The 228,150-nt window shown below is 42.1% G+C and overlaps 3 protein-coding genes across 20 annotated transcripts; 1 reads left to right on the forward strand and 2 right to left on the reverse strand.

Annotated features, from left to right (window-relative positions):
• Window positions 1-17,955: 17,955 nt before the first annotated feature.
• On the reverse strand, window positions 17,956-44,354 carry LOC112232261 (lysosomal acid phosphatase). Of its 5 annotated transcripts, XR_002950621.2 has the most exons (12): window positions 44,155-44,351; window positions 31,883-31,978; window positions 31,569-31,655; window positions 30,959-31,111; window positions 30,716-30,814; window positions 28,167-28,256; window positions 25,986-26,118; window positions 24,694-24,782; window positions 24,231-24,337; window positions 23,063-23,238; window positions 21,220-21,587; window positions 19,837-19,968 (listed from the first exon to the last, which is right to left on the reverse strand). XR_002950621.2 is itself a non-coding variant. In XM_024399109.2 (11 exons), exons 1-11 carry the CDS (start codon window positions 44,299-44,301, stop codon window positions 19,775-19,777), a joined length of 1,371 nt encoding a protein of 456 aa, XP_024254877.1. In that variant the 5' UTR covers window positions 44,302-44,354; the 3' UTR covers window positions 17,956-19,774. The 5 variants fall into 5 exon arrangements, 4 of the variants coding, with proteins under 4 accessions (XP_024254877.1, XP_024254879.1, XP_024254880.1 ...); XM_024399109.2 differs by lacking the exon at window positions 21,220-21,587 and having other exon boundaries at window positions 17,956-19,968; window positions 44,155-44,354; XM_024399111.2 differs by lacking the exons at window positions 21,220-21,587; window positions 44,155-44,351 and adding an exon at window positions 33,088-33,244 and having other exon boundaries at window positions 17,956-19,968.
• A 10,477-nt stretch (window positions 44,355-54,831) lies between these two features.
• On the forward strand, window positions 54,832-211,099 carry LOC112263501 (muscarinic acetylcholine receptor M4). Of its 13 annotated transcripts, none has more exons than XM_024439863.2 (18): window positions 54,832-55,042; window positions 56,026-56,534; window positions 56,642-56,700; window positions 56,800-56,983; window positions 66,901-67,073; window positions 67,226-67,292; window positions 67,386-68,857; window positions 73,664-73,750; window positions 83,371-83,538; window positions 88,237-88,317; window positions 89,212-89,315; window positions 103,495-103,605; window positions 115,736-115,924; window positions 117,642-117,796; window positions 123,451-123,590; window positions 132,314-132,424; window positions 132,749-132,945; window positions 207,602-211,099. In XM_024439863.2, exons 2-18 carry the CDS (start codon window positions 56,403-56,405, stop codon window positions 209,125-209,127), a joined length of 4,956 nt encoding a protein of 1,651 aa, XP_024295631.1. In that variant the 5' UTR covers window positions 54,832-55,042; window positions 56,026-56,402; the 3' UTR covers window positions 209,128-211,099. The 13 variants fall into 13 exon arrangements, with proteins under 13 accessions (XP_024295631.1, XP_024295632.1, XP_024295630.1 ...); XM_024439864.2 differs by having other exon boundaries at window positions 54,832-55,024; XM_024439862.2 differs by lacking the exon at window positions 54,832-55,042 and adding an exon at window positions 55,401-55,570.
• Window positions 211,100-212,644: 1,545 nt separating this feature from the next.
• On the reverse strand, window positions 212,645-225,702 carry mdka (midkine a). Of its 2 annotated transcripts, none has more exons than XM_024399108.2 (5): window positions 225,555-225,702; window positions 214,920-214,987; window positions 214,561-214,731; window positions 213,745-213,906; window positions 212,645-213,634 (listed from the first exon to the last, which is right to left on the reverse strand). In XM_024399108.2, the coding sequence occupies exons 2-5, from the start codon at window positions 214,984-214,986 to the stop codon at window positions 213,606-213,608; spliced, it is 429 nt and encodes a 142-aa protein (XP_024254876.1). In that variant the 5' UTR covers window position 214,987; window positions 225,555-225,702; the 3' UTR covers window positions 212,645-213,605. The 2 variants fall into 2 exon arrangements, with proteins under 2 accessions (XP_024254876.1, XP_024254875.1); XM_024399107.2 differs by having other exon boundaries at window positions 214,905-214,987.
• Between the last annotated feature and the right edge of the window lie 2,448 nt (window positions 225,703-228,150).

The raw sequence follows: 228,150 nt of genomic DNA on the forward strand, positions 1-228,150 counted from the left end.
TCATTGTCTTGTTGGAAGGTGAACCATCAACCCAGTCTGAAGTCCTGAGCACTCTGGAGCAGGTTTTCATCAAGGATCTCACTGTACTTTGACCCGTTCATCTTTCCATCGATCCTGACTAGTCTCCCAGTCCCTGCCACTGAAAAACATCACCACAGCATGATGCTCCCACCACCATGCTTCACCGTAGGGATGGTGCCAGTTTTCCTCCAGACGTGACGATAGGCATTCAGGCCATAGAGCTCAATCTAGGTTTAATCAGACCAGAAAATATTGTTTCTCATGGTCAGACTACTTTAGGTGCCTTTAGGCAAAATCCATGCGGGATGTCATGTTCCTTTTACTGAGAAATGGCTTCCGTCTGGCCACTCTATCATAAAGGCTTGATTGGTGGAGTGCTGCAGAGAAGGTTATCATTCTGGAAGGTTCTCCCATCTCCACAAAGGAACTCTGGAGCTCTGTCAGAGTGACCAACGGGTTCTTGGTCAGCTCCCTGACCAAGGCCCTTCTCCCCCGTTTGCTCAGTTTGGCTGGGCGGCCAGCTCTAGGAAGAGTCTTGGTGGTTCCAAACTTCTTCCATTTAAGAATGATGGAGGCCACTGTGTTCTTGGGGACCTTCAATGCTTTCAGACATGTTTTGGTACCCTTCCCCAGATCTGTGCCTCGACACAATCCTGTCCCGGAGTTCTATGCACAATCCATTGGACCTCATGGCTTGGTTTTTGCTCTGACATGTACTGTCAACTGTGGGACCTTATATAGACAGGTGTGTGCCTTTCCAAATCATGTCCAATCAATTGAATTTAGCACAGGTGGACTCCAATCAAGTTGTAGATACAGTGCCTTGCAAAGTATTCGGCCCCCTTGAACTTTGCGACCTTTTGCCACATTTCAGGCTTCAAACATAAAGATATAAAACTGTATTTTTTGTGAAGAATCAACAACAAGTGGGACACAATAATGAAGTGGAACAACATTTATTGGATATTTCAAACTTTTTAACAAATCAAAAACTGAAAAATTGGGCGTGCAAAATTATTCAGCCCCTTCACTTTCAGTGCAGCAAACTCTCTCCAGAAGTTCAGTGAGGATCTCTGAATGATCCAATGTTGACCTAAATGACTAATGATGATAAAGTGTGTAATCAAGTCTCCGTATAAATGCACCTGCACTGTGATAGTCTCAGAGGTCCGTTAAAACGCAGAGAGCATCATGAAGAACAAGGAACACACCAGGCAGGTCCAAGATACTGTTGTGAAGAAGTTTAAAGCCGGATTAGGATACAAAAATATTTCCCAAGCTTTAAACATCCCAAGGAGCACTGTGCAAGCGATAATATTGAAATGGAAGGAGTATCAGACCACTGCAAATCTACCAAGACCTGGCCGTCCCTCTAAACTTTCAGCTCATACAAGGAGAAGACTGATCAGAGATGCAGCCTAGAGGCCCATGTTCACTCTGGATGAATTGCAGAGATCTACAGCTGAGGTGGGAGACTCTGTCCATAGGACAACAATCAGTCGTATATTGCACAAATCTGGCCTATATGGAAGAGTGGCAAGAAGAAAGCCATTTCTTAAAGATATCCATAAAAAGTGTTGTTTAAAGTTTGCCACAAGCCACCTGGGAGACACACCAAACATGTGGAAGAAGGTGCTCTGGTCAGATGAAACCAAAATTGAACTATTTGGCAACAATGCAAAATGTTATGTTTGGCGTAAAAGCAACACAGCTCATCACCCTGAACACCCTATCCCCACTGTCAAACATGGTGGTGGCAGCATCATGGTTTGGGCCTGCTTTTCTTCAGCAGGGACAGGGAAGATGGTTAAAATTGATGGGAAGATGGATGGAGCCAAATACAGGACCATTCTGGAAGAAAACCTGATGGAGTCTGCAAAAGACCTGAGACGGAGATTTGTCTTCTAACAAGACAATGATCCAAAACATAAAGCAAAATCTACAATGGAATGGTTCAAAAATAAACATATCCAGGTGTTAGAATGGCCAAGTCAAAGTCCAGACCTGAATCCAATCGAGAATCTGTGGAAAGAACTGAAAACTGCTGTTCACAAATGCTCTCCATCCAACCTCACTGAGCTCGAGCTGTTTTGCAAGGAGGAATGGGAAAAAATTTCAGTCTCTCAATGTGCAAAACTGATAGAGACATACCCCAAGCGACTGCTGTAATCGCAGGAAAAAGTGGCCCTACAAAGTATTAACTTAAGGGGCTGAATAATTTTGCACGCCCAATTTTTCAGTTTTTGATTTGTTAAAAAGTTTGAAATATCCAATAAATGTCGTTCCACTTCATGATTGTGTTCCACTTGTTGTTGATTCTTCACAAAAAAATACAGTTTTATATCTTTATGTTTGAAGCCTGAAATGTGGCAAAAGGTCGCAAAGTTCAAGGGGGCCAAATACTTTCGCAAGGCACTGTACATCTCAAGGATGATCAATGGAAACAGGATGCACATGAGCTCCATTTTGAGTTTTATAGCAAAGGGTCTGAATACTTATGTAAATAAGGTAATGTTTTCGCTTTGTCCTTATGGGGTATTGTGTGTAGATTGATGAGGATTTTTTACAATCCATTTTAGAAGAAGGCTGAAAAGTAACAAAATGTGGAAAATGTGAAGGGGTCTGAATACTTTCCGAATGCACTGTATATAGCAAATGTAAACCAACGCAGTTTCATTTTGACTGCTATACAAAATATGTGTATTGCTTTGTGATTTCTTTGCCGCTGGAAGTTTCCTGTACAATGTGGGCAATGCTGAACTACACTGAACAAAAATATAAACGCAACATGGAAAGTGTTGGTCCCATGGTTCATGAACTGAAATAAAAGATCCCAGAAATGTTCCATTTGCACAAAAAGCTTATTTCTATCAAATGCTGTGCACAAATTTGTTTACATTCCTGCTAGTGAGCATTTCTCCTTTGCCAAGATAATCCATCCAATTGACAGGTGTGGCATATCAAGAAGTGGATTAAACAGCATGATCATTACACCTTGTGCTGGGGACAATAAAAGACCACTCTAAAATGTGCAGTTTTGTCACACAACACAATGCAATTGACATTCTGACTGCAGGAATGTCCACCAGAGAATTTAATGTCCATTTCTCTACCATAACTGGCCTCAAATGCCATTTTAGAGAATTTGGGAGTACATCCAACAAGTCTCACAACCGCAGACCATGTGTATGGGGTCGTGTGGGCAAGCAGTTTGCTGATGTCAACGCTGTGAACAGAATACCCCATGGTGGCAGTGGGGTTATGGTATGAGCAGGTATAAGCTACTGACAACGAACACAATTGCATTTTATCACGGCAATTTTAATGTCACAGATCTTCATTGTAAAGGGTTTTAACACCGTTTCCCATGCTTGTTCAATGAACCATAAACAATTAATGAACATGCACCTGCTGAACGGTCATTAAGACACGAAAAGCTTACAGACGGTAGGCAATTAAGGTCACAGTTGTGAAAACTTAGGACACTAAGAGTACTGGCTCTGAAAAACACCAAAAGAAAGATGCCCAGTGTCCCTGCTCATCTGCGTGAATGTGCATTAGGCATGCTGCAAGGAGGAATGAGGACTGCAGATGTGGCCAGGGCAATACATTGCAATGTCCGTACTGTGAGACGCCTAAGACAGCGCTAGAGCGAGACAGGATGGATAGCTGATCGTCCTCGCAGTGGCAGACCAACATCACACCTGCGAGACAGGTACAGGATGGCAACAACAACTGCCCGAGTTACACCAGGAACACACAATCCCTCCATCAGTGTTCAGACAGTCCGCAATAGGCTGAGAGAGGCTGGACTGAGGGCTTGTAGGCCTGTTGTCTGATGAGGACCTGCCTTACATCACTGGCAACAACATCGCCTATGGTCACAAACCCACCGTCGCTGGATCAGACAGGACTGGCAAAAAGTGCTCTTCAATGACGACTTGTGGTTTTGCCTCACCAGGGGTGATTGTCGGATTCACGTTTATCGTCGAAGGAATGAGCATTACACCGAGGCCTTTACTCTGGAGCGGGATCGATTTGGAGGTGGAGGGTCCGTCATGGTCTGGAACGGTGTGTCACAGCATCATCGGACTGAGCTTGTTGTCATTGCAGGCAATCTCAACGCTGTGCGTTACAGGGAAGACATCCTCCTCCCTCATGTGGTATCCTTCCTGCAGGCTCATCCTGACATGACCCTCCAGCATGACAATGCCACCAGCCATACTGTCCGTTCTGTGCGTGATTTCCTGCAAGACAGGAATGTCAGTGTTCTGCCATGGCCAGCGAAGAGCCCGGATCTCAATCCCATTGAGCACGTCTGGGACCTGTTGAATCGGAGGGTGAGGGCTAGGGCCATTCCCCCCAGAAATGTCCTGGAACTTGCAGGTGCCTTGGTGGAAGAGTGGGGTAACATCTCACAGTAAGAACTGGCAAATCTGATGCAGTCCATGAGGAGGAGATGCACTGCAGTACTTAATGCAGCTAGTGGCCACACCAGTTACTGACTGTTACTTTTGATTTTGACCCCCCCCCCCCTTTGTTCAGGGACACATTATTCAATTTCTTTTTGTCACATGTCTGTGGAACTTGTTCAGTTTATGTCTCAGTTGTTGAACCTTGTTATGATCAAACAAATATTTATACATTTACAAATGAACGCAGTTGACAGTGAGAGGACATTCGTTTTTTTTGCTGAGTTTATTACACCCATTTTTAAAAAATGCGTGCAAGCACAGGAGGTCCCGTGAAAAAAATGGGTCCACCTATGGAAAGCAAATCCCCATCCAGCTGATTTGTTCTGGCACCGGGTATGATGAGTTGCGCATTTATTCTGTCTGCAATTTTCTGCCAGGCTCCCTCTCTGGCTTTTGCAGCAGCGGATGTATGATTTTTTTGGGAACAAATGTCAACCTCTTTGTAGTATGTTGTTACAATTGTTTCTTGTTCTAGATTGGTTAAATATTGGGCTCTATCTTTTGACTCCATATCTATTGTTTTTTATGCCATCGATATGAAGGCCTTTTTGATTGTTGCTGCACGCGTCAGTTGTCAGAAAAACCAATCTGTGTTTCGCTTAGCCAAATACTTCAGGCTAAGAAGCAGCCGTTCTGGAACCAAGAAATATGGTTAAGACAATCTGGATATTTTCAGGAAATCTTGAATTTGTTAAACCATCTTTCTGTAATATCCTCTGATCTTAACCCAATTGAACACTTATGGCAAATATTTTTTTATAACTCAACCAATATAGAACACAGCCTGTCGTTTCCAATGGGAACAAATGAGTCATAGTGGGCAGAACAAGCAAGGGGGTGGGCAGAGCCAAGCATGAGCTAGTGAGATCCTATTGGCCCGTTCTAGCATACATTTTCATATTTCCGTTAGAGAATGCCTACTCTGTGAAGTGAGCGTGTGCAATAACTCAATTCACCATTGCACTCCTAAACAACACCATTTTGTTTACAACTTTAGCAAAGGGTAAAGTCTACAAAGCTTAGTCCACTCTGTTCATAGCCAATTCAAATCAAATCAAATTTTATTTGTCACATACACATGGTTAGCAGATGTTAATGCGAGTGTAGCGAAATGCTTGTGTTATAGTTCTGGGAACAAAAAACTGCATTGAGATCAAATATTTAATCAAGAAAACATGCAGAATGTAGGTCAAAATCCATCTCCTTCCTTCTCCCACTGCCGGCCAGTGGGCTTCCTCTCGGTAGTGAGTGGAACATCCGGTGAAATATCTGTCTTATTGTTCTATCTGTGATTATGGGAGATTCGGAGGGGTATGAAGGAATGAAGGAAGCTATGAAGGAAGCTAGATCGATCTCAAGCTAACTAGCTTCAGTTCGCTTCATATTCTAGTTCAGGCTTCATCTGTACTTTGATGGTGGATCATGCTGCCCTGGAGCAGAGGGGAATCCTACGAAGTAGGTTTGAGGAGTAAGCAGGTAACTTTGGTCAACTGAGTAAAATTCAGGATAACCAGTCATTTGAAAGTGGCTCACCTTTTAGCCAGGTCAATTTCTATGGCAATGAATCCTTCAGAACTAACCTTCCACAGGCTAACTCACGGCTACCTCCACTTAGCCTGAATGAAATGACTGAGCTGTAAATTGAGGACTAATTATATCAGATTCCCTCCAGCTTGCAAAGATTTCATCATTCCCTTCATTTGAGGAAGATGACTGATTCCATATTTTATTAATCAAATGTCTTTTGTGTAAACAAATACACATCATATTACACATTTAGTAATGACAGAATGCATTTTAAACTTCACACACAGTAACACTTGTATGACTTAATGAATAAACAAATATTGATAGGAGTGGGGAAAAACATTTGCTTGTGCATTGATAAGCACACCAAAGACTTTATTTTTTTATTTCACCTTTATTTAACCAGGTAGGCAAGTTGAGAACAAGTTCTCATTTACAATTGCGACCTGGCCAAGATAAAGCAAAGCAGTTCGACACATACAACGACACAGAGTTACACATGGAGTAAAACAAACATACAGTCAATAAATAATACAGTATAAACAGTCTATATACGATGTGAGCAAATGAGGTGAGATAAGGGAGGTAAAGGCAAAAAAGGCCATGGTGGCAAAGTAAATACAATATAGCAAGTAAAACACTGGAATGGTAGATTTGCAGTGGAAGAATGTGCAAAGTAGAAATAAAAATAATGGGGTGCAAAGGAGCAAAATAAATAAATAAAATAAATACAGTAGGGAAAGAGGTAGTTGTTTGGGCTAAATTATAGGTGGGCTATGTACAGGTGCAGTAATCTGTAAACTGTTCTGACAGTTGGTGCTTAAACCTAGTGAGGGAGATAAGTGTTTCCAGTTTCAGAGATTTTTGTAGTTCGTTCCAGTCATTGGCAGCAGAGAACTGGAAGGAGAGGCGGCCAAAGAAAGAATTGGTTTTGGGGGTGACCAGAGAGATATACATGCTGGAGTGCGTGCTACAGGTGGGTGATGCTATGGTGACCAGTGAGCTGAGATAAGGGGGGACTTTACCTAGCAGGGTCTTGTAGATGACATGGAGCCAGTGGGTTTGGCGACGAGTATGAATCGAGGGCCAGCCAACGAGAGCGTACAGGTCGCAATGGTGGGTAGTTTATGGGGCTTTGGTGACAAAACGGATTGCACTGTGATAGACTGCATCCAATTAGTTGAGTAGGGTATTGGAGGCTGTTTTGTAAATGACATCGCCGAAGTCGAGGATTGGTAGGATGGTCAGTTTTACAAGGGTATGAGTGAAGGATGCTTTGTTGCGAAATAGGAATGTCACACCCTGGTCTTAGTATTTTGTGTTTATATATTTATTTGGTCAGGCCAGGGTGTGACATGGGGTTATTTTGTGTTGTGTTGTGGTATTGGGGGTTTTAGTAGGTATTGGGATTGTGGCTGAGTAGGGGTGTCTAGCATAGTCTATGGCTGCCTGAGGCGGTTCTCAATCAGACTCAGGTGATTCTCGTTGTCTCTGATTGGGAACCATATTTAGGTAGCCTGGGTTTCACTGTGTGTTTGTGGGTGATTGTTCCTGTCTTAGTGTTTTGTATTTCACCAGATAGGCTGTTTCGGTTTTCATTATTTCATTTCGTTAGTTTTGTAGTTTCTGTATGTATAGGTTTTCCTTCATTAAAATATATCATGAATCATCATCACGCTGCATTTTGGTCCAATCCTTGTTCTACCTCTTCGTCAGAGGAGGAGATAGAAGAGAGCCGTTACAGAATCACCCACCACACACGGACCAAGCAGCGTGGTAACAGGCAGCGACAGCAGGAAAAGCGAAAGGAGGAACTGGACGGTAAAGGACCCTGGGCTCAGCCTGGAGAATATCGCCGCCCCAAGGAAGAACTGGAGGCGGCGAAAGCGGAGAGGCGCTGGTATGAGGAGAAGCAACAGCGGCAGCAGGAGCAACAATATCGGGACTACACTACTTGGGAGGAAATAGACAGGTGGGCTGTCGACCCAGAGAAAGTGCCGGAGCCCGCCTGGGATTCGCTGGAGCAGTGCGAAGCAGGCTATAGGAGAATGGAGTTGAAGAGAAAAGCACGACGGCGCAGAGGGAAACCCGAAAGTCAGCCACAAAAATGTATTGGGGGGCTCAGGGAGAGAGGGGCAGAGTCAGGAGTCAGACCTGAGCCAACTCTCCCTGTTTATCGTGAGGAACCAAGGAGGAGACCAGAACCAGAACCAGCCGGTGTTAGAGGTGAGCGAAGCAGAGACTGTGAAGGAGTTAATGGGGAAATTGGAGGAGAGTAATGAGGGAGTTGCTAGTTTGGTGCTTTAGGTACGATATTCGTCCGACGGAGCGAGTCGGGGATTTGATGGCACCTGGGTCAGCGCTCCATACTCGTCCTGAGGTGCGTGTTAGTCGGCTGGTGAAAATTGTGCCAGCCTCACGCACTAGGCCTCCCGTGTACCTACCTAGCCTTGCACGTCCTGTGCCAGCCCTGCTCTCAAGGTCTCCAGTACGCCTTCACGGTCTAGCCCATCCTGTGCCACCTCCACACTCCAGCCCTCCGGTAGCAGCTCCCCGCACCAGGCTTCCTGTGCTTGTTCTCGGTTCAGTACCACCAGTACCAGCACCACGCATCAGGCCTACAGTGCGCCTCGCCTCTCCAGCGCTGCCAGAGCCTTTCTCCTCTCCTGCGCTGCCGGAGTCTCCCGCCTGTTCAGCGCTGCCAGAGCCTTTCTCCTCTCCAGCGCTGCCGGAGTCTCCCGCCTGTTCAGCGCAGCCAGAGCTTTTCTCCTCTCCTGCGCTGCCGGAGTCTCCCGTCTGTTCAGCGCTGCCAGAGCCTTTCTCCTCTACAGCGCTGCTGGAGTCTCCCGCCTGTTCAGCACAGCCAGAGCCTTTCTCCTCTCCTGCGCTGCCGGGGTCTCCCGCCTGTTCTTCGCAGCCAGAGCTGCCAGCCTGCATGGAGCAGCCAGAGCTGCCAGCCTGCATGGAGCAGCCAGAGCAGCCAGAGCTGCCAGCCTGCATAGAGCAGCCAGAGCTGCCAGTCTGCATGGAGCAGCCAGAGCTGCCAGTCTGCATGGAGCAGCCAGAGCCGCCAGTCTGCATGGAGCAGCCAGAGCCGCCAGTCTGCATGGAGCAGCCAGAGCCGCCAGTCTGCATGGAGCAGCCAGAGCCGCCAGTCTGCATGGAGCAGCCAGAGCCGCCAGTCTGCATGGAGCAGCCAGATCTGCCAGTCAGCCAGACTCTTCCAGATCTGCCAGTCAGCCAGACTCTTCCAGATCTGCCAGTCAACCAGACTCTTCCAGATCCGCCAGCCAGCCAGGATCTGCCGGAGCGAACTACCTGCCTGAGCTTCCTCTCAGTGCTGAGCTTCCTCTCAGTGCTGAGCTTCCTCTCAGTGCTGAGCTTCCTCTCAGTGCCAGGCTTCCCCTCAGTCCCGAGCTGCCCCTCAGTCCCGAGCTGCCCCTCAGTCCTGAGCTTGAACCCTGTGGCACCCCCATAGAGACTGCCAGAGGTCCGGACAGCAGACCCTCCGATTTGACACACTGAACTCTATCAGAGAAGTAGTTGGTGAACCAGGCGAGGCAATCATTTGAGAAACCAAGGCTGTCGAGTCTGCCGATGAGGATGTGGTGATTGACAGAGTCGAAAGCCTTGGCCAGATCAATGAATACGGCTGCACAGTAATGTTTCTTATCGATGGCAGTTAAGATATCGTTTAGGACCTTGAGCGTGGCTGAGGTGCACCTATGACCAGCTCTGAAACCAGATTGCATAGCAGAGAAGGTATGGTGAGATTCTAAATGGTCGGTAATCTGTTTGTTGACTTGTCTTTCGAAGACCTTAGAAAGGCAGGGTAGGATAGATATAGGTCTGTAGCAGTTTGGGTCAAGAGTGTCCCCCCCTTTGAAGAGGGGGATGACCGCAGCTCCTTTCCAATCTTTGGGAATCTCAGACGACACGAAAGAGAGGTTGAACAGGCTAATAATAGGGGTGGTCCAGATTGTCTAGCCCGGCTGATTTGTAGGGGTTCAGATTTTGCAGCTCTTTCAGAACATCAGCTGACTGGATTTGGGAGAAGGAGAAATGGGGAAGGCTTGGGCGAGTTGCTGTGGGGGGTGCAGTGCTGTTGACCGGGGTAGGAATAGCCAGGTGGAAAGGAAAGCATGGCCAGCCGTAGAAAAATGCTTATTGAAATTCTCAATTATAATGGATTTATCAGTGGTGACAGTATTTCCTATCTTCAGTGCAGTGGGCAGCTGGGAGGAGGTGTTCTTATTCTCCATGGACTTTACAGTGTCCCAGAACTTTTTTGAGTTAGTTTTGCAGGAAGCAAATTTCTGCTTGAAAAAGCTAGCCTTGGCTTTTCTAACTGCCTGTGTATAATGGTTTCTAGCTTCCCTGAACAGCTGCATATCACGGGGGCTGTTCGATGCTAATGCAGAACGTCATAGGATGTTTTTGTGTTGGTTAAGGGCAGTCAGGTCTGGGGAGAACCAAGGGCTATATCTGTTCCTGGTTCTAAATTTCTTGAATGGGGCATGCTTATTTAAGATGGTTAGGAAGGCTTTTTTTTTTTTTTTTTAACAGGCATCCTCTACTGACGGGATGAGATCAATATCCTTCCAGGATATCCCGGCCAGGTCGATTAGAAAGGCCTGCTCGCTGAAGTGTTTCAGGGAGCATTTGACAGTGATGAGTGGAGGTCGTTTGACCGATGACCCATTACGGATGCAGGCAATGAGGCAGTGATCGCTGAGATCTTGGTTGAAGACAGCAGAGGTGTATTTAGAGGGCAAGTTGGTTAGGATGATATCTATGAGGGTGCCCGTGTTTAAGGCTTTGGGGAGGTACCTGGTAGGTTCATTGATAATTTGTGTGAGATTGAGGGCATCAAGCTTGGATTGTAGGATGGCTGGGGTGTTAAGCATGTTCCAGTTTTGGTCGCCTAGCAGCACGAGCTCTGAAGATAGATGGGGAGCAATCAGTTTGCATATGGTGTCCAGAGCACAGCTGGGGGCAGAGGGTGGTCTATAGCATGTGGCAACGGTGAGAGACTTGTTTTTAGAGAGGTGGATTTTTAAAAGTAGAAGTTCAAATTGTTTGGGTACAGACCTGGATAGTAGGACAGAACTCTGCAGGCTATCTTTGCAGTAGATTGCAACACCGCCCCCTTTGGCAGTTCTATCTTGTCTGAAAATGTTGTAGTTTGGGATGAAAATTTCAGAATTTTTGGTGGTCTTCCTAAGCCAGGATTCAGACACAGTTAGAACATCCGTGTTGACAGAGTGTGCTAAAGCAGTGAATAAAACAAACTTAGGGAGGAGGCTTCTAATGTTAACATGCATGAAACCAAGGCTATTACGGTTACAGAAGTCATCAAAAGAGAGCGCCTGGGGAATAGGAGTGGAGCTAGGCACTGCAGGGCCTGGATTCACCTCTACATCGCCAGAGGAACAGAGGAGGAGTGGGATAAGGGTACGGCTAAAAGCAATAAGAATTGGTCGTCTAGAACAGAGAGTAAAAGGAGGTTTCTGGGGGCGATAAAATAGCTTCATGGTATAATGTACAGACAAAGGTATGGTAGTATGTGAATACAGTGGAGGTAAACCTAGGTATTGAGTGATGATGAGAGAGATATTGTCTCTAGAAACATAATTGAAACCAGGAGATGTCATTGCATGTGTGGGTGGTGGAACTAATAGGTTGGATAAGGTATAGTGAGCAGGACTAGAGGCTCTACAGTGAAATAAGCCAATAAACACTAACCAGAACAGCAATGGACAAGGCATATTGACATTAAGGAGAGGCATGCTTAGTCGAGTGATCAAAAGGTTCCAGTGAGTAGTGAGGTTGGTTAGGGTCACGGTGATTCAGACAGCTAGCCGGGCCATCGGTAGCAAGCTAGCATAGGATGGAGGTCTGTTTTTAGCCACCTCGTGCGTTTCCGTTGGTAGGATTAGTGGGGTTCCGTGTGGTAGGGGGATCAATCCAATTCGCAAAAAAAATTTAAAAAATAGATATAGTTATAGAGGCCCAAGAAAAAATAAAATAAATAAATGGTCAGATAGGTCTATTCAGATAGCAGCCGATAAGACAGCTAACGATTAGCGGACCGCAGATGGGCATTCAGGTAACGTCGCGACGGAGGAGCCAGCCGGATAACTCCCTCGGGTAGATAACGTCGGTAGTCCAGTTGTGAAGGCCCGGTGTGGCTCCGCATTGGCAGTAAAACGGGTCCGGATAGGTGATTGTAGCCCAGGAGTGACTGATGGTACTGTTCATTAACGATAAGTAATAAAATAAAGACGGCACTTCTGAAAGCCTATTTCACACCATAGCCTGTTGAATTTGCATGATGATTTTTCTTTCATTTTGATTTCGGCACAGACTTGCCCATGGATTGATGTTTCAGCATTGTGTCAAAATGATGAGTTCGGTGTTCAACTAGCCATGTGCGACATACAAGCGTCAGTTACAAGCTTGCTAGTTAGCTGCAGGCGAATGAGAAATATCCACAGTCGTAGTCCGGATGAAGGCTGAGTTGTAATGTGAAGCTAACTGAAGCTGGTTAGCTTTCGAAAACCCTGAGTAGATCTAGCTTGCTTCGTAGGATACCCGTCCGGTTAGTTCTGAAGGATTCGTTGCCATATAAATGTACCTGTCAAAAAGGTGAGCCACTTTCGTATGACCAGTTGAACTCCCAGCCGACCAAAATTACCATGCTAACTCCTCGAACCAGCATTTCAGTATACCCCTCTGGAGCTGCGCCTGAGATGAAGTCACCCAGTAAAATACTACTTGAGGAAGTCTAAAAGTATTTGGTTTTAAATGTACTTTAGTATCAAAAGTAAAAGTATAAATCATTTAAAATGTCTTATATTAAGCAAACCAGACAACACAATTTTTTATATTTTTTATAGAATTTACGGATAGCCAGTGGCACAGTTCAACACTCAGACAAAATTCACAAACGAAGCATTTGTGTTTAGTGAGTCTGCCAGATCAGAGGCAGTAGGGATGACCAGGGATGTTCTGTTGATAAGTACGTGAATTAGACAATTTTTCTGTCCTGCTAAGCATTCAAAATGTACTTTTGGGTGTCAGGGAAAATGTAAGAAGTAAAAAGTACATTATTTTCTTTAGGAATGCAGTGGAGTAAAAGTTGTCAAAAATATAAAGAGTAAAGCACAGATACCACAAAAAACTACTGAAGCAGTACATATACACACACCCCTTTTCCATAACGTTATCGAGCCAATTAAGAAGGAATATCATAGTAACGTGTAAGGACATTATAAGCTAAATTTGAGCATCCCTTAAAATTATAATTATTGCAAGCTATGACATTGCTTAATCATAGCAGTCAAACGAGTTGAATCAACATCCATTGATGGGTTTAATACGGGCAAATTATATTTTCTCTTGCCACATATTCAAGTTCCTTTATTACATCATTATGCACCAGGGTTATGGTATATGGCCAATATACCACGGCTAAGGGCTGTTCTTAAGCAAGATGCAACATGGAGTGCTTGGATACAGCCGTTTGGCCAGGGATTTGTGGTATATTCGCCATATACCACAAATCCCCGGGGTGCCTTATTGCTATCATAAACTGGTTACCACTGTAATTAGAACAGTAAAAAGTAATGTTTCGCCGTACCTGTGGTATATGGCCTGATATACCTCGGCTTTCAGCCAATCAGCATTCAGGGCTCGAACCAGGTTTATAAATGTAAATAAATCCCCTTTGACATGTGCATAACTATAGATAAATCTGACAAGAGTGTTTGAGTGATGAAAGTTGGACAGAGGATCTCAATCTCTGAGCAAGAAACATTTGGATGAACAAAAACTAATGTTAGGCTATTTTATGGCAATTGTGCTGTTATTGTGCCAGATGTTAAGACTACAAACTGTTATAAATGGCCATTTTGCGAGATTGACTTGTCATTTCAATAGGCTACAGACTAAATTCAATTTTGCCATAGTTTGCTTAGCTAAAGGCAGGTAGACTATAGCCCCTGATAGGCCTACATGTAATTTCAGATAGTCTACAGTAGCGTACGCAAGTTGTAAAATGAAATTGGTTTGCCAACTCCTGGTAGGCTACACAAGTGGCACAAATTGATTTGCAATGACTCCAGTGATGAACATTTCAACATATGTATTTTATCAAATGGTAACCTACAATGGCATATACAGTAATAGTCTACTTGATGGCCAACAGGGTCAAATGTATAATTCTCCACATTTAGCCTACTGTCAGTTTAATTGAGGACTTTTACCCATTCAAAAGAACCACACGAGAGAGTTCCATAACTACCATTTCAAATTTCAACTCCGGCTGCCCCCGACACCGAAGAACTGAGCATGCATAAAGCCCTTCGCTTGATACAGTATTCTCTAAACAGTCAACAATAGAATGCAGTTTAAACCACCTCCGAGCGAATTTACGTAATGCGCTCTAGTGCGCCAAGTCGTTTTCCAGTGCTTTGTCTCCATCATTTATTGGTTGTGCATTAGTTCTTGCGTATTATGTTTTATGGAAAAAGGGTTGGAAATAAGTGTCTCCATAATGACAATCTAAATAGCCTACTTACAACTGGTGAAAAGTTGTGCTGCTCTCTCTCCTCTCGCTCACGTGACTCAGCCAATAACTTTAATGTTCCATCAACAAACACACACCCCACCCTCTGGCCCTTCCCATCAACAAAACAAACACACACACCTCCCTCCTCACTAACTCAGCAACAGCCGACGTCACTGCCAGACAGTCAGCAGGTCACAATGAAATATATCTACATTTTTAAGAGAAATGCCATGGCGGACGACGTGCAATTTAGAAATGGGCCAAAAACCTGCAATCCGCGGCCAATACATTTTCACCCGCGACATCGTTTTCGAAGTAGCCCATCTTGTCCGGAAAACAGAGAACATGACAAAAATGTTTGCAGGTGTGGTTCCCTTCCATGTGTTGATTACATTTCATTTATTAATTTAACCTTTAACTAGGCAAGTTAAATTCAACTGGTGAAAACCCTCCCACTTGCTGGTCAACAGATTCTCGAAAAGTTAATTCAATAGGGTTTTCAGCACATTTATCTCAAATCAAAATCAAATTTATTTATATAGCCCTTCGTACATCAGCTGATATCTCAAAGTGCTGTACAGAAACCCAGCCTAAAACCACAAACAGCAAGCAATGCAGGTGTAGAAGCACGGTGGCTAGGAAAAACTCCCTAGAAAGGCCAAAACCTAGGAAGAAACCTAGAGAGGAACCAGGCTGTGTGGGGTGGCCAGTCCTCTTCTGGCTGTGCCGGGTGGAGATTATAACAGAACATGGCCAAGATGTTCAAATGTTCATAAATGACCAGCATGGTTGAATAATAATAAGGCAGAACAGTTGAAACTGGAACAGCAGCACGGCCAGGTGGACTGGGGACAGCAAGGAGTCATGTCAGGTAGTCCTGGGGCATGGACCTAGGGCTCAGGTCCTCCGAGAGAGAGAGAGAGAAAGAGAGAATAGAGAGAGAATTAGAGAATGCACACAGGACACCGAATAGGACAGGAGAGGTACTCCAGATATAACAAACTGACCCTAGCCCCCGACACATTAACTACTGCAGCATAAATACTGGAGGCTGAGACAGGAGGGGTCAGGAGAGACTGTGGCCCCATCCGAGGACACCCCCAGACAGGGCCAAACAGGAAGGATATAACCCCACCCACTTTGCCAAAGCACAGCCCCCACACCACTAGAGGGATATCTTCAACCACCAACGTACCATCCTGAGACAAGGCTGAGTGTAGCCCACAAAGATCTCCGCCATGGCACAACCCAAGGGGGGGGCGCCAACCCAGACAGGATGACCACATCAGTGAATCAACCCACTCAGGTGACGCACCCCTTCCAGGGACGGCATGAGAGAGCCCCAGGAAGCCAGTGACTCAGCCCCTGTAATAGGGTTAGAAGCAGAGAATCCCAGTGGGAAGAGGGGAACCGGCCAGGCAGAGACAGCAAGGGCGGTTCGTTGCTCCAGAGCCTTTCCGTTCACCTTCCCTCTTACTTTAACTATGCCACTTGGTTTACATACTTATCTCATATGTATATACTGTACTCGATATCATCTACTGTATCTTGCCTATGCTGCTCTGTACCATCACTCATTCATATATCCTTATGTACATATTCTTTATCCCCTTACACTGTGTATAAGACAGTTTTTGGAATTGTTAGTTAGATTACTTGTTCAGCATTGTCGGAACTAGAAGCACAAGCATTTCGCTACACTCGCATTAACATCTGCTAACCATGTGTATGTGACAAATAAAATTTGATTTGATTTGATTTGATTCCTGGGCCAGACTACACTCAATCATATGACCCACTGAAGAGATGAGTCTTCAGTAAAGACTTAAAGGTTGAGACCGAGTTTGCGTCTCTGACATGGGTAGGCAGACCGTTCCATAAAAATGGAGCTCTATAGGAGAAAGCCCTGCCTCCAGCTGTTTGCTTAGAAATTCTAGGGACAATTAGGAGGCCTGCGTCTTGTGACCGTAGCGTACATGTAGGTATGTACGGCAGGACCAAAATCAGAGAGATAGGTAGGAGCAAGCCCATGTAATGCTTTGTAGGTTAGAAGTAAAACCTTGAAATCAGCCCTTGCTTTGACAGGAAGCCAGTGTAGAGAGGCTAGCACTGGAGTAATATGATCATGATAATATGATATCTAAAGCCATCCCTTTAAAATGGTGTAGTGTGGATTCAGAAAGTGGGACAGCTTAATATTGGCGTATTTATTTATTGTTCTGACAAGAGAAAATCATTACTATTGGTACTAAGCACCTGCAGAGAAACCACATGATCAAAATTACATCACTTCATTGACATGAAGAGCAAGCTTCAAACAGGAAGCCTACCCCACAAAGCACAAGGTAAAGCAGTGACATTAGGAAACATCTTGAGAATTTTAGAAATGTATCACGTGTTGGGCTAATGTGTTGGATAGATGTCGAAAAAGAATTTGGAAATGCAAAAAAAAGTGTCTCACTTATTCTAAATTCACCTTACCTTTACATTTTCTTGACAGACTCACTAAAATATAGTGAACATTTTTAGCACCAATTGGTAGCTTTAAAAATCTGATATTGTATATTATTTAGGGTTAGGAAAGTATTCATGAATACAAACGGTTTGGAGAGCTTTTCTGCACAAAATAAATGGGAGGATCAAAGATAGTGGTTTGATTCATCCTGAAAGTTGCCATATTCAGTTGATACATCGATGAAATATTAGGTGAGAAAAGTGTACAATAGTAGTCCTATAAATCTACCCTAATAATCATAAATCAACTGTAGGTTTGACGCTATACGGTCATTTGCGCATGGCTACGAAGCCTACAGCTTGGCTCTCCAAATATCATCCCTGAAAAGGTAATAAAGCCAGCATTTCATAAACTTCACTGTGGAAAAGGTGATACATTATGTTAATATGCTTCACTTTGCTGCCATAGTGAAGTCAGTTAAGAACAAATTCTTATTTTCAATGACGGCCTAGGAACAGTGGGTTAACTGCCTTGTTCAGGGGTAGAACGACAGATTTGCACCTTGTCAGCTCGGGGGTTTGAACTTGCAACCTTCCGGTACTAGTCCAACGCTCTAACCACTAGGCTACCCTGCCGCCCCCAAAGATAATAGCAGGTGGATCGCATGCTATTCTGTTCTGAATGTATAAATTCAAGGTCAGATTACGCAGAGAGAAGTGGATAAAAAGGGAATCACTGTACGTTCCATTTACTCGGGCTCAATTTGGGTCAGTGTCCCCCCCCTCCCCTTGTAGAATCTATGCAGACACATTGAGGCGGTTCTGGCGGCCCAACGCCCAATTAAAGACACATTTTTTCAGTTACCTGTACATCCCCCTAGCTTTCAGAATAAGTATTGACCCAAATACATTTTAAGAACAGAACCATTTATTGAAAAGGTGCAATAAGAAAACATTATTGATAAGACACTCAAAATGCAGTTTAAGCAATCCATATGCAAACAATGACTCAAATCAAATAAAGTATTGCGAATTCCCAGTGCAAAAAATTCTTACAACTAATTTCCAGCATATCAGGACATTAATGATTTTATGTTAAACAGCATAATTCAAGCACTACGGTGAAACCAATTGTTAATGATTTAACTCAAAATATTACAGATATGAATTACTCTCCAGTCCGTCACGTAGCGATGTGATAAAATGGAGACATGATTATTGGGGCCATGATGTCTACAAAAACCAGTTGGACAACTTGAATCAGATGTCTGGTTAAACAATAGGCCCTATTATAAATTACTCATTGCCCATGAAAACACAATGGGATGAACACATGCAAATTAAATTACAGGTAGTGCGGAGCGCTTAAAATTATAGTAAAGTAATATGAATAATGGTTAATAAATGTTAAGCAGTAATGGGCAGTCACTACCAACATTGGACTTTCATTCATGGTTAGAGTTTGTGTTACAGCACAGGTCTTATTTTCACAATTTGGACATTAATTCACTTTGCAAAGCTAATAAACATGTGAGCAGCATTTTGTATTCCTAGTTGAATTAGTTAGGGAGCGTAAACAATGTACAAACTTTTTTTACATTTGAATTTCAATAGCTCCTTGGTCATGTGACCTGACTTCAAACAAGGTTCAGAATGTACACTCAGTGGGCCTACACATTGCACACCCTTCAGTTGGTCCACTTTCATCAAACGATTTTACATTAAGTTGCCTGCTCTGCACCCCTGAAGGACAGTGTCACACACACCTATTCACTTGGGCCTTCCTGACCTCCAGGCAGGCCCCCTATTGACCTGATGACCTCTGATTCCTGGTCTCTAGGCCTATACTCTCTGCCTGCCCTCTCCCTGGGCCTTAGTGTGGATCGCTTACTCCCTGGAACTACAGACCTCCACACCTACTCTCCCTACCCGGTCAACACCCCTTTCCCTTGGCTTACTCCCTGGAATTACTAAAACGTCTACAGTCCCGCTGTCGAAACAGGCTCTGTGCACGTGGTAATTCAAAAACAGGCTCTGGGTGATCCGCCCGCTTTTTCTGCTGTCCCCACACCAACATCCATGGCCTGAGTGCTCGAGGGCTGACTTTCAATAGATTGCAGCGAGTGAGCTGCTCTGCTACATACAAATCCCTGGGCATGGATGGTACTACCCACAGACGTAGGCCTCCCTCCCCAGACAAGCTGGAGATACCTCTCCCCACTTCGTAGGGCATGAGCCAGATCCATGCAATGCCCTATCACTGCAGGGCCATTGGGTCTAGTCTCCTCTACGCTCACTAGACTTGAGGCGACCTCGCCACCTACAATGCGTGGGGCAAGCGAGCGCCATAGCTGGAGAGATCCGCGAGAAGGGCCCGGCGCGCTTCGAGTTGCCGCCACCAATCCCCCACCAGTCCACCTTCAGCCCGCCGACGGACACCATCCCAACGAATCCCAGCACGCAGCCCCTTGCGAGACCACAAGATGGACCACACAATTAAATGGTGGTGAGAGGGTGACGGAGGGACTGCTCCCCCAGCCGCGGTTCGAGCCCAGCCCCACTTCGCACCCCAGCTTGACGGAACCAGCCCTTAGAGCCAATCCTTATCCCGAAGTTAGATCTTTTTTGCCAACTTGCCTTACCTACATTGTTATAACATGCCAGAGGCTGTTCACCTTGGAGACCTGCTGCGGATATAGTAAAGGAATATTGCCCGGCGTGAGATTTACACCCTCTCCCCCAGACTTTCAAGAGCCAGGGAGAGCTCACCGAATGCCGCCGAAACAGCAACGCTTTCCAGGGCTTGGGCCCCTCCCTCGTGGCAAACCCATTCCAGGGCTCCCGCCAGCTTCTCCGGGATCGGCCGCATTACCGCACTGGATGCCTCGTGGCGCCCGTCTCCACCAGTCCATGGACATTCTGAAAGTAGTTTGAGGTCAGTCTGTCACATTACCAAGGAGAAATTGAAATGATAAAGTTTGAAAAATTAAATGTAAAATCGTGTGAGAAGTAAATGGATAAACTAAAGAGTGTGCAATATACAAGGGTAGTCATTGGACATTCTGAACCTTGTTTGAAGTCAGGTCACATGACCAAGGAGCTAATGAAATTAGACCATTTACAAAATTCATGTAAAATCTTGTGAGATTAAAATGGACTAACTAAAGGGTGTGCAATGTGTAGGCCCGCTGAGTGTACATTCTGAACCTTGTTTGAAGTCAGGTCACATAACCAAGGACCTATTGAAATGTAAAAAAAATTATAGATAATTTAAAATAGTGCGAGATGTAAATTGACACACAAAAAAGTGCGCAATGTGTGTCTATGCCATCAGGTCAGCTAGAACCAGTTTTGAAAGTTTTAGGAGTAACGGTTAAAGAACTATTGAAAATTTGAAAAATGTGATTTGTCACGGTTGACCGTTCCTAACTGCGATTGCTGGATGTAAGGAAAACTACAGGCGGATATCCGTTGAATATCCAACCTGAAGCTGTCGTTACCTTGGTCGGAGTGACTTGTTTGATGGGAACTCAGTGGGGGACACTGCACTCTAACTTACAGGTATCATACTGTATTTATATTGTAATATTTTTTATTTTGGGGGAAAGAAAACTTAACGAAAACTTTAAAAAATAAGGTCTAAACCTCAGAGGCAGTTTTAAAAGATCAGAAAGAGGGCAGTCACACTATTAGATACATGTAGCTTTTTCAGCAAATAAATGAATTACTGTGCCTTAAATTGAATCTAACAGCCCTAGGCACAAAGCATGACAGGCTTGTTAGTAGTACATGCCTCTGACATAGAGCAAAGCCTTTACCAAGACTACCATGATGTTAAGGCTTCTCCAAGTACCATGACAATCACCACCAGAGGAAATTAATAGTATTCTTTATCAAATGACTTGGTAGAAGAATGCGCAGTGCAGTTGGCCAAAATCTGTTCCTTGGAAAGAATGAAGCACAAGCAGTCCTCGGGTTCAGTGTCACAATGATCATTATTCTCCAAGTGGAGAATCAAACAAGCATGACACATCCAGCGGTCCACATTTTGTAAGAATGCTGGTTAGGTGACTTGGACCCATGAGTACAAGTAGTATTTGAAAACATTAAAAAAGCCATTTTTGTCCGAATGCAGTAACCAACTTCATTCACAAGCTTAGGAATACTTACCATGACAACAGTTGACTAGAAGACTAGATAACCTTTGTCCTCCCCAGTAAGTTTCTGTGCATTTTTGGTGTAAGATCACAGTCCCCTTTGAAGGAAAAATCTTGAAAAAGATTGCACTAAAAAGGAGTCTAGTGTTCCCTTTTCCTGCATCCCCCACCAGAGGGCAGAGCTGGGAGGCATTCAAACAACATCTTCACTCTCCCATGAATCCTGCCTACGGTGGAGTTTGTACTTTTGTCAAGATTCAATCTCATTGTGAATGTGACTGTAGCCGTCGGAGGGATCACGTTGCCGACAAAGCACAGCGAGCAGGAGGACGATAAGGAGGAAGAGCAAACAGCCACAAACTGCTAGTCCGATGACCACCTCTGATGATTGGACCAGAGAAAGACACAGTAGGTATGTCAAACACACATTATTAGTCGTTCCATGCCAAATCAGCAAGCCATGACACCCACCATCTCAGATTGTTCTGAAGTAGTTTCTGCAGTTAAAAATGTAAGATAAGCATTCCTGCAACTTTATTTTGTTGAAATATAATTTGATTCTGAAAAATTCAGCTAATTGCACCCAAAAATCGGCCATTTTAATTTGATTGGATTCATATAATATATAAAAATAATATAGTACCCAACATATGATTTGGTCCAAACGTCTTCCTACCAATGTGTAAAACATGAGAAATCACCCCCATAAATAGTATTGAACTGCAGCTTGAATATTGTTTTGTCATTATATGTAATCCCAGTGAATTTAGTAGTGTACTTCCCACCAGTTCAGGTAAATTAGTCATTAAAGTTATTTGTTTTATGTCCCATCATACATAATGGTATTACCAGGAACTCAGTACATCCTTAACTTACTCTTGAAAGTTGTAATAGTAGAATGCACAAGGTGCAATTTCAAAATCGGATAGAGCATTATCAGCTTTGCTCTTGTCAGTTATATATAATATATCTTGTCGAGAGAGAGTATATATATATATATATATATATATATATATATCTATCTCTCTCTCTCTCTATATATATATAGATCTTGTTGGTGGAGTCTCCCACCAACAAGAGGGGTGTGAACAGTGCTTATGTCCATAGAAATAGATTTGGCACTCACATGCGCAGGGGGGTCCCAAAAAGTTTGGGAACCCCTGCAATAATACATCTCAAAGAAAAACGTATTCTGTTGGGGTGGTATTGGGGTGGAGGGGGTCTATAGGTGGCTTTTGACAATTGTTTTGAATATCTTACTCATTGATAGGAAGAAGTTTGGTCCAAATTGGATGCGAGGTACTATATAGAATATATGTATAGGAAAAATGGCCAATTTAGGTGCAATTAATTAGGTTAATTTCTCAGAGATCAAATTACATTTCAACAAAATAATGTTGAATGAATGCTTATCCGTTTCTAACTACAGAAACCGTTTCAGAACAATCTGAGACGGTAGGTTTCAAAATCCTCTTTCTTTGCACCATTTTAATTAAAGAGATACCTTCAGGATTTTGGCAATGAGGCCCTTTATCTACTTCCCCAGAGTCAGGTGAACTCGTGGATACCATGTTTATGTATCTGTGTCCAGTATGAAGGAAGTTAGAGGTAGTTTCGTAAGCCAATGCTAACTAGCGTTAGCGCAATGACTGGACGTCTATGGGTAATGGTGGTTTGCAACTTCCTTCAAAATACACAGCGACAGAAAAGCCACAAGTGCATCTGACACTGGAGAAGTAGATAAACGGCCTCTGGCAAAATCCCGAAGTATCCCTTTAAAGTGGAATAACCCTTATTTAACACATTCTATTGCTTCGAGGCTCTTTTTCAAACGGCCCATGTTACTCCCATCATACCTGTATCCTTTGTAGGAGACTCAACCATGCACTCCTTGTCCCAATCCTCTGGGATGGATGGTTTGGTGAGGCGCACAAAGTCCTCCAGGGGGCAGAAGAGGTCACAGCTAGGTATAGCCAGTTGGTAAGGCGCTCTTGTGGTGTCATTGCGATAAAACATGGCCACTGTGAATGATCTAGATGGGATAGACTCCTATATTAGACTGACAGCACATCTCAATCAGATATAAGCACCAGTCAAAAGTTTGGACACCTACTCATTCAAGGTATTTATTTGTACTATTTTCTACATTGTAGAATAATAGTGAAGACATCAAAACTATGAAATAATCCATATGGAATCATGTAGTAACCAAAAAATATAAGAATATATTTGAGATTAGCCACCTTTCCTTGATGACAACTTTGCACACTCTTGGCATTTTTTCAACCAGCTTCATGAGGTAGTCACCTGGAATGCATTTCAATGAACAGGTGTACCTCGTTAAAAGTTCATTTGTGATATTTCTTTCCTTCTTAATGCGTTTGAGCCAATCAGTTGTGTTGTGTCAAGGTAGGGGTGGTATACAGAAGATGGTCTTTTACCAAATAGGTCTAAGTCCATATTATGGCAAGAACAGCTCAAATAAGCAAAGAGAAACAGTCCATCATTACTTTAAGACATGAAGGTCAGTCAATCCGGGATAATTTCAAGAACTTTGAAAGTTTCTTCAAGTGCAGTCACAAAAACCATCAAGAAGACCCAGGGTTACCTTTGCTACCGAGGATACGTTCATTAGAGTTTCCAGCCTCAGAAATTGCAGCCCAAATAAATGGTTCAGAGTTCAAGTAACAGACAAATCTCAACATCAACTGTTCAGAGACTGTGTGAAATCAGGCCTTCATGGTCAAATTGCTGCAAAGAAACAACCAGTAGTCGTAGAACCTTTTTTGGTTACTATATGACTCCATGTGTTATCTTCACTATTTTTCTACAATGTAGAAAATACTACAAATAAAGAAAAACCCTTGAACGAGTAGGTGTTCAAACATGACTTGTACTGAATTTTTTATTTTGACCAAACGTTGCTTATCTAAGCCAATTCACAAGATAACACAGTATAATGTAACTACACACAGTTTGGTATAGCTATTAACAAGGGTCTTATTCCATCACAGTACAACCTACCCGTTGTCCTCCTGATAGAGTTCAAATATGTGGCAGGAGGCATAGGGTGGCTGCTTTCCATTGAAGATACTCAAACTTGACTGCAGAGCCACAATGGTGGTGTCATGCTGAAAAGTAACAAAAGACTCATGCATTCGGCACATTTTGCCATGGGGCGTAGAGAAAATGTGGCCGTTTTACATTTGCTGCAATTCTACACATTTTGCCATAAGAGAGAAAATGTTTGCAGTTGTTAATATGATAACTGATGCGCAATGGCCCCACCCGGACAGTAATTTGTCCATGCTTACAAGTTTAGTTAACTTTCAATCCACCCCAAAAATGTGCTGACATGGGCTAATTGAGTGACAGCTACAAAAATGGGGGCCACCAGTTGCCCGTCCCTGCATTAGATGAACAATTTGCAGCAAACAGTCCAAGGAATCCACGTAAAAATGAGATCATGCACAAGATTTAAGCTTACCGCAGAGAGCATCATCATCTTCAGACGGCGATTGGAGTCAGGACGTGCAGACTCCGAGATGTTATTTACAATGCTACCCAAGAGGACACCTATTTGATGGAGTAGTAAAAGCCTATAGTTAGCAGTTAAGTAGACAATGAGAAGATTTACCATCTCTTATCTCATTCCTATTGCCATTACATGAAACATCAGCTGACGTCAATGGTGGTTGTGGGGCTAGTCTTCATCTCGATGATGTGCAAAGTAGTTTAATCGTTTGAGATGAGCGTACTAAGCGAAAGATGTATGAATGCATATTCAAATCTTTAAATCGCTTTCATATTTGAGGGCCATATGATGAAATGCAATAACTAAACAGAGTGGCTGCAAATCCAATTTATCTGGACCCCTCTTCCTGACAGCTGAAGGTCCCAAAGCTTCTGCACATGTGCGGGATCCTCTACTTTACACACAGCCTGTACTCTACTCGTAGAGCACAGGCTTCTCTGGCAAATGGTGCTTATCTACTAAAGTAAGATCAAAGCTGAATCAATGTCTGCAAGAGCGCATAATGATGGTATTATATTCAATTCTGTTATGTAGAATACTATTGTATAACATTACTGTAAGACAAACACCACCTCATTGTGCAAACGGTCACATTTCTCTCATGTGGCCAAAACCCAACAGCACACACAAGACAAAATGTGTGCTTTGACTGAAATATGTTAAAACAATATTCTCAAAAAAATGTGCTCACTGTAGGCTACTTCAAGAAGATCTAAATGCTTATCCCCATGAATCTGATTGAGATCAAATGGTTGGTATGCAGATGCTGCTTGGACGTTTCACCAGTAAAACCTGAATAATTATGATTTCATGATTGACAGAGAAAAATAAAAAAAGGGAGGGTGACCACAAATATTTGCACGTAAAGTAGAGGTGACGAAACATGAGCAAAATGTGATTCGGAATCTTCAGGGCCCATTTTTTTTTTTTTAAGTTATCCGGATTTCGGCAAATCGGATAAGAATAACGCATTAAAATAGAACAGGAGTCTCCATTCATCTGTTCTATTCATTCTATACATTTAAACCTATCAGACAGGTGAAATACAGATAGAACTTTTGGGGGAAAAAAAAAAAAAAAAAAAAAAAAAAACTGGGCCGAGGTGTGGGGAAAAGGAAACCAGGGAAGTGGGACGGGACAGTTACCTCCGACAGCAGCCATGGCCATCACTAAATAGCACATGCAAAAGGAAATGTAGATAGCTAAGCTGAAACACGTTTCTGCCCTTCCCATTCTGACAGTACCTCCTTGGAGACAGCTTTTCTCCTGATGCTTGTAGACCTCAAACAGGATTTCAAAGCCAAAGTCTTTGAGCTTCCTCAGATCATCCATGATCTCAGGGGTCACCCAGTCAGGAGCGGTCTTGTTGTGCCTTGCCTGAAATGCCATATATGGAGAACAAAAACCCCCAATATGCTCATGACACTGAATCAAGGTGAAACTACACAACAATGTTAGTAAGATAATAATACCATTCAATCTACATGCGTCCGTCTCTAAAGTAAAATAGTATGATACTGCTACCATACAGTGTAGAACAGCCAATAAAACAAGGTTAACAATATAACCACCAATGAAATTAAAGTAGGTATAGGCAACATTTCTTGATATACAAAAAAATAGTTTTCATCTGGCCGGAGACAATGAATGACCACATTGCTGCCTTTGTGTCTCCCCAGCCCTTCCCAAATGTTTCTACATGGCAGGTTTATTTCAGCTGACCTGAGTAAAGCATGACTTCCCTCACGTCGCAACGGTCACAAGGCTGAGTAGCCACAGGGTCACAGTTCTGTTTTCACTTCCATAAACCACTGTGGTTCCTTCACTAGCTAAAACATTGGCTGTAGGAACATTTCACATCCTAACTTAAAAGTTTAACATGGACTCAATCTGCATGATTTATGGCAAACTGTACAGTGGAAATTCTGTAATGTTTCGCAAAATATTCTACATTGATAGTAAGCAAAGTGATACAACTATAAGGAATTATAGCCAAACTCAGGACCCGGTCAAAGAATTTGTAGAAATCCAAATAACTCATTGTAAAGGGTTTAAAACACAGTTTCCCATTGTTTGTTCAATGAACCATAAACAATTAATGAACATGCACTTGTGGAACAGTCATTAAGACACTAACAGTTTACAATTAAGGTCACAGTTAAGAAAACTTAGGACACTAAAGAGGCATTTCTACTGACTTTGAAAAACACCAAAAGAAAGATGCCCAGGGTCTCTGCTCATCTGAGTGAACGTGCCTTAGGCATGCTGCAAGGAGGCATGAGGACTGTAGATGTGGCCAGGGCAATAAATTGCAATGTCCGTACAATGAGACGCCTAAGACAGCGCTACAAGGAGACAGGACGGATAGCTGATCGTCCTCGCAGTGGCAGACCACGTAACAACACCTGCAGAGGATCGGTACATCCGAACATCACACCTGCGGGACAGATACAGGATGGCAACAACAACTGCCCGAGTTACACCAGGATCGCACAATCCCTACATCAGTGCTCAGACTGTCCGCAATAGGCTGAGAGAGGCTGGACTGAGGGCTTGTAGGCCTGTTGTCTGGTGAGGACCTGCCTTACATCACCAGCAACAACATTGCCAATGGGCACAAACCCACCGTCGCTGGATCAGACAGGACTGGCAAAAAAAGCTATACACTGACGAGTTGCGGTTTTGTCTCACCAGGGGTGATGGTCAGATTGGCGTTTATCGTCGAAGGAATGAGCGTTACACTGAGGCCTGTACTCTGGAGAGGGATTGATTGGGAGGTGGAGGGTCCGTCATGGTCTGGGGCGCGGTGTGTCACAGCATCATCGGACTGAGCTTGTTGTCATTGCAGGCAATCTCAACGCTGTGCGTTACAGGGAAGATATACTCCTCCCTCATGTGGTACCCTTCCTGCAGGCTCATCCTGACATGACAATGCCACCAGCCATACTGCTCGTTCTGTGCGTGATTTCCTGCAAGACAGGAATGTCAGTGTTCTACCATGGCCAGCGAAGAGCCCGGATCTCAATCCCATTGAGCACATCTGGGACCTGTTGGATCGGAGGGTGAGGGATGGGGCCATTCCCCCCAGAAATGTCCAGGAACATGCAGGTGCCTTGGTGGAAGAGTGGGGTAACATCTCACAGCAAGAACGGGCAAATCTGGTGCAGTCCATGAGGAGGAGATGCACTGCAGTACTTAATGCAGCTGGTGACTGTTACATTTGACCCCCACTTTGTTCAGGGACACATTATTCCATGTCTGTTAGTCACATGTCTGTGGAACTTGTTCAATTTGCCTCTCAGTTGTTGAATCTTGTTATGTTCATACAAATATTTACACTTGTTAAGTTTGAAAAGAAACGCAGTTGACAGTGAGAGAACATTTCTATTTTTTGCTGAGTTTATTATAGGTAATACACTGCTTACCTCACAGAACAGGGTGTCATGGACACTCCAAACAGTCTCAATGGTGGTGTTCGTCAGACCAGTTTTCTCCCGTACCATCGCTATTAGATCCTGTAAAAGCAAAGGATCAAACAATGATAATCTAGACAAGGGGCATTCAAAGTTAAGATTGTCGACACAGCTTTGACAGCTCAACATGTGTGGTTGGCAAGTGATGGGAGAAGAAATTCAAAACAAGGTAGAAACAAGGCAACGGCAAACATGTTGTCCCCCACAAGTGATGCTGCACCCCCCTAGGCCAATCCGTGCAATTTTGAAAATGATGGATCTCTAAGGCAAAACGCATCATTCAGCAAAGTTTTGTCAATATCGGGCCAGTGCTATCTGAGATATCACAGGGGTTAGCTTGATTCATATCCCTGAACATGTGTGCCAAAAGATCAGACGGAGTCAAATAGATTCAGCGATATAAACATGTGCCCACTCTAGCACCACTGTGTTCGATATGAATGTTCTTGTACATGTTGTGTCTTGACAGTGTTTGCAATGTGTAATAAATTGTTACAACAAATATCCTTGACTGATTTACAGTGCATTCATAAAGTTCAGACCCCACAACTTTTTCCACAATTTCTTACATTACAGCCTTTTTCTAAAATTGATGAAGTAGTACCCCCTCAATCAATCTACACAAAATACCCATAATGACAAAGCATTTTGTGTTGTTGAAATGTTAGCTAATTTATTAAAACTGAAATATCACATTTACTTAAGTATTCAGACCCTTTACTCAGTACTTTGTTGAAGTACCTTTGGCAACGATTACAGCCTCGAGTCTTCTTGAGTATGACGCTACAAGCTTGGCACACCTGTATTTGGAGAGATTCTCCCATTCTTCTCCGCAGATCCTCTCAAGCTCTGTCAGGTTGGATGGGGAGCATCGCTGCACAGCTATTTTCAGGTCTCTCCAGAGATGTTCGATCGGGTTCAAGTCCGGGCTCTGGCTGGGCCACTCAAGGACTTTCAGAGACTTGTCCCAAAGCCACTCCTGCGTTGTCTTGGCTGTGTGCTTGGGGTCGTTGTACTGTTGGAAGGTGAACCTTAGTCCCAGTCTGAAGTCCTGAACGCTCTGAAGGTTTTCATCAAGGATCCCTCTGTACTTTGCTCCATTCAGCTTTTCCTCAATCCTGACTGGTCTCCCAGTCCCTGCCACTGAAAAATGTCTCCACAGCATGATACTGCCACCCCCATGCTTCGCCGTAGGGATGGTGCCAGGTTTCCTCCAGACGTGACGCTTGGCATTCAGGCTAAAGAATTCAATCAGACCAGAGAATCTTGTTTCTCTCATGGTTGAGTCCTTTAGGTGCCTTTTGGCAAACTCCAAGCGGGATGTCACATGCCTTTTACTGAGTTGTGGCGTCCATCTCGCCACTCTAACATAAAGGACTGATTGGTGGAGTCCTGCAGAGATGGATGTCCTTCTGGAATGTTCTCCCATCTTCACAGAGGAACTCTGGAGCTCTGTCAGAGTGACCATCCGGTTCTTGGTCACCTCCTTGACCAAGGCCCTTCTCCCCCGATTGCTCAGTTTGGCCGGGTGGCCAGCTCTAGAACGAGTCTTGGTGGTTCCAAACTAATTCCATTTAAGAATGATGGCGGTGGTTCCAAACTAATTCCATTCAAGAATGATGGAAGCCAAGGTGTTCCTCAGTACCTTCAAATGCTTCATAAATGTTTTGGTACCCTTCCCCAGATCTGTGCCTTGACACAATCCTGTCTCAGAGCTCTACAGACAAGTCATTTGACCTCATGGCTTGGTTATTGCACTGTCAACTGTGGGACCTTATATAGACCGACCGGTGTTTGCCTTTCCAAATCATGGCCAATCAATTGAATTTACCACAGGTGGACTCCAATCAAGTTGTAGAAACATCAACGATGATCAATGGAAACAGGATGCATCTAAGCTCAATTTCTAGTCTCATAGCAAAGGGTCTGAGTAGTTATGTAAATAAGGTATGTGTTTATTTTTAATACAGTTGCCAATTTTCATTATGGGGTAGTGTGGAGATTAAGGATTATTTAAAAAAAAATAATTCTCATCCATTTTAGAATAAGAATAACATTTTAAAAATGAGGACAAAGTCAATGGATCTGAATATTTTCCGAATACACTGTATATGCATTTATGAGCCAGACCATGCCCATGTGAATGTTTACTGGTCAATAGCGGCTATGTTGTTTTAGGTACTAGTCTGGAAAGTATTGCATTGAGAGACCTTTGTCCATAGATGCCACATATGAAGTTTTGTGAAGATCGGCCAGTCGGTGCCAGAAGAGGAGCGTTTTTAGTGTTTTTCTAAATAGTGGAAAATCCACCATGGCGGGTGGCACCTATGTTGAGAATTTCATGACTTTAGGTCAAGCGGGGTTAGGGGCGTGATGAATCTAAAGATGAATTGTGAAGACTCAAACCATAGCAGACAGTTAATGATAAGGTAATCACATTTCATAAGAATAAGTCTCGAGCCTCATTAACCAGTCATCACCTTAATTCCAGTGCCACTTACTTTGTATTGGAATGTCATGTTGAGGTACTTTTCTGTGCGTTCAGTCTCAATCATGAGGATTTTATAACGAGGGCAACCCGGAATGGGAAATGACAAAAACTGAAATAGACATTTTAGATGTGTACATTAGTATGGAGGTAGCCAATAACTTATTATTTAAAACAAAATCATATTCAGAATTCCTTTATTTTGTGGCTGTTGTCCATCTTTGGATATCACCCAAGACCTCATCACCCTGCTCACCCTCTCCTCATCCAGGGGTACAGTGTGAACAGGAATAGGCTGCCACTCCAGTGATGGGTTGAAGACCTGTGACCCATTGGGAGGGTACAATCCTGCCAGGTTGGCCTCTGCACTCATCAAGGTCCGGTCATAGTCTGTGCTCCTCACAGAAATCTAGACAAAGAACACTAGGAGGGGTAGTGGTTATCATTGAAACAAAATACTTCCTTTTGCAGTTCAGTGGCTACAGCCTTGAGCTGGTTTTACTTGGAGTTTTCTTCTTAAACCTTTATTTAAAAAGGCAAGTCAGTTAAGAACAAATTCTTATTTACAATGACGGCCTACCCCGGCCAAACCCGAGCGACGCTGGGCCAATTGTGTGCCGCCCTATAGGCCTCCCAATCACGGCCAGATGTGATACAGCCTGGATTCGAACCAGGGAATGTAGTGACACCTCTTGCAATAAGATGCAGTGCATTAGACCACTGCGCCAGTCAGGAGCCTAGTGCATTTTTGGAAGAGTCCACAGTTTGTTTAACCTGGGCAATACACATGATCCAATTTGCATTTCTAACTTAAATGAGTCTGTGAGACCATCATAGTTTCAACAAGGAACTAAACCATAAATTACCTCATGTCGGTCATAGGTGTCATTTAGAAAACCCTGATAGCGTTTCCGCAGCACCTGTCCCAGCTCAAAGTGCTGCCTCATTCCTTCCTGTAGAGATCCCAGAAATGGTGTGCTATTAGTACAGCAAGAACCACACCCATCAGTGCATCAGGATTCTTCCTCATGCTTGGGTACCAGTTTGTTTGAGGGATCATTCCACTCAGTGTCATGCTAAACATTGCTTTCGCATGACACTGAGTACAAAGAGTTGCAAAACAGGTTCTGGATTTCAGGCTAGTGTAATTCAGTACTTGATCATTTTTTTAAAACTTTACCTGCGAGAGCTGTCCAAAGCCCTGTGGCCAAGAGCTCTCCTGGTAGCGATCAGTGGGGTAGGCTTTGACTGGGGATCGGTCACCATGGCGGTAGAGCTAAGTAAAAAAAAAAAATCCCAAACATTTCATTCTAGGCAAGTGACAAACTGGTTGGACTAGCCTTTCCCATGTCCAGCACAAGCAGGATCCTACACCACAATTAGGCTAAACTCAATCAATGTGTATTTTGTCTTGCATTAACATAGCAACAATCCAGTGTTGCTGTTCATCCAATAATTTCTCCCTTCTTTGTGACCATATGTCAGCTAGTTAACGTTACGTGAAATAGTCATTGGGGTCACATAGTAGCTTGTACAGCCCTAAAAAAAAACAGGCAATCAGTGAAACCATATTAGTTTAACGTTATCTAGGTAACGTTACACAGCACTAACTGTCCAGACTCGATAACGTTTACCAGGCTAGCCTATAGCAAAACAATGTTGCTAGCTAACGTCAGTTCCTCTTCTGGTAACATTACATATTCCAGCTAGCTATGTTAGATAGTTAGAGTTAGTAAGTAGCTAACTTTGCCAGTTCACTTATTGTGTAACATTTAAAGAGAAGAATGACCATCAGAGACGACTGCGTATCAAGCCAGTTTACGTTAAAACGAACACGACACACCGCTAGTTAGCACACACAAGTTAACGCTAGCTGGCGAACTTCAGCTAAACAAGTAAACCGTATGATTTTTATTTAACCAGGTAAGCTAGTTGAGAACAAGTTCTCATTTACAACTGCGATCTGGCCAAGATAAAGCACAGCAGTGCGACAAACATCAGAGTTACACATGGGTTAAACAACCGTACAGTCAATAACACATAAAAAAACATCAAGTCTATATACAGTGTGTGCAAATGACGTGAGGAGGTAAGGCAATAAATAGGCCATAGTAGCGAAGTAATTACAATTTAGCAAATTAACACTGGGGTGATAGATGAGCAGATGGTGATGTGCAAGTAGAAATACTGGTGTGCAAAAGAGCAGAAAAGTAAATAAAAACAATATGGGGATGAGGTTGGTAGATTGGGTAGGCTATTTTACAGATGGGCTATGTACAGCTGCAGCGATCGGGTTAGCTGCTCAGATTGCTGATGTTTAAAGTTAGTGAGGGAAATATAAGTCTCGAGCTTCGGCGATTATTTTCTAGCTAACAGCATACTCACCACCGTTACAAATGTCAGTCTTCTGTCTCCAACAACTTTACCTAAAACAGCGAACATTGTCAATAGAAGCAGTACAGTGGAGTCCATTGTCAACGTCCGGTTACTTGAACACATTAGCTATATAATACAACCTTCAAAATATATTTGTAAACTTCTTCTTCGAGGAGGTTTAACGGCGGTTGGCATCCAATATGTTGCATTACCGCCACCTACTAGACTGGAGTAAAACTCCCTTATACTTTGCTTGAAATAAATAAACAAACAAACAAATACCCTACCATTTAACACTACACTCACAAAACATTTTTAAAAATGTAATAAAATTAAAACACCACCACCCTACTCCACTATTTAACCCTCCTATTGTGTTCTTTTCATGTTAACTATTTCCGTGTTCCCGGTCCAAAATGACCACCCCATTATAGCTGATTATAAATCCATAATAATACATAATCACATAATGATCTTTTTATCAATTTAAGTTCTTGTGAACATTACAAGTTTTGAACTTCTATGTGCTATTTATGGTCTGTAGGCCTCATTGATCTGAGCTCATACAACTCGTTTTTGAGTAAGAAAAAGCATAATGTATGGATTATTTTGACTATAACAAATACTCAGATGAAAGATAGTGCTATTTATCAGACTATTTTGTGTCAAAGTTTGACAAGGACTCTCTCCTCCTCACCAGTGTCACGATCAAAGATATGATCAAGAGCCTCACATACAGTATATTGTTCGGTCATTGCACTGCCACAGAATGAATTGGGAGCAAGGCCTCAAAAAAGCTATATATATATATATATATATACACCAGAGCCTACAGAAAAGTTCTATATATTATTGAAACAATGTTGCGATTGTATGTGAGAATGCCAACAGTTGTGGTTCCCGTTTGGGAAACGGATTCTATTGGGGAAAGGTTCTTGTGGGGGTTGCCTTGGAAGCGTGTGCTCAAACACACATGTATGTGGGGGTCTGGGAGAGGAAGTGTTTTCATCTGATGAATGTGCCTGAACTCAATTTCATACACTAATTGTAGTCTTACCCATTCATTTCTAATGACCGGTTATTTTGACCGGCAACACCACAGGTGTACAAAAGTTAAATAAAAACACCCAAAATGTAATGAAAATCATCTAAATGTATTTGTGTGTTCAGATGGCCTGTGTGGACACAAGACAGATTAAATGAACTAAATTTTTCAGAGAGAAAACTTCCGTTCAATTCGACCGGAACACAGCAGGAGGGTTAAATGTATTTAGTCCTACCTCATGCCAATAACCTGAAGGGATGGGACATCACCACTTAACACACCCTGTAACTCTGATGTCAAGTCTCACACCCAAATCTCTCTGCTATGGACAAAGACCCTACCTCATGGACTTCTCCATTGATTCAAGATGCGTTCTGTTTCTCTGATCCTACTCTACCCTTTTCATGCTATTTAACTAGGTTGAGGCTTTGATTATTTGTTTTAAACAGGTGTAGACTAACAGTGAAATGATTACGTACGGCCCTTGCCGAAAATGCAGGGAGAAAAATGTACTAATATAAAATATCAAGAGGAATAAATACACAACGAGTAACGATAACTATATGGCTATATACACGGGGTACCAGTACCGGCTTATTGTAGAGTTCTAGTGGTTATTTGTAAATAGGTACTCTGCCAATGTGGGTAATAGAAATAAAAGATACAATCAGTTCAAAAACATATCTTATTAATGGGGCATCAAAATGTTTATTCAACAATAATGTTACGTATAAATACATTGAAAAGCAATTTATAATTGATATTTTAATATCTGAAATAGTTTAATTTCCATTCAGTTGATGTCCCCCAGGCTGCTCCCCGTCAGGGGTCTGATGATTTTTAAAACAAAATAGGCTCTTCAAATGCATCTGTACATTGGTAGATGTGCTGTACATTGTTGTAAACAATTATTACACTACTATATACTCTTATTGACTGTTATAAACAAGCATTACATTATAAATGTGTGGTTCTGTAAAGGATGGCGATTGCACCGCAATGGTTGTGAGTCCGATTCCCTGCCCCCCGTACGTGAAATGTAAGCAGAAATTACTGTGTCGCTTTGGATAAAAGCAGTCATGTCACGCCCTGGTCTTAGTATTCTGTCTTCTCTTTATTATTTTGGTTAGGCCAGGGTGTGACATGGGTGATTTATGTGGTTTGTTTTGTCAAGGGGTATTGTAGTTTATGGGATTGTGTTTAGTTAAGTAGTCTAGGAAAGTCTATGGTTGCCTAGAGTGGTTCTCAATCAGAAGCAGGTGTTTATCGTTGTCTCTGATTGGGAACCATATTTAGGCAGCCATATTCTTTGGGTATTTCGTGGGTGATTGTTCCTGTCTTTGTGTTTGTTGCACCAGATAGGGCTGTTTCGGTTTTTCACGTTTCTTGTTTTGTATATTTTTCATTAAAGACGTATAAAGATAACCACGCTGCATTTTGGTCCTCCTCTCATTCACCAGAAGAAAACTGTAACAAGTCAGGGTAACTTGGTTAACATGGCTGTGTAACAACATTGAGATCCCCTCTGGAACCAGAACTGACTTCAGATTTACTGATCCGATAGACCCACAACTACTACACACACGTATGTGGAAACCCCTTCAAATTGGTGCATTCAGACATTTCAGCCACATCCTTTGCGGACAGGTTTATAAAAATAGCCATACCAATCTCCAGAGAAACATTGGCAGAAGAATGTCCTTATTGAAGAGCTCAGTGACTTAACGTGGCACATCATAGGATGCCACCTTTCCAACAAGTCAGTACATCAAATTTCTGCCATGCTAGAGCTGCCCTGGTCAACTGTAAGTGCTGTTATTGTGAATTCGAAACTTCTAGGAGAAATAACGGCTCAGCCGCGAAGTGGTAGGCCACACAAGCTCACAGAATGGGACAGCCGAGTGCTGAAGCACATTAAAATCCTCTGTCCTCGGTTGCAACACTCACTACTGAGTTCCAAACTGCCTCTGGACACAACGTCAGCACAATAACTGTTCATCTGGAGCTTCATGAAATGGGTTTCCATGGCCGAGCAGCCACAGACAAGCCTAAGATCACCATGAGCCGTGCGAAGCGACGGCGAGTGGTGTAAAGCTTGACACTATTAGACTTCTCTGGAGTAATGAATCACGCTTCACCATCTGGCAGTCCGATGGACAAAGCTGGGTTTGGCGGATGCCAGGAGATCGCTAAATGCCCCAAGGCAGTGTCAACGCTACAGCATACAATGACATTCGGGAAGATTCTGTGCGTGCACAAAGCGAGGTCTATACAGAAATTACAAAAGCTTGTTGAGATAGTTGGAATAACTTGACTGGCCTGCACAGAGCCCTGACCTCAACCCCATCGGAAAAAAAATGAAAAAGTCAAGGGTTCTGAATACTTTCCGAATGCACTGTATACAGAGACATCAATACTATTATGGCAACAGTATTGGAAAGGGGGATACCTAGTCAGTTGTACAACTGAATGAATTCTGCTGAAATGTGTCTTCCGCATTTAACCCAACCCCTCTAAATCAGAGAGGTGCGGGGGGCTTCCATAATCAGCATCCATATCTTCAGCACCCGGAATGCATTCAGTGTGTTAACTGCCTTGCTCAGGGGCAGAACAAGAGAGTTTTACCTTGTCAGCTCAGGGATTCTATTCAGCAACCATTTGGTTATTGGCCCAACGCTCTAACCACTAGGCTACCTGCCACCCCAATGCTAATGTCTGTTGTGGAACTATTATTTTCAATGTTCAAAACCAGAAACAGAAAAGGCCTGACAAATTATTAAAAATACAGAAACAAATTAAAATGCAAACACCTTCCCCACTGAATGATGAGTTCTGTACTCACTGTAAAAGTGTAGGATGGCAATAAAATAAATACAGTCTTTCAGTCTTCAGGACTGTCCAATAGCGTAGGGAAAGAATCTTTTTTTTTTAAATCCATCATTCTTGCCAATGTAGATTAGTCGAACAAGTCAGAGTTTAACGTTGTAATACTGTAGCAACTTTTTGACAGAAGGTTGTACGAACGGGGCTTTAGAGGAAAGACATGATAGTGAAACCTCTCAGCCTTCCTGTTCAATGTCCTCCATGAACTTCTTGACCTTGAACAAGTCCTCCATGTTGACTGTGGGTCTCCTGAAGGATAGTGAGCGCAGCATGTCAGACTGGAGGGCAGAGGGACACACCGAGAGGATGAACAAAAGCATGAGCACGGTTCAGCAATTACACTAATCTGAGAGACAGACGTGCATGTTGAAACAGCATGTTCCAGTATGTTTGTGAGCAGTGAATGTGAATGTCAGTGAACATAGGGAGTGTGTGTGGCAGCCGGGTCCCCAGGCGAGCACGGGGTTGGTCATCCACCTTTAATTGACTGCTGGCACGGGACGGCCCTCACACCTAGAGTACCATCACAAACAACAAACTCTTACATCTCCTCAATAGTAGAGAAAGCGATACACCTTCAGTGTGGTTTACAAGAGTCGACTGCAATAGAGTTCCTATATCATGTGTATAAATTACTTTTTTGAATTGTGTGGTTGACTGCACTTTCCTGACAGGCTGCATGAGGGTATTTCATATGATGCTAATGTCGGCCCCAGAGTAGCCTTCTGTCTTTTTTGCGAGCTTTTCAACCGTAGCCCCAGGACCTCACACAGGAGCAACGGACACCCTGCCAGACCAGTGAGACACCCTCCCAGACCTGCAACACACCCCTGTGAAGGACCTGCACCGAGACCACAGCAATAACCAGCCACACCCCAACCAGCTAAGACACACAAAGAAAACCCTTGCCACAATATAGAGGCCCCCCATATCAGACCTATGGCTCTTCTGCCTACCCCATGCCCCCACCCCTGCAGCAAGGACCTCAACATGACAGCAGGACATATGCCCAGGCCGTGAGCAGAGCAACACTATAACCCCCACTATTACACCCCCAAGCCCTATCCTGCGACCTTACAGGTATGTATATCAAATGCTCAACATGCTCTGCTCACAGCTACTGTGAAGTTCCGGGCCTAAACCACACAAAAACAATCCTAGACACTATGGAACACATAGCTTTTACTATCTCATCCTGGAATATACAAGGTCTGAGGTCATCTGCCTTTGGCCTAAAGCGCAGGAACCCAGACTTCAAAGGAATTGAAAATACAGACATTGTCATTCTACAAGAAACATGGTATAAAGGAGATGGACACACTGGTTGCCCTCTAGGTTAGAGAGAGCTGGTAGTTCCATCCACCAAACTACCAGGTGTGAAACAGAAGAGACTCAGGGGGTATAATAATTTGGTATAGAGCAGACCTAACCCACTCCATTAAATTAGTCGAAACAGGTAAAAATGTTCATCTGGCTAGAAATTAATGAGGAAATAATCTCAACATCGAAAAATGCCCTCATGTGTGCTACCTACATCCCCCCAGTAGAATCCCCATCCTTTAACAATGACAGCTTCTCCATCCTAGAGGGGGAGATATACAATTTTCAGGCCCCGGGACATGTACTAGTCTGTGGCGACCTGAATTCCAGAACCTGACACTCAGCACACAGGGGGGGGACAAACACCTACCTGTAGGTGACAGCATTCCTTCCCCCATATGCCCCCCATGACAACATAACCAACAAAAATGGGTCACAACTCCTGCAGCTCTGTTGGATGCTGTGTATGTACATAGTCAAATGGTAGGCTTCGAGGGTACTCCTATAGTAGGTATACCTATAACGCATCTCTTGGCAGTAGTACTGTCGACTACTTTATCACTGACCTCAACCCAGAGTCTCTTAGAGCATTCAGTCAGTCCACTGAAACCCCTATCAGATCACAGCAAAATCATACTCTACTTGAACAGAGCTTTGCTCAATCAAGAGGCATCAAAGCCAAAGGAACTGAATAATATTAAGAAATGCTATGGAAGGAAGGTAGTGTGGAAATCTACCAAAAAACAACTGGGCAGCAACAAATTCAATCCCTTCTAGACATTTTCCTGGACAAAATGTTTCACTGTAATAGTGAAGGTGTAAACTTGGCAGTAGAAAACCTAATAGTATATTTGACATTTCAGCTTCCCTATCAAATCTAAAAATTCAAGCAGACAGCCTAAGAAAATTAACAATGACAAATGGTTTGATGAATCAAATCAAATGTATTTATATAGCCCTTCATACATCAGCTGATATCTCAAAGTGCTGTTCAGAAACCCAGCCTAAAACCCCAAACAGCAAGCAATGCAGGTGTAGAAGCACGGTGGCTAGGAAAAACTCCCTAGAAAGGCCAAAACCTAGGAAGAAACCGAGAGGAACCAGGCTGTGGGGTGGCCAGTCCTCTTCTGGCTGTGCCGGGTGGAGATTATAACAGAACATGGCCAAGATGTTTAAATGTTCATAAATGACCAGCATGGTCGAATAATAATAAGGCAGAACAGTTGAAACTGGAGCAGCAGCACGGCCAGGTGGACTGGGGACAGCAAGGAGTCATCATGTCAGGTAGTCCTGGGGCATGGTCCTAGGGCTCAGGTCCTCCGAGAGAGAGAGAAAGAGAGAATGCACACAGGACACCGAATAGGACAGGAGAGGTACTCCAGATATAACAAACTGACCCTAGCCCCCGACACATTAACTACTGCAGCATAAATACTGGAGGCTGAGACAGGAGGGAATGCAAAATGAAGAATGAAGAATGCAAAAACCTAAAAAAGAAACAGAAACTTATCCAACCAAAAACAGTGGGGAGAACAAGTATTTGATAACCTGCAAAATCGGCAGTGTTTCCTACTTACAAAGCATGTAGAGGTCTGTAATTTATATCATAGGTACACTTCAACTATGAGAGACAGAATCTAAAACAAAAATCCAGAAAAATCACATTGTATGATTGTTAAGTAATTCATTTGCATTTTATTGCATGACACAAGTATTTGAAACATCAGAAAAGCAGAACTTAATATTTGGTACAGAAACCTTTGTTTGCAATTACAGAGATCATATGTTTCCTGTAGTTCTTGACCAGGTTTGCACACACTGCAGCAGGGATTTTGGCCCACTCCTCCATACAGACCTTCAGGTTTCAGACCTGTCACTGGGCAATACGGACTTTCAGCTCCCTCCAAAGATTGAGTTCAGGTCTAGAGACTGGCTAGGCCACTCCAGGACCTTCAGATGCTTCTTATGGAGCCCCTCCTTAGTTGCCCTGGCTGTGTGTTTCAGGTCGTTGTCATGCTGGAAGACCCAGCCACGACCCATCTTCAATGCTCTTACTGAGGGAAGGAGGTTGCTGGCCAAGATCTCGCGATACATGGCCCCATCCATCCTCCCCTCAATACGGTGGTTGTCCTGTCCCCTTTGCAGAAAAGCATCCCCAAAGAATGATGTTTCCACCTCCATGCTTCACGGTTGGGATGGTGTTCTTGGGGTTGTACTAAACCTTCTTCTTCCTCCAAACACAGCGAGTGGAGTTTAGACCAAAAATCTAGCTTTTTGGTCTAATCAGACCACATGACCTTCTCCCATTCCTCCTCTGGATCATCCAGATGGTCATTGGCAAACTTCAGACGGGCCTGGACATGCGCTGGCTTGAGCAGGGGGACCTTGCGTGCGCTGCAGGATTTTAATCCATGACGACGTAGTGTGTTACTAATGGTTTTCTTTGAGACTGTGGTCCCAGCTCTCTTCAGGTCATTGACCAGGTCCAGCCGTGTAGTTCTGGGCTGATCCCTCACCTTCCTCATGATCATTGATGCCCCACGAGGTGAGATCTTGCATGGCGCCCCAGACCGAGGGTGATTGACCGTCATCTTGAACTTCTTCCAATTTTCTAATAATTGCGCCAACAGTTGTTGCCTTCTCACCAAGCTGCTTGCCTATTGTCCTGTAGCCCATCCCTGAGTTATCCCTGATGTCCTTACACAGCCCTCTGGTCTTGGCCATTGTGGAGAGGTTGGAGTCTGATTGAGTGTGTGAACAGGTCTTTTATACAGTTCAAACAGGTGCAGTTAATACAGGTAATGAGTGGAGAACAGGAGGGCTTCTTAAAGAAAAACGTACAGGTCTGTGAGAGCCGGAATTCTTACTGGTTGGTAGGTGATCAAATACTTGTCATGCAATAAAATGCAAAATAATTACTTATAAATCATACAATGTGATTTTCTGGATTCCGTTTCTCACAGTTGAAGTGTACCTATAATACAAATTACAGACCTCTACATGCTTTGTAAGAGGAGAACCTGCAAAATCGGCAGTGTATCAAATACTTGTTCTCCCCACTGTAGAGACCCAGAAAACCTGAGCCTACGCCTTCACTACGGTGAATCACTAAAACAATACAGAAATACACTATGGAAAAAGAAGGAACAGCACGTCAGAAATCAGCTCAATGAAACTGAAGAAGGCATAGAATCTAACCACTTCTGGGAAGATTGAAAAACACTAAAACAAACATGAATGAGTTATCTATCCAAAGCGGAGATGTATTGATAAACCACTTCTCCAATCTTTTTGGCTCTATAACAGAGAACAAACAGCAACAACATATACATTGTCAAATACAAATCTTAGAATCCACTATTAAAGACTATCAGAACCCACTGGATTCTCCAATTACATTGAATGAACTACAGGACAAAATACAAACCCTCTAACCCAAAAAGGCCTGTAGGGTTGATGTTATCCTCAATGAAATGGTAAAATATACAGACCACAAATTCCAATTGGCTATATTTAAACTCTTTAAAACATCCTCAGCTCTGGCATATTCCCCAATATTTGGAGCCAAGGACCGGTTACCACAATCCACAAAAGCAGAGACAAATTTGACCCCAATAACTACAGTGGGATATGAGTCTCCAGAAACCTTGGGAAAATCCTCTGCATTATCATTAACAGCAGACGCGTACATTTCCTCAGCGAAAACAATGCACTGAGCAAATGGGCTTTTTACCAATTACAATACGATAGACCACTTATTCACCCTGCACACCCTAATTGGCAAACAAACAAACCAAAGGCAAAGTCTTCTCATGCTATTGTTGATTTCAAAAAAGCTTGCGACTCAATTTGGCATGAGGGCCTACTATACAAATTGATGGAAAGTGGTGTTGGGGGGGAAAAAATATGACAGAAAAGCCATGTACACAAACAACAAGTGTGCGGTTAAAAATTGGCAAAAAAACAGGCACATTTCTTTCCACAGGGCTGGGGGGTGAAACAGGGATGCAGTTTAAGCCAAACCCTCTCCAACATACACACACATATATATCAACGAATTGGTGAGGACGCTAGAAAGGTCTGCAGCACCAGGCCGCACCCTACTAGAATCTGAAGTCAAATGTCTACTGTTTGATGATCTGGTGCTTCTCTCTCCAACCAAGGAGGGCCTACAGCAGCACCTAGATATTCTGCAGATTCTGTCAGACCTGGGCCCTGGCAGTAAATCTCAGACAAAAATAATGGTATTCCAAAAAAAAGGTCCAGTTGCCAGGTCCACAAACACAATCTAGACACCTTTGCCATAGAGCCCACAAACTATACATACCTCAGCCTAAACATCAGCGCCACAGGTGACTTCCACAAAGATGTGAGCGATCTGAGACACAAGGCAAGAAGGGCCTTCTATGCCATCAAAAGGAACGTAAAATTTGACATACCAATTAGGCTCTGTCAAAAAAAATACTTGAATCAGTTACAGAACCCATTGGTCTGGGGTCCGCTCACCAACCAAGAATTCACAAAATGGGACAAACACCAAATTGAGATTCTGCATGCAGAAATTCTGCAAAAATATCCTATTTGTACACCGTAAAACACCAAACAGACCCCCAAGACAGCAACACAATTAGACCCAACCAAATCATGAGAAAACAAAGATAATTACTTGACACATTGGAAATAATTTACAAAAAAACAGCAAACTAGAATGCTATTTGGCCCTAAACAGAGAGTACACAGTGGCAGAATACCTGACCACTGTGACTGACCCAAAATTAAGGAAATTTTTGACCCCGAAGGCAGACCTGGCTCTCAAGAGAAGACAGGCTATGTGCACACTGCCAACAAAATGAGGTGGAAACTGAGCTGCACTTCCTAACCTCCTGCCAAATGTATAACCATAGAGACACATATTTCCCTCAGATTACACAGACCTACAAAGAATTCAAAAACAAGTACACTTTTGATTAACTCCCATATCTATTGGGTGAAATACAAGTGTGCAATCACAGCAGGAAGATTTGTGACCTGTTGCCACAAGAAAAGGGCAACCAGTGAAGAACAAACACCATTTTAAATACAACCTATATTTATGTTTATTTATTTTCCCTTTTGCACTTTAACCATCATTACAACACTGTATGTAGACATACGACATTTGAAAGGTCTTTATTCTTTAGGAATTTGTGTAATATTTACTGTTAATTTTTTTATTGTTTATTATCTAGTTCACTTGCTTTGGCAATGTAAACATATGTTTCCCATGCCAATAAAGGCAGTTAAATTGAAAATTGAAAGAGTGAGACAGAGAGAGAGAGCACGCTATAGGGAGAAATACATTAAGGTAGAAAGAGAGATATTTCTATTTATTTACTTTACTACTACTTGCATTGTTACAACACTGCATAGCCAATACAATACTTGAAATGTCTAGATTCTTTTAACACTTTTGTGAGTGTAATGTTCACTGTGATTTTTTTTTCTTTTTTCCCTTGTTTAATTGTCTTTTGTTTCTTGTTTATTTCTTTTGCTTTGGCAATGTAAACATTGTTTCCCATGCCAATAAAGCCATTAGAATTAAATTGAATTGAAAGAGAGCCCCTGCGCTCCAACTGACTCCGACAGTTGACTTGACTATGTTAAGATGGCGCTGAAGAGGATGGCTGACGTTTTACATGCCCGTAACCAATTGTGCTATTTTGTTATTTTTTAGCGTTGTTTGGAACTTATTTTGTACATAATGTTTCTGCTACCGTCTCTTATGGCCAAAAATAACTTCTGGCCATCGGAACTGGGATTACTCACCACAAACTGGAAGAAGCTTTTACCTTTAACAAGTCTGATGAGAAAGATGTACCGCTCTCCCGGGAACAGGCCCAGATCCCCATCATTTGTGAGAAGAAAAGACAGATGTCACGGTTGTCGTCTGGAGATAGAGAGGAGAACCAAGATGCGGCGTGGTAAGTATTCGTCATTTTAATGGGAAAACTGACCACTACAAAACAACAACGTAACAATCGCGCTGACACAAACACTACACATAGACAATCACCCACAATGACAAAACAGGCTACCTAAATATGGTTATCAGAGACAATGACTAACACCTGCCTCTGATTGAGAACCATATTAGGCCAAACACAGAAACAGACAAACTAGACATACAACATAGAATGCCCACTCAGATCACACCCTGACCAAACAAAACATATAAACATACAAAGCAAACTATGGTCAGGGCGTGACAACAGAGAAAAAGAGGATGCAAAGCATCTGTATTCGAGCGAGTAAACTCCCATCGCCATCAATTATACTTGCTAACATGCAATCATTGGGAAATAAAATTGATGACCTACGATTATCCTACCAACGGTACATTAAGAACTGTAATATCTTATGTTTCACCGAAAATATAGAGCTGGAGGGATTTTCAATGCACCGGCAGGACAGAGAAGCTACGTCTGGTAAGACGAGGGGTGCGGGTGTGTGTCTTTCTGTCAAAAACAGCTGGTGAGCGATGTCTAATATTAAAGAAGTCTCGAGGTATTGCTCGACTGAGGTAGAATACCTTATGATAAGCTGTAGGCCGCACTATCTACCAAGAGAGTTCTCATCTATATTATTCGTAGCCGTCTATTTACCACCCTAGACCGGTGCTGGCACTAGGACCGCACTCAACCAACTCTATAAGGCCATAAGCAAACAAGAAAATGTTCACCCAGAAGCGGCGCTCCTAGTGGCCAGGGACTTTATTGTGGGCAAATTTAAATCAGTTTTGCCAAATTTTTACCAGCATGCCACATGTGCAACCAGAGGGGGGAAAAAATCTAGACCACCTTTACTCCACACACAGAGACGCATAAAAAGCTCTACCCTGCCCTCCATTTGGCAAATCTGACCATAATTCTATCCTCCTGACAGAAGCAAAAACTAAAGCAGGAAGTACCAGTGACCCGCTCAATACGGAAGTGGTCAGATGACGTGGATGCTGTGCTACAGGACTGTTTTGTTAGCACAGACTGGAATATGTTCCGGGATTAATACAATGGCATTGAGGAGTATACCACTTCAGTAATCGGCTTCATCAATAAGCGCATCGACAACGGTGACCGTACGTATATATCCCAACCAGAAGCCATGGATTGCAGGAAACATCCGCATCGAGCTAAAGGCTAGAGCTGCCACTTTCAAGGAGCGGGACACTAATCCAGACGCCTATAAGAAATCCCATTATGCCCTCAGACAAACCATCAAACAAGCAAAGCGTCAATGGCTCACATCAACAGCATCCTCCCGGATACCCTAGACCCACTCCAATTCGCATACTGCCCCAACAGATCAACAGATGACGCAATCTCAATCGCACTCCACACTGTCCTTTCCCATCTGGACAAAAATAACACCTATGTGAGAATGCTGTTCATTGACTACAGCTCAGCGTTCAACACCATAGTGCCCACGAAGCTCATCACTAAGCTAAGTACCATGGGTCTAAACACCTCCCTCTGCAACTGGATCCTGGACTTCCTGACGGGCTGCCCCCAAGTGATAAGGATAGGCAAGAACATGTCTGCCACTCTGATCCTCAACACGGTGGCCCATCAGGGGTGCGTACTTTGTCCCCTCCTGTACTCACTGTTCACCCACGACTGCGTGGCCAAACAAGACTCCAACACAGTGGTAGGCCTGATCACCGATAGCGATGAGACAGCCTATAGGGAGGTGGTCAGAGAACTGGCAGTGTGGTGCCAGGACAACAATCTTTCCCCCAATGTGAGCAAGACAAAGGAGCTGATCATGAACTACAGGAAAAAGTGGGCCAAACAGGACCCCATTAACATCAACGGGGCTGTAGTGGAGCGGGTCGAGAGTTTCAAGTTCCTTGGTGTCCACATCACCAACTATCAATTATGGTCCAAACACACCAGGACAGCCGTGAAGAGGGCACAACAAAACCTATTCCCCCTCAGGAGACTGAAAAGATTTGGCATGGCTCCCCAGATCCTCATAAAGTTCTACAGCTGCACCGTCGAGAGCATCCTGACCGGTTGCATCACTGCCTGGTATGGCAACTGCTCTGCATCTGACCGTAAGGCGCTACAGAGAATAGTGTGTACGGCCCAGTACATCACTGGGGACAAGCATCCTGCAATCCAGGACCTATATAATAGGCAGTGTCAGAGGAAAGCCCATAAAATTGTCAGAGACTCCAGTCACCCAAGTCATAGACTGTTTTCTCTGCTACCGCACGGCAAGCGGTACCGGATAACCAAGTCTAGGGCAAAAAGGCTCCTTAACAGCTTCAACCCCCAAGCCATAAGACTGCTGAACAATTAATCAAATGGCCAGTGTGGGAATTTCTTTTTTTATGATTATGAAAAAAAGAAAAATGAATAAATCCTTTTCAATGACAAGAATTCTAAACACTGTAATTATTTTTCCACATGGTGATCATTATATTAAACAAAAACAGCCTATTGTTTAGTCTGTATTGGATGCTGGACAGTTTGAAGCATTGAGTGACTCAGTCTGTATAAGTGACAGCCAATGTTAAAATAAAACCTTGAAGTCACATGGCCAAGGTACGTCTCCGTGGCTTTGATGCAGACTGAAATATGGTCATTTACATCTAGTGATGGTGATACGCAACTGCAGGTAATTTGGGTCAATATTCTGCAGAATTCGGTGCTGTTTAATTTTTTCAGGTTTTTTTGTTTGTTAATTTTTTCAGTTTAATTTAAGTCAACAAAATGTTAGTAACTAAAATGTTCGTGATGATGTTATTACAAATGGTATTATATTATAGGATATATTATCATATGTGTCATGTACACTCTATAGAGCCAGGACCCTTTTCCAGTGATACAGTTTTGTCAGGGAGGAGTTTGGAAGTGGAGGAATCGGTGAAACCCAGTGTCGGCAGTACCAGTGCAGATTATGAGGATGCAGCAAATGAGAGAAGGTACAGACAAAGTGAGGATGTTGAAAAACAATCTGATCAGTGACTTTGCTTGCAAGAAGGCTCAGCTCTGGGCTCTTGGTGAGTAAGTCTGAGCAAGGGCCAGTGATAACTGTTAAATGGCATGGCTATGGATATTGGATCAGTACAGACATGATGCCCACAGGCTGAGAAAAAGACTGAGAAGAGACTGAGAACAAGATATATCTCAAAGTAATGGCTGGATTGCCATAAAATTTGTTGTGCACAATCAAGACCCCAAGTGTGAGAAACCTGTTGATTTGGTGACCCCTTGACCTTTTCTCTAGCGCCACCATCAGGCCTTTTCATTTCCATTTCCATTTTGTTGTCCATTTCCACTTATACAGCTGCTTATCTTCTAGTTGGTATGAATACTTAGTTCCAAAAATCTGCTGCGGATTGTATTATTTTGTTTGTTATATCATTTTTACATTTAATTTTTTATTTATTTATTTAACCAGGTAGGCTAGTTGAGAACATGTTCTAATTTACTGGCCAAGATAAAACAAAGCAGTGCGACACAAACAACAACACAGACTTACACATGGAATAAACAAACATACAGTCAACAATACAATAGAGAAAGTCTATATACAGTGTGTGCAAATGAGGTAGGATAAGGGGGGTGAGGCAATAAATAGGCCATAGCGGCGTAATTATTACAGTATGGCAAATTAAACACTGGGGTGATAGATGTGCAAAATGAGTGTGCAAGTAGCGGTACTGGGGTGCAAAGGAGCAAAAAAATAAATAATAATAACAATATGGTGATGAGGTAGTTGGATGGGCTATTTACAGATTGGCTATGTACAGGTGCAGTGATCTGTGAGCTGCTCTGACAGCTGGTGCTTAAAGTTAGTGAGGGAGATATGAGTCTCCAGCTTCAGTGATTTGTGCAGTTTGTTCCAGTCATTGCCAGCAGAGAACTGGAAGGAAAGACGGCCAAATTGAGGAATTGGCTTTGGGGGTGACTAGTGAGATATACCTGCTGGAGCGCGTGCTGCAGGGTGGGTGCTGCTATGGTGGCCAGTGAGCTGAGATAAGGCGGGGCATTACCTAGCAACGACTTATAGATGACCTGGAGCCAGTGGGTTTGGCAACGAATATGACGCGAGGGCCAGCAAATGAGAGCATACAGGTCGCAGTGGTGGGTTAGTATATGGGGCTTTGGTGACAAAACGGAAGGCACTGTGATAGACTGCATCCAATTTGCTGAGTAGAGTGTTGGAGGATATTTTTTAAATTACATCGCCGAAGTCAAGGATCGGTAGGATAGTCAATTTTGGTCAGCATGAGGGAAGCATGAGTGAAGGCTGCTTTGTTGCAAAATAGGAAGCCGATTCTAGATTTAATTTTGGATTGGAGATGCTTAATGTGATCCTGGAAGGAGAGTTTACAGTCTAACCAGACACCTAGGTATTTGTAGTTGTCCACATATTCTAAGTCAGAACCGTCCAGAGTAGTGATGCTGGATGGGTGGGTAGGTATGGGCAGCGATCGGTTGGAGAGCATGCATTTAGTTTTGCTTGCATTTAAGAGCAATTAGAGGTGGATCAGAGAATCACCAGCAGCAAGAGCGACATCATTGATGTATACAGAGAAAAGAGTCGGCCCGAGGTTTGAACCCTGTGGCACCCCCATAGAGACTGCCAGAGGTCCGGACAACAGGCCCTCCAATTTGACACACTGAACTCTGTCAGAGAAGTAATTGGTGAACCAGGCGAGGCAGTTGTGAAAAACCAAGGCTGTTGAGTCTGTGATAAGAATGTGGTGATTGACAGAGTTGGAAGCTTTGGACAGGTCGATGAATACAGCTGCACAGTATTGTCTCGTATCGATGGCGGTTATGATGTCGTTTAGGACCTTAAGCGTGGCTGAGGTGCACCCATGACCAGCTCGGAAACCAGATTGCATAGCGGAGAAGGTACGGTGGGATTCGAAATGGTCGGTGATCAATCATCAAGTTTGCGGACGACACAACAGTGGTAGGCTTGATTACCAACAACGACGAGACGGCCTACAGGGAGGAGGTGAGGGCCCTCGGAGTGTGGTGTCAGGAAAATAACCTCACACTCAACGTCAACAAAACTAAGGAGATGATTGTGGACTTCAGGAAACAGCAGAGGGAACACCCCCCTATCCACATCGATGGAACAGTAGTGGAGAGGGTCGTAAGTTTTAAGTTCCTCGGCGTACACATCACAGACAAACTGAATTGGTCCACCCACACAGACAGCATCGTGAAGAAGGCGCAGCAGCGCCTCTTCAACCTCAGGAGGCTGAAGAAATTCGTCTTGTCACCAAAAGCACTCACAAACTTCTACAGATGCACAATCGAGAGCATCCTGTCGGGCTGTATCACCGCCTGGTACGGCAACTGCTCCGCCCACAACCGTAAGGCTCTCCAGAGGGTAGTGAGGTCTGCACAACGCATCACCGGGGGCAAACTACCTGCCCTCCAGGACACCTACACCACCCGATGTCACAGGAAGGCCATAAAGATCATCAAGGACAACAACCACCCGAGCCACTGCCTGTTCACCCCGCTATCATCCAGAAGGCGAGGTCAGTACAGGTGCATCAAAGCTGGGACCGAGAGACTGAAAAACAGCTTCTATCTCAAGGCCATCAGACTGTTAAACAGCCACCACTAACATTCAGTGGCTGCTGCCAACACACTGACTCAACTCCAGCCACTTTAATAATGGGAATTGATGGGAAATGATGTAAAATATATCACTAGCCACTTTAAACAATGCTACCTAATATAATGTTTTCATACCCTACATTATTCATCTCATATGTATACGTATATACTGTACTCTATATCATCGACTGCATCCTTATGTAATACATGTATCACTAGCCACTTTAACTATGCCACTTTGTTTACATACTCATCTCATATGTATACGTATATACTGTACTCTATATCATCTACTACATCCTTATGTAATACATGTATCACTAGCCACTTTAACTATGCCACTTTGTTTACATACTCATCTCATATGTATATACTGCACTCAATACCATCTACTGTATCTTGCCTATGCCGCTCTGTACCATCACTCATTCATATATCTTATGTACATATTCTTTATCCCCTTACACTTGTGTCTATAAGGTAGTAGTTTTGGAATTGTTAGCTAGATTACTTGTTGGTTATTACTGCCTTGTCGGAACTAGAAGCACAAGCATTTCGCTACACTTGCACTAACATCTGCTAACCATGTGAATGTGACAAATACAATTTGATTTGATTTGATCTGTTTGTTAACTTGGCTTTCGAAGACCTTATAAAGGCAGGGTAGGATATACAGTGGGGCAAAAAAGTATTTAGTCAGCCACCAATTGTGCAAGATCTCCCACATAATTTTCATCATAGGTACACTTCAACTATGACGGACAAAATTAGATTTTTTTCTTCCAGAAAATCACATTGTAGGATTTTTAATGAATTTATTTGCAAATTATGGTGGAAAATAAGTATTTGGTCAATAACAAAAGTTTATCTCAATACTTTGTTATATACCCTTTGTTGGCAATGACAGAGGTCAAAAGTTGTCTGTAAGTCTTCAGAAGGTTTTCACACACTGTTCTGGTATTTTGGCCCATTCCTCCATGCAGATCTCCTCTAGAGCAGTGATGTTTGGGGCTGTTGCTGGGCAACACAGACTTTCAACTCCCTCCAAAGATTTTCTATGGGGTTGAGATCTGGAGACTGGCTAGGCCTCTCCAGGACCTTGAAATGCTTCTTACGAAGCCACTCCTTCGTTGCCCGGGCGGTGTGTTTGGGATCATTGTCATGTTGAAAGACCCAGCCACGTTTCATCTTCAATGCCCTTGCTGATGGAAGGAGGTTTTCACTCAAAATCTCACGATACATGGCCCCATTCATTCTTTCCTTTACACGGATCAGTTGTCCTGGTCCCTTTGCAGAAAAACAGCCCCAAAGCATGATGTTTCCACCCCCATGCTTCACAGTAGGTATGGTGTTCTTTGGATGCAACTCAGCATTCTTTGTCCTCCAAACACGACGAGTTGAGTTTTTACCAAAAAGTTATATTTTGGTTTCCTCTGACCATATGACATTCTCCCAATCTTCTTCTGGATCATCCAAATGCTCTCTAGCAAACTTCAAATGGGCCTGGACATGTACTGGCTTAAGCAGGGAGACACGTCTTGCACTGCAGGATTTGAGTCCCTGGCGGCGTAGTGTGTTACTAATGGTAGGCTTTGTTACTTTGGTCCCAGCTCTCTGCAGGTCATTCACTAGGTCCCCCCGTGTGGTTCTGGGATTTTTGCTCACTGTTCTTGTGATAATTTTTACCCCACGCGGTGAGATCTTGCGTGCAGCCCCAGATCGAGGGAGATTATCAGTGGTCTTGTATGTCTTCCATTTCCTAATAATTGCTCCCACAGTTGATTTCTTCAAACCAAGCTGTTTACCTATTGCAGATTCAGTCTTCACAGCCTGGTGCAGGTCTACAATTTTGTTTCTGGTGTCCTTTGACAGCTCTTTGGTCTTGGCCATAGTGGAGTTTGGAGTGTGACTGTTTGAGGTTGTGGACAGGTGTCTTTTATACTGATAACAAGTTCAAACAGGTGCCATTAATACCAGTAATGAGTGGAGGACAGAGGAGCCTCTTAAAGAAGAAGTTGCAGGTCTGTGAGAGCCAGAAATCTTGCTTGTTTGTAGGTGACCAAATACAAATTTTCCACCATAATTTGCAAATAAATTCATAAAAAATCCTACAATGTGATTTTCTTTTCCCCCTCATTTTGTCTGTCATAGTTGAAGTGTACCTATGATGAAAACTACAGGCCTCTCTCATATTTTTAAGTGGGAGAACTTGCACAATTGGTGGCTGACTAAATACTTTTTTGCCCCACTGTATATATGTTCCTGGTTCTAATTGTTTTGAATGGGGCATGCTTATTTAAGATGGGGAGGAACGCACTTTTAAAGAATAACCAGGCATCCTCTACTGACGGAATGAGGTCAATATCATTCCAGGATACCGGGGCCTGGTCGATTAGAAAGGCCTGCTCGCTGTGTTTTAGGGAGCGTTTGACAGTGATGAGGGGCGGTCGCTTGACTGCAGAACCATTACGGACGCAGGCAATGAGGCAGCGATCGCTGAGATCCTGGTTGAAAACAGCAGAGGTGTATTTGGAGGGTGCAGGTTGGTTAGGATGATATCTATGAGGGTACCGGTGTTTACGGATTTGGGGTTGCACCTGGTGGGTTCATTGATAATTTGTGTGAGATTGAGAGTATCAAGCTTAGATTGTAGGATGGCCGGGGTGTTGAGCATGTCCCAATTTAGATCACCTAACAGCACGAGCTCTGAAGATAGATGGGGTGGCAATCAATTCGGCATATGGTGTCCAAGGCACAGTTGAGGGCAGAAGGTGGTCTATAGCCAGCGGCAATGTTTCTTGAGAGGTGGATTTTTAAAAGTGGAAGCTCGAATTGTTTGGGCACAGACCTGGATAGTAAGAACAGAACTCTGCAGGCTATCCCTACAGTAGATTGCAACTCTGCCCCCTTTGGCGGTTCTATCTTGTCGGAAAATGTTATAGTTAGAGATGGAAATTTCAGGGTTTTTGGTGGTCTTCCTAAGCCAGGATTCAGACACGGCGAGGACATCCAAGTTGGCAGAGTGTGCTAGGGCAGTGAATAGAACACACTTAGGGAGGAGGCTTCTAATGTTAACATGCATGAAACCAAGGCTTTTACTGTTACAGAAGTCAACAAATGGGAGTGCCTGGGGAATGGGAGTGGAGCTAGGCACTGCAGGGCCTGGATTAACCTCCACATCACCAGAGGAACAGAGGAGGAGTAGGATAAGGGTATGGCTAAAGGCTAAAAGAACTGTCTGTCTCGTACGTTCAGAACAGAGAGTAAAAGGAGCAGATTTCTGGCCACGGTACAATAGATTCAAGGCATAATGTACAGACAAAGGTATGGTAGGATGTGAATACAGTGGGGGTAAACCTGTGCATAGAGTGACGATGAAAGAGATATTGTCTCTAGAAATATCAATATCATTTAAATCAGGTGATGTCACCACATGTGTGGGAGGTGGAACTAAAGTGTTAACTAAGGCGTATTGAGCAGGGCTAGAGGCTCTACAGTGAAATAAGTCAATAATTACTAACCAAAACAGTAATGGACAAGGCATATTGACGTTAGGGAGAGGCATGCCAAGTGATCATAGGAGTCCAGTGAGTGGCTGCTACGCCATCTTGTTAATGTATTTTAATTGAAGAGGTTAATGTATATTTAAGTTATTTGTTTTAAGTTATTCATTAATGTTAAGAGAATTTTCCATTCAAGAGTTTTACCATTAAAATTACATTTAGACTGTTAAAGATGGCCTTTAGCACATTTCTTATAGAAGGTATCAGTCTTGCATCAAATAGTGAATTCCACTGTATGCAGAATGTTGCATGCATGTATGCACAGTGTTATATTTTCACAGCTCACTGTCAGTAAATATCATACAGTAAATATTGGACTACAAGAGAGTTGCAAGCCTGCAAAGGTAGAGTTATTTAAAGCTTTGAATGGGTCGATTGGGTTCTGGAGGTGTGTGGTTACAGCAATTGCGCAGGGTTGGTGTGGCCTGTTGTGGTGGGGCCCAAAATCCCTGGCGGTGCCCCTGCATTGACCCACCCCCCTCCATTTGTTTTGTACACTGCTGCTACTTGCTGTTTATTATCTATGCATAGTCACTTCACCCCTACCTACATGTACAAATGACCTCTAACCTGTACCCCAGCACACTGACTCGATACCGGTACCCCTGTATATAGCCTCATTATTGTTATGTTATTGTGTTACTTTTTATTATTTTTTACTTTTGTTTATTTGTTAAATATTTTCTTTACTCTTCTTGAACTGCACTGTTGGTTAAGGGCTTGTAAGTAAGCATTTCACAGTAAGGTCTACACTTGTTGTATTCGGGGGGGCATGTGACAAATAAAGTTTGATTTGAGATGAGTAAGACTTTAAGGCCTACCAGAGTTACTCCTATAATCTTCCAATACATTGCTTATCTTTATACAACATATTATGATCGGAAATGAACTAATTAGCCTCCTATACACCTGTATAGCAGACACATTAGCCATCTGACATTTCAAAAATGCATGTCAGTGTTGGAGGATGCCACCTGCATATTTCTATCTGGGCTAAGCTTCTCTTCCTTTATATAGCCAATATTTATTTTTATGTTAATATCATTCAGTAGACACCTATGCCTATAGGCCTATGCATGCAATGCCCTGATTACATGTAGTGCTCAAAACTCGTGACAGCTGAATGGTGAGGCAGACAATAATTGTTTTAGGAAAGTAGCCTTAAACACATGAACAAATAGGCTATAAAGTTTTGCATATGCTACACATCGAAACACAAGGAATAGTGTTTTTATAATTTGTTATAGGCTGTTTTTAACGAGACGTAATTGTGGCTCATTATTCAAATATTCCCTTTCATGTTGTCAGGTGCTTAAATTTCCTAAAGAGAACTCTGAAATGGCATATTGTTTTATGAAGATTATACAATATTCGAATTCAAATCTGTCGCCAATTGGATGGAAACCTAGCTAGTGCGCCAGTCCAGTGTCACTTTGAACATGCCTGGTTCACCAGCAGACCCGAACATCTAAAGAACAAGCTACCAGCCAAACAAGCTTGTAAGAATTGTACGTAAACTCCTTGAGGTAGAGCATTTTTTTCGTCTCCATCTATATAATTGTATGTATTTATGTAAAAAAATAGGGACCAGAATGGAAATAAGTCCGACTTTATTGTGCCATCCAGGTCCCTTTTTACAAATCTGTGTGTACTGTTTGGATTGAGGACCAGGATCCTATGGCCCAGACCCAGTTTGGAAAACGCTACGTTGTATAATCATGAACTTCTATGTTTTCTGTAAAACATTTAGAAATAGCGATAAATGTAGATGAACAATACATTGCTTACTTTAAAGCAAAATTGACCCCTTTGTAAGCTAGCTATTTATTGCACTGAAAACAAAAAAGCTCCCTGTTTGACGCCCACCTCGGTTCCTGTGTTCAGCTAGTAATGCCTGATGTGCTGAGCCAGGTCTGATCTGACTAATGTTTTGGAGAACATAGACCAATAGCTAGCCTAGCTACACTGCTAGTTTGCTAACCACAGTCGGTCAACACAATATGAAAACACCGGAGAAAATGAAACATAAATATACGAGACCGTTTCAGACGCTGGTAAAAGTCTAATATATGTAACTAGTCAAGTCGTCAAGAACATCCAACCGTAGCAGTGGGGAAAAAGTAGGGACGTAGTCGAGTATATCGCTAACGTTAGCTAGTTTGGCCAAATGCCTTGTTTGGGTTGGTTGTCAACACTTGAGTTGGACAAACGCTGGCTTGTTAGTTTTTTGGGAGACGGATAGCTATAGATTGTAACACAATATAATGTGATTTAACCAAATATTACTGGTAGTTACAGGCATGGCTGTACAAAACGTCGTCAAGAGAGTTTTCAACTGACAACTTTAACCTGCTATTGGCGATACTATCTTTGTCCTCCACCAGTATAATGAACCACATTTGTTGGGTTAAATCACATTATCTGGTTTTACAATCTGGAGCTAGGAGACGGGTAGTTAACTCGATTTTGAAGTTTCATGACAGCCTGTTTTCGTTTCTCTGTGTTTCAGTTTAACTGCCAGAACCCACACCACCAGTTGTTTGGTCATTAACGTTATGTTTTAATTCTGTAAAACGAACAGATTTAAATGATTCATGCCACCAATGGCAACATTGTCATCAGCTCCTCATGGCTGTTAACAAATGACAACTGCAGTGATTAGGTAACTAATAAGTAAAAAAAATTTTTTTAGCTAGTTAGCTACAAACATGGTTCTGTCATCAATAGTTGGATTTCATAAGGTAAAGGTGTAGACTACAAGCTAGATGCCCCTTTAGACTACAAGCTGGCCACACACACTTTCATATGGCCTTTGCGAAGACCCTTTGGTGACTGAGACCAACATACACCAGTGTGAAGGAGAGGGAGGAAGGTCTGATCTTCGAGATGACTGTCTACCCAAAGAATTCAGTGCGGATCTTATCTGCCCGGGAGCGTGGTGCCCGCGGCCTTGGCTCCCAGCGCCTCCTGCAGCAGCTTGTTGAGGAGAAGACCCGGAGGATGAAATGGCAGAGTCAGGTAAGGAGCATCCTTCCTGAGGAATGGATGGAAATCGTGCAATGTATCAAGTTTAACTGAGATGAGTGGTGACTTTTTATGTGCTCTTTTTATTTTATTTTCCACAGAAAGTGGAGTTGCCGGACAGCCCTCGTTCTACCTTCCTGTTGGCTTTTAGCCCGGACAGGTCAGAATGACATCCTATAAAAAAAATGCTTGGAGGAGGTAGAAAGACACCAAGACTGGAAGATTGTATGGTAACTGTTAACGTTTTCCTTTCATATAGGACCTTAATGGCCTCCACACATGTCAACCACAACATTTATGTCACAGTGGTTAAGACAGGGAAGTGTGTTCACTCTCTGGTTGGCCATCGCCGCACTCCTTGGTGTCTGACCTTTCACCCTACCATCCCTGGTTTGGTGGCTTCGGGATGTCTGGATGGAGAGGTTCGCATCTGGGACCTGCATGTGAGTGGCTGTCATCTTCTTATGCAAAGGAACGCCAGGGACGACATGTGCAAACATAGACTTAATTAGATGATGACTCCGTCCTCTCCTCTCTGACCTGGAAACCGAAGTGGTTGAGGACGGTGTCAGTTAATTAGTAGGTGAACGGAGGACACATGCTCACTTCCTTGATGCACAAGAGTATTCCACTCAGTGGCTAGCGCTGAAGTGTTTTAAAATCCGCCACACCCCCTTTAAATCAGCTGTTTTCCCGAAGGAGAAAAGCATGCACACATTTAATAAGAATACAGCACTTATTTCATCTATAAAATGTCTTGCACAACTGGCTATATATGTTTAAAAAAAAAATCACTTTACATATTTATTTTGGGATTCCACCCTTGTAAATGTAATTTGCCTTATGGAGCGGAGTCTCATTTCATGGAAGCTCATTTGTTTCCTCGCCTCTGCTCCTCGATTACCTTTGAACTTTTTCAAAAGCAGGACAGAGGAGAGTTGAGCAAAGCCAATTGAGATTCTCCCTTTTTATCTGTCCCATTATGGCATCTGTAAGAGCACTGGCAGCACTGCTGAGGCCATCTCCATTTTGAAGTTGTCAATTTTCTTCTTTGTGTTTTACCCCCACCTGCAGTGCCGGAGTCCTGAACCAAATCTGGTCATTAATTTAATGTGGCCACAAGATGGCAGTGATACAGTTTAAAGCCATTTACAAACCAGGTAACCCAATTTGAAGAAGAAGCCAATGCTCTGATCATTGGCTGATTCCTCTCAACTCATATGAATCCCCACCTGGTTGACTACTTTTAAATGGTGAAAGCCCTTTGTAGCGTACCACAGTACGAGTCATAATACCCATAAAACCTAGAGGTCAAACAGGGAAATGGTTCCAATAGTTTTTTCACCATTTCATTTTTCCTATAGGGGATTTTAGAAACACTTAAACTAAGGGATGTGTTTCGTGTAGGCAAACACTGGCGTGACGTTTTGATAACCGTGTAAATCTCTCTAGGACAAAGTGACTTTGCCTGTATTTATCCCCCAAAATATAATGCTATTAGCTGCTAATGTGGCTATTATACAGAACCACAAATGCCATGATGATCTGGTCTAGACTGCCGAATCGAGGCAAAGGTAAGAATCTCTGGATTAGCTGTCTAATGTTAGCTAAATGTTAAATCTAGACTTGGTTTCCTCTATTGTATTCGCTCCTCATTCACTCCAGCTTCCAAACTAACCCTGATTCAGATGACCTATATAATAATTATAATTATGCACGCTCAAGTTTACAGTTTTTTTGTGTTATTCCTTGTTTGTTTCACAAGAAAAAATATTTTGTCTTCAAAGTGGTAGGCATGTTGTGTAAATCAAATGATACAACACCCCCCCAACAGTCCCTCCTATTGAACAATAGCTTCCTAGTGTTCAATTTATGTCAACTTGGAAATTACTTTCAAATGGACAATGATAATAATTAATGAATAAAAAATAAATACAAATGTTAATAAAATGAACAAACAATGATAACAAAACATTCACCGTGAGGTTTACAAACTTAGAGACACACCATACACAATTTTATTTCCATCTCTCATCACACAACAAAATGACATTCTAGCTGAATCTGCTGTCTTGTTCCATGTCAGCTGGAGCGCTTTTTGTTTCTCCACTCTCTCCTTCTGGTTCCTAAGAGAGTGACAGCATAAGACTTGGAAAGCAACAAAAAAGACACCAACCATAACAGTATTAACTTCTTGACGCACCCATCCCGTTAGCGGGATCATTTTCATCAACACCCGCAGAATTGCAGCGCGCCAAGTTCAAATTAAATTACTAAACATATTTAATTTTCATGAAATCACAAGTGCAATATAGCAAAACACAGCTTAGCTTGTTAATCCACCTGGCGTGTCAGATTTCAACACAGCTTTTCAGCTAAAGCATGACAAGCGTTTATGTAAGAACATCTCTCTCAGTAGACAAAATATTACAAACACCTAGCAGCCAAGTAGATTGGTCATGAAAGTCAGAAAAGTAATAGATTAAATCACTTACCTTTGATGTTCGGATGTTTTCACTCACGAGACTCCCAGTTACACAAATGCTCCTTTTGTTCCATAAAGATAATTTTTATATCCAAAATCCACAGGCGCGAGCGGTCACGACATCGCAGACGAACATTCCAAATAGTATCCGTAATGTCCACAGAAACATGTCAAACTTTTTTAAATAATCAATCCTCAGGTTGTTTTTAAAATATATAATCAGTAATATATCAACCGGGACTGTCGCTTTTTCAATAGGAGAGGGAGAGACAATGGCTGCCCCACTCTGTTGCACAAGCAAAACTCATGCGAACACCCAGCTATCCACTGACGCGATGTTGTCTTTCTCGCAAATTTTTCAAAATAAAAGCCTGAAACTATGTCTAAAGACTGTTGACAACTTGAGGAAGCGATAGGAAAAGGAATCTGGTTCATATCCCTTTAAATGGAGCGAAGGCAGGCTATGGAACATGGAGCTTTCAAAATAGAAGCCACTTCCTGGTTTGATTTTCCTCAGGTTTTCGCCTGCAATATCAGTTATGTTATACTCACAGACAATATTTTGACAGTTTTGGAAACTTTTTTTCTATCCTAATCCTAATCTGACAATTATATGCATATTCTAGTTTCTGGGCCTGAGAAATAGGCAGTTTCAAATGGGTACGTTTTTTTTAGCCAAAAAATGAAACTCCTGCCCCCTACACTCAAGAAGTTAATAATGTGATAAGCTATGCATAATTATATATGCATGAAAACCAAAGTCTGAGACCATGACAATTTCCACTCTCTCTTCACCTGACTCTATGCATCCAGGATACTTTTCTGCTGGGTTCCACAAAGATGAAAGCCCTAAAAAGCCTCCTCATGCTTTTGCCCAGTCTTCCCCTTTCGGCCCCAGGTTCCGAGAGGTGTTCCCAAGTCATATCATTTTCACTTTGTTCCCCATCTCCTCCATTGCCACACCCCTACATCCTCTTAAGGTAACTCAGCACTGTATATGCTTTCACATCAATGACTTCAACATGTTGTTTAGAGTACAATTACCCCAATATCTAACCTCTTTCATATGATGCATTAACCAATAAAGCAGCTAACCCCAACTCAACTATGATGTTTAAAGTAGCTCCCAGACCCAACCCATCTGCATGTCTTACAGTGGAATCTAGTCTCTCGCTTTCGCTCCACTTCCTCTGTCATGTCTTCAAGCTCACCCGTTATGCCTGGGGCGGCAGGGTAGCCTAGTGGTTAGAGCGTTGGACTAGTAACCGAAAGGTTGCAAGTTCGAATCCCCGAGCTGACAAGTAATTGAAAATAAGAATGTGTTCTTAACTGACTTGCCTAGTAAAATAAAGGTAAAATAAAATGCAGCTTGACCTCACTTCAGGTGTGGTGTTTGTCAATAATTTTATAATGAAATGCTATTCCGATCATTTCTAGTGAGATTGATCAGGTCTCCCCAGAAAGTCAGGATACAGAGCATTCGACACCATTCACATATTTCCTCTCCCTTTACATTCCCTGTCCTTCAGAACCCATTAAATGTTTGTTTCAATCCACTACAATGTTCATGAACTACCTAAAAAAAATTAAGGTTAGTTTTAGGTTTAATAACTCCTTTGCTAATTCCTTGTTACCCCTCCACCCTTTTGTATATTCTAGAAACCTATTTCAGAATAAGACAACATAAAACGTACATCAATTTCAAACTAAAACCACATAAAATGTCTCATGAGATAAACCCCCCTCCCCCAAGGCTTTCTGAGTTTGCAAGGAGTGTTTGGCCATATAATTTAAATGTGTTACCTTTAGAATCCATTCCCCTGGCATTTTGCCTAGATTCTTCAACCCAAAATACATTTTCCTGTGGCAAATTTAGCCAATTTCTCATCGTAAGGACTCTGTGTTATTTCATCCCTAGCCTTTACTAAATAGTTAGGTCAGACGTGATCTCTTCCTTCACGTAGAAACTGTAATCTCTATGAACCACTTATCAATCGAACCGAGGCTATTCACCAATATGGGACATTTCCTCTCCTGCTAATCTCAAGACAATTTATTGTTGCTCTTTTGAAAAAGATGCAAACGCTTGTATAATGGCATTTCCTTCGAATGCAGCATGTTCCAGTATCACATTACACTCATTCTTCCAATGTCCGATAGTCCCACGTCTAAAACAGGGAGCTTTCTCCGTACGCTTTGTTTTTTTGCGACATTTCTTTGCCTTACCTTGGCCACTGAAACTATAGTTAATGATTTGCCCTATGGCCCTATTAACCCCTCGCACATCCGCGACGTGAGTCGAGTCATATTCCACTCTCAAAACATCCTCTTGAATTATATCCACTGCCCCCGCAATTATCGTTTTGACCACAGTATTCAAATCTGCCATCAAAGCAGAAGTGCAAATTTTGTCAATACACTCCCGTTCCCAGTCTTTCTGTGGCAGCATACTTGTACTCATTACGGGTTTATCGTGGTCCATTTTTTGTTGATAGAATGCTGACATCAACACGCTGATATATTGAGCTTTTGATTCTGGTTTTATGTCATTGTGCCAAGTCATAATTGCCTCCCTGAATTCTTTATTTGATTTGAATTCTCTGTTAGCAGGGAAATGTTGCCCAAATTCTTCCCATATTTGAGCCGAATTGGTAGAATGCTTGTGCTCTTCTTTCAGCGCCTCCATGGCTTTATTAAAATCCTCTGGCTCCACATTATAGGGAGAATCCGGTCCGTTTATCAATAGTTATTATTCCCTAACCTCTCCTGACGGTGTTCAGTGTGTTTTGGATTTTTTTCACTCCAGTCTATAATACACACTTTCTATTAACTATTTTCCAAGGTAGAGCTACACACTTCCCCGGATAATAGTTCATTGGTCACAGCACTTAATACCTTGTATTAGAATGATACCATAGCGTCTGCAAATGTATTACTGGAGAATACGGATGACTTAATGGCTTTTTCCCGTATTGCCTCCAATATCCTTATTATTGATAACAGACATCACCAAAATTATTCACACTTGTCTTCCTATTTCCACATAATCTGCCATGGTTCACCACCCCAACAGGGCATAAAACTAACCTCTTTTTCACACACACACTCTGCGCTAGAGGTACAAGCCTGCTGGAGATTAACCTACTAGGAATTTACATTTACTTTATAGTACTAGCACGAACCAACCTATTAGGAGTTTACCATTTACTTTATAGTACTAGCAGGAACCAACCTACTAGGGATTTACCCCCTAGGACTTACCCTACAGGTACCAGCCTGTACGAGTTGACGTTCCGGGACTTACCATCTACCATAAAGCTACGACCAGTCGTTACACAATGGGCCTACCGAATTAAACTCAGGCTCTCCCGGTCCATATCATATAATGTTCAGCCTACGATTTTCATCTCCCCTAGATGTCAAAATGAGTGGAAACGGGTATAGGAACTTGCCTACCTTGTTTGTTGACAGCTCTGTTCCATTGATCTGGACTCTTTGGTTTGACTACAAATCGTGGTGAACTCACGGACACTAGAGAAGCTTAATTTTCTAGGGCAGGCGTTCCGCTAGCGGAACCCCTCGACAACATTCCGCTGAAAAGGCAGCGCACAAAATGCAAAAATATTTTTTAGAAATATGTAACTTTCACACATTAACATAACACTTCAATAATATTCCAACCGGAGAATTCCATTGTCTGTAGAAAGCACTGGAACGAGAGCTAACTCTGTCGGGACCGCGCGTCATGAGCCTGAGACACTCTGCCAGACCCATGACTCATTCAGCCCCCATTTCCCCCTCCTTTATAGCAGAAGCCTGAAACAAGTTTCTAAAGACGGTTGACATCTAGTGGAAGCCTTAGGAAGTGCAACTTGACCCCATAGACACTGTGTATTCGGTAGGCCAAGCTTTGAAAAACTACAAACCTCAGATTTCCCACTTCCTGGTTGGATTTTTCTCAGGCTTTCCCCTGCCATATGAGTTATGTTATACTCACAGACATCATTCAAACAGTTTTAGAAACTTAAGAGTGTTTTCTATCCAATACTAATAATAATATGCATATACAGTGGGGCAAAAAAGTATTTAGTCAGCCACCAATTGTGCAAGTTCTCCCACTTAAAAAGTAATTTCCATCATAGGTACACTTCAACTATGACAGACAAAATGAGGGAAAAGAATCCAGAAAATCACATTGTAGGATTTTTAATGAATTTATTTGCAAATTATGGTGGAAAATAAGTATTTGGCCATCTACAAACAAGCAAGATTTCTGGCTCTCACAGACCTGTAACTTCTTCTTTAAGAGGCTCCTCTGTCCTCCACTCGTTACCTGTATTAATGGCACCTGTTTGAACTTGTTATCAGTATAAAAGACACCTGTCCACAACCTCAAACAGTCACACTGCAAACTCCACTATGGCCAAGACCAAAGAGCTGTCAAAGGACACCAGAAACAAAATTGTAGACCTGCACCAGGCTGGGAAGACTGAATCTGCAATAGGTAAGCAGCTTGGTTTGAAGAAATCAACTGTGGGAGCAATTATTAGGAAATGGAAGACATACAAGACCACTGATAATCTCCCTCGATCTGGGGCTCCACGCAAGATCTCACCCCGTGGGGTCAAAATGATCACAAGAACGGTGAGCAAAATCCCAGAACCACACGGGGGGACCTAGTGAATGACCTGCAGAGAGCTGGGACCAAAGTAACAAAGCCTACCATCAGTTACACACTACGCCGCCAGGGACTCAAATCCTGCAGTGCCAGACGTGTCCCCCTGCTTAAGCCAGTACATGTCCAGGCCCGTCTGAAGTTTGCTAGAGCGCATTTGGATGATCCAGAAGAAGATTGGGAGAATGTCAGATGAAACCAAAATATAACTTTTTGATAAAAACTCAACTCGTTGTGTTTGGAGGACAAAGAATGCTGAGTTGCATCCAAAGAACACCATACCTACTGTGAAGCATGGGGGTGGAAACATCATGCTTTGGGGCTGTTTTTCTGCAAAGGGACCAGGACGACTGATCCGTGTAAAGGAAAGAATGAATGGGGCCATGTATCGTGAGATTTTGAGTGAAAACCCTTCCATCAGCAAGGGCATTGAAGATGAAACGTGGCTGGGTCTTTCAGCATGACAATGATCCCAAACACACCGCCCGGGCAACGAAGGAGTGGCTTTGTAAGAAGCATTTCAAGGTCCTGGAGTGGCCTAGCCAGTCTCCAGGTCTCAACCCCATAGAAAATCTTTGGAGGGAGTTGAAAGTCCGTGTTGCCCAGCAACAGCCCCACAACATCACTGCTCTAGAGGAGATCTGCATGGAGGAATGGGCCAAAATACCAGCAACAGTGTGTGAAAACCTTGTCAAGACTTACAGAAAACGTTTGACCTCTGTCATTGCCAACAAAGGGTATATAACAAAGTATTGAGAGAAACTTTTGTTATTGACCAAATACTTATTTTCCACCATAATTTGCAAATAAATTCATTAAATTAATTTTTTTTTAAAATCCTGATTTTTCTGGAAAAAAAATTCTAATTTTGTCTGTCATAGTTGAAGTGTACCTATGATGAAATTTACAGGCCTCTCTCATCCTTTTAAGTGGGAGAACTTGCACAATTGGTGGCTGACTAAATACTTTTTTTGCTCCACTGTATTAGCATCTGGGACTGAGTAGGAGGCAGTTGACTCTGGGCATGCTATTCATCCAAAAGTGAAAATGCTGCCCCCTATCCCAAACAGGTTAACCAAGTTTAATTCTTCCCAAAGGGTCAACACAGCTGTACTGAGACAAAGACATGTTTCTACCACTACCAGTATATACAGTCGTGGCCAAAAGTTTTGAGAATTACACAAATATTAATTTTCACAAAGTCTGCTGCCTCAGTTTGTATGATGGCAATTTGCATATACTCCAGAATGTTATGAACAGTGACCAGATGAATTGCAATTCATTACAAAGTCCCTCTTTGCCATGCAAATTAACTGAATCCCCCCAAAAACATTTCCACTGCATTTCAGCCCTGCCACAAAAGGACCAGCTGACATCATGTCAGTGATTCTCTTGTTAACACAGGTGTGAGTGTTGGCGAGGAAAAGGCTGGAGATCATTCTGTCATGCTGATGGAGTTCAAATAACAGACTGGAAGCTTCAAAAGGAGGGTGGTGCTTGGAATCATTGTTCTTCCTCTGTCAAACATGGTTACCTGCAAGGAAACACGTGCTGTCATCATTGCTTTGCACAAAAAGAGATTCACAGGCAAGGATATTGCTGCCAGTAAGATTGCACCTAAATCAACCATTTATCAGATCATCAAGAAGAGCGGTTCAATTGTTGTGAAGAAGGCTTCAGGGCACCCAAGAACCGTCTCCTAAAGTTGATTCAGCGGCGGGATTGGGGCACCTCCCAGTACAGAGCTTGCTCAGGAATGGCAGCAGGCAGGTGTGAGTGCATCTGCACTAACAGTGAGGCGAAGACTTTTGGAGGATGGCCTGGTGTCAAGAAGGGCAGCAAAGAAGCAACTTCTCTTGAGGAAAAACATCAGGGACAGACTGATATTCTGCAAAAGGTACAGGGATTGGACTACTGAGGACTGGGGTAAAGTCATTTTCTCTGATGAATCCCCTTTCCGATTGTTTGGGGCATCCGGAGAAAAGCTTGTCCGGAGAAGACAAGGTGAGTCCTACCATCAGTCCTGTGTCATGCCAACAGTAAAGCATCCTGAGACCATTCAAGTGTGGGGTTGCTTCTCAGCCAAGAGAGTGGGCTCACTTACAATTTGGCCTAAGAACACAGCCATGAATAAAGAATGGTACCAACATATCCTCCGAGAGCAAATTCTCCCAACCATTCAGGAACAGTTTTGTGACGAACAATGCCCTTTCCAGCATTTTGGAGCACCTTGCCATAAGGCAAAAGTGATAACTAAGTGGCTCTGGGAACAAAACATTGATATTTTGGTTCCATGGCCAGGAAACTCCCCGGATCTTAATCCCATTGAGAACTTGTGATCAATCCTCAAGGTGGACAAACAAAAACCCACAAATTCTGACAAACTCCAAGCATTGATTATGCAAGAATGGGCTGCCATCAGTCAGGATGAGGCCCAGAAGTTAATTGATAGCATGCCAGGGCGTATTGCAGAGGTCTTGAAAAAGAAGGGTCAACACTGCAACTTCATGAAATTGTCAAGAAAAGCCTTTGACACATGAAATGCTTGTAATTATACTTCAGTATTCCATAGTAACATCTGACAAAAATATCTAAAGTCACTGAAGCAGCAAACTTTGTGGAAATTAATGTGTGTGTCATTCTCAAAACTTTTGGCCACGACTGTATACTCCACTTTAGGCACAGCTCCTCTCCAATCCTGACCTTTTATGGTTTGAAAGGAAGAGGATAATAGGATAATTAACCATAATTTCTCCCTTCAGGGGATCTGACCTGACCTCAACCCCTCCTTCGACTAATCCACAGATGTCCGTCCTCTTCCCCTATAGCAATCCTGTGACCTCCTCCCGTCCACCCAACACATTCCAAAGCCATCTGTCTTTCTACAGAGAACCATTAACCTCTGACATAAAAACCAGTCTCTTACACTCCTTTATTTACTATGCTTATGAGTATAACAATGTTCAAAGTTTACCCCGAATCCAACATATCCAACTAGAGATCTCTAACTATCTCTGTGTGTGGTGCTGTTATAGGTGACCATGTCCTCTATTGCATCATCACAAGTTTGACTTTTACCCAATCAATTTCCTTTGAACTCTCTTAAAAGTAGTTGGATGATATGACATTCTGGGGTTTTGTGCGTAATATTGACACTAATCTTCTTCTTTTGAACATTGTGTGGCCCATCTGATGCCCAGGGTGGCAGTGAGAGCTGGTTCACTGAGAGCAATGTGGCCATTGCCTCCCTGGCCTTTCACCCTACCGCCCAGCTCCTTCTCATAGCAACAAACAATGAGGTTCACTTCTGGGACTGGAGTAGGAGGGAGCCATTTGCCCTGGTCAAGACTGCCAGCGAGACAGAGAGAGTCAGGTCTGACGAAAAGCTCCACCTTCTCCCTGTCATTTCCACAGTGTTCGATTAGTTGACATGTTGAAATTTCTGAATTTGAAAACCGAGTCAGATTCTCAAACAGTATTTAAAGCAAAATGGAGATAATGACACATGTGAATGCTCTGTTGCAGACTGGTGAGGTTTGACCCACTGGGTCATTACCTGTTGACCGCTATAGTGAATCCCTCTAACCAACAGGTGAGACTCTGTCTAATACTTTATGTTATATACTTTACATTAGGTCAGTTACGTCATATCAAGAACATTTTGTTCCCGTTGTGTGCTTTTCAGCAGAGTGATGATGACTCTGAGGTCCCCATGGATAGCATGGAGATGCCCCACTTTCGCCATCGATCCTTCCTACAGTCCCAACCGGTCCACCGTACCCCCATTCTCCACAACTTCCTGCACATCCTGTCATCGAGGAACTCAGGCTCACAGTCTGAGGAGCAGCATCCTCCTGAACCCGCTGTCAATAGTGCTGCTGACTCTCCTAGTCTTCCCTCTGGACGTTATTCCGCCCTGCGGAATCGCTTCCGACCCCCCTACCAGGGTTGTGTGCAACACCTTGGTATGGTTTGCTTCTGCAGTCGGTGCTCTCCCACCCAAGCCCCTTCACCATCTGGAGAGGACCCCTCTGACCCTGAGAGCCTGGAGACCCAGTCCTATGCCTCCACCTTCTCCTCTGCTCGCACTGAGCCCCGGCAGCCCTCTGAGCCTCGCTCCTCACACCGTCCCTCTGCCTTCAGCAGTGTGTACAGCGGTGCTAGAGGACACTCTTTACGCACTCCATCTTCAGGCCACCAGCAGCCAGGCCGGGAGTGTTCTGGGCGACTGGCGGGGGCAGACTGGATGGGTAGCATGCTCAACATGCGGCCTGAGCGTAGTGGGGGTGTTGGGGTATCTCCACCCAGGACTAGTGCATCATCTGTCAGCCTGCTGTCTGTGCTGAGACAGCAGGAGTGCTCCTATCAGTCGCCTGTCTACACCTCTGCCACAGAGGGAGGAAGCTTTCCCCCAGCAGTTATGAGCCCCCACACCAGTGGAAACAGCTCTGTAGATGGACCCAGCACTAGTAGTGGACGCCACACTCTAGGGGAGGGAGGGAGCAACAGCCCCACCTCTATCCGTAACGTGCTGCAGTGCAACTTGAATCGCTACTTCATGGGTTATGATCGCATGCAGGAAATGGAGCAGTCAGGTGGCGCTGGTGGAGAGAGCAGCCAAGAGCAACAGACATGGGAGATGCTCAATAATAACATAGACTCTGAGCGGCCTGTCACCCCTCATTATCAGCCCCCCCACAGCGGTGATGATGGTTCTGGTCCCTCCCGCGGCCATATGAACCGCTGCAGGGTCTGCCACAACCTGTTCACGTTTAACCAAGGTACACAGCGCTGGGAGCGCACTGGCCAGACCCCATCACAAGAGGGGAGCACCTCATGGCAGCCCCCAAGACCCAACCTTGCCTTTCACAACATGAGGCAGACTGTGATACAGGATCCCCAGTCCTCTGACAGGAGACAGTTAGCACAGCCACAGCCCAGTGCTGATGAACCTGGAGGGGACACAGCCTTCCCTCACCGGGGAACCCCTAGCCCGCAGAGAGAACGGGCAGTGGGGTTGGTGTATAATCAGGAGACAGCCCAGTGGGAGAGGGTTTACAGACAGTATGCCAGTCCAAGTCCAGCGGTGAATGTACCACAAGAGGCCTTAAACCAAGAAATGCCTGACGAAAGCCCTGATGACGATTACCTGAGAAGGTGAGAGAATCAGGTGTTAAGGTCTTGTTTATCTATAATTTGTGCAATTTGTTAAATGAAAAACATAATCGATGCATAGCCTTTTCCAATATACTGGAAGTAGCATGATGGCTGAACTCTGACTTTGAGGCAGTTATAGATGGAGGTGAGATGCAACATTCGACACATCTTATAAGCTGCCAAGTTTGCCCTACCACAACACCTACACATAACCCCAAGTCACCCCATGCTTGTGACATTAGTGTAATCACACAGGCAAACTTTGCATATCTTGCTTTTTGTGCTTCATTCGAAGTTGATAAAAGGCCTTTTCCAAACTTGTGCAGTCATTTAGGGCTATTTTTTGGTAAGGATCTCTGACAAAAGGGGCGGCATGTTGCCTAGTGGTTAGAGCGTTGGGCCAGTAACTGGAAGGTTGCTGGATCAAATCCCCGAGCTGACAAGGTAAAAATCTGCCGTTCTGCCCCTGAGTAAGGCAGTTAACCCACTGTTCCCCGGGCGCAAAAGACGTGGATGTCGATTAAGGCAGCTGCACCTCTGATTCCGAGGGGTTGGGTTAAATGCGGAAGACACATTTCAGTTGAATACATTCAGTTGGACAACTGACTAAGTATCCCCCTTTCCTATCCCAATTAAAGTATACATTTCATTCAGTTTTGAGGCGATGCTCTGCCTCCATGGCTTCCCCTTCTTGCTCATTAGCTGCTTGGCAGATGTGTCTTCTGGGAGGGTTTTGTAATGCCTTCCTTGGCAGTTTGCTTTGCCTCGACTGTAGTGGGCCTTACTTGGCCTGACAGTCTGTCAACTGCCCCACTGGCTACAGTCAGTGGAATGATTAGGCTTCAACCTTCCTGACCTTGTCTTCACGACCAATCCAGTCGAAAGAAAATACATGCAGGTATTGATGTATGGTGTTGCAAAGAAAAAAAGCCATCTTTCTGTCCAGTGTACGTGTTCTTTTGCCAGTCGTAATCTTTTCTTTTTATTGGTCAGTCTGAGATATGGCTTTTTCTTTGCAACAACTTCTCTGCAACTAGAAGGCCAGCATCCCGGAGTCACCTCTTCACTGTTGACCTTGGGACTGGTGTTTTGCGGGTACTCTTTAATGAAGATTCAGACTTGTGAGGCGTCTGTTTCTCAAACTAGACACTCTAATGTACTTGTTCTCTTGCTCAGTTGTGCACTGGGGCCTCCCACTCCTTTTTCTATTCTGGTTAGAGCAAGTTTGCGCTGTTCTGTGAAGGGAGCAGTACACAGCGTTGTACGAGATCTTCAATTTCTTGGCAATTTCTCGCATGGAATAGCCTTCACTTCTCAGTACAAGAACATTTCTCAGAACAAGAGTTGACTGATGAGTTTCAGATGAAAGTTCTTTGTTTCTGGCCATTTTGAGCCTGTAATCAAACCCACAAATGCTGATGCTCCTGATACTCAACTAGTCTAAAGAAGGCCAGTTTTCAGCTGTGCTAACATAATTGCAAAAGGGTTTTCTAATGATCAATTAGCCTTTTAAAATGATGGTTGCTGATAATGTGCCTTTGTACACCTATGTAGATTTTCCATGAATTTACTTCTGTTGGATGGCTTTTATGAATAGCATTCAAAAAGCATACAAAATAGCTTTCTATTGGCGGATTCTAATACTTTCCAAGTGGGGAATTCAGACCTCATCTTTCTACATGTTTCCAAGTCAGAAATTTCAGAGTTGTATTGAACGCAGAATTACCCCCAATCTCATTAATGCTGAGTTCCAAGCAGAGACGCATCGGGTCCCATTTTTAGAGTCTTTGGTATGACTCGGCCAGGGATCGAATTCCCAACCTTCCAATCAAAGGGCAGAGACCAGCTCATTTGTGATGGACCTGTGGAAGAGACAAGCTCATATATGATGGACCTATGGAAGATGGGCTGTCTCCATGTTGCTCCTCAGTGTTCCACTTGGTGGCAGTATGGTACTGACTAGATATTTAGAGATGATTGCCATGACAGCTCTGCCTCTCCTGTGGCAACTACCATTGACAACTTACTAGTTTCTAGAATAGGCATACTTAGACATAGGCTAGCCTATTAGGATTAGTTAGGGAATTAGCATAGGTATTTTCTGTGAATTTTGTTCCCACAAAGTAGGAGGATATGATGTGCTCTGCACAACATGTCTGATTGAGCAGTGGCAGCTCAGTACAAAGGTTTGACATCTATTTTACATAGGCTTAGAAGGTAATTTGCCTGACGACTCAAACGGAATTCTTCCGCTGCCCTATTGTTCGCTACATAGTTCAGTCTGAGACTGCCATCAATGAAGTTGTTTGTGCTGACGTCAAAATGAGTGGTGTTGTACAAAACAAAGTCATCAGCGATTGGATAATCTAAAACCAATCCGTGTATCAAAGACAATGACACATTTTCAAAATGCCACTTTACCCACGTGTGTTCTGGCTCTGGCCCAACCCATCAGTTTCTGGGACCAATCAGATGGTCGAGAATGGATTTTCATTCTACAAATCATCGGAAGGTACTTGGATCCAGACAGATCCAGGCATAGCATTTGGCTGGAACAAAGAGTTTGCTTAGCCAGGCAAGAAAGTAATGCCTATTCTCGTAAAAACTGATATGGAAAAAGTTAAATAACCTAATATTTGCATAACATTTTGCTACAGTCATTGAAAACACACACGGTCACAGTTTTTTTCCCGCTCTCATTTTCCGTCTTGTATCAATCCCAATCCATCCCCTGTGCCCTGGAAGGCTGCAATTAGCCTGTTTCAAGGGCAGGGTTGTGAACTTTAACAATGTGAAGTTACCCTTCCTGCCCAACCTCTCATTATCTAGCCTAATGCTGGGGCTTGTTGCATGGAGAGCTCTCCAGTAGCCCGAGGGTGCTGCTCTACTTTGTCTGACACAAGGCCAAAGCATTGGGTCTAATCAGTAGGCTGTCAAGAAGTGTCTGGAAAGCAAATGACCAAACTGATGTTTGGTTCTCCGTTTTGTTCACATCTCTTTTAGATTCCAGTCTCTTTTCATAGACTCACAGCTGCAGGTCACCCTAAATGTAATATGTTCAAGTTTTTTTTTTTTATGTGACTATACTAATGATATTAGAGCTTCAGGCTACTTTGTGTTGTCTAGCCAAGCTGGGCACAATGGCTTGCTCTAAGGGTTCGATGGGTTCTTTCTTTTGTGTCCACATTCTGAAGTCACCTCATTTGGGAAAAGCATTGATATAGCAGATTTAAAAGGGATTTAACAAAATGAATAGGCCAAGACTTATATTCGGCTTATATTGTATTATTTATTGCAGTAATTGCTTTTTCAAGGAGAGGTGTTGGCTACTGTATTCTAAGACATTTTCTGACTTGTTTTGAGCCCAAATGGCTAGAGCAGTTGAGGTATACATTTTGTTTTTAAAGTTCTAATCTAACAATGACATATTTAGGGATTTTTTTTGTTGCTTACCCTAAATCCTCTGAAGTATAAAGGCCACCATCCTCTATAGAAATTGCATTCAAGTCCTGGATCAGTAAAAGACTGGACCAGTTTAATGGGGCTGTTACACAGGGCTGTGACATTTCACATCACTATCATTTTTTTAACTTGATGTGCTGTCGATAATGAGCAAATGAATATCCCTTAGGACTTTAATGATACTTTTTAATTGACCAGAATTATGGTTTAAAAGACTGCTCCAATGAGCAGGCTGGCGAAGATGTAGATAAATGTGAATCTCAAGGAAGGGAATGCTTTGAGTTATTCCAGTAATTTGGCCATTGTAGTCCTCACAGTAATGAGCACGTTGTTTTGTGACTTTGGGGTAAGGATTAAAGCAGGAGGATGGGAACTGCATGTTCAGTCTCATTAACATGTCAGCCACACTGTAAATTATTCTAAATGGTTTCAATGTTGACTATGTTGGGCTAGCAGGCTGGCCAATCACTTGAAATAGTCTGCACTGCATATGTGCTGTTTTAAAACAAGTTTTGAATCCAACAATACATTTTTTTTATTCTAAATCTGCATAAATTATTGCCGCCCTTCCATATTTGGATTAATAGACTGTCTATTTTGGAGTTGCTTTTTGTCTTTGTCTTATGGGTCCCAAAAATGTCAAATTCAAGATTTGAAATTGTCACGTTGTGTCTCTCATCCAAAAATAAGAGCTAGACCGCTGAATGCAAGTGGTGAATTGAAATGGAGCCATTTTTCATGGTCTTTGCCTCATCTGGCAACATTCCTCGTGTGGGAATACTTCAATACTTTTAATTCAGAGCGTTGTCAAATGTTTTATTGGCATTATCAAGCATAATAGATCGGGCTGTAGTGCATTGACTCCCATCCTAAATCTAACCTCCAAATCACCTGTCCCTGGACACTGGTGGTTATTTTTTAAATTGAATTTAGTATTTTTTTTGTTTATTTAACCAGGCAAGTCAGTAAAGAACAAATGATTATTTACAATGACGACCTAGGAACAGTGGGTTAACTATTATCAATAATTAAAAAAGAGCTAGGAGACATTCGTATCCATTGGTCGTCACCCAAAAGGAAGCACCTGATTGTGAGGTATCCATTCTCTTAATTATACCTTTGAAAAGTATCGAGATAAGAGAGAAACAGTGTTTGGTTGCATCAGTCACAGAAATGGCTCCTTTTTTCCATTGGAAAGCGGTTTAGACTAGTTGGTGATAATGAATATGGAGATGATTTGGGCTGATCATTGAACAACTACATGTACAATAACTTTGTTTGGGGTGTTTTCCTTAGTGGAAATGCACATCTAACCATCCTTTTTGCTCTCTTTCTCTTTCATAGGAGACTTTTGGAGTCATCTATTATGTCGCCGTCTCGGTATGACATATCTGGCTCCCGGGACCATCCCATTTATCCAGATCCTGCCAGGTGAGTCTTTTGGCAAGTGGTCAGGGCTATTGATGATTTACTTGTAATATGTAATTCATGAGAATGTTTAAAAAAAAATCAGCCCAGCATACTAGATTAGCATGTAGCATTCATTACAAGAACCAACAATAAATAGCCACTTCAATAAATCAAACACATTGGTTGCTCAAACACAGGGGTGTCAAACATACAGTTGATTTTCCCTCAGGTGGTTTGAGTAAAAATAAGTAAGTAAAATTACATGACTAAAACCAAATTGAAACTCTGCAGAATTTATATTGGACCTACATTTATACAGTCTCTTCACTCTGTCCTCTGTCTAACAATCACCGAACACATAAGGGAGACACAGTGTGTATCGACAATTTCAAAAACAATGGATAGAGCACAATTTATGGCAAATTTTGATGGCAAGGAAGTATGACAAATTTTCAGTTCGGCCCTTAGGACCTCGGTGTAGTGCTCGAACAGGTGCAAACAAATGGCAAATGTTTCCAATGTAAACATCATTTCACTAGCCTCGTAGAGAACTAGGCTTCCCCAATCCGGAAGCCTGGTGAAGTCTGGCCTAAATTAGCTAAAAGGGGATGGAGACCTGGTCTAAAACCAATCAGATGCCTTGCTTGGGCGGATCATAAGACGCAGTACTCCTTCAACAGTCATGTGGGGGAGGGTTCTTGGAATGTGACATGAAACAAAAATGTAGCGGATCATTCAAATCGTTTCGGCTAATACAAAATTCTTCAGACCTCCAAAGAAGGCATGACAAGGTTTTTGGAGGAATGGCTATGCGAGACTACCATTTCACCAACCTGTGCACACTTGTCTCTGTGTGGTTCTCGGAAAACAGTATGTGATAGCATTGAACATTATATACTGTAAGACGTACTAGACAGTATCGCCTCCAGCATATATGATGCTCCCATTAAGTATTGTCAAAGGTCACTGCCCTCAACATCTGCCAGTAGTCCAGCTGTGTGGCATATATTGACTTGCTCTAATGCATGCAGTTCTTTGAAATACATTATCACTGCTATAAATGGAATTGAACATGGTCGTCGTCAAATATACAGTGCATTCGGAAAATATTCAGACCGCTTGATTTTTTTCTACATTTCGTTGCAATATAGCCTTATTCTAAAATGTGATCATTGTTTTTTTCCCTCATCAATCTACACACAATACCCCATAATGACAAAGCAAAAACAGGTTTTTAGACATTTTTGCAAATGTATTAAAACTATAAAACTTAAATATCACATTTGCATAAGTATTCAGACCCTTTACTCAGTGCTTTGTTGTGAAGGACCTTTGGCAGCTATTACAGCCTTGAATCTTCTTGGGTAAGACGCTACAAGCTTGGCACACCTGTATTTGGGGAGTTTTTCCCCATTCTTCTCTGCAGATCCTCTCAAACTCTGTCAGGTTGGATTGGGAGCGTTGCATAGCTTTTTGCACAGATTTTTTCAGGTCTCTCTAAAGGTGTTCGATCGGGTTCAAGGACATTCAGAGACTTGTCCCGAAGCCACTCCTGGGTTACTTGGCTGTGTGCTTAGGGTTGTTGTCCTGTTGGAAGGTGAACCTTCGCCCCAGTCTGAGGTCCTGAGCGCTCTGGAGTAGGTTTTCATCAAGGATCTCTCTGTACTTCGCTCCGTTTATCTTTCCCTCAATCCTGACTAGTCTCCCAGTCCCATCCGCTGAAAAACATTCCCACAGCATGATGCTGCCACCACCATGCTTCAACGTAGGGATGTCGCCTGGTTTCCTCCAGACGTGACGCTTGGCATTCAGGCCAAAGAATTCAATCTTGGTTTCATCAGACCAGAGAATCTTGTTTCTCATGGTCAGAGTCTTTTAGGGGTCATTTGACAAACTCCAAGCGAGCTGTCGTGTGCCTTTTAATGAGGAGTGGCTTCTGTCTGGCCACTCTACCATAAAGGCCTGATTGGTGGAGTGCTACGGAGATGGTTGTCCTTCTGGAAGGTTCTGCAATCTCCACAGAGGAACTCTGGAGCTCTGTCAGTGACCTTCGTGTTCTTTCACCTTCTATCACCTCCCTGACCAATTCCCTTCTACCCCTACTGCTCAGGTTGGCCGGGCGGCCAGCTCTAAGAAGAGTCTTGGTGGTTTCAAACTTCTTCTATTTAAAAATTATGGAGGCCACTTTGTTCTTGGGGACCTTCAATGCTGTTGACATTTTTTGGTACCCTTCCCCAGATCTGTGCCTCAACACAATCCTGTCTCAGAGCTCTACGGACAATTCCTTCGACCTCATGGCTTGGTTTTTGCTCTGACATGTACTGTCAACTGTGGGACCTTTTATATAGACAGGTGTGCAATCACCATCACACTGCACACTGCCCTATCCCTTCTGGACAAGAGGAATACCTATGTAAAAATGCTGTTCATTGACGACAGCTCAGCATTAGTACCCTCCAAGCATTAGTACCCTGGGTCTCAACCCCACCCTCTGCAATTGGGTCCAGAACTTCCTGATGGGCCGCTCCAAAGTGGTGAAGGTAGGTCCGCTGATCCTCAACACTGGGGCCCTACAAGGGTGGGTGCTCAGCCCCCTCCTGTACTCCCTGTTCACCCAAGCACACCTCAAACTCAATCATCAAGTTTCCCAACGACACAACAGTAGTAGGCTTGATTACCAACAACGACGAGACAGCCTAAAGGGAGGAGGTGAGGGCTCTCGGGGTGTGATGTCAGGAAAATAACCACTCACTCAACATCAACAAAACAAAAGAGATGATCATGGACTTCAGGAAACAGCAGAGGGAAGGCGTGGTCAGTCAGGTGCATCAAAGCTGGCACCGAGAGACTGAAAAACAGCTATCTCAAGGCCATCAGACTGTTAAAAAGACATCACTAGCACAGAGGCTACTGCCTACATACAGACTTTAAATCATTGGCCACTTTAATAAATGGATCACTAGTCACTTTAATAATGCCACTTTAATAATGTTTACATATCTTGTATTACTCATCTCATATGTATATACTGTATTCTATACTATCTATTGCATCTTAGTGTATGCCACTCTGTCATTGTTCATCCATATAATTGATATTTATATATTCTTATTCCATTCCTTTACTTAGATTTGTGTGTATTAGGTATCTGTTGTGGAATTGTTAGATAGTACTTGTTAGATATTTTTATATTTTATTTTTTATATTTTCAGCACTGTTGGAACTAGAAGCACATGCATTTTGGCTACACTCGCAATAACATCTGCTAACTGTGTGCATATGACCAATAAAATGTGATTTGTGTGCCTTTCCAAATCATGTCCAATCAATTGAATTTACCACAGGTGGACTCCAATCAAGTTGTTGAAACATCTCAAGGATGTTGAATGGAAACAGGATGCACTAAATTTCACTTTGTTATTATGGGGTATTGTGTCTAAATGTATGATTATTTAAAATGTTTTTTAAAATTCATTTTAGAATAAGGCTGTAACGAAACAAAATGTGGAACAAGTCAAAGGGTCTGAATACTTTCCGATTGCACTGTAAATGGAAATAGAACATGGTCTTTTCATGGTAATACATTTTTATACATTGCAGGCCTAGACAACATGTTTCCTGGACCTCTGAGTGAAGTGGTGACGTTATCACTATCTATCTGTTTCCTGCCTTTCTAACACTGTCTTGCTGAAGAGTGATGAATTGCACTGAGCCTGGAGATTCTCAATTTAGTTTCTGGGATTGACTGTCAGCAGAGTGCAGAGGTGGTAATCTTGTGAGGTTGAGAGTAAGGCCTAGACCTCTCAATAAAAACACATTCATCTAGGGACTGAGCTGCTCTGCTTAGCAACCAAGGTGCAATATTGAAAATCAATGTGTGGCCCAGAGCAGGGACATAATGATCAGTACAACCAACTTTTGGGAGAGAGTGGACACTTGACAATTGGCTCCTCACTCTCTGTCGTCATTTTCTTTGACCTGTGATAATGAAGGCGTAACACCCTTTCAAGTGGTTAGGATAGCACCGACACTTCCCTCCCACCTCGTTATTCTCTCCCTTACATTTAAGCTTTATTTAGGAAAGGGCGGAGTCCTATTAAAACCAACGTGCATGACAAACACTTACACAATCATAGGAGCATAGAAAATACAAAATGCAGTCATAAAAAAACAACCACATTTCTCAGTAAAGAGTTCCTCAGCCAACAAACAGAATTTCCCTAAAGTTAAAAGGCGTGTAGACTGAATGTAAGAATCCGTTAAAGGTTTTCTCATTTGAAAATCCAAATCTAGTTCCTCTTCCATTTTAATATCATCAAACATTCAAGAGTAAGAAGTAGCCTAGGCCTATCTGCAAGAGTAACAGTTACATATAGTTCCCACTTGAAAACATTTCCTATATGTTCTGACTATTAATTAGCATTTTCTTGCTAATAGTCAGAACATATATGGCAACCATCCAATACAATGCATTGAGACCGCTGTTTTTTGCTGCTGTTTTACGGGCTCCTAACCAATTGTGTTTTTTCGCTTTGTTTGCAACTTATTTTGTACTTAATGTTGCTACTCCCGGCTCTTATGACCGAAAAGAGCGTCTGGATATCAGAACAACGATTACACACCTTGAACTGAATGAAGATTTTTCATTTAATGATTGTGGTGCAAAGGATATAATGCTGCTCCCAGATAAGTCCCAAATCCCCTTCATTCGCATTAAAAAAATAAGGAAATACAGGGGGTGGAGATCAGGGTACCTTGTGAGAATTTGTCGACGAGTGGGTAACCCGCCTCTATCCCTTCTATTGGCCAATGTGCAATCACTGGATAATAAACTGCATGAGTTCCGTTCGAGACTATCCTACCAACGGGACATTAAACTGTAATATCTTATGTTTCACCGAGTCGTGGCTGAAAGATGACACGGATAATATACAGCTGGCTGGGTTTTCCGTGCATCGGCAGGACAGAACAGCTACGTCCGGTAAGACGAGGGATGGGGGTGTGTGTCTATGTCAATAACAGCTGGTGCGCGATTATTATTAAGGTAGTCTCGAGGTATTGCTCGCCTGAAGTAGAGTACCCCATGATAAGCTGTAGACCACACTATCTACCAAGAGAGTTCTCATCTATGTTTTTCGTAGCCGTCTATTTACCACCATAAACTGACGCTGGCACTAAGACCGCACTCAACGAGCTGTATAAGGCCATAACCAAACAAGAAAATACTCATCCAAAAGTGGCACTTCTAGTGGCCGGGGACTTTATTGCAGGTAAACTTAAATCCTATTTACCTCATTTCTAACAGCCTGTTAAATGTGCAACCAGATGGAAAACAACTCTAGACACCTTTACTCTACACACAGAGACGCATATAAAGTTCTCCCTCTCCCTCCATTTGTAAGATCTGACCATAATTCTATTCTCCTGATTGCTGCTTACAAGCAAAAACTAAAGCAGGAAGTACCAGTAACTCGCTCAATACGGAAGTGGTCAGATGAAGCAGATGCTATGCTACAGGACTGTTTTGCTAGCACAGACTGGAATATGTTCCGGGATTCATCAATAAGTGCATCGCTAACATCGTCCCCACAGTGACCGTACGTACATATCCCAACCAGAAGCCATGGATTACAGGCAACATCCGCACCAAGCTAAAGGCTAGAGCTGCCACTTTCAAGGAGCGGGACACTAATCCAGACGCTTATAAGAAATCCCGCTATGCCCGCAGACAAACCATCAAATAGGCAAAGCGCCAATACAGGACTAAGATTGAATCAACTACACCGGCTCTGACACTCATCGGATATGGTAGGGCTTGCAAACTATTAGGGAATAACAAAGGAAAACCCAGCCGTGAACTGTCCAGTGACGCGAGCCTACCAGATGGGCTAAATGCCTTTTTATGCTTGCGTCGAGGCAAGCAACACTGAAGCATGCATGAGAGCAGCAACTGTTCCGGACAACTGTGTGATCACGCTTTCCGTAGCCAATATGAGCAAGATCTTTAAAGATCCCCTACCTACATGTACAAATTACCTTGACTAACCTGTACCCCCGCACATTGACTTGGTACTGGTACCCCCCATTATTGTTATTTGTTATTTTTGAAACTTTTTTTTTACTGTAGTTTATTTATCATATTTTCTTAACCAGCAAAGCATTTTTAAGAAAATAGAGTAAAGTAATCATTTCACAATAATATCTATCTATACCTGTTGTATTCGGCGCATGTGACAAATAAAATTCGATTTGATTTGAGTATCTGAGGTGAAAATGGGTCTTTATATGACCAGTTCATAGAAAGCATTTTCTAGGGAATTACTCAAATAATTTCCACTGAACATTGTGAGAAAGCTAGTGGAACTTTGTAGGTGCCTTGTCATTTGTAATTTGCCTGTATTGCTTGCAGCCAGGAAAGAACTACATTAAGAGTAGGTAGCGTCCATAATCTGATCATCTCTGTTGTTAACCTGTTTCAGAACTTGACAGTGTCTTTGATAGCGTTTCCTCATGGGCAGAACTCATAGATATTCATGTCTACTGCTGCTCCTTCTCACCTCTGGTGTGCTGGACCCTCCATAGAAAAGAACACGATGCACCCTCCTACCTTCTCTTCCCAGCGCATTCTAAACTCCAGAGTTGAGATTTAGGATTTTGTTTCTAGCATATCCAGTTATCAAAAGATGTTGTCCTGTAATGGAACCTGCCTCCATGTAATTTGACCATTGTGAAAAGGTTTGACCCCTGTCACATCAGATTCATAAAGATTCAGTGGAATTGATGGCAGATGTGGCAAACTCATTAGTAGAGTCAGTTTAGGATCACTTTTAATACTTGCCAGGTGTTGATTTATTTCCCCGTACTTGTTTTAGTTTCCAATCCAGTATTTTGCATTGTAATCCAATTGCTGACCCTCTGGGCATATTGGTTACATGATTGAATGTCCATGCAATAACTTTTTGATTAATGTTACTCAGGATTTTCCAGCTGTTCAAGTAATTGTGCAGGCAGATAAACTAATTTGTTAGATGAACAGCTATGCAGGGATTGCATAGCAGGCTACACTATAACTTCAAAAAACATTATCTTAATATCGAAGTATTGCAAGCTCCTTGAGCCCTTGTAAAACAATCAATGGGGAAGCTAGACTGAGGTGTGCACACAACTTGACTTGTGATAATTGCAAGGATGGGTCTTCTAAACCCTAATCTTCTCCTAGTTATGTCATTTGGATGGATTTGTCTATTTATGTTTGTGGAGTGTCAACATTGACTGTCCCAGACCTCCTTGTCTGCTGTCAGCAGCACAAAGTAACATATTTACTTTACTGATTTAGCTATGTCTTTGCCTTCACCTCTTCTGACTCTTGAGCTTTGTTTACTCAAACCAACACATTGGCTTCAATCTAAATACTCTAGTCTGTGGCCCCAGCCCAGTTTAGGCTATTTACAGTATCTAACATCCATTTTCCTCTTACTGGGTACTCCGACTAGGCTGTAGATATACCATAGACGCTTTCAGATTCTAAAATAATTTCTTCACAATGTTCTCAGCTCAGCGAAGCCTGATTAAGACAATTTATAGTTTAGTATTTACACTGAACAAAAATCTAAATGCAATTTCAAAGATTTTACTGAGTTACAGTTCATATAAGAAAATCAGTCTATTTAAATACATTCAGTAGGCCCTAATCTATGGATTTCACATGACTGGGAATACATACATGCATCTGTATACCTTAATTTTAAAAAAGGTAGGGGCGTGGATCAGAAAACCAGTCAGTATCTGGTGTGACCACCATTTGCCTCATGCAGCGCGACACATCTCCTTCGCATAGAGTTGATCAGGCTGCTGATTGTGGCCTGTGGAATGTTGGCCCACTCCTCTTCAATGGCTGTGCGAAGTTGTCTGGATATGGTCTGGAACTGGAACACGTGGTCGTACACGTCGATCCAGAGCATCCCAAACATGCCATGGAAGAACTGGGTCATTTTCAGCTTCTAGGAATTCTGTACAGATCCTTGCGACATGAAAAATGTGATGGCGGCTGATGAATGGCATAACAATGGGCCTCAGAATCTCATCATGGTATCTCTGTGCATTTTAAATCGCAATTGATAAAATGCAATTATGTTCGTTGTCCGTAGCTTATGCCTGCCCATATCATAACCCTACCACCAACATGGGGCACTCTGTTCTTGTTCGCAACGTTGACATCAGCAAACCGATCACCCACACCGCCATGTCGCCATCTGCCGTCTGCCCGGTACAGTTGAAACCGGGTTTCACCCATCAAGCACACTCCAGCGTGGCAGTGGCCATCGAAGGTGAACATTTGCCCACTGAAGTCGGTTATGACGCTGAAGTGCAGTCTGGTCAAGGCCCTGGTGAGGACGACGAGCACGCAGATGAGCTTCCCTGAGATGGTTTCTGACAATTTGTGCAGAAATTGTTCGGTTGTGCAAACCCACAGTTTCATCAGCTGTCCGGGTGATGATTCTGCAGGTGAAAGGTCCCTGGCTGGCGTGGTTACATGTGGTCTGCGGTTGTGAGGCCGGTTGGACGTACTGCCAAATTCTCTAAAACAATGTTGGAGGTAGCTTATGGTAGAGAAATTAACGTTAACATTAAATTCTACAGCAACAGCTCTGGTGAACATTCCTGCAGTCAGCATGCCCCAATTGCACACTCCCTCAAAACTTGAGACATCTGTGGCATAACTAAACAATTTTAAATTGGCCTTTTGTCCCCAGTAGAATTTGTGAGAAATAAGCTTTTTGTGCGTATGGAAAATGTATCTTTTATTTCAGCTCATGAAACATGGGACCAACACTTTACATGTTGCATTTATATATTTTTGTTCATTGTATAAAAAAAAAGGTCAAGAATGCTTTAATTGCAGAAATATACACTAAGTGTACAAAACATTAAGAATATGTCATAGACTAACCAGGTCAATCACTTGATGTCACTTGTTAAATCCACTTTAATCAGTGTAGATGAAGGGGAGGAGACCGGTTAAATATGATTATTTTTAAGCCTTGAGACATGGATTATATATGTGCAATTCCGAGGGTAAATAGGCCATCAGTTTCCCCATCCCTTGTCTATAGTCTTCCAATGTGGTGTAACTCACTGGATCTCAGCTTACTGTTTATTCAGCTCTGTTTACATGGGGAGCACTCTGTGTTCAGTTAGCTTCTGAGCTGCCCTCCCTGTGTAGGTTTCGTGCTGTGGTACCGGAGTGCAGCTCAAGGCTTATCCACTTGGATCAGTCAGTAATTGAACCACATTGTAACTATGGCCCTGAGAGTTGAAGCATGAAAGAGAGGGAAATGTACTTCTTCTTTTTTTTTTTTTTTTAAGAAGCCTGCTCCATCTTTACCATTTGTGGGCTCTGACAATACATGGTCTTGGCTTTGTTCAGGTTTTTCTGGTATTAGCACTGCTTTCTGCCTGGTTTGCGTGTTTTTATTTATCACTTCAAAAAATAATACATATCTACACAGTACATACAAAAAAAAAACGTGACTGGGATAGCACAATAAAGTGAGACTGATTTCTATTGTCTATTCCTCCTGGGTTATCTGATCACCATTTGAATCATCCGCAGCTCTAGTGTGTCCTTGCTGTGTTCACAGGTTGTCACCTGCTGTGTATTACGCCCAGCGGATGATTCAGTACTTATCTCGGCGGGACAGCATTCGCCAACGATCACTGCGCTACCAGAGCCGACTGCGGCCTCTCTCGTCCACCTCGGATAGCCCAGGAAGCAACCCCTCCGTTGAGAACAACGAGGTGGACTTTGAGTGAGTCGTCATCAACCTACAACATCCAATGCTTTTTTTGCATCCCTTGACACTTGTTCATGAAGACATTTACAGAACACATTATGATAAAACATCCTATAATCGTGAAGAGCTTTGGGATTTATTCCACAAGGAGCACTATTAAGGGAATTATTTGCATGAAACCATACCATAGCAAGATGCTGAGCTTTTCTGTCCCCAGAGGGGAGGCACCATTGCCAATGGATGAGAGAAATGAATTCCCCCCATTATGCCTCCACACACCCTCTGTATGATCTGGGATGCATAATGACTGTCTAACAAAGCAGCAGCAGCAAAACACTCCTACCGAAATAACTTGCACATCGAATGCCTGATGCGTGGCTCTCAAAGGTTGAATTTGTGATGTATCTTTCTAATGGATTAGGTTTTATTCTTTCAATATGTAAATGTTAATTGCCTCTGGCCTGGCTATAAAAAAAAAGGTGCTGGGAGATGGTGTTGCTTGCAGGACCATGATAATCCAGGGTCAGTGGTTTGTAACATTCAATGCTCCCAGGACTTATTTGAGGGCATCAGTCTTCTCAGGCCTCTGCAGACTTTGTACTGTAGCATCGTTGGCTGAATGAGGTCCAAGGAATTCCCCTGGTGCTGTTCCTCTCCAGCAATTAAGGACATATGATTTATAACGATAAGAACTGTTTGTCCGAATGAACAACTAAGTTATTCGTCACTCTATCAACTATTTTAGAATGCCTTTTATTGTCCTTTGGGTTGGATTCAGAGTTACGTGAAACCAGCTGGGACATTTTCCTGGAGCATGTAAACGGTCCGATGTTGCTAGTTATAACTGGGTCATTGCATGGTGTGGCGTCAGCTCCACATCAGTGCGAGACAGTGTCTGTTCTCTTCAGACAAGCTTAGACATGTGCTGACACCCTCTCGTTCATAATTGAACCTGGTGGGATTCAGGGAATTATAACAAGACAACATCCCCTTATCCCCCATTCTCGATTTAGGCTTCTGCTTGCCAATTGTTTTATGATTGGTGTGGATCGGAAAACTTTGCAGCCATAGTGAGTGCAATTAACAGTATGGGGTATGGCTCCATGCATCACAGACACAACGCTGTTGTTAGTTGAAGAGAGAGGGGCGGGGTCTCAGATTTCTGGGGGTATGGCGTTTCTCAACTCTCAGTAATGAGCGATTGGCACCGTTTAAAAAAAAATGTTTGCGGTACAGTAAGTCTTTGAGATGCGGAGCCTCGTGAACGTTGGCCATTTTGCTGTCCGTGCTAGTACCGCTGGAAAGTTTTTAGGACATTCAATCTACAGTTAGATTAAGCAATTACACGGCTAGCTATGAGATATATTTACAGTTAGCTATATAGCTAATGTGTTTTGATTTCCACTTGGCGAATTAGCCCCAAATGAATTAGCCTACGTAGGCAAATGGATCTCTATTGAACGAAAACATTCAGAGAAGTCTGGAGCCCTATTGTGACAGTAAAATATAGCAACAGTCTATTTTCCTCAATAAAGCACCGCGGCTGGCTTTATAAGATTATCATTTTTTCTATTGCGCTGGTGCGACCAGCCCTGTCTGAGCGGGGTTTTTCTGGAGCAGGATGCTACAGGTGATTTTAAAAATAATTGTAAAAACAATTAATTCGTAACACAGTACACACAATTGACAGGTGTTTTGTTTGATTTTCACAAAATCTAATATTTTAACGTGCAGAATAACTGAGGACAAACTTTCACTTTTTCTTTAAACTGGTCATGTGCCAGTTGCACAATGAAAAGATATGGCCTTTATAGCCAGAAAAACCCTATGGCGCTTTTGGAATGATGTTAAGAATTCACTCGCTGTAATGGAACCAGCAAACAGTGAAAGTAAACCTAGATTACAGTGCTGTGAAAACATACACAGCAGCAGGCTCAGACTATAGATGAATCAGGATTATGCTCCCCTTGAGAACTGCACAGAATGACAACGCTTGGTGTTTTAAAGGGGTGCACTGATGAAATCATTTTAGAGCTGTAGCCTAATTCTCTTCCAAACCCTCGACCTGTTTCGTAAGATGCTGATCCAAGAGAGAGGAGAGAGCAGCGGTTTAATAAGGACACCTCGGATGACACTGTGGCCTGTTTCCACGGAAAGCAGCTATCACTAGGTCATTTCTAAGCGCTTCTCTTCTCCTCTTCTTTTTACCTGCAGGAATTGTGAATTCATTTTTAAATAGTTCGTTATTTACGCTTGCGTAGAATGAGACTGGACATTTCAATTTACTTACGGGTGTACCTTGTCCCCATTATGTTTGTAGTCTGTTTTAGAGGTGAAACGGTATGAACATTTCATATCACGATTATAGTGACCAAAATTATCACGGGTATCAGTATTATCGCGGTATTGTTAAAATGTGCTGGAAATGTTCAAAGTACTGATGCACACACTGAAATAATTTCACCAAGTTGTATATTGAAAACCAACAAACAACAAATAAAATGAGCAACAGAAAATCATTTTTTGTGTGCATAAACATTAAAATAATAACATTAACATTAAAGATGACACCAGGTGGCCATGAGAGTTAAAATTTTCCCTAGTGCAGGATTTAATGAACACAACCTCAAGTAAGCAAATCAAATGTGCATGTAAAAGCAACACAAGTAAAGCAATGTGCATGTAAGAGCAATACAACCATATGTCAACAAATCCAATGTGCAGGTGTTGACATTAAAATAAAACAAAATATGCAAATAAATCAAATGAACACCACTGATTGTATGTCCGTTCTCTCCTTCATAAAGAAATAAGGTGCTGCTGGCCTAACATCCTGTATGGATGCATTTTTTTGTTAATTGAAATGAAATGTAAAATGTAAAAATGTCAACATATTTACTTTGTCCGGTTTAAGTAGTGATCTGCGTGGGGAGACGATGTGCCTGCTGGCACTGAACACTCTCGCTGATGACATGCTGGTTGCTGGGATGCACAAATGCTTCCTGGCAACCCTGGCAAGGTGAGGCAGCTCTGATGCATGGCCCCTCGTTTATTAAAAAAAAAATGTTTTTGCATGTTCTGCACACAGGGTGACCATCTTCGATTAAGTTTCCCTCAACACTCTTGCAAAACCCAAAATACGACCACACTTCAGATTTGGTCCTCTTAGAAGGCTGAAAAATCTCCAGAGCGCCGTCACTCCCTTCCACCATGTTTTCCCACAAAACAAAACCCACATTGCATGCGGCGCCTGCGTCAGACTGTTGCTAACTTTGGTTGATGCTGGACAGTATTTACCGTGAGTTTTTCAAACCGCGGTAATCGAACACAGTTTTAATGACAATGAACATTTGAAACGGTAATATCAACCGTCGGGAATTTTACCGTGGTTTATCGTGAAACCAGTAACCGTTTCATCCCTAGTCTGTTTGCAAGTTTATGAAGTCCGCCTAGACCAGTTAACTATTGCATTATGTACTGGACATTTATAACATGACCACCAAAATAGGTTTACTTTAGACTTGAGCGTCATACATACGATTAAGTTATACGGCCAGTCAGCCACAGAGTATCATTGCAGTTAGAGCAAACAACAATTTGCCGGTATTAAAATGCAGTTCTGGGTGACTGATGTGAGATGGGGCATCTTCAAAGCCAAAATATGACCTCACCGATTTGGTTCATGAATTATTCCGCCAACCTGACTGCCCGACTTAGAAATTCATTGCTGAGGGTATATGAGTGTTTGGCACATTTCATATCAGTTATTGAAATGTATATTTATGAAAGCATGTCTATTTCCGGCCTGCTTTCCGATTCGAGTACTTTCAGAGGCTCTGGGTTCGTCGGATTTCCTCTCTCTCGTGTCCTTTTTCACATTGTCTCAGTTTTCAAGAAGTGTAAAGCAAATTCTGAATGTGAAACGTCCAGTGGATCACAAAGAGGCCGCGTCCTCTCAGCTGATACTCTACTCTGATGGAAATATGATGCATATTTAATTCCTCCTGGGGTCAGCGAATAAATTACAGGAACCAATGTTCCTGTAATGGCACAGTCTTCCTTTGCAAGGTCAGATATTTACATTGGAGTCATTTTAGCAGATGCTCTTATTCAGAGCGACTATCAGGAGCAATTAGGGTTACATGCCTTGCTCAAGGGCACGTCGACAGATTTTTTACCTAGTCTGCTCAGGGATCTGAACGAGCTACCTTTCGGGCTACTGACCCGGTCTTTAACCGCTAGGTTACATGCCGTCCCGATTCTATACAGTGTCTCCTCGGCCTGGAAATATTTTGCCTTTGTTTTTCCACCTTTGAATGTGTCCAGATTGGATTATACTGTGTTGTGAAAAGGGGCCCACTTACTAGCAGTTTTTTCAAACCTGTTAATGGAGAAACATTGGAGCCATAAATAACCATCTTTATGCGTTGCAGCATTTTCAAACTTTTGCGAATCTTCTCTGGAGTTTCTGTTTGGCTGCTTGTTTTTGTTTTTTGAGGCTGCTGGATGATCACAAGCAGTACTGCAACTTTCTCCCTTTGGTCTGGGTCTCAAGCTCAAGCCAATAATAAGTTAGGCTAACATCAAACTTTTAAGTGAGCCTGCACTATATAGTGAGTCCAGCTTACGGTCTCTCAGTTAAGCGGCTTTTAATTTTTCTTTGTATGTGTTTGTCTGTTATCTACCTCTCTGTCCGTCTGTCTGTCTTCACAGGGCTAACGGTGATCGCGCCAGACACAGGGCTCCGCGCAACGCTCGTATGTCTGCCCCCTCGCTTGGCAGATTTGTTCCCCGGTGGGTGGCCCTGATATGATTCATTTATTGATTGTTTTATTGGGAAAAAGATGCACGGAGTACAACCCAAGGGATAACACGTTAAAGTGATTCCACTGGTTTCCCTGATGGAATACACACAATGCAGAGCAAACAAACAAAAACAACAGCCATCCCTACAATATATATTTTTTAAAAACAGCATCACACAGCATACAATAAATACTCTAAATACATAACAAAAAAAAGAAAAGAAACAGAAAAATAAAAACATGAAATAGTCAACCTATTCAAACTCATCATTTGTCCCCCTGGACTCTGAATACATTATACTTATTGGCTCTTCATATTCTAATTGATGTTTTTTGGCCAATGATATGAGCAGCCAATGACATAACGGGACTCTGTGTCCCGAGGATTAGTATACAGGAAATGTTTGACATATTCTCTAACTTTTGCTAAAGTTTGATTTGAATCGGTCTATCCAAAACCAGTGGTGAACATTAGCACATCATACAGCACAATTGTATTTATTTATTATAATTTTTTAAACCTTCATTTAACTAGGCGAGTCAGTTAAAAACAAATTCTTATTTTCAATGACGGCCTAGGAACAGTGGGTTAACTGCCTTGTTCAGGGGCAGAATGACAGATTTTTACCTTGTCAGCTCGGGGGATTCAATCTTGCAACCTTTTGGTTACTAGTCCAACTCTCTAACCACTAGGCTACCCTCATCAGTTTGTGCAACAATGTAAAGTCGGGTAAGGCTTTTATAAAAACTTGCCTGTGCTTTTTAGTCCCCTATTACGCGACAGAGATTGTCTCCAATTTTCTCATATCTTAATTATGGGGTAAGTAAACTCTCAGTTGTTGTGTGATTTCTATATAACGTGATGCTTCTCTCTTTCTTCAAGGAGGTTCCTACTGCCTGAGTATCTGCCATATGCTGGGATCTTCCACCACGAGAGGGGCCAGCCTGGCCTGGCCACCCATTCCTCTGTCAACAGGGTCCTAGCAGGTAGGCAGAGTTATCCCTCGTGTTTTCATCTTGTGTTTCTGTTTTGGAAACTAGGCTGCTAGCAGAGCTGGCATTCCAGTAATATTTCAGGTCACGTTGGTGCTTTAGGACCTGGCTGCCCACACAATGTACCATTTTCGGATGGATGAGCAGTTCAGCAGCACAGGTAAGTGTTTGCGAAGAGGGCCTCTGCGTAATGAGTGCCCTGTGCTCTCCACCCACGCTTTTGGAGCAAAATCCACATGCTCCAGTGGTATCGATGTGGACGTTGCAGATAATGAATTCTTCGACGAGAGCGCTTCAGAACCTCTTTTTTTCCCCCTGCCGCCCACACTCTTGCAGACAAGCTGGAACGCCCACACCAGCCCCAAAGAGCGAACTTATCAAACTACCCCCCCCCCACACCCCCCGACATGATTCGTGTGTCAAAATATGAGTTTCTCTGAAGTCCCGTCTCAAGCATGCTTTTGCATTATGAATGGTTTCTGACTCCTCATACCCAAAGGTAGAACACGTTCACAGCTCATGTCAAACCAAGCCAAATAGTCCCACTCACCTTTTGCTTCCGTTGGCTGACAATGACCGATAGTCACAGTGAGACATTAGAGGAGAGTGCTGCTGTGGCTGCACGGTGTTGTTTCTCATTGTACTGTGTCTTGCCCACCGCTGAAACCTCCTGCGCATACCAAATGTTTTACAATTAATTTATTTCCTTTCAACTTGAATGAAAAGTTCTTACATTTGTGTGTGTGTGTGTGTGTGTGTGTGTGTGTGTGTGTGTGTGACGTCTAGTTAATAAACAGAGAAATTACATTACAGGTTTTATGCCTGTTGAGTCAGGAGAGATGTTCTCCGCCCAGCCCTCCATTTGCTTCCTACGCTGATTGCTGTGCCACCTGTGTTGTTGATGGTTTGTAATGTTGCTCTTGAAATGCCACAGCAGCGCACACAGTGTTTAAGTTTAAATGACCTTCCACAGCTGTTCAGCATAGCTCGTTCATAGATGGCCTAGTCTTCTTTTGTTTTTGCTGTGACAATGTAGTGAAAATTGAGAACAGGGCTTTTTCACCAGCAGAGGACAGTAATGACCATATGCTCGTATATGAGCCTTTATGTAAGAGGTCTAAATGCAAATCTTTAATCATTCCAAAAATAAATAATGCTGGTGCGCATTTATATAACTGGCTATAATAACTAGTTATCTTTTTTCAATGGAAGGGTTTTGTCTTTTAGGGGTTTTAGAAGTCTTTTTAGGTGTTCATTTTTGTGATCCAAAAAGTGCATTTTAATTTAAACTTGCATGAGGTACAGTGCACACGTCATTCAGAGTTTAAGACCCAGTTGAGCAGCTAAACCGGGTCGAGGCTATGTCCCTTCTCATCTTGGTGGCCAATCAGTGTCTGAGCAGAAAGAGAATTTGTAAATGGAGAAGGTGACCTGTGATGACATCTCATTGTCACCCCAACGGTCAGGAGAGAAGGGAACAGACAGGGTGATATTATCTGCTCACTCTGTAACCCAGAGTGAACCCACTGCAATTACCAATCCCAGTGGAGAAGGACTGTGGAGGAGGACAATAATGGAGTGGACAGAGGGGGTTGTTGGTTCAGGCAGCACACACAAATGGAAATGATCGGATAGAACAGAGACCATGGTCGTTCAGAATATTTTGTCTCAGTTCCCCAACTATTTTCATTGTACCAGTAAATCATACATCATTAATCCATATTTCTATCTAAGGACATTAACTGAACTTAGTAGTAGTATCTACCATCTCCTATCTTTGTCCAACTTTCTTTCTTTTATTAACACCATATGTTCGATGCCAGAGACTGATATGATATTAACCAAGTACTGTATTGAATTGCATGACTATAGAGAAGCTACTTTTATTTCTGCTCTATCTCCCTTGTCCCCCTCTGGGGTTTTCTACTTTTGACTGAGCTGGTGGCAGATGTCAGCTTTTCACCCCTCTGTGCATTGACATGTTGGTCGAGGCATCTGTGAACTGTATATCAGTTCACAGATATGCCAGCAACATCAAACTTGCTGGAACTGAGGACACCCTTACATAAAGGCCCTCAGCCGTACAGCTTTTAATGCATAACGCGCAGTACTTCAGATCTGTCCTCTTCTATCTCAGTGGCTGCTATTTCAGTGCCTCCATTTTTTTTAGGATCTCTTTCCCTATTGTGTGAAAGTTCTTCCCTTTTGACAAATCCATGGCGAAGTAAGGGTTTCACGTCAAAACAGAACGCATCATAAAGGGAGCCATTCAAAACCATTGAGGACATACAGTGTTTTAAATCACACGTAAACTAATCTTGTCGTGCATTATCCTTTTTTCACTCTGCTTTTTTTTTTTTCAATAAAGGATCATTCCACTTGTGATGTTGACTAAAAACATTCTGGATTTGTTGTTTCTTTTGCCAGGTCCCATTGTTCAGATACTTTGCAATATAATCTTACATTTTGTGATAATGTGAGATTTTGTTTTATGGATGAGTTGGCAACAGGGCCAATGGCATCTAAGTCAAATCCAATTTTATTGGTCACATACACATATTTAGCAGATGTTATTGTGGGTGTAGTGAAATGCGTGTGTTCCTAGCTCCAACAGTGCAGTAGTTTCTAACAATTCAGAACAATACACACGTAAAATAATGGAATTAAGAAATATATAAAATATTAGGATGAGCAATGTCGGAGTGGCATTGACTAAAATACAGTAGAATAGAATACAGTATATACATATGAAATGAGTAAAGCCGCATGTAAACATTATTAAAGTGACTGGTGTTCCATTATTATAGTGACCAGTGATTCAGCCTCTAAGGTGCAGTGTTGAGTAACGGGGTGGTAGCTGGCTAGCGATCGCTATTTTTTGGCTGCTCTTATATTTCCGGAAATTAAAAGCGAAATGGCGTCAGCAATAGGGCAGTGGATTTAGCCCAGAGCTTGTATTCTCATCATTGAGTAATGTACACTACATTAACCAGAGGTCAAACCATTGGCATGTGTCTGATGCAATATAGAATGGTTTGTGCTTTAATCCATACTGTTTTAATTCAATATTTAGTATCAGTCTGTAAGTGCGTGTTCAGATGTGGCACTGAGAGTACCTGGAGGCATGCTGTATCAGTGAGACAGGAAGTCTTAATGAATTAAGGCAGCTAGCTCGTAAGACAGCCCGTCGGTCATGTTAGCTCTTTCCCAGAAGTTGAACAGCAAGGACCCAATGTTCCTTTTCCCCCACTTGGGCTTTGTTTTGGGACTACCGTCAAACAAAAAATATCAGCTTCAGGAAAATCACACGTTCAGCCAAGTGGAGAGAGGATGTTCCAGGTGTATTTTATTGTGTGACGCTCCAGCTCTCTGACATACTGTGACGAGAGGGGCTTGTCACTCTCTTTTCACTTTGCCCTGCTTCAGTCCCCTATAACCTCATTCACCTTCGGTCTCTGACCAGTCACTTTCTCTCACTCGGGTGAGAGAGCACTTGTTAAAGAGCACTTCATGTTTTACTTATTTACTTTCACCAAGGAAGGTATCAATGTGTAACAGAAGGCATATGTTGAGGAGTAACGTATGTACATATGTGCATGTCCCAAACGGATGTGTGTAGTGTACCGCTCCCTCATTTCCAACATCTCTTCCTGATCACTGCTTCAATTGTTTTTCTGCTCAAGTTCTTTTCTTTAGCTGTGCAATTGAATATCCTATGTCAATGTCCCCCTCACTTTTACTGCAACCCTCTAAGTCAGGGATGGGAAACTGGCGACCCTCCACCCCTTTTTTGTAGGCCTGCGGATGAATTCCTCACCACCACGGTTGAGAGTTTCCAAATGTGTTTGTGCATCAGCAGGTTCTCGCACATGTCAGTCACTGATATTCACTCAATAAGCCCATGTTCAGCGACATCTTTTTTTATTGATTGGTAAGTTCGTCTAGCGGCCAGCTGTCTAAACTTCGAGTAATAATGGTCAAATTTCCGACTGGGGTGGCCCCCATAGATTTTGTTGGTCACTCTCACTCAAAGATCATATTCAAAACAAAATCTTATCTCCGCCCTATGTCAAAATGTGTAGAATTGCATGTTTTGCTGTATGGATGTTGGTATGCAGAGCCGTGAACCACTGCGGCCCCTCATCGGGAGTTCAGAGGCCCCCCAGCCCCATCCTAAGTTGCCCATCCCTGTTCGAAGTACACCATCACCCAGTTAGCTCAGGCGCTGTCAAATCAAGATAAGTCTGACAGTCATCTCCATGTATTTTGTATTGGGAAAGCTGTTGAATATGCAATGCCTGCATTTTGTTAGCCCTCCGAGAAATCTGTGTGTATAGGCTATCCCCCAAAGCCCAATGGAAAACCCGAGCTTTAGAAGTTTCCTGTTGAAATGCATTAGTGAAGAGTAAACCAAACTGTTTACATTTTCATATAAAATTTAGTTTTTGTCATTTGCATTTTTCAAATGTATTTGCTCTTCAAAATAACAAAGGCAAGATTAGTTACTGTAAGTGGTTTGAATCAAAGTGTCCCGGCTGGGGATACTGAGTGCATGAGTGGCTGTATTAGAATATCTTAGCGGGTCCTGCCTCAGTAATGCAGTAGTCTCTCTTTATAGACGGAGGGCGACAACCTTTTAACTCCATCCAGTATGGGAGCTCTCTTGGAGGCGTTTGATGCTGTGGTTGATGGACACTCAGACAGAAAAGTCTAGTGGTTTTAGTTCCTGCCAACATCATGCCTGTCATTAATACAGTTGAAGTTGGAAGTTTACATACACTTAGGTTGGAGTCATTAAAACAAATTTTTCAACCACTCCACAAACTATAGTTTTGGCAAGTCGGTTGGGACATCTACTTTGTGCATGTCACCACTGAATGCTTGTTATGTGCACTTACCAATGAAAAGGGGAAGTTTCCAGCTGTCAGCATGAAGCTCAATACATTAGGGATTTAGGCAGTTTCCTGCTTTTGGACTCATTTCTCCATTGGCAGACGGGCAACAGATTTTCCGTTGTGCAGTGTGTCATATCCCAGGAAGTGTACCCAGCTGAATTCTATGTGCACAGGGTCTGCATTGTTACATTAAACATGGAAAGAAGTTGTACTCTCTAAAATTATAACACTAAAATATCTACAATATTATTAGACTGTATAATTTATTTTCAATGTTTCATCATGATGCAAGACTTTTTAGAGCAGGGCTCTTCAGCCTTTTCTTTCCCAGGGACACCCGCCCAGGCAAACCGGCGACCATAATATGTTTGCACAAAACAAATGTTATCGTCTTATCAGGTGAACAGCAAGGAGAAGTAATCAACCATTATTATTTATTTTTGTTTGTTTGTATTTTACCCCCCTTTTTCTCCCCAATTTCGATCTTGTCTCATCGCTGCCCCAATGAGTCATGCGTCCCTTGAAACATGACCCGCCTAACCGCGCTCCTTAACACCTACCAGCTTAACCCGGAAGCCAGCCGCACCAATGTGTGGGAGGAAACACCGTTCAACTGGCGACCGGGGTCAGCACACGGTCCGCCACAAGGAGTCGCTAGGGTGCGTTGAGACAAGTAAAACCCCCTGGTCAAACCCTCCCCTGACCTGGACGACGCTGGGCCAATTGTGCACTGTCCCGGGATTTGCCACAGCCGGTTGTGGCACAGCCTTGGAATGAACCCGTGTCTGTAGTAACGCTTCTAGCACTGTGATGCAGTGCCTAGACCTCTAAGCCACTCGGGAGGCCAGTAATCAAACATATTTAGTTCATAGATTTGGTACATTGTTTTTTTATTTTGACCTCCCCACATTATAAATGGAGGAGGAAGTGTAAACTTGAATAAAGTTGACATCATTAGAAATGATATTCTCCTCTTTTCTACTGTAGGTATATAATTCAAAATGTGTTTATTCTGTTGTTGCTAGCAATATTCTTAAAAACATGTATTTTTATATCAATGTTTTATTATTATTTTTAAATACACAGTTGAAGTCGGAAGTTTACATACACTGAGGTTGCAGTCACTTAAACTCGTTTTTCAACCACTCCACAAATTTCTTGTTAACAAACTATAGTTTTGGCAAGTTGGTTAGGACATCTACTTTATGCATGACACAAGTAATGTTTCCAACAATTGTTTACAGACAGATTATTTCACTTATAATTCACTTCATCACAAATCCAGTGGGTTTACATACACTAAATTGACTGTTCCTTTAAACAGCTTGGAAAATTCCAGAAAATGATGTCAAGGCTTTAGAAGCTTCTGATAGGCTAATTGTCATCATTTGAGTCAATTGGAGGGTGTACCTGTGGATGTATTTCAAGGCCTACCTTCAAACTCATTGCCTCTTTGCTTGACATCATGGGAAAATCAAAAGAAATCAGCCAAGACCTCAGAAATAAAATTGTAGACCTCCACAAGTCTGGCTCATCCTTGGAAGCAATTTCAAAATGCCTGAAGGTACCACGTTCATCTGTACAAACAATAGTACGTAAGTATAAACACCATGGGACCACGCAGCCGTCATACCGCTCAGGAAGGAGACGCGTTCTGTCTCCTAGAGATGCACCTACTTTGGTCCCAGAACAACAGCAAATTACTTTGTGAAGATGCTGGAGGAAACAGGTACAAAAGTATCTGTATCCACAGTAAAAATGGGTCCTATATCGACATAACCTGAAAGGCTGCTCAGCAAGGAAGAAGCCACTGCTCCAAAACCGCCATAAAAAATCCAGACTACAGTTTGCAACTGCATATGGGGACAAAGGTTGTACTTTTTGGAGAAATGTCCTTTGGTATGATGAAACAAAAATAGAACTGTTTGGCTATAATGACCATCGTTATGTTTGGAGGACAAAGGGGGAGGCTTGCAAGCCTAAGAACCCCATCCCAACCACAAAGCACGGGGTGGCAGCATCATGCTGTGGGGGTGCTTTGTTGCAGGAGGGACTGGTGCACTTCACAAAATAGATGGCATCATGGGGTGGGAAATTATGGGGATATGTTGAAGCAACATCTCAAGACATCAGTCAGGAAGTTAAAGCTTGGTCGCAAATGGGTCTTCGAAATGGACAATGACCCCAAGCATACTTCCAAAGTTGTGGCAAAATGGCTTAAGGACAACAAAGTCAAGGTATTGGAGTGGCCATCAGAAAGCCCTGACCTCAATCATGTAGAAAATTTGTGGGCAGAACTGAAAAAGCATGTGCGAGCAAGGAGGCCTACAAACCTGACTCAGTTACATCAGCTCTGTCAGGAGGAGTGGGCCAAAATTCACCCAAATTATTGGGGGAAGCTTGTGGAAGGCTACCCGAAATGTTTGACCCAAGTTAAACAATGTAAAGGCAATGCTACCAAATACTAATTGAGTGTATGTAAACTTCTGACCCACTGGGAATGTGATGAAAAACATCAAAGCTGAAATAAATCATTCTCTCTACTATTATTCTGACATTTCACATTCTTAAAATAAAGTGGTGATCCTAACTGACCTAAGACGGGGAATTTTTACTAGGATGAATTGTGGAAAAACTGAGTTTAAATGTATTTGGCTAAGGTGTATGTAAACTTCCGACTATATATTTCTCGAACCTTCTGCAGTACCTGTGGGTCTCTGGACCCCCGGTTGAATACCCTTGCTTTAGAGTCTATGTTGTCTAGGCCCAGCTAGGGGGTAGTGTTGACCTGTGTCTGTGGAGCCAGTAATGGTGGCCATTACTTGAAGATCTTTCTCCTCCCTCCTAGGTCTTATGGAGGAGGGATGTTTATGGGGATAATTCAGGATGAGCTGAGTCTATGGCAGGAACACACCAGTGCTCCATACTGTTATGGGCTCTTTAAAATCTTGCCTGGAAAGTCCCAAAGGATATGCATTTGGATTTTGTAATACTTTCCTGAGAGCTGGGTCAGACAGCTGACAGCAGCTTTCTCATCACCAAAAGATAAAAACCTACCTACTTACTCCATTAAGTGTTTTTTTATGAAGTAAGTAAGTGCTAAGCGTCGTCAGAGGCCCGGTGGTTAGAATAGAGTGTGTCTATTATATTAAGTTATTGTTCAGAGATAAAGTAACCATACACAATAGCCTTTTGAAAAATTCACTCTACAGAGACTCCATCTCCTCTGCTCTCCTCTCAAAAAATGGATTTAAGGAAGGCATTGGTAATCACTCTGCTGTGCTTTAGGCTCACTTCCACGTTTGAGTAAAGCACACTGGCAGTGTGGTGAGTGGCAGATTATCAGTTTTTTCCTAGTACATTAATGGTTTGTTGATTTGCAAAGCGCAAGTAATGCTGGCTCAGTCAAAACTTTACATTTAAGAACGCTCAAGCAGTAGTTAGACACTGGACTCTAAAAGCTACACCTCATCTGCCAAAAAGTTCTTCCCTGTCCAGTTGTTATGGCCTCTGCATGATTCATTCATCGTTCTGCTGTTTATGGTACCTTCAAAATGTGTACTTGGACGAGCCCGAAAGCACAACCCTTTGCAGGCCAGTTACAGCCTCTATGGACTTTCAGAGCATAAAAAAATGGGGATAGACCTAATAGTTTAAAATGGAGCTTCTCTTTTAGAGATGTTCTCAATCATGCACACACTTTGCAATACTCTTCAGATCCAAACCACATGGGGCTAGTTTTGACATCGCTTTCTTTCGGATTCTGCCAGTTGTGGCAGACCTGAAGGTATGCGGTTGAAGTCAGAAGGGATTGACTTTCTACTGGCAAAATGTAAACAGTTTAAACTGTCAGAACACAGACTGATTGTCAGTCTGATTTCATTTCTATAATGCCCCCTCTTGTTGCATTCCTTGCATTATTTCATAGTTTGGCAAATGAGATTAGCATTGCTCTTGTATTAGGGCTGTCATAAATATTCTGATTTTAGATTTTTTTAATCCAGATATCAGCCTTAAACATTATGTGAATTATTTTATATTCAACAAATCATCTTGGCCATTACCACTGCCTTGTATGTTTTCTCCTCTCTACGTTTCATCAGTCATGCCTCAATGCACTGTTGATGTAACCACAGCAACCAAATCCGCTGTGATTTCACGTAACTTTGATAAGATGGGTGATTACTTCCTACTCTGCTATTGGGCAGTTGTCACACACTAAACTCTATAGCTCCACTTTACATGCTTCCGTACTGCTGCAGCACTGCATCATGTTTTTCATCTGTTAGTGTACCCGCTGTGATTTAGTTTATTTTCATATGTATTGTAAGAGCTGCATCCCATTTCTCTGCCTTCTGTTGATCAGATGCACTCACACTGGGTAGCTTGAAACAGCTACTGTACATTTGTAGCTCAGCCATAAACAGACACCACTAGCTGTATCCTGACATAGGAAGCCATAAGCACCGAGCAAGCAAGCTTGCTGGAGGAATGTCAATTTTATGTACAGAACAAGATGTGCAGTAGAGGTTATCTGGTTTATGGGAGGTCAACCCATGTGGGGATATGAGTGGCCAGGAACGGGCCATTATTCAGATGTTTCAGACCTCCCTATGTGAACCAAATACCAGCAGTAGCAGCCATTGAACTGGTATACAAATGGCTGTGGGGGAAAAAGCAACAAGGGTCTTTCTCTGAGACTTGTGACTCCCTCTCCTTTTTAAAGTGCAAACAACCCCAGCAGAGGAATGTCTAAGTGATGTTGGAAAATGACTGTCCTTATTCTGTCTAGTCCGATCTTAGTCTCCTAATAGAGCGGAATAAAATGTGTGTTTTCGAATATGCGTTCATGTAGTCGTTTTTCTCTGAATTTTACAGAGACTCCTAGAAGGCCAGTGGTTGCATTTGCATGACGCAACATGACCCCGGGCGCTTGGTCCTCGTATGGCTGCTCCTCTGTGTATTTCAGTGTGACTGTAACATGGGTCTTCTCCCACTGGTGTAAATAAATATACTGTAGCTCTATCAGTCCACTCTCTTTTTATGTATGAGCGCAGTAAGTCCGTGAGTTGTGGTCAATCTCCAAACCCACCATGTGGTTCTATTATAACCCACCATGGTGCCATGTGACAGTGGTGTAGTCTGTGTGGCCACGGGGTTAGAACCTGTGGCTCCTCTGACCCCTCCTTGACCAATTTTAAGGGGGAGCTGTGAAAATGTATCCAGTTTTAAATCTGGACTGAGAGACCAGGGGGAAGTAAAATGCAGCCTATGAGTAATATGCATCAAATACTATCACTTATGCTCTCTCTGTCCCTTGTTTGCCAACTCCCTTATTTTTCTCCCTTGTCCCCATATCTTATAACATCTCCAGGCATACGTCTTGCTACTCTTCTTCCCACACTGTCCCAAACACTTCCTTTCTATCCAATTCAACTCTCTAATCCTTCTCACTCTCCGGTTTGATTCCCTAGTAATCCCTAACTTGATTCGATGAGGGTGTGAAAATGGTTGAGGCTTTTCAAATAACAGCCTGGGCTTCAACTGCTCTTAGTCATTGACTGCCTAACTATGGTGCTAGTCCAGATTCTGTCGTTTGTTTGCCACATATGATTCTGACAAGCGTGATTTTCCAAAGATGAATCATCATACAACATTTCTAAACCATGAAATTATTAGAAATGTTTTAGGTTATTGAGCGGTGTCTGCTTTCAAATGTTCCATTTCTCATAAAACATATACTTTGCATTTCCGGTGTAATGGCCTAGTACTTGTGAAATCCACTCTTTAAAGATCTACTGACCTTCCAACTCTGTTTCAATCAGTCAAGAGCAGCCAGTGCACTACAGATCTTTAGTTATAGCTCCCCTCTTCCTCAGAGAATAGGTCATTCACTCTATTTATTTTCCTGAACCTCTGCCATGAGGTTTTTGGGCATTGCAGGCAATGATGCATGGAAATACTGTAAGATGATGGCTAATTCGATTTTCTATTACACAAACGAAATGGGGGGAATAGAACATAAGGGCAGATAACTTCCCAGATTAAACATAATCAAATTTAATGGGTAGGTTTTTCATTTAAAAGTCATTTTCATATGCAGCTGACTGTACTAAGCCTACATGAGTCTAAGCCCCCCCCCTGACATGAGTCATGATGGGTCTGTCAGAAATGAATGCAACACTTATCAAGAGTTCCTCAACGTGTAATTTGCTCCAACACTTCAGTGATCTTGGGGGGGGGGGAAAAGGAATAACGTTCTCTTAATGACTTAACTAAGAGCAGAGGGCAGACAGCGTACCATGTGTAAAGTTGCGGCAGGTAGCCTAGTGGTTAGAGCGTTGGACTAGTAACCGAAAGGTTGCAAGTTTGAATCCCTGAGCTGACAAGGTAAAAAATAAATCTGTCGTTCTGCCCCTGAACACGGCAGTTAACCCACTCTTCCTAGGCCATCATTGAAAATCAGAATTTGTTCTTAACTGACTAGTTAAATAAAGTTTTTTAAAAAATGTGAAAGTCCATCGTAGTTCTGTATAGCTGCAATGTTGACCACCTACTGTAGAGGCAAGTTGTAACTGTGTGTAAGTACAAAATGTAACATTTAAGCTAACCGATCGAAGGTTGCCTATTTACAAAGAGGGTCAGCAAACTTGTTGTATTCCTGTAAGAAGGAAAAGTGCAGCCTTGAAAGAGGTTTAGCCCGTTACCATGGTGCAGCAGATAAAAACATTAAGCACTTAATCCTCACACTGCAGTTTCTGTCATTTTTTATAAAATTGTGTCATGTAAGCATAGCTAATTATTGCAAACTCGATCGGTTTTTAATCTACTTTGCTTTTTAAACACCTTGAAAGTAGATGAAACACTCAGTATAAAAAGCCATTGTCTCTTGTCTTTATCATTAGTTTATTTTGCAGTCAAGTCAGTACAACAACTTGTTTTTGTCTCACAAGCCTGAGGCCTCCATTTCAAATTAACTGAAATAATTGCGGTTGCTGTTTGTAAGTGTCCTAGACTCCCGGAGTGACATTCACACATACTGTCACAGACAGAAAATGTGTCAAGTGTATGTGATGGGCAGTTACTATTGATTTTTATGCCTCTGGTGTAGTTACTACAGACATTTACTATGTACTGACTGTTGGACGTTTGTTCTGACATCAAATCAGAACCAGTAAATTCATTTATGATTTAGGCCTATACCTCATTATTCATTACGACCTTGCAATTGGCGATATTGCAGTATTAATGCATTTCTTTTCAAACATTTTATAGAATTTTAGAGCAGTTCTTTGCCTAGTAGGTTTAGACGTTCTTATGAATAATATATGTTCTAGATTGCTCTTTTTGGTATAACAGCATACAGACACCAGTATCTACATGTGATGGTTATTAAATGGTTTAGTGCACTATAGTTTTTCACCAATACCCTTTTGATTTGCCATTAGTCCTACACTGACATATGTGCACCTGGTCAGGATTCCATTAGCCACGTTAATGGGCATCCTATTAACATAACACTCCAGGAAATAGAAACCGCTGGTTTGTTCATGAGCAAGCGTCAACATAAAAAACGTATATTTTTTACTTTTTTTTTTTACTCGACCAGTAGCATTTACACTTCTGGTCCATAGTATGTTGTTTACTGAGAATAATGACTGAGCAGACAGGAAAAACCCTGGTACTGGACCACTGCGGTTTTCCCTATTGTTGGATGACAGCGCAACAAAGACTTGACAGAATTCCAAAACTGTAGAATAGAAAACACTTTTTTCCCATAAGCTAATATATTTATTATAGAAATGAAGTGTGTCGTGGCTTTACTTGCATTAATCTGATGATTGTTATTGATCTAATCAACTAACTATGTTTCATTGTTACCTGATTTTAAATGAATCATGTACCAATTAACTCATTAGGAATTTGGGGCACCACGAGAGCGGTTGTTTAAAGAGTTACCAACCACCGAATATAACTCTAAAGGACTTTACCTATCACATCCATAAAACAGTCAACATATTAATCATAACCTTGTATCGTATCATCATTCTGAACAGTCGTAGCCTCAGCCTTACTTATGATTCAGTACTACACAAATTGGTTAAATTATTTATTTACTAGCTAACTAAATGATAACACAGGATAAACATACACACTTAATACATGAGAAAAAAGTCCTTTACAGACTGACATGGAGGGTGCAAGAGAGAGAGGGACAGAGACATAATACTTTGGTACATTTAGAAACTACTCTCACAGTAATCATGTACTTTGCAGACGAACTGCCGCCTGTTTGGAGTAAGAAATCATGAATGTATTTACGTGTAAATGTCTTTGTCCGTCGTGTAGTCCTGAACAGAACTACAGAGTTGATTCCCCTTCCATTCGCTCCTAAAGCTGCTTATTTGAAGATAGGCTAGCCAGCCGTGTCGATGGTTCTCGAGGTTGATGAGTGTAGTAGAATACGACGCTTTGAAAAGTAGTAGAATGGTCCCACTTAAATTCGCTTTTCTAGATACTTTACTTTGGATAGCTAATCCGCTGTCATTGTCCGGGAGGTGACATTATCGTCTCTACCTCATTTTTAGATTTCAGAGTTCGAACCACTTTGGACGTGAGCTGCAGCTCGACACCTTTCTGGTCTAAATGTTAATTCTGGTCTAAATGTTCATTTCTTTTCCAATCCTTTTATACACTCTGGTCGAAAGGGACGGTTCCGTCCGGCTGACACGCTCTTTGATCTCACTGGCTGTGGCTACTTACTGTGCAAAGTTTATAGAAAAAAATGATCCTCTGCTGGCTCCTAAAATCAAATCCATATCTTAACAAAAATACGTTCATCATATTCCATATTTCATACACAACGTAGATGATGGAGATTTTACGTTACAGTATTTCCTTTCTAACATTTTTTACGACATCACAAAATAACAACCCATATGACATTATTCTTTAGATCGTCTCTGACCATTCCCCACATTCTATGTTAGAAATATTGTTCCAGTATTCACTTTTGAATGTATTAGTAGGAAACTGTCTGTGTAGGCAAAGGAACATTCCTGTGTGAATTTGGAGAGGAATGTTCTCTCTCCTTGATTTACAACAGGGTGTGAACTGTCAAACCCCCACCAGTTCCCTCCTCCCCCCTCTGTGGGTGAGAGAGGGTCTGGTTGAGGTCATTCATTGCCAAGCTGCCCTGACCTATTTGGATCCTCACAGGACAGTCATGACAAGTGATTTGTGCATATTGTTTTTGTTTCTCTGTTTTCTTCTCCTAGGTGCGGTTATTGGTGACGGTCAGTCAGCTGTGGCCAGTAACATCGCCAACACTACCTACCGCCTCCAGTGGTGGGACTTCACCAAGTACAACCTACCTGAAATCAGCAACTGTGAGTGGACTAACATTGTTGAAGTTGTCGATTGGTTGGGATGGCGATTTGTTGGGGTGGAACAAGAAACTTAGGCCTACTCAAAGATATACCCTACCTTTCTTTCCATCTTTCATTCCTCTGTGGGGATTGTTTCAGATCCAAGCCCAGCACTGACTGCTATTCTGTAATGCTTTCTCTCTCTGTCCATCTTGCCCGCCACTGGTCTTAATGGTCTGGTTCATTTCACAGTACTATCCCCGCAGGACCATGCTGAGTGCATTCTACTTTTGTCCCATACTTAAGGGTATGGGAGATTCAGTGGCTCTGTTTATCATCAGGCTCACATAGTGTCATGGTCTGGTTATTACTCTGCTTCAGGCCAGGTTATTCCTGACATCAGGTCAAAGACAGAGAGCAGAGGCCCGCTGCTCAGAACACCACCTCTAAATATAAAACCCACTGAGTTATTCTGCTCTAATGCATTCAGTGCCCAATCAAGCACCTTTTCTGGGTTTCGTTTTCTTTAACATTCCGTGATTGAGGGTTTTGTTGACAAGCTATTATTTTAAAGGTTGTAATATGTTACGTAACAGTGTCTATTTTAAGTTGTTGTTTTTTTTGCCGAAGCCAGCGGCAGTTACTGTAGTGTACTCCTAGCGGTTCAGCGTATCATTATACCCCTTATCTACAATAGACATGGGGAAAGAACATTATCCTCAAACTAAGCCATGACTTTTATAGAGGATTTCACTTCTAATTCACATCTGTACGTACCAAAGGTCTGTAACTTTTGAGTGTTTGGTCCCCATGCTAATTGTCCAAACTTGGGCAATGCTAAAAGATTGTTCATTTTGGGGGGTAATCAAATAAGAATCAAAGAAACAAAGAAACTTATCCCAGAAGAAACTTATCCCAGAATACAGGAAGCTGAAGCCTATGGTGTTCCCTAGACCAGGATTCATCAACTAAATTCATCCACGGGATGATTGTTTTTCTTGAGCGGATCGTTAGTGTGCTGGAACATAATTTGTAGACTGCAAATAATTTGTTGACCGCAAGAAGCCCAAGCAGATATGATATTTGACTAAATAATAATCATTTTCAAACCTTGCTTACACGATCACATATATAGTGCCTTTAGAAAGTATTCATACCCCTTCACTTATTCCAAATGTTGTTACAGCTTGAATTCAAAATCAATATATATATTTTTAAATTATCACCCATCTACACACAATACCCCATAATGACAAAGGGAAAACATGTTTTTAGAAATGTTTGCAAATGTATTGAAAATGAAGTACAGAAATATCTCATTTACATAAGTATTCACACCACTGAGTCAGTACTTTGTAGAAACACCTTTGGCAGCGATTACAGCTGTGAGTCTTTCTGGGTAAATCTCTAAGAGCTTTCCACACCTGGATTGTGGAACATTTGCCCATTTTATTATTTTCACTATCTTCAAGCTCTGTCAGATTGGTTTTTGATCATTGGTAGACAGCCATTTTTAATTCTTGCCATAGATTTTCAAGTAGATTTAAGTCAAAACTATAATTAGGCCACTCAGGAACATGTTCTTCTTCTTAAGCAACTCCAATGTAGATTTTGCCTTGTGTTTTCGGTTATTGTCCTTCTGAATGGTGAATTCATCTTCCAGTGCCTGGTGGAAAGCAGACTGAAGCAGGTTTTCCTCTAGGATATTGCCTGTGCTTAACTCTCTTCCATTTATGTTTTATCCTGAAAAACTCCCCAGTCCTTAACGATGTCAAGCATAACCATAACATGATGCAGCCAACACTATGATTGAAAATATGGAAAGTGGTACTTGGTAATATTTTTGGGGCAAATCCAATACCACACAACACTTAGTATTCTGGACAAAAAGTGAATTGCTTTGCCACATTTTTACAGTATTACTTTAGTGCCTTCTTGCAAACAGGATGCATGTTTTGGAGTATTTGTGTTATTTACATGCTTCCTCCTTTTCGCTCTGTCAATTAGGTTAGTATTGTGGAGTACAATGTTGTTGATCCATCCTCACTTTTCTCCTATCACAGCCGTTAAACTCTGTTTTAAAGTCACCATTGGCCTAATGGTGAAATCCCTGAGCTTTTTCTTTCCTCTATGGCAACTGAGTTAGGAAGAACACCTGTATCTTTATATTGACTGGTTGTATTGATACACCATCCAAAGTGTAATTAATAACTTAACCATGCTCAAAGGGATATACATTATTATTATTTTTTATTTTTTTAATCTACCAATAGATTGCGAGGCATTGGAAAACCTCACTTGTCTTTGTGGTTGAATCTGTATATGAAATTCACTGCTTGACTGAGGGGCCTTACAGATAATTGTATGTGTGGGGTACAGAGATGAGGTAATCATTCAAAAATAACGTTAAACTATTATTGTACACAGTGTCTTTGCAAACGTTTACTTCTGAATTTATTTTGGGCTTGCCATAACAAAAGGGTTGAATACTTATTGACTCAAGACAATTCAGCTTTTCATTTTTAATTTGTAAAAATTTAGAAAAACATAATTCCACTTTGATATTATGGGGTTTTATGTGAAGGCTAGTGACAAATTTTTTTGCAATTTAATTAATTTTAAATTCAGACTCTAACACAACAAAATGTGGAAAATGTCAACGTGTGAACATTTTCTGAAGGCACTGTATCTCTTATGTGTGGGAATACTTTGGAACAGATTTTCTAAATTAAAATCACATGGAGCTGATTTGCTGGGGTTTTTATGTACAAAAGGAAAAAATAAAGTATATTTATTTTTGCTAAAAAACTTGGGGGACCATATAAATCACCCACGAGCCGCCAGTTGGGGAACCCTGCCCTTATTTATTTTTATTTTTTTGCCCAACAATATACCTCAGGTTGGTGAGATGTGACTCACTCACTCCCAGCAATGTGATTTTAGACATATCCATAGGGGAAGTGTGGGTGGGATATCCATAGGGGGACAAGCAGGCGTGAGGGGGGAGCAGGTAGCTGACTAGTGGTGGCTATTCTGCAGCCTGATGGTAGAAACTATTCGCCAGTCTCCCAGTTTTTGTCATGACTCTTCTGTGTTGTCTGAGGGATTGAAGCAGGGAGAGCAGGCGTGGCTGGGGTCCTTGATGATCTTCTTGGTCTTCCTGTGAAATCTGGTGTTGAAGGTTTTCTGTAGGGCAAGCAGTGTGCATCCAATGGTGTGTTCGGCTGCACGTATCACCCTCTGAAGAGCCTTGCGGTCCGCGGCAGTGGAGTTGCCATTCCAGACTGTGATTCAGCCCTACAGTATGCTCTCGATGGTGCTCTTGTAGAACCCTTTGAGGGCCCTCAGGGACAGACCGAATTTCTACACATGCATGGGTTGAAGAGTCGCTGTCGTGCCTTTACCACGGTGTCCGTTTGGTTAGACCATTTCAGCTTCTCTGAGATGTGTACGCCGAGAAATGTGAAGTTACTGACCGTCTCCACAGTGGCCCCATTGATGAGGTTGGGGGCATGTCAAGCATGGGAACAACGTCGTCAGAGTACCTACCTCCTCCCTGTAAGCTGTCACGTCATTGTTGTAAATCAGGCCTATTACTGTCAGGGAACTTGATGATGGAGTTGGAACTGTGTGTGGCCACCCAGTCGTGGGTATACAGGGAATACAGGAGGGGACAGAGGACGCACCCTTGTGGGGCACCCGTGTTGAGAATCCGTGTCAAGTAGGTAATGTTGCCTACCTTCACAACCTCGGGGCAGCCCGTCAGGAAGTCCAGGATCCAATTGCATAGGGAGGAGTTCAAACCCAGGGCCATGAGCCCTATAATGAGCTTATAGGGCAATATGGTATTGTCATCTAATCTGAAAAGTTATTTTTAATACTGATGTGTTATAGAGTTAAAGTCAAGAGTCAAAACATGTCAAATTAAAACAATATTGAATTAATCTGACCTATGCATTTGTAACAAAAGCTCAACGCTTATATTATGGAAAAAAAGACTAGGTAAATCACCGGAATGAATGTAAATAATTTAAAAGCAATAATGATAACTTTGCCTCCTGATAAGAACTTAATTTCAGAATGCTAGTACAGCAGATGTTCCCTGTTCCTCCTCCTCTGTGAGAGTAAGTTGTGAACTCAATGTGGTGTGTATGGCTCTCCACTAAGCTCCACAAACAGACTGGGCTATGGGCCCTCTCCGGAATGCTGCTCATATATAATTGATGTGGGTGGTGCCTTTAACAATGAACTGTAACAGCTGTTTGGGAAAGAGGAAGAGATGCGTTAACCGGTGTGTGTGCTTGTGTGTGTGGAGCTTCTCAGCAATGATTAAAGGCAGAGGGTCTGAAATACAATCACAGTCACTGCATATGGCTCTCCCCATCTTGATCTCAAAGTTTTTGCCAAATGCAGACTGGCTGATATGCTAATGCACATATTCAGTGAGACATATTGCAAAGAAAAAGTTGTGCAATTACATAACAGTGTGGGATGTTAGTTAAGTTGAATGTCTGTGTGTTGCTGCTTAATTGAATCATTATCCTGTATCTTTATCTTCTAGGGCAGACAATAATATGGTTTAAAAAAGCACTTCGGTAGGCTATTGGTTCTCTACATTAGCAGTGATGGAACAACTTACAGGCTCTCCTAGGTCATCCTCATTTATTGTGACGTCTTATTATGAATCCCACTTTCTTTGCGGTCTCTGCTGTTTTGACCAGTCCACTAGTACATCTGCAGCAGCAGGGGTCATTAGCGTTCAATGGATAGGCATGAACATCAGGGTTTGCGTCAGGAAAATTTGGCGCTGGACAACGTAACCGGCAGGATTCTAATTTACCGGACATCCATATGCGTTGGGTGTGTAACGCGTTAGGGCGTCCACCCACTGTGCTCCAAATCACATGTAGATTATTGTAATTCACAGAATAGAAATTTGCCTGTAAAGTTGTAATAAAATGAAGTAGAAATATGTTCTTATACCGACATGACAGGTTTTTTTTATTGAAAAGCAAAACATTGTCCTTTGCATCTTCATCCCTGCTGCAAATCATAATTGAATATTATTTAGATAAGAAAAAAACATTTGGCCTAGAAGAACAAGTCACCTACACAGTAATGAAATACATCTTCAAAATATAATATTTGTCTAATATAATTTGCGAATGAACATGAATGAAACATTGAATTAATAAATAACAAAACACAGCTGTTTTCAATTGCAATCTAGGCCAGTCAAATACAACCCAGGCCTAATAACAAAAATAAAAATGGCTGTCTACAAACACCAGGGCCAGCCGGTCGTGGCTAGAAGGGATCCAGTTTTAGTCAAATTAACGTCAGATTTGACTTGTCGTAGCTGGTTAGGAAAAGGTTTAGGGTTAGGATTCACTACACTGAAGAAAAATATAAACACAACATGTAAAGTGTTGGTCCCATGTTTCATGAGCTAAAATAAGAGATCCCAGAAATGTTCCATATGCACAAAAAGCTCATTTTCGCTCAAATTTTGTGCTCAAATTTGTTTACATCCCTGTTAGTAAGCATTTCTCCTTTGCCAAGATAATCCATCCACCTTACAGGTGTCGCATATCAAGAAGCTGATTAAACAGCATGATCATTACACAGGTGCACCTTGTGCTGGGGGGCAATAAAAGGCCACTCTAAAATGTGCAGTTTTGTCACAAAACACAATGTCACAGATGTCTCAAGTTTTAGGGAGCGTGCAATTAGCATGCTGATTGCAGGAACGTCCACCGGAGCTGTTACCATAGAATTGAAAGTTCATTTCTTTACCAAAAGTCACCTAACATCGTTTTAGAGAATTTGGAAGTATTTATTTAAATTAACTGATTTCTTCATATGAACTGTATCTCAGTAAAATCGTATAAATTGTTGCCCGCTGCGATTCGGCACCACAGCAGTGGAAAGAGGACACTCTAGGCGGACGCAAAATGAGCAAATTCTAAAACTTCTTTTGGACAATCAAATTCGATACGTTAATAAACTATATTCGTTAACGCTGATTCGTTCATTGAGAAATATCATATTTTACAATGCTCCAGTGAAATGAGTCCCGCTCCATGCATTTTCTGAATGCGCTTGTTTCCAAGGCTTAAATTATATCTCACTCTTTTTATAGTTCTATTGGATGATGTTATAACGTTTTATTGTAATTTGAGCTATCGTGGGGTCTTGACTGATGTTATGTGCGATATACGTGGCTCATTGGTAACAACTCTGTTTCCTAGTATAGGCAGTTCGCTGTCTAGCAACATTGTAATTCTTTGTAATTCTTTGTATTTTGACGTGAATAGTTGGCAACAATGTTTTATTTACAGGTGCTACTGAATAAGCTCAACTGAAATGCACCAATTGTGCATATCATTATTCTAGTCTATCAATCCATTCCAGATCTTTATACTGTTCATGACACGGGGCGGCATATGTTGATCTTGCCTTGGGCAGAAAAACTGCTAGGACAGGGCCTGACGAACACAATAATTTGCCTCTTTACCTGCGTTTGTGGCGGACCTTGGCCTGCTCAAAGTGAGCTGCTGCTGTTGGGAAGTCAACGCTGTCCTACTCCTTGCAGCAGCTTGTGCATATCAGCCCCGTTACTTTGTCCTCAAGAAGGCGTGATCTTGAGGCCGTCTTTACTCTGTTTTGGAGAAAGAATCCCCTCTCAGCGGTCACACTGGAAACGGGGATAATCAACTAAATCTTTGCCAATTTAGCTCAGTCTGGGTACACTTAGCTGAAGTCCCTTATGGGAACCTCGCTTTTTTTGCGTAAATAGAAATACACACTCCCACCACTAATTTCCAAGCAGGTTGTGGCTTTATTAGCCTATTGTCACGTTCTGACCTTTATTTCCTTTGTTTTGTCTTTTATTTAGTATGGTCAGGGCGTGAGTTGGGGGGGAAGGGCAGTCTATGTTTGTTTTTCTATGTTTGGTTTCTGTTTCGGCCAAGTATGGTTCTCAATCAGAGGCAGGTGTCGTTAGTTGTCTCTGATTGAGAATCATACTTAGGTAGCCTGGGTTTCACTGTTGGTTTGTGGGTGTTTGTTTCTGTGTCAGTCGCCACACGGTACTGTTTCGGTTTCTTCACGTTTCTTTTGTTATTTTTGTATTCAGTGTTCAGTGCTTTCTTTGATTAAAGTTATGGACACTTACCACGCTGCATCTTGGTCCGATCCTTATTCCTCTTCAGACGAAGAGGAGATCTGCCGTTACACCTATGAGGTATATTTGCCTTTGAAGTTGGAGCGCATCGAGTAGTATTTCCATCAATTAATAAAAAGCATTATTTTAAAATGTATTTTATTTCTTCCCAGCAACAAATGTATTTATCGTCTTTTAATTTATTTTATCGTCATTTAATTTATTTTATCGGCCAAAAGACGGCATTTACCGGTTAACAGTAACCCTGCCGAGACAATACCAGTATCGCATGCTAACAAGTATTTTCACTCTTGGAGAGTAATTGGTGGTTTCAAGCAGATTGCATAAGTGTGGAACCGTGCCGATATCGTGAAACATTTTCAAAGGCCCCACTCTCTCTTCTCTTGCTAAATTGAATTGGTTGTTGGTTGTTGGAACAGTGCATTCACATCAATAGCACTCATAGAAAGCTAGCCGCACATATTCTTACAAAAAGTGCAAAACCAATATGCCCTCAGATGTCTTGTAGAGCGGTTGGGGCATGGAGGAAGTGGGATAGTAATCTCCCAAGGAAGGGATTACATTGCCCATCCTCCTATTTAGTTCATTTCTCCTATTAGTGACATTTCGGATGGAAGAGGTGGCACGTCTCTTCACTGTTACAGCTTAGGTGCCGTATTTTATTCCAGTGACATTTCTATCACAAAGTCGGTACCAAACATACTTTTCATGCAGTGTTATAACTTTTGTTGTTTTCACTTTAAATCTGCCTGGTACTTTTTGACCTTTCTTGCCTAGACGTATTTGTTATGTGACACACATTGTCTGCTGTCTTTTGCAAATCCAACCCATGTACATACAGTTGAAGTCGGAAGTTTACGTACACTTAAGTTGGAGTCATTAAAAATCGTTTTTCAACCACCCCACAAATTTCTTGTTAACAAACTATAGTTTTGGCATGTCGACTAGCACATCTACTTTGTGCATGACATAAGTAATTCTTCCAACAATTGTTTACAGACAGATGATTTCACTTTTCAACTCACTGGATCAAAATTCCAGTGGATGAAAACATACACTAAGTTGACTGTGCCTTTAAACAGCTTGGAACATTCCAGAAAATGATGTCATGGCTTTAGAAGCTTCTGATGGGCTAATTGACATCATTTGAGTCAATTGGAGGTGTACCTGTGGATGTATTTCAAGGCCTACCTTCAAACTCATTGCCTCTTTGCTTGAAATCAGCCAAGACCTCAAAAAACAATTGTAGACCTCCACAAGTCTGGTTCATCCTTGGGAGCAATTTCCAAATGCCTGAAGGTACCACGTTCATCTGTACAAACAATAGTACGCAAGTATAAACACCATGGGATCACGCAGCCATCATACCGCTCAGGAAGGAGACGCGTTCTTTCTCCTAGAGATGAACGCACTTTGGTGCGAAAAGTGCAAATCAATCCCAGAACAACAGCAAAGGACCTTGTGAAGATGCTGGAGGAAATGGATACAAAAGTATACAATGGATACAAAAGTATCTATATCCACAGTATATCGACAACCTGAAACGCCGCTCAGCAAGGAAGAAGCCACTGCTCCAAAACCGCCATAAAAAAGCCAGACTACTGTTTGCAACTGCACAATGGGGACAAATATCGTACTTTTTGGAGAAATGTCCTCTGGTCTGATGAAACAAATTGGAACTGTTTAGCCATAATGACCATTGGTATGTTGGAGGAAAAGGGGGAGACTTGCAAGCCGAAAAACACCATCCCAACTGTGAAGCACTGGGATGGCAGCATCATGTTTTGGGGATGCTTTTGCTGCAGGAGGGACTGGTGCACCTACCAAAATAGATGACAACATGAGGAAGGAAAAATATGTGGATGTGTTGGAGCAACATGTCAGGAAATTAAAGCTTGGTTGCAAATGGCTCTTCCAAATGGACAATGACCCCAAGCATACTTCCAAGGTTTTGGCAAAATGGCTTAAGGACAACAAAGTCAAGGTACTGGAGTGGCCATCACAAAGCCCTGACCTCAATCCTTTGAACATTTGTGGGCAGAACTGAAAAGGCGTGTGCGAGCAAGGAGGCCTACAAACCTGACTCAGTTACATCAGCTCTGTCAGGAGGAATGGGCCAAAATTCACCCAACTTATTGTGGGAAGCTTGTGGAAGCCTACCCAAAATGTTTGACCCATGTTAAACAATTTATGTTTATGTATGTAAACTTCTGACCCACTGGGAATGTGATGAAAGAAATAAAAGCTGAAATAAATCATTCTCTCTACTGTTATTCTGACATTTCACATTCCTAAAATAAAGTGGTGATCCTAACTGACCTAAGACAGGGAATTGTTACTAGGATTAAATGTCAGGAATTGTGAAAAACGGAGTTTGTATGTAAACTTCCGACTTCAGCTGTATGCCTGCTGGCGGAATAGAGATCACAAGCCAGCATCCTCCAAAAAAACTAAACTGAATGGCCAGGAAGCTCCCATGTTCTCCTCCCAGAACTGTCCTGGATTAGGAAACATAAGGGTGGGGGCACAAAAGTTGCTTTCCTCTCATCCCGACTTAGTCAGAGCTTTGCACCATTACTGGCAGAATATCCCGCCTGTGAGTGGCTGAAGGGGAAAGCTAATTTGTAGTGCGAAAAACTGCCAAATAATGTTTGGAGAGAGGGTGAGGGAGCAAGAGGAAGCTGGCAGAGGGGCATCCTCTGTCCTCAAAGAAAATTAGATTTTAAACAAACCTGTCTGGGAGCTAAGTAAGGAGAGTGTTTGAAATGGTATGGCCGTGCCGGACGAGCGATGTCGATTTGATCGATGACAGGATATGGCACGAGAGTGCCTTCAAAAGAAAAACCAGGTCAGCTATAATATTCACTAAGCCTAGAACAGTTTGTGAAACAATGCCACGGTTCCCTCACCAGACAAAGCCATCCGTCCTATGGATGTTTGCCACATCTCTTCCCAGTGGCATAGTATAGATTGTTCTCTTAAAATGCAAATCACAGTATGTTTGGCAGCTAGCTGGGCCAATTTTATTGCTGAGAGGCTTTGAGGTTTAATTTCGCCGTAAATAAATGTATTAGTTTAGCATTTGATTGTGAAGGTGTATTGCGTGACAATGAAAAGTATCCCTTTTCATTTTGACAATCCTCCACTTATCCCACATTCTGTGTACGAGACAAATAAATACATCTTACGCAAACACCAATCATTTTGATTATTGTTGCTTAAGATTGTTGTTTGTCAGAAAGGCCAGCCATTAATTTTAATTAGGCTACTTAACAGTAAGGGAAAATGTAATAATGGTTTCTTGCTACAGTAATATGGTTACTCCACTTACATTAATGTATTTAGCTGTTGTTGATATTGTTGTTGCTAAAACAATTTCATGCTTGGGCAGTCTAAGTCATGGGAATTGTACTGCTTTTTGGCAGTATTTTTTTGGCAGTTGTTTTTGAAGTGGTTTTTAAATATAGCCTACATGTTCTAATTTATACGGAGCCACAGGAGATAGCTGAAATCTAGAACCGTGTAGACAAATGTTATCTGGAGGCAAGTGAACTTTCTCAACATTTTAACGGACAACTGTGCTCAACTCTCTCAGTTACTCATACATTGCATACAGTGTACCCTATACAAAGTGTATTTGTTTGTGAAAGGACAAATGGATGTACACAAGTTGCTGCTTCAGTAGGCATGCGTGTCATGCCCACTCTGTCCATTTAGCTGTGCTAGATGGATTGAGCTCATAAAGCTGTCACAGAGGAAAACACAGGGTCTGCCCCCAAGGCCCCGGCCCTACATTGCTACTACTTCACTGCTTTACTTAATTATCATGGCCCAGCTTGAATCTTCCCCTCAAGCAGCTGTTATCACCCCGTGTATGGGCCATACACTATGCACGCTGTCCACCCCTCCCTCACCAGCCATCACAATTGTCCTCACTGGACCCAAATAGACCACGGGTATTGGTTCCATGACAGGCATTCTTGGGCTAGGTTATTAGAAGGAGAGCTCTGCTCTCTCAACCAAGGTGTAGGCAGGGAATGATCAGCTAGAGGAACTGGAGCATGGTCTGCTAGCAGCTAACTGATTATATCCCTCTACTGCCTGCTGTATGTGACCCATTTGTTCGCTTTGGCACAGCTTGCCATAAGGGCACCCTTTATTTGTAAAATAAACACTGTTTTATACTCTTATTTGGGACCCTTAGCTTTTAGGAAAGCAGTTTTTTTCTTGTTGATGTTGAATGGCTGATACAATCTAAATTGCATGACATTGCCAATGTGCTTGTGGATAGTTTCCCCTCTAAAAATGGAATGCATTTTATTTAGCCTATTTCCATCAATTCATCAGGTTGTCAGTATAGTCATTAACAGTATTACTTCCCTTCTCCTTACAGTATCTCAACACTTGGAGGGGAGTTACGTGTTCATATAGCCACCGCACTCAGCCTTCTTTGAGAAATTACTTAATCATGTTTTTGGATCGTTGTCTCCTCTGGGGAGACGGTAAGGGATGATGCCAGGTGTTGGAATGCAACATTAAGATCAATGCCAAAATAAATATTCAATGCCTTTTTCAAGTCTTCACTTTCGGTAAATATTTCTGAACAGACTGAAATTAGCATTTGTTTTCTTAGCAATGCTGTCTGGAAGTTTATTGGAAATGGGAACTATTCTTTATTTATTTTAATTTTTTTAAGCAATTTACTATGTCAACGCAATGTGAACTAGTTTAGGACTTACTTGAGTGTGACTAATATGACCAGTATTGTTAACAAACATTTATGATTGAATGCTAATATGATTGAATGCTAATGTCAACCTTTTCTTCTCCTTGCATTCTCCCTTCCAACTTCGGAGACTGTTTTTACAACAGGACCTCTTTTGTATAGTTGATGTGCACCAGACATGTACACAGCGGGAGATGTGTGAAACAACGCTCACATCTGTCTTGTCTCCTCCACCGCAGCCTCGGTCAACGTGCTGGTGCAGAACTGTAAGATCTACAATGACGCCAGCTGTGACATCTCTGCAGACGGGCAGCTCCTGGCCGTGTTCATACCCAGCAGCCAGCGGGGCTTCCCAGACGAGGGCATCCTGGCTATCTACTCTCTGGCGCCTCACAACCTGGGAGAGATGCTCTACTCCAAGAGATTCGGCGAGTTGTTGTCTCTGTTGAGCGCGTGTGTCAAACTCATTCTACGAAGGGCCGGAGTGACTGCGGGATTTTTTTTCTCCTCCCTTGTACTTGATTGAAATTGAAAGGAAAGAAGAAGAAAACAACCAGTAGACACTAAGGCCCTTCACGGAATGAGTTTGACACCCCTGTTGAAGTAACACTGTGTCCTGGTATATCCTTGTATGTTGCAATATCAGATATATAGTAAATGAATACACCCTCGCAGGTAATCGAAGACTAACGTCCGCTCGGATTTTCGAGTATTCAAATAACCGTGCCCATCCCTAGTAATGGGGACGCTATGTTTTTGGATTGTAACTTTGGTGATAGAGGCACCAAATTGCACACACAACTAGAAAAAAAAGTGTTTTAAAAAGATTTGTAGATACTGGGCCATCTCAGAATTTCTACATTAACCCCATAGAGGCCTTTTTCCAATATGGCAGCCAAACAACTCAATGGGGTCTTATTGGACAATTTCACTTGACCATACATGTATGAAATATAATTGTAGTATGCCCAAAAATATCCCCCCCTCTGCCCCCCCCTTAAGGAGTGCTTCGAAATATATGTTCTGTGCTGTCATATCAATCTTACAGATCTTTAAAGTCCCATTTTGAGCTCCCGAGTGGCGTTGTGGTCTAAGGCACTGCATCTCCGTGCTAGAGGCGTCACTACAAACCCTGGTTCGTTTCCAGGCTGTATCACAACCGGCCGTGATTGGGAGTCCCATAGGGCGGCGCACAATTGGCCCAGTGTCGTCGGGATTAGGGTTTGGCCGGGGTAGGCCGTCATTGTAAATAAGAATTTGTTCTTAACGGACTTGCCTAGTTAAATAAAGGTAAAATAAATATTTTTAAATATATATTTAAAATACTGCTGAAATATATATTTCAGCAGTATTGTGTATGAAGATTGAAAAAGGCAAATTAAAGCTTTAATCTAAGCAACAGGTTTTTGGTAGTATGTAGATATGGGAATGTGGGAGGCCTACTTAATTAGTTTAGCCATAAATTCAAAACAAATCATTTAGAGCAGGTCTGGACCCAAAGTAGCTGTGAACACAGTAATTCACAGTTAATCTACTCTTGCGAGCAGTACAAACACTTACCAGTCATTTAAGACTAGGCAATAGCTTAATCAAGTACACAAATATACCTTTTAGATTTTTAGCAGGTGCAGGCTGCATTCAACAGAGAGGGACTCTCCATTTTGGATATAATCCAGATTCCTAACTGGATAATAATATTGGTTTCCAAATGGTTGCCTTTAATGAAAGAGGTTGTTTTACCGTATGTTTCTCAAGTGGGAACAAACATTCATCTGTCGTCAAAAACCATTAAAACCATTCATTAAGAAATACTTCACTGGTTTGTTAGGAAATTCAACATGACTTGCGTTAGCCTGCTTGTACAGTAGCAGGCATCTAAGGCATCAGAGAAGGCAGGACAGTTTAATTTAATGGTTCATGTTGTCTGTTATTTATAGCTGCTTAGTCAATAGAGACACCCAGAATGCAATCCCAATTATATATAAAGCAATTTACAGTATGGAGTGTTTCAGACAGAATGTAAATACTGTTTTTAAGCCCTCAAGTAAAACCATGACAAAAGGTGTTCAATATTTGCTTTATGTTTATATGCCAAACCCATCCATGCTCAACATAAAGTAGCCTAACCATCTCTTCTTTGTCTAGGTCCTAATGCTATTTCTGTCAGCCTGTCCCCAATGGGCCACTACGTGATGGTAGGCTTGGCCTCTCGCAGGATCCTGCTCCATCACAACACAGACCACATGGTAGCGCAAGTGTTACACCTGCAGCAGCCCCATGGTGGAGAGACTTCCATGAGGGTGAGTTTGGCCAACGTTAACCCTTTGGAATTTCAGGAACAACAAGGTATTATGCCATTTATTTGTGCTTTCATCAATGCATCTTGCAGGTTGATGCAGGTTGATTTACATTGAACTTGAAAATGCCAGCAAGAACCTAGACGCAAATCATCTGTAAGCATCTTCAGGGTGACAGTAACCAAATGAAACCTCCCACATCTGGAGGTAAAGAAGATTGTAAATGATGAGCTTCTTCTGGCTGGCAAAGAGTACGACTCTTTATAAATAGCTACTTTAACTCCATCATTTGGGGGCGATGAGAACAATAGATCCCCCCCCATTATCTCTAACCAACTGAGCAGGAACGTGAGACAGACATTACAATTCAATGCAGCACAGTAGCTCAATAATACCCTCGCAGCTCCAGCCCTCTCACAATGGCCAGCCAGATTAGCAACCCCAAACAATCAAACCAGTACTGGCAGAGTTTGCATTGACTCTACCTCAACTGGATTCTGAAGGTACCAAATATCTTTATTTCCAAACAAGATGGGGGTAGAAAATGGGCTTTACAATCAGAGACTTTTCACAGGAGCTGGCTCTAGCCTTTTATATTCCAGCAGTGCAAAGTGAGCAAGTGTAATTGAGAAACTTCTGTGGCTCGACCCCCAAGTAGAATCATGGTTATGCACATCTCATTTAGTCTTTAATCGACCCCTTGATCTCTCATGGCCCTTTGACTGACCACCTCTTTCAGAGGAACTTGTCTGCTGTTACGGTCTTGATGATCGTTGATTAACAGCACTGTGAAACAGCACCAGTAACTCTTCTAACTCCAAACTTCTCACATTGCCAGTGGTGAAATTGTTGTGACATAAGTTTTCTAACTGAACAGTTACATGGTCTGAAGAGAGCCATAATTAGCTAAATCTAATTGAACAAATGTTGAATATTGTTTTTGTTTTTAAAGCTGCCACACTGCGCATGAAAGCCCATCTCTGATTTGAAGTGAACTAAGAGGTGTTTTTCTCAAAGCGTTTGGTCTCACGTTAATAACTTGGCTCGGATCATCACATGATTGGCATTTATGTTATTACTCTTACATAATTTACATGTGGGAGAGGATATTAGAAATTGAATTGAAGCCTATTGGATGATAACTTGTTTTTAACTAGGACAGAAGAATTTATAATTGACTTTTTCCGACATAACATAGGTACAGCAGATCCACTTATTGTATGGGACACTTTTAAATGTGCCTTCAGAGGCCATGCAATTCAGTATTCATCTCTAAAACGAAAGCAATTTAGGTCAAGAGTCCATATTAACAAAGAAAATGGAAGCACTAACAGTACAGATAGATAGCAATAAAAACTGTACCCTAGAGAGTCAGAATAAGTTAGAGGAAAAACAAAAAGAAATAGAGGGACTTAATCAAGATCAAGTGTAATATATTATAAAAATAAAGCAAACTGGATGGAATATGGGAAAATGCACCAAGCGGAAGTAAAGTACTTTAAAGTAATATAAGGCAAGTACTTGAAACAATAGAACACAATGAAACATCTGGGAAACCAGGCCTGGTGTTCATAGCTGACTTTGATAAAGTACAACTGGAGTTTATATAAACTCAACAAAAAAAGAAACGACCCTGTCTTTCAATGATAATTAGTAAAAATCCAAATAACTTCACAGATCTTCATTGTAAAGGGTTTAAAACACTGTTTCCCATGCTTGTTCAATGAACCATAAACAATTAATGAACATGCACCTGTGGAACGGTCGTTAAGATACGAACAGCTTACAGACGGTAGGCAATTAAGGTCACAGTTATGAAAACTTAGGACACTAAAGAGGTCTTTCTACTGACACCAAAAGAAAGATGCCCAGGGTCCCTGCTCATCTGCGTGAACGTGCCTTAGGCATGCTGCAAGGAAGCATGAGGACTGCAGACTCCAGGGCAATAAATTGCAATGTCCGTACTGTGAGACGCCTAAGACAGCGCTACAAGGAGACAGGACGGACAGCTGATCGTCCTCGCAGTGGCAGACCACGTGTAACAGCACCTGCACAGGATCGGTACATCCGAACATCACACCTGCGGGACAGGTACAGGATTGCAACAACTGCCCTAGTTACACCAGGAACGCACAATCCCTACATCAGTGCTCAGACTGTCTGCAATAGGCTGAGAGAGGCTGGACTGAGAGCTTGTAGGCCTGTTGTAAAGGCAGGTTCTCACCAGACATCACCAGCAACAACGTCTCCTATGGGCACAAACCCACCGTCGCTGGACCAGACAGGACTGGCAAAAAGTGCTCTTCACTGACGAGTCGCGGTTTTGTCTCACCAGGGGTAATGGTCGGATTCACGTTTATCATCGAAGGAATGAGCGTTACACCGAGGCCTGTACTCTGGAGAAGGATCGATTGTGAGGTGGAGGGTCCGTCATGGTCTGGGGCGGTGTGTCACAGCATCATCGTACTGAGCATGTTGTCATTGCGGCAATCTCAACGCTGTGCGTTACAGGGAAGACATCCTCCTCCCTCATGTAGTACCCTTCCTACAGGCTCATCCTGACATGACCCTCCGGCATGACAATGCCACCAGCCATACTGCTCGTTCTGTGTGTGATTTCCTGCAAGACAGGAATGTCAGTGCTATACCATGGCCAACGAAGAGCCCAGATCTCAATCCCATTGAGCACGTCTGGAACCTGTTGGATCGGAGGGTGAGGGCTAGGGCCATTCTCCCCAGAAATGTCTGGGAACTTGCAGGTGCCTTGGTGGAAGAGTGGGGTAACATCTCACAGCAAGAACTGGCAAATCTGGTGCAGTCCATGAGGAGGAGATGCACTGCAGTACTTAATGCAGCTAGTGGCCACACCAGATACTGACTGTTACTTTTGATTTTTGACCCCCCCTTTGTTCAGGGACACATTCCATTTCTGTTAGTCATATGTCTGTGGAACTTGTTCAGTTTGTCTCAGTTGTTGAATCTTGTTATGTTCATACAAATATTTACACGTTAAGTTTGCTGAAAATAAATGCAGTTGATAGTGAGAGGAGTTTATGAATGCCTGGAATATTTAAATTTTGAAGAATCTTTTATTAAATGGGTTAAAATCATGTATAGTAGCCCTTTGTGTAAAATAGTAAATAATGGCTACTTCTCAAAGTTTTAAACTGTCTAAAGGAGTAAAACAAACTGTCCACTGTCGGCATATCTATTTATTATTGTCATTTGAAATGTTAGCTGTTAAAATCAGATCCAACAATAACATTAAGGGTTTAGAAATCCAGGGCTTAAAAACAAAAATGTCATTGTACGCTGATGATTCTTTTCTTTTAAATCCACCATTTAGATCCCTCTACAGCCTCATAGAGGATCTAGATACTTTTTCTATCCTCTCTTGATTAAAACCAAGTTATGAGTGTTGGATCACAAATAAATACAACATTTACATTACTGTGTAGTTTACCAATGAAATGGTCTGATGGTGATGTGGACATACTCGGTATTCATATGCGGAAAGAAAGAAATAATCTCACTCCGATGAAATTTAATAGAAAGTTAGCAAAAATAAATAAGATCTTGCTACCATGGAAAGGGAAATACCTGTCTATTTGTGGAAAAATCACCCTGATTATCTCTTTAGTCATATCCCAGTTGACCTATTTGCTTATGGTCTAGCCTACACCTAGCGACCTGTTTTTTTATTTTTATATAGTTCCTCTGTCCAGTGCCCATGTTCTTTTGCCCATCTTAATCTTTTCTTTTTATTGGCCAGTCTGAGATTTGGCTTTTTCTTTGCAACTCAAAGAAAGTCGCCTCTTCACTATTGACAGAGTCGCCTCTTCACTATTGACAGAGTCGCCTCTTCACTATTGACATTGAGACTGGTGTTTTGCGGGTACTATTTATTGAAGCTGCCAGTTGCGGTGAGAGGTGTCTGTTTCTCAAACTATGAAGGGAGTAGTACACAGCGTTGTACGAGATCTTCAGTTTCTCGTTCAACGCTGGGTCCTTTTGGTAATTTTTTCAAATTTTTTTTCTGTCCATTAAAATAGCATCAAATTGATCAGAAATACAGTGTAGACATTGTTATTGTTGTAAATGACTATTGTAGCTGGAAACGGCAGATTTTTCATGGAATATCTATACAGGCGTACAGAGGCCCATAATCAGCAACCATCACTCCTGTGCTCCAATTGCATGTTGTGTTAGCTAATCGAAGTTTATCATTTTAAAAGGCTAATTGATCATTAGAAAACCCTTTTGCAATTATGTTAGCAAAGCTGAAAACTGTTGTTTTAATTAAAGAAGCAATAAAACTGCCCTTCAGACTAGGTGAGAATCTGGAGCATCAGCATTTGTGGGTTCGATTACAGGCTCAAAATGGCCAGAAACAAAGACCTTTCTTCTGAAACTCGTCAGTCTATTCTTGTTCTGAGAAATGAAGGCTATGCGAGAAGTTGCTAAGAAACTGAAGATCTCGTACAACGCTGTGTACTACTCCCTTCACAGAACAGCGTATACTGGCTCTAACCAGAATAGAAAGAGGAGTGGGAGGCCCCGGTGCATAACTGAGCAAGAGGACATGTACATTAGAGTGTCTAGTTTGAGATATGGCTTTTTCTTTGCAACTCTGCCTAGAAGGCCAGCACCCCAGAGTTGCCTCTCCACTGTTGACATTGAGACTGGTCAAGCTACAATTGTCATTGACAACATTAACAATGTCTACACTATATGTCTGATCAATTTGATCTGATTTTAATGGACAAAAAAATAAAGACATTTCTAAGTGACCCCAAACTTTTGAATGGTAGTATATGTTCTTGTTCTTTTTTGTTCAAAATTGAAATTATGACTCTTACATATCATAGCAAAAGGGGACCGTGTTAGATGTGTTCTGAATTTCTACGTTGAACATTTTGCATTCCCTGCGAGCACAACTGACACACCGCCCAAGTTATGGCAGCGTAGACAGTCCGAGGTTCTCTGAGCTGACAGCTCTTATGCAGATCCCCAATTATTCTGTCTTGCTCCTACGTTTGAAGATGAATGAAACAGCCTTTTCCCCCTCTCCTTTGTTATTTCTCCCTATTTTGTCTGAGTGGTGTAAAAGTTATGCAGATGTGGACAGACGGGTATATGTGGTCATTCATCTTCGCTTCACAAGGTTAGAGGCAGACAACGCAGAGGCAGGAAGTAGTACCCGTGTCTGTCACCTGATATGGTTGTCATAGCAGCAGTTTTGGCTAGTCATATTGAGAATTAGCGTGACAAGCCAAGGTGGCTCAAACAACGTCCCTCCTGAACTTGATTCAATTGAGGGAACAGCCAACCGCTAAGGAGCGGCTCTACTTCAGCAGACAGACTAAAGTTCTAGTATTGTTCTGCTATTCCCACACTAGTAACATATTATGTCTCAGGTTCTGAATCATCGGGATAATCGATAACCAATATATTAACATGAAATTAATTAATATGCGATAACATGCTAATCGAATGTGAAAAATAAAGCTCATTAGAAGATGGCGCTAATGCAATAAAATGACTTGAAAAAATAAAATGTTTTTTAAGATGTTGGGGTTGTATCATATTAGGACAATAGTGATACTCTTTGCTGTGGCTGTAATTGATTTATTTCCATATGTCCCCATTCCCTCCAGAGAATGTTTGATGTGGTGTACCCCATGGCCGCTGATCAACGGAGACACGTCAGCATCAACTCGGCCCGTTGGCTCCCAGAACCTGGCCTGGGTCTTGCCTACGGTACCAACAAGGGAGACCTAGTCATCTGCAGACCTGTGTGAGTCTACACTACACACTCTTTGTATAGTACCTCAGTTTCTCTCTCTTTCTCTCTTTCTTGCCTTCCCTCTCGCACAGTGCAACCTGCCCCTGGCTTAGAGAACTAAGTTTGTCCTCACTACCTCTTCTCTCACTACCACAGTATGTTTACATCAGGAGTGGCCTGTGGCTAGATTTCTCCCATAGCACATTTCTCTACATGCCATGTATTTGTTTTACATTTGTATGGAAACAGTGAAAAAAACGAATAGCCAATTAGTGTGTTTTCTATCCCTGCTTTAGATAAATATATGTTTCTGCTGCTGAGGACAAGAATCCCCTCATTTGTGTGGTTACGTAATGGCCCGAGAGTCCCAGTGCTCATGGCTTTAAAGCCTTTGGCATTCGGGAAGGCAGGCAGCAGCTCCGCACCCACCCACGGCAGGCAGGCAGGGCAGGGAGAGTTGGATCGATGGAGCGCCCACTGACTTATTCAGCCAGCTGTCATCAGCTAAGTCAAGTCAGAGGAGCTTGTTCTCACTCACTCTTCATAAAGTTTCTCAGTTATGTTTTTCTCCGTTCTGTCTGGCTGTCTGAAATAAATTGTCTGGTGTTAGTGGAAGAATGATTTGTTCTCCCTAGCCCCCGGGCCTGCTTTGTTACTTCGAAGAACAAAAACTATATCATCCAACAACAGTAAAATGTGCATTATGAACAAATACTATTTTCTACACATAGAAATGACAAACCTTAGTGACAAACCAAAAGTTTACGAACAGCAATAGTTAAGACTAGACAAATGTTATCTGATTTTGAAGAGGAAATTTGGGGAATTTACATCTAAAAACATCCCTAAAGACGTTGCAATTCATCAACAGCAAAATTGTCTCTAATTTATGTCAGCCTTTTTTGATGATCCAACCATAATCTTACCCAGAGAATCACTGTACATGCAAGAGAGACTTACAACCGCATCTATAATCGTGAAGCCCTAATTGTGATCTGTAAAATTCAGTAATAGCATTCCTGCACACGCAGAGCACCACAGGTGCATAATAACCAAACAAACATCACAAGAGGAAGAACACTCACAGTACTCCCCATGGACATACTGCCTCACTCACAGGCACACATACTGTACACCACTGCGGCATAGACTCCACATCCCTATTGGGGAAAGCGTATTTTTCAAATGATTTTTTAATTTTTTTTTTTTTTTTTAAATGTAACCTTTATTTAACTAGGCAAGTCGGTTAATAACAAATTCTTATTTACAATGACGGCCTACCCCGACCAAACCCAGACGACGCAGGGCCAATTGTGCGCCACCTTATGGGACCAGTTGTGACACAGCCTGGATTCGAACCAAGGTTTCTTTAGTGACGCCTCTAAAACTGAGATGCAGTGCCTTAGACCGCTGCACCACTCGGGAGACCAATTATTATATCCCTGTATCCCTACTACACTGTCGAGCAGGGATCATTGAAAGAGGGGAATAAAGACCAGTATCCCAGGATGCGTATGTTTGTATTCTCTTGTGTTGTGCAAATGACATGATCAAACATGTCTACGGGGGCTCGTATATGGCCGGACCTCGAATAGCAGCACTACCTCAGTAGCGAGGCAGCATGTTGCTGTACATACACCCTCTCTCTAGGATACCTAGTAGAGATGGATCAGCAACGATGCACACGTCGTCTTCGCTACTGAGACATCTGCATTTTAAGCTGCATTTGAATATCCGGCACCTCATATGTGTTGGCAGTCTGAAGCAGCGTGAGAGCAATGTTTCCTGATTCGCCCACAGGCAGGCTTCTCCGAAGAAGAGGCCGTTTCCTCGCTCTGTACGTTTTCACGAGAACCCTGACATCCTTCTTCAATCAATGATTTGTTTTTCTTTTCTTTACAACCCATAATATTTCATTTTCTGCTCGGATGAAAAACAATTTAAGGCTGTTTGTTTTCTCGAAGAAGTGTCCTTTTTTCCCCCCCATTCACATTTCAGTTTTACTGGTGATTTCTCTCCAAGCCAAAACAGCCTATCAATGTCTCACTGCGTTCAGTTTGACATGAATCAGGGCAAACCATGATTGTCAGCCGTTTTGGGTGATCGACTGTTGAGGGGATTGGTAATTCAATCAGCCCTTTCTTTGATGATGACCATCCTCTTGATTCATATTTGTTTTACTACAGTCCACAGGTTTGTACTGATAGCCACCGTTATACCTTGAACAAATGCCAATTGAGTGGAAATGTGGTCGTTTGCCCCACAAGTGGAGTACAGTCTAAGCAGAGATCTGTTGGTCATAGTGTAGCCAAAGTAACCTCTTTAGCAACAGAAGGCACTGGAAGCAGTTGGGCAGAGGCCAATCATCCTAGAAAGCCTAATCGAAACAGCTGTGTTCTAACAGTAGCAAGCCTGTCAATCTCAGCTGTTGCACAGACTTACTCACCGTCTCTGACTGTCTGATTTCTCAGCTTATTGGTCATCCCTCACCAAAATATCTTTCATTCCGTTGTCTTCCATTGTCCTAGTTTTGGGGGGATTTGGGTAGAACTATGTATTTACAGCCCAATTTCGCTGGCAGGTGTAGGTGGTTGTTGTGGGTTAGATTTTTTTTTTCACCCCCATAATTCAATTGTGCATGCCTGGTGTGGCCTTTCTGTTTTATTATATAGAATAGCAGCATGAGAAATAATGCAATTTGACTTTTTATTTTATTTTATCAAGCATGCTGTGCTGTAAGCAGCTTTGCTCCGGGAGCAGGGACGTGTTGTTGCTGATGAAACTGAAATGAGATCAGGACAGGGAGAGAGAGAGAGAGAGAGTGGCCTTGTTTTGAGAAATAGTCTCATAAAAGAATAACTTTCCCCCTCTTGGTCCTAATACTGTCGATATTATTTCTTTATCTATCTCCTGAAAGTTTGACCCGCCATGTATTCTGTTCTTGGCAGCTTTTCTTGGATTGTATACTTCAACTTCCTTTCAGTGTGTACTTGGAGGTCTAAAATGTAAGCTTTTCACGGGCCAAATACTCTTAATGGTGCAGGTAGTTAGTACAGGGTCTACATCAGGTTAAATGCAGACTTTGATTAGTTGTCCGGCTGGAACCAGGGTTTCACATGTACCGGTGCCTCAGGAAATCTATCCTCAACTTGATTATCCCGCTCCTGCTTCTCACTTTACACAGTGGCTTTCTTACATTTGAAGCAGAAAATGTAGGGACTTGTATAAAACCAGATGCACACTCATGGTATCCAGCACCTTCTCTCTATAGTACTTAATGTGTATCATCATCGTCATCCATCATCATCATCATCATCACATACTGGTATCCCATAAATGCCTCTTAACTGTCGTGAGGTGGAGCAGTGGCGCGGATCTGTGCCCGCTGGAGTTTGGAACAGCTGGAGGAGAACAGGCCAGTCACCCAGAGACTGCTGGGTAAAGGAGCCCTGAGGAAGAGCTCTCATTATTCCTTTTTATGGAGGCATTTTAAGACCATTGGCAAAACAGTTGAGGCTTCAGCTCTGTCCAAACGTTTCTCTATTCCAGGTCTTAGTCTTGTTCTAAGTGTGTTAAAGGAGATTCTAGCAAAACTGCACTCACTATAGCTGGACGTCGTACTGTGCTTGCTAATGAACCTCATCTGCTACATATTATCCAAGACAATTATGAATAAGCAAACAGTGCCCATACCCAATTACTGGCTCAGACACAGGTTTGAGTTGGGCCTGTCCAAGCTTATGTCAAAATAACATGCATGTGTTTAATGTTGAATCATTCTGGTGATATTTGCAGAGCTCAATGTTATATCTTAAGATAATAACCACCCCTCCGGTTTTATGCAAATAAGAGAAGACACAGATTGTCTTCCTCCTTTGGGGATTTGGGCAGGTCTCTTCGACTGCCTGGTGTGCTTGTTGTAAAGCAGACAATTTGACATGTTTGAAAGCAGTAGCATGTCAGGGGCTGCCGTTCCAGCGATTTTAAGTGTCATGCACTCAATTTGTCTCTCAGATATATTATTTTTGCCTGAGGGAGTGAGTGAATAGAATATCCCCTCTTTCTCCCTCTCTCTCTCATCCATTTTTTCTTTCAGTCCATCAACTGCACTGTTTACACACCAGAATATGGTCTTTGGAAATATACACATACTGTTTATCTACCTCCCGGCATGAGAAAGAAGAACAGTCCATATGAGATATCCACTTTTGTGCTCGATCTTCCTAATTTGATGCCTGACAGCAGTTTTCCTAGATCCATGGTAACTACCCCAAAAAGAGCCGTTGCTCAGTTTTTTATCAAGTATTTCATTTCCCTGTCTCATACTTATTTTAATTAACGGTTGTAGCGGAAGGGTCGTTAAGTGTACATGACTTATCAGTGTCTCTCACAGGCTGCTGATTCGCTGACTCTGCTGCTTGTCCACTGATACTGGGGATTAATGGAACATGGACATTTATTTTGCTCGTTTCCTTCTAATACAATACAGTTCATTAATCCTTCGAATAAAATGCAGCTGGGGATTAATGGAACATGGAAACTTATTTTGCCCGTTTCCTTCTAAGAAAATGCAGTTTATTAATCCTTCTAATAAAATGCAGTTTATTAATCCTTCTAATAAAATGCAGCTGGGGATAAATGGAACATGGAAATGTATTTTGCCCGTTTCCTTCTAATAAGATGCAATTTATTAATCCTTCTAATAAAATGCAGCTGGGGATTAATGGAACATGGAAAATTATTTTGCTCATTTCCAGCTAATAAATTGCAGTTTATTAATCCTTCTAATAAGATGCAATGTATTAATCCTTCTAATAAAATACAGCTGGGGAATAATGGAATATGGAAAATTATTTTGCTAATTTCCAGCTAATAAGATGCAATTGATTAATCATTCTAATAAGATGCAGTTTATTAATCTGTCTAAGGTACAGCTGATGCATTTAAATGGTGCTGTCTTCCCAGTAACCAACTGCTTGACTATCTCTAGCTATTCAATGTAACCTGGCTTTATGGAGGACACTCGACCCACAATACTATTTGGGTGTGACTTAAATACATGCTCTGTAACTATGGCGATTAATAAGTATTTTTTTAACCTCCCATTTAGTGCTGAATGTTTAGTTCATACATGCAGAATTACTGTTTTCACTAAATTAGCTATAAAATCCCAATTTCTTTGAAAGCGACTGTTTTTCTGGAAGCTGTGCTGCGCCCTTTTCCCCTAAATTCCCCTCACGCGGCCCAGCCCCCTAGCAATTAAAGTTATAGCCAATGAGCTTCAGCCCCTTGCCATTTGAGTGGCAGCTAGCAAGATTCACACACAGCAGAGCAAGAGAGAGCAATGACGTGGTACAGATATCTGCACATGTATAACGTTGTATGCAATTTTTGGGACCACTTTTAGCTCGTCAGCACTACTTTCAGTACTGCATAAAAAGTATACAAGAGAACTGGAGAATTTCTTTCATATAGTAGTAATAATAATAATTCATTTAATTTGTATAGAGCTTTGAATTTACATTTTTTATTTTATTTAACTAGTCACCTACTGTGTCGTCTCATAGCTCTACATAGGCAAAATATATATACACTAAAAACATCATACATTTAGAATCAGGGCAGTATTAGGCTAGGTGCTAAAAGGACTTCCCAGGTTAGGACTATAAGAAAGACAGTCAGAAGAAACGTGTTTTAAGGCCCGCTTTAAAAGTTCTGATTGCACTGCTCAGATGAGTTTGCAGGCTTGAGAAGGTGGTTGATGGTTGAGAAAGAGGATTCTGAGGTTAGCTTTTGTTGTTGTCGATCATAGTGGAGTAGAAGGCTGATCGTGCTGCTTTTAGGGCAGCAGAATAGCTTCTTTGCGTGGTGGTCTTTGTAGGCCAGTAGATGGACAGTGAAGCCGTCCTCCCTCCAATGCCTCTGAAGCTTACTTAATGAGTCTTCATTCTGTGCGGTTCATCGGTGAACCGGGTTGAAGAGTGTTGGAAGGTTACTTTCGTGTTTTTTCGGGAGCAGTGATGTTCAGGGTATTACCCATAGTGCTGGTATACAGGTTGACCTTGTCGGCGAGGGCCATCTCACTGCAGTCAGACTCAAAGATGGCATAGATGTGTTCCAGGAAGAGGGGTGTGTTAAGTTTCCTAAGGTGGCAGAATTGAAAGGCCCCCTTTTGGCGTTGGAGCGGAATGGGAGCAGTCAGACCATGTCACAGGCTTGTGGTCAGATACATCCAAGTTAGAGGCAGGGACATCTCCAGTGATAATGTATTGTGTGTTGACGATTGTGGGTGGGGAACATTTACATGTTGCACATGGTTTAGGCAGTCCAGCATGTTAAGGAAGTCAGCAGTCGTAGAACACTTTGGTGAGTCAGCATGGATGTTAGTCACCCAAAATTACAATGTTGGAGAGGGTTTAGCGTACAGAGGTTAATAGTTCACACAACTCAGGCCGTGCGCCTTTTCAATGTATTTATATCCAGGCGGAGCTGCCGCATCTAGATGCTAATAGTCCCCCTCTTTGTGCCCCTTTTCAATGAGGCAGATCAGCTCAAAATCATTCTCTGACATGAACTCATACAAAAGAGGAGACTTGTTAAGCCTTGAAGATTGTAGAGTGCACGACGTGTGAAGGCATTGGTGGAAAAAACGTTCATTACATTTTGGTTGGTTCACTGCTCTCTGTATGGACTGTATTGGCTTGGAGTGGGTGACGTAATTTGGGTCAGCCTGCAGAAATGGCCAGGCCCGTGATCACCTAACTCCGGTACTCTCATTGTTAGTGCATACAATAGACTTTGGTTTGTTAATTAGTCTCCTACCGCCTCGTCGTCCTCACCATGTTTTCCGTAGGAGCCCGTATCGAGAGGCTTTTTTTAAGGTCCTTACGCAGGGTTGTTTTAATCTGTTCAAAACTTCTGAGGAAAGTTTTCTGCCATTTCAGAGTCTTTTCATCCAGCCTTTGGTCCAGGAGATGAGGAGCTAGAAAGATCTAGCTCTGCTGGTATTTGAATCCAAACAATTTGCTAGTTGATTGGAGAGGTTGGAGAAGTAGCCAAATATGCTAACTAATTTAACGTTGATGATTTAAAAAGTGAAAAATTCTTATGTTCTATACTTGATAAGCTGTCAAAAAATGAAACTTTGATAAAAACAATGCGCTTAAAAACACTTTTTAATTAAAAAAAATTATTTAACCTTTTTTTTTTTTAACTAGGAAACTCCGTTAAGAACAAATTCTTATTTACAATGATTGGGTTAGCTGTCTTGTTCAGGGGCAGAACGACAGATTTTTTACTTGTCAGCTCGGTGATTCAATCTAGCAACCTTTTGGTTACTGGCCCAACGCTCTAACCACTAGGCCGCCCCCACTTAAGAAATAATTATGGATCATTTTGCAGGATTAAAATACCAAGGCTGCCTCTAGGTGAACTCCAGTGCCATTCCGTCTCTGTTTAAAGATTTAATCCAATCTTACTGGACAGGAATGTTTTAAATGTGAATTGAAGATCTTAAGGTTATTTTATGGTTCAACACCACATTCTATGCCTCAACACCAATGGAACAGACACTTATTGGTCAGATTCTCAGACCAGTGCAGTATTATGAAAACGATCTCAACTGTTTCACTGCAAGGTAAAATTATGTACGTTTTATTTATACTCTACACGGAAGATAGCTGGAGTGCTTGCCCTGAATTTATTTTTATCCGATGAAATCACAGTTGTGGATGCATCCAGGTCTGACAACCTGCCTCAGTCAATGTTGTGTCATTCTGTGCTATGATGCAATGAAGCAGCACTAAAGATTTTTCATCTTAATGCTGGGGACCATTGTGAGGGATTTGCTTGTTGGTAATGTATGCACTGCTCATTCTGTCTAGCAAAACATTTTGTTTTATGATGTACAATACATCCTTTTTTGCCTGAAATACTGTAACTTATTGAAAGCTTTAGCATATCCTGCTGTGTAGGTCTGACAGGACAAGTGGGACATTGGTACTGAACATTTTTTAGTTCTCTGATTTAACATACAAATATGACCAAATTATAAAACATTAATCAAATCAAATCAAATTTATTTATATAGCCCTTCGTACATCAGCTGATATCTCAAAGTGCTGTACAGAAACCCAGCCTAAAACCCCAAACAGCAAGCAATGCAGGTGTAGAAGCACGGTGGCTAGGAAAAACTCCCTAGAAAGGCCAAAACCTAGGAAGAAACCTAGAGAGGAACCAGGCTATGTGGGGTGGCCAGTCCTCTTCTGGCTGTACCGGGTGGAGATTATAACAGAACATGGCCAAGATGTTCAAATGTTCATAAATGACCAGCATGGTCGAATAATAATAAGGCAGAACAGTTGAAACTGGAGCAGCAGCACAGTCAGGTGGAAGTTGAAACTGGAGCAGCAGCATGGCCAGGTGGACTGGGGACAGCAAGGAGTCATCATGTCAGGTAGTCCTGGGGCATGGTCCTAGGGCTCAGGTCCTCCGAGAGAGAGAAAGAAAGAGAGAAGGAGAGAATTAGAGAACGCACACTTAGATTCACACAGGACACCGAATAGGACAGGAGAAGTACTCCAGATATAACAAACTGATCCCAGCCCCCCGACACATAAATGATGACATGATAGCGCTGACTCATTGTACAATGTCTCTCTCTCTTTCCTTTTCTTTGTTTCTTTCTCGCCCTCTCTTTTTGATCTCTTTCTCTCTCCTTCGTCTCTCCCCTCCAGAGATACCCAGTTAGACGGAGACGGCCCCGCTGAGCACAGTGAGCCCGTATCTGCTGTCAACAACAATCGAGGCGGTGGTACTGGTGGGAGACGCGACGGAGAGCGACCAGGGTGAGAATTGGCTGGGGCAGGCCTTTGAGGATGGTGTGTGTGAGAACAATAGTTAGGTATATGTGGCTTTCAGAGAAGGGGGGGGGGGGTATGGCAAGTCGTTTTTTTTTTTTTTTTTTTTTTTTTTTTTTTTTTCTTCAATGGAGTTATGTAAGTCTTCTGTCTAGCAGGTGTTCTCTGAACTGTGCTTACACGTCTGTCAAAGGTAAAGGCAGCACAGTAAGTTGTTTTTCAACTAAATGCAATGCCAACACTCAAGTGTCATACACACACGTACATCCATATGGCCTTTATCAGCGTTGGCCATGTGGCTGTGTTTTGCAGGAGCAGCAGGGCCCCCTTGAGGTCTGAAAGGGACATGGGGCTTATGAACGCCATTGGTCTCCAGCCCCGTCACCCTACCCCCGTTGTGACATCACAAGGCACACAGACAGTCATCCCACAGCTTCAGAATGCCGACACACAGACCGACCGAGATCCACAGGTTCCCAGCACATTCCGGGCCTCCGAAGCAACAGACAGTAGGTCTACCTATATCTATACCCATGTCTCTCTCCCCCAGTCCCTCCAGCATTTACCCTGTCTACTAGATCTACAATGACATTGGAAAGTATTCAGACCCTTTGACTTTTTCCACATTTTGTTACGTTATAGACTTATTCTAAAATTGATTAAATGAATACAAATCCTCGGCAATCTACACACAATACCCCATAATGACAGTGAAAACAGGTTTTTCAAATGTTTTGCTAATTTATAAAAAATTAAAAAACAGAAACACCTAATTTACAAAAGTATTCAGACCCTTTGCTATGAGACTCGAAATTTAGTTCAGGTGCTCCCTGTTTCCATTGATTATCCTTGAGATGTAGAAACATCTTGATTGGAGTCCACCTGTGGTAAATTCAATTGATTGGACATGATTTGGAAAGGCACACACCTGTCTATATAAGGTCCCACAGTTGACAGTGCATGTCAGAGCAAAAACCAAGCCACCAAGACTCTTCCTAGAGCTGGCCTCCCGGGCAAACTGAGCAATCGAGAGAGAAGGGTGAGGGGTGACCAAGAACCCGATGGTCACTCTAACAGAGCTCCCGAGTTCCTCTGTGGAGATGGGAGAACCTTCCAGAAGGACAAACATCTCTGCAGCACTCCACTAATCAGGTCTTTATGGTAGAGTGGCCAGACGGAAGCCACTCCTCAGGAAAAGGCACATGACAGCCCACTTGGAGTTTGCCAAAAGGCACCTAAAGACTCTGAGACCATGAGAAACAAAATTCTCTGGTCTGAGGAAACCAAGATTGAATCTGGCCAAGTGTCACATCTGGAGGCAACCTGGCACCATACCTACGGTGAAGCATGGTGGTGGCAGCATCATGCTATGGGGATGTTTTTCAGCAGCAGGGACTGGGAGACTAGTCAGGACGGAGGCAAAGATGAACAGATCAAAGTACAGAGAGATCCTTGATGAAAATCTGCTCCAGAGCGCTCAGGACCTCAGACTGGGGCGAAGGTTCACCATCCAATACTTATGTAAATGTGATATTTCCCTTTTTTATTTTTAAATCAATCAAAATCTGAACTTGTTTTTGCTTTGTTAATATTGGGTATTGTGTGTAGATTGATGAGGGGGAAAACAATTTAATACATTTTAGAATAAGGCTGGAATCTTAACAAAATGTGGAAAAAGTCAAGGGGTCTGAATACTTTCCGAAGGCACTGTATATCGTTTTCATAATACTGAGCTGTTCAACTATGTGCTGTCTTAACAGGTAAGTCACAATATGCAATATATACGCAGAGAGCCCAACGCTCCCCTCAAGCATAAATGTGTCATTAATTGAGCAAGTGAACTGTGTAAATCACCATTCTGGTCTTGTGATTAATCATATCAGCTAGCGACCCTCTTGGATAGTCGGTGATGGTAATGATCACCCCATCACTGAATTCACAACTAGGTTTCCATTTCACTGCACAACACTTTCTGCTGTTCTGTTTCAGTGCATTTCTACAATGGCTGTGTTTTTTCATGAATGGGGAATTTGTTCCTCGTTGCTGTCAGGAAATACAACCTGGCAAATTAGTAGCGTCATAATTGAATTCACTTTTTATAGAATCCTTTTCATTTTGCATTTAAGACTTAACCTAATTGCAATCAGTCTTAACAACCTCCTTGACCTCATTCCATACAGAGCAGAACAAAGACCTCAAAGGCATGCACTAAAGGCTTATACAGAACCTGGCTACAGGAAGCAAATACTTATTTAGTTAATTAAAGGTACATTTCACAATTTTTCAACTTCCTATTTGTCATCTTCAGCACCACCCCAACATCACCATACTGTATGTGAAAATGCCGTGTTTCTATATTTGGTGGTAAAAAAAGATAGAGGAATATTCCTCTGTCTTTCCAATGACATCATCAACCAATTAGTAGGCAATGCCTACTCATAATTGGTTAAAATCACATGATGCACATCAATGATGTCATTTGGAAATACTTATACTTCCTCTCTTTTTTTACTACAAAACAGAAAGGTGCAATTTTCACATGTTGATGTTGAGGTGGTGCTGGACATAATCAATGTGAAGTAAAAAATAAATACAATTTAAAAAGAAGTGAAATTGCCCTTTAAGACTAACCTCTGAATTGCCCTTGGTTCCAAAGTCAGGTGAAGTGGACCATTACTTTTCTGTTGTCCCAGTGGTAATATAGCAATACCAATTACCCAATATCTCTGCATTAACTGTCTTAGTAACAGATCACAGAAATAGATGTTGTGATATTGGGTCTCATCCAAAACACGTCTCTCTTGGGGCACTGAAATATAATTTTCATGACTGTGTCTTTGTTTCCCAGTGGCACATCTGGGAAAGTGAGCGCTATCAGAGAAAATGAGACCTGCATGGTCTACTTTTGTGTGTCTGGGCCTTTTTAAGGTACTACTATAGGGGTTTTAGACTCAATTCCATAAGAGTCCGTATCCACAAACAGAGCACCACAGTCCATTTCCGCTTGGCTGGAATGTTGTACACGAGGCATTACGTTGTGAGAGCATTACCACACCTCCCATTATACTCATTACAAATGAATGACTGAAACAAACACCTGGCGAGGAATCGAAAGCAAGCTCTCATGCCAAGCCTTTGCGATCAAGGGCCTTTCACCTTTCGTCCAATCATATCCGGCACTTATCATTTATCTCTGTTTCTACTCCCCTATTGTTGTTAATGTACCGATGACTGGTATAATGGTTATATAGCATAGCAAGGAGATAGAGAGACACTGTGCTGTATGTAGGAGTGTACAAACTGTACCTCACTTGGAACCAGTTCTGACCGTGTCTGTTCATTCTGCCATGGTCCTCGTCATGCAGGTTGAGCTACGAGAGGATTCTTTTGACAGGTGTTCAGGAGTTCGGCGGTAATTAAGGTTGATTGTTTTGACTCCGACCCGCCGCCCTTCAAAAGTTGACTGCTCAGACGCCGCTACTCTCCAGTGGAAATGGGCCTATTTCTTGAAGTGGAGTGTTTTCCTTCCCATAAAAAAAAGACTTGAGTCCCTCTTATATAAGAAACACTGGAGGTGAAACGCTGTAAGAGAATCTTACATGATGCCTACTTCCTTAACCAAACCTGAAGTTAGGTTTCATAATATCTAATATTATCTGATATATATCATCCAAGGAGTTTTCAGTGGTAGATGGAGGTATTGTATGCAAATTATGGAGGTACAATATTACTCATCACAAAGAAAAGGTTTTTAATGATTAAAACCTGAATTAATTCATCATAATATTACTGGTGTGTGCAAATTGACTGTAGGTCAAAATAGTCCCAATGGGCCTGGTGCAATGGGAAATTATATTTACGTATCATTCGGATCTGAATCATCCATCCACATACTGTGCGCTGGCTGGTTTGACCAATCAGCATCTCCACGGCTGTGATGCCTTAAGTGACTCTTTAGCAGCTCTCTCCAGTGCATGCCTGATGGAGTGTTGCTGTTGGATAGAGCGGGCATTGGGAACACGCCTCCGCATATCGCATTGAACAGCACACTCCTCAGGCCCAACTCTTGTTCAGCAGGTTGTATTCAAACATTGCTCGACATGTTCATTTGAAATGGATTAGCAGCACTGTTGTGAGAGGATGATCGCATTTTATGATAATAAGAGTCATTACAAACCTACCCTATTTATGCCTTGGCAGAATAGCTGGCTCAAAGAACACTCGGCACGACTCTTGCCCAGCGTCTTACTTTCACTTTTGTGCAAGGCCTAAAATGTCATTTTAGTTAAGTAGCTCTGATTTATCGTATTCCCGAATGATCCCCAAGAAAGAAACCAACCAGCATCTCTGTTACACCCACCTGGCAAAGTGACTTTAGCCAAGATTCCGTTTGAGTCGAGTCCCCTCCAGCCATTCTGACACCCTGTGTTTTGTGCAGAGGAGAGTATTAAACACAAGGTGACACTTCCCACCTGCTTTCATTAAGGCAGCGACACACTTCGGAGAGCCCGATCAGGTAAATCAGACGCAATCAATTTGTCAGGACAGCGATGAAGCTAAAGCGCCTGAGTTGCATTATGAGGCCAAATGATCATTTATCCCACTGAGAGCGAGCGAGAGAGAGAGAGCGGGAGAGTCGGAGAGACTACAGGAAATGCTCAGCGCTGGTCCTCTGATGTGCCAATAGAGGCCGTGTGGGTACGGAGGAAACGTTCCCTCAACACCTTCTGTGTTTTTGGGGCCACGCTTGGGAGATGATACAGGGCAGAGCAATAAAGCAGACGTTCTCTTACTCTACCGAAGAGGATTTAAATGGCGCCTCCCGCTGATCGATGGGGATATGGAGAATAGACTGAGGATATTTGACTAATCAACAGTAGCAATTGAGGACACCCAGGACTTACCATTTACTATCTGGGTCGTCAAGAAACCCCTCCAGTTTAATGACTGGAAACTTTCAGTTTTTTGAAAAGCGTGTAATTACACAGGTTATACCGTATATGTGTGGGGTGAGAATGGTTTGAACGAGGATAATCTTAGGTCCGAAACGTCACCATATAGTTTTTGTACTGAACATACATTTTTTTCTTTGTGGTTAACCAACCAAGGCTCGTCTGTCATCTACTTATTAAGAGGAGGCGTCGTTAAGGTATATGGGTGGAATCCATCACTGAAAACGTCCTGTCATCCCTTCTAAGGTGAAAACCTAAATGCATTTGTACCTGTCAAGTTCATACTGTGGGAAAACGTCCACTCTAAAAAGGTTCTGCAGTTCAGTTAGCAGGTGGACAGGTGACTGACATTGAGAGTGCTACTCACGCAGCCTCTGGCCTTGTGGTGTCGAACAGTCAGATAGAATGCCACCCACTGGCAGGTCTTATATCCAATTCCCTGATGCCATGCGAGTTTCGGTATAATCCCCTAGCCTTGTCAGTCTCTGGTTTGATTGGATCTGGAGGTGAAAATAGTCACAGCAATATTCACCTTTGATGTCACAATCAGATATCCACGATTTTGGAGGTATGAGAGAACATGTATAGGAGAAACTGTTCCTAGTCCAGTTTTGCATATGAGAGACTTAAAATGTTACTATCCTCACCCGCTCTCCTCATCGGCAGACGGCAGCCGCCCAATGCAGGCTTTCATCTCTCCACCTCGCAGATGGAGCAACAAAATACTGCACTAATCCGATTCCTCTCCCCCTCCCTGAGACTACACATTTCTTTAGGAAACATGTTTCAGGGACATGGTTAAACACAGCACAGGTTTCTCAGTCGGAGTAAGTCTATATTTCTACAAATATATCATTGTACGGGGTACTACACTCAGTACAGATCCATCTCATTGACGCATTTACTTTTTGGTGCAGATCACCTTGAAGAATTCCCTTCACAATGAGCTTGTTTTTGGAGGATTTGAATGAGTTTGAATGTTTACCTGGGTAAACGGTTGTAATCTGACTGGATGTAGTTTTCCTCTTACATGTCGAACACAAGATTCTGTCGGCGTCACCAAGGCACGCATGTTTTCTAAACCGTATAAAAGGAAAGGTAAATGTACATTCTCTCCCAGCGAACAAGGTCTCAACATGTGCTGCGTTTATTTCCTTCCTCCCCGAGTTGGTGGACACGTAAGGGACCTTCATCCAGGCAGCAGCACAGAGACGGCACCGTCTCTGTCAGCCGAGGCCTTCTCAGAGGCCAGCACCACCTTGGCTAACCCAGGTAACCCCATCCAGTCCTCCTCCTCACACCTGATTCTCAGTGTAAATACAATCTTATCTCAATTTGAGTGGCATTTGTGGGGTCATTATATGCCACAAAATAGTGTTAAAAGTCAAGACAATCTTTGCCTGAGAGCAAAACAGCTGCCAAATAGGAGACATAAAGGAGACATAATGTAGCTCCAGGTGAGTCAGAGAAAACACACACGAGGTCATCTCAGTTCTTTATCTATGATCTCAACACCGTTCTACCACCACATCATTAGCAAGACCAGTCAGTCAACAGGGGTGGTTGGCTGTGATAAATACGTTTGGTCCTTGTCTGAGAAGATTGTCAGTACTCACTGTCTCCTTATCTCTGGGACTGAGGAAACGGAGGGAGGAGGCCTCCCTCTTCCTCCCTCATGTTCTCCCCTTCATTAAACCCGTTAATGGCCCTCCCCCTTGTAGGGGCAACAGAGCATTATTACGGCTGGGATTATTACAGCCCAGTTGTCAACGCTCACACATTTCTCACACTCTAAGGAATATGATCTATAGACCACAAATTATTGTAATGTGCGTAGTGAATACAGTAGCCATAAACTGTGGAGTGGATGTGACTTGCCAGCAAACACGGTGCGAAAAATAATATTGTACATAGTAAACAGTAGCTCTTTTGAATGTTCTTCCAATTTACAGTTGTAGCTTCATCCATATGAATTAGGGCACTGCCAGGGCCACTGTCCTGTTGGCACACCCAGTGTAATTCTGCAGATAACGGTACAATACCATTGTTCATAAACTTTTATGGTTGCTTGGAGCCCAATTCAAATGAAGAACAAAAACATACAGCCTGTGTTCACTCTTCCAAATTGACACATTCCCAACAATTTAGCGCCTGACAAAAACAACAATGCAGATGCCTCCTGTTTTCAGTAGAAGGGACAGCCATAAGTACAATAATATATATATATTTTTTAAGGACTATGTTCATATCCTGAAAGCCTGAAGTTTTGGACGCTAAAGTTGCCGTGTTTCCACCTTATGGTACTGCACTTGTGTGCTTCTGACTGTGGCTTTGTTTTTGACACAGATTTCAATATGAATTTCTTTGCAGAGTCCCGGGAGAGTCCGTGACTGACAGATAACGCCCAGTACTCTGATCTGTCAGTCTGGCTTCTCCATGCATCGCTAGAGGCAGCCGACTCACTCTCATTTTCATTCCCCGCATCACATTAAGTGCGATTGCAAAACATTTAGGCTGCCGACGTTCGCTCAGTAATCTTCATATACAGTTTTTTTTTTGCCTGTAGAGGAATATATATTTTTTGAAATCATGGGTATGAACAGCCAATCACGTTGTGGCAAAGCCAAATATCCATGTGTGCTTGACAGATAGGCGTAACACTTGAGTTGCATCATGTCTCACTCTATTCATACTCCACTGATGTTACAGTACACGGCTGTCTAGTTTCAAACATTTATTTGGCTGCACTTCCTCCGAGATGTTGCTTAATATATTTTTTAGGCTCGGTAAATAATCTTTGATTTCCTTTCAATAGGGGATTGAGATAAGTTGAACTCAGCACCAACAGCAGCTGCCCGACTAATATGATTACTGTATGTGGTATTACTGTAGGGGCTAGATGCTAGAGCAGACTGGTAACGCTGTTTTAGGAGTGGATTTAGCCAGGCTAGTTGGACACTAAGACATTAGCCTGCCTTCTAATTACCTATATTTTTCCCCTGTCAGGTAACGTGGCCATCATTAGGGCTAGCGCGGATATCACCGCTCCGTGCCAAATCACAGCGAAGAGGCCCACCTCCATCACGTCATGCCTGCCACTTCCACCTTCCCTCAAATAGTTTATACTGTCTGGTTACAGTTATGGAGGCAGTTTCTCAACCGCCAAGCAGAGGACATACATCTGTGTAAAAAGTGGAAATTGTTTGTTGTTCATGTGTGTGTCGTTAGGCGCAAACAACATGTTGAGCGAGTAGAACATTGCGAACCAACATGTTTTTGCTTCAGTAATGAAGTGAATCCAACATTGAGGAAATGAATGTGACTGTTTCTACTGTATGTGTTACCAAGCTCTCCATGTCTTTTCCTCCTCCTCCCCCTCCCCGCCCAGGGGAATCTCAAGACCAGGGCAGTGGGGAGGACGCCGTTTCTCAGCTCCGTGGGCTGATCGCTGAGGGTGGTATGACGGCCGTGGTCCAGAGGGAGCAGAGCACCACCATGGGCAGCTTCGGTAACAGCATCATCGTTAGCCACCGCATCCACCGCGGCTCCCAGACTGGGACAGAGGCACCGGGTGGGGACAGAGGCACCCAGGGCAGGGGTCAGGGTGGTGGTGATGGTTGGACGTCCCTCTCTCCGCCCCACCGGGGCACTCTGTCGTTCACAGAGCCCACCACCCGTATTCTGACCCACCAGAGCATGTAGCTGGGTGAGAGCTCAGCCTTCCTGTTAGAGCCCTCTGTGGGGCCCATAGCAGGACAGTAGCACCTCTCCCCTTCCAGTACATCAGTCTCTTTTCATCTCAGCCCTCAGGGGCCCATTGGGGTGGAGGAGGGGGCCGATGGGACCCCTATGGACACAGACGATGCGTTTGAGGGTGTGGGACTTGTCGATGATCTAGATCTACACTCCCCCTCTGCTTCCTCCTCCTCTTCTTCAACCCTGTCCCCTGTTGTCTCCCCTCTCGACAACAACAGCTACAGTGCCAGTTACCATGGAGACCCCTACAGTCAATAGATGGTCATGTGCTTTCCATATCCATCTGATCTCTACCTAGAAGACTCTCCTTCCTCTAGCCTTATTACATTGACTACTGGTTTTTCTGGAGGCTTCCAATCCCAACAATGAAATGAGGCACTTAAAACTTCATCCTACTCTTCCATTGCATGTCCTGATTTCTATCCAAAAGTAGGCTGGATGAGACCTATCTTCAACCTAGGATTAGGCTTGGTCTCTTCCTTGGATGTGGTGTTATTTTCCATGCCCTGACTTCAGTTTGAGACTTGTGTCATTGCTCAATTGAGTGCAAGAATCCAAAGCTACAGTTTGACCATTCTATCGGAGGGAGGTGGACCTGAGTGATTATTTTACAATCAGGGTTCAGATCGGTGGTTTTCAAAGGCCATCTAGGACCAAATTCCATGATCAAATTACTTTTTCTGCAAAACATGTTAAGGCTCTTGATCACTATTAGCAAGAAGCTGATATGCTGAGTAGAAGCACATTTTATTAACCAATCACATTGATACAATTTGATTGTGAACCTGGATGACTGTATCTGTTTTTTTTATGTCTATGAATTATATTTTATTGTGTGAGAGAGAGGATGTTCTATGTCACCCTTTGTGGTTGCAAAACGTTTAATTCTTCCGTTATAGTCGTCATGGTTGATTAGTGGTTCGCAAAGATGTAGTTGACCCAAGATAACTTTGAATTTCTTGTACTACATAGGAGAGCAGAATTACATTACAAAGTAGAATTTAGGGTTGGGCAATATTTAGGGAGACCGATTCCACAATATGCTACTCCAAATATAGACAATATTCGATATTATCGCTGTGCGCTGTTAATGACAAAATAGTTCCCGACTCCTTTTTTGTTGTTGTTGCTTATTTATGATATCATAACCTCCTTCTCATTTAGACTTCTTTTCAACATATTGATACTGCCTTACTGATTAAGCTGCGCGGTTTTGATTTGTAAAGTTCAAATAGTGCGTCACAATAGCTCGACCATATAGTTGATGACAAATATTGCCGATCCTTCGACAAATATTGCCGATCCTTCGTTAAGCCGAACCTAGTAGCATTACAAGACTTTGCTCCCAGACAGTGGCCAGATAATACCATTACTCTTTTCTCCCCAGTGTGATGCCTGTATCTGGTGTGCAGTGTGCAGTCGGGTGTGTGTGTGACAATGGCTAATCTGTACCCGGGAAAAGAAAACAAACAGCATGACTTATGTATTTCAAAGGTTGATGTAATAATAACAGGGTACAGTACAGATGTACTACTGGCATGTAAGATCATGAGCCCTAGATCCGCAGCCTTGTAACTTCGAAACGCGTTTTGAAACACCTAAATGCTGTGCCAAGTATTTGAAGTGAAGCATTTCGATAATAGTGTATCCTCTTCTACGATTTAAAACGGTCAGCCCATGTTTTGTGATGGTTGTCTTTTATACAGTAGGATTCCTTCTCTAGGTCCACTGTGGTATGTTGAGCCCAGTTTTAAGGCTAAATGGAATTTGAAAAGGAGATGCATCCGGAAGGCTCTCTTTAAAAATGGCCTGTTTGCCTCCCACGAGCCGTCCCGGTGCCTTGGGGGTTGTGTCGTTGTGACAGAGAGGCAGTTGGAGGTGCACAGGGGCGGTGGTGCTGATAGCATTCCGAGTCACCATAGGGGCAAAGCTCTCTAGGTTGAATGGACTTTGTGCTTCAAACGGCTTGGTCAGTTCTTAGTCCTTTTTAAAACTGGTTTTAAACAGTAATCTGCAAAAAAGAATACATTTTATTTATTGTTTTTCCTATCAAGGTGGTCGGTTGTGACAGTGAAAGAAACTGTGTTGAATTAATGAATTCGGAAGTGCTTACTGCAGCTCCATGGTGAATGGGTTACTTTTTTGATATTTGGATGTGAAAAGTTACGCATTATGAACAGGTTTTTGTCTCTCAGCCACTGTTGGTCCAGCCAACTTGCACTGCTTATATCTGTCTCTCTATGTATTGTGTATATTGTGATTGTATCTGTTGTATCTGTTGGGTTTATTTATGTTTTAGAAAGATAATGGTTATAGAAGATATGCCAACTGAAGCAATAACGTAAGGTTGATCATAATCTTTTTTTCATATAAATTTAACCAGAGTTGCATTAGTCATGTGACCCTGCAGCAGCACTGTCTATCTCTGTTGTTCAGATCACTTCTAGGAGAGCAATGCACCATTTGTCGGTTCATATGCTGATCTGACGACAAACAACTTCAGGACGATTGTCAAAGCGATAAATATATTTTGTTCATTCGTTTATCCGATTGTGAAATTGTCTTCCCAGTGTTTTCCGATACTCTATGACTGACCACTCACTTGTACTGTGCCGATCTTCATTTGAATTTGTCCTCAATGGGGCGGCAGGGTAGCCTAGTGGTTAGAGCGTTGGACCGGAAGGTTGCAAGTTCAAACCCCCGAGCTGACAAGGTACAAATATGTCGTTCGGCCCCTGAACAGGCAGTTAACCCACTGTTCCTAGGCCGTCATTGAAAATAAGAATTTGTTCTTAACTGACTTGCCTAGTTAAATAAAGGTTAAAAAAAAAAATAATAATAATTGATCCCATTATGGCTTGTAATGACTCCTGTAAGGTTATGGGGAATACTAGATTACCTCTCATAGCGTCAGACTCAGAGTGAAATTAGATTTGGACAAATATATGCTTATTATTCCAGCATTAATTTGTTTAATGTTAGCGTATGATCCATGAGGGACAATACCATTCTGATTTTATACATAAATCATCTGTTTACAACAACTTCTAACCATCGACCCTTGGAAAGAGCAGGAAGACCGGAGTCTCATTTACAGTTCTTGGGTTGGATATCAGAGTGATCTGGGTAGTAGAAAAGGGTGTACGGGAAAGTGTTTGCGACAGACAAACCAAGAGACACATCAGGCATCAGAATGGTTCAGGCTAACCCAGATCTGTCAGACTCTGCTCCTGAAAAGACCCCCCCCCTTTGGAAACTGGAGCAGACAGCCTGACACTTTTGTTTCCCACGTTTTTTATTTCTTTTTTTGAGCACACTCATCTCGCGTTTTTCTTATTTGTTTTGTTTTTGAACGGGTGGAATGTACTGTTTTCTTTCACCTGTTTTCTATTGTATTTGAAGAGGATATGATGGACTGCATTCTAGTGTCCTGTTGGTCAAGAGGGCTAATGGGGAAAAGGATGTGTTCTAAATCAGAAGACAGGAGCTTACAGTGGCTTCATGGGTGACTGTTGGGTGAGGTGGAGCAGGAGAGCTGAACAGCTGCTCCCTGTGGGCTCCGGTCCTGCTGGGTTTGAAGTGGGAGGGAAAACGCAGTGAGCGAAAGAGCAGCGTTGGATTTGGTCACCCTTGATGCTCATGCAGCATTGCGTTAGATGAGCTCATCCGTTTCGGCTTTCACCTTCTATCTGTGCTCTTTATTCCTCAGTTCGCCAACACACAATAATCCGCCAGCGTGCGCATCAGTTCAAAACTCAATCAAGAACCATAGTTAAATAGTGGAACTACGGTATATACAGTAGAAATCGCCACATTCAGTTCTCCACAGCCCAAGACGTTTTGCGACTACCCGTGTTTTTTGATTTTCTGTGCAATTTAAGGGCAATATGTAATCACATCACATACTCAACGTATTTACTTAACGCTTTGCACTGTTCACAGATCATCACAAAACTCAGTGTTGTCAAGGCATTACACTGTCATTTTTTCATACAGCTGATATTCATGTTTGTGCAGCAGAATAAAAATGTCTGTGACCTTCTGGATATGATTGAAATTTGGATCAAATCTGTTTTTATATATATATATATTTAAGTCTGAAATGTGTTTATAAATTGAGGATAATGAGCTTCCTATATGAATACTTTCAGGGAAATTCTAAAGGTCATGAGTGTATTTGTTCTGTTGTCACTGACTCACAATGGTGTCTTTTTCTCACGTGTGTCAATATGTGATCTCTTGAGTGTACGTGAACTCAACAAGGAAGTGTCTTCAGTGTGCCTGTTTTTTTGTAGGAGATTGTGATTTGAAGTGGTTTTCTATCTACTTTTAAAGGGTAAACCGCAGTATATGACAGTAGTCAATGTGCAACTAAGGGGTGTTGGAACACCAAAGATCCTAGAAAATACATGTTGATCATAAACAAATAAAAATGTGAAGCTAAGAAACGATAAAAAATATATTTTTTTTTTTCTCCAGGGTGAAAGACGAAATCATACATTTTCCTTCCATCTAGTGGTCCCCTTACATGGTGAGCTGTTATGACCTGTTTGAAACTTTGTCATCGTCTCCCTCCGTGCTATTTTATAGTATGATAATTTCAAGAGAATGTATCGTATAATTCATGCATTAATTGATAGCACTACGGCAATATATCCTGCCAGCTGTTTATAATCCCTGAACATTTTGTGTTTAGTAAATTTGAACAAGGCACTGTCATTGGAGGTGGTCATGTTCACAGTACAGAATACTGTGCACAGGATCTTCAAGACTGACTCCCTGCTCTTGAGAGCTTGGACCTAGTACTAACGTTAGATGGAACTAATTCTTTCTGTGGGTATTTTGCTTCCTCCATTTATTTTTATCATCTTTGTGGAGCTTTGTAGGTTTATTCATGGCAACTGTTTCTGGTAAACAACCCACATCCCCTCCTACAGAAAGACTCACTTTTGGCTAGCAAGGCATTGAGCAAAAATAACGAGAGCAATTAAAATGAAAATAATATTAGGATTGTTTCCCGCTTGGGGTTTTTCATGTCTTCCAGAATCATTTCCTCCTTGAGAATTTTTTTTATTTTTTATTATCATGAAACTGCAACCTTTTTTGTTTTTTACTCCAACTAAAAGGATAACTATATCTAATCTGCTGAATTATTCATATTTTCTTGATAACTACTCAGGGGGAAAGATATAAAATCAACCGAATCGTTGGATTACTCACAGTCGCTGCTCTGCTGTATCAGATCTGGCAAAAAAAGGTCCCACTATGATCTGACGCATGGACACCCTGGGGGTTTGAAGAGGGCGAGTGTTATCTAGTGTTGGCCCACCTGAACAACTGAGGCTGTATGTGTTTACACTCGAGATGAAGATTCAGACCGGTGCAAAGAGGTAGCGGGAAAACAAACAAACAAAGCCGTGCCTCTATATCAACTGGTAGGATTACACAGCGGTGTAAATGGATGGAAACTAGACCTGGGGAAATTGATGAAAGCATTGCACTTAACTTTATAAATTACCATGGAGAGTGCTGTTGGAAGTGACTGTGGATAGGACCTGGCCTAGCCAGTCTGATTCCCCATACAATCCCTCCCTTTGCCACTGAATTTAGCTGAGGTGCAGGAGGCAGAGAACAGAGAACTTCCAGAACTACAGTATGCTCCTCTTGTGAATGGATACTCCCTCTGAAGCACCTACACAGACTAGCCTCTGATCCAGCGCAATCACCAGGATATTGAGTCAGATAGGTGGCGGAACTAATTGGATGCTGAAGCTCAAGTTACACCAGTCTTGTTGCAGTAGCCATCTTCCAGCCCCAAAACTTTCTCCCGGGAGTCCAACTCTGAGTTGCGGCCCATCTGCAGTGGCTGCTCAATGTTCTTGACGAGGAGAGGCTTCAGTGAGGGGAGTCGATGTGTTTAATTGTATGCCAGGTGCTCTGGGGAAATACTGCCACAAAGTAGGAAGTTTTTAGAAGAGAAAGGCCTCCTCCCACTTATTTCCTCGCTCTTTGTTTTCCCCCTTTCTCTGTTGCTCTCCCTCTTCAAGTTTTCCTTCTTGCTTCCTTGCCCTCTTCCTTCCCACCTCCCCCCACTGTTCCATAGATGCTCTCTTTCCTCCCTCTTATCACCCCACCCATGGTCTCTCCACTCCCATTATAATTTCTGCATGCCCCTCCGCCCCCCTGCCATGTCTCCTGTGAATAAGAGGCTGGCACTTCAAAGCAATGCTTTTAATTAATCCAATTTGGCGAGGCAGTTCTAGGAGGGCACCTACCGTTCAGGAGAAAGGGTAGCAGGGTGGATGATGTGTGTCCTCAGAGGTGGTATGGGAGAAAGAAGCCATTACCCATACTCCACCGCTCCATAAGTGGGGCCTGGGGATGTTCGGGTGAACTCCTCACTTGGTGTGTCTACAAAGACACCAGGTACTTTCACTACTTTAGTTATCGATCTTATCTTTAATGAGTTCAAGCGTATAAGCATGCATAACATGCTCAAGTAACGCATGCAATGGGCAAATAACTAATTAACATCCCAATTTCATAGGAAGACTACGGAGACAAAGTGCTCGACTGTCTTTTAGCCTCAGATCCCCTCCAAATGAATTAACTGTTGCAACAAAAAAAGATTGATGCAAAAAAAATATCAGCTCCTAAATGCTCCCCTTTTTTGGTTAAATTGGGGCCACATTTTTTTAAATCAGAGTAAACATGAAGACAGAATACCGCATTAGGACTTGGAGTTTGGGTGTGGAGTTTGTCCTAGAAACAAACAAACACGCACACCAGCCGGCTTTGCTGCAGCTACGTTGTTCCCGGTAGAAGAATTAATGCTGTTAAAGCTACACCACTAAATGTCTACCCTTACTACTACAGGGGAAGTTGAGCACCAGAACTAGTCAGGGATTGTCCCCGATTCATTTTCATTGTCCTCACACAACGAGGAGCAGCAAAGCCATCTCATAATGATCCCCTGAATCATCATTATCTTTCCAATGCATGAACTATCACAGAACACTGAGGTTTTTTGTGAGATTAATTGTTAATGGTCTATTGAGCGTAAGGGCCGTTATCTTATTCTCTCTCTCGCTCATATGCATTCAAGCTTATCTGCTTTGTTAAATTAGTGTAAATCTTCCCTCTAGCTTCAAGTAGTGTGATTTTGATGTAATAAGTGTGCTTTATTGTTGTATGAATTACGGTACATAATAAAGGGACACAAAGCACAAATCATAATAATGTATTACATTTACTACATACAATTTTGTGCTGAGGAAATACAGGTCATTGTGCAACAACTGGGGTAGTAGAGTATACTATGTACCAGTGGAGGCTGGTGACTTGAAACATTGAAGAGGATGGGAGACCCACGGGCATAGGAGCGGAACGCACGGAGACGACAAAGTGTTTCAAAATGTCATCAAAGACTAATTATTTGACCTAAAGCATTTAATAAAGACAGGTATAGTACAATATTATGGGGAATGGGAATGAGAGGGCTACTTACACCGTGTTGGAAAGGGATTACAGCAGTGATTGAATGAGGGTAGGAGGCATGAGTTGAGGTGTTCAGAGGCTTGACCAGTGCAGTACAAGATTTGACTGGGAGGACCCAGAACAATAACACAACACACTACACAGGTAGACAAAAGAGATACGAATGAATTAGTCCAAGCAAGGAGTAAAATCATTGTGTAATAATGTGATTGTGTATGTGATTGACTCTACATACAGTAATGAGAGAAAATGAATAGGGGTTCTCACAGTGTGTGGAGGGGAAACATACAATGTGCCAGTGGATGAGTGGGCACGTGGGATGTGGCTTCAGTTCATGTCAGGAGAGAGTTGACAATGGTAGTGGAGTGGAGTAGTCATCACCTCTTAATCAGGGAACAGGAGGGGACTTAGCTGTAAATATAAATAGCAGATACATTCCATTACAGCTGCGCCATCATAGGTTTGGACAAGTTTCTCTGATGTTAAACTCCGACATCTCAAAATTCATCAAATCAAACACAGACCTGCACATCTCGCCCACTTGACACTTCAAAGTAGCCCAAGAAACGTTCCTGAATAAAGCCCTGATCATCCACATACCTGATAACTGACATCATCAAGCAAACTGGTGGCACCATAGGTCTCAGAGCGGTGGGGCAAATTTTATCCCCTGGGGCCTGGAGTTTTTCATTATATGTTAACCTAACTAGGAAAACTCTGACCCCTATACCCTTTTGGACTCCCTAGTGGCGTAGCAGTCTAAGGCACTGCATCTCAGTCACTACAGTTCAATTCCAGGCTGTATCACAACTGGCCGTGATTGGGAGTCCCATAGGGAGGTGCCCAATTAGCCCAGCGTCATCCGGGTAGGCCGTCATTGTAAATAAGAATTTGTTCTTATCTGACTTGCCTAGTTAAATAAAGGTCAAATAAAATAAGGTATGACAATGATTAATCTTTTTTTTTTTTTTTAAGTTTAAAAAAAGGTTTTCTACGGACTATGATGTGACCAGTTAAACCAGTCACATGGTTTTTAAAAAGACTCCTGGCCCAAGGGGGATGAAAACCCTGTCTGACTGCAGCTACCATTTGTTCATATAAATGATATTTAGACTAGATTAGGAGGGGGATTTCTTCTACCCAGACACATAGACAACAACTGATAGACAATAGAACTCACAGGGCTGAGCTTGCTTTATGCATGTTTGCGTCATGCAGACATATGCAACTGTAGGCCTTCTAAAACATTTAAACACATCTGTCATCACTACTATGTTTATTGATGAATTCCAGTTAATAGTTAGATTACAAACGTATAGGCACCCTAGCCAGCCCAATTTTGAATATAAACTATCTTTGATCACATTCACATTTTCTCCTGACACACAAATGGACTATAAATACATAACGTTACCAATTAGTTTACCCTGACCAGATGGAGAGGGTTCATGGTCTGTATGCAGCTGCTCTTATTATTAGTATACAGTTGATCAGACTGAAAAATATTCTTGTTTGTGAGATGTCAGATTTCAAATGTTTAAGTGTAGCCTAGGGTGCTGCAACATTTATGTCAGGAGGTTTTACTTGTCTGTCCTGAGTGATTATGTGTTATCTTTGCTAAATTAATACCAGAGGAAAGTGTAAAGCGTGGGGAAATGAGCTGCGTCAACCTCTCTCTTTAATTTTTTACTTTTAATGGATGATGCGAGGGAAGCGATCAAATCATTTGGAATTGTTTTCGACATCCCAGAAAATACAGTCGAAAGTTTGAGATGTTCAGCTGGTAAATGATCGTAACGTGCAATTACCTCTGCAAGCTCCTTGTAGTTGCCCTTGTTGGCGGAACTTTCTCGTCGTGTCCTCTAAAAGCAAAATCTTGCATGCCTCAAAATGCAGTGGTGTTGATAAGCCGTTTGAGAACATCCCTGTTTCTTCTTACTTTCTCGTTGTGTTGCGCAGTTTGAATACGCAGACCTTCATCGTAATCAATGTAGCTTTTTTCCCAGAAGCTTGAATCTGATTTGGGCATTTGCTCCCTGCGTTTCTTTTTATCGTTTAACTGAACGATCGATGTTCTTCAGGTCACTGTACCCACCTTTCGACCAAGGCTCAGACTTTCCCAAAAGCAGGCAAAGCCAACAATACAGGCGGCTTGGTGAAAGGCTCCCTGTTAACCAACTATACTTTTGATACCAGTTGGTATTGAATGCCCTCACCTTTTCATCCTTCTCCATGAAACTGATCTCAGGCAGAGGTCAACCCTCGCTTTGAATTCCCACATTTTCCGTGTACCCCAGAGAATATAAGGGGTTCTTCAGCGTTGGCCATTCTGGCAGAGAAAACTGCACACTCCCTGGTAGCTAAGTTAGCAAGGCAAATTTAAATAACATGCACAAACTGGACACAAAAATAAAGTTCTGAAAACAATTTATAATATACCTCCTCCGTCTCCTGTAATTTGAAAAAACTAATTTGAATTGAATAATATCCCCAAAATGCTCAACTATCCAACAATGTCACCAAGCGTCTCAACACATAGAACCCCCATAATGCTCTGTAGCGCAATCCCAATACAACACACTAACTTTGTTCTCTGATCCTAATTCTATGATTGTATGGACAACATGTCAGTTCACTCAAGTTTTGTATTGAAGTCAATATAGCCAGAGGAGGACGGAAGCTAGCTGTCCTCCTCTGAAGAAAATGGAGTATATTTCTATTTTTATGAAATTTCACTGAGGGGAATGGTCCTCCCCTTCCTCCTCCTCGGAGCCTCTGCTGCTATGTACTGGAGTGAAGCATAGCAGGTGGGTAGGTCTCACAATGGCTGGGGAGTAGGGGACCTTCTCTCGTGAAAGGTGTATTTGATATAATATCATTGGGTGAAACACGAGAGAAAAGGAACATGACAGTGTTGTGGCACACCACTATGTTGCAAGGGACTGCGAAAGGAGGAGCACGAATAAATACAATTATAGAGGTTGGAATTAACACGGAGAGGTTGGAATTAAGAATAAGCCCATGTGATATGTATTACCTATCCTTTGTCAGTAACGGAACATTAAAGAGATGTTGTAGGATTCAGATTCCAGCCAACTCCAACATTTACACAAGGATATAACCATGGAAATTATTGGGTAGATGTAGCGTATCTACCACACTGCCACTCACCCACATAGCCTATGACAGGACAGCTCTAGGGCAGGTTCACAGAGAGGAGTGGAGGAGGAGGAGAGGGAGGTAGAGAAAGCAAATGGACTGAGACATAGAGGGGTGAGTGGTAGTTGAAGAAAGGATGGACAAAAGGCACTAAAGGCACTGTCCTCCAGGCTACATGAACTAGCTCATCTCACATAGTTTCTACCTTGATCCATGTGGTATCTTTATGTGTTTGTTGACCTGTGTCGTGATGCAGGAAATCTCCCCATCCTAGATAACTTAGCCATGGTTCTCTCTTTTCTGGGTGAATTACCTCATAAAGCTTAACGCCAAATCCTTACAGCCTTAACACCGAGGTGTTAGTGTCTATCCATAACTCCCCATGCGGTCAACCTCCTTCAGTGTAATTCTGACAAAATGATGATTAAGCAATACATATTTCACTCTTGACTGACCAATCCACACCACGTTTGGATTTTCCCGGAAAACCAGATTTTATCAGATGTTCTATTTTGTTGTCCTAGGGTTTTGAAAAAATTCCATTGCGGAGGCACAACATGTACAAATTCCACTTGGGTTGATTAGCATTTCGGTTTTTTTTTTCACTACACGTTTACAAAATATGTATCATTATCAGCCAGAAACCATTATGTATAAGCCATATGCTTACATGGAGGAGATAATAAATTACCTGTGTGCTTAACGGAAGGAAAGAGAGGATTTAAAGCTGCGAGGCACAGGACACGTCCCTTTTAAGACCGTCTCGATCCAGTTAAGCTGGGTGGCTTTTTTTTCTCTCCAAATAACGATGCAATGCATCAGAGGCACAGTCTAATGAAAACCAGTCTGCAAAGAACCTTGCAAAAAAGTATTCCGCAACTAGTATCTATCTGCCGCAGCTAGTATTTATTTCTCTTCACCAGTGTCGATGCATTCGGACATGACAGATTTACATATTGTGTACGACACGTTGCAGTCAGATTCTGCTTTAGTGAGTCGTGTCTAATGGATATTCACTGGGAATTAAACTTCTATTTTATCAGCAGATGTTTCGAGACAATCAGGTTCTGCAAACCTGTCTTATGTTATGGTGCCATGGTGGTGATGAGCATCAGTGAAGAGCGGAAGAGCAATCGGCATGGTCAGCTATTAGGAGATGTATAAAGTATAGAAGGCTGTGCAAAGTCTCTCAGGTAAAATATGTTTTGGGGTTTTTCCTCACTAATAAATGCAAGTGCGATTTATTCAAGGAATGATTTATAGAATGAGAACATAAGCTTCTGTCCTGTAATATAATAAGACATCTGGGAATGTAATCTTTTGTTTCGTAACTTTGAAGGATAACAATTTCATGATGCAGTTTAGCCATTTTAGTGGAACACTCTTAAGCCAGGGCATCAATGAAGCTATTGCATCATGTCAATATATCCATGTTTTTAAAAAAAAAATTTAAACATTGTGTCACTGAGTCAAACGTACATCTTTCGGTGTCAGATAACCTTATGCATCAAGTAGATCATTTCTCCCTTAAAGTGATCACCCTCTTTGTTCAGGCAAGCCTAAATCACTGTAGTTCAGGAGTCAAATTTGGCTTAACAAATCACATAATAAATTACATGGACTCACTCTGTGTGAAATAGTAGGGATTGACTCCCCCTTCCTCTTTCCCGCAACATCTGTAAGGTCCCTCATTCAAGTATTGAATTTCAAGCACAGATTCAACTATACTGAACAAAAATATCAACGCAACATACAACAATTTCAATGATTTTACTGAGTTATATATAAGGAATTCAGTCAATTGAAATAATAAATTAGGCCCATCTAAGCTATGGATTTCACGTGACTGGGGAGTGATGCCCAGCGAATCAGAATGAGTTTTTCCCCACAAAAGGGCTTTATTTATACTCCTCAGTTTCATCAGCTGTCCGGGTGGCTGGTCTCAGACGATCTCGCGGTAACTAAGCCCGATGTGGAAATCCTGGGCTGGCATGGTTACACGTGTAAAGTGTTGGTCCCATGTTTCATGAGCTGAAAAAAAAAGATCCCAGAAATGTTCCATACACACAAAAATATTATTTTGTGCACAAATTTGTTTACATCCCTGTTACTGTGCATTTCTCCTTTGCAAAGATAATCCTGACAGGTGTGGCATATCAAGAAGCTGACTAAACAGCATGATCATTACACAGGTGCACCTTGTGCTGGGGGCAATAAAAGACCACTCTAAAATGTGCATTTTTGTCACACAACACAATACCAAGATGTATTTAGTTTTGAGGGAGTGTGAAATTGTCATGCTGACTGCAGGAATGTCCACTAGAGCTGTTGCCAGGGAAATTGAATGTTCATTACTCTATCATAAGCAGCCTCCAAGGTCGTTTTACAGGATTTGGCAGTATGTCCAATCGGCCTCACAACTGCAGGCCACATGCAAATCTGAAAATCTATTGCAAGACTTCAAAATTGCTGTGTAGCCATGACCCCCAATACCTTGACAGAGCTTGAAGAATTAAAAAAAGAATAATGGGCAAATATTGCACAATCCAGACACGGCAAGCTCTTAGAGACTAACCCAAGAAGACTCACAGCTGTAATCACTGCCAAAGTTGTCTCTGACTTGTATTGACACAGGGGGGTGAATACTTATCTAATCAAGGTATATTGGTGTTATATTTTTTATTACCGTTAATCCCGCTTTGTAACATAACAAAATGCGAGGAAATCCAAGGGGACGAAAACTTATGATACCCACTGTTAAAGTCCCACATACAACAGGTAAAAGTCAACGCAACAAGAAGTCCTTGATAACTTCATTCTCATTTAAATTAAACGTTTGACACCATATACATAATTGCTGATAATTATAATAATTAGTTTGCACTTCATATACAGTACACCTACGTACACACTAGGAAAAAGGTTCTACCCCTAGAACCATAAAGGGCTCTTCATCTGTCATATTTTTAGGGTGAGGAAGTGGTAAAAGGTAGAGATTTAAGACCTAAAGGGCAGATGTATAAAGTTATAGGGTATAAAGGGCACTGAAATGCTGGTGGCCTTTTCTGCAACACCATCAAAATGTTCCGTAAATATCGTGCTTTATGAAGTTCGGTTAAGGCTTCATAGACCTTTCAGATAAGTATTTTTCACACTGACCCCGGCTGAATGTTTTGGGGAAGGAAATGTCAAGGCACTCACGTTTTTATATCAAGGACTTTCACAGGGTTTTTTATTTTATACCACCTTTCATTCAAACCCGATGGACACGAATAGAACTGGTTTGACGATCGTTTATCTCAGTATTTTAGTTATAGATAATACCCCCTCTTTTGGTACTGTTCTTTTAAAGTACTTTACTACAACCATTGGCAAGAAAACAAATTATTCTGAAATAAATGCTTCACACTTTGTCAGTGCAAGCTATTTTAAGGTTGTTGACATAATGGTTCGTTTTGTGCCTTCTTTCAAGCTACTGGTACAATTTGCTCAGTTATTTCTGGGACAGAAAAAAAGATCCTGAACCGGCATCAACATTTCATTTTCAACATCAAGAATCATTTGTTAGATAAAGCACATATGTTTACGGGTATAATTTCTCTTGAAATCACTGAGTCAATTATCCAATCATTCAGAATGCTGCTGTCTGTGGTATCTCTAAATTCTCCCCTGTCATCACAGTGCTAAATCTCTCTGTACTGGTTCCTGGTTGCTTGCTGCTAGCATCAGACTCCAGGCCCTCATGCTTTCCTCGCGAGTTAATTCATCTCTTCACGCTGCAGCTTGTATTTTCCCACTCTTCACTCTCCCTTTCTCCTTGTGCTAAATCATGTGAAAGCTCTCTCTATCCTTGATATGTTTCTTTGTGCAAGAGGAAAGTCTTACACATGAAAACCCCTGATGAAGGCCAAGGGCCGAAACACATTGGCTTCAGTTTTATATCGTAAAAAAGCTATTTTATCATTTTCCAATGTCTTCCAAGAGTTGCTGAATTTCCTTTTTTTCAACACATGTTTTGTCTTTTGAACAAACGCTAGGCCTGAGTAATAAGTTGTGAAGAGGATGCACTATCAGCTGTGAAACAACCAGCACCCTTACAGCAGCAGAATATTTCATTCACAGAGGAAACCTTTTAGTTTGAAACAACCTTCAGAACTACGGCAGCAAACCCACAATAAACACACACATGAAAAAAAGATGAACTCTCTGAAAAGACTAAATGCCTCCATACGTGCAGGTATTACCATTGTGCATCTTGCTCAAGCACTAAGACATCCAGTGTGCCCCGCATGTGGTGAGAGGACAAATGGATGCAAAAATAGAGAATATTGATTATTAATCCAAATGTTGATTGACAGCTAAAAATTAAAACTGCCCTTCTAAACGTCACATCTATGGCATATTGTTTGTAGAGAGAAATCATGAGATACTGTGGCTTAGGAGGATACGGTTCATTGTTGCATAGACTAACATGTTACTGTAGAGAAGCTATGATGTCAATACTGCTTTAGGTTTCTGAATATCACCAGCATACAGTAGAACTACCTCCAATGCGTTTTCCAATGGCTAACAATGTAGCCAGTGGTATGGGGTCTGTTTCTTTGTATCATAGATACTTGATTTGGTGATTAGCAGATTACAGTTCCCAGAAGATCTGTTCATAGATCAGATCTGCTCCCAAAAAGCTAGCCCTTCATCTCCCACCACAAGTTGTTTCGACATAGTGTCTGTGTTTTCACATCTTCTCTTCTGTTTTGTCAGATGTGTCATGGTTCAAATAGGCCAATTTGAGACCACGTCGACACAGGGGGATTATGGAAGCTAATGACCCAGTAATCCTTGTGGGAAGCCAACAAAAAAGCAGATCAAATACAAACTGTGTCCTGCACTGATTGCTTTACCTCCCTGCTACTGAGCAATTAGATCAAAATAGCATCTTTCTCAGTTTCCTTTTTCGCTGACAGGCTTTTCCCGGAGAGTTGAGAAGGTAATCATTTGTGTATAATGTGTTGAATAAATGCATCTTTAAAGTGTCTTTCAAAACTTGTTTGTAGTTGATTTTGGTAACAAGAATTGAAAGTCTGAGAAATGTAGCACATCCAAAATGAGCTTAATCTCTACATCCTCAGACCGATTTTCATCTGCATTGTCCTCTCAAATCAAATCAACTGTTATTTGTCACATACTTCATAAAATAACAGATGTAGGCGAACAGTGAAATGCTTACTTAGGGGCCTTTCCCGATAATGCAGAGAGAATAAATTCACAATGAGTAACGATACTTTGGCTATGTACATGGGAAATGAATACAGAGTCTATGTGCAGGGGTAGGAGGTAATTGAAGTAGATATGTACTATACATATAGGTATGGGTAAAGTGACGAGGCAACAGGATAGATAATAAGCAGAAGCAGCAATGTATGTGCTGAGTCAAAAGAGTTAGTGGAAAACGGGGTCAATGCAGATAGTCCGGGCACCTATTTGGTTAACTATTAGCAGTCTTGTGGTTTGGGTTAGAAGCTGTTCAGGGTCCTGTTACAGACTTGGTGCATCGCTACTTCTTACCGTGCGGTAGCAGAGAGAACAGTCTATGACTTGGGGGGCTGGAGTCTTTGACCATTTTTAGGGCCTTCCTCAATGGTGCAGTTGTAGAACTTTGTTGAGAATCTGAGGGCCCATGCCAAATCTTTTCAGCCTTCTGATGGTGAGGAGGCATTATTGTGCCTTCTTCACGACCGTGTTGGTGTGTGGACCATGTTCATTCCTTAGTGATGTGGACACCGAGGAACTTGAAGCTCTCGACCCGCTCCACTACAGCCCTGTCGATGTGGATGGGCTGATGTTGAGGGAGAGGTTGTTGTCCTGGCACCACACTGCCAGGTGTGACCTCCTCCCTATGACCTCCTCCCTATAAGCTGTCTCACTGTCGTCGATGATCAGCCCTGCCATCATTGTATCGACAGCAAACTTAATGATGGTGTTGAAGTCGTGGGTGAACAGGGAGTACAAGAGGGAACTAAGCACACACCCCATATGGGCCCCCGTATTCAGGGTCATTTTGTTGCTTACCCTTACCACCGGGGACACAGTACAAAAACATCTGGAAAAGGGGATGGATCTTTTTACTACATAATGTGATTTTAATCAGATGCATTGTGGGCTAATGAGCTACATCAAACATTAATGGGGGTAATTTGCACACCTCATGTGGCCCATTGATTCAAGTCTCCCCCTTAGCCTCACGCAACCATTATCACCATACAACCATACTGTACAGTTATTTCTAGGTGAAAACCCAAGGAACTGTTAAAATGCATGATTCACTCAACTCTAAAATGTAAACGCATACAAAAAAATAGGTCCTCTTTTTTTTGTTTTGTTCTCAGACATTTGAGGAGTGATTAGCTAGATTAATGTCAGTAGTAGCCCAATAGGATGGATTTCATATTCGTTTCACTGGCCACGCATCATCTCCAGATGAAGTGGACTCTTTTGAGAGGAAATATCTATGGAAGGACACTCACAAGAAGTAGTTCATCCAGAAAGCTTTTTCCGCTGCCATGCCCATCTGTCTCGTTGAAGAGTCTCATACCTGCAATCTGTTTCAGCATGTTAAACATGTTCATACAGCTTCAAATGGGTGTCCCGTGTCAAATCAGACACACACTGTGTCAGGGGTTAGAGTGATTTCAATTAAACGTTCCAAAAAGAATCAGTTCAGGGAAGATTGTTGACAGGTACTAGTATTAGTTTAGATAATGTTGTGTATACCATCATGATACATTTTTTAAATATATAAACACTGCATCTGCTTTAATACATTTATTTACAGTGTATTTGGAAGGTATTCAGACCCATTGACTTTTCCCACATTTTGTAACATTCTAAAAATGGATTAAATTGTTCATTTTTTCTCTCATCAATCTACACACAACACTCCATAATGACAATGCAAAAACTTTTTTTTTTAAACATACAGACCATTCAGACCATTTCCTCAGTACTGAAGCACCTTTTGTCTCTGCTGTGGAAGGAACTGGACTAAGGTGCAGCGTGGTGAGCGTACATTTTCTCTTTATTTGGAAAAATGACGCCGAACAAAACAATAAACACTACAAAAACAAACGGTGAAGCTAAAGGCTATGTTCCCTAAACAAAGTCAACTTCCCACAAAGAAAGGAGGGAAAAGGGGCTAACTAAGTATGGTTCCAATCAGAGACAACAATAGACAGCTGTCCCTGATTGAGAACCATACCCGGCCAAAACATAGAAATACCAAATCATAGAAAACAAAACATAGAATGCCCACCCCAAATCACACCCTGACCAAACCAAATAGAGACATTAAAATGCTCTTTACGGTCAGGGCGTGACACCTTTGGCAATTACAGCCTTGAGTCTTCTTGGGTATGATGCTACAAGCTTGGCACATCTGTATTTGGGGAGTTACTCCCATTCTTCTCTGCAGATCCTCTCAAGCTCTGTCAGGTGGGATGGGGAGCATCACTGCACAGCTATTTTCAGGTCTCTCCAGAGATGTTCGATTGGGTTCAAGTCCGGGCTCTGGCTGGGCCACTCAAGGACATTCAGAGACTTGTCCCGAAGCCACTCCTGGCTTGTCTTGGACTAGAGTCGTTGACCTGTTGGAAGGTGAACCTTTGCCCCAGTCTGAGGTCCTGGGCGCTCTGGAGCAGGTTTTCATCAAGTATCTCTCTGTACTTTTCTCCGTTCATCTTTCCCTTGATCTTGACTAGACTCCCAGTCCCTGCCTCTGAAAAACATCACCACAGCATGATGCTGCCACCACCATGCTTCACCGTAGAGATGGTGCCAGATTTCCTCCAGATTCAATCTTGGTTTCATCCGACCACAGAATGTTGTTTCTCATGGTCTGAGAGTCATTTAGGTGCCTTTTGGCAAACTCCAAGAAGCTGTCATGTGCCTTTTACTGAGGAGTGGCTTCCATCTGGCCTGATTAGTGGAGTGCTGCAGAGATGGTTGTCCTTCTGAAAAGTTGCCCCATCTCCACAGAACTCAGGAGCTCTGTCAGAGTGACCATCTGGTTGTTGGTCACTTCCCTGACCAAGGGCCTTCTGCCCCGATTGCTCAGTTTGGCCAGGCTGCCGGCTCTAGGAAGACTCTTGATGGTTCCAAACTTCTTCCATTTAAGAATGATGGAGGCCACTGTGTTCTTGGGGGACCTTGAATTTTGGTACCCTTCCCCAGATCTGTGCCTCGACAAAATCCTGTCTTGGAGCTCTACGGACAATTCCTTCGACCTCATGGCTTGGTTTCTGCTCTGACATGCACTGTCGACTGTGGGACCTTATATAGACAGGTGTGTGCTTTTCCAAATCATGTCCAATCAATTGAATTTACCACAGGTGGACTCCAATCAAGTTGTAGAAACCTCTCAACGATGATTAATGGAAACAGGATGCACCTGAGCTCAATTTCGAGTCTCATAGCAAAAGGTCTTAATACTTATGTAAATAAGGTATTTCTGTTTTTATCTTTTATACATTTGCAAAAAAAATCTTAAACCATTAAGGGGTATTGTGTGTAGATTGACAAGGGAAAAAATGTATTTAATCAATTTTAGAGTAGGGCTGTAACGTAACAAAATATGGGAAAAGTCAAGTGGTCTGAATACTTTCCGAATGCACTGTATGTAACAGGGTGAAGATTGCCTTGTCACACATATCAGTGCAAAGTATCTGTATACACAGTGAGACTCCTTTCATCTGTCTTTTGGGATCGTACACTCGACATGACTTATGATAAAAAAATTAAAAATCTGTTATTATCTTCGCACCCCACCGACATCAGAGGAAGGCGTTGGTCTGGTCGCCTCTGTTTATACGTGATCAAATCAAAAGTCAGAACAAGTCAGAGAATAGGCTGCGTGGTTGTAGGAGGAGGCTATTATTTCAGCAGGGTCTTTAGTTTGTGTCTGTCCCTATCTCTGAGCCTCCTTCAATAACCACCCCCTCTGTCATCGCTGAGACTGCAGCCAGTACTGGCCGTTTAACTCTGTATTGATCGTGCAGGGATTGTGGTAGATTTACTATCAATTCTGGGTGAAACCGCTTGCGGATTCAATGTACAGTGATGTCTCATGAGCCCACAACGGTCACTGCTAGGCCTGGGAAGCACATTACAGAGTAAGTAGATAAGACATCAGGGAATTTAGTTCTTACAAAATGACTTTGGACTCCTGTAAAGAAAGAATATTGGACGCAGTGAGCTCCCTCCTCATACTTCATGTAATTCTATTGCAACTTGGAATTTTAAGGATGACATTTTTTATGCCCTTCTCCCCCCTGTAATCTGAAGCGATGTATTACATTACAACCTGTTACGTACTGATCAAGCCAAATGAAGGAAACATAAATGCTATCGTTGTGAGTAGTCCACTGGCAGTTCCTCACTCCTCATTACCTTAGCTAAGAGCCTTAGGCCAAGCTACCAAACCTCCCATCCCCTCCTAATGGATGAACAGAGGGCCGACTCCATGTGCAATTACATAACAGTTCCGACAGCTTTACTTTGTGTCTGGAGCTCGTGAGTTTTGAACTTGGAACATCACAACTCCGTGTGCAGCCTTCTCATTTGGATGTACAGTACGGGAGAAAGGCCTTCATTTACCTAGAAGCCCTCAGGCTAGCTCTGCCAGGAAAGACTCAAGTACAAGTGTTCCCCTGTGGGATTCATCCCACCGTAGAGCTCCACTGTTGAGACATTGATCCAATGTGATCAGCTCCATTGCTCGTGAAAACCACAGGTAGTTCAAGGCTAACCTCAAGGAAAAATGTGCAAACTTGCAGTGACAATGTCGTGCGTCCTTGGGTTTTCATTTGTGAAGTTCCCGCCGGCGTTTTTGTCAAGTGAAGATAATTCAATGACAAATAATATTACACAGATATTTTGCATCAGTGATAATTACAGTGCTGTTACACCCATAATTAACCTTGACTCTAAACTTCAGCAATTTACAATGTAGATTGAATGAAGAAAGATACCATGTGCTGTGGTGAATTTATTCCTGAAGGCCACTACATTGTTCCATGAGTTGTGTGAAAAAAATAATGAGCTACCATGTGTATAGGAATCAATTAGCAAGACCTCCACTGGCACTGCTTGTCTCGTATGCTAGCTAAGCACCAGGCCCCATCTGACTGTCTGTCCCAGGGGCAGGTGGGAGTCACGGAGAGCATGTGGAGGGAAGAGAGCGCCCCTCAGAAGGTGCCAACACTGTTTTAATTTAGAGGTGGGAGGAAGCTGTTTCCCTGGCAGCATAAACACAGGGTTAGCTGACCCTGCCGTGAGCACTGTGGCCCTTCCCTCTGATGGGGGAGGGAGAGGTGTTGTGGAGTAGGTAGGAGGGAGAGGGGGCGAGAGAGTGTTCAGTAAAAGCCCCAGGAAAGCTGACAGGCTGGCGTATCTTTGATGGTGTGCTTTTTTAAACCTCTTCCACACAGATACAATGATGCACTGCTGTCGAGCTCAGTGACTTGTTATTTATTTATTGCAGCACATTCTGTCCCTTTGAAGGGACTCATAAAGTAGCTATGGGACCAATTTGTTGAGTATGATATTATTCCTTCCAGTTTGCTAATTCAGATCATATGTTCGTTTAGCACATTTATGGACAGTACAAACTATGTAAACCAACATATTTCACATTCTGTGTCAGGACATTTCCCTCTATTCATTAAAACAGTCAACATGAATTTACAATGATATCACCTCAGAAGTTTATTTTCTAGAATAGTAGGAACCCTGTTCAAGCAGCGGACACTCAGCCCAACAGTCCGTGACCAGGCTTCGTTTGTCTCACTTTGACATTTCCTGTCAAAACACTTGATGCAACCTTGACTTAAAGTTGATTGGTAAACGTAGTTTGCCTCTGAGAGGAATGCTGCTGGTGTGTGTGTCTAAAAGTGGACAATACCACAGAGACCTGTTATTTTCCTTGGTTTTTAAGATCATGTTCTGTAGACTTGTTGAAAAAAAGCTACAGAGCTTTTCATCTGTGAATTAGTTGCCATTTTATGTGAGAAGCTGTGTCTGTAACGGCAGATCTCCTCTTTGTCTGAAGAGGAGTAAGGATCGGACCAAGATGCAGCATGGTAAGTGTCCATAACTTTAATCAAAGAAAGCACGGAACACTGAATACAAAAATAACAAAGGAAACGTGATGAAACCGAAACAGTACCGTGTGGCGACTGACACGGAAACAAACACCCACAAACCAACAGTGAAACCCAGGCTACCTAAGTATGATTCTCAATCAGAGACAACTAACTACACCTGCCTCTGAGTGAGAACCATACTAGGCTGAACACAAAAGCCAACAGAAAAACAAACATAGACTGCCCACCCCAACTCACGCTCTAATCATACTAAATAAAGACAAAACAAAGGAAATAAAGGTCAGAACGTGACAGTGTCAGCATGTGAGATTTAATTATATTTCTCTGAAACAGGCACTTGCTTGGTGAAGTGAGGTAACAAATCAAAACAATACTGTAAATATTGTTTCAGCAAAAAGTGCTAAGTTTAATCAACTGCCTGCACACCGTTTTATGAAAATAACAATACTTATTTTCAGTTTCTGACTCAAAGGCTACTTTTACACAGACCGCCCAATTCGGATATTTTGCCCAATTATGGGCAAACATCTGATCTGATTCTGCAAAAGATCTGATATAACTGTGTAAATGCAGCCAAAGAGACGGCTGCTAAGTATGAGGGCGGAAAACCAACTTCATCCTCTTTTATCATCAGTATCAAAATCAATGTCAACAAGCAAACCAACCCCTATCAGATGTACAGAAGTTTGTGTTTTGATCAACAGTCATACACTGTGCAAATAACAATTCAATCTCATGAAATGAGGTGTCATTAGTAAAAAAAAAAATAAAAAATGTGAGGACTCCACATTAGACAGTGGAGCAATGCAGCCATTCCACAAAACCTTAGTATAAACTGCTTCATGACTCCGTCATCCCCTCACTTTACCCAACGTGCCCCACCGGGAATGTATAATCTCATCAGCGCCGATTATCCTCCTCTCAGGAGGCTGTCCTGCACGGGTATAATTATGGCAGGGTGGACTTTTAGGAAGCATATGCCATCTGTAATAGGCGGCTAATGCGCTTGATTGGGTCTGCCTGGTCACATGAGTAGATAAGAGGGGCCCTTTGGGGGTTTGAACAACAGGGGTTATTATTCAGACAAAACAACCTTGGGGGTTTTTCCAAAGCTCTCATAATTCCTTGACATTATCTGTCTAAAAGGATGCTGAAGACTGTCCTGTGAGCGCATCCAAGCCAGGAGAGACGTAGAATTTGTGGATGTCCATAACAATGACACTTAGGGGGTTGACTGATTACCGATTTTTGGAGTTCATTGTGTTGACACAAAGACACTGCAATATTGATGCTTTGGTTTGTTCGATTTGTCGAACACATAAACAGGTACCGAGATTGAGTTGGATAACAGTTCAAAATGACCTCCAGGGGAAATGCAGGAACATTTGGAAGATAGGTCCATGAAATAGAAGTTGGATCATATTGCTTGAACAGGCATAGAAATAAGTGAGCAGGTACGTTTCCCGGGATTATCCAATCAAACAGCGTGTTTGCATGTGGGAGTTTCCTTTTCCCCTCCCTTTTCAGTAGAAAGCCTGTGGGATTTTTTTTCTGTGAGGTGAGTGTCTTTGATATTTTATTAATCAGTAGAAGTGTGTGTGTTCAGATTGAGAGAGTGAAGGGTGGGGAATGTGCTCAGAATCCTTTGATTTGCTGAAGCAAGTATCAGCCCTTTTGCCAGAGTGAGAAGAGAAAAAAAAGTCATGGCTTTTCATCTGTGTCTATTCAATTCTATTTAATATACCATTCGATGGAAGCCTATGAAAATTTCAATAGGGGGGTCAACAAAGACATTTAACCTCTATGGTATTACTGAGCACACATTAAGAATTTAAATGACGGTTTTATGTATTGAAGTGTCACGGATATAATAATGTATTATGTAAGAGTGTGAATTTCGAGACCCAAAGGGACTTCACTGCTGAAACCAACGTTGTGCGGATGCATATTTGCCATATTTTCTGTGTGAAATGACTTCATTTTACCTGGATGGTGAAAATTGGAGCATAATAATGCTTTGCCCACAGTAATCATCCTCCCCCTTCATGTCCATCATCATTGATAGTAGGCCTTTTGACTCACATATTAATGACATCTGAGTGTGGAAATGGTGTAGCTAATTACTGAGAACAAATTGCAAAATGACTGTGAACCCACAATGGAGGTCTATTTCATAAGAGTGTTGATATTCAGCCTCTAACGTCTCGTGCAAGGCTGATGTTTGTTGACTCTAAATTCCTCTCCCCATGGATCCCTGATGCCATTAAAACACAGAGGGAAATGTGCTGTTTTTTATAGCATGTTTCAATCATGCTGTGACCCTTGATAATGAGTAAAAGCTAATTGAACAAAAGGTGAGATATTCACCCAGTTGGTTGGTTTTTCAACAGAATGAATTGTGTTTGATCAATGTCATTATGTTTTAGTCACCACCGACTCTGAAAGTCAGGTGCCCGAGAAGTTTGATCAAATACTTGATTTTCAGTAACAAAGCCTGATTATCTTGTCTTCTCATCATCACAAAACAAACCCAGTTTGTGTTTGGAAAGTATTCAGACCACTTCCATTTTCCCACATTTTGTTATGTAACAGCCTTATTCTAAAATATATTTTTTATCAATCCTCATAAATCTACATGCAATACTGTCACGACTTCCGCCGAAGTTGGTCCCTCTCCTTGTTCGGGCGGCGTTCGGCAGTCGACGTAAACCGGCCTCCTAGCCATCGCCGATCCACTTTTCATTTTCCATTTGTTTTGTCTTTGTCTTACACACCGGGTTTCAATTCCCCAATTACTTGTTCATTATTTAACCCACTGTTCCCCCATGTTTGTTTGTGAGTAATTGTTCGTTGTAAATTGGTCCGTTATTTGTGGGCTCGCTTTATTGCTTTCTATTTGTGTATTTTGAGTAAAGTACGTTGTTTACTCATATCTGCTGTCCTGCGCTTGACTCTCTACACCAGCTACACACAGGACCATTACAAATACCCATAATGACAAAATGAAAACAGGTTTTTAGAATTATTTGCACTTTTTAAAAACTCTACGGGATCAGTGACCCCCCCCCGCGGGACGGATGAGCTAACATGCGCTAATGTGATTAGCATGACTTTGTAAGTAACAAGAACATTTCCCAGGACATAGACATGTCTTATATGTTAATCTAACTGCGCTGTCCAATTTACAGTAGCTATTACGTGAAAAAAGACCATGCTATTGTTTGAGGAGAGTGCACAACAACAAAAAATGTTTTATCACGACAACTGGTTTGATACAGTCACCTCTAAAGGTAAATAATGTACTTACATTCAGTAATCTTGCTCTGCTTTGTCATCCTGAGGGTTCCAGAGATAAAATGTAGCATATTTTTCTTTGATAGAATCCACTTTTATAGTCAAATGTAGGAACCTGGTTCTACAGTTTGAAGCCCTGCTGTGTCTGCAGCATTGAAGGCCTCCATCATTTTTAAATGAAGAAGTTTGGAACCACCCAGACTCTTCCTAGAGCTGGCCGCCTAGCCAAACTGAGCAATCAGGGTAGAAGAGCCCTGGTCAGGGAGGTGACCAAGAACCCGATGTTCACTCTGACAGAGCTCCAGAGTTCCTCTGTCGAGATGGGAAAACCTACCAGAAGGACAGCCATCTCTGCAGCACTCTACCAATCAGGCCTTTATGGTAGAGTGGCCAAACGGAATCCACTCCTCAGTAAAAGGCACACGACAGCCCGCTTGGAGTTTTGACAAAAGGCACCTAAAGGACACTCAGACCATGAGATACAAGATTGTCTGGTCTGATGAATCCAAAATGGAAATTTGGCCTGAATGCCAGGCGTCACATCTGGAGGAAACCTGGCACCATCCTTATGGCGAAGCATGGTGGTGGTAGCATCATGCTATGGGTATGTTTTTCAGAGGCAGGGACTGGGAGACAACGCCGGAGTGCTTCGGGACAAGTCTCTGAATATCTTTGAGTGGCCCAGCCAGAGACCAGACTTGAACCCGATCGAACATCTCTGGAGAGACCTGAAAATAGCTGTGCACTGACGCTCTCCATCCAACCTGACAGAGCTTGAGATTATCTGCAGAGAAGAATGGGAGAAACTTCCCAAATACAGGTGTGCCAAGCTTGTAGCATCATACCCAAGAAGACTCAAAGCTGTAATCGCTGACAAAGGTGCTTCAACAAAGAACTGGGTAAATGGTCTGAATACTTAAGTGTGATATGTTTTTTTATTTTAATACATTTGCAAACATTTCTTAACCTGTTTTTGCTTTTTGCTTTTACAAGTTAATGCTGCGACTGTTTGTGGTAGATGGTGGCATTCTGTCACTGCACCAAACTATCACAAGGGGGAGTCTTGACATGTGGACTGACGATTTTCCCAAAAATAGGCACGGTGGGCTTTTGGTTTCTCTCCCTCTAAAAACAGAAATAAATCATTCTAAATAACAAACTGCCATTATTTACAAATTAGTAAGAACATCTCACCCCATTTTCAAGAATGACCTTTTTCCCTTTATTCAGATTACAATCGCTGACTTTCGGTTATTTGAAACAAAATCTCAAAAATATCGTAATTTTTTAAACAAGCCATAGAACGTTGGTTGCAATTTCAGTAATAAAAAAAAAGTAAGGAACTTGTTGTTAGAGTCGTGTGTATAGGTGGCAGGGAAGTCAGGCGCAGGACAATCAAACTGAATGAAATGGAGTTGTTTAATAACAATAAATGAAACATAACTCCAACTCTAAATAACAATAAAACAAAGTGGGTACGAGGACCCGTCGCGCACCAATACAAACAGCACACCACTGAACAAACAAACAATCTCTGACAAATACATGAGGGGAAACAGAGGGTTAAATACACAACGGGTAATGAATGGGATTGAAACCAGGTGTGTAGGAAGACAAGACAAAAACCAATGGAAAATGAAAAATGGATCAATGATGGCTAGAAGACCGGTGACGTCGACCACCGAGCACCGCCCGAACAAGGAGAGGCTTCGACTTCAGCAGAAGTCGTGACACTTGTCTGTCAGTTGTGCAGACCAAAATTGGTTAAAGAAAATTGTGATAAATAAAAAATATATACCATCGTCTCTTGCGCATGTCATTTTCCTTTTATAACGCATCCTTATTTACAAAGCTATTATTATTATTAACCCTGCATTATACTTCTATAAATGCCCCTTAGCCCCTTCGGTATTCTCACAGACCAGATTTGCCCTAATGAAAATGCCCCTTAGATATTGATTTAGAATCCTCCAATACTCTAAATGTTATTATTCGCGGAGAGACACGTCATTGGCAGAGAGTCAGGCGGCATTGGTGGAGTTGAAGAGGGCGAGGAACGAGATGGAGTCACAATCCATGCCAGGCTAACATACAGATGTTTATTTCAACTACATTTTAGTTGCAACAAGTCCAATCGGGTTTAAGTCAGGAGACCTACATGTAGAGATGAAAGAAATATTTTTAGATATACTGTTGGCCTACTGTAGGCGACATGAGTCTCACTAGTGTGTTGAGTAATGTGCTGTTAAAAGTGATGTAGGAATTGTATTTATTTTTATTTAACCTTTCTTTTGCTACATAAATGTCTACTTACTCTGCTGGCGTCTTGACCCTCATTTGCAATGCAAACCATAACAAATTACTATGGGAATAAATGGAAGAGGCAAGTGGAAGGGGCGAAAGTAGAGGAACTTCTCTGTCGGCCCTGCATAGACATCTTTTGAAATCAAGGTTTTCAAACACTTGTTTTTCACAAGGGCTATTAGCAGGACAATAGACACAATGTGGCCCCAAAAACACCTCTGACATAGGGTCCAGCATATCTCTTGATGATGTCATTGAATGTCTCGCCAGCTTTGATCCATGCCTGGGCCTGCAGGACGCAAAGTTCTTTGTTTGTCAGATGAATCATTGGGTCGAAACTACAGAACAGTACAAAACAAGAGAACACAGATGGTTAATGTTCTGAAAAAAATATATATATATGCATACACTGCCGTTCAAAAGTTTGGGGTCACTTAGAAATGTCCTTGTTTTCCATGAAAACATACATGAAATTAGTTGCAAAAGGAATAGGAAATATAGTAGAGACATTGACAAGGTTATAAATAATTATTTTTAATTGAAATAATAATTGTATCCTTCAAACTTTGATTTCTAGAATCCAAGTTGGCATAGCAGTTCAGACGTCTTTTGTCCTCGTCTTGTCGTGTCCCGTATATATATTTACAACTTTTTTTCACATACCTTTTTATATTAATTTTTTAATTTTCCACAAACTCATCTTCAAAACACTCTCCTGCAACCCGCCTCACCAATTTATCTTTATAAAAAAATATATATATATATATATATATATATATATACCTCAAATCTGTAATCCACCAAGAAGCTAGCCAGAAGCTAGCCAGGAGCTGGCCAGAAGCTAATCCAGAAGCTAATCAGAAGCTAATCAGAAGCTAGTTAGCTTCTTTACTGGCTAATCGTTAGTATTCAGCTAACCACGGTTTGTGGTCATCAGCTATCCTTTAGCTCGAAAATCTATCGCCAGTTTTGTACGGTGCAGCTCGGAACGGAACATACTGGACCAATTTTTCTCTCCATGTCCCTGGATTTCAACCGCCAACTCTGGACATTCATACCTGGATCTCATAGCTAGCTAGCTGCTATCCGTGTGACTATCGGCTTTCGTCGATTCAGGAGCAAACATCAATTATTCCGGAGCTAGCCAGCTGAAGAGTTCCATCAATCACTCCTGGGCTACAATCACCTATCCGGACCCGTTTTGCTGCCTACGCGGAGCCCCACCGGGCCTTCACAACTGGACTGCCGACGTTGTCTACCAGAAGGAGTTATCCGGCTGGCTCCTCCGTTGTGACGTTACCTGAACGCCGATCTGCGGCCCGCTAACCGTTAGCTGTCTTATCGGCTGCTATCTGAATAGACAATCGGACAATTTATTTATTTATTTTTATTATTATTTTTTTTTTCTTCTTGGGCCTCTATAACTATATCTATTGTTTTTTTTTTTTGTGTGATATGGATTAATCCCCTCTACCACACGGAACCCCACTAATCTACTGACGGAACGCAAGAGGTGGCTAATAACAGACCTCCATCCTATGCTAGCTTGCTACGGATGGCCTGGCTAGCTGTCTAAATCACTGTGATCCCCAGCCAACCTCTCTACTCACTGGACCCTTTTGATCACTCGACTAAGCATGCCTCTCCTTAATGTCAATATGCCTTGTCCATTGCTGTTCTGGTTAGTGTTTATTGGCTTATTTCACTGTAGAGCCTCTAGTCCTGCTCACTATACCTTATCCAACCTATTAGTTCCACCACCCACACATGCAATGACATCTCCTGGTTTCAATGTTGTTTCTAGAGACAATATTTCTCTCTTCATCACTCAATACCTAGGTTTACCTCCACTGTATTCACATCCTACCATACCTTTGACTGTACATTATACCTTGATGCTATTTTATTGCCTCCAGAAACCTCCTTTTACTCTCTGTTCCAGACGTTCTAGACGACCAATTCTTATTGCTTTTAGCCGTACCCTTATTTTACTCCTCCTCTGTTCCTCTGGCGATGTAGAGGTGAATCCAGGCCCTGCAGTGCCTAGCTCCACTCCTATTCCCCAGGCGCTCTTTTTTGACGACTTCTGTAACCGTAATAGCCTTGGTTTCATGCATGTTAACATTAGAAGCCTCCTCCCTAAGTTTGTTCTATTCACTGCTTTAGCACACTCTGCCAACCCGGATGTTCTAGCTGTGTCTGAATCCTGGTTTAGGAAGACCACCAAAAATTCAAAAAAACATTTTCAGACTAGATAGAACTGCCAAAGGGGGCGGTGTTGCAATCTACTGCAAAGATAGCCTGCAGAGTTCTGTCCTACTATCCAGGTCTGTACCCAAACAATTTGAACTTCTACTTTTAAAAATCCACCTCTCTAAAAACAAGTCTCTCACCGTTGCTGCCTGCTATAGACCACCCTCTGCCCCCAGCTGTGCTCTGGACACCATATGTGAACTGATTGCCCCCCATCTATCTTCAGAGCTCGTGCTGCTAGGCGACCTAAACTGGAACATGCTTAACACCCCAGCCATCCTACAATCTAAACTTGATGCCCTCAATCTCACACAAATTATCAATGAACCTACCAGGTACCTCCCCAAAGCCTTAAACACGGGCACCCTTATAGATATCATCCTAACCAACTTGCCCTCTAAATACACCTCTGCTGTCTTCAACCAAGATCTCAGCGATCACTGCCTTATTGCCTGCATCCGTAATGGGTCAGCGGTCAAACTACCTCCACTCATCACTGTCAAACGCTCCCTGAAACACTTCAGCGAGCAGGCCTTTCTAATCGACCTGGCCGGGGTATCCTGGAAGGATATTGATCTCATCCCGTCAGTAGAGGATGCCTGGATATTTTTTTTAAATGCCTTCCTAACCATCTTAAATAAACATGCCCCATTCAAGAAATTTAGAACCAGGAACAGATATAGCCCTTGGTTCTCCCCAGACCTGACTGCCCTTAGCCAACACAAAAACATCCTATGGCGTTCTGCATTAGCATCGAACAGCCCCCGTGATATGCAGCTGTTCAGGGAAGCTAGAAACCATTATACACAGGCAGTTAGAAAAGCTAAGGCTAGCTTTTTCAAGCAGAAATTTGCTTCCTGCAACACTAACTCAAAAACGTTCTGGGACACTGTAAAGTCCATGGAGAATAAGAACACCTCCTCCCAGCTGCCCACTGCACTGAAGATAGGAAACACTGTCACCACTGATAAATCCACCATAATTGAGAATTTCAATAAGCATTTTTCTACGGCTGGCCATGCTTTCCACCTGGCTACTCCTACCCCGGTCAACAGCACTGCACCCCCCACAGCAACTCGCCCAAGCCTTCCCCATTTCTCCTTCTCCCAAATCCGTTCAGCTGATGTTCTGAAAGAGCTGCAAAATCTGGACCCCTACAAATCACCCGGGCTAGACAATCTGGACCCTTTCTTTCTAAAATTATCTGCCGAAATTGTTGCCACCCCTATTACTAGCCTGTTCAACCTCTCTTTCGTGTCGTCTGAGATTCCCAAAGATTGGAAAGCAGCTGCGGTCATCCCCCTCTTCAAAGGGGGACACTCTTGACCCAAACTGCTACAGACCTATATCTATCCTACCATGCCTTTCTAAGGTCTTCGAAAGCCAAGTCAACAAACAGATTACCGACCATTTCGAATCTCACCATACCTTCTCTGCTATGCAATCTGGTTTCAGAGCTGGTCATGGGTGCACCTCAGCCACGCTCAAGATCCTAAATGATATCTTAACCGCCATCGATAAGAAACATTACTGTGCAGCCGTATTCATTGATCTGGCCAAGGCTTTCGACTCTGTCAATCACCACATCCTCATCGGCAGACTCGACAGCCTTGGTTTCTCAAATGATTGCCTCGCCTGGTTCACCAACTACTTCTACTACCGTTCTGTATACTTCTGGCCCTTCTTTGGACACTGTGTTAACAACCCTCCAGGCAAGCTTCAATGCCATACAACTCTCCTTCCATGGCCTCCAATTGCTCTTAAATACAAGTAAAACTAAATGCATGCTCTTCAACCGATCGCTACCTGCACCTGCCCGCCTGTCCAACATCACTACTCTGGATGGCTCTGACTTAGAATACGTGGACAACTACAAATACTTAGGTGTCTGGTTAGACTGTAAACTCTCCTTCCAGAACCATATCAAACATCTCCAATCCAAAGTTAAATCTAGAATTGGCTTCCTATTTCGCAACAAAGCATCCTTCACTCATGCTGCCAAACATACCCTTGTAAAACTGACCATCCTACCAATCCTCGACTTTGGCGATGTCATTTACAAAATAGCCTCCAATACCCTACTCAACAAATTGGATGCAGTCTATCACAGTGCAATCCGTTTTGTCACCAAAGCCCCATATACTACCCACCATTGCGACCTGTACGCTCTCGTTGGCTGGCCCTCGCTTCATACTCGTCGCCAAACCCACTGGCTCCATGTCATCTACAAGACCCTGCTAGGTAAAGTCCCCCCTTATCTCAGCTCGCTGGTCACCATAGCATCTCCCACCTGTAGCACACGCTCCAGCAGGTATATCTCTCTAGTCACCCCCAAAACCAATTTTTTCTTTGGCCGCCTCTCCTTCCAGTTCTCTGCTGCCAATGACTGGAACAAACTACAAAAATCTCTGAAACTGGAAACACTTATCTCCCTCACTAGCTTTAAGCACCAACTGTCAGAGCAGCTCACTGATTACTGCACCTGTACATAGCCCACCTATAATTTAGCCCAAACAACTCTTGCCATACTGTATTTAATTAATTAATTAATTTTGCTCCTTTGCACCCCATTATTTTTATTTCTACTTTGCACATTCTTCCATTGCAAATCTACCATTCCAGTGTTTTACTTGCTATATTGTATTTACTTTGCCACCATTGCCTTTTTTTGCCTTTACCTCCCTTATCTCACCTCATTTGCTCACATCGTATATAGACTTGTTTATAGTGTATTATTGACTGTATGTTTGTTTTACTCCATGTGTAACTCTGTGTCGTTGTATGTGTCGAACTGCTTTGCTTTATCTTGGCCAGGTCGCAATTGTAAATGAGAACTTGTTCTCAACTTGCCTACCTGGTTAAATAAAGGTGAAATAAAATAAATAAATACAATTTCGTCAAAGAATCCTCCATTTGCAGAAATATCAGCCTTGCAGACCTTTGGCATTCTAGTTGTCAATTTGTTGAGGTAATCTGAAGAGATTTCACCCCATGCTTCCTGAAGCACCTCCCACAAATTGAATTGGCTTGATGGGCACTTCTTACGTACCATACGGTCAAGCTGCTCTCACAACGGCTCCCACAACAATGCCTCCCACTCCTCTTTCTATTCTGGTTAGAGCCAGTTTGCGCTGTCCTGTGAAGGGAGATAATACTTTTTTTTTGCAACTCTGCCTAGAAGGCCGGCATCCCCGGAGTCGCTCACTGTTGACGTAGTACACAGCGTTGTACGAGATCTTCAGTTTCTTGGCAATTTCTTGCATGGAATGGCCATCATTTCTCAGAACAAGATTAGACTGACGAGTTTCAGAAAAAAAGTTACTTGTTTCTGGCCATTTTGAGCCTGTAATTGAACCCACAAATGTTGATGCTCCAGATTCTCAACTAGTCTAAAAAAGGCAGGTTTAATTGCTTTAATCAGAACAACAGTTTTCAGCTGTGCTTACATAATTGCAAAATGGTTTTCTAATGATCAATTAGCCTTTTATGATAAATGATAAACTTGGATTAGCTAACACAACATGCCATTGGAACACAGGAGTGATGGTTGCTGATAATGGGCCTCTGTACGCCTATGTAGATATTTCATAACAAAAATGAGCCGTTTCCAGCTACAATAGTCATTTACAACATCAACAAGGTCTACAGTGGATTTCTGATCAACTTGATGTTATTTTAACGTATAAAAAATGTGCTTCTCTTTCAAAAACAAGGACATTTCTAAGTGACCCCAAACTTTTGAATGGTAGTGTATATAAAATGTTTTACAGAGCCTTTCCATAAGTCACTGAAGTTTCTTCAACTGTCTTTCAGACTGTGATTAGAGCGATGTTTATTGCCTTTGCCGATCGCTCATCATCTTCACCCATCAGTGAGTCCATCTTACCGAGTCCACCGACATGTTACGGGTTCATCTGATGAAGGTGCACATTGGTTGGAGACTATAAGAGTACATGGCCCTAAAGGCTAGATAATTTTTTCAAACATTCATAGATGACCAGCAGGGTCAAATAATATAAACAGTGGTTATAGAGGGTGCAACTAGTCAGCACCTTAGGAGTAAATGTTAGTTGGCTTTTCATAGCCAAGCATTCAGAGGTCAAGAGAGCGAGAGAGAGAGAGAGAAAGAGAATCGAAACACACAAAGTAATGCGTGTTAATGAGTTCCGAGAGCCGATCTGTTATCCAACGATTAATTTAATAGCCCGGCTACGGTAGATGTGAAAATCCCTCCAACAAGCAATAGCCTACCTACCCACGTGTGGTCAACTATTTCAGCACAGTTTTGCGCAGCTCTGAGACAAGCAAGTCTACTTAATAAACATATACATTTGAAAAAGTTTTTTATGACTTGTTTTTATGCTACTGTGTATCATTTTCTTCATTTATATACTGTCAGTTCTAGATGAGCAGACAATTGAAATAAGATGTGTCATTGCATCTCAGATGAATGTGCAGGTACACAGTCATTTCAAAAATCAACCTGCAACAGAGCATTCTGGAAAATATGACAATGAGGCCCCTCCCACATCTGTGGATAACTACAGATTTAACTCCCCGTCTCTGGTTCCTCTTAATGCAGTTGAAAGTACTCTGTCCCAATGAACTCCAGTTATCAACATTAACTCCAGGGAGCGTTTCACTCTCTTGAGGTTTATGATAACTCCATGTATTGTAAATGTAACCCCCAAAAATGTAACACTGATTTCAACTATCCTTGATTTATTGTGTAGTGTCTTATATTAGCAAGGTGGGCACTTGAACGTACTGGGGCTGTACTTACGAACATTATAAACAGTATAAATTAAGTATAAATTAAAAACAGTGTGCATCAGCCACGGGATAGAACACTACATTGTAGCTGGTCCCATTAGATAACCTGGCACACCTTTAACCCTATGCTAACCTCACCAGATGACAGTGATTATTTCCTGGAACAAGTTTTGTATCAGCCAATTAAAAATGTTGACGTAGATCAAAGTTACACAACTGGCGGTTTTATTTGGCCCCCCAAGTTTCCATGTTTTGACATAAAAGACTAAAAACACAAGGAAATCAGCTCCAAGTGATTTTAAACGAAGAAATCTGTTTCTATTTATTCCTACGCATAATAGAGAGACAGATGTAATCGTATACAAATGTAAGCAAGATTTGAAATGATTAGGTATTAGTCAAACATATCTGTTCGGGCTTCTGTGGACAACTTGCAGTCTTCTAATTATTTGTAATTATATTCCAGCCCCCCGACCATCCTCTCAAGAAAGAAAATCAGCCCATGGCTGAATCTAGTTGATGATCCCTGATGTAGATGGACAGGAACAAACACTTTTACATAAGAGCGTCCTTAAAACTTCTTGAGGCTAGGGGGCACTATTTTCACGTCCGGATGAAAAGCGTGCCCAAAGTAAACTGCCTGCTACTCAGGCCCAGAGGCTAGGATATGCATATAATTGGTAGATTTGGATAGAAAACACTCTAAAGTTTCTGTTAAAATAATGTCTGTGAGTATAACAGAACTGATTTGGCAGGTGAAACCCCGAGGACAAACCATTCAGGGAAAACGAAAATTGAGGTCATTGGATTTTCCAATGTGTTTCTATGGGATACCCTTATTACTAGGAACCTGGTTGCAGTTCCTGTGGTTTCCACTAGATAGCAACGGTCTTCAGAAATTGGTCAATGATTTTCTTTTGCGAAATGAAGAAGTAGTGCTATTCATTCCATGTGTCACTCTGAAGGTCCCTACTATTTTGGTGCGCGTGAACAGGAGGGCGCTCCATGTTATTTTTCTTCGGTATTGGAGACAGATTATCCCGTCTTAAATTTTATCGATTATTTACATTTTAGGATACCTGAGGTTGGATTAGGAACGTTGTTTGAAATGTTTGGACCAAGTTTACAGGTAACTTATTAGATCCCTTATAGTCATGTTGGGTGAGTTGGAACCGGTGTATTTCTGAATTAAACACGTCAAATAAATGGACATTTTGGGCATATAAAGAAGGAATTTATCGAACAAAACGAGCATTCATTGTGTCACTGAGACATTTGGGACGGCAAAAAGAAGATCTTCAAAGGTAGGGCATTTATTATATTGTAGTAAAACGCCAAAGGGATCTACCTCCTGGTCCTCTTCCCCTGTTTTACCCACCAAGGGTAGAGACAGAGATGACCTCGCCTACTGAAATACCGGATTGGGCAAAGCCGTCAGAAGACGACTCAAGCCAACCAACTATTGAACCTGACTAGTGTCAGGAAGAATCACCCTCTGCCTCAAGTGACACCTCTGAATGGGAACAGCTGTTAGACTCATTGCTGATAGAGTAAGGGCACTGTCATAACCAGAGGCCCATATATGCACTGTAAGAAAAGTATTTCCTGTTGTAAGATATGTCATCACCCTCTCTGCTCTGAGGGAATGGGAGGAGCAGCGGATCGGGTGCAGAGAATCAAAAGGTATATAAAGAGACATTTGCCATTACTTTGGCGCTGACTTCTTGAATTCTGAATTCATTTAGACAACCATTTGACTTTGGGTAATTGCCACCTGACTCAAATTACTTAAAAGATTCTAACTTGTTGGATCTGAGAAGGGTCTCTCCGATATACCGTTTAACTATTGAACAGCTGTTCTCTCGCCTGTGGCCTTGGTGCTTGTATACTGATGCAAATTATATCCAGAGAAAGTCTTTGAAACTTAACCTCTCGATTGAGCTCAGTACCTCGTCCTAGTTGCATGGCACGGACGCTGCGGTAGTTCAACGGGACTGAGAGGCACTCTAGTCCTTAAGTTGATCTCCTGTTAATACCTATGGTTATCTGAATTGACCCTGTCGCCCGCGGCCTTGGTGCTTGTATACTGATGCAAATTATATCCAGAGAAAGTCTTTGAAACTTAACCTCTCGATTGAGCTCAGTACCTCGCCCTAGTTGTGTGGCACAGACTCTTCGATATTCCAGTGGGGCAGGGAATCACCAGCGGGTTCTCTCATCCAGTCCAAACTTGAATCTCTCAATTTAGTAAAACGCCGACTCCAATTCAACCTCTCAGCCAGTAGAGGGGAGTCGCTAACTAAATACCTAAATTCTGAAAAAGAACTCTGACCGATTGAAACTCTGCTCCTGATCTCGTGGGTCTCCCCGTCATCTCTCAAAGGTAATTAAAGAACTATTATAAGTATTTAATATAGAGATAAGTGTTATCATTGTACCAGGCATTAAGTACCAGAGCATTAAGGCATTTGCATGTTTTTGATTAACGCTGTGTGTGACCGAGTTACAAATTGTGTATTTTGAAGTGTGTTTGATTGTAAAAGACAAAAAACAGAGTTATTTTGTCTCGAGTAAAAGGTTCTCTCAAAGACAGTTAACAACTCTGACACTCCCCTCTACCGGGACACTGGAAACGGGGATCAATGCTCTATGACAGAATGAGTTACCATTAAAAGACAAGGAGGAAGGTGTGTCCAGTAGTGATTCATTTAATTGTCTTATCGATCTATCTAAGTTTTATTTTCCAAGCGATACATAGCCGATGGGCAGAATAGTGAGACTAAGTTGACTAAAGGTCTTCACACTTTAAACTAGATACATCACAGAGGGGAAATACTCAACCACAGGGAAATCATATAGAGACTGGTAGGACTAGTGCTTAATAACAACTCAAGGACCAATTAGTGGTGAAGCAAAGAGTCTAGAGGATAAAGGTGGGGTTCACACATCCCAGCTAGAGCTAGACCGTTGAGAGTGACAAGGCAAAAGACCTCTCTACGCGGACAACGCTTCGATATAGAAAGAGAGGCAGGGCTACGCGAGTGGCCCTGGTTATACCGAGATAACCTGAAGTATCTATAGTGCCCTGTCCAATCCAGGGAACGGGACGCTAACCACCTCTAGCACCCCGCTGCCGGCCAAGGGGCGGGGCTGAAGGTATAGTATCGCGACAATATCGTTTTTTCTGTCTTTTGTGTCGCATCTGCCTAGTTGGAAAATTATTTTCATGTGTTTGTATGCTGGGCGCTGTCCTCAGATAATCGCATGATCTGCTTTCGCCGTAAATCCTTTTTGAAATCTGACACAGCGACTGGATTAACAAGAAGTTAAGCTTTATTTTGATGTGTTACACTTATATTTTTGTGAATGTAGAATATTGATATTTCTGTAGTTTGAATTTGGCGCTCTGCAATTTCACTGGATGTTGTCAAATCGATCCCACTCGTGAAGGGATCACTAAGACAACGTCAACCACTCTCGTTCCCACCCTACAGATGCAATAACAGTGTTAGTTATTTAAGAAGTTTATTGCGAGTCCGGACTCGAACCCTCATTGGTGAGTATCCACACTAGAGGGAAGTTGATTGTTTATTGTTCTAGAGTACACTTGTCAATCAACTGAACAACACATTCTAATGCACGCTGTAGGCAAAGAGTTTTATAACTAACTCAAGTAGACCACAGCCGGTCGTTTCCAATGGGAGCAAATTAATCATAGTGGGCAGAACAAGCAAGGAGGTGGGCAGAGTCAAGCACGAGGTACCGAGATCCTATTGGCGCGTTCTAGCATGTATTAGCATATTTGCGTTAGTGAACGCCTACTCTGTGGATTGTGTATGTGCAATAACTCAGTTCGCCCTTGCTCTCCTTCTAAACAACGCAATTTTAAAAAACTTTGGCAAAGGGTAAAGTCTACTAAACTTAGTCCACTCTGTTTGTAACAGATTCTAGTTTTGGGAACAGAAAACTGTATTGAGATCAAATGTGTCATCGAAGAGAACATTTGCAGAATGTCGGACAAACACCATCTCGCTCCATCTTCTACCGCTGACGACCACCGGGCTTCGCTCATTGCCATATTTGCAATGCATCAGTGCAACAATAGGCCAAAGTGATCACACCATTGCACTTTCTCTCCTCAACTTTCCCCTACTGTTAATTTGGCCTATGCTGTAGGCCTGTTTTACATACAACAATTAGCAAGAGCAAGCCTGCTTCTTTCTTCAAACAGAAATATAGAAATATTAAAAATATATATATCCTTGATCACTCACTTCACAAGGCATTATTTTGCTCCTTTGCACCCCAGTATCTCTACTTGCATACTCATCTTCTGCACATCTATAACTCCAGTGTTTAATTGCTATATTGTAATTATTTTGCCACTATGGCCTAGTTATTACCTTACCTCCCTTATTCTAACTCATTTGAACACACTGTATTTAGATTTTTTCTATTGTATTGTTGACTGTATGATTGTTCATTCCCTGTGTAACTCTGTGTTGTTGTTTGTGTCACACTGCTTTGCTTTATCTTGGCCAGGTCGCAGTTGTAAATGAGAACTTTTTGTTACGGACCAAAGGAACCTTGAATTTGAAGCTTTAAATTTAAGTTTGAATTTGTAGCTTTAAAATATCTTTCTGGTGGCCAGAGTTGACCTATTTTAAGAAATGCCATTGGTTAGTGGATATAAAGTTTTTAAGATCTGATGCAGAATTTTGTTTTCTGGAAATAATCACTGTCAACTGGTTGAGGTTAGCATTGGACTAATGTGTGCTAGGTTAACTGATAGGGCCAGCTACAATGTAGCGTTCTATCACACGCAAGTAAATCGTCCATTTTAACTGGCTGATGAGCATTTTGAGACAAGTTTGGCTCCCATTGGCTCAGTCATCCCCTTTCCTTCCCCTGGTAACTCAGAATATGTTCTCAGTCATCTTAAAATAAGGGTCCATAAATAACCATGATAACCTCTGTCGTCGTTACTCTCTAAACATGCTGCAGTTAGACTTAGAATATTAAAATTATTGCATCTACTGGATGTGTTGACTGCAGGGGTGTTTACTATCTAGATCAGTCCATCCATGTGTTACAACGTATTGATGTTCAAGAATATGTGCAAGAACAATGTTCTGCAACAGCGTCAATGATGTGGAGCTTTATTGTGTACCTGGTGTGCAATGAATCACAAAAATGATGTCATTTCAGAAGAGATCCAGTTGCAGTATCCATCCAGTATAATGTGTGTGTGTGTGAAGACAGCCCACCCACCATTTTAAAGCAGCGTTGTCCTCCTCTCATGTAACCTCTGTAAATGGCGTGGAAGCTGTCCCTTCTGGACACATCCTGACCGGTCTCTTGAGTGCTTCAAATGTGTTAACAGACCCCGTCAGTGGATCAAACACACAAACAGTGTCTCTTGTGTTGTCAAAGAATGCTTGTGTGTCAAACCATACATTGACGCTCTACATGGAACACTGGTTCACTAAGAAACAAAAGAGTATTCAAGTTGTTATGTGTTAACCCCCGAAACAATCACCTCTCCTTCCTCTGTCTGTCTGACAGAACCCCACAGATCCTGCCTAAAACTGTTAGATCATCCAGAGATTCCCCGTCTTCGTTGAGCGTTACATTGGGTTGGCCGCTGCTAAAACAGTGTCATCTTAGATTAGGATACTGCTACATTCAGTGATGGAAGCCACAGGAGCCAAGTGGCACAATTTCACATTTCTATCTATGAAGTGTTCAAATGATTATGCAGTGCATTTTGAGTAAGATAATGCTTTCCATCCATTGTTGTTGTTCTGAGTGTCTTGTGCAGTAAATATGAAAATATTTACATCATCCTATACATGATAATTTTTACATCACAGCAAGCATGTGAACCTATACCCAAGGCCCATCACATTTGTTTTGAAACCTCTCTTCTTCCACTTGTTCACTATTGTGTCAGTAAAAAAATCAACCTAAATTAGTAATTGAGTGAATGTTTAATCAACAATCTATGTATATTTCCCGGGCCTTTATATTTCTAGTTGTCAGTGTAATAATTATGCTCGGTGCTTAAACTAAATGTTTCTCCCGCTCGGTTGGCCGCAATGAAACACCTCATCAGTCGCTACCAGGGAGGATTTGGATCAGTGTGTGAAATTCGTTGCTCTCAACGCACCCGCTAAGAAATTGAGGATGAATAAGTGGCGCGTACAATCAGGATGCCCTCTGAATCCTACAGTATGAAGTAAAAGACTAAAAAGTAGGCCTCAGTGGAGGCTGGTGGGAGGAGCTATAGGAGGATGGGCTCATTGTAATGGCTGGAATGGAATGAATGGAACAGTATCAGAAACATCAAACATATGGAAAACAAATATCTGTTCCATTTATTCCATTCTAGTCATTACAAAGAGCCTGTCCTCCTATTGCTCCTCCCACCAGCCTCCTCTGGTAGACCTACCCCCAACTCCACCACTGTGCATGTTTTATTAATATTTTGTTTACCCACTAGTTTCATGTTTAAAGCATGCTCTGTTTAATTCCGGTCCGACATCAAAGCCAAACGTTTACTACAGTACAACAGTAGAGGTGACTGTCAAAATAAAGGAAACAGTTGTAATTGAGAAATACAAGGTATATTGAAAGCATGTCCCACTGGGCACAGCACGTAATTTTAACATGGAAAATTTGGGTAATATTTGGTTGAGACGTTGACCAATGAGATTACAACCTATAGTCAACCACTCAAAAAGACAGACAAAAGTTAGTTGAATTTCCAATCTGCTATCACTGTGCTTTCAGCTATCTAAAAGCATAACCACACTCGAATGGAAAAACAATGTCACATTCTTGGTTTAAGTTGTCACCCAAATGTTTATCACTGCATTTTCAACCATTTAAAAGCACAGCAAAATTTGAATGGGAAATACAATGTCAGATATTTTGTTTATTTACACGACAGAATAATGTGTTATTATTGTGCTCGATCTGATAGCAGAACCAAATGACCAGGATTGCAGTTGAGATTACATGGTGCAGGCGAGCAACGCCGTTTGAGATTCCGCACAGATTATTACAGCAATTGTGAAGATCTCTACAGACCTGCGATGATTTCGGCATGCCATCTTGAACATGCACGCGTTATACGATTACATAAGAAGACCTTTAAGCTACAGTAAACTCCAAATGTGGCCATGGATGTGTTACTCATTTTGAGGTTGAATGATTCAATTTTGACGTGCCAAGTTTTATTTGTCACACGCACAGTGAAAGGCTTAACTTGCAAGCATCAGTAAGTGTGTGAGTGAGGGTGTATGTGAGTGTGTGTATGTGGGTAAGAGTGACAGTGAGAGAGTGTGTGTGTCTGAGTGGGTAGAGGCCTGTGGATGAGCATGGAGTCAGTGTGGATAATCTGTGGGTCATGGAGAGCAGTAGTTGTTAGCCATTTAACAGTCTTATGGCCAGGGGATAAAATCTGTTTTTAGGAGTCTGTTGATCTGTGCCTTGATGCACTGATACCATCTGCCGGATGGGAGCATGGAGAACAATCCATGTCTTGGGTGGATGGAGTCTTTGGCAATATTTCGGGCCTTTCTCAGACACCGCCTGACATCTATGTTCAGGATGGCTGGGCCATCCGCACCAACCTCTGTAGGCAGTGGTGTAAAGTACTTAAGTAGAAATACTTTTAAGTAATACTTAAGTTGTTTTATGGGGGTATCTGTACCTTACTTTACTATTTATATATTTGACAACTTTTACTTTTTCTCCACTACATTCCTGAAGAAAATAATGTACTTTTTACTCTGTCAATTTTCCCTGACACCCAAAAGTACTCGTTACATTTTGAATGCTTAGCAGGACTGGAAAATGGTCTAATTCACACACTTATCAAGAGAACATCCTTGGTCATCCCTACTGCCTCTGATCTGGCAGACTCACTAAACACAAATGCTTTGTTTGTCAATTATGTTGTGCCCCTGGCTATCCGTAAAAAAAGAAAATCGTGTCGTCTGGTTAATATAAGAAACTTTAAATGATTTATACTTTTGATACTTAAGTACATTTAAAACCAAATACTTTTAGACTTTTACTCAAGTAGTATTTTACTGGGTGACTTTCACTTTTACTTTAGTCATTTTATTTTATGGTATCTTTACTTTTACTTAAGTATGAAAATTGGGTACTTTTTCCACAACTGTCTGCACGGCCTACAGGTCAAGGGCGGTGCCAGACAAGGGCGGTGCCGTCATACCAGACGGTGATACAACCAGTCAGGATGCTCTCGGTGGTACAGCTGTAAAGGTTTTTGAGGATTTGACAGGCCATGCCAAAAAGTTTCCGCCTCCTGAGGGAGAAGAGGCCTTGCCGGGCCTTCTTCACGACGATGTTGGTGTGAGAGGACCATGTTAAGTCCTCAGTGATGTGGACACAGAGGAACTTGAAGCTCCACTGCGTCCTGTTGATGTCGATGGGGGTGGTAACCCCCCGTTTCCTGTAGTTCATGATCAGCTCCTTGGTCTTGCTGACGTTTACTGCCAGGTCTCTGACCTCCTCCCTGCAGTCTGTCTCATCGTCTTTGGTGATCAGACCTACCACCGTCGTGTCGTCATGAAACTTGATGTTGGAGTTGGAGTCATGCATGGCCACACAGTCATGGGTTAACAGGGAGTACAGGAGGTGGCTAAGTACACACCCCAGGGGGCCCCCATGTTGAGGGTCAGCATGGCGGAGGTGTTGTTGCCTACTCTCACCACCTGGTGTCAGGCCGTCAGGAAGGTATTCCTCTAGTCCAGGGGGAAAAGATAATTAAGATTGCATCATCTGTAGATCTGTTGGGGCAGTATAATGGAGTGGGTCTAGGTTGTTTTGGATGATGAAGTTGATATGTGGCATGACCAGCCTTTCAAAGCACTTCATGATTACAGATGTGAGTGCTACAGGGTGGTAGTCATTGTGGTAGGTAGAGTTCTTGGGAACAGAAATGATGGTGGTCAGTTTGAGATGTGGGGATTACAGATTAGGACAAGTAGAGTTTGAAAATTGTCACACCCTGGTCTGTTTCACCTGTCTTTGTGCTTGTCTCCACCCCCCTCCAGGTGTCACCCATCTTCTTCATTATCCCCAGTGTATTTATACCTGTGTTCTCTGTTTGTCTGTTACCAGTTAGTTTTGTTGTGTCAAGCCTACCAGCATTTTCCCCGTGCTCCTTTCTGTCTCTAGTTCCCGTTTTCTAGCTTTCCCGGTTTTTGACCATTCTAACTGCCCTGACCCTGCCTGTCGTTCTGTACCTTGTGACACCACCCTGGATTACTGACCTCTGTCTGCCCTGACCCTGAGTCTGCCTGCCGTTCTGTACCTTTCGGACTCTGCTCTGGACTACTGACCTCTGCCTGCCCTTGACCTGTCATTTGCCTGCCCCCTTGTTTTTGTAATAAACTTTTGTTACTTCGAAACTGTCTGCATCTGGGTCTTCCCTTGAACCTTGACAGAAAATGACTGTGAAGATGCCTGCCAGCTGGTCTGAGCATGCTCTGAGAAAGTTCCCTGGAATACCGTCCGGCCCTGTGGCCTTGCGAGTGTTGACCAGATTAAAAGCCTTACTCACATCGGTCTCTGAGACTAATATCACACACTCTTCTGGGACAGCGGGGGTCCTCATGCACAGCTCTGTGTTGAATTTGTCAAAGAGTGCATAGAATGCATTGAGTTTGTCCGTCGTAATGGACTGTAGTCCCTGCCACATGCATTGGCACCAGTGTAATAGGATTCCACCTTGTTCCTATATTGTCTTTTTGCTTGTTTGATGGCGCTGCAGAGGCTGTAGCTGGACTTCTTGAACGTGTTTGTGTCCTCAGCCGTAGCCTCGGCGTGTTACATTTAAGTGATAATGCCCAAGAAGCCGGTGTTTGGAGGATATATTGGCACGGGTGTTGTTGGGCTCGAGACGAAGTGGAGGGCCGGCAAACCGTGCCAATATATCCTCTAAAAACTGACTTCAAGGGCATTACCGGCTGTAATGCAGTTTTAACCTATCAGTATTCAGAATTAGACCTACCCGTTGTATAATGCTTTGTAAGTTAGCCTTAAAGGGATAGATCACCCAAATGACAAAATGACACACTGGTTTCCTTACTGTAAGCAGTCTTTGGACAAGGTACAGTATGACAGCAATCATTGGTTCATTTTCCCTGGCACTGTTTCCACCTTTTAGCATTTGTGGCACAAATCCAATTCAAGTCATGGGACCTATATTTGCATTTTTTACACATCATGTTCAAATCATCTATAAGTGATTTTGTTGCGCTTCACAATGCAGTTGAGATAGTTTCTAACAATTTGGAATTGATGCGCGTAGAATGCTAAGATCGGTCCCATGACTTGAATTGGATTTGTGCCACAAATGCTAAAACATTAGCATGTGGAAAAAGTGCCAGGGAAACTAAACCAAAGCATGGATTGCTGTCATACATTTTACATAGATTGCTTACTGGGAAAGGAAACCAATGTGTCATTTTGTAATTTGGGTGAACTATCCCTTTAACTTCATGATATACTTCATTACAAAAGTAATACTGAAATGTGTTTGGTTTTCAAGTCAACCAAATATCAACATTTGAAGGAGATGTGTCTTCTGCTTGGATAGTTCCATCTGTGCCATGGACTGGACTGTGCCATGGACTTTGTATTGCTGAAGTGTAGCGGAAGATCTGCATTATAAACTCAGCAAAAAAAGAAACGTTGTCTAACTGTCAACTGCGTTTATTTTTTAGCAAACTTAACATGTGTAAATATTTATATGAACATAAGATTCAACAACAGACATAAACTGAACAAGTTTCACAGACATGTGACTAACAGAAATGGAATAATGTGTCCCTGAACAAAATAAAAAGTAACAGTCAGTATCTGGTGTGGCCACCAGCTGCATTAAGTACTGCAGTGCATTTCCTCCTCATGGACTGCACCAGATTTGCCAGTTCTTGCTGTGAGATGTTACCCCACTCTTCCACCAAGGCACCTGCAAGTTCCTGGACCTTTCTGGGGGAATGGACCTAGCTCTCACCCTCCAATCCAACGTGCTCAATGGGATTGAGATCTGGGCTCTTCGCTGGCCATGGCAGAACACTGACATTCCTGTCTTGCAGGAAATCACGCACAGAACGAGCAGTATGGATAGTGGCATTGTTATGCTAGAGGGTCATGTCAAGATGAGCCTGCAGGAAGGGTACCACATGAGGAGGAGGATGTCTTCCCTGTAACACACAGCATTGAGATTGCTTGCAATGACAACAAGCTCAGTCCGATGATGCTGTGACACACCGCCCCAGACCATGATGGGCCCTCCACCTCCAAATCGATCCCGCTCCAGAGTACAGGCCTCGGTGTAACGCTCATTCCTTCGGCAAAGTAATGTCTGGTGAGGACCTGCCTTACAACAGACCTACAAGCCCTCAATCCAGCCTCTCTCAGCCTATTGTGGACAGTCTGAGCACTGATGGAGGGATTGTGCGTTCCTGGTGTAACTCGGGCAGTTGTTGTTGCCATCCTGAACCTGTCCCGCAGGTGTGATGTTCGGATGTACCGATCCTGTGCAGGTGTTGTTACGCATGGTCTGCCACTGCAGGGACGATCAGCTGTCTGTTCTGTCTCCCTCTAGCGCTGTCTTCGGTGTCTCACAGTATGGACATTGCAATTTATTGCCCTGGCCCCATCTGCAGTCCCCATGCCTCCTTGCAGCATGCCTAAGGCATGTTCACGCAGATGAGCAGGGACCCTGGGCATCTTTATTTTGGTGTTTTTCGGAGTCAGTAGAAACGCCTCTTTCTACTGACTGTGACCTTAATTGCCTACCGTCTGTAAGCTGTTAGTGTCTTAATGACCGTTCCACAGGTGCATGTTCATTAATTGATTATGGTTCGTTGAACAAGCATGGGAAACAGCATTGAAACCCTTTACAATGAAGATCTGTGAAGTTATTTGGATGTTTACCTATTATCTTTGAAAGACAGGGTCCTGAAAAAGGGACATTTCTTTTTTTGCTGAGTTTAGCTCATTTGAAATTTAAAGGCAACTGCATCCACGGTAAAGGCTGCATACAGTATGTCGGCTTAATTGGAAATTACCTTTAGATTTTAACGAGGATCTTCTGCAATACAGATTGAATCCAGTCTTATAGTCATGGCTTTTTCTTGCAGTTTGTCTACCAATGAGTAATTCATACAGTATGTTGGATTCACGTCTAAGTTAAAGAATAGGGAAAATCTAAGCTAAAGAATAGGGCTAAATCAAATCCAACTTTAAATGCATTTTAGTGGGGTGCCCAGTGGGATGCTTCCACACAAGTGTCTTTCCTGAGTTAATTAAGCAATTAACATCCCATAATGCTTAGGGTCATGTATAAAAGTGTTGCCCATAATTAAGGCTACCATGGCTAGAAGAGAGCTCAGTGACTTTGAAAGAGGGGTCTCAAAGGAGCTGATGGGGTTTAAAGTGTGTGTGTGTGTGTGTGTGTGTGCGCACGTCTCAGTCACCAGACACAACACAACTGAAAACTTACAGAAGATTCTGGACACCGTTTTCCACCACCATCAACAAAACACCACTGATAGAATTTTGTCGTGGAAGAATGCTCCCTTGTACACTCCATTTACAAGAGAGCTGGCCATGGTGCTGAAACTGGACGCCTGTTCTTAAACGACTTGTCTTGTGGAACTCCAGACATCATCCCGTTATCTTCCTTGGTTATTTAAAGTACCTGATGTCGTGAAAGTGTCACTGCACGTTTTCAAGAGATTGAATTACCTTTTTCTTACATGGCTACATCGTCAAAAGCACTAACATACAAAGACTAGGCTACAAAGCAAAGAAATCAGACAGTTACCACTGATTGCAACAAACATCGAACACTGCATTGGACCACTAATTCACAACTTTTTTTACGCCACGTCGAAGAAATGACCAAATATAAGCCATCATTTTAGATCATAATACACGAAAATTACATTTTAACTGGAGCCATCTACACCCGTTTTCAGTGCTGCAAAGCGAAGATTGAGCGAAAATGAATAACACTAGGCCTTCAGGTGATTGGTTAGACTTGCATGACATCATTAAAAGTCCATTCTCTCGTTGCCTGTGAGCATGCAAACTTGGAAAAAAAAACTGTCTCTCACAGATCAGAGCACATCTGCCGGAGTCCGAACTGCTTCATTCGAGAGAGACTTGCACACCTCAGCTCGGGGCGTTTCGGTCACCAGTCACTTGGAATTGTACTCTCCTTATCAAGGCTCTCTCTCTGGTACCTGCCGAAAGACATTCTGACATGAAAAGGCATGATGTGATCCAATATGTGCCAATTATTATGATACCGCACAAAATTAGGACATCGTCGTCTCTATCCGGGAAAAACTTATCAGAGTAAGATTGAGAGAGGGATTTTTGCCTGGTAGAGTACCATCTAAACATGCAACATGAATCCCACTAAGAGCACTGGAGCTGGTGGGCTTGAGTCCTGGAACTTTAACAGTAAGTTGTAACATTTATAATGCACTTGTCGCATTTGAAATACAACAAATGGGAAATATAGGCTATTAGAACGTGCGAAATCTAACTTCCCTGCAAACAATATTTTCTATCGTTTTTTTTAAACAATTGTGTGCATTCGGAAAAATCCACTTTTGCATAGGATGGCTGTTCAAATAACCTGTCCCCGAGTTATCATGAGCATTATTTTAGAATCCCCAAGGATAGGCTTTTTGCAGATGTATTAACATTGACGGAATCAACTACATTAATTGTTCTCAGAAATACCATTGTGTCACTCGTTATGATTTCCACCATTTATTTGATAGCACAACTTAGTGACCAAGAAAACAGGCGCGCAACAAGGTGCGCTTGATCAATTTGTATGGTTCAGCTGTGATATCTGAGTAGGCAGCCTTTGGGTTAGGCTATTATAGAAAAATGCCCACATTAAAATAAATAAAAACATTTTTTTTTTTTACATGTTGTGCTCCTATCGACGTGACGTTATAGTGGGCTATATTGGACAAAACGATGTTAAAAGATGGCCCCACTTGAAGTAAAGAAACCGTAGCCTATATATCCTTATCTAAAAATTAAAAAATCTAATGTGTGCTAACTGTTGATCTTCATCTTACGTTCGTGGTGTTTGTATATCTATCAGTTAAAGTAGTTGTAGATTATGAAGTTTGAAACCTCAGACACCATTACTTTAAGGGTTGTTCTAATGAAAGAAGGGAAACGTGCGCGTTATGGGAACGCGTGCGTTAGGATGGCACTACACAGTGCTCTTCAGATTATTTGATGAGTTAATTGGGTGGATATTTGACCCGCTGGAGTTTAGGCCAATTATGAGAGGTGTATGCTTCTGGTTCTGAGGAAGTTCATGTAAACATTCTTAATGCGTGACACTTGCTTCTCCATTTTGGTTTCTCTCTCTCTGTTTCCATTAAAATGTCTGACTCATTGCTGTTGTTGAATGAATGCATTTTTTTTCTTCATTTTTGGGGGGTGCTGAGGTTTCTAGATCATAGCTGATCATACAGGGAAACCCAGTTCAGTCAAAGCTCCCAATGCAAAAACTGTGCTGATGTCCATTTACATCTAACAGATACAATTTACATTCATCTGTAGTCTATGATAAAGTTGATATATACATTATACAATTGACATTCTCATCACAGTGCACATACCCAGTCCCCCATACTCACTGCACCTGCAACTGACACAAAGCCATTCCACAATTCATCTTACTCCCCTCCACTTCTTTCTCCCAGCTGCCGGGCATCCCTGAGAGACCTGCTTTAAAGTGTTTCAAACTTCCTGATGGCGGCTTTTTGTGCAGGCAAATGCCTGAACCTCATTGAGATGCAAAGCTCTCCCTGCAGCCCCTCGGGAAATGAGCATCCCGACTGTCAGGATTTGTGTCCCCTCTACAATCATCAGTGGCAGCAGCACACACAGGCAGACACCCAGAGAGCTCATCAAATGTCTCACAGCTGGGACAGTAGTAGTCCTGCTTATGACTTCCACAGAGGAGTGGAGTGTGTTTTTTTTTTTTGGTGTGCTGGGTTTTAATCCTGTCCCTGTTTTGGTCCATGGCTGTTGGGTTTGGCGGCATTTGGCATGGTGGACACTTTCAGCTGGTCTGATATTAACCGCATGGGACAGACTGGATGGGGTCAGGAAAGCCATTGGCCTTCAACCCAGACACATCAGTTAGGGTGCCATTTTGTTAATTGAGCGTGAGAGGCTGAGAGATCTGTGATGTTCTTTTGGCCATCCCTCTTGCCCCACCCCCTGGTCAGGGTTGTGCATTTTCTACCAGGGTTGGGCTCTTGAAACTTTGGAAATGAATAGCTTCAACTTCATATTTTTACTGAGAAGACTGCCTTCAATTCAAATTGAGCCCAACCCTGTTTTCTAGGAAAGAGTCAAAGCAAAGTCACCTACACAATTTCAATCATTTAGAATAATGCGTGGAACCTATTTAGGATGTTTACTTAGGTGAAATGAGCTCAGCCCAAAATAAACTCCTTGCGTATACACTATAGTCAGAAAGATAATGTAGTGTATACATTTGGGTCATATGCTACACCCAACCCCCATATTAACCCCAATACTCCCCTCCCTGCCTGCTTCATAACCTAGTTTTAGGACTGACGCTTCTGCAGCACTGCTGTGTGCCAACCCTGGGCACAGATGTTTCACACTGGCACAGACGGGCGTAGACTGGGATGAGTTAGGCATCGCTCTACGCCCTGGCCTGCGGGCTAAGGGACACGTTTAATGCCCTCTTCAGATTCATGAGCTCCAGGAATTTAGTCAGCTCTGACTCATGGAGAGATGGATCATCTTCCCTAGGGTTTAGTTTTCATGAGACTGCCCGCTGGGCACATCACATCATTTCAACGTGGACAGCTGAGTAATATTTGGTTGGGACCTTGATTAAATGAGATTACAACCTATATTCACCCACTCAAAAATATAGCCAAAAGTTAGTTGAATTTCCAATGTATTATCACTGTGCTTTCAACCATCTACAAGCACAACCAAATTCCAATGGGAATACAATATCAGATATTTTGTTGATTTAATGTGCTCTCCCTGTGCTTCATATAATAGCAGAACCAAATGACCTGGCTTGCAGTTGAGATAGCTTTAAAAGTCCATGGTGCAAGTGATCAATGCCGTTTGAGATTCTGCACAGATTATTACAGCAATTGTGAAGATGGCCACAGACCTGCGACGTCCTATGCATGCTACAGTATCTTGAACATCCACGCTTTATATGATTACATAAGAAGACATTTATAGTTACAGGGATCTCAAAATGTGGACATGGATGTGTTAGTCATTTTAAGTTTGAATGTTACCTTAGTTGAGTCTATTTTACAAACTAATGTATTACATTTTTTTGACAGTAGAAATAATGTTGAAGATCTGACATTGTTTTAAAGGTAGAAATTCAACATATTTTATGCAAGGTTTGTCCATGTTGAAATTTGGTTACCATGATGACATCATCCTGTGCTTGAAATTTCACCCTCAAAACAACCGTTTGTTGATTACTTTTGTCAAATCCAATGTATTTTCCATGTAGATTCGATGTCACAATACGTTGACAAATTACGATGAAACAACCAGTTTGTGCAAAGTGGGTGTAGTCTCAAATAAATTCAACTATCAATTTATATGCTTTACTTCAACAGTCTCCCATCATCCACTGTAGCTTGGAGTTTCACGTTCAGTTTTTCTATGATATTAATATTGTTCTTCAATCCAGACACTCAGGAAACACTGTTCCACAAAATTCAACCATTTTGTGGGATCAATGATAATTCATGATATATTCTTCCCTCTGTTAGCCAGGGTTGTGGACCAAATGGGAACATGATATTGGCCATATTTTTCTCATCAACACTGAAACTGTGTTCGTTTGTACTCAGTGGCTGGTGCGTGTGCACAATGCACAAATGGTGGTGGTGGGTGGTGAAGTTAGTGGGTGGTAAAGTTGGTGGGTGGTGGGTGTGCACAATACAATGATTCCATGCTGGAAAACATTGTCAAGTTAGGGAAGGGCGGAACTAATTGTCAGTGGTCAGTGTTGCTGTGTGTTATTACTGATTAACAATATTAAATAAAGTAGATTCATTTGATTAACGTTGGGTTCCCTCTAGTACTGAGCGATTAGCCAAAATGCTGTTTTTCCTGGTCATTAAACAGCTAATTGAACGACGTCTGTTCAATTACTTGAAATCCATTTAGTTTTTTTTGTTTTTGTGATCTCAATGCGCTGTTTCTCTAGAGAAAATGTGTTAATTCACAAGAGAAGTTAAGTCAATAACTATGTGGGACGCTGGGCTGACGGGAGTTGTAGTTTTCATTAGGCAAATATTCAACCTGGTTCAGCACAGAAACATAGTAATTAACTACAATGACCATAATCCATTAAACCCGTTCTTCTTGGCTCGGACAATAGTGTTTGATTGCGGTTTGCTATAGAGTACATTATACCCATAAAACCTACTGGTCAGAAAAATCCCACCATAGGGGATTTTAGAAAAATAAGGGCTGTGTTTCGGGTAGGCCTTGCGTGACATTTTGATAACCGTGTAAATCTCTCTAGGAGAAGGTGACCCGCCCCCTTGAGCATCCCATTGGTTCCTGCATGTGGGTCATGATTATCTATGCAAGTAAAATGGAGGTCAAAAGATAAACGGAAGTTTTTCATTTAAGCTATGCCATCATTGTAGTATAAATAATTCTGTGATGTTTTGGCTCAAAATGTATGTGTAATCTGTTGATTCGTTGGATAGTAGACGTAAGATATACCAGCCACCCATGCACCACTCTATCAACGCTGTAAGGAAGGGATGTAATAAATAAACAAACACAGACAGCCTCACCATAACGTTAACAGAACTGCGGGTATGCAGTGATCTGCAGGTGGGGGCGAAGGACACTGTCTACCAGTGTCCTATCCCAGTGTCGCCCCCACCTCTCACCTGTGTACCGGAGTCCTAGTTAGCAAGCTAGCTAGTGCATAGTGTCCTTCGCCCCTACCTACCAAGCACCTGCCCGCGCCGTAACGTTAACAGAACTGCGGGAAAGCAGTGTTCGGCAGGCAAGGGCGAAGGACACTGTCTACCGGTGTCCTAGCTAGCTAGTGGTGTCACCCCGCCTCCCGCCCGTGTCTTCTTCTTCTGAGAGGTTTATCTGCTGTTGGTATCCAACGTTATGGTACATTACCGGCACCTATTGTAGTCTCCTGCCTGTGTACCTAGTTTAAATCCATAGATGAAACGTTTACCAATAGAAGTATAGAGAGGGGTTCCTGCAGATGCAGGAACGCCCCGAATTGCGGGCTGCAATCGCACCCTTCCCGGCTCGGAAAGAGACGTATAGCCTACACACAGACTGCATGAGAGAGGAATGTACACAACAGAACAACAAGGTTCCCGAGGTAGCGCTACCCGATTGATAGTTGTAGTAATTGCTAATAAGCAGTCTTGAAAGTATGCTTTATGTTCTTTGAATAGTCAAGTGACTTTGTGAGACGGCTCTGCAGCAAACTTAAACAGCTACTAGCTAGACAGCTAACTACAAGCCTAGTTAAATAGGATGACTCAAAGGCTGTACAGTGTGGGGAGCACAGAGATAATGTTAGATGGTCTGGCTGGCTGGCTGCTACTGCCTGAGCAGAGATGAGATTATGACTTTAAAGGAATGAAAAATAATAAAGTCAACTAAGTATATTGTATTATTGTATTATTTCATTTTCTATTGATGTCTAGCCAATGTGGACCTGACAGAGACAATGGAACATTTTGGCCATTGAATGTTCACTATTCTTCTCAGAAGTTGTAATGCCATTATTTAATAATGCATTTAATGTTGAAAAAAAATCTAAAACTGTGATTACTTTGTAAATTGAACTGAGCCAACCTTAAAAAGCACTAATGGCTCAGCACTAGTTCCCCACATGATACCGATTATTTCAAGTCAATGGGTAGCAATAACTACACTTTTCCATGGTATGTGATCGTCTCTCTCTCCCTCTCTCATATATTTTATTGTTTGATTTCAGAGCTACAGTAGCACAAAGTTCATGTCCATTGCTATTTCATAGGAGGGCCTCATTATTCACAATGCTGCTGTTCTCCAGCAGCAGCTTTAATTACATAAGGCTTAATTGAAGAAAGCATGGCTCCTATTGTTTTTGTTTTTTTACCTTTATTTAACAAGGCAAGTCAGTTAAGAACAAATTCTTATTTACAATGACGGCCTACCCCGGCCAAACCCTAATCCGGATGACACTGGGCCAATTGTGCACCGCCCTATGGGACTCCCAATCACGGCCGGTTGTGATACAGTCCAGGATCGAACCAGGGTCTGTAGTGACGCCTCTAGCACTGAGATGCAGTTCCTTAGATCGCTGCGCCACTCGGGAGCCCATTGTAATGTCAGCAGTTGCCTATCAGCATTGCACGATACCTGTTTGTAGCCACATCCTCTATTTATAGCATCCTCTCTCATCAAACTTGCAACAACAATACGTTAATTAAATCTGATCTTAGTTAGCTACTGACATTATAACTAAGATCAGATTTAATTAACGTATTGTTGTTGCAAGTTGCCACAGTGCCTGTGACAAAGACAAAATCCACACTGAAGTCGGAGGGAGAACAGCCAGTCAAGACCACAACTAAAATATGTGTATGCTGACAGCAATCAGCCACTTTGTTATATAAATTAGTTAGTTTAGGGTTAATTATCTCATATGCATGTATTTCATTTGAATTAGAATGATGTCTGTCAACATGACATACAAACTTTCTCTCTCTCTCAGCCTTTAACCACACCATGAGAAGTTTCCCATCATTTTTAAATATAAGTTTATTTGGTAATGAAAACAGTATCTATGTTTGACATTACAGTCCCTTTAACAAGGCCAGTACATTCCTGATGGCCCAGCAGAGTAGTGCCAGTGGCGGAGATGTTTCTCTGCAGGTAGTTACAAGGCACAGCACGGAGGCCTGGATAATGAGGATAAAGGGAATCAAAAGGTAGAGCATGTACCATATCAAACAGCTTACAGCAGAGGATCCCTACAGCACGGAGAGGGGAAGTTCACTGAGCCATGCGTCCTATATTTAGCATTATTATTAGACCCTCCGTAATGTCTAGAGCTCAGAGTGTGTTCCCATCAAGCTTTAGCTTTTACAGCAGGGGTGTCAAACTCGTTTGCCCCATTGGCCGCATCCGTACTTAAAATGTATTATAATTCATCTCCGTCAAAATTTGCACAAAATATTCCTCTATCCATCGCTTTTGGAATTTCTGATGCTCCTTAAATCTCTAATTTTCGTTTGGATGACTGTTAGTAAGCTGGACAGAGTGAAGAGATTATAAATGTCCATTATCATTTCTACACGGTTTTGATTTGGTTTTAGTCATTTAAATGTCGATTGAGATCGTTTTGCCCCAAACATTTTTTAAATATATATTTTATTTAATTGTTTATCTCAAACCACCAACGAAACGGTATCCTTTCCCGGGATTGAGAGGCTGTCCCTGCTGTGCAGTCTCAATAGTTCAGAATACGATTCCTGCACATACTGTTTGCTAGCATTACCTTAACCATCACTCTTGTGTTCCAATGGCATGTTGTGTTAGCTAATCCAAGTTTATCATTTTAAAAGGCTAATTGATCATTAGAAAACCCTTTTGCAATTATGTTAGCACAACTGAAAACTGTTGTTCTGATTAAAGAAGCAATAAAACTGGCCTTCTTTAGACCAGGAGCGTTGACATTTGTGGGTTCAATTACAGGCTCAAAATGGCCAGAAACAAATAACTTTCTTCTGAAACTCGTCAGTCTAATCTTGTTCTTAGAAATTAAGGCTATTCCATGCGAGAAATTGCCAAGAAACTGAAGATCTCTTACAACGCTGTGTACTACTCCCTTTAACAGAACAGCGCAAACTGGATTTAACCAGAGTAGAAAGAGGAGTTGGAGGCCCCGGTGCACAACTGGGCAAGAGGACAAGTACATTAGAGTGTCTAGTTTGAGAAACAGATGCCTCACAAGTCCTCATCTGGCAGCTTCATTAAATAGTACCCGCAAAACACCAGTCTCAACGTTAACAGTGAAGAGGCGACTCCGGGATGCTGGCCTTCTAGGCAGAGTTGCAAAGAACAATTCATATCTCAGACTGGCCAATAAAAAGAAAATATTAAGATGGGCAAAATAACACAGACACTGGACAGAGGAACTCTGCCTAGAAGGTCAGCATCCCGGAGTCGCCTCTTCACTGTTGACGTTGAGACTGGTGTTTTGCAGGGTACTATTTAATGAAGCTGCCAGTTGAGGACTTGTGAGGCGTCTGTTTCTCCATGTGAAGTTTATTTTCGTTGTTGATTGCCCTAATCCCTTCGTTTTGGTCTTCATTTAGGCCTTAGTTTAGTCTGCGTGTTGAACCTTATGTTTATTAGTGTAAGAGATGATACTGCATACACAGATTCATATTCTATTCTCAAATCCTTCATAAAAATGATAGTGTCTCAGAAGGTGGGAGTAGTCCTATTTTGCTAAATAGTGACTATAGTCCTTGTTTGAACTCCTGATTAATGAATGGAAGTATTTGTCAGCAGCAGCTGCTGTTTGTGGCATCCTGCTGTTCAGCTTTGGCAAGTTACGTAGAGAAATAACTCTCTGTGGCTCTGGAACCGTAACAGTCTGGATAGCTAAGGTATAGGCCTATAGCTTTCTCTTGGGAAATACTTACCTTTGGCCTTGTAGTATGGGTATGTGGACACGTGTTCAAATGAGTGGATTCAGCATTTCAGTCACACCCGTTGCTGACAGGTGTATAAAATCGAGCACACAGACATGCAATCTCTATAGACAAACATTGGCAGTAAAATGGCCCGTACTGAAGAGCTTAGTGACATTCAAAGTGGCACCATCATAGGATGCCACCTTTCCAACGAGTCAGTTTGTCAAATTTCTGCCCTGCTAGAGCTGCCCCGGTCAACTGTTAAGTGCTGTTATTGTGAAGTGGAAACGTCTATAACGGCTCAACCGCGAAGTAGTCGGCCACAAAAACTCACAGAACGGGACAGCCGAGTGCTGAATTACTTGTTACTTTTATCTCTTATTCTTATTTTTTTGAAACTGCATTGTTGGTTAGGGGCTCGTAAGTAAGAATTTCACTGTAAGGTGTACCTACACCTGTTGTATTCGGTGCATGTGACTAATGCAGTTTGATTTGATGTGCAAAGCACGTAAAAACAGTCTGTCCTCAGTTGCAAAGCTCACTACCGATTTCCAAACTGCCTCTGGAAGTAACATCAGTACAATAACTGTTCGTCGCGAGCTTCATGAAATGGATTTCCATGGCTGAGCAGCCGCACACAAGCCTAAGATCACCATGCGCAATGCCAAGCGTCAGCTGGAGTGTTGTAAAGCTCGCTGCCATTGGACTCTGGAGCAGTGGAAACGCGTTCTCTGGAGTGATGAATCACGCTTCACCATCTGGCAGTCCGACGGACTAATCTGGGTTTGGAGAAGAACGCTACCTGACCGAATGCATATTACTGACTGTAAAGTTTGGTGGAGGAGGAGTAATGGTCTGGGGCTGTTTTTAATGGTTTAACTGGTTTATTTCCAGTGAAGGGAAATATTAACACTACAGCTTACAATGACATGCTAGACGATTCTGTGATTCTAACATTGTGGCAACAGTTTGGGGAAGGCCCTTTCCTATTTCAGCATGACAATGCCCCCGTGCACAAAGCAAGATCCATACAGAAATGGTTTGTCGAGATTGGTGTGGAAGAACTTGACTGGCCTGCACAGAGCCCTGACCCCAACCCCATCGAACACCTTTGGGATAAATTGGAACGCAGACTGCGAGCCAGGCCTAATCGCCCAACATCCGTGCCTGACCTAACTAATGCTCATGCAGCTGAATGGAAGCAAGTCCCCGCATCAATGTTCCAACATCTTGTGGAAAACCTTCCCAGAAGAGTGGAGGATGTTATAGCAGCAAAGGGGGGCCCAACTCCATATTAATGCCCTTGATTTTGGAATGAGATGTTCAAAGAACAGATGTCCACATACTTTTGGCCAATGGTGCAATAGTGCCACAGTGAAAAACATATTCTCGGATAATACTAATTATTTTACAAATTATATTACTGATCAAGTTTATACTATCCCATTGACTACATTTGTTGATGCTTGTTTTTTTACTTAAAAGCCAGGCACTAACAACTCAAATATTGAATCCAATGATGTATAATTGATCCTATTGTATATAGCATTAGACCTATGATAGCATGTCATAATATATCATCCTGTATGTTCATAGATATTTCATAATGCAACCAGTGCCTTATCCTGGAGGATCACATCTTTACCACTTACGAGTTCATAAATCTATACCGCCGTCTATACTTTAAGATGGGGTGACTAAGATGAGTACCCCCTCCCTGCAGCAGTATGCAAGCACATGCTCACAGTCACAAGTGACAAGGTATGCGTTCTTAAAATAGGCCCGGCTCAGATTCAAGGCTGTTTGCTGGACTATATAGTGACCCGCTGTTGTTAAAGTAGAAAGCTCCTTGACATTAGATAAACAGGAACTGGATCAAACTTAATTAGAAACGGATATAAAATCCCTGAGCTGAATGACCCGTCATGTATATGTAAACATATCACTGTAAGGATTACCTACACCTGTTGTATTTGACGTATGTGACAAATAACATTTGATTTGTACCTGTATTTGATCAAATATTGTATTTTGCCTGCAGTATCAAAGACCAAAATGCTTTTTCCACTCCTCAATTGTCCAGTGTTGATGATCACGTGCCCACTAGAGCCGCTTCTTCTTGTTTTTAGCTGATTAGGAGTGGAACCCGGTGTGGTCATCTGCTGCAATAGCCAATCGGTGACAACGACCGAGTTGTTTTTGCCCACAGGACTGCCGCTGAGTGGATGTTTTTTGTTTGTTGCACCGTTATCTTTAATCCCTGGACACTGTTGTGCACAAAAAGCCCAGGAGGCTGGCTGTTTCTGAGACACTGTAACTGGTGCACCTGGCACTGACGATTATACCACGCTCAAAGTCGCTTAAGTCATTCATTTTGCCCATTCTAACATTTAATCGAACAGTAACTGAATGACTCGATGCCCGTCAGCCTGCTTTATATAGCAAGCCATGATCACCTGTATCACTGTCTGTAGGAGCTAACCATTTCCGTGAATGGGGTGGTGTACCTAATAAGCTGGCCGCTGTGTGTACTTTACCTAGCTACTGATTACTTCACACTAGAAAACGTTAAGCTATACGAACGCTACCCTTAAGAAAAATATAATTTACTTGACTAAAGTTACTTTGAAAAAGTAGTTCATATCATCCAAACTACTTCGTGAAAAATCATCATATCTAAATCTGAAATGTCATAGACTACAAATTGCAAGAACAGATCCCTCTGGAGTCAAATGTTAACATGTGTAATTGAAACACAAAAACTATGTTTCAAGTGAGAACTACGCAGGTCTGTTGCCGAAAAAAAGGAAATTCTTTATTTTCTTTTCATGATCAAAAATGTAGTGTGTAGTTCCAGTAGTTAGCTAGATAGCATGGCAAAAACGTAATTAACTACTGGAACCAAGCTACTGCATATTGTAGTTCAATTATTAATTGAACTACAGTAGATGTAGTTCACTACTCCTGAACACTGCAAGATACTGAAACTAAGAGCAATTTTAAAGTTAGCAGCCGGCATCTCTGTCTGGCTGGAATCAAAAAGAATGGGTTATTCAGTCACCGCCCCACAAGTGCGTAATATGGATTTTAGACTGGTTTGATCTCCTCTGAGTTATTTTTAACTTCAAAGTTGGCTGAACAGTGAAAAAGAACAAACCTATGATATGACCGTAGGTGGTTTCATTTGATTCCTGCCTCTCAGTTATGGAGAAGTTAACAGGTTATGGACCGAATCCCCTCGTTCTCTGTTCCACCTTCCGTAGGTCAGAGCAGTGTACAACAACAGAAGACAGTGGGCATTAAAAGCAGTATGTCACATCCTATATTCTGACTGAAAGACCGGGGCCATGTCTTTCATCATTATTGATAAGATCTCCTGTGTCCCCTAGCAAAACACTACTTTGCCATTAGAGGGCAGCCTTTCAATGATATCACACAATCACACCGTCAAGCTCTTCTAAAGACATGCTGACATACACACGTTGCAGAAACACATCATTGTAATATGGATTATGGCAAGTTGTTAGCTGGTGTTTTGTCTGATTTGATCTCCTTATTGAATGGGGTTTGTTTGTTGTTCTAATGCCCTGCCTTGCATTTCTACTGTTGTTGTTTTTGGTATTATTTGATCGTGTTTTATACAGTTGGGTGTCCAAACTACGACACTACAAACAGAATACGTAATGATACTGCTTTAGTAGTGTCTAGCCCTAGACAGTGCAGAGACAGACTCAGCTACACTTTCAACAGTATCTCCTCCTGAAGCTAGTATTCTTTAACAGAAGTGTCTTATGCCGGAACTTACTCCCTGTAACTTTTCTGTTTGCATTACAAAGATTTACAGTTGGCTGACAACTGAACATTTCCAGCTGAGTATCAGGGTGGTTTGCCGACGATGACGAAACTTAGGGAGATGCCTTTTATATTCACAGTACCTCAGTATTTAATGTGGAGGATCCATTGCTGACACAGATAGTTATCCATGATAATTTGAGCTCAGAGTCACATTCTCTTACACATCAATGTCACACCGCAGGCTCGGCTTCTGTATTTCCATCTGTTGTTATTCATTAGTATGCGAGGGGGAAATACCTTAAAATACATCTAACTCAACTGCTTTAGAGAGGCTTAAATAATGAACCTTTGGGTCAATCTAAATGACCTGAAAGAGATGTTGATATTTAGTGGTGTGTTTAATTTCATTCTCTGTGATGTCTTAATTGAATGTACAGACAGCTGCACAGAGCATGCTGTAGAATACATCACTGAGGAGCAATACAATGTGAAACTCTCTTCACCCAAGGCAATTCACCAGGAATGCTGTCCAGACCCATGTTCATGTCATAAACCTTTTGTCTGCTAATTTGTTCATGGGAGCTAGGCAAAGGTGGAACCAAGTAATTGTTTTACAAGTCACAAGTAAGTCTCAAGTCTTAGCACTCAAGTCCCAAGTCAAGACAGGCAAGACTGAGTTAAGCTTCAAGTCAAGACTCAAGTCCTAAACTTTGAGTTTCGAGCCATAATGTGCTCTTCAACAAATGTAATACCATTTCATATTTTTAACAAGAGTAATAGTTAGTATATTACATTTATGGAAATCATGAATGTTTTTACAAATATATATATTTATTACTTTCCAAATAAACTTTATTTTTCCATGGAAATACATCAAATCCATTCAAAGTTTATTTGTTACGTGCGCCGAATACAACAGGTGTAGACCTTACAGTGAAATGCTTACTTACAGGCTCTAACCAATAGTGCAAAAAAAGGTATTAGGTGAACAATAGGTCAGTAAAGAAATAAAACAACAGTAAAAAGACAGGCTAAATACAGTAGCGGGGCTATAAAAGTAGAGAGATAATACAGACACCGGTTAGTCAGGCTGATTGAGGTAGTATGTACATGTAGATATAGTTAAAGTGACTATGCATATATGATGAACAGAGAGTAGCAGCAGCATAAAAAAGAGGGGTTGGGGGGAGGCACACTATGCAAATAGTCCGGGTAGCCATTGGATTACCTGTTCAGGAGTCTTATGGCTTGGGGGTAAAAACTGTTGAGAAGCCTTTTTGTCCTGGACTTGGCACTCTGGTACCGCTTGCCATGCAGTAGATAGAGAGAACAGTCTATGACTGGGGTGGCTGGGGTCTTTGACAATTTTTAGGGCCTTCCTCTTGCCACTCTGGTTTAGAGGTCCTGGATGGCAGGCAGCTTAGCCCCAGTGATGTACTGGGCCGTATGCACTACCCTCTGTAGTGCCTTGCAGTCAGAGGCCGAGCAATTGCCGTACCAGGCAGTGATGCAACCAATCATTTGCTCTCAATGTTGCAGCTGTAGAACCTTTTGAGGATCTCAGGACCCATGCCAAATCTTTTTAGTTTCCTGAGGGGGAATAGGCTTTGTCGTGCCCTCTTCACGACTGTCTTGGTGTATTTGGACCATTCTAGTTTGTTGTTGATGTGGACACCAAGGAACTTAAAGCTCTCAACCTGCTCCACTACAACCCATCGATGAGAATGGGGATGTGCTCGGTCCTCCTTTTCCTGTAGTCCACAATCATCTCCTTAGTCTTGGTTATGTTGAGGGATAGGTTGTTATTCTGGCACCACCCGGCCAGGTCTCTGACCTCCTCCCTATAGGCTGTCTCGTCGTTGTCGGTGATCAGGCCTACCACTGCTGTGTCGTCTGCAAACTTAATGATGGTGTTGGAGTCGTGCCTGGCCATGCAGTCGTGGGTGAACAGGGAGTACAGGAGGGGGCTGAGCACGTGCCCCTGAGGAGCTCCAGTGTTGAGGATCAGTGTGGCAGATGTGGTGCTACCTACCCTCACCACCTAAGGGCGGCCCGTCAGGAAGTCCAGGATCCAGTTGCAGAAGAAGGTGTTTAGTCCCAGGGTCCTTAGCTCAGTGATGAGCTTTGAGGGTACTATGGGTGTTGAACACTGAGCTGTAGTCAATGAATAGCAATCTCACATAGGTGTTCCTTCTGTCCGGGTGGGAAAGGGCAGTGTGGAGTTCAATATAGATTGCATCATCTGTGGATCTGTTTGGGCGGTGTGCATGTTGGAGTGGGTCTAGGGTTTCTGGGATAATGGTGTTGATGTGAGCCAAGACCAACCTTTCAAAGCACCTCAAGGCTACGGACATGCGTGCTACGGGTCTGTAGTCATTTAGGCAGGTTGCCTTTGTGTTATTGGGCACAGGAACTATGGTGGTCGGCTTGAAACATGTTGGTATTACAGACTCAATCAGGGACATGTTGAAAATGTCAGTGAAGACACCTGCCAGTTGGTCAGCACATGCCCAGAGCACAAGTCCTGGTAATCCGTCTGGCCCGCAACCTTGTGTATGTTGTTTAAATGTCTTTCTCACGTTGGCTGTGGAGAGCATGATCACACAGTCGTCCGGAACAGCTGATGCTCTCATGCATGCCTCAGTGTTGCTTACCTCGAAGTGAGCATAGAAGTGATTTAGCTCGTCTGGTAGGCTTGTGTCAGCTTGCGGCTGTGCTTCCCTTTGTAGTCTGTAATAGTTTGCAAGCCCTGCCACATAAGACGATCGTCGGAGCCGGTGTAGTATGATTCAATCTTAGCCCTGTATTGACGCAGGGCATAGCAGGATTTCTTGTAAGCTTCCGGGTTAGAGTCCTGCACCTTGAAAGCGGCAGCTCTACCCTTTAGCTCAGTGCGGATGTTACCTGTAATCCATGGCTTCTGGTGGGGTATGTACATACCGTCACTGTGGGGACGATGTCCTCGATGCACTTATTGATAAAGCCAGTGACTGATGTGGTGTACACCTCAATGCCATCGGAAGAATCCCAGAACATGTTCCAGTCTGTGATAGCAAAACAGTCCTGTAGTTAAGCGTCTGCTTCATCTGACCACTTTTTTTATAGACCAAGTCACTAGTGCTTCCTGCTTTAATTTTTGCTTGTAAGCAGGAATCAGGAGGATAGAGGCGAGGGAGAGCTTTGTATGCGTCTCTGTGTGTGGAGTACATGTGATCTAGAATTTTTTCCCTCTGGTTGCACATTTAACATGTTGATAGAAATTTGGTAGAACTGATTTCAGTTTCTCTGAATTAAAGTCTCCGGCCACTAGGAGCGCCGACTCTGGATGAGTGGTTTCCCATTTGCTTATTTCCTTATACAGCTGACGGAGTGCGGTCTTAGTGCCAGCATCTGTCTCTGGTGGTAAATAAACCACCACGAAAAGTATAGCTGAAAACTCTCTAGGCAAGTAGTGTGGCCTGCAATTTATCACAATATACTTTACTTCAGGCGAGCAAAATCTAGAGACTTCCTTAGATTTCATGCACCAGCTGCACAGACCGCCCTCTCTCTTCTTACCAGAGTGTGCTGTTCTATCTTGCCGGTGCAGCGTATATCCCGCTAGCTGAATATCCATGTCATCATTCAGCTACGATTCCGTGAAACATAGGATATTACAGTTTTTGATGTCCCGTTGGTAGGATATTCGTGATCATACCTCATCTAATTTATTGTCCAATGATTGCACGTTGGCGAGTAGTGTTGACGGTAACGGCAGCTTTCACACTCGCCTTCTCCAGGTCCTGACAAGGCATCTGGCTCTTTGTCCTCTGTACCTGCGTCGCTTCCTCTTGAAAATAACGGGGAAGTCGGCCCTGTGGGGTGTTTGGAGAATGTCCTCTGCGTCCTCCTTGTTGTAGAAATAATCTTTGTCTCATCCGTGGTGAGTGATCGCTGTCCTGATATCCAGAAGCTCTTTTTTTGCCATAAGATACGGTTGCAGAAACATTATCTACAAAATAAGTTACAAATAACACGAAGAAAAGCACATAATAGCACAATTGGTTGGGCGCCCGTAAAACTGCTGCCATTTCTTCTGCCGCTATTTTAAATGGGTAGCCATGACAAAGACCCCCCCCCCCAGACTATTGAGGATCGCAATCGGGCACTGTAGGCTTGTACACAATCGCAAACACACACCTTACAAACACACACCTTCTCTGTGTGTGGTTACAGTAGACTAACATATGTCAATGGTTTTAGGAACAGCAGTAACATCAGGCAGGATTTGGGCTACCAACTGCCAAGCCAGTTGTAGCTCAATCTTGGGTGCAATGATCACGTTCCCACACTGACTGACTGTGTGGTTGCTCATTGATTTAACGTTACGTTAGCCTGCATGCTACACTAGCAAAGTTATAAATTATATAGCTGTTGGCTATATTAGCCACGACTTACCGTTCTTTGTGCAGCTTCAAATGTCGAACAAAGTTGGAAGTTGTTGCACCTCCGTCTGTCATTTTCTTCCCGCATGTTTTGCAAGTTACAATGCGTTTTTTGTTGATACAACATAGTCTTTATATCTGAAAACAATAATTTGGGGTATCATCTTTCCAAGGGCTCCATCTGAATTCACCCGCCGACGTTCCTCTGCATTGCCACGCGCAACTTTTTCTCAGCTGGCACAATTTGATTGGCTGCTGACCGATTCAAACTGTAATCTGTTAAATGAAGAGTTGATGCACTGCACACCTTTTTTAATAGCATCATTTTAAATATTTGGGCTTGGGGAGGGTATCAAGTCAGTTCGAGTCAAAAGGCTCAAGTCCAAGTTAAGTCACAAGTCATTGGTGTTAAAGTTAAAGTCGAGTTGCAAGTCATCATATTTGTGACTCGAGTCTGACTCGAGCCCAAGTCATGTGACTCGAGTCCACACCTCTGGAACTAGGTAAACTGAAGTATCTGTAAAATAACTCAGGCATGCATATTCACTAGCTCACAATATCTCATTTTGAATGCAAATACTAATTTGCATATGCACATGACCATAAAACCAGAACACATAACCAAGGATGAACACCCAACCAGCCTATTCTTCGCTTAGAAGTAAAAACATATAGTATAATGTTCTTTATGTTTTCACACTTTCATACCGTGTATTCCATTTCAAAGAATTAAATGTCTTGGCGAAGAGCATTTCGCAGAGGGCAAGATGTTACATAACAGTGGATATGTTGGGAGATTTGTGCTAATGTAGCGGTCTTTATATGTACCACAGGAGAACCAAGAAATGAAGAGTGACACCACGGCTGTCTTTTTGGCTTTTATGTCGATCTGCAATAGTATTGTGAAAAGACAGGACAGGGACACATCAGTCTCCAATGCACCATCTGACAAGTTCTTTCTCTCTCAGTGTTTTCTCAGACTCACACATAAAGCCATAATGTATAGTATAAAATAATAACCGGTCCTTAATACAAAGAATGTATAATCTTAATTCTTAGACAATAGAACCATGCCTGCAATAGTATTGTGAAAAGACAGGACAGGAACACATCAGTCTCCAATGCACCATGTGACAAGTTGTTCTACACAGGAGCATGAAAAAAGGTAAAACACATATCCTGTCTCACATCCCACAACACACATCCATTTCAGTGTTGACAGTATTAAAATTACAACAACTCGTGTACAAAAACACTGTAATACAAACAAGCTACAACGTGGAATCGCCTTTATCCCATTCAGACCTTAGAGGGCTAAAACTAAATCTCCCATAATGCAACGCTAGCATCAGTCGGCAGCTCGGCTAACCGTTTGCATCACAGAAAGGCATGCTAGCTAGAACAGCAATACATTTTAGCGCTCTGTAAACTATATTAATAATAACAATAAAACTCTGAATGTTACATGTTTCAATAGTCTCACACTCCCTTATAACAATATCTACGGCATTAACCTTAGGATGTTTGAATTATTTCACTTCATTGGACTTCTACAAAGGAGTAATCTGCAACACATACCTTTCTCTCTCAGTGTTTTCTCAGACTGCAGAGAACGGGAGCTACAGGTAGTACCAGGGTGTTAGTAGGTGACATAAGCACTCAAATGAAATCAAATACATTTAATGAAATGAAACCCGAAGATGTTAACATCATTCAGGTACTGTAGCTGCCTACTTAACATCAACAGGCAGCACTAGTAGCGCAACAATTAAAAATAGACACCAAAAGTAAAGTTCCTGCCGATCATAGCGATCTGACTCCCCCCTTCTGTCCGAACTTGGAATATTCCTGTTCCCGGCCTTGGCCCACTGACCTTTAACCTGGTTGTTCTGTTCTGCATTGTGTACTATTCTAATAACTTGAAGTTTGATGGAATAACCTTTTAAACTCTCCTACACTACGCATCCAGAATTAACATATTGTTGTTATTGTGCTTCCTTTTCAGGCTCCTTGAGCAACATTTCCAGTGATGTCTTGTCAGCCAACCTCAGCTGTAATGATTCTGGCACCAATGAGACCTGTGTGGTGGGGGAGGAGGAGATGGGAAGCCCCTACAAAGCCGTGGAGATGGTCTTCATCGCCCTGGTTACAGGCTCCCTTAGTTTTGTCACTGTCACAGGCAACATCCTGGTGATGCTCTCCATTAAAGTAAATCGGCACCTCCAGACGGTCAACAACTACTTCCTGTTTAGCCTGGCGTGTGCAGACCTTATCATTGGTGCGTTCTCCATGAACCTCTACACTGTCTACATCATTGTGGGATATTGGCCCCTGGGACCTGTAGCGTGTGACTTGTGGCTGGCCCTGGATTACGTGGTGAGCAATGCTTCTGTTATGAACCTTCTTATTATTAGCTTTGACCGCTACTTCTGTGTCACCAAGCCCCTGAGCTATCCAGCCAGAAGGACCACCAAAATGGCTGGGCTGATGATTGCAGGTGCCTGGATTCTTTCCTTCATTCTTTGGGCCCCTGCTATCCTGTTTTGGCAGTTTATTGTTGGAGAACGCACGGTTCCACCAGGAGAGTGCTACATCCAGTTTCTCTCCAACCCTGCCGTCACTTTCGGCACAGCCATCGCTGCCTTCTACCTGCCTGTGGTCATCATGATGGTGCTCTACATCCACATCTCTCTGGCCAGCCGCAGCCGGGTGTCCAAGCAGAAGCCCGAGGCTGAGAAAAAGAAGGGCCTCAAGATACCTAATCCACTCAAGAGCCACATCCTTAACAGACAGAATAACAACAACCCGTCCCCCAAGCCCAGTCTGGAGTCCTGCAACACCGGTGAAGCTGTGAAGAATGGCAAGATTGATGTGTCTGTTGTTTCCACCAAGGCTGACGCTAGTGTCAATCCAGAAGAGAAAGAGAGTTCCAATGGCTCCAGCACAGCCAGCATTGCCCCCAAAAATGCCAAGGAGAGGGCCAACAGTGAAGCCATTTCCGAGGGGTGCCTTGGCATTGCTCCAGCACCTGCTCCTGCACCTGAACCTGCACCTGCAGCGGCAACCGTTAAACTCAACCCTGCCTCTAAATGGTCCAAGATCAAGATTGTAACCAAGCAGGCTGGTGACGAGTGCATTACTGCCATCGAGATTCAGCCACCCATCCATGGGGGCGAGACCCGCTCTATCCCAGTCAACCGCCCCCGGAAGGTGGCGCGCAAGTTTGCCAGTATTGCCCGCAGCCAGGTGAAGAGGAAGCGCCAGATGGCAGCCAGGGAGAAAAAGGTGACCAAAACCATCTTCGCCATCCTGCTTGCCTTCATCCTCACATGGACCCCGTACAATGTCATGGTGCTCATCAGCACCTTCTGCCACTCCTGTGTCCCGGACACTGTGTGGGCCATCGGCTACTGGCTGTGCTACGTCAACAGCACCATCAACCCAGCCTGCTACGCCCTCTGCAACGCCACCTTCAAGAAGACCTTTAAGAATCTCCTCATGTGCCAGTATAAGAATATTGGAACAAGATGAGCTGGAGCATACATATGGTGAGGGGTAATATTACTAAGACATCTGGAGGGCTGAGTGGTTACAGAGAACGGGAGGAGGGAGCCTCCACAGGGAGCCTCCACAGTCATGTTTATCAACTTATGTCACACTCAACGCTCCTAGGAGATGTCTTAGCCACAGAAGAATAGTAACATCTTAGCTACGTCCAAATGATACAGTATGAGTATGATGGCCAATATGAGGATGGGGCAAACAAAGAATCTGAGATCAGCCAAAGTTATGGAGTCCAAACATGTCTCAGTTGTTTTCTTTTCCCCCCTGGACCCTTATTGTGATGACCAACAAGGACTAATTCGTATCCACTGAAACATGGTAACAATCTTCAAAAAGCCCAGCTGAACGTCTGTGGACTAAGGCCAGGCCAAGACTTCAGTCATCCCTCTCCAAGATACCACCGCCAAAATCAGAGACAGTGAGGGGCAGTGTTACATAATGTCTGGGTGTACGGCAAAAGACACATTAAAAAGGAGCTTGGAAATCTTCCTTTATGCAACAGTATCAAAGGAAACGAGCATGAAATGTCCGATTTAAACTATCCATTTCCTGCTTTCCCTCCTCCTTGAGGAATTAGAATTGATTAAGTCCTCACGGAGATGGAGGCACTCCCTCACATCAGTGAATCCTTATCATAAGGTGATATGGAGAGCAATGTGGTCACGGCATGATATGGAGAACAAAGACGATATGGATCCTTTGTTGTTGCAGACTGTCTAACCTCAAGGCTAGTAGCACGTACGTCAACATGCTGCTGGTGACTTGAAATGCGTTGTTACCCCTGAAAGTACTGTAATGCATATCCATTCACCTCTCACTGACCAAAATATTGATGTATATGTTTTGCTCAAAATTGAATCTTCAAACGTGACAAACTGTTGATGGCAGTACAAGGCCAATGCATAAGTTAACAACCAGTGTTTGGCTCCAAACAATTCATTTATCGTGTCGTTACGTTATAAGGAGAAACACCCGCCGGCAACGATAAAGCTTTAATTCATTGCCAGCTTCACAATTATGGAAGTGTTGTGTTTTTAAATTTGGCCTTCACTGCGACTGGAACTGCCGGTACAAAATACAAAACACTTGTTTAGAGGGGATACTTATCTCGAGAGTATTAAACATATTTTCTATGTTATCTCCTGCCTAATTATGAATGTGTAAATAGAAGGCCATTGTATGCTCTAAAAACTGCAGTTTCTCATTTCATATCTGAATGTTTGTACCTCTCTGGTATTATGTTTGTGATTTACACATAATTTGACAAATTGAATATAAACAATATATATATATATAAATATATATATAACTGTATGTATATGCAAGAGATATTAAGAGAGTGTATTTCTAAATTGATTTAAAGTCAGGAATTTGGGGGGAAAAAGTCCCTTATATTTGTAAATGTGCCACTATTCTCCATGTTGGATTACAATGTGTGAAGTCCAGCTTGTACCTCCCCAGCTTATATCCATATTCACAAGGTCACACCAATGATTAGGTGGGTAATATTACTAGCTTATCTAACTGGTTCAATGCATTTTCAAAGAAGGACCTTCTAACAAAGAGCTAAATGCATAAAAGTAGGGATTAGTGGGAAAATAACCGATGCTGTTTGGGCATGACCTGGTCATGTAAAATGGCCAGCTACGGATGTGCATCCATATAAAACTGATTTTGAAATGATCATGGGGTGATTACTGTGGTGGTAAAGCTGGATGAATAATCTTACTTTAATTCCTGAATATCACATTGGCATGACAGGCTGGGTGCGACCCTCCCCAAAAAAAGGGGTGAAAGGGAGAGTGTAAAACATGACCACAGTTTCCTGTAGTATGGCCCCTCCCCTAAAACAACCATCCAGAGACAGTGTACAGAGGATTGTATCTTTTTCTAATGCTTAATAAAAGATCTTGTACCATTGGAATAGTATTTTAAATGATTTGACATGTACAGTATGTGTTCTGATTTAATATACAGTATTAATGGAATATATTTTGCACGCCACGAGTATTACCAGTCAGACTATGGAATATAGAGTTAACATTGACAGGTAGTGATATCTGTTGGAGACAATGGGAGGAGAGCCGGGGCCGGTGACCGATCAGTGACACAGTATGAGCTCATGGCTGTGCTGAGAGCCCAGGGGAGCACCGGATCCAGCAGGAGACCCTCAGAGCCAAAGCACAGCAGCACAAATTATGGCACCACGACTTCAGGTCATACACTCAGCAAGGCCCTGTGGGCTTTATAACAAATCTACTTGTTTGCCCTGTTTTAAAGGTAAATTGGTGTACTCATTCAACCATGCCTCTTTGACGCAATAATGATGAGACATCGCCTGACATTTGACATCATTATCAACTTGAGCCAGACATTTTATTACTTGATCTTACAGGTCAACAGTAACTTAGTAGTGAACATGACAGTTCCTGAAATCCTTTTCTTATTAAAGGAGGCTGAACATACTGATTTAGCCTCGGTTTCAATTGTACTCATTAGGAAATGAAACTGAGAATGAGATTTGGGTCTTGAAGGCGTGCTTTGATGTGGGTGTCTTTTAAGTGTTTTTGCAGGTGGGAGGCGTTTGTACATTCACTTTGCCAAAACCCTACACAGTTACAGTCACTAACCCTTCTAGATAATATGAAACAGTCTGACCAGGTCTTGAATCTGGAAGTAGCCTGGCCTAGGCTAGCAAGCTAGCCAACTTATTTCGCCCATCAGCTTCAGCCAGACGGTGTGTGACTGTTACAAAGTTGGTTTGACTTTAGTCTATCTGTGGGACTAGTTCGGGACCATCAATATATTACACAATGTAAATGGGAAAATATTTAAATGTTGCACACCTCTTAGTTCTCATTAAGTGCTTTCAATATTTGTATATGCATTTCTAGAATTTATAGTTGGTTTGAGGTTTTTATGTCATTTAATTTGGAGCTATTGACATTTAAAAATATTGTCCCCTGTACATTGTGTAGTTTACTGATGGTCCCTAACTAGCCAATGTACATTGTGTAGTTTACTGATGGTCCCTAACTAGCCCATGTACATTGTGTAGTTTACTGATGGTCCCTAACTAGCCCATGTACATTGTGTAGTTTACTGATGGTCCCTAACTAGCCCCATAGGGATATCCAAATTCAAACCAAATGTACAATGGCCAGTGTGCTGGGCACTACTCGGGTTCTGCCAGCTGTGGGCAGGAATGAAATAAACCCAACCGAAGGAAAATTGTTAGGTACCCGTCACTCCTAGTAATCTCGCAAATCTCAGTTTGGGACGAGACTGACTTTATGACCAAAATGATCATATTTACACTTTGTAGTACATTTTGACACTAGCATAAATGTTTCCGACACATATTGATGCTACATAGGCCATTTTCAACCAGAGACATAGTTGTTTTGATTCAGTCTCTCTTTAAATGCATAAATGTAGTAAGTTAAATTGCCACAAACAAGAAGAAACACGAAACAACCAATAGTAAAAATTCAGAGAGTTTATTTAAAGTGGTTGATTTTTTTTCTGTTCCAAGGGTTTGTGTAATAATAATGACAGTAATTACAAAAATGAGAGTACAGATGAACTGTGCGAAGGTGTGTGCATGTGTGTTTGCAAAAATATGAACACAGCAGTTCAACTCAAAATCGCCTGACACCTTTTGAAGTATATATATTATAAAACTAATTGTTTTAACAATACCACTATTATCTTCACAAAGACAATGACTGCATTCTCATGAGCATTCAAGCTCAGCTTTGTATTGTACATGAAACACATTGAGCTGACGGTCCTCAGTTGACTAGAAAAATAGTTGATTTGCATCTCTCTACTTTTACTAATTGGCACACGCAATTGAAATCCACTCATCAATTCTGTTAGTAATACTAATTGGTAGTCAAGAGAAAACTATAACAATCACAACAATGTAAGATGAACATTTTGAATTGAAAAAAAACCCTCAAGCATATTATTAAATGATCTACTGGTTAAGAAACAATCTCAAACAAGGAGCTTGGTCTTGACTCCAGTTGAACTAATGTAAAAGGTGAAAAAAAAATACAACAAACTCTGGAAAACGTTACACATCACAAGGGTTAGGTAGACCAAGAACACTGGTGAGGTCAAAGTATTTGTTTCTTGCATAATACAGCATGTCCAGAACTGGAATCTTACTAACATTATGGAAATATCAGAACACAAGCGGGCTAAGTTGCCAGGCCACCAACAGCTGGAAATATGTGAAAAGAATTGTGTTTGTCTACATTTGTGGGATATTTGGTCAATATTCAGAGACATTTAGCGTTTGTTATACTGTATTTGAAGGAAAGGCCCATTTGACATCTCATAATTCACTTGTGCATATTATGTTTGTTGAAAAAGCAAAGGATATTGCGTAATAAAATCAAACCAATCACTTGTTCAATGTGGACTCATCCACCTTTTTAGTTCTCCTTCCCTCTTCCCTTCTTTCCTGTGGGAAGACATAGGGTCAATTTATCATAGATTCCTTGCTCAATATGACGTACTCATTCGGGGATAGGAATGTTACTTTTTTACATTACTTAAATGTCTACTTCTTACCTTTGGCCTTTGTCTTGGTCTTTGCGGGGCATGGCTTAGACACCTTGATGGTGGGTTGGCACTCTGCGTTGTACAGGGCCTTTTTCAGGGTTCCAGACCGGTTCTTGGATCCAGTAGCTGTGTCACACTCACCCCAGCTGCCAAACTTATACTTGCAGTCAGCTGAAATGTCAAAAGGGAAAACCGCTGAGTATCAGGAACACACCACAATAGAGCTTGCCTGGCTACCCAGACTCCTTGCTCTGGCCAAACGCTACGCCACGCCCACATACATTTGTTTCTTCCCCGCAATGAGTCTGGGTCTGAGTACCTCCCCGACCCTTCACCGAATGCAAACATATTTGGGCCGTCTGATTGGTCCAGAAACTGATGGTTTGGGCCAGAGCCAGAACACGTGGGTAAAGCGATGGTTTGAAAATGTGTCATTGGCTTTGATACTCTGATTGGTTAGAGACAATCCAATCGCTGATGACTTTGCTTTGCACAACGTCCCCCCCATGCCCCTCGCCCCAACATACAACTTCAATGATGGCAGTCTCAGACTAAAGTATATCGTGAACGACAGAGCAGCGGAAGAAGTAGTCAGGCTATCATAGAACAGTCTGAAGATAATGTAGTTCTATAGTTTTTTTTTTGCGGTTATGTCAATTACTAGGTATTTACTAAGAAATGACATGATACAATTCTAATTATGTAGTAATAAGCTATGAATGAAATGTTTGCTATATTTTTGATTGACTGACCACCACTTCACACTTTGAGAATTATATGGCATATCAAGGGAAATGGAATCATCTATCAATGTATCATTTCTACCGCCGAACTCCTTCTTCCAGTTGCAAGGCACTTTGCATTTCAGTTTTCTCATCTGGTCGTTGCAGGTGCCCTCTCTGACACCGACTCCACAGTCTCCGTTGTTAGGCACACAGCTAGCATAGCGCCACTCAGCACAGTCAGAGGCACCACCCTTGGCCCCTTTCCCCTTCTCTGCGAAACAAAAATAACAAGATGACAGAAATAATATCAGCAATGTTACAATTAGTCGTTAGTAAGGACAGGTTTCCAACTGAGGCTTTATGAACCTCATGAACGGTGCAACTGTCATGCTAATTCTACAACTGTGCATGGCAAATTAAAGCAATACATAGCAAATCCCTTACCTTTCTTGTTTTTACCTGCTTCAGTGGTGACTATCATCAAGGCCACCATAAGCACCACAGCTGTTGAGAACAAACCCCGCATACTGGAGAGAAAAGAAGAAAAAAAGAGGGAAAAAAAAAACAAAACATGCCATTAACAATTGTGGCACAAGAAATAATGTTGCCATTATGTAGGTTATATTGTTCCAAAGGTCAAGCTGATGCTCCTCCGGTGTGTCTCTATAATTGAGGTGAGAGTTGAAAGAGCACGATCAAGGTCAACTATTGATCGTTACCAGCTATAATCAAACCAATTCACAATGAGTGGTTCTGTACTTTAGAGGTGAAAGGTGAATAAGGGATTATGGTCAGAGTAAAACACATCATGTTATACAAAATGCATTACATTAAACAGTTTTAAAGCTTGACACTTGGGCCTGTGAGAGTGAGAACTGGGAAAATACATGTGAGAGGGCTGAAATATTACATCGATTTTTTTTCCTGTGATCTCATGACTCAACTTAGGGTCAATCAAACCAACTGTGAGGAACACAACCAGCAATGAGGATCAATGGGTCATGAGCTACTCACTCCACCCTTTCACTTCCCCTTACACAAAACAACATGTTTTCCAACATGAACACCAAACAAAATACATTTTATTTTGTGACAAGCAGTGCCAGGAATATGTTAGAAAACAAAAATCTACAGTTGAAGTCGGAAATTTACATATACCTTAGCCAAATACATTTAAACTCAGTTTTTCACAATTCATGACATTTAATCCTAGCAAAAAATCCCTGTTTTAGGTCAGTTAGGATCACCACTTTATTGTAAGAATGTGAAATGTCAGAATAATAGTAGAGAATGATTTATTTCAGCTTTTATTTCTTTCATCACATTCCCAGTGGGTCAGAAGTTTACAATTGTTTAACTTGGGTCAAACGTCTTCCACAAGCTGACTCAACTGAGTCAGGTTTGCAGGCCTCCTTGCTCACACACGCTTTTTTCGGCTGAATGGTCCTATGGTGTTTATACTTTCATACTATTGTTTGTACAGATGAACGTGGGACCTTCAGGCATTTGGAAATTGCTCCCAAGGATGAACTAGACCTGTGAAGGTCTACAATTTTTTTGAGGTCTTGGATGATTTGTTTTGATTATCCAATGATGTCAAGCAAAGAGGCACTGAATTTGAAGGTAAGCCTTGAAATACATCCACCCGGTACACCTCCAATTGACGGATGTCAATTAGTCAATCAGAAGCTTCTAAAGCCATGACATAATTTTCTGGTATTTTCCAAGCTGTTTAAAGGAACAGTCAACTTAATGCATGTAAACTTCTGACCCACTGGAACTGTGATACAGTGAATTATAAGTGAAATAATCTGTCTGTAAACAATTGTTAGAAAAATTACTTGTGTCATGCACAAATTAGATGTCCTAAACGACTTGCCAAAACCATAGTTTGTTAACAAGAAATTTGTGGAGTGGTTAAAAAATGAGTTTTAATGCCTCCAACCTAAGTGTATGCAAACTTCCGACTTCAACTGTATCTATGTTGATGACACATTGAACACAATTCATGTCATCTCATTGTCACAATAGCGCTTCCCATCTTTGTGTATTCTGGTCATTGCATTGTGTAGACCTTTTAAAGCTGAAATCCGTGAAGGGTGAAACTGTCATATCCAATTGGGCTATTACAACAACAAAGTTACTTCAAACAAGGAACATTGTTTTTCTTACTAGAACATCGTTGCACTTGCAATGGAAAACCAGAATATGTACCGATAATTTTTTTTTTTTACCACGCTGCCTTACACGCTCCTCTGTTTCATCAACAAAACAATAAAATACTGCAAGCAGCAATGGCCGGGGTTCAGCTATGGGGCCACTGTGCCACCATCAGGAAAAATTTGACACATAGCCCTAAGACCAGTTACTTCGGTGCTGTTTACTACACTTGCCAAATATCAGAACTCAAAATCAAATGATCATGCAATACAATATTCTTTTGATGTATTTTGGACCATTTTTAACGTCTTCTTCTCCTGAACCGCTGGACCGATTGGGATCAAATTTGGTATATAGCATTTATGGATGCAAGACTAGCTGAAACAATATGGCAACTATGAGCCAATGAGCTTGCATGAATGGTTTTTCCTGTCCAACAGCACCACAATGTGTCCAAATTCAACCATACTTTACAGGTTAGCTAGACTGGTCATGTTGTTTGAGGTATGTTTCTGCTAAACCCTTAAAAACAAAGGCACTGGGGCAAACACTGGCAATGTTTCCCCCTTTACAGATTTCAGCTTTTAATAGTCTAGTTCAAAAGAAGAGGGCAGCAACTCACAGATAAAGAAATAGCCCTATATTTCTGAAATGTATGGATGTCTATAAGGGATCCTCCTATCCTGTCAAGTTCTGAGTTTCTATTTATTCTCTGACTTAATTGAGTTAATGTCTATTCTTTCTGCCAACAGTCCCAGAGCTAGCAGCAGGGAATGGATGGCAGCACCAGATCACCATGGTGAAGGCTAACCCACCTGCTGGGAGGTGATAGGGGTCGCCCTGACAGGGAGAGCTCGATGGAAGAGGCTTGGTTTGAAGCCATTCTTCTGTGGGACACAGGGGAACTGCATGTCTCTGTCTGGGTTAGAAGAGCTCAGAGATGTGCCGGGACAAACAGGTCTTGTATTAGTTTGAAGAACACCCACAAAGAGTAACTCAAGAATCTGATTTCAATAACCCAAAACAAGGTTGCCTATAATACCAAATCCTTGATTTTGTGGTGGGAATCTAAAAGTATTTCACGCTTCCCCATCAAAAGATTAGGGTCCTTGTTCAATCAATCTGCTTCCCAGGGTAATAAAAACCGAAACATTCCTTCCCGTTATGCAAAGAAGTGTTTGGAATATTACGAAGTTCATTTTTGTGACATACAATCAACATTCAAGGCAAAGGATGTGTTTTCTGTGCCATAGCCTGTTGGTTATGATTAATTAGGACCCATCATTAACGACTGGCAAAATACACAAATCCTTCTAGTGGAACACAAACAATGAAGACATTGAGAACAGAGAATTGAGATCACACAGCAGCAGGGAACTAAGATGACACATTCTGGCTGTTCACAATATGTCATGTGGATGTTACAATGCATCTTCCTACAACACCAACTAAGATGCCAAATCGGCCAACCAAAATTGGTTCTGTGAAAGTTCCCAGAACATTTGTTAGGTTGCAGCAAATGTTCTCATAATACAACAACTGTCTAGTTGTGCTGATGATTATACAATGTTTGTATGAAACATTTGCTTGATGTTGCAAGAACGTTCCCAGAACACATTTTGTCTGTTCTTTAATGGTTCCCAGAATGTTTCATATGTTGTGGGAACCATCTGATTGTGGAGACATGACAAAAGATCTGTTCCCAAAACACAAAAACGGTCCACTTTTGTGGATGATTATGCAATGTTTATTTTAGAATGTAAAAACCATTCACCTGATGTTATACTTTAAAAAAAAGTTATTTAAATGTCCCTAAAACATTTATTTAGGTTATGGGAATATTGTGGGGATATGACACGACCGGTTCCCAAAACACAAAATCTGTCCAGTGTTGATGACATTCTTACAATGTTCGTATCAGGGTGCACAAAACATACCCTCAATGTTCCCAGAATTATCAAATTAAGTTTTGAACAGTCCATAGAGGTTTCTTTCCTGCGTTAGTGTTATCTTACCGTTGAGGAAGTTAGAAATCCATGTAGAAACACATGTGTCAATTATTTGGAATCACATAACTTATTAGACATTTATTGTACAAACATAGTTTTACCGTATTTTTGTGATAGTCACAAGCAGGGATCAAACCTGGCCTTTGGAGTGCTATCCCTGGAATGAATCGACCGCGCGCCACTGCGATGTGACTAACACAAATATAAAGCTGTATACATCTTTACTCTGATTTCCAGGTTGTGGTCTTTGTCTTTGCAAAAGACAGGATAACAAAATCGGAAAAAAGAAGTATCCTCTATTATTTCTTTCTCTACCAATCTTCTTTCTATGCTGTAAAGGTGGGATGTTTTGACTTTTATTTTCCTGAGAAAACTTGATTTAAGAATTCGTGTTCAATTGTTGCCTGGCAGATTGCGGTGAGGTGTACATAGATGTGCAACATCTATGTACATACGACATATAGCCATAGTTTGGATCATAATTGAATGATCCACGAGAAACATTACGCTCCTGGTGGTGCAGCAAAGTAAGTGGCCTACAGGGCTTGAAGATGGCGGACTGCATGTTCAAATCGGCTTCATTACCATTCTTGTACATTTGTTAGGACAACACCCGTATCAAGATATAATGATGTGATAAAGATTGGAATGCCATTTGTTTGAAAGTTTGGCAACTTCATACAGTATAATGATGTCACATTACACATCAAAGTTAGCAGAACATTGCAGCAATGTTTTCAGAACTAAGTGCATTATTGCTGAAGTATGTTTTTAGAACTAAGTGCATTATTGCTGAAGTATGTTTTTAGAACTAAGTGCATTATTGCTGAAGTGTGTTTTCAGAACTAAGTGCATTATTGCTGAAGTATGTTTTTAGAACTAAGTGCATTATTGCTGAAGTATGTTTTTAGAACTAAGTGCATTATTGCTGAAGTATGTTTTCAGAACTAAGTGCATTATTGCTGAAGTATGTTTTTAGAACTAAGTGCATTATTGCTGAAGAAGTATGTTTTCAGAACTAAGTGCATTATTGCAGAAGTATGTTTTTAGAACTAAGTGCATTATTGCTGAAGTATGTTTTTAGAACTAAGTGCATTATTGCTGAAGTATGTTTTTAGAACTAAGTGCATTATTGCTGAAGTATGTTTTCAGAACTAAGTGCATTATTGCTGAAGTATGTTTTCAGAACTAAGTGCATTATTGCTGAAGTATGTTTTCAGAACTACTTCTATTACTCCAACATTTTCCATTTTCCTGTAGTATTTTCAGGGAACGTTATTAGAACCATCATATCATACTATAACTTTTTTTTTTAGACCACTGTAGGAATATTCACTGCCTGTTGTCATGGGGGTTTTGAATAACATATCCATCAACATGAGCAGAACGTTCCTGTATATCTTTCCTCAGAACCAGTTCTTATTGCTCCCACATTTTGTTTGCGCTAGTATGTTCTAAGAACGTTACCGGAACATTGTGTTATTACAATCCCTGGCAACCTAATGAGAACCTTAGGGGAATGGTTCTGTGGTTGTTTTTTTTACCAGATGTTGTTGAGAAAATGTTTGTGAATGTTGGGAGAACATTCCAAGGACATAGCCACAGGAAGCAGGGGTGCTGCAGCACCTCCTGGTGAATTGAAATAAAAATAAATAAATATATGCTGTATATATTTAAAAATATATATATACAGTACCAGTCAACAGTTAGTACACATTTATATTGGAATATTAGTGAAGAAATCAAAACTATGATATAAGACATAGAATCATGTAGTAACCAAAAAAGTGTTAAACAAATATATTTGAGATTTGAGATTCTTCAAAGTAGCCACCCTTTGCCTTGATGACAGCTTTGCACACCCTTGGCATTCTCTCAACCAGCTTCACAAGGTAGTCACCTGGAATGCATGTCAATTAACAGGTGTGTCTAGTTAAAAGTTCATTTGTGGAATTTATTTCCTTCTTAACGTGTTTGAGCCAATCAGTTGTGTTGTGACAAGGTAGGGATGGCATACAGAAGATAGCCCTATTTAGTAAAAGACCAAGCCCAAATTATAGCAAGAACAACTCAAATAAGCAAAGAGAAAAGATAATCCATCATTACTTTAAGACATGAAGGTCAGTCAATCCGGAAAATTTCAAGAACTTTGAAAGTTTCTTCAAGTGCAGTCGCAAAAACCATCAAGCAATATGATGAAACTGGATTTCAAGAGGACTGCCACAGGAAAGGAAGACCCAGAGTTAACTCTGGCCCAAATAAATGCTTCAAAGTTCAAGTAACAGACACATCTCAACATCAACTGTTCAGAGGAGACTGCGTGAATCAGGCCTTCATGGTCGAATTGCTGCAAAGAAACCACTACTAAAGGACACCAATAATAAGAAGAGACTTGCTTGGGCCAAGAAACATGAACAATGGACATTATACTGGTGGAAATCTATCCTTTGGTCTGATGAGTCCAAATTTGAGATTTTTGGTTCCAACCGACGTGTCTTGGTGAGATGCAGAATAGGTAAACGGATGATATCCGCATGTGTGGTTCCCACCATGAAGCATGGAGGAGTAGGTGTGATGGTGCTTTGCTGGTGACACTGTCTGTGATTTATTTAGAATTCAGAACACACTTAACCAGCATGGCTACCACAGCATTCTGCAGCTATACACCATCCCATCTGGTTTGCACTTAGTGGGACTATAATTTGTGAGGAGAGTGATGAAGTGCTGCATCATGTCAATCAATTGTTTTTATAAAGCCCTTTTTTACATCAGCCGATGTCACAAAGTACTATACAGAAAGATGACCTGGCCTCCACAATCACCCGACCTCAACCCAAATGAGATGGTTTGGGATGACTTCGACCGCAGGGTGAAGGAAAAGCAGCCAACAAGTGCTCAGCATATGTGAGAACTCCTTCAAGACTGTTGGAAAAGCATTCTAGGTGAAGCTGATTTAGAGAATGCCAAGAGTGTGCAAAGTTGTCATCAAGGCAAAGGGTGGCTACTTTGTTTAACACTTTTTTTGGTTACTACATGATTCCGTAGGTGTTATGTCATAGTTTTGATGTCTTCACTACTATTATTCTACAATGTAGAACATAGTCAAAATAAAGATAAACCCTTGAATGGGTAGGTGTGTCCAAACTTTTGACTGGTACTGTATATAAATAGATTTTCAACAACATTTCTGAACTAGGCCTGTATTACTCCTTTACGAGTCTTTGAGTCTTTCGTCAGTACCCCCCCCACCCACGTCGCCATAGCGGTAATCTTAGATAATGTCCTGCGAAGGTTCCCGGTTTGCTGGGAAGTCTCTGATGAACAGCACCCTTGTGTAATGCCCGTCACCCACGCAACTTACTAATCTAACAGCAACATTTGTTCCATTGGGTTGTGCCTGAGCCAATGTGTCCAGAAGATGAGCAGGGATCGTAGCCACATCCGCTCACATTGCAGTATGCTCACATTGAACTTTCGCTTGCCTGCGGGCAGCCTTGGATAGAAAGGTCAGCCACAGCTGATGAATCAACAACTCACTGGAAAAGTCCGATCCATTAGAGGTTATCACCTCTCTGAACCATCGCCTCGTACTGTGTGAGGCAGAATGCCATAAGTGGCAGCCGTCTACTCACTCACCAGGGAGCTGGTCTACTGGAGAATCCACCAAGGCACTATCGTTTTATCAGGCAAGTCTACAATTGGCTTCTGAAAGTGTTGTTTCTTTACTTGACTGCTCATCAAAAGGACTGCGAATTAAAGTGATACACAATGGCCAGGACAGCACATACGCTTGCTGCTCCTCTTCAAGCCAATTGATCAAATATTCTGTTGACCCAGTAAATCTGTATTCTGTCCTCAAAAACAGTAATTAAATGTTGATGGCCAGTGAGCATAATTAAACACTCCAAGCAACCACGAATCTCTGGAAACTCCCCATTCTCAACTCCCACCACTCACTGAATCGCAATCTTTTTGTATCACTTGAAAAAAATGATAGAGTTCCATTTTCAAGTAAAAGCTGGCTTGCTTTTTCCGCACCAGCTAGCAGTTCCAATGACATTCTTCCCCTGGCCATAAATGTCGAGGGGCTACTCCAGGCAACACTTTTGTCTTTGATGAAACAACACCCAGCAGGCCTCGTCTAACCCACTGAGCCTTGCCAAGGGTGAAGCCCGGAGCGCCCTCAAAATCTTTTATCGTTCTTTACGAATGCAGACACCCTGTATCAAAACAGAGCCTTTTCCTGGTCTCCTTTCACTCCATTCTAAAGGGCCACTAGACAGATATCCCATGCAGGGTCTTTGTTCCACACATCTGAATGTGGACTTAGCATACTGGGAGAAAGGTCATCTTAAAATACCACAGTTTACTAGAGCTAGCATGCCCAATCATTTGCAAAATATGCCTACAAAATATTGCTATTTTTTAAAATCCGTGCCAGTCATTTTTATCCATCAGTAATGCAGCTGTAACAGGAATGTTAGAATAGGTAGGTATCTGTGTGTAAGAGATCTTCCTTTTCCAATTATAAACATATCGTTTATGAAACATCGCCCACTATTCACCCCCACCACAACTAACTTCCACCATCTACTCTTCACACAATGGGATAAACATAATATGTATTGCCTGGCAGAAAGCAAACCAAATAGTCAAATTGGATCAAATACCGTAAAGATCATATTTTGATTGACTCAAATGGTGCTTCCTCTAATAATGGTCCTAGACCACTGTGATCAAATAGATAACATTAGATTTGCTAGATCAGTTCTACAACGAAACAACAACAACAACAACACATGGAAAGCAGGACTACACTGAACCTGAACAGCATAAAGTCACTCTTGTTTTTACTGCTAAGCAGCATTCCTCGTCTTCTCAGAAAAGTCACTAACCGCAACAACAACAAAAAAAGGATGGAATGCCCACTAAGAGAGAAGCTGCGGGGTAGAGGGTCACTCTAAAGAAAGACAGTTAACAAAGACCCAGAATGTCCTGGCCTACTTCAGGAAGGAACACTGAGTGGCCAACAAATGGCTGAATCACATGCTTTATTTGATCAAATATACAAAATGTAGGTGGATTCTGGCCGTCAAGGACCAACAGCGCAAGGACAGAATGATTCACGTTACTGGCTCAAATAGTATGAGTGCACTTTATCTACTATAACGTCATTGTCGACAGCTAAACATCCTGCCTGCCGTCAGTCACGTGAAAATGTGATCCCTTCTAGTTGAGGCATGGCAGTCATGACAAAATGGCTTATTCTCTAAAAGAGACAGTGGCCTACTTACTTCCCATTCCTTCCTATTTCAACATAACCAATGACATACTCCATCATACTCCATGAGCAGTGAGAGAATAGCAGAGGGGCCACGCACCCACAAATCTCCGCTGAAATCAAGGTTGAATGGTGCATTTGAATAGCCAGGATAGAGTTTTCCCTGTCTTTTCAAAGCTGTTTTCTCTCCCCTGATTATCTGTGCCATTGCCTCGAGGTCCATCTGCCAAGCTCACACAAGCTCTAAAGCCCCATGCTTCCCCTCCTCCATTTCTAAAAACCTAACCCTGAGGCACTAGCTGCATCTAGTGTGCCCAATAACTTTCTAAAATACAACTGGGGGAAAAAAACAATGATAACAACAGACTGGGGACTATCTTTCCCCATTTCATCTCTCTAAGGTTGTGTCACTTTGAGCGTTATATCTGACTGCAAATCATCTTTTACAGCCTCTTGCACAGCAACTACTTTGGATGGGGGGGGGGGAGCAAACATAGGTGGGGCAGCCATAAATTTTGGTTGGTCAGGTAAAAAAATTCCTGGGCAGTGAAACACAAAAAAGGAGAACAAGTCTTGAGCGGAATGGATAGCACTGAATACAAGTACTTGAGGTTAGAGTCGATTTCAATGCTCATATTGTTGAGGTGGGGGATGTTTACATTGACTTTGCTTTTAGTCATTTAGCAGAAGCTTTTATCCATAGCCACTTACAGTTAGTTACGGCCTTAGTGAAGTGTTCAGGTCATAAAATCCATCCAGTGGCCCAAACAGAAAGCAAAAGATTTCTGGAACCTGAACACAATTCAAATTGTGGAATAAATGCTTATGCTTTACTTTAAGACGAACAAAGACATGTAGAAGTACACTTTCAAACTATGTAGCTTCGCTACATCTGAAATAGTAATTGACTAAACATAATAATGTATATAAAACAATATTATTATATTTCGCAGGATTTATCTCCTTTCTTCCAAACTCAAGTATCATAGCTCAAAATAGTTACAGTAATGAGACCATACATTTAGATGTACAGAGCCCCCCCCACTACTTATCATCAACACTAGAATATGTCACCACTGAGGACGTTGTCACACAGTGCAAAGTATAGCTAACATAGTTATTAAACTCAAAGCAAAGCCGTTATTACAACAAAACGTCATTTGGCCACAACTTCTTCAGATCCCTAAACAGAACCGCTTGCAAAGTTGCAGAATTAAAAAAAGTTCGTTCAATCGTTGACTTCATATTTAAGATTCAATTAAACATTTTTGATTCAACGAAAGTTTATGCCAATACGCAGTGCCACTGCGCTTTTTTTGCGCAAATCGCGTGTATGGGACAAAAGTTGGGTGTTCATTACTGGCAAAAGTTATGAATCTATGTAGTAAAGCCAACATATGGTGCATAAATGATTTAAAATACAATAAAACTAAAAAGAACAACTAAATAAAGAAACATACACACAAATAAATCATCCAAAGAAAAATGACTCCAATTGAGAAATGAGTTATTCCCCAGAGGATTCTGATGATGGAGACTATATATTTTAACTATAAAAAGTGAGTAATGATAATGTTGATTTGGGTGATACAAAGTAACATAATTTTATCACTATACATTTGGACAAATACACATGTAACTTACTTGTTTCTTTGATCGTACTTCTTGGCGAGAGTTTATGGTCTTACTTTGAGCCACAATAGATTTTTTTACAGTCCTCCAATACCTCTAGCCCGGCCCGCTTGCTCTTATTTGTCGCCCTCCCCTTTGTTTCTCAAAAACTAGTTTGAGCTGGTAACATTAGGGCCACATTAAATTAACCACCTCGTGACATCACCAACCCACGTGATGATTACGGGTCAAGAGACGCATAACCCCAACACCAACCCCTGTGCACCACTCGTCTAGGACACTAACTTTTTGAAGTTTTATTCTAGTGAATCCCTAGATGTATTATTTCAGTCATTATTCTCCTGTTCTTGTTGCTACAATTTTTTTAATGCCTACAAAAAAAAAACAAAAAAAACATTGATTACTATATTATATACCCATTCCAATTTCACCACCATACATTATCACAGAGAAAGGAAAGTAGAATGATATGCTCAGACTACCTACTATAGACAGATACTACTATTCTATGGTGCCTACAGAATGCCTAGGGATGTATGTATCATAAATGTTTTAACAGCACCACCACAGTAAATGGTTTACAGGAGGACAGGAGGGATTGAACAATCATTAGACCTAGAATTCTTGGCCACCCTGATTATGTACCCAGAGAGCTTGTTGTCACACAACAGCTGCCATTAGATAGGGACCCTGGATAAGAGCCATTTATAAACACCACGTGTGAGCCAGGAGGAGGCTGGTGGGAGGAGCTATAGGAGGACAGCTCATTGTAAAGACCGTAATGGAATTAATGGAATGGTGTCAAACACACCAAACATATGGAAACCACATGTTTTGACCATGTATTCAATTTCAGCCATATACAATGAGTCCGTCCTCCTGTAGCTCCTCCCACCAGCCTCTTCTGGCATAAGCATATGCTCGGCCATATGGCAGAGTAACAGTGTGGTGCCTAGATAGGCTGACAGTGTTTTACCGGACATCACCACATTTTCAAGAACCAGATGACTGTACTGATGAAATACATGTCTACATGTTATTTAGTATCGATGTACAGTATATCCAAGATGACGCTGTGACCTCAGGCCATGTGATTGGGTAATCCCAGGAGGGCAGGGGAGGTGAGTCGGGGCCACAATAGCGATCCGACCATAATCTGAACCATAGATAGGGACATTTCCAATTGCCAGTTGGATAGCATGCCAACAATGAGTCAGAGCTAGGAGGAGAAAACAGCTGTTCAGTTTCACAAATGGACCAGACTGATAAACACACATCCAATACAACATCCAGAAGTAACTAGTCAGTATCCAATTACAGTATTTAATCACTCCAGATGATGCACTATGAATCAGTTCTGACTAACATGACTCATAATTTTCAAACACATTGCATGTTGCAACACAGAGGCATTAAATACCATTTTGACTTTCCTTCAGACATTCTACATACACAAAATGACAGTTTGTCTCACTGGGTTGGACCATCAAAGCCTAGGAGGTGGGACTCCATTCTTTTCTGGTTGGTGAAGGACAGGGACATTACAGGCAGCAGAACACCTATCAGTCGGTCTACAGTAACAATCATCCCCTGCAGTCACCTGAGGTAGATGATAAGTGTTAATATGATCTCATACAAATGGCGGGTTATTAAAGAATGCGCTTTTACTGACTGGACGAATAAAATCAACACTCACTAGAAAGTAATGACAATAAATACAATTGTTTAAGTACCATCCTTTATTTTATTTTTCTCTCCCAATCAGACAATAACAAAAACATGTGCCAATAGAAACAAATAAACAGATTGATATTGTCAACATTGCACACCAGTCTGTCCATCACATTTTGGTCACTATATCAAGTAAAAAATAAAAATAAAATACATTTTTTAATAAAGAAAAATGCATATTGCACAGTTCTCTCTATTTAAAAAAAAAAGAATTGCAATAGATACTCTTGCCCTGAATTGCACAGCAACTCAAAATAAAGCACAGATAATATACATAAACTACCATTCATTGGTCTACTGTAGCTCCTTTAAAAATGAAGTTGTCTGACCCCATTCCGCCACTGTAAGCCCCATGCCTGCACTCATTCAAGTGTTTTTGTAGCTACAAGTCTTGTTTTATGCTTGCAAATTTAAAAAAACAACATTGTAAAGTTCTCATTCATGCAGATATAGCATTGGTAGTTCCACGCTCCTGCCATTCCAAAGAGCACTTTCCACTTGTATGTAATTCAAAGACTGTGGATATCTACTGAACCTTTAAGAATATAGTACAATTAAAACCAGTGGACATACGGAGATGATGATGGGAGAGGGTGCTCTTTGCAGTAATCGACAACATGGAAAGTGGGAACGTAGCGCATCTTTAGAATAGCATATAAAATATCATGTTGGGGAATTTGTGTCATTTCAAACGGAACTTCAATTTCTGTTGAAGGCTAATAAGTCAATTGGAGATAACAGCTCCAGTATGGGAAGTGTTTTCTTGCACACACCATAACACGACAGAGCTCATGGCACATGAAATGGTGTCTGATAATAATAGCCATGTATTTTCTGTTCAAAGTGAACTATGGGTAAAGTCAGTACACAAAGCTAC

The sequence above is a fragment of the Oncorhynchus tshawytscha genome, linkage group LG12, assembly GCF_018296145.1.
Source record: "Oncorhynchus tshawytscha isolate Ot180627B linkage group LG12, Otsh_v2.0, whole genome shotgun sequence".
Taxonomy (NCBI): Eukaryota; Metazoa; Chordata; class Actinopteri; order Salmoniformes; family Salmonidae; genus Oncorhynchus; species Oncorhynchus tshawytscha.

Coding starts and splice junctions, on each gene's coding strand:
- mdka (XM_024399107.2), bottom strand. CDS start 214,986: ATGCGGGGTTTGTTCTCAACAGCTGTGGTGCTTATGGTGGCCTTGATG. Junction 213,907..214,560: donor CTGGAAGAAGGAGTTCGGCG/GTAGAAATGATA, acceptor TTGACATTTCAG/CTGACTGCAAGTATAAGTTT. Junction 213,635..213,744: donor GACCAAGACAAAGGCCAAAG/GTAAGAAGTAGA, acceptor GTCTTCCCACAG/GAAAGAAGGGAAGAGGGAAG.
- LOC112263501 (XM_024439863.2), top strand. CDS start 56,403: ATGACTGTCTACCCAAAGAATTCAGTGCGGATCTTATCTGCCCGGGAG. Junction 68,858..73,663: donor GATGACGATTACCTGAGAAG/GTGAGAGAATCA, acceptor TCTCTTTCATAG/GAGACTTTTGGAGTCATCTA. Junction 89,316..103,494: donor TGTCAACAGGGTCCTAGCAG/GTAGGCAGAGTT, acceptor TTCTTCTCCTAG/GTGCGGTTATTGGTGACGGT.
- LOC112232261 (XM_024399109.2), bottom strand. CDS start 44,301: ATGACGAATACTTACCACGCCGCATCTTGGTTCTCCTCTCTATCTCCA. Junction 31,656..31,882: donor GCTTTGGACAGCTCTCGCAG/GTAAAGTTTTAA, acceptor GGATCTCTACAG/GAAGGAATGAGGCAGCACTT. Junction 28,257..30,715: donor ACATGACATTCCAATACAAA/GTAAGTGGCACT, acceptor TTGCTTTTACAG/GATCTAATAGCGATGGTACG.